Here is a 288,358-nt window from a genome sequence, read left to right on the forward strand (position 1 = left end):
GAGCTGTAACCAACTGTGCTGTCCCTGGTGGAAAGATTTGTGAAGGTGAATTGTGGAAGGGGGGAGCCGTCAGAGGGGCTGGAGTTGTTTTATAAAGGCTTCTGAGTAGGCTGAGGCTTTCGGTTGGAGTAATTGAACATCTGTTTATGGACTGTGTTTTTCTATAGTAGTAAACAGAAGAGTTGAGGCCATAGTTAGAATAAAATCTCTTACTGTATAGATTCGCTGAAGTGTCGTACGCGTATTTTGAGCAGCATGGCTGGCGCTACCTCAGTGAACCCTGCATGTTTCACCAGCTGTTAGAGCTCAGAAGAGAGGCACTGAAAGATTTAGAGCAATGCCACCTAGTGATAAAATATAATCTCCTGAAATAACTCAATTTTAATTTTACAGGCTTGAAGATGCTTATTCTTTTACTGTACTCTTTGGTAATTCCACTTGTTAGCATTGAACTTGGACGTCAAAAATGCCTTGAGGCATAGTTAGAGGTTTTGCTCAGCACCAGGCTGGATTTGTAGGTATGGCTCATAGCTCACTGAGAGCAGTGGGCAGAGCTGACCAGGAGGAGCCTTCTCGCCTCACTTCTTTTCTCCTGTCTTATACCAGTTAGTGGCTGAATGCTGATACCACTACTTAGCAGGAGGGAGGGAGTGCATCTGAATCTGACCATTTTTAGCCTTTGATGCCTGATAGTGAATCCTTTTTTCTCCCCCCCAACAGCTGCTTGAATAAGGTGACCATCTGTTCTTCATTAAAAAAAAAGAATCCTTTATTCAGTGCTTAATGTTGTGCAGCCTATAGCAATTGAATATAGGGTGTACTTTGTCCCACATTTCAGCAATAATCACACAGAGGAGTCTATACAAAGATACAATGGCGTGATTTGATAAGATCCATGATTGTTGCATCGCAAACAGAACACTGCAGGCTTTTCTTTCCCTTTTCCAGTGTTCATTTTTTCTGTTTTCCATATTTCTTTTCATTATTGTATTTCTTGGTAACACAAACAGTTATTCAATATCTATGATGCGTTGCTGTGACCCTTTAATAGCCAAAATTATTTGGACTGTTGTCTATTATGCACTTGCATAAGAAGATTGAATCAATACGTTTCCCACTGAGATTATTTTTGGTTTGTGATGTCCTTCATGATGTTGGTGATCCTGCTGCTTAATTTCCTTATGCAAGGTATCACCATGGTTCAAAGGGATGGCTCCTGAGAGTAACCTGAACAGAATATGGCTAAAAGGACCTGCCAAAACAAACCTGTGGGCAAAACAGCAATGCACATTTGGGGAGCCAGATGCTTTTTCTTTTCGATGTTTTTAAAATAGTGGTCCGTGGCTCCGCCAAGACCAGTGTGCTATCATATATATTAGGTGAGATACGTATATAAAGGTAAACCTGTGGTAAAGACCAGACTTTTTGTTTCCTTTCCCATGTAAATTCCTTTGTCTTGAATTTGAAACTGTTGATTTCAAATGAAGTGTCAGCCTCTCCTCTTTATTTGGCATTGTTGTATTCTCTTCTGTGAAGTGAAATTCAAATGGAAAATTTGCTGAATCCCAAGTCCTCCCTTTGGATGCTGATGCCGCTCTGTTCCCATTGAGAGGTAAGGGTTGCAAAGAGCTAACAAATTATTCAGAAGTCTCTTGAAGGCCTGCCTGCCCCCCCGCCCTTTGAAGCCAGCATGGTAGTTCTGATGGAAAATAGGTTCACTCCTTAAAATCTGATTGTGTAGCAAAGTAAAAACAAAACCAAAATCAGACCAAAACCAAAATCAGACCTAAACCAAACCCCAGAATAAACTAAACTTCAGTTTTGCCATACCAACATGTTTATTGAAGACTTGAGCTCTCATCTGTTCCTCATGACTTCTTTATTTTCTACAAGCAAAATTAAGATGTAGCCAAACATCAGGTTTTTGCAGTGGTTTCGAAGTGAGCTCTTGAGCAGAGCCTGCACATGTTTTTGTGATGTTCATTATAGTTATCTCACAGCAGAAGTAATAACAGGTAATGCATTTCTTCATGAAGAGAATGATGATATGAGAGCAGTTTAGGGGACAAGCGATGTGTTTTTCCTAGTGATTTATTTGCTCATGTTTTTTCCTTTTTTCTTACACTGTCAGAATTGACTTTTTCTTTTTTGATTATGAATATGCAGCGGCTTTTTGGTGAATTGTTTAGGAAGCCATGATACTGCTTAGTGTGACAATATGTGTATATACACTTCATAATGATTTGGAAAAGGATAGCACTACAGAAAAGAAGGTGTAGGAATAGATGGGTTTGTTTTCATGCCAAAAATCCAGACAAAATTATTTCTGCCAGGGGAGAATTTCAAAGAACAGATAGGCTTTGTCATCCATCTCCCACTGAATTTCAGTAGACTTTGTATGACCTGCCTTTTGGAAAATTTTCCATTTTTCTTTACAAAATGCTGTTTATAGTTGTTGTCTACAGCACAGCACTTCTGAACCTCACACTGGAATGAGGTTTCGTTGTGCGAACAGTCTTAGTAATCATTATACGAGGTGCACGTGAGATGGAGGGAAAAATTCGAGTTTTCATTTCTTCCTATGCCTTTCCCATTGCTAACTAATCTCCTCTGCACCAGCGGTGGCCGCTAGCAAACAGCTCTTTGTGGCATAATTGGTGACAGAGGGTTGGGCTGGCGTGTGGTGGTGGCTGCACTCAGTGCCACCATGTCGGGATGTGGCACACTGACCCTCCTGATGCCCAAGCTGGTATCTGCAGAAGACTGCAGCACTCTGAGCTTTGTGCCCCAGTTTTTATCCTGTGCTAGCATCCCAGCTCCAGCACCTCTGTACCAGGAGCACGAGAAGGTCACTGGTTGCAAGGGGAAAGGTTTTTAGGCAGGGCCTGGGAATGAGACAGCTGAATGTGACAAAATCTGAAGGCAGTTATGCAGATATCCTGAAGGAAATGAACCTTAACAGGGGTAAATAGCTATTAACTTAAAACTGTTATTTTGGCATGATGCTTTAAGCTATTTTGGGGGTTTTCTTTTCTATTTTTTATAGTGATGATTAAGACTTTTTTTTAATTCGTGATGACGTGAAGGAAAAACTGCTGGTCTGCAGCCTTTTCCAGGGAGGGGGGTGAACTGCAGGCCTGTGAAATTGGTACAAGAAAGAGCACAGACAAATTTACCTTGGTCATGTACCAAGCTGGTTAACTCTGGCAGTACTTGGCAGCTTAATTATGAGCAAAGTGATCGAAGCAGCCCAGCAGAGATGGTGGGAGATTTTTTTTCCTGTCTTTGCTTCTACTTTTCAATGGGCTGCAAGGCTTTAACATGAAATGGAAAATACAGAAATTTTGTAAGTAAATTCCATCAGAAGGATATTTATACAACGAAGTCTGGGAATGTTTATTTTCCTTATTGCAATAAACTGCATTTTTGGTGGACAGCTGTTGTTTCAGCCAAACATTCACAATTAGTGCTCCACCAAAGTTGAAGAGCTTGTTATTGGTTGTGCTGTGCGTGTATGTTGTCACCCATTTCTTTTTATCCAAGAGACGGACAATTACAAGGGCTCAGAAAGTTGAATGAACTGCAATTACTGCTCTCTCTTCCCCACCTTCCCTGAGCCTTTCTGTAATTCATTTGGGACATAGTTGGGAGCTTCCCAAGGCAAACAGTCAGATTTGTTAGTAATTCATGAAAGTTTTATCACCTATGTGGGTGGATTTCTTGGAGACCATGTTGCTGGATCTTTTGATGTCCCATTTTCAGTCTTTCTTCTGATGCATGATCTCTGTCCCTAACTCCACATATCCTTTGGCCCAGTCATTCCCATGGTTCATAGACATCTTTTTATCTTGACTTTCTTTTGCCCCTTTTCCTGAAGTCTGCTGCTGCTGTTGGGTTTTGGTTTTGGTTTGGTTTTTTTAACTAGTATTTCCAGGTCTTGCTTAGGAGCTTTCTTTTACCCATTGTTATCTTCTAAAATGTCACTGAGACCATCTGCTCCAAACTGACTCTGCTGAGCAATTCTAGTTCTCTAATATCATTTGCACAGACCGCTTTTCCAGACAGACTCAATCTTCAGCAAAGAACTCAGTAGCATAAAACCCAAACAAGCCTGGTAAATGTGACAAGCATATCCTTTTAATATAAATGAACCACATATTTTCATTACTTTTAGTACCTCTCTGCCATGGCTGCCTAAGCTGAACATTTGTCTACGTGGATATTAAGCAGTGGCTAAGAGTCAGATTCAGGAAATTACTTCAGCACATGGGTAATCATATTGCCATTTAGCAGATATGTACATTCTGTAGTCCCTGTGAAATCCATGAGGCTTTCAGCATGGGCCTAAACTTAAGCATATTCAAATGCTCAGTTAAACACTCTCTTCTTTCAAGGGCTTTATTTTTCTGGCTTGTGGACATGTATTTTACATGTAAGCTACTTCTCTCCGTTCATTTTGGATTGTAAACTTGTAAAGTAAGCATGGGAGATTGCTTTCACTGTTTATACCAACAGTTTTTACCTTCTGCCTGTCAGACACCATGTTGCTTATCAGCCCCTCTGTTCCTTACGCCTGGAGGTAACAAACGAAAGAAAACCAAAACTGCTTGAGGAGGAAATTACACCTTTCCTTCTCCCATCCTCTTTGCTCAGCCCAGCTGGCCTGCAGTCAATGGATGCTGAAAACCAATTCTTATACTCTTCTTCTTTACTATTTGCATTATCATGTCACTGAATTAGTACATATAGTTCTTGTTCACTCTGACACTTGGCAGTGTAACACTTCTATAGTTAAATGTGTGTTGAGAGGATTCTGCCTGCAACTTAAAGTCTAAGTAACTAGAAACTGTGGATTAGGCTTCCAGTCTTCAAGTGTCCTTTAAGCTTGAAAGGTCCATGCAGTCCCACACAGTGATAGCATGAAATATTTCATCTTAGTTCTTAATTCCTGTGCCTGGTAACTGCCAGCCTTCTTGGGTTCGCATATCTTAGATACAAAATGGTGCCTGCTGTAGCCCTCTCTCTTCACTAACAGCATTTAACATATATAGCAGATTGGGAGCCCATGTGCCTGTAAATAACGCTGCCACTGCTAATACATTTGTAACAGTAATAAAATATGCCAATAGTATAAAGCAATGAAAATGTTCAGGCGCGTATTTTTAAATAGGGCAAATGATCTTGAAATCATCTAAGATAACTATATCCCAAGCTCTTTAGAACCTCCGCACAGAAACGCTGGTTTTACTTGGCTTCCTCAGTTTGCTACTATAACTCATACATCCGTCTTTTCATCATTGTGCTCAAATGGTCCGGATGTGTTTCATGAAAAACCTCTTTAAGACAGTCATGGCTGATTTGGCAATCAGCCCAAAGTGGAGCAATAGTAGCTGTGCTCTCTCTGAACTAATTTACTGTAGTTTCTGCTTTGCTTTCCTCACACCCGTGCTACTCAGTATCAAAACAAACCAGTTTAAAGCTTGCTCTTACTGTCATAAGATGATCCACAGCAAGGCTGATAGAGACATACCTTTAGAGTGCTTGTTCTGGAATCTTTCTGCAGTGACTTTTATCCTGTAGCTGAAGTGGGCCAACTTACAGCAGTGAGTTGGTCTACTCAACTGCCATGGCAGTTCCTGATAGCATTTCACTCTATTCTTTTCATACTGTACATTCAATTACACAGGTTCTCTGGTGTTCTTGATATGCAGAGAATATAAGGCTCTAGTTCTTGCTTTTCTTCAAATAGATCTGTTCATGCCCTGTGCTAGTAACTTCTAAACAAGATGGTCAAACAATACTGTTTCACTTCCTTTCAACTGTGGGCTTTTTAACTATACATCTAATTCTTTCCTTTTGAAATCTCTTCTCATGCATTTTTAGTCCCATTTCTGTTGCTCCATATGTAGGTATTTTCTTTAAGCCTGCTCCAGAGTCCACTCAAAGCCTGGTTGTAGGCTTGCTTCACAGCTTCAGAAAGATATGTTTAAGGGAGACTCAGACTTGTGCAAAAGGATGCTCGTGTGTTTTGCGCTTTCGTAACATGTGAAATTTGATTATTGCAATATTCTGTTTCCAGCTCTTCAGAATGCTACTGCTCAGGCATCTGCTAGGATGAATGATTAAAGATGAAAGCAATGTAAAACTTGTACTTAGGACTCGGTTGACTTCTACAGAGAGGAAATGAGTTCTTACAGCTTCCTCTGACATGCTGGTCTCTTTTGACATGGTACCATCCTGTGCAGTCCCCAGGGAAAGCAACACTTCTTGTAAATGTTAGTACTTTGTTGACCTCATACTGAATGCCAACTACTTGTCGTAAAATAATTGTAGTAATTTAATGGTTGTTTAAAGATATAGTCAGCAATCCATTTGGGAACTGGATTTGTTAAACTAATTTTACATCATTTTTAAAACATTGTGGTAGTTTTAACTGGTAAAACTAGTAGTGTTGTCTATTTGCCTTCTGTTAGATGAGCCAAAATTTATGGGGAACCTTAGTCTCTTTTACTGGACCAACTGATGAAGTTGGAAAAAAAAAAAATGCAGGTTTTTTGATCCATCATGTCTACGACATTGCTTGTGTCTGGGAGACCCTTGATATTGCATGACATGTCGCTGAAAAAATTGGATACAAAAATCAAAATAGCCTTTACGAAACAGACCAAAAACTGATTGAATGCTAGGTTCTTCAGTATAATTACAAAGCGGGAATCATTGCTGAAGCTGATTTGTTTCTGGAGAGGTTCCAGAGGACTGGGGCCAAGAAATGATCTCTCTAAGATCTTGCTAAATCCAGTACATCAATGTAAAATCAATGTAAATTCATTACTGATAAAGTTAGTAGGTTAAAGAAGGAAGTCGTAAACTATAAAAGAGAGGAGTGCTGAGTGATCTGGATTGTTTGGAAAGCTGAATGCAAGTAAATGATGTGTATTTTAATAAAGTAGGGTAATAGATATCTAGGGACAAAGATCATTGGCCATGCTGGATACAGTAACCTGTCCGAGAGAGCGGCAGTCCTGAAGAGGGCTTGAGGGAGATTAGAGGTGTACAAGTCAGCATGGGTACTCTGCTGCGCATCAGGGAGACTTGGTGGTAAGGAGACTGAATGAAATCCTTGGCTGGTGAGACACTGGGTACCCAGTAAGAATAGAAATGTCATGTAACATCCATTTAGCACTGGCCTGACCTCTGCCGAAAAAATATTCGATGCAGCTATGGTTCACAATTCAAGGAGTAAAAAGATTTAACGGGAATGGTTGAAGGGATGGAAAATATGCCTTACATAAAGAGACTCAGGGAGTGCTACCTAGATGTCTTTATCATCACAACCTTAAAGCTACCATCTGGGGAGGAAAAGTTCAATAAAAGTTCAGTAGTTCTATGGACGAATTCATAAAAACACCACCTAGAAGTCAATGCAGGACCAATCAGTATTTTAAAGACAGGCAGAGTTACAACTTTTTACAAATGGCTGTAAGCAATCATTGGAATGTTACACAATAGCTGTAATAGATCAACCTTGATTTTTTTAACTCAAGATTGGTACATTAAGAAAAAAAAAAAGGACTACGGGCCAGAAGCAAGAATTAATACAGATATGCCCTACAGCTTAAATAAAGCACTAGGTTAGAAATCCCAGTGGTCTGGTCTGGTCTTAAAACTTCTATAGTCATCAACTCATAATGACTTTTTTTCTTTAAACGGCCTCTTTGAACTGAGTTTTCTCTTCTTGGTGTTATTCAGATCTGACTTTTTAACTCAGTCTTTCCTAACCTAATCTCTTTTTTTTATTTTTTTTTTTTTAAAACATCATCACATAGACAAAACCATCAAAGCTCTGTATTGTGATGTTTATAAGCTAGAGCCAGTTGGTGCTATCTCCTCAACATTGCAATATCCCTGCCAGATAGTTCTTCAGCAGCACCAACTTGCAGAGCGGTACTGTCAGCCGGCAGTTGGCGATGTCGGAAGATACACAGTGAATGACTTAGTCACACTCCTCACTCAGACCTGTGATATGGTCCTGGTTTCCGAATGTGTGCAGGATCTTGTCTTGCTGATTTGAGGGAGCCAGGAGGGCTGCTCCATTGCCTTTGTTATTGATGTTCTTCTTTCTATGGACTGGCAACAAAATGGAAAGAGGCGTGTCAACCAAGGGAAGACCTCTGGGGGAAGGTGGCTTATATATATTTTCATAGACAGGAATTTAAAGTACAGAAAATCCTTTCCCCCTGCTTCTTTATTTTCCTTTAGTTTCTGATCCTGAGGAACAGCTGTAGATGGAAACCAGTAGAGCCTCCATTGGCTGTCAAGCAGTTGCCAGCAGGTATTACTGACCCGAGAGTCTCACGGGCCGCAAGTCACCTGGAAACACGCCATGCAGCAGGATCTGCTTTAGTACTGGGAAAGATGTCGTAAGGAGAGGTGTTGCTGAATATTGATGAAAATAAACAACTTGGCTTAAAGAAATAATACATAAAGTTGTTTTAATAACTGTTTATGCTTACAACAGGCATCTAAAAGCTGAATTCTATTGACATAGTCTCTTAATGAGGCTGCAAAGATGTTTTCCTTCTCTACTGTGCCATTTCTAATGTTTTACCTTTCCCTTGTGTTTGATTTTTTTTTTTTCCCCAACATCAGTCATTCATTTACAGCACTTCTGTTGATTTAAATGGGCTTTAGATCAGGCTCCAAGTTACCAGTTCCCTTCTGTTTGAATATGGATTTTCTTTTATCTGGAAGAAGAAAATCAATAACTTGTCATGGCAAACCAATGCTCATTTGGATTCACAATCATGCAGTGACCTCTTTTGTCATTTTCTAAAGCATTTTAGGGTAATGGAAGAAGAGTCTCACTTGTGATTTTACTGTTTTCCTTTGTTTTCCCAGATTAAGTTCTGTACTCCATTTGACCATTTCTAGAATGGATTCTAGAAAAATCATCATTTTGTTTGTTTTAAGAGCTGTACTAACTTTCCATGCTTTCTGTGCCCCGAGTCTTTCCCAAGGGACCATTCAGGGATCCATCAAAGGATTAACCTTTGGCACGACAAATTAACAAACATATCTGTAGGAACAAGCTGAACTATACCTTGATGTAAACTTGCATATTCTGTACTGTTTGTTTCCACTTGGAGTTTTGCAGATGGCAGATTATTTTTTACAGACCCGAGTTCCCATCCTCTTAGGTGCTGCTACCTCTGAAATCCCACCAGCGTACTGAACGCTCCCCATCCTTGGCTGTCTCATCACAGGGAATGCCCAGGTGCTTTCCTGCCAGTGATTTCCCTGCAAACTCATGTTTGGGGATTGCTCAGTGAGCCCGGACCCCTGCGTGTCCTTGCACAGCTGAGCCGCTTGGCAGTGCAGACTAGTGCTCGGAGCAGAGTGGGGGACCCTGGGCCTGAAGCTGGCCCCTGGCTTTGTCCTAGGACTGCCTGACCACCTCCCTGGGCCTCGGCTTCTGCAAAAAGAGGGGTGGTGACACGTTGCTGATTGCCCCGTGAGTGGCTGGTGCGGGGTGCAAGCTAGAGAGGGGTGCGCAGGGGGCACTCTGAGACACTTTGTGTTTGCTGGGCTCACAGGAGAAGCTGGGTGCTGGCCCTGGCTGTGTGGGTTTTGCCAGTGTTTAGCCCTACTGACATTACAGCCACCTGCGTGTATCGGCTCCTGCTCTGGGGGGTCTGGCTCCACTCGTGCGCCTCCCCCCCCCCCCCCCCCCAGCACGAAGAGCTGGAGGGATTGGGGCAGGTCCAGGGCTAGGCTTGGGGGTATGAGGGGCTGCTGTGGGTGCTGAACGGGGGCTGGTGTGTGGTGTACGGGTGTAATTTAGGGGGGTGGGGGGGTGGTCGGTAGGGGAGGTTTGTGAAAGCGGTGTGAGGTGTGGGTGGGGTAGGTAGAGGGGGGTGCGAGGGGGGTAGGGAGGCGTTAGGGGTGTTGCGAGGGCCGAGGGGTGTGCGGGGGTGTGCGAGATGCGTGCTGGGGAGGCAGGGGCGATCCTCCTCGCCCATGATTGGCAGCGCGGCAATCTCCCCTCCCGGCTGGTGCTTTCCCTCCGGCCGCCGCTGAATTGGAGACGAGGAGGGGCTGGGAATGCAGAGCTGGCAGCGCGCACACACACGCTCTCTCTCTCACACACACACACCGGCATCCCGGAGCAGCCCCCCGCAGCCCGGCCGGTCCCCGCCGCCCGGCTCCCCTCCTGCCTCCGCCGCTTTAATTTTTTTTAAATTTTAATTTATTTTTTTTTCCCCCTCTCCTCCCATCTTTTGGGCGCTTCCCCGCCTCGCCCGCCCGGCGCCCTCCCCGCGGCGCGGCGGGCTGCCTCCGCGGGCGCGCAGCGCGGGGCCATGCCGGCGGGGCCGCCGCTGCTGCGGGGCGCCCTCCTTCTCCTCCTCCTGCTCTTCCTCGGCGCCCCGGCCCGGGGAGCTGTCTACACCAACCATTTCTTGGTGGAGCTGCACGGCGGGGGCCAGGCGGAGGCCGAGCGGGTGGCGGCGGAGCACGGCTTCGGCGGGGTGCGGAAGGTAAGCCCCCGCGCAGGCTCGGGGCGTTGGGGAGGTGCGGTGCCCTTCACGTTGGGCTGAGGGCATGCGGCGTTCTCCCGTGAGCATCCTGGCGGCGCGGGGGGGGGGGGGGGGGCGGCACGGTCCTGCCCGTGACTTACCTGGGGAGAAGGGACGGAGCGGGGCGCGTCCCGGCTGTCCCCGCGTTAATCCCCCCCCTTCCGAGGGGATTTTAGGAGTAGCGCTGCCAAGAGCCATTGCAAGTGCTCTTCAGCAGCGGCCCAGAAGGGTGATTTTCTTGGACTGGAAAGCAGAGGAGTTTCCCACATGGTAGCTCGGTGCCTTTTGACTTACTATGTAAACATCCTCCAATTGAGCTCCCATCCTGCGGGGTCGGGAGTCGGGGCTGGGCGCAGGAGCGGCTGGGGCCGCCCAGAGCTTCCTGTGTACGGCTGCAATTGAAACTGCTCGGAGCACTTAAAAAATAATTAAAGCTGCTTTTCCGTGGAGAAGCTTGCACACAATTTAAATAGAAGATTTCATAGGGGTTTTGACACTCAAGTTTGTGAGGCTGGTGGCTTCTTAATATCCCTGTTATTCTCATAGAGAAACAGGATGCCCGCAGGCTGAAGAAGCTGCTTAATACTAAGCATGATAAGCAATCTGTGTTTATCACTAATGAACGTAAGTTGGGAAACTTCAAGTGCCACTGGAGGTTGTTTCCTCTCCTGAGGTCCCAGGAAATCCGAGGTAGCCACAGTGGCAAGGGCTCTCTTGCCGGCTCCTGAGGAGCCTAGCTCCACTAGAAATCTCTCCCATTCAAACAATAATTAGACCTCTAAATATTTTCTGGTACAGTCAGACCTGTCGTGAAGACAGGGAGAGGCTAATAGAGTGCCCTGGTCAATACAATTCCTCGTAGACTTAATGCCCAGGCAGCACTCGGCTTGGAGGAGCGCAGAGGGAAAGCGAGCTGTGAGTGCTGCTGCTGCTTGTTTGGGTTTTTTTCTTTCCCCGGTAGTTATGCAATGAGAGCCTGATCCTACTTCCAAAGAAATGAATGAGAATGGCACCCTGAACTTGGGTAAGTGAAATGGATTAAGACCTTGATTAAAAAAAATAATAAAAATTAAAAAAGCGTATGAAGTGAGATTCCCTCCCTTGGGCTGCCTTGTCTCAACTCCAGTGGGAGCTCGTTAGAGAAATGAGGACAAGATCACTGTTTCTTTGACCACCGCCAACTCCTGCTGCTGATAAGATGCTTTTGTTTTGCGCTCGCAGCCTTGTCCTGATAGCGATAGAGCTGGGCTGCTGATGCCCTTGGGAAAGGATCCATTGTGGGGATTAGGTCTTGTTACATGAAACTTAGATATGGCTCTTTGGTCAACAGTTTTCTGCTTTTATTCCCTTCGTGTTTGCACTCCCTCCCTCCTATCCTGGGGATATCTGACTGATAAGGCCTTACGAGGAGGGAAGGGTACTTTTCTGCACAGCTGAATTTCTTGCTACTTTTGTTAGATGCTTTCAAATGATCCTGTGACCCACGTGGGGAAGAGACAGGGAGAGAGGGGATTTTGTAGGATGAAGAAAGGCAGCTTCTGGGCTGTTACAATCCTCTCCCCTCCACCGTGCCTCTCCCCAGGGTGCCTCGGGCACATTAGGAGCCATACAGATTCCTCATGGAAATCAATCTTGTAGCTCTTCTTGGCAGAGAGCTGGAGGGAAGTCCCTCGGGTGTGCGAGAGGAGAGTACCTGCTTTCCAGTACATGCCGCGGGGGGGCTGTTTCCCGTGGATGCGGGTGTCTCTAGGAATGAAGCCTAGCAGAGCTGTGGTGTGACGTGCGTGTGCTCGCAGGGTGAGGGGGCAGATGGTGGCAGTGGCTCCTGTACCGAGCACATGCTGTCCCAAGAGGTTTCTAGGTTACAGCATCCCAGTCCCTGAAAAGCTAGAAAGCCTCCCACCCCTCCTCCACAAATGCAAGAGGATATAGCACCCTACTATCGGCAAGGCAGTAATTTTAGGGAATAGGAAAAGTTCGTAGGGTTTGGCATTTAGCTGTCTGTGTTGGAGGATAATCCATGACAGGCTGATAGCAATCTCCGTTCTGCAGGGGAAATCTGTACGGGGCTTGGGTGGCGATAGTCAGCCGTTAATAAAAGCTTGTGCCATCTAGTCCAGTGTCTCTTCAGTATTGCTGAACTGAAGAGTCTCCTAATCTGTTTTGCTATCATCAGGCTTGTCTAGCATCTCTGCTTACAGTCTGCAGACTCAGCTTTCATGGCGATAACGACAGTGCAGAAAGTTGAACGTGGCCATGTGTGTGTATGGAAACGGAGCTGTTAGTGGTAAACTTGGGGGAAAGTACCATGTGTAGATATGCTGTCTAATGAAATATTCAAAAAATACCAGAAAAACCCCAAATTATACCACAAGGAGACGTGATCTTTGCGTAGTTCAACCATGCCATGCTGTCTGGATAATAGAATGAGTTGTTTACTTAAACCAAATTCAGTTACCTTTACCTATGTTGGAGAAGAGCCGTTGTCTGACAATAATCACCTTTATTTCAACGCAGGTACTTTCCCAGTAGGAGCACAAGGGCAGATTCAGCTTTTTTGTGTGTGTGGATTTAAGACATATACGAGAAGGATTTATTTTATGCATGCTATGTATCACAGACCTCTTTTAACATGACTTTTTGGGAGCTGATTTTTAAATTACATATTTTTAGTGCACATGGTCTTTTTCCTAATAACAAACAATCTCTGAGCAAGTGCATATTACATTTACTTAACAGCAGATTTCTGCAGAACTACAAGAGAAGGCATTGCCTTGAAGATTAATGTTATGAACTGTGCGATGTGCTTTCTAATTGATTCTTTGGCCATGCTTCCTACCATCATTCTGAAACCACTACAAGACTTCAGGTGGGCTAAAACGTATATTTTAAATTCAGTGCTTGATGAATTGATTAAGAAGGCCTTAGTACTTATGTAAACAGGTGCCTATGTTTAGATCTAGGATCCTAACATGAGGCAGAGTCTCAAAAACACTGCTCAATTTTTCTTTAACCTTCCCTGAATTAATCCTGAATACAGACCTCTTTGTAACTCTGATTGTGCTCTTTGATATTTTTTTTTTTTTTTAATGTTTGCAATTTTTCAATCCATTTGTACCTGCCAAAATGGATTCTATGTATTCCTGGTGAAACAGATACTGTGATAAAGCATATTCTTTTCTTAAAATGGTTAGCCTTACCATCTTCGAGCATTCAGGAGTCATGAGGATGCCCCCCTAATAGCTACACGTTAAATTCTGAGAACTGCAAAAGGAACAACTATTTTTTTTTTTCTCTTCGTTTTGTTTGCCCCCTGGCATGGTTGCCACCAGAATACATTTCTTAATGCAGGCTGAAAAAAGTCCTTTCTGACCTTGGCTTGCAATTCTTAATTCATTTCTAACAAGGGGAGTTGGAAGAAGCATTTGGAAAGTTCTCCGAATTGGAGATCCAAGTTGAGACATCTCTTTCTATTTCATCAACAACACTGAGACTGAGACAATCTACAAAATGCCGCTACAGCTAAATATTCCACTTCTGGTAGCATTGAGGTGAAGGGTTTTAAACAATTAGCATTCAGTGGCCTCAGATTTTAAAATAAGAACCAAACACGGATTTCAAAACATGAAGAATTTTATGTTCCCCAAAGCTGGTCTGGTTTTTTTCTTGATGTATCACCTGATTACCTCTCCCTCTAAATCTTGCAAAACCCAAGGTACCTCTCACAGCTGTGACTTTTCTGCTTCCCATTTTTGCTTAGGAGGCTGCTGGTTGAGGACTGAGCTTTCTGGAGTTGGCCAGGAATTTCTGGATGAAATGTTGGGAGCTTGGGGTTGTTTTACATTGCATAAGTATGGACTTATCAAAAGCAAAATCGAACAGATAAAGAAGCCAGATTTCTTGCTGCAGCAGCCCACTTCTGTATCTAGGCTGGGAGCCTGTGAGTTGGGAGTTGATGTGGTGTGGAAGGCAGACCAGGAAGCAGAATAATGGGTTCGCAGCTTTGGGAGCTCTTGCCGGGATCCCCTTCAGGGATTCGGAAAATTTCATCCTGGGGTCCACACACTAAAGCCCTGAAAATCCCTTCCTGTGTAGATCAGCCCCTAAATCTGGAGAAGTGTTTGCCTAGCTTGATATTTAAGGTGCCAGGGTATGTTTCTGCATGCCCAGAATGCACTGTGATGGACAGATGGGATTCTGTGCATGTAAAAAATGCTGGTTCCGGATGTGGGCCTGTATGTATGTGTGTTTATAGATATGTGTGTTTATATACATACATATGTTTCTTGTTCCTTTTCCCCTGATACCTATGCACGGAGCAAAGAAGAAGGGTGAATTCTTAGCCAGGCTCCTGGCTGTGACCCTGTGTGCGTATATATTAACTAGCCAATTTGTGCACATGTATGATGGTTCATGCTTTGCAGATAAACATGGCTGCGTTGCCTTCACATGTGCTGCTAACCCAAGCGCTCATGAAAGCGTTAGTTCTGGCTGGTTGAAGGCAGCACGGAGGGTGCAGACGTGCTCCAGTGTGGAAACAGATGCTGAAGCAATGGAGCATCCCATGCAAAGAGGAGGCAGAGAGCCCGGGTCTCCCCGCATGGGCCCACTGGAGTCCAAGGACTTGAAATCAAGCCTCAGACTGCAGTGTTGCCGTGTACTAATACGTGTTTAATAATTAATTAGTTTTGTAGTTTATGCTGGCCTAGAGGAAAGGATATTTGTTTGCAAAAGCAATCATTTATTATGGAAAAAGAAAAACCTCTTAGAAATGGAAGGTACAATGTAAATTTTTTTAAGAAACCAAGAGCTGTAATTTCCTAGATTTCATTGTTGCAATTTTGTATTACTAAGACAAGAAAAAGTAAATTCCATGCAAATGCTAATTGTGCAACTACTGAGATTTCAATAGGTCATCTCACCATAACAGCGAATGCTTCAGTTTCCAAGAGATAGTCTGAACCGATGTGTTTAAATTATGGGGAAGAAGCAATTAGCTAGCAGGAAAAGTTTGATCCTGCTGTGGGAAGGCACACTGCTGGGTGGTGATGGAGAGCTCCCTTTTCCAGAAAAGCCCTGGAAGAAAGTAATTGGGGAGACACAGAGAGAGCAGCCATCTGCGTTTGGAGGGACCCTTGTCAACTCCTTGCAGGTGGAGTCTAGGCGTATCACTGGGCACAGACTGGGAAGTCCCATTTGCTCCTATTTATACTTGAGAGAAATGTTAGTGGAATTAAATAAGAGTTTTGCTGTGCTAGGAGAGAGTTTGCCTCATGTGGAAATACTGTATTTCTTTCAAAATGATACTTTTTTGGGTTTTGTTTTTTTTTTTTTTATTTTGCATTCTGCCTTGGATGCAGAAACAGCCCCAGGAGCAAACACTATAACTGGCTAACTCAGAACAAAAAAAATCCCCTGTTACTTAAATGTACTTGCTTGTGCACGTGAAAGCTGTAAGGTATCAACAAGAAGAAGAATGTAAACCACAGACTCAAGTACATCCCTAACCCAGTTTCTGTAGAGCTCCTTCTCTATGAGAGACTCAAACCAACTGCTTGTTGGCAGTGAGTGTTCTGTTTGAGGTATAAAATAATTACCTTGTCAGATTTTCATAACATTTGTTATTTGAGTGTAAAACAAGAAGGTCAGACTCCCCTACTATAGATCCCTGCTGTAATTGCTCTATTACTGTTTTGAATACATGGTGTAGTTCTGTTTCTTGGCAAAACACGCACATTAAACCTTACCTTTACAGATAAGTTTTGTTCTGTTTGCTGAGCTACAGCTCCGTAAACACAAAGATACAAAAGTCTGGCTATTTATAAAGCTGCCTGCATTTATAATTTTGTTTATTCCATATTGCTTGAACTCATTGGCAAAATTGAACATGTGGTAGAGACCCAGGAAATGCTCTGCGAGTAATTCTTTTTTTCACTTGTTTTTTTGATGCTGCAGCCCAACTGGGGACGTGCAGTTATTTGTTTTCATTTAAATTATATTTAGTTTTGCCAGTGTCAAGGAGAAAAATAGAAAACATACGAAGAAGTGAACAGCATTGGCAGGATGCTGTGATCCCAGCACACCAGAACTGAACATGGTGTGTACTAGCCTATCTCCTGCAGTCTAGCCCCGAGTGCCTGGCTGATGAAAGGTTGTTGCAGTGTGGTATGAAGGCACCAGGGACAGCTTTCTGCTCCAAGAAGTAGCTCCAGGTCTGAGGGGCTTAAGCAGCTGAGGAGCATCAGTGCCCACAGTGTGGGTGCTTCGGGGTATAGCCTGCTCCTTCCCTCACCTTGCCAAAACTAGTGGAGCAGGAACAGCTCACCCAGGCTCCTTTCTGCCAGAGGCTGCCTGCACACCGCCAGACCAGACCGGAGCCAGCCTCCCTGGCCAACAGTTTTAGGATGGTGTGGCACCATGGAAACCAGAAGCAGCCCTGTGACTTGTTTTCGAGAGCCCCTGCTCTGGAGAGTACTTGTGAGGTGGGGGAACCACCGGCAGAGCAGCCACAAGTTCTTTGTTGACATTTTGCAGCAAGAAACAGCTTGTTGCCCTGTACTCTGTCTCCTAACCCTAGTGATGCTCCTTTTCCTACTCTTGTGAAATCCTTTCAAAGTATTGCATGTAGTGACTTCAGCTCCCCAGGTTATTTCTCTCCTTTGTATACCTCTGTGTAAAAGAATCATGATGGCGTGTGGAGATTTCTGTGCCATGCAAATGAGGTTCAGGATTTGCACCGGGAGAGACAGGATATAGGAAATATAGGACAGATATAGGAAACAGATCGCTGGCTTTGTTTCCTTCACTTCAAGTCTGCCAGTTCCTTAGCTATTTTGGACCTGTGCTATGGAATTTATAGTCAAAGGTGTTATTCTAATATCAGCACTAGATGAGCAAAGATCATTCGTATGGTATCACTGTCCTGCTGTCAGTCTGGGATCTCCTTCCTTCTGCCCAGATAGCTTTCTTGTAGATGACTTTCAGGCTATTTCTGGACTCTGCAACATATGGATATATTCATTGCCTGTATGTGTTTGAACGTCAGGATTCCATATGCTGTGGCTCTGTCTGGGTCCCTATTTGAAGCTCTCATTCATCTGAGTAGGTTTTCCATGTGTTGAGAGCAGTCTGAGAGCCATTTCTAAGAGCCAATATGGTTATCTGTTGCTATTACCTACACCAAAGTTGAATTTGTCCCTAGACCTGAGGTTGCAGAGCTGTGCAGCAAAAGGATAACTGTTTTTGTAACAGTACCCTGTCTTGAAGACTTGGTTTTTGGTATCAGGCCAGATGGACAGATCCTATTGCCGTGCTTACAACCAGACCCAGATGGTTTAGGTTACTGCGAATGAGGTAGAGCATTTTGTTTCTAGCTTGGGAGTTCAAATCCAGATTAAAACTCTAGACCAAAATAAATTGTCAATTCACTCCCAGCTCGAAGTTCTTCCATTTGAGAACCTGTGGCATCCTTGGCATTTGTTTATTAGCAGGCAAATGGTCCCAGAGACTGACTGTGCTGCTAGGCTTGGCTCCTTCAGAAGAAGCACTGAGGTGTGTTGTGGGGTGCTTGAATTTGTTATCTTTTAGAAGAACCAACCTTTGTGTGAAGGTGGAAGATAGCCTTCTATCCTTCTCACAAAATATGACAGGTGACAAAATGTAACACCCTACCAGCTCTTAGAAAACTTTTACTGCTGTAACTGTGCTGATGTAGTTAAAATGGGAAAACAAACCCAATTGCAGTGCTGTTACTATCAGTGTAGGAGTGCTAACATATTTAACTCATTCCATGTCAGAACAATATTAGCAGAAATTTAGTTTAAACTAGAGCTTTTACCAGTAAGACCATGTTGATTTAAAAAAAAAAAACAAACCAAAAGCAAACCAACAACAAAAAGGAAAAAAAAAGCAGACTTCCTGGAATAGTTGTACTGGTAATACTTTATAGTGTAGCTAAGGAGAAGTTTGCATGTGACCCTTTCCCTCATCCATCTATGGAATTATTCCAATTAAAATTAATCCATGCAACTCAAGTTTCAAATGCTTGTAATAAAGTACTTACAAAGTAGTTGCTGAAACATATATAGAATTTATTTGGTAGATAGTTTAAATTAGTAAGTCCTGAGAAATGTCCGTGCTCATGGAAAATTCTGTGAGCTGGAAATCAAGCCAAAATGCTAAAATGAGTGATAAATTCTGCCAGCTTGTATTAAAATATTATACCTGGGAAACCATCCTGTGCGGTTCCAGTCCATAGCATGGGTGGCTAGTTTCTGTGAGAGCTGTAGTAACAAACTCAGTGCTGTAGTTAATGGATCTAAAATTTACCTTTTTCCTGTAATACTATCCTAGTTGTCAGAAACCCTGTTCTTTTTTTCTTTTTCTTTCAACTTTTTCAAATAATTAAATGGGTCAGGTCTCTACAGGGTGCTGGCTGTATAGTGGCTATAAATATTGCAGTGAGCAGCCTAGAGCTTCCATCCATCACTGGCCTCTGGTGGGAGGAAGCCGAACTGCTCTACTATTTGTCAAAGACAGGATTTCTCTAAGTAACCTGAAGCAGTCTGGTGTGTTGCTCTTGTTGTAAATCAAGGCGAGCTCTACATTTAACTCTCGTAAGTTCATTGAAGAAGCTAACCCTATACTACTGAAATGGAGATTTAATTTCAGCTCAGCGGTCGTGGGCCATGCTTTGGGACAGAGAGTGCTGTCCCAGAGAGAGCTGAATTTGATGGTGTGTTGTGTGAAATTCTGCATGGCCACCCCACGCAGTTTATTGGCCAGCATGAAATCCAATTTGGTCATGGATTTATGACAGTAGCTCAAAAGTCTAACTCAGCTGAACGCCAGCTGTGTTCAGCAAGTAGCAGGAGCTTGGACCTAAAAAAGGAAATTATGAGCTAGCCCAGTCTTACCATTTATACACTGGGATTATAAACAAATAAATTAGGTAGTGATAGCTTTAGTTTACTCACTCAAGGAGTGAACTGGGACATAATGTTCTTTGTCATGTATTACCTACCTTCTCAAACAAAACTTCTGTGTAAATGTTACATTCTTAACTTCTTTGTCCACAGAAAGCAAATGGAAAGAGTGACCTCAGTGTTTACATCAAACCAGTCAGCAAGTGTGTCCCAGATACTCATGACTGAACTAGATTATTTGCTTACCTGATGAGTAAAACTTTAATAAGTCAGAGCAGCTTTCTCCTCGAGTATAGAACCAAACTATGAAAACCTGAAACCCAACAAATATATATTTAATTATTATTATTATTAAGTAGAGAAACTGGTACTGTTATTAGACGGATGTTGGTTACTAAACTAGAGCCAAACAGGTAAATCTCTTCCTTGTATGGGTAGTAAAAGAGGTGGGATATAGCTTCCCCTCTCCCGATGACAGAGGATCCTCCTTTCTGCATACTCATTCTTTATGAAACACAAGTGAAACAAAGGCGTGTGATTCTGAAGTCCACTCTATAGGTGAGCACTGTCTTTGTCACGTACTGTGCAACACCAAGTGCAGCAGAAGCTTCCGTTTAAGGCTTTTAGCTGCAGACAGGATACGGTGAATTAGCTATAACCATGACTGGTGGATTCCCATCGGTCCCACAGGGACCTTATGCTTCCTTGTGTCAATTAATTTTAGAACTGTAATTTAGCAATTTAGAAGTTACTCTGAACCAGTTGTAAAGTGGAACTGTCAATTCTGAATTTGGGTGAAGGAAGTATCAAAAATCAGAACTGGAACACGTTTGCAGGTTTGGAAAATCAGTTGTTAACATTGGTGGAATGATGGTTGTAGATCAGGACATCATCTGAAGTTTGGTCTTCACAGCATTTCCGTCTGTTAATTTTAAATTACCATTTAGACCCCAAAACTTCACAGGCAAATGTACTTTTCTTCTCTTAACTGTAAAACCATTCCATTTCTCCTACAATTTAGATATGGTTCAGAATAAAACCCAGACAGAACAGCAAGTGGATTTTTTTCCTCCTTCTTCTGATGGAGATTAAAACACTTAATTTCATTCTGTAAAATCCCTTTTTTCCGCTTCTAACTGAACATATTTTATTCACGTTAAATATATTGTACCTTGGTAGGGAAACCAGTATTCCAGGCTCTAAAGGCTGAAACATGCTGAGTGATTAATTAAAAACCTGCATTTGCCTTGCTTGACTGATGTAATAAAAGCAAGATAACATATCAGCACACATTGGATTGACCACAATTTCTGCCGGCAATAAACTTCTGTCATTTATTAATTGGTAGTAACAAACAGTAAAAAGACTTATTTCACAGCTGCCTGAAAGGTCAATGAGGTAGGTCCTGGGAGGAAGGGGAAGAGGTGGTGGTGCTATTTTCTTTCCTTTCTCATCATTATTGCTCACGTTGAGGCAAATTTGGGTCATCCTTTTTCTTCTGTCTAATATGGAGCTCTTGAACCCACTCAGAGCAGTTAGTCTCTGTTGTGAAGTGACGATCGTACCGTTGTGTACTGGAGCCGAGAGGAGCTCTCTCCAGTTCATGATGGCATAAGTAATGGCAGAATTTGCCTCTGACCTGGTCTTGTAATAGTGGGGATTAATGTCCGTGACTTTTCTCTTAGCAGGGTCAAGCAACTGTACAAAAATAAGGAAAACAGCAGTGTCCCAAAATTTCTCTTGGCTCCACTGAAAATATTTTTCTTAAAGCTTCCTTGCCCTGCTCTTATCAAGCCTACTATGTTAAGTTTAAAAAAAAAAAAAAAAAAGAAGCAACAGTGTGCCTCCCCCCCGTACTTTAATGTCACAGTTTTGTTTCTAATTGTTACCCATCAGCTTCTCTCCTGTTAAGCACTTATTTTTCTCCAGGAATTGACTGCTTCTCTGGGAACTGGAAGACTTGTTCAGTGTGGTCTAACAACAGAAACCTCCCTGTGAAGCACTTTCTGTCAATCGGCTATTGCTTAGCAGCCTAGCATTAAACAGACATGGAGAAAAAAGGAAAGAATAAAGGTTTTGAATAGAAAGAGAGCTGCAAATCTTCCTTAAGCATTGGTAGGGGCTAGCATCTTTGCATTAGTGCAATTCACCTTTTCTGTGCTTTCTTGAGTAGTTCTTGTCAGTAACCAACTAATTTTGGTCTGAGCTGCTTTCATAGCGCTACTTCATTAGAGCTTGAGTTCATGACGTTGCTTTTAGGCGCTGCATTAGCTGAGCACTTGCACACATCTTTATGTCCTACACACTTTGCTACATGGACGTAGATTTAAAATTAATGCTGAAGTGCTCTGCTGAAATGTCAGTGAGTAGCCACGTCTTGCCCCCTCTCCATCCTTGAGATAGAAGTACCAGTAATTTGTGGCTGGGGCACACTACATCTTAATGCTGTTTTAAAAATAGCAAACTTTATCTCATGGTTTTTATCTCAGTGTTTTTAGAGCTGATGTGACACCAGGTTCCTGTGTGACAATAGTAGTCAACCTGTTTGGTTACTTGCTTAAAAGGAGAGATGGGCTGTAGATCAGGAGTGAGGCAAAACGGCCTTTGTTAGCAGTGCTAATTACTGTCAGCGGTATTGATCCAGCTCAGTTAGAAATATACCATGGTCACTTAAATCTGCAGACTCTTAACTAAATCAAGCTATTTCTTATAATATGAGTTTTCCCTAAGGCAGATGTACTGATATGAAGAAGAGATTTCCATCATAGTAAATATTTTAATATGTTTAAATAATACAAATATTTGTTACTAAAGAGGTACCTAATTGCATACATATATATTATATATGTACATATACCCATTAATATATGTTTACAATGGCAGTTGGCATGTTATAGTTAGTTTTATAGCACAGTCTATAGTGCTGTACAAACATTAATTAAATGAATCATATCAATAAATAAAATAAGGAATCAAGTACTTAGTAGACTATGCTATTTTACATGCAAGGCAACTGAAACAAGAATATTACAGCTGTAATTGCCTGAGATTTTCCTAATATTAGGAGGCACTGGGGTTACCCAGCATCTCTGAAGAACAGACTCTCAGAGCATTTGCCAGGGCTAAGCTACAAGGAGTATTTAGGATACAGCTGAAACTCATGTCCTGTGAGTTTTAGTCCTGGCTCTGTCCTACAGCAGAGAGGGAGGGAGCAAATTAAATGGTCCTGGATAGAATGATCTTGGCGAGAAGCTTATTTGAAGTGTGAAAACTTTCACAGAGTGTTATCATCTTGGGAGATGCTTTGAAAACACAGAAGAACATTGAAAGAGTGGCAGGATACCCAGAGGAGCCCCATTGTTCCAAGCAGAAGACAGGCACTTAGAGCAAAAGTTTTGTTTGCCTTTGGTAATAAAATGTAGAACTGGCAAAAGCACTTTTGGCGTACCATCCTTTTTTTCCCCTGTATTCTTAAAGCATTGGCTGTCACAGGCTAAATGAACTACAGTTGATTAACTGAGTCAAGTACTGACCGGCTTTCTGGCTGTGATGTCATTTACACTGCACAGTTGAGAAGAAATTCCTTGAAGTCACTACTAACATGAGCAAGTTAGGAAGGTTAGGTCAAGGGGCAGGTGCCCCTAAAGAATGTCTGGAGTCTAATTTCTGTTTGGTTTTTTCTGTTTTTTTTTTTTGGGAGGGGGGTTGGTTTTGGTTTGGTTTTGGTTTTTGTGGTTTTCTTTTTTTTTTAACAAGATGAGTAAAATTCTCCCAAATTGTAGAAAAAATTCATTTTGTGCTGCTGATACCTGTTTTAAGAAAACGTAATTGATTCAACTTCTGATGGAATCGTATTTATTATTCTAAATGATGTGTATGTTTATCTGTTGTGTGTGTGGTTGTTATGGAGCCACGTAGCTGAATGATTGGAAGGGGTTGTCTCATTTTCCCAGTGGCCATTTGTTGCTGCTAAAAATGACAACACAACTGTTAGATGCTCACAGTGACTTTTCTGGGTGCTGAGCTCCAGGATTCCTCTTGGTGCCCAGGCCTTGGCTGAGGTGCTCTTCTTGCAGGATGCCCCACATCTATGTAAGAGGACATCATGATGATTGCTAAGCCTTCACTTCAGGCTGTCAGCCAAACAGTAACAATCACCTACTCCAGGTAATGACAATCTGGATTAATCCAGACAGTCCAATGCAAGTGCTAGTGTATAAGCAAGAACATTCTCTTCTCCAAATCTGGAAAGTATCCTGCTTTCAACAGTGCAACGTGGTAGAATTGATAATGGGTTTTATGGTTACTGGGGAGTAACGGATAAAACTCTATAAAATGCACAGATCCATTCACATAAACTAGAATAACTCTTTTAAAAGCCTCAAATGGCCTCTCCAATTCACTGATAAAACTATCAGCAAATCCACAGTCTTGTCGCTGATGACTTATGTGACTGTTACGTACTTGCAGGATGAAGCTCTTCAGTGACAAACTTAACAGCGATATAAATACACTAAAACGTTAAACCTGTATGATTCATTCAGTTGCAAATCAAATTCCAAATATTGCAAACTTGAAACCAAACCAATGGAGCAGTGTTTTGTAAGTGCTTGGAAGCACTATGTGTGATAATGTAAGAAAAAAACTGATGAGAAAATGAGAACTAGACATTTAACATCTGAATTGATCTACCTGAATGTGGACAGCTGTGCTCCTCTTCTAGTCTCTGGAGTGAAAGAGGTGCTTGTGGGGCTCAGCTCTGCTCGTTTTAACATGGCCACCTAAAATAGGTCAGATGAATCGTGCTCTGAAAGTGCCTCTATTTTTTTTTTTTTTGTTGCCATGAATTGTATGGGGAGCTGAGATGAATTCCACATGGACAGACTGGACATGTAAGTGTAATAGCGGTCCACAACTGGCTCCATTTCTTCCATTTACTTCCCTGTATTTACTAAACGCCTTATGTCCAGCTGTTGGGAAGACTGTTTAACCTTGTGGTTGCTGCATGCAAGAGGGACTAGACAAAAGGCTTTGCTTTATCCTTTTGGATAAAATAAAATCCAAAGGCATATATTCTGCAAAGTCTTCAGATATCACATTTGACTTTACACTGTTTCTAGAGGAAAAGACATTTCACTGTGGGGGTGAAGGAACCTTTCAGAAACCATTGGAAACTACTTCTGCTGGCTTGAGAAAGACTTAATAGAACTTTTTAAGCAAGGTTGCCATGTTCTTACAGGATAGCCAATATCCTAAATAACAATAACAGGTAGCCTTGTTACCATGAGTATTACAATATTTCCATTGATTTTGGGATCTCTCAATCAAGTAGTCACAATCCTTTCTTACTACCACCACCTGTTGCTGATTCCCTTAAGAGGTGGTTGGATATGTATGTGAAACAGCTGAAAACATACGTAAGTATCTAAGTCAGGCATTTCTGAATTATTTTGTAGGAGAAATGTTGTACTGTGTATTAATCAGTTGATTTCACAAGGATCATCTTCTGATGATGTTTTAATATGAGATTTCCATTTTGGGATGTTAAAGCTATGGCTAACACCTTCACCTGCTAGATTTGCCAAGATAAGCAGATGAGGCTTTGGTGGAGGCAGCTAAATAAGACCCAGGTGCAATGAGAAATGAGCCAGGAAGACTGTCATAACACTCAGACCTGGACCTGACAGTTCCAGATTTCAGGGCTGTTTGGAGCTTGTGCGGATCCTTCTGCTGAGCCTTCAGACTAATTATAGCACGCTAATGAGAAAGTGTGAAATCCTTGCCTGGGGCCATGGGGACACAGTGGACTGGATTTCATGTTGGGTAAGCTCTGGCACAGCTTTAGTCCTCTGTGCTATTTCACATTTCTCCACCAACGTTTGAATTAATCCTTTCTTGTTCATGCTTTGTTCTGTGTTATTTCGATGCCTGGGGCTACCTGTGTTTCTAGCTGGCTCTACTCTTACATGGCCCTCGTCGCTATAGTGAGTGAGCGCCTTTGACTTCAGACTTGGCTCCCATCTGTGTATTTAAAAGTAAAACAATTTCTAATGCTAATTGGGGTGAGGGAAAATGAGAGAAAGAGAGTTTAAAAATTCATATTGAATATTTATAAGCATCCTCAGTGCATTTGGTGAAACTGGGATGAAAAGGTTTCTAAAAGGTTTCTAATTTCTGCTGGGAGGCACTTTGTTGTACTTCAACTATAATGGCAACTGAAGGAGTGAGGCCTGTGGGACCCGTGAAGGCTCCAAATACATTTACTCGTGCCAGGTTTAGGTCATATTTTCCGTTGGTGTAATTACTGAGCAGTAATGGGATGAAAGAGCTCACCTGTGCAGATTTATGGCCCCTTTTAAAGTCAGGAGCTGTGCTTGGGCTCTGTGGGGGAGATGTTTTGTGTTATACTGTTTTTAAAAAAAAAAAAAAAAAAATCTTATTTTTTTTTTTTTATTTGGGGGATGGGCATTGTTTTTTTTCCTCAGAGCAGACAAAGGGTTTCTTTAGCACCAGTGTTTGTTTGAACCCTCGCATGCCTGGCCACATATTCATACTAAGGCAGGCAAGGAGCCCTGAGGAGGGTCTTTGTCAGCCTGGCTGGATGAGGGCTTCCTGTGAATCTTGTTCACCGACGGATCCATTTATGCTGATTTTGGTGACGACCAAAGAAGGCCGCCCTGGGGTAACTTGTTATAAATCACCCTTTGCTTGTATTTTTAAATGATTTTGCTCAAAAGAAAGTTGTTACGGACTGTTGTCTCCATTGGTAACTTGGGAGAGGAACCTTAACGATAGGTTCAAGTAAGCTGGTTTTAGAATATTACAGTATCAGGGAGAAATCATTGGAAATTATGCACAAAAGCTGGCAGTGTACTGTAGGGATGCTGCATTACGTGATACAGCATGAAAGGCGGCATGAGAAGACTGGGCAGAGATCAGTCCCATTAAAACAGGAGGGGGCAATCCAATCTGTTCTTAAGCTTTCTGTGGGCACCATAATTTGCTTGTGAGATCTATGTAGATAGAGCCCTGAAGCGAGTCAGTAAAGTTTAATGGTAAAGGTCAGCCTGGGAACCAAGGTTCGTCTTTATTTTTGTGTTGTATTTGTCACTTTTTAAAACGAGTGCCAGGCTGTGACTGCTGGACCTCTCACTGAGAGCCAGGTAAAGTACTGATGCCACTGGCAGCTTTATTCAACTTTGTAATGTATTTATTTATTTATTTTTAGCATTTATTGCTGCTTCCTAATACCTTTGCTACACATAGGCTCAGATGATGCTGATGCTTTTACAGTCGTTTTCAGTGTTAGCTCTGCCCAAGGTGGCCCCAGTGCTGCTATTTTAGAATGAGGAACAGTGTCTGAATTTAGTCTTTCTGTAGCTTCTTTTCTTTAAACCCCTGCACCACTTTGCAGCTGATATTTATGTCCTTTGCTCTCAGACAAGCAAAACTACATCTGGTGCTAATGTGTATATTGTCCAAGGCAAGACCAAAAAAGAGGGGCCGTTTGATTTTCTCTGTCAAGTAGACAAAATGGGATGGGAGCCATCAGCTCCGAGGGAGCCGTGTGTGCTGCCCCATCCTAGATCAGGTGTCTGTGAGGAACAGGCTACCTTATACCTGATTTTTCCTTCTTGGAGCAGATCAGTAGTAGAGGGCTCAGCAGTGGACTGTGTCTTTTTTTTTCCCCTCCTTCTCCCTTTTCGGTACCAGGGAATGACCGCCCAGAAGCAATGCCTGGCAGGGGAGAATTGTAGCTGCCTATTTACAGCCCTTCTTCCCAGGAGTGGCACCTAGGGCAGCACAGAGTAAATTTCTTGCTCTCTTTTCTTGCTGGGGAAGGATTGTAAGATGTAAGGAGGAGAGTGCAGAAAGGCTGGGAACCATGAATTTAACTTACTTATTTCTATTTCAATAATAATTACATCTGGACTTCTCTGGTGGAGCAGTAGTCTGAGAACAGCCAAGATACCTCAGGGTCAGACGTATTGGTGCAAAAACTGCACGATATGAAGTGTTTCCTGCTTCCTTTTATACTGAATGGTACATCCTAGCCATTTTGCTTTCTAGATAAGCCTCTTCCATTTAAAGAGTTTTTTCTTTCCTCCATTTAGTTGCACAATGAATTTTTAAAAGTTATTTTCTGGTCCACGTGCTTTTCAGGAAGGAGGTTAAACAGGATTTCATCTTTACTTTAGATAGTATTGTTAATAACCACAAGGAGGCTGCAAATCTGAAGAAAAGGAGGAGCCAGGTGGACATATAAGGTTTTGCTCTACTTGCTGTGTTGTATTTGTGATTCTGGTTTTGCTTGTATGTATTTTTCACCAGTAATTTTATACAAATATTGCAAGTAATGAAGTGCCTGTAGTTCCTGAGATTCTCCGAGTCCTACTTTGTATTGGACCATATTTATACATCAAGGCGATAGTGGACTCTTTTCTAGCTCTAAATAATCCTCCTCACTTGAATATTCAAGTGCTTTCCAGTAATTAGTTATCTTACATAATTGCTAATTTTTCTCTGAGGGCAGGAAGCTTTTCTTCTATCTTACAGAAAGAACGTGAGCCACCAGGCTGAGTGCATTATTCTTCCATGTTACATGCAGAGCCTGCTGCTGCTGAAATAGGAATTTTACTCAAATACGATTCCATTTACAACGAGAATATTACAGAGTAGCTACTGCTGGTGACACTTTGGAGTTTTTTATGTACAGGAGTCCTTCTGTTTTCATTTCACTTCATTACATGCACTGTTCATTTTGCTATTTGCTATTTTGCTCTAGCTCCAAATCAGAGTAGACCTCCTGGAGAAGCTAATAGTGGGAAAGTAAACCCTGCTGGGAGCTACCTGCGTCCTGCCGTTTGGTCGCTGCAGAGGAGTTACTGACGCAGTAGCAGGAGTTCATCAAAACCGGAGCACTTCAGTGGTTGCTTGTGGTATTCACAGATCTCAATGCAAAATCCTCATCAAAGCGTGCGACGTTTTAGGCCCTTTGCTGGCGTCTGACTTCTCCTGTGTGTGCATTCATTAATTTTAAGGATTAACTGAAGAGTTTAGATTCTTTCTGCAAATTACTTGGTTTCTGCTATTAATTATTCACAATCCGTGGTGTTTGATCATGTCTTATTTCAGGTATTGCGTCACTTAGCTGCCTTCCTGTCTGTTGCGCCCAGTTTCATTGAACGAGCGTGAAAACCATGCAAACTGTAAAATATCCGAGTTCCTCAAAGATTACTGGGCTATCTGTAGAAAGAGTGGAATAGTCTCAGTCAAACTTATTCATGTTTTTGTTCATAAATCTGGTCATTGTTGTACTAACTGTAATTGCTTTTGTTTATGGTCAGACTTGAATATACCGGCTTTAAAAGTTTGCTATATAATATATGGCTTCATTCTAAGTGGCACTAGAAACTAACCCTACACAGAAAATGAACAGTGAATACGTGTTATATATGTCCAGATATTGTCAAAATTGCTGAGAATCTTCCTTAATGGAAGAACATCAAGATCAACATTTGACTGGTATTGATTTGAATGGTTGATACTGAGATAAAAAGAAGGAAAATAGCCTGATTGCACTGAGAGAATTAGAGGGGTAATTGGACCACAGCTTGCAATGGATGGTGATGGTTAGCATGGCGAGATGGATTTCAAGCTGTTACTGATCTGGCTATTTAGATTCCCCCCCTCATATTTTTGAGTCATAGAGTAATATATCTGACATGGCGGAAGGGCCGTTTCCTGGACAGTCAGATCTATTGCCAAACTCTGGATTATGGAAATACCTTATTACCCAGTTGGTAAAGATGTCAGGTATAGGCTTTTTAAACATAAATCTGCTTTTTAAAAAACAACCTAAACCCAGACAGAATTTGAGCCTTAAGAGCTGCAGCTCTGAGGATGGATATGAAGCATAGGAGACTTCTGTGGCCACTGCCATGAGCTTTCATAGCCTCATTTCTCCTTCTGCCTCAGCTGTTGTGTTCTTCATGTGTGTATGGAGCTGATGCAAAATATTCTGAGTATTTGCCCAGAGGAGCTCTCCAGTCAGCCCTGCAAATCAGCTCCAAGGGACCATAATGATTTTGATGAAATCTCCTTAACCTTTTATACACACTTAAAAAGAGGTCTTTTTATCAGAACAGAATGCTTTGATTTTTTTTTAAAGTTACTTTGCATTTATGTATTATGTATCATACACCACATACAGTGGAATTTTAAAAGCGAAAATAAAATGCTTTGATTTAATTGATATTTAATGTTTCAATTAACATAAAAAAAGATTTGGGGGGGGGCGGGGGACCAACTCATTTTTGGAATGTGACCAAATTTTAAACTTTCAGAATTCACTGTGAATCTTCCATTCCCACACTGCTTCACATGTATGCCAAAATATATTTGCAGAACTGCACCAGATATAGTGATAGATTTAATGAAACAGGAGATAATTTCATAGATGGAAAATTACATTTGGGAACTGTATATACCTGTATACAGGAACAGAATCTGTTTTACGGCAGCAAGATTCAGCCCAGGTTTTCACAGTGAATATTCTGTCTAGACGTCAGTCTCAGTTTTTCAGTAAAGAACTTTGAACTCCTGCTAAGAGGTTTACGTTATCATGAAGTATAGATAATAAAAAGGAGAGGAACAGGGCTGTCATGGCTGTTCTGGAATATCTCTTTTAAGTAGTTATTTTACATGCAGGGTAGTCTAACCTTTGAAGTTGAAATGTTCACAGCATTAACATATAACTTCCCAACAAGAGTCCTTTTTCAACTTTTACAAAGAGAAGCTTAGTTTAAAAATACGCAGTTACTTGCTTAGATTTAAACGTTCAACCGTAATCTCCGTATTAAGTTGGAAAGGGGAAAAAGCTGTAGAATTTGAGATGCAAATGGAGCTTTCTAACTGACTGCTGGAAGTGGGATGCTGTTCTCCTAACACCATGTCTTCTAGCCTTCTCAAAGCTAAATGTCTACTAGCCTTCCAGTCACTCTCTGCCAATCCTGTGAAGACAGATGCATTTAATAACGGACATACATCTTCCTTCCCTGGCACCTGCCTTAGGTGGGGCTGGAAAGCCCTCAGGAGGTGTTTGCTTGTTGCCTAAATGTCTTAGACAGTAAAGCTGTACAAGACTGTTCCCACTCGGAGACTGTGAGCTGTCTGTTTTCCTAATATTCTTCGTATGTTCCATTTCCTGGTGTTCAGAAGAAATTCCAAATACCATATTTTTCTGAGAGTGGAAATCACTCTGCTTTCTGCCTTACTGCTTACAGCATCAGCTCGGGTGTGTTATAATGGCTCAGAAAAGCACTTGTGTAACGCCTTATTGCTGAAGGATGGTTTGTGGTAGTTTCAAATCATTTGCAGTTCATTTTGTTCTTTTATTCTGGCTTTTTCAGGAAATAGGAAATAATCCTGATGTGATTTGGGAAGCCCTTCAGAAATATGGGCGCTGTTGACCTTAAACATAAGGTGAAAATAGTACCAAGAGTATACAAGTGATGTTATGCGTTGTAAACCTGTAGCAAATAACTTTAATGCTGCTGGGCACACTTTTCAAAAGTAACTTAGAAGTGACATTCTGAAGAGTGATTTGGGCCCTTTGGCGTAACTCTTCACAAGTCTTGTTGTAGATTCCTGAGTTACTTCACAGGTAAAAGTTTTCCATGTCATCCTTATTAGAGGCCAATAGCTCCATGATGTTTTTTTTTTCTCTCTCTCTTCCTCAGCTCCCTTTTTTAGATACTGGATACTTCTTTTATCACAATGGCATTGCCAAGGCCAGGAGAAGACGCAGTCTTCAACACAAGCTTCATCTGGAAAAGGATTCCAGGGTAAGTGTTTTGTCATTATGTGCACCTATCACGTTTTCTTTGTGACACAGACTATTTTTTATGAGATCAGGGTGATGATCAAATCTGTGGTTATGGCTACATTTTTTTTCCCCATGCTTGTTTCAAGCTTGGTGACTGCTGTATGCATACACCTCCCAAGCAGCCTCAGCTTTTATTTTTATTTCACTACTACAAATACTCTTACATTCTCTGAGATGTATTCTCTCTCCGGTAAGACTCAGTGATGCCATAGTCTCCAGGACATCTCAGTGCACTCTGTCTCTGTACCGTGGGGAGGGGCCGTCTGGGGTACATCTCACAGTCGCCCCCCCCCACGTATCCTGCTAGTCCGTGGGTCATCCAGCCCAGAATACTTTGTGGTGTGAATGGTGGTATTTTCTCTGCAGTCACACTGGGACTTTTTCTCAGGGAATAGTGTACACACCAGATGCTAAGAGAGTGTATGCTGTCAAACTTCAGTATTTCTTTTAGAGGCTCTTGCTTGCGTTCTGCAAATGGTGCGCTCGGTTTTCAGAAGCATAAACCCCTCAGACAGCAGGGAAAGGCCCCTTTTGCAGAAGGCTACGAGCTGGCACTAGCAAATTCTTTTTTCTTTTCTTCAGAGTTTTAACACCAGTATAATACTGGGCTGGAGTGGGGCCAGGTAGCACAAAATGTGTATTTACTGCCCAAAGAAAGTAGATAAGCCTGAGGAATGGTATCATGACAGCAAATAGATTATTTTTTAATCCTTCAGTAGGATTTAAACTGTCTGCACTGTGAGCAAAAAAGAGGGGGGAACAATTTTATTCCAGACAGAGTTTTATTGCCAGATATTATATGGTATTGGAACACCTATGAAAATGAAAAAATGAGTAGGAAGAAAAGAAAAATAGGTTAAATAAGATCATAATTGTTGTTGTGACACCAGAGCAAGCAAGGTCTGATGAACTCCCAGCTTAATTTTCCGACTTCTGCAGAAATTTCAAGTGGTTCTGGGCCCAAGTCTAACTGGGGTGCACATGGCTGGTCGCTCCTGTGGCTGGGAGCCATGTGAGTGAACCATACAGGTTCCAGGTGCTGCCTGACCCATCTCTTCATCCTGAGATGCTGAGACCTGAGTGCTGGCAGGTTCCCTGGGGCTGCTGCTGGTCTTCCAGTGCTCTAAGGTACCTCTTCCTGGCCCCCTTCTCTAAAGCTGGTACCAGGTACAGGTGAGGGGCTATGAGGAAGAGACCCACCCGTTCAACCTGCATTGACTAGAAATTCTCAGGCTTCCCTTGTTTTGTTTACCAAGCAGGGATCAGAAAGTAAACTGTTGAGAAACCATCTACGATTAGTGGATACTAAGCAAATGTCCTGAGAGAGGTGTCTTTCATTTCCCTGAACCACCCAATCTTGTTAAAAGCTATTTCAGAAAAAGCATACAACTGAGTGAATATGTTGCAAACTAGTGACTGAGTACGGTCATTGTGCAGGTGACTCTGTACTGGAAATATTTCTGTAAGCCTGTGAAAATTTTACAAATATCTATGATATTTGTATGAATCCACCAGTTCTCATTGCAGCCTCATATTACATGGCTGAGCACTCCCGTGCTAGTTCCAGACTGGCTCTTCCATTGACTACCTCTAGACTAAGTGTCTGCAGTGCTATTAAGAACAGCTTAAATGAATCTACTTTCTCGTTCAGAGATGTTCTCTTTTGCAGTCGTCTGATATTTGCGGTCTCTAGACTCTTAGTTGGCTTCTGTCACGTGCAATGAAAGCTCATTTTTGCTGTTAATCTCCACTTCTTCCTGGTGCTGCATACCAGTGGCCCAGCTCTCCTTGGCTCCCTCCTTTGATCTCAGGGAATAAAGCCATGTTTTTGAATAACTAAGAATATCTCCCATGTGAGGAATAGGATAATCCTGGGTGTATCCTGACCTTGTGGGTTACACTGGCGGATGGAAGGGAGATGGAAGCAACATTTCATTTCCACATGTAATGTGACATTTTCTTGTCTAGCCCTTCTACTTACTCTGTCCTGTTGGATAGTCCTTGAGCTCTTATGATACCATATAGGTCAGTTGCTTTTTGTAGTACAGTTTGAGAGCAATTAAAATCATTACTTTTATTTCCCTTCTTTCTTTTAGATGCGGAGTTTGGAGAAGTCATTAAAATTCCTGTCATATTTGCGTATAAGTGGAAACATGAGTTGTTGACAGTACTTAATTTCAAACTCCAAAAATAATTTCTAAATTTAATGGCAGCTTTCTAGACCATTTACATTCAATTTTACTTAGCAACAAATGTCAGCACTGTCATGGTTAATATGTTGATGCATGAAACCAAGAATAAAATGTTCCTGTTGTCAGGCTAGCCAGGAAGCAAACTTCCACCACAGGGCCTTACAAATCTCTCAGGAACCATTATGGTAAATGCTGCAGTTGCTTAGCCCTACCCAAATGTTGTGAGAAAGTGAGCTGCAGTTATTCTGTATACTTTTCACTTTTAAGGAGATTACAATTCCTAGCTAATTTTAATTATTAGTTGAAAACGAGCACAGATGTTCACTCAATTAATTAATGTTCTTTAATCAAGCAAGTCCCTTGAGGAACCATGTCAGTTTTTCAAGAGTCCGGGGAGATAGATGGCAGAGCACTATGCAAACAGGTTACTGCATCATTTCATGCTCTGCATGTCTTTTAAAATGCTCGAAAAAGCTTTGTTGTGTAAAATTTACTGTATGTTTTTACCAAAATAATTTGGAGATAAGCTAAACATATACAGCGGTTGTGTGATAAACATCATCACTGCCAAGGGGGTGGGAATGGAGCATTATTAAGATGCCTTCCTAGAGATCCAGCAAGAATTGAATCTTTGTTCTGAAGAATAGCCTCAAATACGATGGATTTGACATTATTTAGTACATTAGTGTTGCCAAAGCCTGAAGCAGTACTGGCAGCAGGTGAAGACATATGTACTAGTGTCATATAGTGTGTTGTGCTATTGAACTGTTCAAGAAAAAAGTGCAGGTGCATGAAGCACCGTGGCTTTTGCTGTCACTACAATTCTCTCAGGGATCCTCACTGTCAGGATGGCAAATGCCACAGTGAATTGAACTGCTTCAAATGGAGACTGTTTAGTTATTTAAATTACATTCTCTGAGGTACAGAGAACCTTCCAGGAGAGGTCTGCTCAGAAACAACTCTTTTGTGTCAGTTGCAAATTTCCATGATTTCCAGGTGCACTTGTATTTTGTTATTTTACTGTATGTACCTTTGGTGCCAAATAGATTGGGGGGGGCAGGGAAGTCCCTTTAACACTGTTACATGTTAAAACCAGAATTTTTAATGAGATAAGACATAGCAGCAAGATATCCAGCATTCTCCATGCAAAACTGCATTTTCATTTGCCTTTATCTGTTAATTGCTTCAGCTGAAATTTCTCAGGCTGAAAGGTCAGCCATTAGGCTTGGTTTGCCTTGGGAAACTTCACTTAAGTAGCTGCTGTACTTTGTGCTGGAGCTGCAGGCAGGGAGGCAGACCTTGCCATGACCCATGGGCGCAGGCAGCTGGGAGGAGGAAACAGCAGGGTGACAGCAGTGGGCAAGGGCCCCAAGCGACATAAAGCCGATGAGGAGCCAGAGTAGGATGGGACCAGACATCAGCGTGAAGGTGAGGAGAGAATAAGTGGGACAGGCTGGAACAAGAGCCCAGAGTCAGGAAAAAGGTTGAGTGATTTGGGCATGGAGCCAGCCCATGAGCTGAGGAGGACGTGGAGAAGCACAGGGATAGATTGGAGAGACTGGAAACAGGGTGTCCACATTGACATCAGAGCATGCTGCCTCCCGAGTGCGGGTCACAACGCAACCTTGGAGCAAGGGGACCTTTTCCAAGGGAGATTTCCCTGCTAGCAAGGGGAAATACAGCTTCTGTAAGAGCAAACTTTGTTTTTAATTATGAGGAATAGTGGTAAGTTTCATCAATGTGACTGCTCTGGGAAAGTAAATTAGAAATATGGAGATACTTCCTACTGTCTTGTTTGTTAAGTTTCCTGTCTCTGAAGGTACAGTAGAGGCAGGATGGGAAGCGGAGACCTTTCCTGCTCCACCTTAGCTAAAAGAAAACCATGGGATTTGCTTCATTTTGGTTTTCAAAACTGACTTAGATTCTGGCCTCCTATGGAGAGACTCAGCTGTGTTATTAATAAACGTTTTGAAAAGTGGCCACATAAGTAAAAGGAAAGAAAAAATGCATGGTCGTTATGTTACCTTTCAGAGCAATGCTTTTGTATTTTTGCTGTTGTTGGGTATTTTCTGTTAGTAAATAGTCTTCCACTGAAGGAGCAAGAGTTGAAACACAGTTTGTTCTCTCGAAGATTATTTTGCTTTCTTTCAAGTTTTAGATAAATCCATTTTCCTCCCACACAGTCTCTCCTGTCAGACAGCTGCCAAGATTAATCCCACTCAAGAAAGAGGCTTTAATATACAGAGAAGAGCCGAGTCCCATTACTTGATATCTATATGCGAGTGCATCTGTGTTGGTGTTGGGGGAATAAATATATATGTGCGGAGGGAGGAAGATGAAATGAAAATCTTCCACTGAGAGCGAGTGAGTTTGGCACTTGGATGATGACTTCTTTGGAAATAAACATCCCAGTGATGGCAATTGTTATGTTGCAGAAAGGGATTAGAAAGGGAGACTTGACTGATACCCTTGCTGGTACAGGAGTCTGGGGAGGGCAGATGTGTAGCTTCTTCAAGGCGTAGTCTCTAGGTGCCCATGGTTAACAGTACTCCCAAACTGCTTGTGTCATGGGACAAGGGAAGAAAAGGGGGCTGTAAATGCAGAGGATCTAAGCTTTTAATTAAATAAATCAAAGTCTTCCATATCTTTCCTTGCCTCAGATCCCTCCCATGCCCCCTTAACACGACTGGCTTGTGGTTGGACCATTGCAACCTGTGAAGGCAGAAGTGCCCTGTGATGCCAGGCCAGGGGGTTGCCGAGTGCTGCCAGAGCTGGATATTTCATCCCTGGTCACCTTTAACAGGGGGAAAGAGGGCTGGCAGCTTGGGAAGAGCATCGCCGCTTAACAAGCAGCAGCCCTTAGCAATGGCAGTGCAATGTAAGTCAACTTTCAGTGCCCTTTCTGGTAGCATTAATGACAGACTTGAGATGGGTTAAAGGTGGAGCCTTTTGCCTCGCTCCCTTAGATGCCAGCACAGATCTCCCCCTTTGCAAAACCAAAAATCTTCCTGATAAGAACAGGAGAACCCATTTTTCCTCAGTTCTCCCCAGTTCTCCGGCGAGTGTAGAGTGCAGTGACCTGGGGTTGCAACGGGTAGGAACCGTTGTAGCTTTCCTTGCAGATTTGGTCAGATCTCTGTAATTGCTGTGGAGGTGTAACCTGTTTCTCCAGCCTTCTGGTACTGGAGACAGGCAATTCTGTCCCTGGAACGTAGCATAAGAGCAATTTACAGTTATTTTTATTAAAATGGCTATATTTGGCATCTTTACTCCTGTTCCATGCCCCACATCTTGATTTCTCAGCTTCCTGACCAGTGCTAGTGATTTTAATTCCCTGATAAGTTTCAGATCAAAGCTTGGAAGGTATCCCAAGATGCTTCCTCCTTCTGAGAAGAAAGCTGGCTCAGTCCCGAAAGCAAAGAAGCAGCAATACCAAAATCCGTCCCGTAGGAAAGGGCCAGCACTTGACCTGTGTACTGTTGTAATCCTGCTGTCGACTCCCTTTGCTGGTAGAGGGATTAATTTCCGTGCAGTTCACCACAGCAGCGACCCCAGATCTATACAAAATGTTCAACCTCTGTGGGGATAAATGTTATATAAAGTGAATGTAATGCCCAAGACTTGCTACCCAGTCTCAAATCTTAGGGAGAGGCTTCAGGTCCCCCAGCCAGTTCTCTGCCATGCAGGGAGGTATGGATCTGTGCGTTAGGATAGAGAGACAGGAGAAAATGGCAGGATAAAAAGCCCTTCACGTTTTCAACTCTTTTATGTAAATTCATGCTGCAGATGATAGTGGTGACACACTTCCCAGTGAAGCCTGTTTAGAATTTTGCCCTAATATATGCTATCAGGGGGCTGGCATGCTGGTAAGATTATGCTCAGGAAAAGTTTGGAGCTGCCATCAATTTTATGAGACTATAGGGCAGCATTACACGAGCATTGGTGTTATCCTTTTGGAAGGAAATGGAACATTAAGTAATAAAAGCTCTGCTTAAGTACCTGTAATAAATATTGAACAGCCAAGGAAAACTCATTAGAGGAAATGTCTTCTTTCCAATGCTGAAAAAAACCTATCCACCCTCAAACCTACACACCATTGGTTGAAGCTTCATTGACAGCTTGTTCACCAAACAAGAACTGAAGACATTTTTGTCGTCAGTCATCCTGACGAAATGAAGCATATTGTGCAGAAAACAGGCAGTCTCTTTCACAAATGGATCCCTGGTTTATCTATTTCTGGCTTAAGTTGTCTTATGCTTTATCCAGTGTATTTGAGGAAGGGGTTCCAAGAGTCTGTTCCAGTTCACAGAGGGAGGCCTGTTCTTGTATTAATAACTTTTTCAGATCAGTACCATCTTGAACTATATTTGTTTTGCTTTCCCATACGGCTCAGGGCCCTTTTCGAAGATTTTGTATTTCTAATTCATAATGGAGCCAGTTGGCAAGCATTATAAGAAAAAACACGATTTTCTTGAGGAAACTCTAGTCAGCTGTATGTATTAGATTATCTGATAACTGATCTGGTGTATGTCTTATTACTGAGAGATTTTAACACTTAAATGAAGCATTTTGCTTTTATGATATTTAGACGGTTTGCAGATGTTGGTGGATGGTTATTTAAATGTACAGGTTCATGAGTGGTTATCTGAGAAGATGAAAAGGAAGAAGCAGCAGAGATTACAGCACAGTGTTTAAAAAAAGTCAGATGCAGTTAAGAGTCAATTCATGGGAAGGTGGAAATCAACCTGCACTTCAGACGTGGAAAGATAAGGGTCATACAAAGATAAGTAGTTGTAGGAAATATGCTACATGTGTTGTGTGATCTTTGTCATTCCAAACAAGATATCAACAGGGCTGCAAAGAGGAGATTTAGGTGTCCGATAAGTGAAGAAAAAAGTTTTCCCACTACTTCCCCCCTCTTGCACTGCTGACAGAAGTAAGGGGGTACTGCTGAGCCTCCAGCGTGCAGAGGATAAACTAGTCTTTAGGCCATGACATTGTGTTTGTGATAATGTCAAAAGAAAGAAGTTGGGAATTCAGTGACGTAGCAAGTTTGGTTCACGGCTCTACTATACACATAGCGTGGCTGTTGTCACCGCAAACGATGATTGCTAAATTCCCTGTGATTGCTTTTTGAAAACTGAATCTGAGGGAGTCCTATTTCTTGTTGTCCCTGGCCTTGGTAGACTCTCTACCTGCCCAATAAGGGTTGATGGAGATGAACTGCTCGCAGAAAGCCCTGTCCAGCTACGTTTTGCATAGTTGACCAACAGTGACTCCAACTGTAAAGCACTTAGCTGCTCTTTAATTAAGAAATCACGATTATTGCATAGGAGTCAGTTTCTATAATAAGAATAAAAAGAACTCTCTCTGATATAAAATATGTTGAGGCCTAGAGTCACTCAGATACTTAAGGTGCCACTTAGGTTGACACAGTAGTCCGCTGCAGAGTATGTTAAGCATATGCTGAAGAATTTCCCAGTTTCTAAGTCTGAATTCCTGGTATTTAGTGTGGCATTGCTGGCTCGTATTTGGACTGTGCATGTATATTGTGTTTGTGATGTGCAATACAGTTCTGATGTAAAATATCACAACACTATTGAATATGGACTATTAAATATTTCAAACAATTTGCTACTGGAGCAAATGCAGTTATATCCAGCACGATGTAAAAGCTAAGCTGAATTGATCTATTATTTCTATTTGTAGCTAGAAAGACAGCTTCAGGGAGAAAAAAACCCAATCTATTGACATCAGCATTATGTTGGAAATCTTGTATAGCTGTATTACATGAAAAAGCATCATTAGCTGCACATAATAAAATAGCAGACTACCAAAATGATATAAAACTTAAACATACATTTGTCTTTTATGGAGATAGTGTATAACTAAAATTACAGGGTAAGCTAGAACTATTTCTATTAGAAAAAATATAAATGAATGTACTGCAAGATAACAGACTGATAAGTGAAGACAATACTGTGCAGATTCATGTAGAACTTTCCAAAAATAAAAGTACTGATACACTGCAGTCCTGGTGCCACCCGGGGGCTGTGGAGTCCGCATGGTCAGTGGTTTTAAGACAAGGTTAGACAGTGATCATAACTGACTCGGGTGGGGCTGATTCCTCCCTGGGGCCCTGGGATGGTTCAGATGACCTCCTGAAGTTGCTTCCAGCCATGTATTATATTGTTTTCATATCGCTGAACATGATACTCGGGGTAAGATGGGGTAAGGCAATAAAATGAGCTTTATCCCTCAAAAATACTTGTAACCACGTGGAAGTTCAGTAATTTTACAAAAACCTGTTGAACCAGCTGACCACATTCAGCCTCCACTCTGCTGCCTGTAAATTGCTGAACTGGCATTAGTTAAGTTTCTGCTTTATTGTTGATGTCTGTTCTCTTGACTGCAGCATCGCTCCCCAGTCTCCCTCTGCTTTTTCCTGTCTCCCTCTTGTTTCCTGCCTGATGAATAGAATCTCTGTTTTGTGGAGCAGGCCTTGCCTTTGTTATTTGTCTGTGCGATTTCCAGCCTTGAATCTTCAGTGGGGTCTGTTTAATATTATAATACAAGCAGTGGCAGTGGTGAGAATATATGGTTTAGGGTTTTTTGTCAGTAGGATGTTGAGAAGAATGGACAGTGTGAGCCAGTGACTTTGAATTAACATGGAACCTAGTGTGCTGCACAAGTTTGCTTTGGTTTGGGACAAGTTTGGTTTGGTTTTGAAGAAGAAATGCAGTGCTTTGATGTGCTGAGCTAACAGTCACTGAAGGTCGTGAATATCTCGGCACTCACTGGATCCAGGAATCCACAGATGTGGTGTTGGTGGTAATCATGCCTTTCTCCTTGGGAAGCTCGAGCCAGCTGCAGCCTGTGTTGTTGAGACAAAGGAAATCCTTCTGTGGGCTGTCGTCATACCAGTGTCTCGTGGCCCTGTGTGGTGACCCTTTCCCTTCCTCTTGCCAGGGCTCAGTTCAGGACAGGTGAGGTTGACTTGGAAGGGTCAGTCATGGCCTGGGAGCACTTGTGCTTGATGATGGCAAAATATGTGGGGATTCAAAAGTGCTCTCCCTTCCTAAGTCACCAATATCAGAGCTATGACAGAATCCAGACTGCCATGTGTGAGCCCATCTTCGGAATTAACTTCGCTTTCAGTTTAGAAAGCATGTGTATTCAGCTATAGTTTCTTGTTTTCAATACGAGTAAATTGTATGGTAGAAAAACTTCCTCAGGAGCAATGCAAGACATTTTGGAGTCTATTTTCTTTTGGCAAATCTCTAAGCCTAACAGAAAATTTGGAGACTGGCAAACTGCCTTTGAGTTAAACCCTTTTGAAAGATTGGAAGTATATTGGTTGACATATGCTTTGGGAAGAATATAGAATTAGTTAAAATATTGTACCTGATCGTATATGATGCCCATATATTTTAGACTGTGACATGGTAGGTTTAGAATGAAACAAAATAGATTTATAACAGTTTATTTCTATTCTTTCTTGACTTCAGAAAATCAGCTGTTAAAACAGTGACTGGGTTTCTTGTGTGTACAGTTAGATGACCAGAACCATTTACTGTATATGACATTAGCAATAAATAAAAGGCAGTGCAGCTAAGGGTGTACAGTTAAATCAATAACAACATAAGACTGCAACGTTTTTTAGTGTAGTTTTCTGGGGTATCTAAGCATGCTGTGCCAGGGCTTGCGTCACAGGGCTGTGGTGTTAAAAAAACCCCACCACCTTTCTAGTAAGAGACTCAAGCTAAAAGAATCGATATAATGGCATATGTTACTATATCACACAGTAAATCTATTATGTAGTGCATCCACTCATGCCATTTAACATCGTTTACTGTTGTTTAAAATTTGACAAGTGTTTTCTTAGTGAACAGCATTTCGGTCTATTGGTTTATTGCAATCTGTTCCAAAACCCTGTTGCTACGAGCATTCTGTGTTTCCAGATCTTCAAAGTGTGTATGCAATATCTTAAGTATAATATTAATTTTTCTGGCCACCAACTCAACAGCCCAGAAGCCAACAAGGAATTATAAATACATCTGTGAAATCATTGCTTGTATGCATGATGTGTTCCATGAATACAAAAAGGAGTTTACAAAGGTCAGAGTAAGTTGATTGCAGTATTTGGAGATACAATGGAAATGAATTAAAGGTTTAGATTTAAATTATTTCTGAATAGTTTTCTGCAGTAGTTATTTGATGCTGCATTGGAACATGGCTTTTCTGCGAAACGGGTGCCTCTAACAGCTGCGAATAGCCAATAGTAATAAAAATGCTAATATGTACGTCATGGGTTGGTGAAGTTGAATAATGCTTCTTGGCCTTGTAAACTTCCATATTGAGGGGGAGAACAGGACTGCGTAGAATAAAACATTGTGGAAAGATGAAGAAATACCTTAACATCTCCATGGTACTTATTTTCCTAATTAGTTGTGTAGTATCAGTTCCATAGTATCATAAATGGACTCTGGTCAGTATTACAATTTTGTTTATATGAAGTGATAGCTGAATGGCTACATTTCTGTGAAGATACAGCTTTATGTTTTATATTGGTAGCCATCTACTGTCTGAGTGCTGAAAAGAAATATGCTCTTATTATGTGTACAGATTTAATATTTCATAAATGTAAATAGTCCATCTCCATTCATTTTATCTTTATTGATTCCAAGCATTATTCTTTCATACAGAGGGATACACCGTAAGGGATCCATGAGCCTTGCAAAGTGAAGTCTTCATAGAAGAACCAGAATTGCCAGAACTAATTATTATTTTTATACTCCTGGTCTCACAGCAGTATCACTAAGCTGATTACTGCTGGGCTCTAGGTTATGTAACACTGCAGTGCTATGCTCAACATTAATAGCTGGTTCTCTTCCTCACCAGCTCCGCACACTCTCTCCTATTCCTTTTCTTTGGAGGAAGTCCAGACACATTGGTTGTATCCTCATCAAGAACCTGAAAAATAAAATAAGCCACTGGGGCAAGGAGATGCCCTGTGTTTTGTCTTGGAGTCTGAGGCTGAGCGATTGATTACATTTGTTCCCATTTGTTCCCATCTAACTTGGCTTTGTCATCTGGCAAATATGATAAACTCAGTACTGAGCCCATCTTCTGTGTTCGGCTACTGATTTCCCTGGGACTCAGCCAGCCTTCCCCTGCAGAGCTTCTGGATCACTGGATCACTTTTGTCCTACCTGTGGTTCCACCAAAGTCAGCGCTGTTATGCCTGGAGGCATTTTCTCCTGGCGAAACAAGGAGCTCAAGGAGCTGGCAGCTCCAGCTGGCAGCTGCTATCCCAGCCCCTCTGCTCTTTGGAAAAGCCACATTCTAGTCAGTGTCTGCACAATGTCTTAAAAATGTGAGATACCTTTTATAAACTTTATAGGTACCATTATAACTGCTGGTTTTTTTCCAACTGGGAACAAACTGAACTCTTCTTGTAATAGCTCGCCTCATGCATTTTATGGATCTGATGCCATGGGGCAACAAGCAATCTCTGGCAGAGTTTGGACAAAAATGCTGATTTTCTTAGGCCAGGAGATACTGACATAATTGAACAGTGCTTGCTTTATTTTCTTTTCTCAGCTGTGATGCTCTCCTGGGAGAATATTCATTGGAGTCCATTTTATTTGTTTTGGAACATGAGCTTTTCTTGGAATAATTCCCTTGATTGCTATAGGAAGAGGATTTCTGTTTGGACTATTTATTTTCTGAAAAGAGGAAGGGAAACCTCCATGTTAAACTTTTGTTTCCTTGTTTCTAGATCTAACCGTATTCATATCTCATAAATCTCAAGGGTCCTTCCCGAAGTTGTGCAGAGCATGTTATAAGAAAAGCTTATGAAAATTTTTCCATCGGACAATCAACTAATTAAAATGATTATTTTCCTAAAGGAAAAAAATTATTTTTAAGACTTCAACTCATTTTATTTCTGATAGTGCAATCACAAAGTAACAGAAACAGAATCTACATTTTCATATTTGAAATATCAAATCAGGGCAAAAATATTTTATTGCACCAAATGATGTTATTTAACAAAAAAGAGTTTAATTTTGTTTCAACGTTTCTGGTTGGAACCTTTGTAAGATTTTGTTTCATGATCATTTTTGACTGTTTTCTTCAGTTTCATTTTCTTTCCAAATGAACATCCTATTTCCAGACATCCATAGGTCTGACTCCAGTTTCCACAATGTGAAAAGTATGTTTCATGCAAGGAAAAATAGCTAGTGGGAGACAACCTCTGAAACAAGCATCTGATTATCAGCCAGGACTACAGCCTTCTCCTGCTCATAGAAATGGGTAACTCGCTGCTCCCTTCACTGCTCTTCTTAATTGAATCTAAATGGCTAAGAATAAACTTAAAGGCAGCAGTGTCACTGTGAGGGCTAGAGCTTCTCACAGCTGTGCAAACCTCTCGCACTCTGATGCCGGTTAACTCTAGCAAACCTCCACTGGGTCTTTGGTCCATCATTTTGAAAAATTGAAGCAAAGGGGCTTGGCACAAGCTAACTGTTTCTATCGCTAATTCACTGAATAATGACAATTTGCTGAACATCTGCATCAAAAGGTTTTTTTTAGTCCTGTTTGGATGTTAGTCTAGGAAGGCATTGTTGTCCAAAACTGCCTGAAGAGTTTATCACAAACAAATCCAGGGGAGCTCAACTCACCCTGCCTTTTCTAAAAACATCTAAGGAGGCTGAGATTTCCCTCAGTCAGAGCATACTTAGCGGCTTCTTAAACCCTCTTCTGAGGAGGCAATGGGAGCTGAGTGATGCAGTCCTCCAAAGGAGGAAGCATTTTTTACTCATAGGCTATAATTCACTGAAAAAAAAACCCCAAAACCCAGTAGTTAACTTGAGACATACAGAAGATGAGGTATGAATAATTTTTTTTTTTTACTTCTAGGAAGCTAGTTGGAGAAAAACCTGGAAAAGGGGATATAAATGATTGGGTTTGGTTAGCTATCTCTAACTTTCTAAAAAGAAAACTTTTTCTGCAGTGAGCAACTTGCCATAGCAAAAAAATGGTTTTTGTTTCATTTCAGAGTTGCCTTATGCAGTCTCAGTGGAATTTGGAGTTTAATTATTAAATGTTTTCACTTTCATGTGAGGTTTGAAAGACAGTTTGAGTGTATGAAAGAAGTGCAAATTCCAGATGGAGATTGGAAGGTATGAAAAAGGACATTGCTTTTAGGAGTGTGAGTCAAACTGACGTCTGCTGGTGTCCTGCCATTCACTGTGGAATACTGAACATTTTTGCATAGAGAAAGGACGTATTTCCATAAAGACAGCTGTTTACCTGAGAATGTTTTTTGTCAGAAGAATCTACCAATCGTGGTTTTCTTATTAGCACTGTACTTGAGAAGTGTGTGCAAGGTGAATTACCTACCTGACTTGCAAACAATAAATAATTCAGTATAAGCCAGAAAGTCAAATAAATCTTCCCAAATACTTTCTATCTGCCTACAAAATAGACGACAGTGAGAAAGGGACTGCTTTGGTGATTTAATACTTGCAGATCTCCCACTGAAATGATCTGTCTGTCTGTCTGAAATAATTTGTGGTCTTTTACAGTATGTAATGAAATAATCTTTAACTACAGGTTTCAAAGCATGTTTCAAATATGGATTATGCCCATTTCACAAATGCTGGAGATAAATAGAGGGGGGGGCTTTAAATTTTCCAAAAGGTCATACAGCAAAGCAGAGCAAAAGTAGGAGTAGATTCCAGATGCCCAATCTACTGTTCTGGAAGGGGGGAAAAAAAAATGTTGGATTACAGCCATTTGTGGTCTTTACAGCACCTGAGCAATAAGAAAACTGAGATGAGAACAGTAGGGGAAAAAATAAAACCCAAGAGATTAGCGCAGATCCTCTGAAGCCCAAAAGACTTAGAAAAAGGACAGTAACCTTAAACTGTAATTACTGTTGTCATTTAGTGTTTCCACATGCATGATCTGGAGGCTCAGGGGAAATTACTGTGCTAGAGGCTATCTAAGCATAAAATAACAACAGAATTGTATGGAGGCATTTGTCCCTGGGTATAATCCAGTACTAACGGTCCTGCCTCTGCTCCTGTCCTTGCTTCCCCATGGCTCATTCCAGCTTTTCCCAGGACGGCGCTTCCTCGTCCTGGGTAGCAGCAGCAGCAGCAGATGGAGGAAACTAGCGTTAATAGAGATTTGAGTGAGAGGTCTTTGTGCTCAGGAGACTGTAACCTAAGTAACATTATTTCATTTACTGTTTCATTCTTTGCTGTCCAATAAGCAACTAGTTTTTTGTCTAAACTATGCACAAGTTATTTGACTGAACATGCTGCAGTTTATATATTTAAAATATATAGGTGCAGTGATTCCCAGAAGGTAAAATCCAACACCCCTCTGCCTTTGCATTTTCAGATGGAAAGAAGCAGAAAGTCAGGGAATTGTATGTCTTTGTGCTACTTTAGACCTTCTTTAGGCTATGCTACTGACCCCAAATGTGTGTTGATCAGCTAGGGAAGGTATGGTTTGTTAGAGAGATATATCAGTTATTTCTTAGCAATTAGGGTTGTGTAGGTGTTGCACAGTTTTTATTATAGTATTTGCTCATGGAAATTGGAGCTCTCTTGGGTTTCTGCAGGTAGGAAGCTGACATTTAGCTCCTTTCAGTTCTCCTGCCCCAGCTGCCAGGAGCATCAGTAGAACAACGGGACAAGGCATCTTCTTAGCTCTGATCCCAGACTGCAGCACTGCCTCTAGGCCGAGGTTCTGTCTTCTTTGAGTGCATTGCCCTCCGATGGAGATGTGGAATGAAAGGAAAAATAGGTTTTGTCCCCTTTGTGAGGTGGTTCAAAAACTCTTTTAGTATGTTTTGTCTGATTGAAACAGCAGCTATCTACCCACCCTGACTAGAGGAACTAGTGATTTCGATGAAAGACATGATGAATGATTTCCTTGAGATTTATGTGGTTTTTTTGTCAAGTCCTGAGTTAAATTGAGAGGGGACATATGAAGGGGAATAGGAGAGAACTTTTCTCAGTTCTGCTTTTATTTTTTCTTGTGAAGGTTGACAACAGGAACGGGATTTTTTTCTCTTCAGCCATATTTTCCATAAGGACCTCAGATAAGTTTTTACTGGACAACACAATAGCTTTCCAGGACTCTGTTTTCATAACAGATCTCAAGGAAAAACAAACAAAATAACCATCTGCTTCCTTCATCCCTGACCAAACCATGACCTCAGTTACATGCTTGTGTAAGGTATGAGGAGCTTGTGGTTTCTTCCTCTCTAAATGTTGCCTGCTTTGTGAGTTACGACAAAGGAAAGAAAAATTCCCCTGGATAGTTTCCATCACCTGTAGGCATCTGTGGAGGAAGAGGGTACCTGGCTCAAATGGGAGGGAGGAGAAGCATGTGAAGGAACAACACATGCCTCAGGTGGGGATCACACTGGGATTTTTGCAGTATTTCTGTGCAATTGGTTACAGGTGCTTATGCTGACCCCTCCACAAGCTCCAAGATGGAAATGCTGGAGAGGAGCCACCTGTGAGCCACCACTTACGAGGTGCACCAGCAGTGCACGTACACTAGGAGGTCTCCAGGTCATGTCCATGTATCATTGCTGCTTGAAGAGCCTGAACGTACCAATTCACGAGGCTCTGCATGCTGCTCTGGCTTCATAGTGTGCACCTCCTCTGGGCATCCCTGCTTACTCATTCCCCCTCGATACCTCAGTGTCTTTTCCTCACCAGTGGGTTGCGTATTCTGATTTGGTTACTTCTTTGGAAACAGACATTCTCCCCTGAAGCAAAGAATAATAATTTGTCCTCAGAAGTTCAGCCCAGCAAGTATGAACTTGAGTTCAACCGGAGGGAGGCTTTTAACAGTTTTTCTCCTCACAGGATGGTGTTAAACACAAGAGATAGACGTTTCTCCAATTTGCAGCAGTGCAAATCTGAAGTAATTTCACTGAAATGAATGGAGTGAGTCTGTATTTGCCCTTGGGCAAGAGGAGGTGGAACTTGGGTCTTTGCAATTCTGGAGAATTGAATCTCAGCCAAGAAGCTAATACCAAATGTACACTGCTGTTCCACTGCGGTGGTTTCACCTGGTGTTTTTCTCGGTGGTGTTCCTGAGTTTAGGTATTCCTGCCTCCTCTGTCCTCACTGTTTGTTCCTCTGACACCATTCCCACTTTTTTTGTTGCAGGGATAGGTGGTGTTGGGATAGGGAATATGATTGCATTTTAAAAAATTGTTTCTAAGCTAGAGCATTTCCCTGATCTCATTTGCAATTCAGTCCAGCGTGGCATGTGGCGAGATGAAACAAGAGGGAATAACTTCAACTGGGTTGGCCCTTCCTAAAAGGGAAGTGAGGAACAATGAGGGGCCCTACGCAGTAGAGAGGATGGTAATTTTCAGTCCTTTTCAGGGACCTCAGGGTGTTTTTTTTCTATTTTTTGTTGAGGTTTCCCCATTTTGCAGAATACTGTTGTTACCCTCAGTCTCATAAAATTACATTTTGAGCCAAGACTTTGGTAGTTTCATCCCTTACATAACTCCACTGTATCTTTGGCAGCGCTTCGTTGTTCATCATTTTCCTTTCATGATGGTCATTCATAGGTACAGCTCACCTTGCTCTTAAAGGAAAGGCCCAGAACAAAGGACATCATCTCCGATGTCATTGCGTTGTCAACAGCTTGCCAAGTCGATGATTCTGTCATTTAGCACTGGATGTTTTACACTTCTTCAGACTGCAGTGGCTCAGGACACACGGGACTTTATATCTCAATCTAGGCATCTGTTCAAACTGCCATAAAGTCAATCCTCCTGCTGTAGTAGTTTATTTCCCCAGATCTCCCTTTTGTTACTCTGTGAAGTACTGGTAGTCTCAAGCCACTTCTTCAGTGCTTGCCGTAACACAGGTTAATGCTGGCTTTTTGGAAATATGAAGAGCCCCTAAGTGTGTGTGCAGCAAGCACTGTTAGTATTAACCAGAGATTCATCACTTTTCATGCCAAAGAAATGTAATTTCATGAGGGAAGCTTTTCCGTTAAATTTTTATTCTGTGGAAACCATAACATGAATTGGGTCTCGAAGTTTGGACACAAAGAGTGATTTCCATAGAATTTGCATGCATCATTTTTGATTGCCTGCTGTGTGAAGCCTGAGCAAATGAGTTTCTTCCATGATCTGCTAAACATTTGTCTCAATGGAAATAAACTAGAAAGAGCACGAAGTATATAAATGAGGATAGCAGTTTACAGGAGTGTATGGAAATCTTCAGTGATAAGCAAAAGCATATTTAGGGTTTAGTCTTTCTCAGTCCCTTGGGGTACAGCCTCCTTTCAATGAGTGTGAATAGAGAGGTCCCTATTAATATTAATGCAAGTTATGTACGTGCAGTAGGAGGAAAATATACCCCAAAGTCTAATTATTTTATGCTAATAACTGAACTTGAAAAGATACTCCCTCATTCCTGGCCAAAAAAGCAGCGATGGTTCAAAGAATTTGCAGCAGGATGATCATTTTATCACTTCATTTAAACCAGCCTGTGCTCTGACCCGGTGGGGACAAGGGAGAATTCTGGCACCAAAATCCCTGCTAGTGCACATGCAACTCCAATTAATAATGAGTTTTGTAGTCTTTGGGGGCCACTTTTCATTGCTCTAGGCAGTGGATAAATAGAGGGGCTTGTGACAAATCTGAACCAGTTGGATGTCCTGGTCCCTTGAAATCAAGGCCGAAACCCCTTTGTTTCTAAGATTTTTGAAAATAATTTTAATTGTGCAGATGTGCTTTGGAGAGAGGCTTGGCCAGCAGCCAGCAGGACAGGCTGCTGGAGAACATGGGCAGGGATGTAAAAAGCCTCTCTGCTAAGGGGGTTGTTGAGAAAACCCGTAAAGAATATTCAGACCACACTTCTGTGCCTTGTACTGCCCTGTCTCCGTGACAAGCTAAGGAGAGTTTCAGCTGGGATAAACTCTGAACAAGTATTAATACTTGTCTCAGTTTCACACATTTTTCCTCCCCTGTTAATTCTCTGTGTGCTCTGTTAGGCTGGGGCCGGCTCTGTGCCCCAGCATGGCGTCTCTTCCCCGCTTTGTTGACCCCACCACTGCTCTGTGTTAGGTCTCGTGCCTACAGTCTCACACTAGATGTGATCCCATTGCCAAATTGCTTGTGTCCTGGTGACTTTCTTGTCAAGAAAAGAGCTGTAGACTTTGCCTGGGGAAACACGGGTTCAATATGCTGCTCAAGCCAGGCGCTAGGCAGTTCGCGAGTTCAGGGGCAGAAGGGTGGTTTTCTGGGACTTGCTGGCAGCCGGATTCTGGGATGAGGTGGGAAAAGTGCCCTGATGTAGATATCTCTGCCTTGGCCGTGCTCTCTGCCACCGTGCCGGGCACCAGTGAGCTTTGCAACTGCACTCTCTGCAACCTCCAAGGCAGGAATTGGAGGAGAACGTTTGAAGATTAAAAGAAAGGATTCTGACGTACAGCATGTCTTGACAAGGATCAAGGTCAGTCCTTTGAAAGTATGAAATTAAAAACTGATTTGGGTAAAGGCCAGAACAATAGGACGTCGGCTGTTTCTTTCCTTTTTGCAAACCAATCTCTTATTTCCCGGCTTTTCCTACCTTTCCTCTTGATACAGAAATTGTTCTCTAGAAACAGTTCTGTTTTGATGCTTCCTTTGTGGCAGATGGCCTGTCCCTGGCAGCTATACGCTGCTAACCCAATGCTGGATAGCAGCGATACATAAACCTCTGCTGATTTTATTAACGTGCTTTGTGACGGGGATCCATAAACCTCTGAATCTAGGAGCTGAAGAAGGGCAATTGCAACCTTTACGGTGTACAGCCCGATCGATACAAATCATCAGTCGCTTCCTCCTGGGCTGGGAAAGGCATGCATGGGAGCAAGCTCCCTTGTCTTTTCTGTCCCAGTGTATTTATGGTAATAGAATAAAGAAGTAGCTGTGCTATAAACAACTACTCTGCTGTTGGGTGCATAAGCAGATACGTGAATGTGAGCAGCAGCATAATTGCAGTTTTCCCTCTGTCATAAGATTGGCTTCTGTTTTGTGTCTGGCTTCTAGTTATGAAATTTCCTGAGAGAAGACGTTGTACAGCCCATGTAATTCCCACCAGGCAGCACTTTAGGAAGATCAGTGGTTTGCAATTCTGTATCTCAGAGATAGCAACAGATCTCTGAAGATGTTAAAAATGGACAAGAAAGGCTCACTAATCTATCACTACTGCTCATGCGAACCTTGAAGTTTAAGTATTACAGGTTTGAAATATTAGAATAAGCTTAGACTTTTTGGCAGTTGCTGCTGTATCACCCCGGGCAGGCAGCTTTGTAAAAATAGGCTTTGTTTTTTATTGAAGCTAAATGGGCCTTCTGCAGATGTCATTACTACCTGGCTGGAGAGATGTTGACAGCAGTGGGCAGTAATCAGTGTTAGCAACCTGCCTGCATGGTGCAGTGGGGACCTGAGTCAGAACAGAGGCTGCAGGAGATGCTGCAAGAGGAGTAAGTGGCCATTTGTGATGGCCTCCTCTGTCTGCACAGAGGTGCTCCCTTCCACATTAACTGAAAGAGATGCCTCTTCAGGAGGTATTCTCCCCAAATTCAAACTGCATCATTTGCTCATAAATCAGAAGAAATAGGGAAAGGAAAAATTGTTTTGAACAATGACAGTCTAGCACAGGTCACAAAAGAGAAGGATGATGTTCTGTAGGGCACTCACAGGGTTGCAGCCAGGAAAAAGAAATCAAAAGGCACTTGTGCCCTTTCTGAACCCAGGTTTGGGAAAGCCTGCATTCTGCATGATGGAGCCAACCTTTTCTTCACTGTCACCCCATGAGTCCAGGTTTTAAGGACCCACAGCTAGTTTTAAGTAACTGTTTTAATTCAGACTTTCTTAAATGAATTTAAATCAAATTGATTTTCAGCTTAGTTCATGCACTGTGTGTAGGACAGCAGCACTGATGTTACTCTGCCTTCCTTCCCTCCTAGTGCCATGATACCGTTTTTATTCTGGGAAGTTGCTCTTTAGCTGAGATTCTGGCAAAACTTTTGTATGAAAATTTTTCACTGCTACTGGATCCAGTGGGGTCCGTCTGCTTGGAAGGGCCATAAAGGGCAGAGGAAGCTGAAGTAAACTTTTACTCTAAGCCCCACTGCATGAGAGAGGAACCTCAAACAGCTCCCACCGCTGTTACTGTGACTGAACACTGTCATTGGGCTTGGGGGGCAGCTATATAAAAATGCTTGGTTTTTTGACTTAGAAGCCGTTCAGAAAAGGAGTGCACACGGAGAGCAAAATAAATCACGTAAAGGATGGGGCAACATGCAGTTCTTCAATGAGTGTGACATTATGGCATATTTACTGTTAACGTGGGAAGGGGATAATCTGTGCCAGTAATTTCATGAGAGAAAATGTGAATTGTATTTTTCCAAGCAGATGTTTCAAGGCAAATGATGAGCTATTAGATGAAATTTGAGTGGGAAGGAGGCTGTGGAGAATGAAGTGGAGTTATAGCACAAGTGGAGTTAAGATGAGTTATAGCACAGGTCAGAAGCCAGCTTTTAAGTGCAGAATCACTTTGGAGACTAGGGGGTTTATTTTCAGTGCATGCTGCAGAGTTACTTTAAGGTCTCACCCTCTCCTAATTCAGTTTCCCTAAATGATGATGCATACCTACACAGGCATATCGCAAGGCTCTTCCAGTCTGTGTAGATGCAGTATGCTTAAACGTAATGTCTGCAAAGCAAATTGGCATATTCAGAAAGAAAATGCATGAAGTTAGAGGTAAAGCTGCTACAAATGATGCTTTATGACTGGAAATGTGTTTGGGCATTAGCACAAATATTCACACATTTACAAGAATTCTCTTCTGCGTCAGGGTGGGTCAAAGGTACGTTTGGACAAAGAGAATAATTTTAGTCTTCCCGTACAAACCAAACCGAACAGGTTTTTCTCCAAGTGATATTTTTTTCCCAGTCCACGCTTATCTGGAGACTTGCTTCATGAAATAAATTAACTTAAAATCAACAGAGTTAGAGGAATCTTTAGCCTAGGAGCACTCTTGTTCTCTTGGGACGTATCAGATATTCATCGCTTGTGTGAAAGCAGCAACCATACTAATGGAATCTTTAAAAAGGAGGTTATATAAAGGTGGACTCTAGTACCTCTCTCCTTGTAGGACCAGTGAGCTATTGTGGAGCAGGAGGAAAGTCTTTTGCTGGAAGACTGCCCAGGAATATAAGAAGCAGTCCAAAGTTATAAATGAACAAATGACGACAAAGAGGGAATTATTAAATTGGAAGATTCAGCATCATGTGAGCACCTCTCTTCTTTGTACTGCATGGATATATCCAAAAGCTAGTCTCAACGCTGAAAGGTTTGCAATCTTAAAGAGGAACTGGGCCTGATTCCCATTTAAACTAAAACCCTTTTATACCACAGAGAGGCTGCAAATACAACTTAGACCTACTAGACTAGATACTGAGGTATCACCTCAAAGGTTGATGGTGGCCTTTGTAATAAATGAAAATCACTCCATGAAAAGACTTTTACTGTTGAGGAAGAAGAAAAAGGTGGGGGTTTTTTTTTTTCAAGCGTGATGTTTTAAGAAAGGTATGTCTGCAGTACGTGGCAAGGGGATATAAAAGAAGGGAAAACTGACTTGTAGCAACTAATTTTGCAGCTGAGAAGGGAGGATCTGCAGTCGATAGTGCCCTACATGCATGGGGCCCAATTTTCTTTTCTGTCACCAGGCATGCTGCTGTTTACACCTGCACTGAGAGGTGGTTATTCTGATTGATTTGGAGAGGCTGATCATTTCTGTGGCCCAGTTTAACTGGTGAGACAGCGAAGTGCAAAATTTACCCACAAGCGGCTGATAAAGTGTCCCTGTGGTTTGCAGTCTCTCCAGATCCACTGGGGAGACTAATGCATGTGGTTATAGCCCTTCTCCGGGGAATTTCTTTCTTACAGAGATCTTTGATTTTGTAACTCAAGTGACTGTCCTGCTGTCTTGCAATAAGACATTGTTTGAAATATACTTCAACTTTTCTGTCATTATATACCATAAAGTGTAATGTCAGCTTCTCTGTGTAGAATAAGAAGCAGTTTTTCATTCCTTTGGAAACTTCTTAAGATTTCAGAAATGCTCCTGCTCTCTTCTTGGCTTGTCTAAGCAGTGAAAAAATTAGAAATGAGAACAGAGTTCCTAGAATAGCCAGCACCTGTGATGGTGTAGATCCTGATACAGCCCTCATGCCAAACTGAGGAGAGCGCAGAGATGTGAAGCAGTTTGCTTGTTCTTGAGGCAGTGCACTGCATATCAAGATATCCAGGGCTTTTTCTCTGTCTGTCTTTCCCCTTAATACATTCTATCCTAGAGCAGAAAAACTTTGTCAAAGAGGGCATGATCCTATGAAAATTTCTGTTTTACCAAATTGGCATTTTCCATTGCAGACCATCCATACTCAGCATTCATTTTACGTTGCAGCCTAAACAACTCACTTGCATTTCAAAGTAGAAGCTAGAGGAGCACTATTGATTGCTTAGCTGAGCAGGTTGAATATGATCTGCAGCCTCCTCTTACACATTGATTCCTTGTCTCTTTACTCACTGCTTCCTGAATGTCACTGAACTGTGAGAGGCCTGCTAAATGGACAAAAATATTGATTTCTTTTCCCCTTCTTTTATTTTTGAAAGCTCCTTATTTACCAAGCACTGAACTAATATCAGGAAAACAAAAGGTCACAAAATAAGGCAGAAGCAAGTCAGTTCTTGCATATTTTTTTTTTTTAAATATGGACTTGGTTGAAACATGAGTTCTTTAAATTGTGTTTCTATCAAGAAAGGTTAATTGCCTGAGTGGAACCTTTGAGTTCAGGCTGTTCACCTTCATATTTTACTCTTGTCTGATTGACACTGAACTTCTGGGGCAGTTTCCTGAATGGCCGTACCTCTGGTGTTATGATTTGCAGTGATTTTTGCAGAGAAGTTAGTGAGCAGCCCCAACTATGCCGGGATTTGCTGTGCAAGGCAATCAGTAACAGTCTTTCGTCAGAGTTTAATGGTGCAGTATGTTGTCCCTGTTTTGTTCTACTGGGAGTGTGACACTTTGCAATACCATGTCCAGAGAGAGGGGGAAAAAGTTCAAAGAGCACAAGCTGGAGTCAAGTAAAACTGAGAAGACATCCCAAGAGGGATGACTGGGGACAGCGTAAGTGTCCAGAGACTTTAGTATCTGCTGATGGTCTATATAAACTTAGAAGTGTTTGGGCAGGCAAATGGGGCTGGTTAGAGAAAGTGGAAAACTAGAACTGGTCCAGAACATCTAAGTGTAATAAGCGAAAAAAGCAGCAGGTCCTTGATATCCAATGACACTGTTTCAACTAGTAACAAAACAAAAAAAGTAACAGCAAGGTAGAGGGATGGCTAAGAACAATGAAAAATGGACATATTTTACAGTGGACATGACTTTTCCTAGAAATCAAAGCAATTCTAATGCTGTCTATGCTTGTCATTATGAAAATGGCCATTTAAAAATGTATAAAACAAGAGTGATACAAGTATTTTGATGGAAAGAGATGCTTTTTTACTGTCATGAAATCTTTCAAATTGAAAAACAATTTCTTCCTCTGTCCTTTCCTTAGAAATGGTGGGGAAGGTTGTGTTGATAAACTTTAAAGTTTCAAAGGACTCGTACTTTAACAGCTGCTACACCTTTGCTGTAGCGGCTCTAACTGCACCTAACAAGGAGTGGCAAGATAGCTTGGGGAAAGAGTCCCTGTACAGAAAATTCCGCAGGGATTAATGGATAGAGGTAGAAGAGGCGCTTGGAGACTCTGTTATGAATAATCTGCCAGAGACACCTACGGTTAACAACAGGGACTCGTTGCTATGTATGGAGAGATCATGAGAACCTTTGAAAGTTATTAGCTTGCTTGAGAGGAGCAGTTGTCATTTGATTAATAAATATTGGATGGTCAGTGACACTCACAAGCCCCCTGACATCCCTGCTCATTCTTTCTGGGCCTTGAAACAGGCTCAGAAAGTTTGAAATCAAGCAGATGGATCCAGCTCTCTCAAGACAAAAGGCATCAATTTTCTGCATTGCTGTGGCTGGATGGAGTCTAGCAGCCTCACCACCCCAGGTTATGGGTTCAATGGCAGAAATGAGCTGTCCCCGTTGCCACTTAAAAGTGATTCAGTTTTGTTCGGTTCATCTGACTTTAGCTACAGTTCAAGTAGGTCTGTACTTTCTTTTTGCTAGGGAGGAGAGTCAGCATTATTTCTTTTATTTTGTAGCAGAGTGTCACACAAAACTTGGTTACTTTGGGACTTTAACAAAAATGTAGAAGAATGTGAGATGGATGCTGCTTTTTGACATCTTCAGAGCTTACCAGCAAGCAGCTGTCAGACAATACAAGTGATGAGTGTGTACTCTGTGAATGGGATCAGTATTTCCCTAATAGATATATCTCTTTTATGTTACTCCCTTATGGAGCGGATGGTAAAATTAAATGTCTTTGTGTTTACTTAGAAACCAGAGGTGAAAAAGACACGCTTATTAACTCTATGTGGGGTTCAGGAGCAGAGGGGTTGTCATTTATGGATAAGATCCTGAAAAACTGCTGTAGGTACATGATATCCCATTCTCATTGCTTTTTAGAGAGAGTTAGGCGTGCAGATCACTCTGGCTCACTTGAACTTTTCTGCTGCCGTCTTTGTTGCCACCATGTTTCTTTAGATATCAGAAACTGATGACAGCAACAGTCAGGGCAGCTTTCCACTAGCTGAAAGTCGTTTATTTGACAATGCCTTTGTGCAGCTGGACACACTGTTCCAAACCACCTTCATGGGAGACTGTTTCCAACTTCTTACTTCCCTTCAGGAACAGACCTGTGTTGACCCTGAGGCTTTAGAGAAAAAAAGAACCACTACTTCCTTTGGTTGATCATCTCACTGCTATGTATGTTTGTTTGTTTGTTTTTAAGAAAGCCATGCCTACTAGATGTCATCAGTGGAACTGCCTTTTTCCTCTGGAATTTGTCCCGAATTCTCCCATTCTGAAGTTCTTGATTCTTGAGGTTGGGGTTGTGTGTACTGTTCCACTTTTGTGCACCCGCTGGTATAATTTAGTAAATCTGTCATTTATGCTCAATATAACAGAGTCATTTAACTGCAGGAGCTCACCAGTACAATTAACCCTGTTCCGTCAAAACGAGGAGCTGATTATCTTGGCATTCACAGGAGCATAGAGCACAGTTAGAGTGCTGTGGTTTCTGGCCCTCCCGGAGCAGTATTGCAGTCAATTGATTATTTTGTTAATTTGTTCTGCATCAGTATCCTGCTGGTTTATTATCATCCAAGTGACATTATGCACCATGCATAAGTACAAGTATATTAAAAATCAATACTTGAACCTTTTTTCCTTGTAAAGCTCTTATCATCCATGGGCTACCTTCTTTGATACATGACCTTCATTCTGATTACAACACAGCTAGTAACTTTTACATGATTTAGTCACATGCTAATAAAGTAGATACTCAGATTTTGCTCTCTACTTAATCCTGTATCCTAACGAAAAAGGAATAAATGAATTAAGAATGAAATAAACAAAAGGCTGTTATTGCTGATAAATAAGCCTAATTTTGAGACAGTAAAATTCATGCTATTTTAATAAGAAAATCTCGTTCCTTCACTAGGTTCTAGTAAATATCGTGCTTCACAGGCTCAAATCATTTAGAGATTCTATTATCAGAAGCCTGAGTCTTACGAACGCTGTTTTTCCTGCTTCAGATAGAGAAACAAGTATTTAAAAGATGGCGTAAGGTTGCATTGTGCATTGGATTGAGGGCTGGATTCCAGGTCTGAACTTGACACAAGTACATGGGGTTATGGCTGTTATAAGACCAGAATGTTTTCCAGTTATTTTCTACCATTGCATATGCAAAGATGTTCTCTCGTGTATGTGTTTTTGAATCTTATTAGCTGCGACGTGATACTTAATGCATTTATGGTACTGATGTCACAGGGAGGCCTGCTCTTCTTTAAGAAGAAAACCATAGGATCAGAAGCAGAATCAGATGCGGTCCCTCTCCTGATCTAGACTAGATATGAAAGCACAAGTTCCCAGCTCCGGAAAAACACCACTTTTCTAATGTCGATACCCAGTTGGCAAGAAGACTAGGATTCTCCCGAGTCAGCTATCTGCAGCCCTAAATGGGCAGTTCTCCACTCAAATCATTAGATTTGCATCATCCTTTTCCAAGTTTGTTCTATTGGGGTTTTTTTCCTGAAATATATGGGTGTTATCTGATCTTGGGATCATTGCTTTCTAGACACATTTTCATCAGGAGAAAGGCAAGTTCTTACCTTGTGCTGGCTAAGATCCTTATACAAGGCAACTGAATGAGGCAATTTGTAGCTTATGTAAGTGACAAGCTACCAAGGCCTTACCCAAACCTTTCAACTCATTTCATGACAGAAATGCCTAATCTTTTCTGGATGTGATTGTATGAGTTACCATCATTTGCGAACGTGAGGAAAACCCCCTTGTTTCTGTAGTGAAAAAGAGGCCTCAGAATTTCTGAGACTGTTACATCTGTGGATGGTAACATCCTGTACGCCTTTTCTGCATGTGAAATATTCAGAAAACAGCCTACAGAGTGGTTTTAGTTCAGAGAAGGTTTTACCTCCTTGAGGGGTATATTTCCTTGTCTCAGGAAATTATACTATAATGTAATATAATATAATACAAAAAATAAATTATGTTTTATTGTGAAGATGGAACAAATCAGACAAATGAGATGATCCTGAAGAGGGAAACCAGCCTGTGCTATTTCTGCAGATTGCTCCCCCACTTCCTCCAGGTTGTTTTAAAGAAAAGCCAGGGCTCCGCAGCATTGCTTTTTAATTAGTAGAAATCCTTTTGTACTAAATCCTAATTCAGAGCCTTAATGCAGCAGGTCCTGCAGAGCCAGCAAGCTTGCGTGGGAGCACAAGCGCATGAAATCTTCTTTGGCATCCCTTTAAGTGAGGGTTGGCTTCTGTTCATAATTGTTTTCTGTGGTGACAGCTCGGGGTTTGCAGTTGCAAGCAGAGAGGCAGGGGTGGTAACGGAGGAAAGCGTAATGACAGGTGATTGCTCTGTTGTCTCCATGGCATCACTGAGCCTTATCTTAGAGGTACCAAACAGTGCGCTTATACCTTTCTTTGCTCTGTACAGGTACCTGGTGCCACTAAGTATACCTAGTATGGGTCCTGCTTAATCACTGCCCTCTTTCCAGCTTATTTTGTATTAGTTTTTTTTCCTTATTTTCAATCTGCTCTGCTTTTAATGAACCTTCACAAGTAATGGAAACACATGTATAAATGAAAGCACCTACCAATTCAATATTTTATTATTTGGTACCTTTAGTTAAGGAGTTAGAATTCATACAAATAGATTTTCAGAAACATTTGATACTGCCTTTTCAGGGCACACTGCCCCATCCTGCTCACTATGAATTGGTATTAGGTTTTCAGGGTTATAATGAAGCAATATAGCTGTGAGGAAAATAGCTTTTAGCCCCCATCAGTTCGATTCCAGTTTCATCTCAGCCTTAGGCACTGCACTGAGCACTGTCTTCTGAGGCTCCTGCTTTAATTAACGGAGACAGAAGGACACCTCCAAGAATGACTCAACTGATCTAAGATCTGATTTAGCCTTTGGATGAATTTCTCCTCTGTTGATTTTGACTGACACTATATGAGTTACTGCGACACAGCGGTGTAACTCCCGTATATGTATTCTTAATCAGAAATGCCAAAGCCACACATGTAGAAGTGGTTCTCTGAGTTATTAGATTTATTTAATAACCATGCATTTTTTTCAAGAAAATGCCTAAGGAAATGTCAGGGGTCTTACTGCCTTCTTGCTGCACCTCAAGGTGTGCTCAGTTTATGGTTTTAAGCATTCCTCTTTGATCAATAAGGCTAGATTTTTTAATATTTTTTTTTTAATTAAATGCTGGGACTCTTCATGCTATCTTGGTTCCAAGTATGAGGCTAAAGAGTACAAAAAGAGTATACCAAACTGACAGCACTTCTGCAAGGTCTGGGAATATGTTAGCACATGTTATAACTCCAATTACAACCATTCAGTGGTCTCCTTTAGGAGTGCTCTTTTACATAGGTCAAATAAGATGGTTATGGCCTGACATTTATAGCTCCTGCCTCCGAAGATATTTGTGTGTCTAACTTTTCTTATTTTCTGCAGTGCTTACTTAAATGTTTTTGTGGATTTGCTGTTCCTAAAGAAAAGGATCTCTCAAAAACTATGGCTACTTGTGTTTCATAACCAGTATTTTCATATCTTACACTTTAGCCAGTGTGGTCTGTTTAGTGGATTTTTTGCCATTTAGTTTTCTTGCCAGTGTATTTATCACTTATTTATTGCAAGGATAATCCCTGAAAGTAGATTGCTTTACAAGACGTGTTTTTGAGAACCTCAGGAGTATGATGAAAGCACACAACACCAGATTTTTTTCTCCTAGCAAATCTCTTTGGCAGGAAAGGCTATCTAATACTCTGAAAATGCCCTGGAGAAAAATCTGAAAAAGTAAAAGCGTGGTTGAGACCTGCATCCTCATTTTATCAAATGCCTGCAGCTTGAAACAGAGATCATATTGGGAATTAGTTAAATAATTTTAGCTTCTCATAACAACAATGTTTTGATTTTGGTGGCAATGAAAAAGAAAAGTATGGCAAGAAGATCCATGGTAATAACGATGCCTGGATAGAGGCTCGCTCTTATGCAGATTGTTGGGTGTCTAAAACATGTTCAAGCTGTAGCTTTCCTCCAGATAGGACACATCTGGGTGTCTCTCCCCCACATGGCCATTGTAGTAGTCCTAGAGCTCTCTACCTCTTTGTAAATTTTGACTGAAATCAGTCACTGGTTTAGAAGTTGCAAATGAATGACACAGACACAAATAGTGCAATTTCATAATCCTTATCTCTCATGAAAACAAGGATAAAAAATCTTTGTATATGTGGTTAAGAATCTTGAGCTAAAGATGTAAAAATTAACCCTTCCAGGTCAGGAAAGCTGTGCAACAGGAAGGCTTCAGCAGAAGAAAGCGAGGATATAGAGACATCAATGACATTGACATCAACATGAATGATCCTTTATTTACGAAGCAATGGTACCTGGTAAGTTTTGAAAAAAAATCACAGTAATCGTAACTAAATAATTGGCCATTCTGTGCTGTTGCAATGTTTTGCAAGAGTTATTTCCAAGTATGTCACAAGAACTTGGGAACGGATCCAAGGCTCGGTCCTGTTGTTTTTAACTGTACCTCTTTTATGCTGGGAAGACCCAGCACATTTCAAGAGCTAAATTTCATTTCAGTCAACGGAAAGATCCTTAGAAGGCTTGAAAGAGAACTGTATTGGTATCCTGTGGGCATTCCTGGTGTGCTGATGTGACCCCTAAAACTGCATATGAATCATGTCTTTGAGCTGTTGCCAGGTAAAATATTGTTATAGAATTATAACAAAAAGTTCTAGTGTATTGGCTAGAAAAAGTTGAGGTTTTTCTTTTCTTATGGAAATTTGGATATTAATTGATTTTCTTCTGTCAAAAGCAGAACAGCTGAAAACTGATGAATTTTGGCTTAAGCTAATGTCAAAAGAAATTAATATTTTGCTAAATTGTTTCATTTTTAATGTGTCATATTTTATAGGGAGAAGTCTTTAGCCATAAAAGAAAAATTAAATTTTTACATGGAAGTAGCCAAAATGATATTTTTCTATTTAAAAAGTTGATAAAGTGATTTCGGTCAGTTTTAATGTTGCAACCTATTTATGATGAAATACTTAGTAAATGCAGTACTGCCTTGTTAACTTAAGAAGGGTCTTTTTGCTTAAGAGTAGTGTTTCTTATTCTCTTTCCTTTTAATCCATTTCTTATGTTTTATGAATCCATCCAATAGGGCTGGTTTTTTTTTTTTTCCTTCCCCTAAGACAAGAGTTTTCAGATGAATGAGGGCGCATTAGCATGGATGGGACTTCATCCTTGATGAGATGATAAACTAAAGTGTGGATTAATTCACTTCTTTCTGGTACTTCACTCAAAATGTTGCAGTGATAAAAATAACAAAATTTTTATGAAGCTATACATTTTTTTAGATTATGAAGTACACTAAAATGTGTTTTGAAATGAGATGTGTCTGACACAAAATTGAAAATTTTTGCATCTGGAACAGCAAAAGCCATGTTATTTTTCCACAGAACTTGAGAAATTTGCGAATGAGGTTGGTGAACATGAGTAATGCCTGAAGATACAGGGGATTGCCTGTACTGCAGAACTGCAGAACCACAGAATCACACACACACAAGGTTGGAAAGGACCCTTGAAGTTCATGTAGTGACCTTACCTGTTTAAAGAACGGCTAACTTGGTTATCAAAGAAGTTGTTTCTGGCACTAAACCCAGTGGTCATGAATTTCAGTAGATCCCTGCTTTCAAGAAAAAAGCATTTCCTGCTCATAAAAAAAGTCCTCTGTAAAATCCATTGGTCTAACTTTTTTCTGGATTGACCCACTGCCCTGATATGCTTAAGTAGAAAAGTCCTCTTTTAGGGTCCAAAAGATTCAGTGTTTAACCAAATCTTATAAACCACAAAGAAGTGAATTTACCCAGGGTTGTTTTTGGTTTTTTTTTTACCGCTGCATTATTGCAGTAGATATGGTTATGTACAGATGTGCACTCCAAAGCAAATGGGATATATTTTCCATACCGAAGATACATGCAAAGACATAAAGCAAAATTCAGTGGTTGTGGAAATCTGTCTGTCAAGTAAAAAAAGCTATTCTTCTTTTTCACTGATGTATTAGATTAACACTGGTCAAGCAGATGGGACTCCTGGACTTGACCTTAATGTAGCTGAAGCATGGGAGCTGGGATACACAGGGAAGGGAGTAACCATAGGAATTATGGATGATGGTAAGTGAAGACTGAGTGCTAATTTAATATTTTTAAGTAGCTTTTTCCACGTAATCAAAGTCAAAAAAAGATTAAAAAGTAATAATGGGTTGCTTGTAGTGGTGAGACTACCAGCCTCCATAAAGACTTAGAGATCTTCAGGGAAAATATGTTATAAAGACTTCACTAGGGATACTGAAGCATGGATATCCAAGCATTAAAAGTAGTTTGCAATTATCACTCAGGTATCTTCCAGGGCACACTTTGGCCATTAAGCCAAAGGAAAGACTCCTCTTGACTTCTGTAGGCACTGATTGGGGACGTAATTGCTGTGCAAAAAGTACTTAAGAAAATGTTTTCTGGGTTACATTATTCTCAAAGTCATACTTGACAGCTGAAATAATTAAACACTTTCATGCTGAATGTCAATAAAGACCTGCATATTAAATATATTACTAATTTGAGGCTAAGTTCAGGGAAGATGAAGATAAAAGGTACAGTTGAAGTCACAGCTGTTCTACTCATGGGTTCCTTGCTGATGTGCAGGAATTCTGTGCATTCTCTCAACACTTTTCTTTGGGCTAAATTTTGAATGTTTTCCTTTTATGGTGACTGAATAATATTAAAAATAAATACATAAAATGTCTGCATCCACATATGTTTTCTAGGGTCAACTGAGATCTGTCCTCACTTATTTCTGTTCCTCATCTGCTTACTCCTAAGGCAAGGGTTTTGTGGAAGTAAGAAAGTAGACTCAGACATCTGTATATTGATGAGAGATCAATCTCATGTGAGAGATGATCTCTCACGTGATGTCGTGAGAAATCACAATTTCACTGATCCCACAGAGGCAGGATTTAGCTTTCAGAATAGCTAGGCATGACTGTGATGGGGACGATGACAAACTATTTGGGCTTCAGGTCAAATAAAGCTGTTGGACCATCAGATACAGCTTTTAGAGAAGAGGGTAATTTGCCTTAGATTCACTTCCAGTAACTCTGGAAGAGAGCACCTGAATAACATGATTCTTCATTGAGACTTTTGTTGTCCATCTACCATTTGGATCAGTAAGGCTCTCCACAGATACAAGGGTCTCTTCATGCAAATCAAGTGCTAAAGACCCTGCATAATGGGAGGTAATTGTTTCATCAGAATAACCACGATAATACGACATTCTCCTTGCAGATAAAATTGAGCATGTAATAGTGTGGTGGTTGGAGGCACAGGGCAGAGTAATGATCAAAATGTAACATGAGATTGGTGGCCGTTTCTTCGTATGTTTTAACTGGGTATGTAATAGGTCAGTTTATCCCATCTGAGTGTACATCTGCTGCTTCTGTTACGCCATCCACTGGGATTTGTACGTTTGCCATATGTAGAAAGATACTATGCATTAGAATGAGTATATTCCGCACTGCTGCCCTATTACAATCTTTAGCACGCCACCAGGGTGCGGAGCCTATGCTCAGATATTTGCTAAAATGGTCTAATCCAACGTTAAAAGTTCTCTTTCATACACGTAATCCAAAATATTTGCCTTAGTGATCTCCCCAAGTCTAGTTTAGGTAATTTTCTGTCTACTTAGTTCACAATTTTCGGTGGTTAAAAATACTCCTTTTTATATCCTGTACTCATCCAGTGCTTACTGATCTTGTTAGTTTTGCTATGCTTTGAGATGATAGAACTTGTATAAAGATAAATTGTGATTTAAACTAATCTTAATAAGTAAATATGATCTAGTCTACAAAACAGGTCAGTAAATGTTGTCGCTGAGCTCATCTTCTCAATTGGCACCTGGCTTTTGACATAAATGATTGAAAACTAGCTGGGACTGCATCAGAAATGGTACACCAGTTTAAAAGTCCACATTTAAAAACTGGAATCTCAATTCAATTGGTTGCATTATTCACCATGATCATTTTCCTACGGTTGCAAAGGAATCTTGTTTTGTTCTGTGATAATTAGAAAATCTTTTTTGAAACTCTTAACCTTTGGTTTCTGTTCTGTCATTATCTTATTGCAGGAATTGATTATCTGCATCCTGATCTTGCATCAAATTATGTAAGTACATGCTGACCTTTTCTGTAAAATGTGGATTTTCTTACTGTTATAGTCCCTCTGCTACAAAATTTTAAATAATGAGTGGAACAACAGTATAGCTGAACTGCTGATCTTACAGATGATACATTTCACATTGAAAGAAGCAGACTAAAAATGGGACTGCCTGTGCAAGGAAGGGAAAGGTGACAAGGCTCTTTGTGGAGGAATGACAGTGCTGCCTCACATTAAATAAGCTGCAGGTTGCAATATTGGATTTAGGACAGAAACGAGTAACCTGGGAATTGGTTCTAAATCCTGCTATTAAGATGCAGAATGCGCTTGTCACTTGGAGGACCATGGAGCTGTGGGCTGTGGCAAGGCATGTATTAGCCTTTGAAACCTCCAGGAACAGCTTAATTCCTTTATAACAGGTGATTTGATCCAGTGCTTCAAAGCATGTGCAGGGCAGATTGTGCATTCTCAGCACATGGTGTGTCAACTGATTGTTCCTCAAACCTGCCTCAGGCTTCAGACCTTCAGACTAGAGGATTTTTATCTTTCTTAATTCTTCCAGGCTCTCCCCAACCCCCCGTTGACACTAGCACTCCTACCTCCAGACGTCTACAAGGGCTCCCAGCACCCATGGACTGTAGGTTGCCTTTGTGGTACGCTGCTCTCACACTGTGCTTGTGTCAGTCCGTTGAGCAACAGGCGTCTGGAAGCTGTGGCTCCTTGCCGGAGGGATTGTGATGTCTCTGTTTTAGGTCTTGCTATTCTCCTGTAGTCAGTGGCTTCCTGAGGGAAGCCCAGGCTGCTTCAGCTGAGCAATGTGGTTTAGTTTGCAATTGCAATTAAATGGAAAGAAGAACAAAGACAACTGGAAATTTTGGTAAAGCCATGAGCCATTTGGATAGAACAGCTCCAAAATGAGAAAGAGTAAGACAATTATTTTTATGTACTTGCAATTTGGAAAATAATAACATACAGGATGAAAATCTATTTGTTGTTGGAAGTAGCAAAGCACGTTTGGTAGAGAATAAGTGGATATAGAAGGTGTTTACTTTGGACAAGGAATTTGGGAAACAGCTGACCACAGAGGTGAAGCGCAGGATAGCCAGTTTCAGTCCTTATGAACTGGCTTAATAACTTGATAGCAGCTAATTAAACCCTGTGCCCTGACTGCAAAATTCTCTCCCAAGAGGAATAACTCAGTAGGATGTTCCCATAAATTGATACAAATAAAGAAGTTTGTAAAAGGCAGCCTTTTTCTTTGCGGGAATTGTGCTCCATGTGTATGTTCTAGCGTATGATCTGAGCAAAGCACGCACTCTTTACTCACTTTTCGGCAGCAGGTGTGGACAAAGTATGTGGGAATATTCTGGTTCTAAAAATCTTGTTTCAAATAAACAAGCAAAAAGTCTACACCATATCTGATACAATGTCAAATAGGAACAGTTCTGTTGTTAACAGTGAACCTAGGATCATGCCCAGAAACCAAAAATAGATTTCTCAGTAGTACAGTGTTTTCTCTTTTAATTCTAAAAATACTTTCTCTTTGATGGATAAATATTTGTCAGGCTTAGCAGAAATGTATTGTTTTTAGACTGGCAATAGTGAGTATTCTGGAAATTAATGGAAAATGACACAGAGAATGACAATGCACAGACATGATGCTAGAAATCAGAAAGTAGTGGAGCTAAAGAGAAGTCTGAGAGTTCAGAAAAGAAATATTGGGATGAAAATTGGAGAAGAAAAGCTGTCTCGGCATGGGGACAACAAACCTTTAATGGCAGTCATGAAGGACTTGAGGAGACTGATCTTGAGATGAGAATCAGAAAAGGTTTGTGTAGGAATGACTTTGTCCAAGCAAGGAGCGGTCCAGTAGTGGAGCAATGATCAGGCTGTGGAAAGACAAAAGAAGATTGTCTGGCCAATGCAAAATGCAGAATTAGGCATGGCTTGTGCAGGGCAGATCAATAGCCAGCCACAGGGGAGAAAAGACTGAGGAATGAGTGGTTGGTAAGATAATCATTAAAGGAGCATCAGGAACTCCATCTGAAAGATCACAGTCTTAAAGGAGATACCACCCCAAAGCATCTGATACAGAAATACTAAGATATAAGCTATCACATGAAATCTGTGGTTCTAGGCTGTCACAGCACTGGGAAGAAAAAGGCAAAACAAAGCTTGAGTTTGTATAGTTCGGCTTTATTGCCTAAGGTTCACTTTTAATTCTGTGCTGAATATAGCAGAGGACACAGCAAGGAAACGTGCTGATAAATTAGCACATTATATGCAAGGTAACCAGTAAAAGCGTAAACGTGGTAACCAGTAAGAAGTGCTAGCACCTCCTCACGCAGAGCTGGCTGCGGTTGCTGTCTGAGAGGTGGCTGGCTGAAGGGCAAGGTTGACTCCTGCTCCTGCTGCTAAAATCTGCCATCTCCTCCCTCGCCCAAGTACGGCACAGCGGTTGCAGGGCTTGGTTCACCTGCACTTTGCCTCTCCTCCTCTCACTGCAAGGCTGTGCAGGCCTCCTTGAGTCCTGGGAGATCCTGCTCTGGCAGCATCTACTGTGTCTCAGAGAGCACGGGGGCCTTTTTTCCCAGTAGGTAGTAATCTGGGCATGAACTAAAGACAAGGACTTAAATTCAGCTGAAGGGAAGATCAGTTTAGACGTAAAAATGCAATGAAACGAGTCTCTTAAGGAATGAGTTGTTAACTTGCTTCGGGGTGGCATAGCAATTGCAGTCACCTTTGTACAATTTCTATGCCACATGTTTGGTGTTTCACGACGTTTGCACTTTGGGGCAGCTTTCTCTTAAGTTATATTGTTTATTTTTAGGAAATTAAAAGCCCACTGTTTATGTTTCTCAAGTGTGTAAATGCCTGCATACCCTCGCAGTGTCTGTACTTCTTGCTTGGAAAATTGGGAGCAATTAGAAAGCCTCTCAAAGGTGGTGTTTTTGGCACTTGAGCATTTTCAAGTATAAAAACTTGGCATTGGTTACTCAGTTTAATTTGGCTTTTATGTTTTTGACTTGCTAGTTTTCTTGCTTGAATAGTTTAATGGGGGTTAGCACTTAGACAAAATGGAGGGTCAGGGAAAAGAAAGAGCTTTCTGAAGGAAAAAACAATTTGTCCTAAAAATTGCTGAACTATGATCTATCATATGGAGTGCACTTCTATCCATATTTTTCTTTGCAGTTTCTGAGCTTTACTGCTTGAATCATCCGTTTCTCTTTTTAATGCACTTTATATACATGGAAAGGAGTGTGCTTGCTCACAGTCTGGATGGACTGCTCTTCCAGCACCCCCTCCCAGCTTGCTGCAGTATAGCTACTTGCTTTTCTGGGATCAGGGGGTTATGGCAAAGCTGGAATTTTCCATTCTGCGCCGTGAATGCAGAGAGACTCATTGTGAAACGATCGATATTTTCTTCCAAGCCTTGGAAACCCTGCAGAGGTTCAGCCTTCGGGAAATTATTTTTTTCCCACAAAGAGAACCCTTCATTATGAACTGATAATTAAAAAGCTGAAGCCTAATGTACTCCATGGTTTTCTTTCAACTCAGACTGTACATACAAAGCCAGCAATTTTCAGGACTGACTTCTCCAAGATACAGCATCTGAGTGAGAAAGAAAAGTGAAGTAACAAGGGCTGCATATTAGGTATGTCTAATAAAAGAGAAGAACAGCAGCTGTGGGGGTTGTACATTACAAATTTCAGTACATTGTTTTAAAGAAAAACCTAAGAGAGCAAATGGACATTGGTGTGCCACGAACAGAAACAGAAGCTGATCTGTCTCTCGTATCGGTTTGTATTGCGGTACTTTTATACTTGGCCAATGTCTGCCGGTGAAGGTCAGCGTAGCTGCATTATCCCATTTACAGCAGCAGGAAGCTGATCATCTCACGTAAGTGGGTTTGTCCCTGATTAGCAGTAGTGAGTGTCTTTTCTTCTCTGTAACGTGTCTTTATGGTACAACCTTATGTTCCGTCTTCCAAGGTCCTTACCAGCTGTCATTCAAGCTGTAGGCAGGAAAGGATTTGCTGAGCAAAAAAGGCTCTATGCAAGGAATGAGGGAAGACTTTCTGGAGTTACCCCGGGGTTAACTGAAGTTTTCTGCCATCTACTATTTCTTATTCAAATGTGAACAGCAGGTGGTCTTACCTGTCTTCTCTTTCCACTTTGGCGACATCTCCAAACATAAAGCAGTCTCTCTCTCACAACTTTTGGTAACTTGTCACCAGCTAATATGATAACAGCTCCCTCCACCTTGCTGAGAGGCAAACAGAAGCATATTTTTGGAATAATTGTCTTATCACATAAGCAGTGAAATGTTCTACTTCTGTTATGAGCTGCAATTTCCATTGTTTGCTAGAGGAACAAAAACATCATTGAATAATCTTTACAGCCACGAAAGAAATAAGAAATAGTACAGGCAATAAATTATACACTGCAATATGTGCAGCGAAGCTTAGCAACAGCATAAAGGATCTTCTTTCTTTTAGAAAGTCTGTGTTTCCTTCATTAGCATGAATTTCTGAGTATGCCTTGGCCTCCCTGCATGCTACCGAAAGGACCGGCAAATTGTTCTGGAGGCCATGAGCCTGATCTCAATGATTTACCAGTATAAATCATCAGTATCTCCACTAAAATCACTGGGGCCTAATTGTGGGGTTTTGTAAGTTGACAAAGCTCCATTGACATCTATTGAACCATGCTACTTTGACCCTGATGATCTGCCCCACAGAAGTCCCAGCTGATGTAATTGCCCAAGTCAAATAGAGTTCATGTATAACTGGTGGCGAGAAAAACGTTACCTTCCAAGACCGAAACTTGTTGGAAACCCTCTGAAGACCTTGAAAAGCTCCCAGTGTCTCTGCACTGTCATTAATATCAGCCCAGGGGATCCACAGGGAATGTAAAGCCAAACCATAGCAAAGTCAGGTTCATGCTTGCCTGGCACCAGTGAATGATTTCAGTTAGCTTTATGAGATCGATTCCTACGGCATGATTTTCAAAAGAGCCCGAGACAGTTACACTGCCATTTCCTACTGCATTTCAAAGGGTTATTGAGCACATGCACTAGACACTTAATTTCAATAAACCTTTACTGCTAATACATCAGAGGTATTTTATGGGCAAACTCTGCATGCTGGCCATTGTTGCTAGTACCTATTTTTAATTGCAATGTTGAAATAACACATTATCAAAAAATGAAGAACAGAATAAACTGTTTCAGATGTTTCAACACGTCACTAATTGGATTTTAGGTTGGTTGGTTTCTTTTGGTTTTTTGGTGTTGTTTTGGAGTTGGTTTTTTTGCTAATAGGTTTTCTAAAATAAACACTAGCATAACAATTAAATATTATCAACTAAAACCTGGGATAAATTCACAATACATCCTTCTACTAACACTGAAAGTTCAGTAAGCACACTGTTTGATGGATGCTGTTAAAGCAGATTGTGGCAGAAATTTCATCAAGAAATTGTTGAGACAAAATGAAACCTCTCTTTTGCCAGGATAGAAGGATGGATTGAGTGTTTAAATGCCAGGCTGACTGATGCCTTTGCATCCGAAACTGATGGCCTTCTGTTGGGCTGTTTATGCTGCTCAGGTGGCTTCTGGCAGCTAGGGGACTGGTTTTAGCATTTAGAAGATGATCATTCAGGACATGCAAGACGATGAAGTTTCACCGGCATAAATTAGAAGTTACTGGGAAAAGAATGAAGTTCTCTGTTTCAGACTTGGCTATTTTTTTCTGTTATTCTGTGCAGGATCAGCTTCTGGGCTCATCTCTGTTCTGTGCAATCTGGTTTTTTTCTCTGAACATATGAAAGGCTGAAAAAGAGATGATGCCTTCTCTGATAAGATCAGCCAGGCAAATAAGGTTCTCTGGGTACTTGGAAGGGTGTCCTGGGTTTGTCATATACAGAAAACACAATGGGGTCCTGCGAACAGTCCTCCCCTGCTCCCAACAGTAACTGGTTTTGCAGGTACATGTCACAGGGGTGCTCGTGTACTGAAGTCTAAATAAGAGGACTGTACAGTTCCTCTTCTCTGCCTTATAGCTGCTTAATATGAGCACTGCTAATGGGAGAGAGAAGCCATGGTGCTATGTAAAGGAGATGTCAGTGTCTTGTTACTTCATGAAAGATAAAAAAGTTTTGTAATCATAGATGTTATCACAGCCTTCTAGCTTTCAACTCAATTAAAAAGATGGAACAGCAAAAAGAATTTGAAGACTGTTTCTCGTCTGGATTATTTTGTATGGCCAGAGGGCATAGAAGGAGGCTTTTTCTGCAAAGGAGGCTGCAACTTGTGAAGGAGGTGTGATTGCCTTAAGGAGAGATGATTTGTGTCACGTACAGAGCTGTGTTTGCAGCTGAAAACTGGATTTCTCACACTGATGCTAACTGCTTTGCTAAAGCCCGTTATGAGAGATCTGGGCCCTGAATGCTTGGCAAGTTCTGGGGCTTGGTGCTTAGCACCGTCTATACAGCTGGAGTTGCCATTGCTCCACTGATGTTGGCCTCTTCAGGGGGATGCACTGATTTATACTGGCTATAAAATATCCTCAAAGTGCAATTCCTTTGGAATCAGAAAGATACTAAGGTATTGTAGTTGTATTTGCCCGAGATTATTTTCAGAGCGATGAATGCTGCAAAAAGTTTCCAGCTTTATTCTGTATTAGAACCACCTGAAAGGGTTAATCTTCAACTTAAATGCATGCCTGGTGTGCAAGCAATGTGAGATGGTGCTAAAGACACTTGCTTTGCAAGCTAAAGACCATGCATTGTCCGCAGTGTTTATTTTTCTCTATAATCAATGTACTTAATTAATCAGCTGCACACTGAGAAAGTGCAAGGTGGCTAATCGCTTCAATCATTAAGCGGTGGTATTAATTTTCACTTAAGGCATCATCCGTGGAAAGTAAATTAAGATTATTGAAATGAGAAATGCACAGGGGTGGAAGAGAGCAGATAAGGACATTTCTGCATCAGTTCTGGCTGGCGCTTTTGAAACTGGCTTGTGCCTCTCTCCAGGGTTTCTCCAAGTAAGTTTTTTGGAAATACTTGCTGCTTTTATTTGGGCAAGAAAAGTAGAGGAGAGATGTTAGTCCTCACTGTTTGCCATGGAGGGACCAGACATCGCTTTGTTTTGGTTTTTTATTACCTCCCTTTCTGCAGACCAATTAGCTTTTGGAACTGGCCTGAAATCTTCCATTAGAACAATATTTTTGCTAGTAAAGATGAGTGTTTTATAAAATCAAAGTGTCCATGGGAAAATAAAAGTGAAATATTTTTATTTTGGATCAGTTCAACCTCATTTTAAATATTTGACTTCTAGAACACACTGAATTAAAACAGCGGCAACAAAATCCCACTCTGGTGCATGGTCCACTTGGGAGAACAGGGTCAGATACACGGTCCCCTGGAGGCAGTGCACACCATGTAATTTTAAAACTAAGTTCAACAAAATGGAATAAAGAGCTTCTGTTTCCCTAAAGTGAAAATACCACATTCTGGGTTGAAAAAGGCAAAAACATTTTTGAAGATTTTTCCATTTGGAAGCTTTTTTTTATTTTCTGTTTTTCAAAGAATAGTTATTTTAACTGCTCACACTGTTTAAGACACTAAGCAGTGTTGAAATCCCTGCGTATCCATCAGCATTGAAATGGAACTTAATTAAAATTCATACTGGAGTTACATTTTGGCTACCAAGGTATCACCAGGGAAGTCTGAATTAGATGGTGCGTGTGGGGAACGCTAGTCCCTCACAAAGCTCCATCAACATTTGAGAGGTGTTAGGGGGAGACTTTCAGGCCCAGTGGTGATTTTGACAAGCAGAGTCTCAAAGCCACTGTTAACTAGTGGGCATGCAACTGGTTTTAAAAGGAGAGTTTTGGCCAAGCCCTTTGGATAAGCCAAACTTGCAGAAGAGGAGAGCAGGGAGGCAGGAGGAGTCTGCTTTCTTCTGTGAAATCATAATAGCCTAAATACAGTAGATAAAGATGCAGATGATCTCCAATACTTTAAACACCTCTCCTTCACTGTGCCTGTAAATTAATTTAGTTTATTTGAAATTAATTCAATTTTTTCTGTCCTGGCACTTCATCTTGACATGGTTGTTTGCTTTGCATTGTTTGATTTTTATTGTGTGCATTTATGTTCTCCATATTCATATTTTACTTCTCAGTAGCTATGTAGGTGGTTAAGATATTTTTAAACGCCCGCCTTATTTCAGATTGCTTTAATTTAAATATAATGTTCTTCATTTCTGTTGCATTCCCAACAGAAGCAATAAGCATAATAAACATCTCTTACAGGGGAATAGAATAGTAGTGCACAATGTCTAATAAAATGTTGGCCTCATTGAAGTCACTGGTAGTTCTTCCATTAAGTTCAGAGCAATCAGAAATTTGGCAGATCATATAAATAACAGGTTTGTAATGTTTGTTCTACTGTGTATTCCTTTTTTTTAATCATCACAGTAGAGGCATAGGCTTCCTAGCTTCAGCTGCGCAAATAACGATACCAAGAGCTGTGGAAACATGACTGTGCAGGATCACGTTTTACTCCAGAATAGGAGCTTGTATTTGATGAAACTTCAGCCGCTTCCAGTGCTGTGTAGCTGTTGTTTGATGAAAGTTAAATGGGTATGGTAGTGCATACCTCAGTCACATGTTCCCTGTGCTGTCCTTACTCATAAGCTTTGATGTAGATTGGGGATCGTTGGAAATGTTCTGCAGGCAGGTTGTGGTCTGGATTTTATTAAAGGAGGTGAATCTCTCTTTGAATATGTACAAAGGGGAGCACAAAGTCTGTGCTATGTTCAAGGACTTCATAATTTCAATGCTAGCACATGTTTTTTAGAATAACTTCTTGTGAGAAACTACATCGCTTTAATTCAGTGGCACTGAACTCAGTTGCAGAATTAGTCAACAGTGATACCATGTCTGACTGATGTAATTGTGAATCTTTCTTTCAGTCAGCTAATGATGTCTAGGACATTTCTTAAATTTACACATCCAGTAAATTACGGTGAAAACATTAGCTATGATCAAATATACTAATCTTTAAGAGAAGAACCTGGAAAGATGATGTACTATTTAAAAGCATAAGCACTTGCAAAATGTAGTATGTGTGGATTTACATGAGAATGTCTGTTCTGAAGATCTCACCTTCTCTCCCTGAAATTTTGGATTTAGCTGTCCATTGGTTTTGCTGACTCCACATGGAATAAACAATGCAAACTTTCTAATTAATGCAAAAGCATATAAATTGGTCCATTAAAATCCCTGAGAACCCAGCATGTCTTGACAGATATTAGTCACATTCTTAATACTCCCCTGGGATGCTCTCAAACTATGCTAATGAGGTCAGCATGCACCTGGAATAAAACAGAATAGATCTTCAAGACCTTTTAACTCTAAGGCACGTAGATCAACCTGTGTTTGCTTTTTGTGACAAAAGAAATGTAGATAATAGTTTGCATTATGTTTTTTGAGTCTCTTCTCTGAAATTTTCACCTCCTTTTCATTGACCTACAACGTCACTTTTATGTGTCCATTCATCTTCTTCCATATTCATGCAATTTAGGTGAAACACCAGTTGAGCAGTTGTTAAGTTTCTTCTCTTGTCAGCTGAGAAACCTTTCAGAAGAAGGAAAATACCCAACCACTTTTCTGTCTCATCTGTTCTTACTTTCCGTTCTCTGTATCACCGGAATAGCTCTCCCTGTCCTCCCCTCTGCATAACCACCACAGACCAGGTCTGTTGTAGCTAACTCCCCAAACCATCTAAGCAACTTTGATTTCCCTCTTTGCAAAGCCACAGTTTGCCTGTTTTGTAACAATAGATTGGTGTAACCTGTTAAAGTGGTCATCCTTAATATCCTGCCAAGTTGGTTTTATGAGGGCCGTTATAACCGCGTGTCCAGTATTCCTGCACTTTTGTCGTGGTTTAACCCCAGCCGTGAGCTGTGAGCATTGCTGATAATTGATCAGTTTTTAATGAGACTGACTGCAATGCCTTTGCGGTCACAGAGAGCGATGTGGGTGCCAACGCCTGCTAGCCACACGCAGCGGCAGGGAAGTGTTTGCTCTCCCAGCGCACGTGGCCAGTCTTTGCCCAGACCATGTCATGCCAAATGACTGGATTCGAATGACTGCTGAGTTTGTAGTGCAAACTCTGAGCTATAGATTTTCTTACACTGATGGAAAAAATTGTCCCTTATCCACCATGTGCTACTTAAGAGACGTTTATGCTGAGTGTGATCTGAATCCTGCCTGCTGTGTTTGGTGGGAGAGCCCGTGGCAGATTTTGATAGGCTTTGGATCAGGCTCATTGACGGGAGCAAGAGGGCTTAGCTCCCCTTCTCTTCCAGCTCATCTCTCCAAGAGGCTCTAAGTACTGGCTGCCGTCAAAACACTGCAAACACAACCTTTACTGCAGCTCAGCACCCAACGCATATTTGATGTACTGACAAACTTGTCAGTTATTTCTTACAGGAATATAACTAAGAATAGTGGACCTGAACCTCATTTCTCTGCTGCCAGCTTTATACCTCTATTACTCTCTCAATTTCAGTAGGTCACACTAATACATAATCGAAGTATCTGAAGGGGGGAAAAATCCATGTATTGGAAAAGGAATGTGGGCCAGGTTTTTAATAAAATGGAACAATGAAGTTAGATGAAATGTGTGTTCACAGTATTTTTCAGTAAAAGTCATTGCACAATTTGTATTTGCTATTATGATAAAATAATCCAATGGCTCATATATCTCTAGCCACTCAGATGCCATTTTTTTCTCCCCCCCAATTAAAGAAATCAAGGAGTTCATTTCATAGTCTGAAGCTTTAAAGCTTTAAATTTGCTACTTGCCCTGAAAATCTTCATCAGTAACTAGTTGCTTAATTTATTTTTATTTTACTAATTTAATTGTCTTAGCAATATGCGTCCCTATGAACTTTCAGTACCCCCTCAGTATGTTGTAGGTATAGCTTAAAGATTCTTGTGCACCCCCTCTGAAAATTAAGGAATGTTTGGCTGAGCAGAAATAGGTTTCATTTTTTTGTAGGTTAACTTGCTTTTGCTTTCAGAGCTCTGGCTCTAAGCAATTAACAACTGGTGATGTGCTTCAGGTTTCCTCCACATCAACCTGAAAATTGTGGAGCAGGCTAAGAATGCCAAGAGGTGAATTGTGAAGCAGCCTCTTTATTATAAGCACAAGTTCATTTGGCTGCTTGCTTTTTAATAAAGTCTCATGCCTGCCTCAATTTCTTATGCTTTTTCCTATGTCAGGTGAAGATGCAAGGGAGAGGAAATGGAGGGTATTTCAATAAGCTAGTTCTATTTATAAAACTTTGTTAGGGGAAAAAAAAAATTCTCCACTTCTTAAAAATTCTGCCCAGCATAAATTTTCTCTGAGTCTTTGTGATTCTTTTTTTTTTTTTGTCCTGTTTGACTATATACCTCTGAGCCAAGCATTAGCAAACAGCCACAGAGAGTTAGATAGCATTTAGCTGGATGCATTTGGACTTTTATTCTGTTTACTGGGAAAACATTCAACAGTCTTGGTACCTAAGAATGGAATCGATGATTTCTTCTGTTCTTTGAAGCTTGAAAAAGTTTGTGCTTAGATCTACCTGTGTGGTATACATCACTGCTGTACAGCCCAGGTGCTTTATCCCCATGTGAAATAAAGAGTTTGTTTAGCCGCAGCCTTTCTTTTTGAAGATGCTCACATGCTGAAGAGCACCACCCGGCCAATGTAACTCATGGTGGTTTTCTGATTTTGTCTGCAGGGGAAGTAGGAAGGAAATTAGTGGGGAAAAAAGTAAAATAAGAAGTTGCATGACATTGTAGTGCCAAGTGATATGCAGAGAGGATCATCAGCTACTTGACAAAGGAAATCTGTTTAATATAGAAAAAGAACACAATGTAAGATAATCTCAGTGAAGCTATTTTTCTTCCTAACAGTAACTTTAAAAATAATGCTACCGTAATGAAGATAAATATAAATGTTTAACATGAGACTCCATGGGTTTTTTTGGCTGCATTTTTTGTTTGTTTGTTTTTAAACCTAAGCAGTGAAAAAGTTTCAGCTTTGCAAAATAAGAAGTTACATTAGAGGTGGGACAGCCAACCTGTCTTCCTATAAATTCTAATAACTGGACTATTAGAATTGTTACTGCTTGTTATCTCAACTATTTTTACTGTTCTAAATCAAGCAGTAGTCACCTGTTGTTTGTAGTCAGTTTATCCTCTTTTGGCTGTAATTCTACTAGCTTTTCTTTTGACCTAATCCCAGATGGCTGATGAGTGTTGAGGAAATTGAAGTAAGAGCTTTTTCAGTGATAACTACAAAATGAAATCACCATTGTGGTATGCTCTGTACTTGCTCGTTCTGTGGCCAAGCAGGGCCTCTAGTGAACCTGAAACTGGAATACCAGGAAGGCTTATGGGCACCTCAGGTATTATTCAGGACCCAGCACACTTCTCTACTCCATCTGTTTCAAATGATGCTCTGATGTATTATTCGGTTACTGTTTTGAAAAAGAGGATGGCAGAAAAGTGTGCTGCTGTCTTATTCATTATTCAAGTTCTGGCTGGTGTTGTCTGACTGAGTATTTTTACTTTTATAATGTACCTGTAAGAACTGGGTAACAGGCTTATGTTTCTGGAGGAAGATGAGAGTATTCACTAGCAGTGAATTTGCTCTTTAAAGTTAATATTTTCGAACACAGCCCATTACTTTGTAGATATATTCTCGGTGTTGACAAGGTCTTGAATGCAGCTCTGAATTTGCTGGATAGTAATATAGGACATGTAAATTAGAGGCAGAGCTATTTAAGAAGTTGCAGGTTTTTTTCATTCCAATTTAAAAAAAAAAACCACAAACCAAAACAAAATAGAACAGCATGCTTCCCATGGCAGAGAGGAGAGGGCTTACTGTATGACTACTGACTTAGCAACAGTGCCTCTGTTTTTCATTAATGACCTTTAAGCCTTATAGCACCTCTCCTAGGCAAAATATCATGTTGCCTCCTTTTTTGCCTCCTGGTGACCATATTCCATTTTCTTAAGCCTGTGTGTACAAAACTGAATTTCATTTTTCCACCACATGACGTTTAGTGTTATTTTAGTGCAGTTTCTCCGAGATGTTATATGTTGTAATTTGATCCCAGGGGTTTGCTCGGTCTTTGGATCAGTAAAGAAATCAAACAAGCAAAAGGTATCTTTCTGCCTCAGATCTCTAAGGATTTGCAGTTGCCTGAAGATGGTAAGACCAGATGCCGCCCATGTTAAAAATGTTTCTCTTGTTTTAAAAGATACAAATCTCTGGGCTAAATTCACCAGTGCTTTAACGTCATGAATAGAATCAGACTGTGACCAGCAGGACATGTGTCTTTAATTGTTTGTCTCCTGGACTAGCATGTAAGCATAGGCACATTTCTTGAGTTACGGAGAAAAAGAGAAGTATATGTGAATTACACTTCAGAGGCTTGCTGCATTATTCAAGGTACATAATTTTATTACAGATCTGAGCAACACATGGGACAACTGATTTATTGATATTGTCGTATTTTACATAATGAATGTTTTACACAGAAGATTTTACTGCATGTATTTTAAAAAGTACAGGGCAATTCTTTGGAAAATGCCAGTCTAAGCTTCTTTTTAACGAAAGCAGAGTTTTATACACAGGCAAAAGGAATCTATTCGTGTCGTGGTATACAAGCCATTACTTAATAAATGATTGAAAGAATCTCATCATCTGATCCAGTACTCTTCTGCTAGCATCTTATTTGGGGTAGAGGCTAGAAAGCAAAAGTAGAGATATGCCTTAAAATACAATACCATTCCTCTCTGTAATAGCATTTTTATTATATTATAGATATTATTTGTAAGTAATTGTGTATAGATGGTGACTGATAAACATCAGGTTCAAATCGCTTTGCAACAATGAACTGGTTTTGATTGAACATGAGGGATAGGATTCATCTCGTTCTAACACTGTATGCCTAATGACTAGTCTAAGGCTAGACCGCAATCTATGATCAGTGCCTAAGATTGGTGGCTTGAGTTGCTCCCTGGAGAAAAAGACCAGGCAACTACCTTAGATATTGAAAACTAAATATTAGATGCTTCAAGTCCAAGAGAAGTAACTGCCAGTAGACTAGTTTGGCATTAAAACTGGAAACTGAATCACCTGAATTGAAAAGCAAAATGTTTTCATTTCAGTGTGCTGTTGCAGATTCTCATTTGCACTGGTTTTGGTTGCCACCTCCCAGGTTCCTACCCTGATTAAATCTCCATGTTAGCAATAAATTCCCTCTTGCTGCCTGCTGGGGAGTCCAGCCTGTGGAGGAGAATGGCAGACCACAGATTTTAATATTCACTTCCCAAAACACAAGATGAAATATTTTAGCTATCCACTGAAGCAGTTCCCTTTTTGGTCCATTGTTGAAATGGATTTAATTTGTCACTGGTTTATGCTTTAAAAAACAAAAAATTAAAAAAGGTTGAGGCTTAGATATTTGGGGATTTGATCTTTGCATTAGGAACTTGGAGCAGTCCATTTGTACTTGTCGCTGCTGTTTCATTACCCGTTCCACTGCTTCCATAGTGTGGGCGGAATATGCCTTCATGAAGCTGAAACTCGCTCTCTTCTCTCAAAGAACCTAATGAAGATAAATTGTGCAGTCAGCAGTTGTTTTCTTTCCAAGAATTCTTCTTAATTTTGCACTTTGTGGATGGTTCCTGCTACATTAGATATCTTTTTCCTTTGAGTGCAGTGATCCAAAATCAAGTGAATAAGAGCTACAGGATGTAGAAGAGTGCTGCACAACTTTGTTTATAGCCTGCCTAAAGCAACCTTTCCATAAGCTGGCATTTGGTTACATGGGACATACAGCAGAGCTGCAGTCTGCTGTGGGTGGCTGAATCATTCATGGTGGAATCCCTTTGCCTATCACTACTCTGGACACGAGTGGTACATCTGCACAGCCAGAAGGGCTTTTCCATCCATAATTCTTTGCACAAGGGGATTCTAGAGGCAAGAGCGGTTGACAGCTACCACGAGGTGCTTGCATGTCTGATGATGTCCTGAAAAGTCAGCCTCACCAGACCTCCTTTGAGCTCAGGGTCTATGTAAGTAGGACTGCCTTTCTTCCAGATGGGAAAAAAAACCCACAGCTGACCCATGACTGAGTTTAAATTCTCATCTGTACAGTATTTTTAGTGTGAAAACAGAAGTTCTGACTCAATAAGAAGCTGGCAATATATTGAACTAATTACATTTAGAACCATACATGTTAGACCATACCTACCTGAAAGAAATGATCTGAAATCACTGGAACTAAGCTTAGTTATCTGCAGTCTGCATAGTTTCCAGGCCATGTCTAGTCCAAGGCAGTAGTGTAAGAAAGTTTCTTTAATTGGTGATTGAAATGCATTTCTCTCCAAAGGTTGCCAAGCTAGACCCTGTGACAGAGTAGGTTTTATCTGCTAATTAAATTAATCAGAGAGAGTCATCATTTCTGTTTTGACTTTACCATAGGATTTGGTTCTCCAGCTTGGCCTGCTAGGATTAGATACTGCACTCGTTAATAAAGAACAGGACTGGATCTTCTGTTGACAAGCTTTTTTCTTTTTACTGCCATGTATTGGATGAAACCTGGCCCCTTGCAGAAATCCTTGTCACAGCTCCCCTGGACACTGCAGAATCCAAACTTCCTCTGCTGCATTAAGATGTGTCTGTGCCACACAGGCTTTGCCAGGCACACTGGATGAGGCCCAAAGTCTTCTGGCTCAGGATCCTGCCTCCAACAGCAGCCAGTAGTGGATGCTTGGGGAGCAGTATGGTCACTAAGTCAGAGACTGTGGTATCTACCTGATTGTGGCCTCCCAGCTTCTAGCATTCACTGTTTTATGGACTGTTGGAGAAGGAGGAAGCACAGCATCTAATACCCCTTCCAGATCTGTCTTCGGTTAATTTGTTTAACCACTTTTTGATTTCATTCAGGCTTTTAACCTCTGTATTGCTGGGGGGCAATGAATTTTGTAATTCATACGTGTTCTATGGAAAAGTACTTCTTCTTGTTTTCTGCTGCTTCTAAATCTCTCCTCTGGTAATTTCTATGGATTCCCACTAGTTCTTGTATTATGAGAAGTAGTAAATAGTAACTCCCTGTCCACCTTCTCTGTGCTAGTCATGATTTATAGACCCCTGTCAAATTCCCCTTCTTTCCCTGGCTGAAAAGTCATGTTCTGTTTACTCTTAGCTCATACAAATCTATACCATTCAAAGTGCTGTATAAGCAGTTGTGGTAATTAAAAGAGGTAAATTAAACATACAGCTGGGCACAGAGACTTAGAAGCACTGAGAATTTGTGGCTATAGCTGACATTATTGGAAAGCGTCTTCAGGCTGAAAATCAAGGCCTTAGTTTAGAGATAGGGAGAGATCAATAAGGATACTCACAAAGGGATTCAGCTATGTCTGAGCTGGAGAACAGCATCAAGCCGTGTGATAGGCATTCTGCAAATCTCTGCTCCATGCAAATGCTGCAAAATACTTATTGTCCGTGCTGAATATAAGCAACCAGGCTTTCTGAAATGATCACCCCAAAAAATCACTGTACAGTAACTTGAAAGTTACTTAGTTTTACCCTCCAAGGATCAAGGACAATGTTGTCCTCGTTTCATTCTGGCCCAAGTTTTTGGGAATTAGGGGTTTTGAATCCAAAACCCAAAGACTTTGGTGCTGCCAGTGGACTGTCTATTCCTGTACCCCAGGAACTGAGAATCTGCTGAAGGGGAATGTTTTTAGGAGCAAAGCTATTCATACACGAGTCTCAAATTATCTTCAATAGCATGCTCAGCCAAATCTTAAAAAGAATACAAGTACACATTAATTAAGAATTAACATAATTCTGTTCCTTGAGTATGGTGTTTATTAAAATATAAACTCTGTGAACATACACTTGAGAGGAAGCTTCTAAATATTTTTAAAAGCTTAATTTTCAGTCACCCTTTATTTATTTTTTCATTAAGAGAGAAGAAAGAAGATGGCACTTGACTTTCTGAAACTTTCCATTTGCTTCTCAGATATAGCATCAAAAAGTTGCTGAGTGTCCTTAGCTCTGCTGATAGGGCAAAATCAGGAATGATTTAGATTTATATGAAAAGCAGAGACATGGGATGACATTTTCAAAAGCGCCTGAAAGCCACATTTGTGAAGCTGTTCAGACAACTAAAGGACCAAGAAAATATGCAAAGGGATTTTCAGGCATATATGCTGACCATTAATGCAGTTTTCACATTTGAATTTTGAGAAATTTACATTCTTAGGCATTGAAATGCTTTTAGAAATCTGACTGTTTGTTGTAGTACTACAAATGAGTTTTTCAAAAATAATTTTATGATGGAAGACCCAAGTGTCTGGTCACTTCCACCACTGTTTGGAAAATAGGATTTAACCTTTGTCCTGCCACACCAAGTAGCGTAACACCTAAATACTCTTGTAAGTGTTGGTGAACAGTCCCTCAGTAGTAACCTGAGCTCTCACACTGCCTCACAATTAGCCACACTGTTTGGAAATACTAATGGTCCGCAGGAGGCTTTGCACTCCAGAAAGCATGTTTCCCCAGGCTTGCTGGTGTGGGAAATGGCACAGCACAACAGGGACCAGTTTGCGTCCAGATGCATCTTGCAGAATGAAGAGGACAAAGTTCGTTAATGATTCTCAGCTCCTCCTTCAATTTGTGTTCCACTTTGCCCTGCATATCTGTTTTTCTGCTGACTTACTGAACTACTTTGTGTTTTGCAGAATGCCAAAGCCAGCTACGACTTCAGCAGTAATGATCCCTACCCCTACCCCCGCTATACAGATGACTGGTTTAACAGGTAAATGGATTTTGATCAGCCTGCTCTTCACTTCGGTTTGCTTAAGAAATGATAAGTATTTGCTGGTGTTTGTGGAATGCCTGCAGAAGCTGCAGTCTCTCTACTGCTTGAAAATTAGAGGTTACTTACGACTTCATTTCTTTAGCTAACCTCTAGCACTCAACAACCATTTTATAGTTTATAAATGAAGTTGCTGCTTCAGAAGAGTATATATTTAGATTGTTTGAATGGGTGATAGCCACATACCTTTTTCTGTCAGCTATCCTAGGACATTACGGTTACCCAAATCTGTATAGACGGGTTTCCCATCTACTGTGTCTGAGGCAGTATCACTGCTAGCTAATTTTAAAGGGAGTAAGCTGGAGACAGGAAAAGGCTTTGGGGGGGAAAAAGGTCTTTTCATCCGATTGTAGACTTAAGAAGGCAGAAAAGCAGCATAGTGTAGAATGACCAGTTTAAAAACAATTAAATCTTATGTTAAGTTCTGAATCATCTGTCTTTTCACCTTGATTTAAGGACAGTGTACATGGATAGCATTTCAGGGCTGATTCTGAGATGTTTGTAGCTGCTGGAGGAATCCACGTACACTGACTGGGAACCTGTTCTGTTGTGTTTATAAACTTGGAATCAACAGTGCAGCTGTGCTTTTTGTGTTATTTCTCCTGAACACATCATGATTGCCCAAGACCCACTCCTCCTTCAATATGTTCTGAATTTAGCCGGTTTCCAGCAGGAGAAGGTCTGGTCCTCAAGGTGTGGTATAAATAAGAATGGCCTAAAAGAAAAGGCTTCAGATTTTAGAAAACATGACTTTTTTTGTTTCCCTGAACTCATTTTTTCTTAAAATGGAACAGAAACACATTTCAACAGTTTTTTAAAAAACATGAGTGCCCTGAGTTCCGCATCTGTCCCATGAAAAAGCCCTTTCTGTCAGGCTCCTAGCAAGATGTTAATGTAGTCAAGGGTGCGGAGTCCAAGGCACACCTGTAAGGTGTGTTTATTACCTTGTGATCTCAGCATCCAGCATCTCTGGCTCTGCAGCATACTCCCCAGGGTCTCAGACAGGTTCTGGCTTGGATTTCCAAAAATTGTTTCAGGATATTTTCAATGAAATTTCCAAATGTCTTCTAGATGTAAATATAATTGATGTTGCCAGCCTTTACGTATCAGCACCACTGAGGATTTGAAAACTTTTAAAGGTTTCAGGGCTCAGTCTTAGTGCTTATCAAAAAATATTTCAGGCCTATTTGATGTGATTTTCATCTCTAACTTAGTATGGCTGTATGCATGGCCTCTAAGTTTTGTATGGGTTTTTTTGCTTTTATTTCTAAAGAAATCAATTTTAGTTCTGTCAGAGTGACACAACAAAGAAGTGGAGCAGCTGTGCTTCCACCTCAGACACAGGCTTCCTGGAATGGATCAAACAGATTTAGGAGCTGTGATGTCCTCCTTTGTAGTGCTGCCATTTTTCAGCCAAAGCAAGATGCCAATGAGATTTCTCCTTCATTTCAGCAAAGGACATCTGACAGTTTTAAACTAGTATGAATCCAATTAGTGAATGGAAAGTTGGAGGAAGACTAGGGCTCTAATTTGTGAAGGTCTGCTGCCTTTCTCTATTTATGCAAAGGAGCTTTGTAGGAGAAAGATATCACTTAGCTCTGGAGCAGCACGGAGGAAAATTAAATTTAGCTTTAGTGGGTAATGGTAGCTTCTGTCATTTTCAGTGTGGAACTTCATAAAACTAAGTGTGTTCTGCCAAGCCCCATTAACACTGATTGTGCTGCTATCAAGTATTTTGTAGTGGGGCACAGTGTGCAGTCCTCACGTGTTCTGCAAGGTGGCCCTGGAGGCAGAATTACCTCCTGAAGTCTCTTAAAATGGGCCTCAAGCATCCTGGATGTGGCAAAGGTTATGGTCTCTGGCCCCAGGTGCCTCTGGCTAACTTCAGGCACCCAAGTGAAGAATGTGGGCATGAGCAGCATGGTCGCCTGTGACCCGATCTGTAATTATTGAGAACGTGATTCAGGTTTTCAGAGAACTGCAACACTTTCTTCTATTTCCTTTCTTGAGGGAATGGGGAGCTCAGGTCAGCAAGTCAGGAGGAGAAAAGCAATGCAGAAATTGCTTTGCAGATTTCCTTCATTATTCTTTCCAGAAAAAAATTGATACCTAGAAAGTATAGCATTCTTTGTCATGAACCTTGAGGTTTCTTTGGCGAGACAGGGAATTTTCTGCCTTGCAAGGTAAATCACGGGAGCAACACATTCAGTAAAGCATCCTTTTCCTGCCTGCAGAATTCAAGAAGGCTTTAAGATGCAAGATTTCCTGTTTTCTCCAGGCTAAGATGCAAACCAACACACCATATCCACCTGTTCAGGAGTAGTGACTGTGTATTTCTTTGCTATATTGTTAATCAAGCTGATGTGCTCATATATAAGCTATTGTCATAACTTTTGACTCCTGAATTATTATTACTGGTAGGTTACAACTGTGTGCCTAGGACAGTCTGTCTGTCCATATGTGTAGCTGCACAGGTGCGTCTGGACAGAGAGTAGTTACACAGAAAAGCCATTCAGAGAAACCTGCAGTAAAGGCTCCATTTTGCTCAGTTTGCAGTCAGTGATGTATCTCCCGTTGAATTTTATGCATGCAGGAGGATCAGACTCAAAATAGGATAGCGTAATATCCCTTTTTCCATAAAGAATACATTTCTATGTGAGCAATTCAAGTGATTGTGGAACAAGAAGCAAAGGACTGTTTTTTAAAGAGATGAACCAAGGGGCTTTTGTGAGCTGCCAGCTGCATGTGCAAAGTGTCATTAGACTTTAAGAAAAAAAAGGGAGAGGTTTTTGCATGGAGTATTTCATTAATTGCAGCTGCTCTGCTTGTAAGCACAGATTCCCCTTCTACTTTCTGCTTTTTAAGGCTGCTGGAAGCACTTTGGCCTTTCCATCTAACAGCCACTGGCCTACGAAACCAAGCAGGGTGGGTTTTGGAAGGGGAGAGTGTGGTGCCTCAGGCAGGGAACTGCAGTCGGGCAGTTTGGCTGCTGTTACAGCAAGAGGCACATAGATGACTGGGCAGCCAAGGGATTTATTCCTGTGCTTACCATACTGACTGTGTTCAGATCCACAGCTTGGGGACCAAGCCAGGATAGGGGACACGGGGTGCAACATGGGGCAGGGCTGTGTTTGAGCCTGAGGAGCAGTGAAGGAACCTGAACCAAGCCCTGTTCCCAAAAGCAGAGGCAGCCCCACAGCACTCAGAGTGGTTTTTAGGAACCACTTCGGAACTGTCTGTTATTTTTAACACCCACTCCTCCTGAACCACATTCAGTACCTTGGCATGTACCCATAGGAGTCAGCGATAGCTTGGCCTTTCTGTACAGCCCTCTGATTTCTTGTTGTGAGCATGCAGAAGGCACGACTCAGGGCTCCCCATCTCAGAGCGCTGAGATTACGAATTTCTGCCATGATATAAATAACCAATAATTATTTCCACTCCTGTCAGCTTTGTATTCTGTATATTCTCTCACTCAAATAAGTTAGCTGGGCAAAAATTATTCACTATCTTGGAAACCCATATTCTTCAGAGATAAAAACGTCCTTTACTTACTATGGATCCAAACAAAATACCAGTGAGTCAAGGAAAGAACTCCCCTTGGCTTCCAGACAGTGCTCATTAACAGGGTGAAAACACCTGCTCCCCTCCTCCTCATTTTTCAATCAATACAATGGAAACAACATAATAATTGAGAATTCAACATAATAATTGAGAATTTGTATAAACAGGTTTAGCAGCTCTTTCTACCTGCAGCGTAACGACACAAGTGTCAAGGAGGAGCCTCAGCACTACGGCTGGTTCTTGGTGTATTTGGATGCAGGTAGAGTGGCATGTTCCCCAAAGCAGGGGAATGCTTTCCCTTGTGCAAACGCTCAAATGCTCAGAAGCTGACAATGTCATGTGAGTAAAAAGGGGATGGCATTTGCCCCACAAAAGTGTCCCTCTGAGCTTTGCATATTTAACTGCTGCCCAGTGCAAGCAACTAAAGTGGTCAAGATAGGCAGATCATCCCAGCTACTGAGACTGCAGCTCTGCATAGCCCTCCCCTGCGGACAGCTGAAGTTAGGAAGGGTGGTCCTGTCCTTTGCTGTCTGCAGAAGCATTTCAAAGCAGATGAAAAGGAACCTCAATGAAAATCTGTGCCACCTCTGACTCTTTTAAAAAATATATCGATAGAAGGGCGTGCACAATAGCATTGGCAGTGGGTTTTAGAAATAGAAATAGTTTTCAAAGACAAAGCAGAGTGAAATTTTCATAACTAGCACAGATATGTTATTTAAACCAGCTGAAGGCAAAACTGTTTTTCCATTGAATCACCCTCTCCCACTTTAGTTTTTGATGAATGTTCATGTAAAATGTTTGCATTTATATAATGTTTATGGGAAACTTGCTCTACCTGCTAATGTATGACTTGCTCTACATGCTAATATATGGTTTACCTTTGAAGTAACTTGTTCATAGGTGAAAATATTCGTAATTGTTTTCCATCCCCTTGATTTAAACATTGAAATAATAGTGAAGAGGTGAACATTGGAGAGAAAAGCTGTGATTTGTGCCCATGACATGGGTCACTTCATAGAAACCACAATGGGTTTATCAATGATACATGAACAGCAAATAGGGCTAAATTGGAAAAGTATGCTATTTGCCATTAATAATTCAACTAAATGCATTTCCACTAACTCACATGTGATTTTTTTTCTCCAGTCAGCAGCACAGTATCTAAATCCTGAGCTGCTGGAACGAGTCTGCTTGCAGTCTCCATCGTGTGGGCCAGTGTGCTGGAGAGGCAAGGTGGGGAGAGGACCTTCTGATAAAATCTTTTCACCAGGAAGGTCCTAATACAGTTTTTCCCCTCTGTGAGAGAAAGAGCTCACCTGGCAGTGTCACTGATTTTTTGCACCCCAGCGTCAGTCAAGACAATTCTTTAACAAAGCCATTTATTCTGCTCTGTGGCTTGTAGCTAGCCCACAGGTGACTAGATAATGAATGCCTAGCAACAGTATATTTTTTTTCACAGTTCCTTGAACAAGAGCATGAAGGAAAACCTGCTTGATTGTTGAAAGAAATTTTTCCTACAGCTGAATAAGAAATCTGTATCACTCTCCTCTCTGCCCCCTTTGTAAAAGGAACTTGCATGAGATCTTCACCCTTTCATGATCAAGACACTGTGTACATTCAAGGCCAGTCATTTTCTTTTGTGGAGCTGCCTTTAAAAATATATTCTTCCAAGTACAGCAGGAAAATGAATGTGTTCCTTCTCACCCCTTTATTAATGTTACACTCACCTTTGCCAGAGGTCCTTAAAGGGGGAGAGAGAGATGAAAGATGATTAAAACAAAACAATTCTGCTGCCTCCTGGGATGGTTCATCTGGTGCTCCATATAGCCTTTATAATACAGCACTGCTAATTGCATGCTATAGGAGCAATGCCAGTTTTAACGCAAAGAGTGGATTGATGGGAGCAGTAGGATGGATTCATATTGATTCAACATCTTAAACTTAAAAAAACCTGACAGCAGCACAGGTTTCACTAGTTTCTCTGCTGCTGTGCTATTTTTTTAAAACTAGATTATATTGTCTATATTTATCTTTTCTGTGGTTTAATTTCTATGATGAATTAGGAGAAAGGAAAATGCAGTCTGCCTTCCTGCAGGACTGCCTTAGAGCCACTGCCAGTTAAAGGGTCTCTGTTAAGAGCTGTAAAGCACTTCAGAGACGCCAAGTGTTCTTGAAATGCCACGTGTCAGCCTGAACCTGGACCTCTGTGTCAGAGCAGAGACATTTCCCACTTGAGCAGAAAGCAGCAGCTCCGTGAGCTGACAGCTGGAGCACCTAGCAGCCCTCCTGGGACTTAGGCACTGGAGGAGAGGGATGCACATGCCCTTAGGTCCGGCCAGCTTTGGGCCTGGCCAGCCAGGCCACAGCTCTGCTGCTGAGGAGTGCAGTGACCCTTGTGGCTCCCTTCTGCCACTCCAGCTTGATACTGCACCCACCTGTTTCCATGGCATTTCTTTTGTGGGCAGGGATACGCTCCTGATACATGTTTGAACAGCAAAAAGGCAATCTGACTTTGTTCTGTGGGGTTCAAAATAATGGGTGTTGCACTGTCAAGTCACAAAAATAAAGGAATTAATATTGATCTTATTTTTACACTGGTCTGTCAAGGGCCTGTTTCTACTGACTAATAGTTGGTAACAAGGCAGAACCTGTTAGACAGAGTTAAAAAGAAAAGGTCTGAATAACTTTACAACTAAATGGAGCGTAAGTATGCATGTTAACCTCCGAGCAAGCATAGCTCATACTGCAGAGGGGAAGTTGATTATCTCCTGCTTCAGGAAGGAATGAGCTCATCCAAGTACAGCACTCAACTGTCTGCCATGGAACGGTTTTCCTCTGAAGCGCTGGGAGCTGACTATGAGGCAAAAACAAGACCGTGGTGATCCAGCTCAATTCAGCACATGCATTAGCTGGGGTTCACGTGGTGTCTCTGTTTTCCCTGTTGCAGCCATGGGACAAGGTGTGCGGGAGAGGTGTCTGCTGCTGCCAACAACAACATCTGCGGCGTGGGAGTTGCATACAACTCCAAGGTGGCAGGTACGGTAGCAATTCAAGGTGTAAATGGTCCTTACACCACTGTGCCTCAGGCAGAACTTCTCCTGCAGAAACAGGGAGCATTGCCCAGGACAGGACTGCAGGTTGGCACTGGGCCATGAGTTTATTACTTTTCACAGTAGCTTGGGAGAGGAATTTCTCCATGGCTTTGCCTTTTCAATTGAGGGCCTTATACAGCCTCTTTAATAACATTGCAAAGGAACAGCTCTGCTCCTTCTTATGCCAATTCCTGTTTGTATACTGATTTTCAGAGCTTCTTCCCTGCGTAGCTGCAGAATCACTTGTCACAAATCTCATTTTGCAGGAGGTAAAATACAAATTCCTGCTGCACTTAGAAACTATTTGAAAAGGCAAATCCCATGCTGCTCTTATTCTTTAGGCTGTCATAGGGCAGGGCTTGCAGTGCTGTAAATCTCTGTGGTCATTGGTTTCCTCTATTTAACAAGCGATGCAGAGTGGTAGGAGTAGATGCAGAGAATGAAATGGGTGGTGCCTAGCACCCAGCATTCACACCTCAGGTGTGTTGGGTATTTTTACTTCTAACTAGCTCTTGTCTGCACTGATAGGCTGAATACAGTGCTTGGAGTGAGTTAGGCTCTTGGACAGCATGTGTCGGTTTAGTTTAATCTGAAGAAATCCAGTTTTCCCACTCTAAGACTGTTCCATGATGAGAACCGAGGCACAGCAAGCAGAGATAGATGCTTATGAATTTCACTTTCATTCCCTGATCCACACGGAAACACCAGTGTGGGTGCACCCATTGCTTCCTGGGAATGGTTCACAGTGCGTGTGCATGGGCAGCTCTGCTCTGCTTGGCCAGTCCCTGTTCCACCGCGGTGTCAGAAGAATCTGAGGAAGGCTACATTTCGCCTGTCACCTACATGATCGAAAGCCAAATCTCTACTGTAGAAGGGCACCAAGCAATGTTTGCTAAGCTGTTACCCCAAGAAATATCACTGAGAGTTAGTAACTGGCAAGGCAGGTCTAGTGCTTTCTTCAGTGATGGTAACATCCCCTTCGGGGATGGGACATTTCACAAAATTCACGTTCTGGCAATAGCTACTTTTAGAGGAATGTGAATTGAGGCATGGGATTTTGGCTGGACCTCATCTATATTATTAGTATAAGTCTACAAGCTGGTTGCTTAAAAATGAAGAGGTGAAGGCCTTTTCTGATGACCAACAGCCTACAAATAATCTTCCATACTTGTCCACTTCGTAGCAAAATCCCCACAGATTTTTGGAAGTGCCAGCCTTTCCTGCCTGAGGCCAGCGTGCACCTGTAGCACCACCGTGTGGTCAGTGGGAATGTGGAAGTTGATTAGAACTGGGAGTGTGCTGCTGACGTGATTCAGGGTCCATGTTTCCAGGTGGAACTGGAAGTTGGTAGCCAAGGATCGGGGGCATCGTGTGTTTTGCTTCCTGTACCTCTTTTTTGCCCTAAAGTCAAACCAGATGGCTTGGCTCCTCCTGTTGTTCCCCCACCTCCCCGGGGTCAATAATTAATTCTGTGGTTTCAGTGCAGATCTGCATTTTACAAGCATGTGAAGGGATTTCTCGCTCATTGAGTTTGACTTCATAATTTCTAGCTTGAATTAGCAGATCAGGAATATCCAGCTTTGGTCTGATTTCTGTTTGAAGTTTACACCACTTTTTCCAGCCTCACATTTGGCACGTGGATTTTGTATTGAATATAGTAAAAGCACTGGCTTCTAAATCAAGATCCTCGCTGCCATTCACACTGTTTGGCTCTGTGGTATTGATTTCTGTCCCATCTGCGTCCTAAAACTGTTGGGAAAAACTGAACTTCAACTCAAGGCTACAAATGAGAGTTGGAATGTATACCTGGTTACTCAGGTCTCATCCAAAGGCCACCAGGAGGTTGGCTATCAGTGAAACTGTCCTATGTGTGGGGCATGATGGATGTGAGGGCTTGCGCTGCTGTCTTTGTCACGCTCTCTGACTTGCTTAGGGATAGCACTTCGAGGTTTTATGAAGTCGGCATGTCCTAGGATTGTATCGTTTAAACTCTAACTTGATTTCTACTGCAGTATGGGTTAAAGGAAGCAGGTTTTAGTTTGCTTTTTTCTCCAAATACTAGCCATATTTTGCTATTGCGTCTGCATGTTGACACAATGATATTTTTCCAGGAAATTGTTGCGTAGTGTGTTTTTCCCTCTCTGGTTAAATGCTGGAGAAGAACCAAAATAAACAGAAAAATTACTTGAAAAACTAATGAAGTGTCAACACATCGCTGAGTATAAATTAGAGATGGGAGGGGCCTTAATCCTTTTCCCTAGTTGTTAATAAATACTATTTTAAATACTATTATTATTGTTATTTAAATGTGATGAAATGCTGAGGTTGCTGAATACTACTGTTTTAAAAGTATTTTCAAATAGTAGATGGAAAATACTATGTAATTGGAAAGCTAATGATAAAGTGCTTTCTCTTTCTGGGCCATGCTGCATTGCTGTGGCTGGGTGTTTAAGTGCTGCCATCCTGCTGGGTAAGCATACCCTGGTGAAATGTGAATGGCGAGTGCGGAATTACTGAGTGGGTGAAACTGCTAGTGAATGAAAATACCTGTAACTGGGGGACTTCGCTGGGTGCTGAGATTTCACCTTCTGCTGGGTAATGCATATTTCATGTTTATGTTGATTAAATCTACAGGTATTCGAATGCTTGACCAGCCATTTATGACAGACATTATTGAGGCTTCCTCTATCAGTCATATGCCTCAAGTCATAGATATATATAGTGCCAGCTGGGGACCAACTGATAATGGAAAGACTGTGGATGGACCTAGAGAGCTAACACTGCAAGCGATGGCAGACGGTGTGAACAAGGTAACAGTCTTATTAAATAATCTGGGTACTGGGGCAGAATGGTATGCGCCATGACTTGGGAATACATGGTCCTCCCATAGATGTTGCAGAACACGATGCAATTGTGTAAACTATCCCAACCTTCAGCGTATTCCAAGGTCCATTGATGTTCTCTCTGCAATATTATGGCATTGCTTTTATTGTATAGTCTTGTGATACTGTGCTCTCTTGCATGGAATTGTGTTTATCTCTAGTCAGCTTACATATGCTTTTCGTATGCCATTGCAGTCAAAATGGAAGAGCCTGATCCTGTAAATATTCCTCAGGTTGAAACATGCCAGCTGTACTACTGACATCACATTGTCTGTTTTGGTGTGCTACCAAGTTCATTATCGTTTTGGATTTGTAGTGTCTTTCAGGTCACTTATATATGGTCATTATTATAGCTGTGATTGAACAACAACTGTTCAGATGTCCATGGAGTAATATTCCGCAGTAGCAGGAGCCTCATTGTTTATTCCCACTTTCCACTTCCTTCTAGGAACAGTCTGTGGTCTTCGTTAAAGACACTCAATATCACCCTGGAATCTGTTAAACCTGTACTCTATTAGAAGGTTGGGTAAAATGTGGGCCACAACTCAAAAAGAAAACAAATCAGTCCAAAACAAACAAACAAACCTTGCATGGCTCTGTCTCCATCTCTTTGGTGTCGTGCAGCCAGGACAACCACAGCTGCTCCTGGTGCTGTAGGGAATGAGCCTCCTCCCCTTGGTTGATCAGAGATGGGTTTCCATAATGAAAAGATCTGAAATTCCTCAGAACATGTAGGGTGGTTTTGTGTGGGAGCTCCGCAATTACTCATTTTTCCATCCAAATTATTTCTTCCTCTTACTCGTGCCAGTTTCTCCCACTCTTCATCACCACCTCGCTGTGAGCAGCACATTCAGTTTACCATGTTTTGTGACATGATAATTAAATGTACTGCTGTGCTAGGTAGTGAAGCATCTAAAGCTTTCTCAAATCCCGAGCCTCAAATGTTTTGCCCATAACAGATGAATTAAGAGTCATCTTCATGCTCTCGCCCATAAAATTGGCAATGTACTGCAATAATGCAGGAAGACTTGTCACAAACTTCTCCTGAGTCTGCTCAGTTTTGTAGTATAAACTTTACAAACCTCTGATGAGCTCAAAGTCCCTCTGAAGTCATCTTACACAAGCTGTGTTTCTTCTCATTACTTTCTTGCATTTATCTAGTGTTTCCGTGAAGATCCCATTAAATACTCCTGTCTTGGGGAGAATCTTTCTTAGGTATGTGACACAGTTGATATATTTTTAGCAACACCTTGATGTCTTGTAGTTAGTGGATACTTGATCTTCCTTCCACTAATGTTGGTTGGACCAGACGTAAATTCTGAATATAGAAAAATTCCCATATAATTTTTGTGTTATTCTCCTCCCATGCAGAACTCATCTAAAAGTAACAGAAAAGGCACTAATAACCCTGGCAGGGAATGCAAACTAAACTAAATAGAGGTATTTCACCCCTCAAGAGAAGCAGATTTTAAATTGTAGTCATGTTTTTTTGCAGTTTGGTATTTAAAAGATCTTTCAATTAACTTGCTATCGTATCGCCATATGCTTTAGTTTGTGGACTTACGCTGGAATTAACCTTCTCTTTGAATGTTAAGTATAGGAGAAGGGATTTTTCTCTTCTGTTTCATTGTCTGTTCATAGTCCCATACTTGGGAGTGTTGGGCATATTACTTTTTTAATGTCTTCCCCTCAGAAGTGTTTGTAATTCTTTTTAAGAAATAATTTGCAATATTAAGATCAGAACGGGCTCTGAGATCTCTGGGGTTGAATGCTTGCGAAGGAGAGAGAATGCTGATGGTGAGCTACGCTCTGGGAAGGATTGCTCTCATATCTTATCAGAAAGCATAAAATTAACAGGAGAGCCTGCATTAGGAAACCAGTTCTGTCAAACAGCCATTGCAGAATTAGAGAGCAGAAGGAATGATATTAGATTCTACCTAAGAAAGATATTGTTGTCCAGGGACAACTACACTTAATTTTATAGTGGCAGTATCCCAGCTACCTCCTGGCAATACGTGCACGAAAGAAGAGACAACTCCACCCCAAACAACTCCCTTTGCGTTGTGATCATAGCTTTATCTACCTTTATTTTGCTCATTCCATTTCCTGTCATAGAATGTTTTTTTGGGTATAGTTTGTTCTGATCTCTTTTTGTGGACAGCCAGATTTTCTAAAGATATTTCAAGGTGTCAGTGGATGCTGGGTACTCTCCATGGTGCTTTGAAAAACCCACTACAGACTTTCCTGCATGTAAAGGGAAGACTAACAAGCCTTTGGTATAATAACCTTTTACCTAGTTTAGGTCTATAATATATGCATCAAATTCTCTATTGACTGTGCAAATGTAAATCTAATTTATTATCATTTTTCAGAATAAAACTTCCTCTTATTAAAGAGAAAAGTATCTTTTATAAACCAAGAGACAAATAAATGTAGGAATTCTTTTTCTCAGTCTAGAGCTGAATTCTCACCAGAGTGATGGTTCATGAATTAGTGATGAAGCTGAAATATTGGTAGGGAGGAAGCAACATGCTGAGAATAAAAATGTGTTATTAAAATAAAAGCAATACTTTCAAATGTGCTAGAAGGAAATATAAGATCTCTTGCACAGAGAAAGATTAATATCCGTCTTTCTAATGCAATAAACTAAAAATAAATAGGTGGGAGTGATACAAAATTCGTACGGGGAATATGCAGTTAACTGAGTTGACAAACACAGGTAACATTTACCTTGTTGCCACGGCACTTGGGAACCTGGCTCAAGGAGAAACTCACTGACAAGAGTTCCATCCTTTCCCCAAACTCCGTTCCACTGTCATGTCCTTTTGAAGTCCTCCTTCCAGAGCTGCTGGGATGCCGGGGGAAACTAGTCACCCGATAATGATAAGATGATGAAAACTACAGAAACTGTGAGACTTCTTCTTTGTATGTCTGTTTTTATGGCTTGAAACCATGCAGCCATAACCAGGCGGGCTAAGGCTGATATATCTTCTTACCTTTCCTCTTCCATTTCCCATTCTTGGCATTTGTTAAGCTAATTCTTGCCTTCTGTCTTAAGCATACCTTCGCTTTGGTGTGCTGTTCGCTTGTAAGGTAAACAGCATGAATAAAGGCAGCACTAAAATAGCACAGTTAGGGACAGCAGAGTCTGTCCATCACACTGGCAACTCCTTTATGGGCTCTTTTACTAACTGCATTTCTAAGGCTGAACACAAAGGGGATGGCATGGGTGTGAACTTGGTGTCAGCATAATACATATAATCAGAAGGTATTGGGAAAGGGACTCAAGCTGCTTTTTGTTATTAAGACACAATCCCACTCATTTTTTAGCGCAATCTATGCTTTGCTGTGTTATCTCATGACTTTCGTTCAGGGGCAGTAGTCAGCAGCGTGACTGGGTCACTGAATAGTGGTAGTTGCACTGCAAAGATAAATGAGCTCACAGCTGAATTAGCAGGCGCTTGAGAATAGGAATTGAAAGAGTTTCATACACACAAACATCCACAAGAGTCTGGCAATTACCAGCACTGGTTTGACACAGACGAACAATCTTAGCTAATGCAAATTCCAGCTGCTAGAAAAAACATATTTGGGACGTAATTGAAAAGGACTTAATACAACTTCTAGTTTTTAAAGACTAGGTTGAAACTTGTGAGTATCCAGTACCTGCCTAATGAGGGGGTCTTGCACTCGCCCTTTGCTGTGAGGCATCTGATGCTGGCTGCCAGCTGTAAGAGGAGACTGTGCTAGACTGCGCCCGAGTCAGATATCCATTAGGGTAGTCCGCAACAGGCTAAGGGACAAATGCTGTTCTGTCTGGTGAAAGAGAGATCCAAGCAATGCGCTCTGTCATGCTCTCTCTCTCTTTAAACACACTTGCCAGGAGCAAAAAATGTATATCCTTAATGAGATTTTATTATCAGGCTTCTAGACTCCATCTGAGCCACATCTGTGATCAGCAGCAGGTTATGGGGTCTAGGGAGAATACGTATATATTTCTTTAGAGTCTCAGTAAATCACCAACCTAACATTGTTCTGGGCTGTCCTGAGATATCTTAGTCCTGCACCAAGACTAGGCTGCTCATACACTCGGTTTCATTGCTCCTAATCACTCTGTGTCACATATTTGCAGATATATTTCTTTAATGAGCTATGGAGGGATTTTACTGCAGGTGCAGAAATACAAACTAAAATTCAGAGCAGAACAAGAAACCAGGATGATAGACTTAGGAACAAGCAGCCTGGCAGTGTTGAGCACAGCTAGCTAGCTCATCTGATTGAGCGGTACTTTCATTTCAGAGAAGGGGGAGTGAGCCAGTAGTAGCATTTTATATATAGTATGGCTGGACAAAGCAATGCTGTGTGATTTACATATCCCTTGTCTGACCTGTGCTGACACACTTTGGGGGGCTAGACAGCTTGGAGGGGGAGGTCGGGACGGTAGATGGAATTCCTGTGACAGCGCAACTCTCTTATATACAGACTTTTTGTTCTCTTGTGCCTTGCATCCAGAATTGTATCAGCAGTCATCTTAAAGAGGAAAAGGTAACTAGCTCAAGAACTAATTCCACACATGTTTTATGGTACATCCTGTCTTTAATGCAATATCCTGTAGAAGTTTCTTATTTGCCATTTTATGAGTCCAGTTCTTTCCAGCTCCAGCTATTGGAATTTAAGGCAGTAAAAAGAAGTAATCAAGGTAAGCTGGTCTCTATCTATTGCGTTTTTATGATGTAGGCTTTTATATTAGTAGGTTGTGAGGAGTTGCTCATGGACTGAATTAATTTCTTGAGACTTCGCCGGCTCGGCCAGAGTATATAAGACATGATCCATTTGTGCTTGTGCTGGTGAAAACGTTATTGCTTCCATAACATGGTTCTACCTGAGAAAATGCTGCACAAGTACAATTGCCAGGGGAGCAGTATTAAGAATTTATAGTCTCATCATGGCTCTGTAATTGGGCTCACCAATGAAAGAAGAAAGGACGGTGTTAAAAATGAAAGGAAATATTTCTCATTTGCCTCTCTCCAAGGCCACAGACATTGTGTTACTGTTCTTTGAAATATGCTGAAGATAGCATGTTAATAAAGTATATGCAGTTAGATACCTCTAACATTGTTTTATTTGCTCAACAGCCAAGTGAGGATAGGGAAATTAGTTCATGATCTGGCAACCATCTGATTACTCCATTTCTGAGGAAGCCTTACAAGCTTCTTTATAACTTAGGAGCCCTTCACTATCGTATTGCTATTGTGTCTGGAATATGCATTATAATTCCATGCTTTGTATTACTTACGTAAGCTAAAATCAAACGTTATTAAACCCCAACATGAGTATGTTATAGCTGCTTGGAATTCTGAAGCCTCCTGACGGGATATTTTCAGGCTTTTGTAAAACAGCATGATCATCTTTTCTGACCTGGTGATGGGATACACGACCTTTCACTTGAGTACATGACCCAGGTCTGGAGATCAGTCTGTGACTGTCTGCTTTCCTGCCACAGATGGGGGAATAAGCATGTGCCTCTGAGGACAGGATGGAGGCAAAACCCAAGTGCTGCTGATTTCTGTTGTGATACTGGCCTCCTCAAGGATGTCTTGGTCAACTGAGGACCTTGGCTGTCGTAGGTTCGTGCTTTGCATGGGCCTGTGACAGGGTTAAATATTGCCCTTCACAAAGACTCAAATGACTGTCTCATAAAGAGCAGAAAGCTGCTGTATCAATAGGTTGGGCCAACATGGCAATATTTATAAGCTCCACATGTAAATATTTTCTTTATTAACATGTAAATTACTATTTTCTAAGGAGACAAGACAATAACGTAGCCTCAAAATGTACATTTTGCTGTCTCACTCTGACCCCAGGAGTGTTTTTGCCTAATCTCTGTGCCACAACTCAGCAGCCATGTGCTTTTGCTTCCCATCAAGGCTGGTGCTACAAACTGAGAACCTTTGCACAGTGTTGCAGGAACCACAGGTGAAGCTGTGAGGCCGGGGTTCATCACACCGGTTGGGAGCTCTGGGCAGAGAAACCAGTATCGTCACTGGTGAAAAGTAAATTGGGTGTTTAGAATCTTTTTCTCAGTGATAATATAGCTCAGAAATACGGGATTGATTTTTGCAAATATTATCGATACCAGAATTATGCCTGCAGAATTGCTGGACTAGAGTAATGCATTATCACTTGTGGTACACAGCCCAGGATCCAACAAAAAAGGAATGGATGATTAAAAGGTTTTGTCTCAGCATTTTCAAAGTTCCCTCCCATTTCCCTGCTGGACTGAACCCTAATTGAAACCTAATGCTGCCTCTCTTCACCAAAAGTGTGATTTTTCCATTCGTTTCTCTTGGCTCACAGAAGTCCATCCAGTTTCAACAGTAATTTAGACATAGAAAATGGCTCAAGCATTATTTTTAGCCAAAGGAGGTATTAACAATTATGCAATTAATTGGGGGTTAGTGGATGGGAGTTCAGTACTCCTCTGTGACCCAGACTAGAATAAGTTACATAAAGCCTTTTGTAAGGGTTTAACAATTGTAGGGCTTAGTTCTTTGAAAATCTCGTATGCAGCAGTCTCTTGTACTTGGGTGATCATTACTTGACCCAAATAGTTTCAGAAATCTGCTAGGAGGAACCAGACAGCCAGTTATGGAAGGCAACAAAATATGAAAGGGACGAAAACAGGAGAAGCACGACTGAAACATGGTTCCAAATGATGGTTGTCCTCTGCGTAGCAGCCAGGTGTTTAGCTGAGTTCTTGCTCCTGCCAAAACAGCCTTTCCTCCTTCTCCATTGAATGCCTGAGGGTAGACAGGCCAACAGCAAAGGGACACCACCTTCAGCAGCAGTGAATTTGAGTAGGATAACCCAGCTGCTGTTTCTTCTGCGCTGAACTCCATGACTTGTGGGTGTGCTGGGCAGGCCAGGGCTTTTCCAGGGGTACGGTACAGCAGCTCCAGGCTTTCAGAAGGGGCTGGATGCAGGAGAAGTGCTAAGGCATTCAGCTCAAACAGGACAGCTGTCCCCCTGGACGTGTGCAGTGGCAAACTTTGGAAATCCAAATATGTTTCCTGCTTAAAACTTTGGTGTCTATGTGGTTAAATTGAGATTACTTGGCTGGTTGTCAGGCATGTGTTTCTGCCTAGATTTTGCTTTAGATTTTAGCACTCCCCAAGAAATCAGTATAGAAAAAGAGCAAAGGGATCCAGGAAGTTACAGGCTACCAGATTGCTCTGGGCGAATCAGCCTGGCAGATGCAGAGGTAGCTGAAGGAGCCAGGAGAGCGAGGGCTCAATGGGCTGTCCAGCTGGCACCATGTCAAGGATGCAGGAACACACGGGCAGGCTCCAGAAAACCCTGGCAGTGCAAAAGATGAGCAGCAGTTCAGCGATGCCAAGGACTCGCTGCCTCCAGCTGTCTTATGCCGCATAGCCGGACTGCTCATGCACAGGAGTGGTGGGGAGAGCCAGGTCACTGCATAGGCTCCTGGATGTCTTGAGAGCCCAGCCCAACGCTCCCTGCCAAGCCATGACAGCAGGCAAATGGTCCCACAGCTCTTCCACAGTCTGTCCTTGCCTTGGCGTGCCCCAGCCTGGGGGCACGATGGCGATTTCGCGTTGCGTGCCTGGGCTGCAAACTACGCTTTCTGAGATAATTAGCAATCGTTACTGAAAGGTGCAGTTTTTAATTACAAAACACGTGAGGATTTTCAAATAATTCAGTCCTGAAGAGGAAGAAATGCTCTTTTCAGAGGAAAATACAGTCTAATAGGGGATGGAAACTAACTGAGTCCTATTCATAAGTCAGTAGGACCCATGGCAAAGACTTGAAAAAGCTGCAGAATTTTTCACTTTTTCTGGAAAACCAGCCTATCTCTTACCATAGCAGGCACATAAATTGCTATTAAGTTATACAGAAGATGCTGAAACACTTCTGTTTTCTTAAGGGGAAGAAGTACAAAATACCTATCATATGTCACACAAAAAGAAAGGTGTTATAAAAGAATATGTGCTTTGAATTTGTTAGAGAAAGCAATTTCCAGTTCTATAATTTTTCATGTTTTTTTCAAATATGCTCCACCTGCATTTTCTTCCTTGGAAATGGGACAGTCCATAAACATCAGCAAACCATTTGGCTGTCCTTATCCTGAAATACCTTTTCACTGTGCCTAAAAAAAATACCTCTTCACAGTCAGGTGCTGCTTTTTTTTCTTCTTATGCTGAGCCCACCTGCATGCTGGTGTCCTCATGCTGTCATTCCCTGGTACTTAGCTTTTCAGGGCAGGATTCGTTCTTTGTTTTTGGCTTGTACTGGATGGAAACTTAGTCCTGATCTATGACTGAAGGATTAGGCCAAAGCCAAAGGGCATCAGAAACGTCCTGTAAAGACTGTTATGTTCCTTCCATCCATCTTTAGCAACCCCGATGGCCAGGTGGGAGTGGGTGAACTAGAGGAGCCATTGCAGAGGCTGTGTCATGTTAGAGGCCCAGCTGTTACTCGTACAGGCACTTGCCAGCCTTGATGGGAAGGGTCAGGGAAGCTGGAGGAGATTTATTTGTCAAATACCACCCATTTTTATCTGGAAAGTGTGATCCAGCAATCAAAACTTTGAGAAACACTGGCTTAGGCACTAGCCCAGCAAGCATGATGAATGAACACAATAACAAGGAAAAAAAAAAAAGAGTTCAAGATGTGCCTGAAGTTACATAAAGTGTATTAGGCTGCAGTCCCCTGCCAACTCACTTTTGCAAGGTAGTTCAGTAAAGAAGTTTTTCTGGGATAATGCTCTTTAGAAGATGAGAAAAGGGGTAAGAAAATTTCTCAGGGATATTTTTTGCTGGTAGCACAACATCCCACGAAGGACACTGGAAATAGAAAACCTGCTGTTTCTGCGAAGAGAGCTTCTCAGTAGCTGTCTGTGACTTTCTAAGCATATAGCCTTGCCCAAGTTTTAATTCTGGTTTAGCCTGAATTGAAAGGCGGGCCTCTCTTGGGCTAGTACTAAATGCACCAAGATCCATTTTCAGCTCTGAGTGAGATACAGTTTCAGATGGCTCAGAAGTGTGGGTGCCACGCTGTGCATCGCTTTGGGGCGAAATGAGAAGGTTTCAACAGGATTCTGGAGGAAAAATACCCTTTAAAATGTATCTTATTATCTTGCTGGTCTTCTCTTTTCTTCCTGATTCTTCCTTCAGGCTCCCTCTGGTGTTTGTAGTGTGTATTACTACCACCTTCTCCAGTCCTGTTTTTGGCTTAAATTTACAGCAGCCTGAGTGACACCACTGAAATTTTTTAGGTTCATAAAAGGTTGAGATGCAAATAGGAGCTTTCAGTTCACTTTAAATACGACACTTAGTTGACCCAACTGGGATTTTTCTGGTTTAGACTACTACCATCCAGAGAATTGAAAATTCACTTCCCCTGAAGTCATATATTTCTGCCTGGTAAATGAAATGATGCCTGAGGACAGCCACCAAACAGTTCGCCTGTGCAAACTATCCAACTACCACAGGGCTGGCTGTGGGAAATGTAAGCAGCAAGTCCTAAGCATCGTTGCAAATAATGCGCTTGGGCTGGTATCAGTTTATTCCAGTAGGGTTTGCTCCTCTTTCCAGTCCTGGCTCAGAAGGAAAGGCAATTGAAATTAGAGTATGAAGAGGTGAATTACGGGTTTTAACACTAAGCCACACTTGTGGGTGTGACTCTCATGGAAGTGATATCCTGAGGCCATTCTCACGTTAGAGTAATTACATGCAGAAACTCATCCCCAGCAGCACTCAGCAGGCTAACTCCACCCACGAACTCGAGCCCAAATTTCATTTCCTCTGTGGATTCCCCTGCTCCCCACCAACAATCTGTTGCACCTGTTTTCTGCCATTCTGCCACAAATCCCGCCTGTGGGTTGAAATGCTTCACAGCAATATCCAGTTTTGGCAGTGTGGAACCATTTGCCAAGCAGGGCTACGTCTGCTTCCCCATGCTGAACGCTGCAGAGGCTAACTTCCAGGCATCAGCTACTTTTGTGAATTTATCACATGAAAATGAAGTGCTTGTTCTCCCTTCAAAAATGGCTGGAAGGAAAAGGTTGTTTAAGAACGGGTCCGTACGTGCCAAACATCCTATTCCTGGCACCAGCAGCCTGCCTTTTTGGGACAGACAGAGAGATGCTCGAGCTGCCACTGAGGCTGTCCAAAGGAGGCAGATGGTGGCAAGGTGGTGTGATGGTGTATGTGGGCATGATGGCAAGCTTGGGATGTAGCCTCTGAAGTGAGTCCAAAGCCCAGGGTTGGGCCCTGTAGGGGAAAAAGTCAAGGGGAAAAAAGGCATAACTGTTCTTGTTATGCTGATTTTTATTTTTTTTTTAAATAATTTGCTGGAATTATTTTGTTCTTGGAGTATATATTTTTGCAACAGTATCCTCCTCCCTTAAAACTCAAATGATCGATCTCAGATCTTTGTGGGAGTTCTTAGACTGATTTCAATAAGCTTTTTCATAGTCATCATCTTTATTATGAAAATCTACGTCCTGAGATGTTACGTACCCCAGTGGCAGCAAACCTGCTGTGCAGTTCAGTGGATTATAATGCAACTCACTAACGTGCTTGAAATAATGAGGTTGCTCTGTTCAGTGGGGTATGATGAAAAATAGAAACTACTGCTGGGAGCTCAGATTTGATTTAAATTCCTGGCAGAAAAGGTTCCCTATTAAAATACCATTGCAGGTTGCTATGTTTGTATATTCTTTAACTTCCATTTCATGCTCGACAATGAAGAGGCCAGAAGAGATTTTTTTCTTACCTTCTGCCCAATGCATATAAACAGTATGTTAAATTGAGGCCTTGCACTCTTCTGGTGCTATTGGAAGTAAACATTGGATTACATTAGACTAAACATAGAAAGAAATGGTGGCTGTGCTGGAATCAGTGGGAGATCTGAGCTTTGGGTTCAGTAGCACTGATCTTTCCTGAGTGTCAGGGTTCTCAGGTCTAACCCTCTTCCAGGCAGCCCCTACCTCTTTCTTGGTATGGGATGAGAAGAAGGAGCTGAGTTGATCCCTTCCCACTCCTTGCCTATCTGGAAGCTGAGGAGAGGATACAGATTTCTTTCCTTTAACTAATGGGAAGCCTTTATAGCTGCCCTTCAGCTTCAGTCTCTCCCATCTATCTCTCGCCTTCTCAGTGTAATTGGTAGACCATCTTTCTGTAGATGATTTATATGGTCTCATAACTTTATTTTCTGCTTAGTGGTAGAAGCTGGTTTGTCAGAAAAACAGTTCTGAGTCAGTGATACCTTCGGAGCAAAATCTATTGATAGAAAAAGGTGCGAGTTTTACAGTTTTTTAGCCATTGCCTGAACCTAATTGGATCTTACAAACCCAGCGTGTGAGATGACCTATATCCCTTTTAAAAGAACGCTTTCCTCATAGCACTTAGACCTTGACATAAACGCTAATGAATCCATAAAATATCTTAGCATCTGGCACAGGAGCCTTCAGGGCATCAAGCAAAACAGGAGATAAATGGAAGTGCTCTGTGTACATAAGGTTGCAGAACTGGCTGTGGCTGCCAGTTAACCAGATTCAATAACCTGCAGAAGTCCATGTTATTTCAGCTTAAGGTTGACGTATATTTTGTTTGGACCAGTCTTCTCCTTTATAGATGCCTAGCTTTACAATTAGATGTGCAGTTTAAAGTAGCTGCTATATACTATTTGCAATTTACCCCAAGAGGGTCGATTTTCCCCTTTCACAGGGCCGGGGCGGCAAAGGAAGCATCTATGTCTGGGCCTCTGGAGATGGGGGCAGCTATGATGACTGTAACTGTGATGGTTATGCATCGAGCATGTGGACAATCTCCATCAATTCTGCTATAAATGATGGACGGACAGCTCTGTATGATGAAAGCTGCTCTTCAACCTTAGCCTCCACCTTTAGTAATGGGAGGAAGAGAAATCCGGAGGCTGGCGTGGTGAGTCCAGATATTATTGTGCTGTTGCTGCTGTCTTTGTGCACTCCCACGACCTGTTACAACTCTGTCTGCTTTGGAGCAGCAGATGGTTCTTTGTTGAGATGGATATTTTCTCATCTCTAGTACATGATGGTGCCAAAACTGTCAGCTGAGGAGATGTGGGATTAATATTGAGAACAGCAATGATCTTCCATCTGTTAGAGCTTCACATAGTTGGTGCTTTCCTTTATCAGAAACCAGATTTAGAAGTTCAGTTGCACTCTTTCCAGAGGACAGTGTGACAAAAGGCCTCTGTAAAAATCTAAATGAAAAGTGTCAACATATGAGATCACACTTACTTGTACTCGCAGAGCAGTCACGAACCAGACTTCTGCTGTACTACAAGCTGCACAGAGCAGAAAGACATTCAGTCACCCACAGAGGAAATGTAGCGGTTCAGATCACCCTCCGTCTCCTATGGAGCAGTGCGGAGCATCGTACTCAAGTCCCCTATAGGGCCATACCTACAACTGGAAAATACACATTTTCTGTTCAAGTGTAATTGGGATTCTCCTCCACCCTACTGATCACTGCTCTTCAGCACCTTCAGACTAGCCAGGACACAGTGTAATTCACAGAGTGGAAAATTCAGGTGTAGTAACTCAAGGTTAGTTTTTGCCAAAAGCTGTTACGCATTTTCCGTGGCCCTGTCTCAAAGCCCAAAGACACATTGTATAATCCTAAATGCCTACGTGCAGTAGCAGATGGAAGAATACTGGTTTCTGTCTTGATATGAGCTCTGTGCTGATATCAGTCAAGATGATCTGTGGCACCTTTGTAATTATCACCATAAAATGTATTTCTAAGGTTTCGTTCTGGTCTCTTCTAGTGACTAATCTGCATAGAAGATAGCAGCCTGGTACTGCTGGTGGTTCTGGAGTTGCACAAATGTTAGAAAGCTCAATACCGTTAACAATTCTAGTTTCAAATTCTTCTGATAAACACAAGGGAATTTAAGGCCTTTGGTTACACTGTGTTGATAGGAAATAAACGCCATCTGTATGAGTTCATGAGTTCTAAGTGGTAATGAACATTGTTTTACTACATCATGATTTATTCTTGCATTCACACCTTCTGTAACTGTCTCACTGTGTTTTTAAATTGATACACTATTCTAAAGAAGAAAACAGATCCTAGGAACAAACACACAATTACTCTAAAGGGCAAGGCCACAGACTCCAGTTTCTGTATTTTTCTGAGTCTGTAGCTGCAAGGAAAATGGACTAGCTGGTTTCATTAATTACATCTAATATCATTGCAGGCTACAACGGATTTGTATGGCAACTGCACCCTGCGTCACTCGGGAACGTCTGCAGCTGCCCCTGAAGCAGCCGGAGTGTTTGCCTTGGCCCTGGAGGCTAAGTATGCTGTTGAGAAATTCCTTGTGAGCTCTAGAGAGGAGAGGGCCTGCGGTTTGTTTATTGTTGTTCATCATATAAGTTGGCTGTCTGTGGCAAGGGGTTAGAACGAGGGGCAAACAAGCTGCCTGCTACAGTAATGACACGCATGGTAACTTACAGATGGAGCGACAGTCTTGCCAAAGCCATATAGCAGATACATTTTGGCTGACTTGCTCTCTCTGTGTCCTCTCGATCCACTGCTTCCAGGGGTTTGTCTTCTCCAGCACTGTTTGGAGGGAGAGATTATCTCATTTCTCCACATATCCAGTGTGGAATGCCCAGCCTACAAAAACGTAAGAACAAACCTGTAGTATCAGACAGGAGTTCATCTTGTGCCACATACTGTCTGCAATGACAGATGCCTAGGGGAGAGTACAACAAACGGGGATTAAGAGCGATCTTTCAACAACAGCTTTGGCAATCAGTGGTTTGGAGAGAGAGCAGTCAGCCTATCCTGTTTAATAGCCACAGGCAGATTTCTCTTCCTTGAATTTGTCTCTTTTTCAGCTTGTCTGTGTTTGGCACCTGTGTCATCCAGTGGTAATCTGTTCCGCAGTAATAATAGTTTTTGGCGATGGTGGTGGGGAATGTTTCCTTTGTTTTTTCTTAACCCATTGCTGGTAATTTGCTTCTATGCTACATAATTGCTCTGTTAACATGAAAGAATAAATATCCATTGTCTATTTACCATCTCCATGCTATTCATGACATTGGACACCTCTTGTATATCTTGCTTCATTATTTTCTTCTCTAATGATTAGGAAAAGTTTTCCTTACAATAACCTATAGCATCTTTTTACTTTGTGTTAAATTATTTTATGAAGTGAGACAACACTTGCTTAAGTATACAGCTTCAGTTGCTGTAACCACAGCATGAAGTGAGCACTATTTACATAGTTTTCTTCAACAGTATGCAGAAGAAAGAAGATTTGGCCGAGGAGACAAAGTTTCTATCATTAGCAGAGCAATGATTGTTGTGCTCAGAGCACGACTTGGGCCAAGTCTCATTTTTCAGGTTTTATACAGGTAAAACTCACATGCCAAGTGTTTAACTTCGGATGATCAATCCTTCTACTATCAAATTCCTTCAGTGGGACAGCCACAATGTAATAATTATGGCCATAAAAATATAAAGGTTTAATGAATTTTCTGACCACTGCATGTTTAACCTGGACTACAACCTTAGTATCTCAGTAATACTTACCATTCTTCTTCATTTGGGCTATCCATGAAGACTGGAATTACTCTTGCCAAACTATCCCGAGTAGAAATAAGAATTTCTACTAATACCCCTGGTTTGCAATTGGATTTCTAGCCTTTGCTGAGAGAAGGGTGGGGGGGAAGATAGAAAGAACTGTCGGTGTCTCCTATCTCCTTCCAGGCTGGCTCTATTAAACCTCCATTTTAGTGTGCAGAACTACCCTGGATGAGTTACACTAGCCTTCACAGGAATGGCTGACCATTTCCCATGCAGACGACTGCTGCCTACAATAGGTCTCTCAGCTCATATACAATATATGTCTGACATGTCTCTAAAAGCAGACCGATCTGTGAAATGGAAAGTATGGTTTTAAGATATGTAGCAGCTCTTAAAAGGTTTCAATAAGAATGATGCAAGTGATATCTGGTTTTCAGCTATCTTGTGTCACCTTGGAAAAATGACAGTAATTGGCTATTCTGGTGTACATTCAGCATGCACACATGCTTATTACTTGGGGCACAGAAAGCTGAAAAGCCGTTCCTTTTAGGTTGATGGTTTGAATCAGACATATTGTAATGTTGAAAGAGTTCATCATAAAACAACTGGAATAGCTTTAGTTATGTAGAATTAGTATGTCAGTTCTAAAGCTTCCAGAATAATAACTTATAAGTGCACTTCCTGTCATCATAATCGCTGCAAATCTAGGAAGACAAGAGCTGATGATGAAAAATGATCATTGAATCTAGACAAATGTTACTTTACTGCATCCATCCATGCTAGTGTATCATGGGTGACAAACCTCTACCATACCTTATAATACAAACCTACAGCCACCCACAGCCCATATATCCATGTTCCCAGATTACCAAAATTACTAAGACCTTGATTGTTATAGCTCATCAGCTTCATCAGATCAGGGCTTCTCTGGGTGAACCTTGGAAAGTCCATGGGAAAAGCAGGAGGAGCAGGCAAGGAAAAGAGGGTGAGATTTAAGAGGAAGGCTAGGTGAAATTCTGTCATCATCCTTTTCTTTTTGTATTCTTTTCAGGATGTGGTATAATATCCTACTCATTTTTTATTAGCTTAAAAATTGTGTGGTGGATCTATAATGTGTAGTTGAAAGCAGTTGGTTTTAAGAACAGGGAAACAATCAGAAATGATTTTGCAATTTTGGGGAATATATTTTGGGGAAGTACTATACAATTAAAACCTATTCTTGTTCCCACTGAAATCAACAGAAGCTTTGTTATTGATATGTGTGATTCATAGAAGCAAATTTTACCAAAAGGCTTACTCAAACACACTGTCTTTCTTCACTATCTGCTAGGAAACACTGTACTGTTTGTTTTCCGTGTTGCTCTTCCACAGCTTGGATCTGACATGGAGAGACATGCAGCATCTGACAGTGCTCACCTCAAAGAGGAACCAGCTTCACGATGAGGTTCATCAGTGGCGTAGAAATGGCGTTGGGCTGGAATTCAACCATTTGTTTGGCTACGGTGTCCTAGATGCAGGAGCAATGGTTAAGATGGCAAAAGACTGGAAGACTGTTCCCGAGAGATTCCATTGTGTTGGAGGGTCAATACAGGAACCTGAGTAAGTGAATGGTCTAGTATATGTGTTTGGCTTCTTCCAGGCATTTAGGAGACCACAAGCATAAAAATACATTGACAAAGACATAGATAGTCAAAGAAACATAATGAATTTTTTTTTCTAAGAACGCCTAACATTATCAGTAGCATTCCAGATATTTCAATAAGTTGATAAAATAAACTACATGATCTTTCAATTCCTGGTTTGCTGGAGGAGTGCATTCTGCAGCTCATCTGTATCATCATTGCTAGTGTTAATGGCAACATCCATTTCTCCTGGGTACTTACAGGTATGTTTGTGCCAGAGTTTCTGTGAATAAAGAGCCTGTGCACAAGTGAAAATCTGGGAGGCTGGCACTGTAAATTACATAAACTGCTGCTACATGAAATATCTGTCAGTCAGGTCATATCTCCTTGTGACATAACCCAGCAGACAATTTTATCTCCCGAAGACTGAAACAATCATCTACAGGTACCAGTGATTCAGTTTGAACACTATAGCATTTAATTGTGTTTGGTTTATGTTCTTCAAATCTCTAATTGCAGGCTAGGTAGTCAAATTATTTTCTGATTTACCTTCATGTGCTAAAGTGAATGAGTCAACAAGTGAATGAATTAATACTAATTGACTGCAACAGCTATAGTTCAATTTAATTATTTGAAATACTAACCTAATAATGGCCAATTTATGTCTATACCATTTGAAATTTGACTTTTCAGTGCCATTTTTGACGGCATCATTATTCTGCTGGTAAAAGAAAGCAAACCAGTATGCCACCCCGGCACATAGCTCAGCCAGGCAAAGAATAAGTTTGTTCCCAACCGTCCAGATGGGTTTGTATTTGCAGGATCCAAGCTTCTGCAGCTGAGATCTGAGTTCTAATTTATCTGGCCTATGCATGCTCACAGGTAGGAAACAAATGAGAGAGTACTGAAGCTAACTTTGAGCTATCTCGAGTTTATTTATGATTTAAGTGCAGACAAATAATCTCATTTATCTTAGTGCAGCCCCATTTATTGAAATGGGGCTAATCCCTAGAGGAAGAGAGAAAATTAATTTCTGTAGGCTTGGCTCCATGCATTAGACAATGTGGTAGAGGTATTCTGGCAACAGACGGAGCCAGAGTCGGGCAAGTGCTATGCAGTAGTATTGTTTCCTTCTGCCTTTGTTTTTCTCTCCCATTTCTGCTGTTGAACAGATAAAAAAGCAGAGGTGATGGTGCATTTCCTCCAGCCCGGGGATCTGGAACTGCAGTAAAGCTTCCCTATAGCTGTCATTGCTCAACAAGCTCCAGAGTTGAGAAATACACTGCCTTGTATTGGTGTCTTTTGAGAGCAGCACCCAGAACAGGCTTTGTGCTTACAGCACACAGATTTGTAAAGTTCAACCAAGTCAGTCACCACCTAAGCCGCTTAACTTTACTGCAGTGTAATCTCAGTGTGTGGTCTGTATGGGTGCCCCCCTATAATTACCTGACACATCTATATGTTAATAGGACTGCTGTAATATTTATGTCCCCCAATGAAAATGTCACTGACAGGAGATAATAAGCATCATGACTTGCAACATCTACATTTTTTTAATAACACTGTAAATAAAACTAGTGAAGTCCCAGCATCTCCAGAGATTCCTTGGAAATGAAAACTACGCTGCACTTCTGCCATGGATAATTGCATTAGTTTTCTAGTTTGACCTTACTGGAGCAACATTTCATATATATATATAATATATATGTTTATATAAGTATAGATATTTGTATATATCAAATACATATTCAGTATATATTTAGGTAGGTGAGTAGTTGATACAGAAGTGTGTACCATAGGAGCATTGTCAATTAGCAGAAACAGGCCAGGAAAGAATTGACAGCCTAGAATATACAGTGTGCTGAAAGCAATCAGTATTTGAAGTGCAGCATTTCTCTGCTGCATGTAGAAAGACCTGTTAGCAGTAGGAACTTTCCCTGAAAAGGGATTTTTGTTGGGTCAGCAAAAAGAAAAAAATGGACAAGTCTGAATCTGGCTGGTTCAGGGAGATACATAGATGATTTAGGGCATCATAGTCCATTAGCTGAGGAACAGGAGCATGGGAGCGTGCTTCTAGAGAGCGGTTAGCTCCCCCTGCTCATCTCTAACTGACTACTACACTTCATGCAAAAGTGAATATATTTTTTTTATATATATATATATATATAGCAAATGGGCAGCGGTACACTGTGAGGGTGTGGAAAACCCATCTCCTCTTCTGCTCCTTTTGTGTCAGGCTTTTTCCACCACCCCTGGTTCTTTTTGTTTCTTTGAGGAAATTCACCTGGACTATAGTAATTAGTCTAGTGAAGCAGGGAGTATTGGATTCTAATTAATAGGAAAGGGGGAAACAGAGCAAGCCTTTTCTTATGTGTTTTAGAGAGCTGCGATAACTTTTGCACTGAAGGTGGAGAGAAAAGCTGTCTGCAGCTGTCAGGCTGTCTGCAAAGCAGATGGAGTGGTCACACTGCTCTTATTTCTTTGGGTTTTGGTGTTGATAGATAGAAAAGACTCACACTGTGGTGTCCTTCCTCACTCACTGGAAGAAATAGAAAACACTTACCACAACTGTCAGAATGAAGCAGTGTTTGACAAAGCTTTGTCTGCTGTGTGAGACTGCTATGAGACAACGTGAATTCAGATTGCTTTGAGTACGATGCTTCCCATGCAGAGAAATTACAAGCGTGTGGCAACTGTGAGATTATGCTCCTTCACCTCTGGCTGGCATGTAGTGCATTTTCCTTGTGCTTTGGCACACAAAATAAATCTTGAGGGTATTATATGTTCAAATATTTTAGCTATACAATATTTATGTTATACCAGCTTCTGCTCCAGGGCACCCATAAGATCCAGAACAGAGGTTTTTCAGTTTAAGGTAAGTGTTTAAATGCCTTGAGGACCTGGCCCTGAAGGTCTTTTTACTCTGCAAGTACTCCCAAGAAGGCAGTACTCCGTGAGAGAGGGCAGAGACTGGCCTGAGCCAATTAGTGATGTTCTAAGCTGTAATACCTGGAGCTCATCTCAGGAAGAGGAGAATTCCTGGAAGCTAGGCTTGAATGAAACACTTTCACTGGTCTCTGAAGAACGCACTATTTCATTAGCAAAGGGAAAAGGCTGATACTCATGGTAATGAAGGTATTCATTACCGCAGTGTGGTCAATGCCCTTTAAAAGGGACTCTTTCTTATTTCACTGCAAAACCTAGGTCATGGAGAAGCCACTGGAAGAGGTAAGGACAAGCTGACGGGAGTCTTTTGTGACTTACTCCCTTTTTTAATAATTGCAGTAATTCTTGTCTTTCAAGTATTTCTTTTAGACAGAGCAAAGTGTCACACTGCTCACAGCACGCTGATGGCGGACACAGAGAATTTTGTTTACGCTTCCCGTGTAGTTTGCCAGCCAGTTTCTGAGGCAACTGGTAATTGCCAGTTGCATCCTGACCCCGAGGGGTTTAGCAGGCACTCGCTGGCAGGGCGCTGCTCCTGGGCCAGTGCCTTCGGGCCTGCGCCGAGATCCCAAGTGGGTCTGCCCAGCGCGCAGTGGCTGCCGGCCTCCTCTGCAAGAGCTGGGAAGGCATCAATGTACCTTGCTGTTCCCCAGCGCACTCCCACCTCTTCTTGGTGGCCTTGGAAGCTCACTTTGGAAATGACGCTGCCTCACGAGTTTCCTCAGCTGCGTGGGGAGGAACCACACTCGTGGGTGCTCAGCATGGGGGCAGCCAAGAGCACCAACTGGCGTAATGTTGCCTCCTTTTGTGTGTAATTCATCCAGTTGACAAATGTTGGTAAGCCTATTAACAGCTGTGAGTGATTGTGCAGACCAGACGTGAAGTGGTTTTCTCCTCTTGCATGCTAACTTTCAGGCTCCATCCTCAGGTGTCTGACTCTCTTCAGCAAAGGAGCCCTGTGCGCTGATAACAGGGATCTGGTTTCCATTTCGTGACAGGGTCCTTGCGAAATAAATGTAGCAGGACTGAGCCCGTGTTCTATCCATGGGTCTAGCTTCCTGGTAATACTTTTTTTATATTCCACCCTCAAGGGAGAAATGTCCTTCAGTTAATTGTGAGTTTGCATTCATAAGGACTGAATTATAATAACCAAGAAACTTGTGACTTCAAGGTGCAGCACTTTGACAAGTGCGACCTCTTTCCTCTGTGTGTGTGTGTGTGCGCGCTCCTCTACCGGAGCAGTTCAAGGATAGCAATTTTCATGGAAAAATATTTTTCAAATGAGCTGAAACTGGGATCGCATGTTTGTGCTGGTTTCAAAATCAGAACAAGGATGTAGGCTTGAATGTGACTGCATTGAAATTCTGTGCAACTGGCTCCTCTGACCCCAGACAGACGTTTGCTGCTGTCTTTTAAGGTGACTGTCTGACATGACTGACTGCTCATGGTTCTTCTACTGAATATACACATTATTATGCAGTTACCCAAGATAGTAGTGATAAGTAAAAGCAGCTATTAAATATACGTTAATATTTCTTAAATAGCAGTATGTACTTCTTAATTGTATTCCTTCTCTCTTTGTGTAGGTGTACATTTCATAATGTATTTTCAAATTAAGGTTTTGATATAATTTTCTAAAAAGAGAATGTTCTCTTTCTGGCTAAGTTTGCAACTATTATGTCCTTACTTTTCCATGTATTAATAAAGAAACTAGTACAGATTTTTCTGTGAGGCACCAAAACCCGGTAGTTTTAGCATGAGCCATGTCACACTGTGTATATCCTTTTAATTTGCTTAATTATCTTTTGACCTGCAGAAAGATACCACCAAGTGGCAAGCTGGTCCTCACACTTACAACTGATGCTTGTGAGGGGAAGGAAAACTTTGTCCGATACCTTGAACACGTCCAAGCAGTTATAACTGTGAATTCCACTCGGCGAGGAGACCTCAACATCAACATGACCTCGCCAATGGGAACGAAGTCCATTTTACTGAGCCGGCGCCCCAGGGATGACGACTCCAAGGTGGGTTTTGACAAATGGCCTTTCATGACCACACACACTTGGGGAGAAGACCCCCGGGGCACCTGGGCTCTAGAGATTGGGTTTGTCGGCAGTCTGCCCCAGCGGGGCGTGCTGAAGGAGTGGACACTGATGCTGCACGGGACTCAGAGCGCACCATATATAGACCAAATAGTCAAAGATTATCAGTCCAAACTGGCCATGTCCAAGAAGGAAGAGCTAGAAGAAGAATTAGATGAAGCAGTGGAGAGAAGCCTGAAGAGTATACTGAGCAAGAACTAGTGCTATTCTGCATGACGGTGTCTTTCCTTCCCCAGATCCCTCTACTCACCTTTCTACTATCCAAACCTCTGTGTTAGACATATTACAATGATCGTCTCTGTAGCCAAATTATCACACTTTCTTTATTTTAAAGTCTTCTATCTTGTCAATAATTATTTTAATTACCACTCAAGCAATCCTTTTTTTACTCTAAACCACAAATATACTGTCCCCCACCGAATACTATGTACAGTTTGTGACTGTAAATGATTTTTCTTTTGTGTCATACGAATAGGTAATAACCTGCACAGAAGTTGATGGCTTTTCCCTTCATATATTTGTGGTAAATGTTGTTTGTATTAAAAAAAAAAAAGAGTGAATTTTAACATTGACAGTTGGTGATAATGGGCACATTTTAAAAAATTATTGTGAGAGAGGGAATCACAAAGAGGTTGGCTGGAGAGGTCTCTGAACGTCTAACAGCTCCTTCTGCGTCATTGACTTCAGTGGGACTTTCCCCATGGGGTTCAACCAAAGTAGCACTAGACCCTACAAAAACAAATAATCCAGAGATGAAGAAAATTTACCAATCCAATTTGCAGAAATCCAATTCTTTTGAGAGTTTTCTTTAATATATACACTTATACAACATACACGCTAACACTTCAGCCACAGAATGGGTCAACAGGCATGCAATAAGGAAGGCAAAGCGATGCCAAAGCCGGGTGACATGGGGAAGTGCTTTGCAAACAGGGTCAGGGCATTCGAGAAGCACAAGTTTCAGTTTTGTTTTGTTCTTAATTTTGACAATTTAAATCAATTTACCATCTTACAGCAGAACGAGCACATAGGGAACGAGCTGTAGGATTTCTGGCAACCTGTGTGCAAAAGTGCATCTGCTCGTCTCTATGCCGAGATGTACTACAGCAGCGTAAGATGAGGCTGTGTCAGCGTTTCCAACCGCAGACCCCTGTTTTCTGGGGTTTACAACCTGGCTGTCAGTAAATTGCTGTGGGAGAAATTTGAAGTATGCAGTTTCGGTCCCAAAGCAATTCTTAATTCAAATTTCATTTTTAAAAATAGAAATTTGTTATTTTTATGTTATACAAATATATTTAAGGAGAAAAATATGCCGAAGTTATTAATGTGTAATGCAAAGTTGGCCTTCTTGGGAAATAAAATGTAGTGCGTTTGGGAAGATTTGTTGGTAATCATTGCTCTTTGCTGTTTTTAAAGATTCAGTCCCACCTTCACTTTTCATACATGAGTAAAGTCAGTCTCCCTCGCCCTCGGAGTCTGCTCTGGCTATTGCCGCAAGACGTAACATCCTCCTCGGTGGGAATTACTCATGGTAGCAACCACTACATGTTCTCAGGTATGAAATCCCAAATTTAACCTCTGAATAATAAAGGGTCTTGATTCTGCAAATATTTAGGCACTCACTTACAGTAAAGGCCATCAGTGGACCTACTCAAATGCTAATTTCAAGCAGGTGCTTCGGATCTTTGCAGGATCCAAGATCTACTTTTAGCAGTGACTACTTTCAGAATTTTATTATGTATTTTTAATATGCAGAGTATTAATCTAAAACGCTTTAATAAGAGTTGTCCTGGTTGACCAGGTGCATAGTAGTAGAAACACATTCAGTAATATTTATCTAACAAATTAAAAACGTAACCCAAAGGTGACATGGTGGGCATGTTTCACTTAAGAATGTATAATCTATGCTGTTATTTCTAGTGAATATCCATCTTTTATCTTTCCATAAGAGGCCTGTTCTTTCCTTTACAAATCTAAATGCAAAATAAACAGCTCAACCTACTCGGAGTCTACCTGAATTACACTCTAAAGCCAAGACAAGCAGCTTCGCACTACTCACAGGTTCCTCGTTGCGTACAGCAGTCCCTTTGGACAATCGAGTCACACTGGGATAAAACAGGCGTCAGCCAGAGGAGAATTAGGCCCCGTGTGATTTTTATTTTTGAAGTGCTCTTGGTTATTTATTCAAATACATTATAGTGCCAACTGTGTTTAATTTGATGATTTAAAACTTAACCCGAGGACAAGATGGGTCCATTTCAAAGCATGAACTGGAGCTCATGAGCCATGAGCCAAAACTCACTGAAGTTCAATGGGTCGGGGACAGGTTTGCTTGTGTCTTTGGAAGTGAATGGATCGCGCTGACGGCAGCAGGTTTCCGTGGAAGGCACCCAGTTCTCAGAAAGAGCAGCGTAACGTATCAGAGGGAAGAATTTACCATATATATATATATTTATGCATACACCTGTATGTCTAAATGCATACGACACACCTGTGGTATCTCTCTCTGTATATATACATTACATACGATATGTATATTCAGAGTATGTTACATGTATTTGCTTATAAATATATACAGAATTACATATGGTATGTAATGTATAATACATATACGCACATCATAACTTTGTGTGTGTATGTGTTCAAAGAAAGAGGTAACTGGAAGCTTCGGAAGGAGTTCTAAAATGTGGAAAAAGTTTTGGAATAAGTCCATGTGGAAATCTTAAATGAACATGTACATGACTTTCCATTGCATTCATGTAATTTTGCAGTTCTCTGTTCAATCATTAAATATCTTATAAAGCAGCAAAATAACTAGATGGTTGTTCATATTTTCATAATGCTGACATAATTTATTAAGTGAAAGATCACGATAATGAGTGATATACAGAAATAGTGAGTTTTGATATCAGTATATATAAAACTAAGTGTATATACAATATAGAGATCTACTTCAAATTCTTCAGGATTTTTGCATCAGGGGATTGCTGAAAAATATGTCCAGTTAGACTAAGTTTTTATGGTATTGCTGATGGAAAATAAAGTTAATTTGTTAGTATTTATAATAAAGGGGAAAATGAAGCTCATGATTTGAAACAGGTGAACACTGTTTAACTGAAGCCCTGTGATGATGTTTTATAATACGAGTAAAATAAAGAGCTGTTTTAAACTGGCAGGTTCTATCATCATTGCCTATCCGAAGGTACACGGGAGGTAATTTGCTGCTCTAAGTGGGATGACTTCCTCCTCCTCTGCTTTTTACCCTGATAAAGAAATTTCTATCCCGTGTATGCTGGATACTGAGAAAATAAAACGCAAACCTCCGAAAGAGTTGATAGCAACAGATGAAGAGTAACAGGCTTTATGTTAATTCTGTGATGCGGTGGGACATAGAAGATGAAGGACCGCGGGCTAGGAAGAGCCTTGGGCGTTACTTACGTGGTTCATGCTCACTGGCTCCAAGGGCAGCTCTGCAGAGGCATGCAGCAATGCGGGTGCCGACCTGCTGCCCTCAGTGGGGAAGGGGACGCTCAGGAAGAGAGAGAGTGACATTTTTGCACTGCATTTCATAAGCAGTTCTGGCCCAAAGCAAATGCTACAGCAGATTTTTTTTCTCTGCTGTTCGGAGCGCTTTGATGCGCAAAAACCCCTGTTTGCCTCTTCCTCCCTACTTCCCACCCACACTTTTGGGTACTTTTTTAGCTCACATGTTCCCATGGCACAGGGTACGTTTCATTTTATAATTTCTTACCGTGTCTGCAGCAGTAAAAGATGGCAGGGAAGCTCCTGATCTAGTTCTGATTGCCACAGAGGCGAGAATGTGCCTGTAGTGACCTAGGTCTCATCCCAGGCTCTGTTGAATAGCTGCTCGCAAGTATTTCACCATTACACTTCAGCATTAGCATTTAAACATTTCATTGAGAATCTGCATTTGAGACTCTGCATTTAAAGCAGAGGTTAGCCCACAGATCATGTGATTTAGTATACTTTTCAGTATTGTCATTATGAATAATAGAATACTAATGTTTTTCTATATAATTTTCATACAAATTTACAGAAAGATGCCCATCATCTGCAGCCTTACTGGGCAACTGCCATGTTTGTGGAAGGCAGGTCAGAGATCGCAGCAGAATTTAGGCCTTAGTTCTTCATGGTCCTTGACTTCTGCTGCTGTTGGTGTCCGTGGTGCAGCTCAGCACCAGCTTGGTTCAAGTCTTGCACCTCAGATTGCTGCCTAATGCAATGCAGTATGTGACTTCTTCAGTAAGATAATATATATGTGCCACCAAACCCGCTTTAGGAGTGATTTTTTTTATACTGCACAGCTGCTGAACAAGGTTTACGAGCATCAGAAAACCATTCCTGTGTCAGCAGCGAAGAGTGGTGACACCACAGCACAAAATAGATGAAGGTGGCGGGGCATATTCACACATTAGACACCTAACCCAGGCTCTCCTGAAGTGTTGCCTCCTTGCCACTGACTAAGGCTTTTTGTATTCTGAACATGAAGAAGTTCTCTGTATTGCAGTGAAATCAGATGGGTGGGGGGGAATACCCAGTTCTGTCTAGGTACTGCCTGAACCTGTTTACACCCTGTTTTGTGACAGAATTATGAAACAGACTTCCTATTGCTGCAGTTGGTTTTTTTCCTTTTTCCCCCTTGCAGTACTCAAAACCTGCTTTCACCAGCAGTTATTCTGAGCAGTTGCTCCCAGCTCACCAGAGTGCAGCCTGCATATGCATTGATAAATTCCTTCTCTGCGGTTATTTACACTGTTAATAAATTAAACTGAAAAGCAGCACACACCCTAGTAAGCCATGTCTGGCGTAAACTCCCACAAGCATTTCAATAAAACAGCATCGACAAAAAATCCTGAATAAAAATGTGACTATGTGGGTCACCTGTCCCTGTTTCAAAGAAGAAGGTGCCACTTCACCAGACATAATGGTCACAGTAGATTAGATGCTACACCTGCATTGGAACTCGCTAATGAAAAAACCTACACAATATCAAAGGAAAGTCTTGGGCAATGTGAAAAGGTAGTCCTGAAGCTCAGGGTCATCAGCTCAAATGGCGTTTAGTCCCCCTGCTTCGCAGCTGACGGGAGTAATCAGCCAGAAGGAAAAGGCGTAACAATGCCAAAAGCTGAAACAAAAACTTTGAGAACTGCGATGGCGTTGGCAAAGGAACATGTAGAGCCCAACCTAGTAAAGCACTTCAGTATGTACCTCGCTTTAGTGGGATTATTTGTATGCCTGAAGTCAAGCTGAGGCCTAAATGATGCATCAGCACTTTAAATAGTGCTCGATATTTGCACAAGCACAAGTGAAGGATTTCTTTTCCTTTTTTTTTTTTCTTCCCCGAGTCAAAGGTTTCTGGAAGCTGCACCAGGCTTTCGCAGAAGTGTTGCTTTTTGCTTCCCCAGGCATGGGGACGTGGGAAGGCACCGCTTGTTCCAGCAACCCCCTGGAGCTCCATGGGACTGCAGGTGACCGGGCTGCGACAGGATCCCACGGCAGTATTAAACTCCGTAAAACGCTACAGTCCGAGGAAATACTTAACAAGAAAATACCAGAACACACAGTCTTTTGAGTTGGCTGCAGTCTGCTCAAAAGCTTGCTGGCATTCGTAAATACCTTAGTTGTGTTGGTGAAGGACAAATAATGCCTTTAGTATCTTTTATAAGGGTTATCCCCCACTTTTTGGTGGAATTTCAAGTTTTATTCTGAGAAGATATGCAGGAAGAGCTTATTTCAAATACAGAGCGTTTGTCTTTAGATCCAAAAAGAAAGGTCTGCCAAGCTCATCTCTATTTAAAGACTGTAAATGAGAGAGATTCGGAATAGGTTATTTAACAGGTATCCAGCCCTTCCCCTGGAAAAACTCCTGCACACCCAGTCAGTTGACGTTTACTAGGAGGGACCATCAGTCAACGGTAAAGGCAACACAAACCCACAGCAGCTATCTTCCGTAGAAGGCAAAACTTTTATTAAATGAACCAGATGTCACAAGTTAACATTTGCAGCTGTCTGAGAGATGGGGAATCGTACGGCAGCTATAGGAGCGGTAGAGGAATATGCAAATTTGTCCCGGATACTGTGGAAAGCCAGGCAGCTGTGTAATAATAATTACTTTCAACTTGTCCTAATCATGAAAATCAGTTGCATAGGATGTGCCTATTACTTGTTGCCCTGGAGCGCTTTGGCCATTGCACCAAAGGTGAGCCTACATCAGACAGAACTGCCATCAAGGTATCAATCTGTTCCATACCAAACAGCAAAAATCTCACTACTGTATCATTCGGTCAGGAAAAAAAAACAGTCATTTAATAACTATGCCAGACAAGTTGACTATCAAGGGGGGGTGGGGGGTGGGGGTGTCACTTAAGAGCCTTTGTCACCTGGTTTCTTCTTGCTTGTCTTCTCTATCATCGTCTCCACAATCATCGCTGTCTCTTCGTACGTCTGAATTCTGTCGTCTGAAAACTTCTCGATGGACTCCACCACCTCCACCTTCTCGTAGCTCATGGAGCCGGGCAAGCCTGCTTCCCTGAACAAAAGGCCCTGCTTATCTTCTCGGTCATATTCCGTCTCTCGAAGGACTCCTGGCTCGGTTGGGCTTATCAGACCAGGGGAAGGAACTGTCTCAGGCTCAGAGATGTCCGGATACTTTGTGATTTGCTCGATTTTTCCTCGCGTTATTTTGCCCCATTCAAGTATGTCTTCTTTCTCTTCCTCTGGGAGTTCAAACTCTTCCCTCCTTTCACAGATAGCCCCTTTCTCTTTTTCTGAGGGTTCAGCAGGTTCTGGCAGCTCCGGTATGGGCTCCACATCACCACCGTTCATCACCTTCCCATTGTTGGTGGAAACTGTGATCCCTCCCCTAGCTGGGATGGAGAGGGCCAAGATGCAAGGTTCTTCATAGCTTTCCTCCCCCATTACCAGCACGTAACGCCCTTTGGGATGGGCATCAGGTTTAGGCTCTGGTCTCTTGTAGACTCTTATTTTCTCCCTCACAATGTTACACAATTTATCGAAGGCTTTACTTATCTGGGCTCCATCAGGTACGTCCTCTGGGCCCATTTCTTCTTCATCAAGTTCTAATCCTTCCTGTTCGGGTTCACTTGTGACTGAGCCTTCGTGCCTGAACTCCAGCTGATCTTGGTCAAAACCTTCCAGAGTTCTTTCATACATTCTTTCAGGCGAGAGACCGTCAGTTATGTCTTTAGACCTCAGCTCCTTTTTCCTGGCAATTTTCTTTGTCAGAGCTTTTTGTCTGGGCTTTACACTGGCAATGTCTTGCATGGCCTGGGTGATATCTAGGGAAAAATCAAAACAAAGCAAACAACAAACAGTGCTGAAGACAGTCACTGCAAATGCTAGAGCTGCCTCTCACCCTCACTGCTGCAGGTGGAGAGCTGAATGGAGCAGCAAATATGAGCACAGCTTCTGCAAGCGCATTAAACAGCCTTGTCTTTTGCGTGGGCCCCCTCGGCCAAGTAGCCATTTTGCATTTGAGGTCGCCACTGCCATACACGGTGCGAGGACGGGACAACCGTGCGCGTAAGAGAGGCAGCTGCACAAAACATTCACCTATCAGGCCTGCGTTAATGCTCAGCAGGAGCGTTCAGCGCCTGCTGCTGCAGTCAGGCTCAGCACCTTCCTTCCAGGCGTCATGGCAGGGTTTGGCCCTGTTAACTATAGACACGAAACCTCCTCTCCTGAGGCAGAGACTGAAGCCAGGTGCCCAAAGTTAGAGGCATGGCCTGGCAGTAGGACTAAGTGGAAACAGCTTGTCTGGCTTTTACAACTCCTGCTAGGGTTTAGGGAGGGAAAAAAAACCCCAAAAGCCCTATTTAAAACCTTCCCACTGAACACAGGGTTGCTGGGTGAGCGGTCCAGGCCTGATGGGTAAGGTGAGTGCCATCACCACCTCTTCCAGTGCTTGTGAAGATGGGCTCAGCAGGGGGACGCCTCGCCTTTGTGTCCCGGGGGGGCTAAGACTGAGCCAGGCACCTCCCCTCACGGCAATTTTGGGTATGGGCAGATGCAGGGAGGTGCGTGAGGAGCGAGCAGCGAGCGGCTGGCGGGCACAGAGCTAAGCAGCCACCCAGCCAGCGGTGCGGTGCTGAGGAGCAACATTTTGGCACTACTCAAACACTGACGTTGAGCTCTAGGCCCGCGCAGAGGGAGCCCCTGCCCACAGCCTGTGTTTCTGATCTCCTGGGCAGTCAGTAGCCACAGACCCCGTGAGAGCTCAGCAGCAGCAGCAGGAGCACGGGCAGGCTGCTGATTTCCATGGCATGAACAGCTAGAGCAGAGGAGGCAGAGGTTGGTACTAGGCATTACGGGAACACGGGGACAGACAGATATTAATATGCTTTCCCCAGGGCAGCTGTTTTGTCCCATGTCACAGGTACAGTAATGCACATAAAATGCCCTGCTTGCCTTGCAGGTAGGAAGCAGAGGTGTGGCTCGAGACAGGCTGAATCCTCAGCGGGTATTAAACAGCACTTTGCAGGACAGTAGTTATTTACAGCTGCTGAGGATTTGGCCTCGCGCATTATGGACCCATTTCATATAAAACTGCTATGTTTTATATATTTTCACAGTTAGAAAAATTACAGCTGCACTCCAAAAAAACCCTCATTTGATGGTTTATCTCTGTTCTCAGGGCAGTTTGTTGTTAGTAAAACCCCAGTGAGCCTTGGATTTAAGCTACAGGAAGTCATCTCGTATGTTAGTACCTACAGCACCTTTCCACAAACCAGCTCCCCTCTTTGTTACGAGCAGCCTCGCTAGTTTAGTCCTGGCCATTTCCTTGTCACCAGGTTTACAAGCATCCTAATTCTAACAAGCAATCATACAACACGGAGGAAACACCATTCAGAGGAAACCAGGCCATGGGACGTAAACAGGCCCAAAAAAGTGTCCTCTGCCTGCCTGCGGCACTCAATGTGCCCCGATGCATTTTGCACATAACAAAAGTGGGGACCGACGACTCACAACAAGTCAGCACAAAACCCCCAGCTCTTTCCATAGTTTCAGGTGCCTTTTGACTTTGCTCTATTGACTGGCCTAAGTAGTAAATTGCAGAAATTAGCAAAGAAACTCTTCTGCTTGTGGTTTTGGCCTTTGACAGCTTGTCCCAAAGCCAGCTGAGGTAAGCTGAAATCGTTGCGTTTACTTAGCAAGCCTGGAGTCAGGCTGTCACAGCTGGTATTCATATGGAAGACAAATGGAAAAACAGCTTAAAATACAATAACGCTGCTCTTGACAGACACAGGAAGACATGTCACAGGTTTACCTCTTCCCCTCGAAGCTTGAGGCTGGACAGGTCTATAGATCTGCGTGAAGAGGGTGACTGGCGTTCCTGCTATAGCAGAGTTTAACCTGCCGGAGAAGACGCGCGTTGGTCAGTTGTCTCTCCCTCATTTCCATCAAGAGCAAGTGAAATTGTGCAAAATGAAGCATGGAGGTTAAAGAAATGTATTTCTCTGTGGCGAGGAGTCAAAGAGAATGACGGGAGCCTGTTTCTTATCTGGGGACAATCAACACAGCCACACCACCTTCACAGGAGTTAGGCTGGTTTCCACCAGCAGCAGACATGGGATGCTCCATTAGGTAAAGTACACCAGTAATTAAAACCCATCGGAACAGGCCTGTAATTTAGCATAGCACTTTGAGAGGATGGGAAGATTTTGGATGGGCAAACAGTCAATCCACGCCTACCAGAGGTCAGCAAGAGCTGTACATGCTGGCCAGTAAAATATGAAATTTGGTAGCTGTTACAATGTTACCTGCATATGCCTGACTTCAGAAGGGCAAGAAGAAAACTGAGCAGCCTTCCTTGGAAAACATTTAAGGAGTCAGTGGTATTAAGGGTTAAAAATTAAAACTGAGATGCTGGCCTATATGCAAACCAGTTACTATATCTGTGGCCTTTCCAGCCTGCTCTGCCAGAATTTGAGAGAATATTTTGGCATGTAGGGAGGATATACACCCTGTGTAGATACGCATGAGATGCACATTCTGATTTTTGGCACTGAGAATTACCCTGATCAGATACTCCTGACCAGAATGCAGTGTCCAAAATGAGACGCTGAAAATTGATGAAATATCTGTTCCCCACATGTGGACTGATTGACTATTAGTGAGTGTCCTTCCCCTGCATCTTCTGGACAACCCAGAGCAGCAGTTTGGGCGCTCAGGGGTCTGGCCCTGCTGCATCTGCCTGTGCAGGCAGCACCGGCCACCGCTGTGAAAGTCCAGCTCCTTTTCTCATGTGAGGCTGATGGTTGACATTAGAGGGAGCCAGTGCTCCTCTGTAGGTTTAAACATAACCCAAATCCCTGCAAATTTCTTATATTCTACCCTTTTTTCCCCTTGCCCGAAGAATGGGTTTGCTGTGAAGCGTGCTTTGCTTTACAGGACATTTGCCCTGCCTGAGCCCTGCGAGACCAACCTGCCTGTAACGCCCCAGCAAGCTTCAGGAACACCCAGGCAGTGGAGAGGGCGTTCAAATTGCTTTCGCATGCTCCTGACCTCTGTGCACTGATGCCAGGACAGTATATGGAAAGGAGACTGTATGGAAAGGAGAAGCTCAAAATGGCTCTGACCCTTTCCTTGGCAGAGGCTTGACCAGATTTTGCATCTATTTAGATTCCTGTCCCTAGATATCTACCCGTGAAAGGCGTGAAATGGCCGTAGCTTTGGGTGGATCAAATGCCCTTAAACATACATTTTTCAAAGGAGATAAAAGAGATCACTGCGCCCTTTGGGAGAGCCTAGAAATCCAACCTTACCGGCTGTCCTCGTTCTCGATGATACGTTTGTACCGTTCCAGCTCGTTCTCCAGGGACTGCTGGTAGATCACCAGCTGGCGGCAGTCGGTCGTGTACTTCTCCAAGGTCCTCTCAGCCTCCTCTATCCCCTTCCTAAGGTTTTCAATCTGCTCATTGTAAAGCTGAATTTCATCGTCGTAACTCTCCTGGGTGGTTTTAATTGCTTGCTCCAGCATGGTTGTCTGGTAAACAAAATTGGTGGGTGAAAGAAGCAGCTCTGAAGCATTCAGCATCCCCATATTTCAAGGGTAATTAAAGGCAAGACATGTTTTATTACAATGTGTGAGGCTGCTCTGCTGAAACACAGCGGCAGTTTCACTGCATTTGTTTAGTTATTCAAAACCAGTAACTCCCTCCCCCCCGCCCCCTTATCTATCCCAAGGCTTCTGTTCCACAACAAGCATGACACAATCGGCATGAACCAGGGGAACCGCTCTATGATGTCTCCTTCCCCACGCACGCGAGGCTGGCTGATGTCTCGCGGCATGACGCGCAGCTCACCATGGATGGCCTCGGCAGAGCAGGCAGTGTCTTACGAGGAGAGCAAAAGTGCTTAACTGAGAAGATGTGCCTGGGCAAAAGCTGTTCTTCCTTCTCAGTGGTCTGCAGACCCAGCACTGAAGGTTCAGGAAGGGTCTTTTTTTAATAAAAAGCTTCCCTTTTGAATTCAATTCCTCAGCTTTTTTACTTTAGCGATAAAAATAACTGCTGTGCAGTAAGGCTTCAACTCCAGTCATTGGAGAGCACATCAACCAGGAGGTGGCGATAAGTGCCTTGCAAAAACAAGGGGCAGGAGTTACAGGTGGGATATTTGACACTGTAATTCTGCTCTCACTTTCTTGTGATATTTTCGGCTATTTATTACAGTTCCTTTATCACTTGGGGTTTTTTCTCCCTTTTCAAACAGCTTTTAAAGAGATGAACTCACAAAAAGCTAATGGGGCAATAACTGACTAATGGATTCTTTAATAATTGATTTATTTCTATATGTTACAGGTAAGATTTTCAAAAACCTTTTAAGAGCCTAAATTTAGAAGCTAAGTCCCTTGGCATTAGTTTGGTTATACTGCAGTGTATGAGTGGACCAACAGGTTCCACAGACCCCTTTAGTGTTTAGTGCTCACGAGGTGGGGTCGATAACCTCTCGGCAACATGGTTATCAGGTCCAGAAACAGGAAAGCAAAGGAGCTCAAGGATGCCTCAGTCATCAGATCCAGCCTTCACCATCACAAGCAACCATGTCATCAACCTCCACTCATAAAGTTATTTCACTCTTTAATCTCAAAGCACGAGAACGAATGAACTAATAAACTCTTTCTAAATAGGACATGAAGATTTGATTTTGAAAGCAGCACGATTAACTCCCCAAAGAGTGCCTCTCTCCATCTGCCAGCAGAAGGCTGATTTTCTCCCCTTTTTTCTGTATTGATTCATGATCTCACTTATCACTATATTGATTCTTGCCCTTCCCAGAACGCATGTGTCCTTTCCACCAGAGCATCAGACATGAGAAAGAGACCAAGGAAAAGACCTGGGGGTAGCACTGTCCCCGAATGCCCTAGTGAAAGAAGTTACGCTCAGAAAGTTAAGAGCTGCTGCTATGGCTGTCCAGAGGAGTCTAAAATCCCACCACAAAAGGTGTTTTATGCCAGTATATCATTCCCCTCACCCGGATGGACAATTCGAGGCACAAAAGAAGCTGTATTTGGGGGGCATAAGGTGGTCATTCTCCACCCCTATCCGCTAAGAAACATTCAACTGCGTGGAGGTAGACCTGCCACTGCAATTATCCAGGTCTGGTTTCTATTCACCGTAGCCTTTAACTGCTCCTCCATCTCCTGCCGCCCTCATCCCTGCACTGCACTCTCGCTTGGAGACACCGGCTGGAGAAGGAAGGTTGATTTACGGCAGGTTTGGCTGGGAGATGGGCAGGAGCAATGAGTTCAAGTCTTGGCCAGTCGTTTCTGCAAATCAGGAATTGGCAAAAAGCAGATGGTTTCGGTGCTGGTAGCATCTAGCATAGGAGAGGCGTTGACTTAGTGCTTAGTAGCGACAGGGATGAACGCAGGATGCCAAATGTAGCTTGACACCTATTTCAGTTTTGATTACCAAGTCTGTCTAGTCCTCACAGCAAGCTCAGCATTGGATATGGCACTGATGGAAAGGACTGGACAGAGCCCTGAAGGTCCCCCATCATTTTTCATGGGGCCAATTTCCAGCCTGAGCTCAGTAAGTAAGAAAGAAAGCAAGACCAGCCCTGTGTGACTTTTCCATCCAGAACCTCCTGCTGACTCTGTCCTGCAGGAATCCAGTTGCAATGTGGAAACCTTCTCCCACCAGCTACTCTGATGAGCAAAGACGGCTTCATTGTGGCTACAATACCTACAGCCCTCCCTGGCCATCTAAACCTGACAATTTGGACCACTGAGAGAATGGGAATGAAATAGCTGAAGAAGAAGATGGAAAATTAAAAGGAAAACACACCTCCAAGTCAACTGAGTTCACAAGGCCCTGTTAAAGGCCACTCAGGTTTTACCACGTGACCATAAAAAGAGCAGAGTTCATGAGCATCATGGTTGTGTTTATGGCTAGTGATGGCAGTACCTCTGTCTGCAGTTTGTATTTCTGCGTCTGTAACTGGCAGAGGATGCTCTTGTATTCCTCCAGCTGGCTCTGCAGAACAGGGATCCTCCTCTCCGCTATCAGTTTTTCCTGGTTGGAAGAAAACAACATGTGTACAGGAAAGTATGTTTCACTCTTTTAAAAAGAGCCAAAAGAAATTCCACTACTGGAAATAAACTGTAAAGACAAACAGAAAATGACAAAAGACAAATAAAAAGATGGCTATTGAACCTCAAGTAAACCCCTGTGGCATGGCTTTAAGAATAAAAGATATCAGATGGCAAGACTGTAGAAGTATAGCTTATGTTGAAATTAGACCCTGTAGATACAGCTGTTTGTATCTTCTTCCAACTAATAAACATTCTTGGCATAGCCACTCATATTGGTGGGAATCACCAAGTTTTCATCTAGTCTGTAGCAATTTATTTGATTTACAAATTTTCACCACATCTTGCCCCTTCACGACAAAATTTACTTTATGTGTAAATACTCATATATCCTGCCAGCTCCTCCTCAGATAGGAAGCACAACTACTTCAACTACCTCTGAACTAGCCATTTTTTGGGGCTAATACATATGCCGGAGTGCACCTGACTAACACAATCTCTCTTCTCCTGATCAATTCAGTTTTCCAAAGCTACAGTTAGTTTTACTGATAGTTGTTGCCGTTTTCATCTGACCTCGGAGCGGGAGATAGAGGATCTGGGACGCTTTAGGAGTAAACATTGACTCTTTCTTCCTTAGAGCAGCATGTGTTTACCAACAGCAATACTTACCTCACATATGCCAGTGGTTATAGGGGACACGCGAGGGGTTGTCTGGATGATCTGCTGCAAAACATTGACGTAGGTCTGGATTTCCATAAGGTTCTGTGGTGAAGTAAAAAACATTTTCATCAGAAAATGCCATAGTAAGGTGCTCCCTTCAATGTGTTCCACTTCTGGGGCTTATTCCTAGATATTTACTTCTTTCAGCGTATAAAAGTCCAGTTCATGTTCAGACTTGGTTTTGGAATGTGGTTTTAGACCTGATTTTGAGTGCACGTGTGCTAACAGTTTCATCATGCTGAGAGTACGCTACAGGCATTTGGCTAAGTCACAATATAGTTCATAGTCTTAATTAAAGATTCCGTGATTTCCTATTTCACAGGAGATTTTCAAAATGAGAACCACAAATACCTTTGCATGTGGTCCCAAAAAGTGAGCCTCTTCTTTCAAAAGCAGCAAAGATGGGACAGTGGCCTGATCCTAAGCTTCACAGCTCTCTCAGGAAGGAGAAGGGGGCTGCTTGTGTTAAAGTCAGCTGCAGCGTAATCATACGCCACAGGCTTATGTCTGCTGATTAACTGGAATGCTCTGGCCCCAAAAATTGGGTATCCCCCTCTGATGAAAGCAATAGCTTCTTAGCATGAAATACAAGACAGCTTGACCAGCACGTTGGGTTGAATAATGATAACAGGTCAACAAATTCAAGACATTGCTACAGCTGTAAATATTGGACCCCGAGGGAGTCAATTTGGATGCTTGCAGCCATCCAGCCGTTGGGCTTGACCTCCACACTGCAGCTGTTGTGCCCACTGAAAATAGATAGTGCTATATTTACCCACCAAAACACAAATTGCATTTGCTTTCATTTGCCACTGGAACAGATTATGGAGAAGGGCAAGGCTTCACACATGTCTCTAGAAGGAAGAGCTAAAGACAACGGCAAATTCAGCCAGTTACCTTCTTGTATCTGTCCTTTGTGGCATTAATGTCATCCTGCAGGAACTGGGACTCGATCTGCAGCTCCAGGTTGCACAGCAGTGCTTCATCAGCTTCCTGCAATGCAGAGACACGTGGCACCGTCAGTACGTATGGCTGGAGTACCAAAAACACAGCAGCCACTTAGCCGTAAGTGGCTGTTGAGTCGTACATGTGTAGCAGCCTGCGTGGAGAATTAAAGCCTACTGGGAGAAACAAAAGTACTATGGAACCAACAAACAACAGGCACCTTATTCATCATGTTCTCCCATTGTACACGCTGCTTTTCTGCACAAATACAATTTATGACAGTTTGGCACTGGCACTGTCAAAATATGTTTACCATATGCTTTATGAATGCTGGGAGCCAAGTAATAGACACGATGAAATACCAGTCTTTGATGCTAAAAGCTTGCAATGGTGCATGAATCTTAAACAGATGACATCAGCAAACTAAGGCATTGATTTCTCTAGTGTTTATGACAGGACCTGAGGTATCCTGAGGCCTTTTTAATATCCCCAGTAAAGAAGACCTTATTAAAAAAAAACAGGATGGTCCAAAGTATTTTCACTCCTTTTGGTGTGTTCTCAAATATCACAAATGTTTGTCAATTTGGAGCCATTTCTGGAAATAAAAATGACAGATGAGCAAGCCCAGAAAAAAAACACCTTGCTGCAGAAGTTTCTAATACATTGGGATTTGTGAGGACGAAAGTTCGTAATGTCCAATTAATTCAGAGGACAAGGCGTATGACTAGCAATCATGATCTCAAAGTACATAGGTATGAGTGGCACTGGTATTTAAATCCAGTGAAATCTCCATTTCTATTCAAAGGGCTAATTTAGGTTTTTCCTGTGTTATGTTATTTAATACAAACCCTTGAATACAGAATAATTTCCATGGAACTTGGCAATATGTTTTACAAATATATAAGTGTGAAGGGAACAGCTTTATTTTTCTACTTAATGCATGCCTTCTTGGCTGGGTTTATCATTAACTAATACTGTAAAATATCGCTTTTGAGAAAGTATCTTGAAAGTTGTCAACTGACTCTTCCTTGCAACTCTACAAAACTTGGAAGTTCCTCCTCCAGTTTGCAATTTGCCTCAAGAAAGTCTTGATTTCTGCATTTAACTCAAAGTGTAAAAAAAAAAAAAAAAAATATGATTTAAAGGTGTCCCTTTAAAATTACCTGTGTGTCATTACCAGCTGTAAAAATGTCTCAGTGAGCGGATCACGGGTTGCAAATAAACTACTGAAATCTATGGGTGCAGCAGATGACTGGTAGAAGGGGATTTTTCTTTTTGCACGTGCACAGCGTCCGCTATTCCAAAAATGTGTAGATGTTAGCTGTCTCATTATGCTGCTGAGCCTCCCAGCCAGAGACCTCTCCAGCGGTCTCTCTGCTTTGTGAGACAGCAGCTGATTCAGACACATTCAGACCAGCACATTCGGAGCCCGTCATCAGGAATGCCAATGCCCGCTGCTTTTCTGCACTCCTCTGCCTTCCTATTGAGAGGAAGATCAGCAGGACAATGGCCATGTTGGGAGCTTTTGGGGGGGAGCCAAAAAAAGCCCCCAGGCCACTAGATAATACCAACAGGCAAATATTTCTGCATGTAATAAGCAAAAGCAGCGTTTGGCTTTCCAGACGTTCCTTCAAAGGGGAAAAATACTTTTCCTTTTATTCCCTGCTTTCAGACAGACCAGCTTCATTGATGATGCTGTATATCAGAACAGTGCAGTGCCTACACATTTTCTTCTGAACTTTGCAGTATTTGCTATTCGCTCAACTTCTGAAAAACTATTCTGCTTTAGGTGCTGATTCCAGAACGTTGATCCATGTGCTGAAGCAGCATTTTCATTTATCATGGAAGAGAAATCCCTTAGATCTCTCCAGAAACAGTATCTGCTGATTTTCCAAACTGATTCTTCTTCTGTCGGAAAAGGCACGAGTTTACACCTGCACATGCAGGTTTCAAGCCACGTCTTGGGCACTGTGTTCCCTCCAACATTTGGTGCTCCAATGCAAGGAGCTGCTGCAATGGGGGCAGCAAGAGGCAGCCTGGGATAAAAACACCCCCTGTGGCTCAAGATCTTGTCAGCTGGGCCTGGGGTTGTCAAATCAATTCACTTTTCTTTAGCCACAGATAGGCTGAGAGCAACGGTGAAGACGGACCCACCAGCTCCAGCTACCCCTTACAAAATATTTGCCTCCACAAATATTTTTTAAGAGCTTGCAGTGTGTCCAAGAGCCCTGCTAGCACACTGGAAAATAGCACTGATGCATGGTATCTAGAGCTCACTAGAGATAGAAATGCTAAAATGCACTTTTAAAAATATAAACCATGCATATCATTGATATGACAGTGCTCAAGCAGAACAGCTCCTGCCATTTGTAGTGGGGAAATAAAAAAAAAATCTCTATTTAATCCATCCGTAATTGTTTCCCAATACAGAAGATGAAGGATAAGCTGTGAAAAATAGAACTGGGGAAAGATATAAGACAACTTTCTTCACTCAGATGAAAGCTAGTAGCAAGAGAGGATGAATCAGGCTTTCTCAGTTTCACAGACTTGGTTTGGAAACTTCCTAAACATGTTAGTAAACTTTTATCTTTTCTCTGAGCCTATTATTATTATTATTATTTCTCTTGCCATGGTATTAGTTCAGGAAAGTGCAGCTCAATATAAACATTCCTCATGTTTCACTGTGAAACGAACAAATTGGGGGGGTTTGTGGCTTCTCTTTTATTTGGAAACCTAATGGGAAGCTGAGGGTCTGTCCTGGGAAGGCTGACCATATCCGGCAAGGGAATGAGGAGCTTTGAGACACACCAGACTTTAAGACTTAGACACAATCAGCATTTTCTCATGCCATGATATCAGTACTAAGTATACTTTAATACAGTAGATGTATTAAAATAAAGGAGGGGAGGAAGGTATTTAGCAATAAACATGTTTTCTCCAGTCATATTTCGGACTCTTAGATATGTGTATTAGCTGCACAGTATGACTAATAAATGGGCTTTTCCTACCTCTCTGTGTAGACTCTAATTCGCTCAGAGAGAAATTGTCTTCCGAGTTAAAAAAAAAAAGAGCGCTAAAAGAGTTAAAAAGAGTCATTACAGGCACCTAAACATGTGCCAGATCTTCAGCAAGGGTGAATTTCACAGTGAAGTTCACAGTGGATGCATGTATGTGAACTCCAGGTCCCAAAATGAACGCAGGAGCCATTTGCTGATGCTCTAAAAGGACTGTTATGCAGTAGATCCTCCTAGTCCTTGGTCTTACTAAAAAACTAATGAAGTCCTGAGCGCAGCTGAGGCTGTGGGCTGCGCATGGCATGTGCTACATGACCAAAATCAGCAGGACTGTACAGAGCAGGGCGCTACACAGTGCGTACACACACGCCGAGGCTCAGCCATTTGCACAAGGCTTAGGGAGGGGGATGAAGGAGAAGGAGAACTTTTCATTAGGGTATAATGACAAGAAATGTCTTGCTCTGACATTTTATCTTCCTACTGCTTCTTCAAAGCAGCTTGCTGTAGTAAATGAAACAAAAGGAAAAAAAAGATAAAGACCTTTTCCATTTTTCCAGGCTTACCTTATTAAGGCGTTCAAGGGTTTCTTTTAGCCTCTGCTGATATTCACGTTCATTTCTATACCTGCAAATAGAACAAAGGAGATGAAGTTCAATAGTTCATCCTTCTGCAAACTGCACTGTCATCTGCACTATCATGCATGATATATGCTTCATGCTAAAGCACAGCATGAATCTTGAAAGGGCCCAAAAGATTTATTTATGCATTAGCATAGATTTTTTTTTTTTGGTCCCAGATGCTGAGAGTAATTCCAGAATTGACTAACTTCTTGTCCTCAACTTATGTAGCAGAAGACAATGGAATGCCACACATTTGCTATTACTTTTTCACAGAAAGCCCAAGAACAGATTATTTACAATAAAAGTATATTCGATTGACATTGGACTACAGTGACAGCCCTTCATCAGTGGTTACTATGTAAGTATTTGCTACATTGGCACATTAGCATTTAATTCCATTGTACTTGGTTTTCTGTTCTACCTGATGTTGTTCAATAAGCATTTTCACGACAGACACATTAAACACAAAAGTTGCAATTTCACATATTGACTGTGTATGAATAAAGTTGTATTAGGATGCTTTGATGGAACAGGCTTTGTGTCCTCTTTAATAGCAATTCATATTTTAGCATGGTCAAAATCACATGTGAGTCTTAGTAAGGACTGCATTTAGCCAACTATTCTTACACATTTATAAAATGTCCACAAGTGCATAATGTGCATGTTCCTGTACTGAGTGAACAATGGATGTATATTGTGTTTATCTTCGATTTGAGGAAACAGGACATATTCTTTAAGAATTAGGGCTCTGTATTTGTATGTTAGATAGAATTATCTTCTAGAAAATCCTTTTAGCTGCAGAGTACAAAACTTCCTAATTGTTGGTTATTGTTGTTTATTCCTTTCCCTAAATAAACTATATATAAAATGTTTAATAGGAGATACGGTTTAATGAGACCCCATTTAAAAAAAAAAACAAACCAGCCAGAAGCATCTTATAGCACAAGGCAATGAGCCATCAGCACTGAACAAGTGGCTCATCAAACTTCATCTGCTGCCAGTACCAAAGTACATAAATACAGTCTATTCCTGTAAAATAATAGAGATACAGAGATATAAAAAGCTCTCATTTTCTTACTTTCTACAAGAAACCCTCATGGTGGGTGACAAGTCAACTCTGGTGGTGAATGTCCTTCATTTGCAGTACAAGCAATGGACATCAACACAAGCATGAACCTTGGCTGAAATTCAGAATTGAACATAAGCCCTCGTCTGTCTTCTGAGATCATCTATTCAGCCCAGATATGCTGGTGGCATCTAAGGGACTTGCTCCAGTCAACAGGGAACTTGTCAGTTCCTAGACTGAACAGATCAAGGATCAAGTTATAATGGTCGTGTTAACCTCGCTTCTTTTTATCTCCTGAAGGATGGACAGCCAATGTTATTCTCATCTCTTTCAACGTGTTTTGGAAAGCTGAAGGGATGGGGTAACTCGTGAACTGACCAGGACCACCAAGGAAGAACTAAGCAGAACAAAGAAATGGACTCAACTTGGTGCTCTGGTTTCCCAACTTTCCCTTCTCTTGAAATCCCATAATATTAGCAGGGTTGGTCACCGGTCTGTTTTCAATTCTTACCACGAACAGCAAAGAAACAAGTGAAAATGATGAGGTTTTATTTCATTATCACTCCTACAAATGGCTGGGCCTCCTCAGCTGAAGTGCTATTTTCTGACAAAACTGAAACAACGTCTTTTTGCCAAATTGTAGTAACACAGGGTTCACTTCCAAGGATACAACCAAGAATATTCAGCTTCAAAAGCGAGACTGCCTTTATTTCTGTTGTTTATTAAGTAGCTCACCTCCAACCAATTTTCTGTCTTATAAAATTTTTATGTACAGTTGACAATAAACACTTCGTTAACTTAGATACTTTCTGACAACTGAACAAGAATGAAGCAGATTGTGGCAGGTTGTGAAAACCAAATATACAGCTGCAATAAAAGGCTGGATTTACACTCCCAGTAATATACAACCATCCAACAGAGTCAGGGTCTAAACCTCAGCCCTAATGTCATTCAGACCTGCTCAAATCTGCCTAGTTGCTACGTCCTCAGTCAAAAAATCTTTCAATGACTGAAATATTCAGCTACATTTTCCTTCACTCTCAAATAACCCAAATATGTGTCGCACAGCCATAAATCTACCTGGCAGCCTTCAGAGAGTTAGTATTGTGTGATCATCCTTTGAAGGAAGATGGCTTTTAAGTGATGTTCAATCTACTCCAGCAGCTCAGTGCAAAAGGGCTAAGGACCTCTTAGAAATGCTTCAGAGACCTCATGATGCCTCTGTGTCTACTGAAATGTACCTATGTAAGCGCAATGCCTGACAAATTGCAGCCCTGTTACGCTTCAAACTTGATTTCAATGTTCAAGTAATTTAGCTGGACATGTTGAAAAGAGGCAAGGCTTTTCTTAGATAGTTGCTGGTCAGCCTTTCCTTGACCTTAAGAGCCTTCGTTTTTTAAAAAAAGCCCTTCTCACCTAGTCAAGTAGCTTTAGGGCTGCAACAAATCTTTTTGGACTGTTTAGGAAAAAAGGGATATTAATTGTTTTTTGCATAGGGGAAAAGGAGCGGACGGGGCTGCCAGGCTCAAAGAAAGAATATCAGAGCTTTAAAGGTTCCCATCACCTCACCCCTCTTAGGTTAGCGGCTCTCTTGAGGCACTGACAGATTTACAAATATTTGTTAAGCCCCTTGAGCCCCCCTACAGCTCGGGGCACTGGCCTGGTGAGAGCACCGGGCATGCAGGAGGGAAGCCCAGCACAAGGCTTGCTTCTCCACCTGGAAAGCACAGCTCCAGCCGCACTGTAAATCTCTTTTCCCATCTCCAGCTGACAGACAGGCTCTGCTCTTAAAAGATGGGGCCAGGGCAAGGCCCTTTTTTTTTGGACCCTGCCTCTGCTGCAGTGCAAGGGCTGGCTCCCCTCCAAAGAGAAAACAGTCACAATACATCCTCGCGATGCTCAATGGCCAGATACTCAATTTGGTGTCAAGCCTGCACCTTTAATAGAAAGAGAAATGCTGCTTCTCTCTTGAACCCTACTGAACTCTTCCAGCAATATATGAAGCCTCTGGCTTGCCGCAAGCCGAGGTTAAACTTTTCCACTACTTTTCTCCTTTCCATTTTCCCTGACGCACTTCGCTAGCCTTTTCTCAATAGAGACAGCAGTAATTTGGGTGCCAAAGACAGCACAAACTGCAAAATGCTGGTCCTACAAGGATGACGGACAGGCCAGTAATGCTTGTGTTTTATACCCTGAAAGCTAGGATGAGCCCTGTGAGGGCTGCGCTCTGTTGATTTATGAACGGATTGCTACCTGCATTATCAAGAAGCTGCTATGGAGCGGCTGACAGCCACAGGGCAAGATTTCGGTAGTCTGAGGAGGGGGTGGAGGGCAGGCAAGACCTCCTCACCTGCAGCTGCAGCAGATAAAGCTCTCCCTATCACCAGAGAAGCAGCAGCAGCAGCACAGAGACAACCCCTGCAGACAGGGCTTGCAGACAGCTTTGCCGATAGAGTCCCTACTGCTCCTCATATCCCAGCTATCGTGTTTTCCTACTTGTTTTTGTTTTCTCTCACAGGTGTTGGGTCTCCACTGTGCCCCAAAGGGTGTCAGCTCGTCAGAGCATCACCACGCGGCGCAGCTTGGAGAACACAGTGCCAATTTTCATGTCCAGCAACTTCCAGGGAATCATACTGCATGCAAAACCCACAAGATTAGCAGTGAATGAATTTTAAATGAAACAATCGATTAGCAAGACTTTTAATTTCTGAAGTTAATTAATCCTGTTCAGTCAAGGGCGCTAAAATCTGGGTTTCAGCATCTCTCCTCATATCATGGAGAGAGAAATACAGTCCTTTCCCACAGCCAGATGCAACATTGCTATAATAATGATGCTCAATAAAATTAGCATAATTAGTCTTTTTATGAGATGCATCCAAACAATTCCTAGCGATGCTTTTTTTGCAACTTCAAGAGAAAGAATTCTCCACTGGTACAGAGTCTGAATTATTCATGTTACTGTGAAAAGCTATGAATGTGACTACAGAGGATCTAAAAATAAATTTTAACCTAAGATCTACTTTTCAATGGTTCATGCACATTTAATTGTACAGACCCAGTAGTCCCAGGCCCTACTGTGTTTAAACATAGCTTTAAAAGGTCTACTTACATAAATGTAGCTTTAAAAGGTTTACTTATAGATATAAATCTATTTCCCAAATTGTGAATGTGAGTAAAAGAATGGGTTATAAGAACTAAAATTCTTTGCATTACTGAAGGACACAGACATTTGTCAATTAATTGGTACACAGTGCTCCAGTCAAAGAGATTTTGTTAATCCTAGTGTGCCAAAAGTAGATGCTTTATGTCTAAAAATGAAGCAAGAAACCCACACTGCCTGCTGCCAACTGAGTGCAGACCCAGGTAGGAGAGCAGGTCTTCAGCACAGGAATGCTTCTGGTTTCAGTAGCATGGCAAGGCCCTAACACGGCACAGAAGATTAATCCTCCCATATTTTGTTTAGAGTGCTTTATTTATAAGTTTAAGTAGCTGAAATCATAGCCATCAGGATGGGTTTGAGCTAGAAACAGGGTGAGAAGGCAGAGTACACAGTGTCAGAGCACTGGCCTTGTTTTAACGCCAGCAACTCCAAACCCAACCAATTTTTTTCAGACTCTGAAGAAACTTTCATGTCTGTCTTCAGGTCAAATTCAGCAGCTCCCAAGAGAAAAAAATAAAACCAAAATTCACTTCTTGATGTAAAGAAGGCAATTTCTTTACACTGCGCTTCCACTGTAATGGCCCTATGTATCTTTAATTTTTAAATTGCAGCATTGTTAGCTTGGATATAGTCAAAGTTTCCTTTTTACTTTTGTTTATGGCTGCTGAGTGAACATCCTGGGACTGTATGACAAGACACCATCCATTTTTTCTAAGAAAGAAGTCACTAACTGCCCCCGTAACAGGTCCTAAATCTCACTTTCAAAAAGCACAGCCCCTTCTCTAGGTGTTTCCCCCCGCAGGATTTTCAGTGATGTCCTGTATTCTTCCCCACCTATTTACAGCTTGTGTAAAACAACTGCAATAAAAAGTAAATTATCTTTGTGTCAGATCGCAAATCCTGCTGCTGGGGAACTATACAGGCAGTTAATCCACAATCTGCTCAGGTGGATACAAGAATCCATTAAAAGGTAGCCAGGACAAACTAATTTTTTTCTGGCCAGTTTTTCTAATTTTTTTCTTGTCAGTTTTTCTTGCAAGTTGTTGAAATCAAAGAGGGAATTGTGTGTTTCACTGCACTGAGTCTCCACCTGCCTGAAATACTCCAGACAGAGATAACACATTTTTGCCCAGCTATATCATAGCACTGCATTTTTCTATACAGTTTGCACATATTTTTAACTAATATGCAGCTAGACATTTAAGTACCAAGTTTAGTCAAAATCTCATGGACACCGTGTAATAAAAACATATGAATAAGTATCAGAGTCAACAGCTAAATTATAGCATTGGCTCATAGCTGAATTTCCTGCTCATAAATATCAAAATACAAAACTGCCTAATCAGGTGTTTATTACTCGCTGGCATTGAGTCAGGGCATCGTGGACATCTGACCATTTCCAGCATTAAGCCTCAGTGCACCTGGATGGGCTATTCTCTGCTGTCAGATGAGAAAGAGAGATCAGGGCTTTGCATTTCTATAGCTGTGCCATAGCTCACAGCCCCCATGGGCTGTTCGCGTGGCAGCCCGCTGAATGGGTTGGAGATGGTTGTTTTGTTTTGGTTTTTTTTTAAGCTGGCTCATTTTCTTGATTCAAATCTCAGGGTGGCCCCAGGAATAGCTGTGGCAGCATGGCAGATCAGGCGGTGTGCGCCGAGCAGCGTGCAGGGCTGCGGAGGGCAGGATGAGGGTGCATTAGGACTGTACGGCTGCTGGTAGCGATACATCATCGCACCATGGCCTAAAGACACAGATGGCCTCGATGTCAATTATCATGCATCTGTTTTCTGGTTCTTTCCAGTTGAAAAATGATTGGAGACAAAAAAGAAAAATATTATCAGTCTTACACTTTCTAGTCCAGAGGAGGGGAAAATCACTGGAGGATCAGACTGAAAAATCATGTGGTTTGGGCAAGGTCAGAGAAAAAGTCTATGATGGAGACAACAGACGAAATCTTGTGGGGCTTGTATTTCTGCAGCAGCAAGACAGTGCTCCACACGGCTGACCTTCTGCCTTATTAAAAATGTTTCTGGTGAGCGTGGTGAGCATTGCCTGGGAGTGGCTGCACTTCTACCAAGACTGCATTTGTTGAAAATATTTCATTTTTCTCCTTCCCATCACTGTCAGTGAGAGATGTTTCTAAGCCAAAGCATGTTATATGGAGTTCACCCCTCACCCTTTGGTGGGGAAGAGGATGAAAAGCTCCTCTTCAGCCTCCATGCTGCTGCCAGATTTTCCTGGGTCAACTAGCCAGATAGACATTTAGGGGGGAAAAACCCTGACCAGTAAGTAACAGGAAGCCAAGACCCTTCTCTCCTGTGAGCCATCTTTTTATGAGCAACATTCACCAAGTCTTGTGGTGTAATTAATTAAGCAACATGGCCAAAACTGTCTGTTGCTGAAGAGAAAGGACTAGACATGTCTGGAGGCACTCGTATGCCTCAGCCCCCAAGGCTCCTGCTCTTTGATTTATGGTGCCACTGAGGTTAAAGAGGTGAAGTTAGCTATTCTTACAGCTATTGCTTTGGTAGCACAAGATGGAAATAGTGGGATGCAAGGAAGAAGAGGAGGGTAATCAGGCAAATTTCACATACCAGGAAAAAACTTATTTACTTCCTTTTCATCTCACATCTGTAGTGGCTGGTACAGATTGGCCCAGGTGCCTCAGAATGCCTGTAAATAAGAGTTTCTCAGAGATGTCCCACACATTTCAGGATGCGTCTGAGGTTGTGTAACTCTGTGCTGCTCAGACACAAGACTTGCTTCGAGCTGTTTGGTTTTTAATTGGGTTATTTGCTTTTTGCAGCTCAGAGCACAATCCTCCTAAAGCTAATGAGCAACAGGAACCAACGTGTGCCACAGCGAGGACCTGCTGCCATGGAACGGAGAGGATAATTGCCTGTCTAGTAGCAGTGAGACCATGAAATGCAGAACTAGAGCTCCCTAAGTCCTAGCACCTTGCTTTTCACCATGGGCTTACATGCCATACCCGGCTACAAGTCTAATACACATGGAGAGGCATCACCCGTGCACGAGAAGGAGCTGGTGACACCAAACGCATCCTTACTACAAAGATTAACTATGGAAACACCACCACCTATCTTCCTCCGTTCGCAAGCCTTACTTGTTGCGGTACTCGTCAAGCATGCGCTGGGCGTCTTTCTCCTCCCGCTCCAGCTTGGCTCGGTCGGACGCCAGCTCCCTCATTCGCTGGCGATTGAACTCAATCTGCCCGGCGAAGGCTTCGTCCAAGCCCACCAGCTCGTCCATGCGCTGGAAGGTCTCTAGCTGCTTGCGCAGGATGGCGTTGCGCTGCTCCAGCACGCGTGCCCGGTTGATGTAGCTGGCGAAGCGCTCGTTGAGCTCCTGCAGGTTCTCCAGGCCCCGGGCTTGGGCCAAACTGTCGAATTCGGGGGAGCCTCGCAGCTCATCGTAGGCGTCCGACCGCTCATACTTCTCCTTGCGCACCTCGCGGAGGAAGCTGCTCCTGTACATGGCTCCGGGGGGGCTGTGCGGTGCCGGGGTCCCCTCTTGCGTGCCTGCCTGTCTCTCCAGTTTTGATCTGAATTACGTCTGGGGGGTTTGGGGAGGAAGAACTGAACATAATCACCCCCCCAGATGATTAGGACTTGTCTCCAGGGTGGTTTGTGGCACTAAAGGCATCATCTGCAGCAGTGAACTAAATAAATCCCAATGGCCCCGCCTTGGGGCTGCCCGTCCAGGCGTCAGCAGTTCGGAGGAGCAGCGGGTATGGGGGGGGGCGAGGGGCTTTTCTTTTTGAGCGTTGCAATTGTGTACGGCCAAAATAAAAGAGAGCAACATCCAGCTTTCGCCCGGTGGATTAAAGCATTATCCACGGACAACAAAACGAGCGCTTTGCAGTTTCGGAGGCTGAGCTCAAAGCCTTTCATGGCTGTGCTGGGGGGAGAGCTTTGTCCCATGGTGGTGTCCCCAGGGCTGTACGTAGAGGCCTTCTGCTGAGCCAGGTTTTGGTGTGAGTGGATGGCAGCATTTGATTTTTGTTATCTGACAGTTTTGCGATCGTTTAGGATGATAGGATAGCGTATAAAAGTCATTGTGACTCCTGCTCCAAGTACAACATTTGGCCATTTGGTTCTCACTTCATGCTTTTTCATGTCAGCCTTTTCTGCAGTTTATTTCTACCTGGCATAAGAAGCATCAAAGCAGCAGTGGTACTAAAAGCCCCATGCTTAACAGGGCTCTGTTGGGAGGCCAGTTGCCTTGGGGATAGCTAAGTGACATGTCCTCTCATGACTTGGTGGACTTACCATATTATCCCATGGGGAGCCACCATACCCCCTCCCTCCCTTCCTTCCACTCCCACTGTAATGGAGTCTCACGTGCTGCCATTCTCTGAGAGGCTTTAATTTCTCTGGAAGTGATGGATGTATTTCCTCTAGCACTTTTCTCCCAGTCTTTCCCTTTGCAAAATCCTGTTTCTTGGGCTCTTCCAGAAGCACATCTACTCGCCTGGCCAAAAAGCCCAACACCAAGGCAGTCCAATGTTGAGATCTCTGTTAATTCATTTATGTAAAAGCCACTCTTTCATTTTTTAATGGACACGTCTTATATGAATATTTAAATCGCATGTATTGGAACCTTAAGAGAGAGTGGCCTCACTGATGCAAAGTGCAGAGGCAAAAAAAGAAGCTGGGTGCTCAGGCGACTCTAAAGTTTGGGTTCTGTGTTATCAAATCTGAATCAAAAGGAAAAAAAGTTCACTAGAAGTTTTCTGCATCTTTCCTATTCTGCTTCAGATTATTTGGAAGTGCAATGGGGAAAGATCAAATGATCTTTCAGAAAATCAAAGTAGGCTTTGCCCACGCATTGTGCAGCTCCACATGCAGCCTCTGAACTACATAAATAGCAAAACAGGGGTAGATTTTTTTAAAAATGTTTGGGATCTTTATAAAGCAGTGGACATGAAACCACTGCTTTCCATGCTGCACAAACACGTCGGCATTTGCAGCTCTTCGGCTGGACAAGCCTGCCCAGCCGAACAATGTAGCTGAGCTTTTTACAAAGTTAGTCTTCCAGAAGAGATCAAAAAGCAGATTCTGCTGGATTGTGGGCGGTTTTTTAGGCTTTAGATAGCCTTTCAGTACAATAATAGCCTGTGTGAGTACTATCCCATCCCTCCCTCTGGGGCTGGAAGCAGCCTTGACTCCATGCTGACCAGGCACCTTGACTTCGTAGGTAATAAAACGAAAATTTCTGTAAAGGCCTCTTAGCGACCCACTGTGTCCCTAAACAGAGCGGTCGTCTGCAGGGGAACCCTTGCAGTGCCAATTTTTATTATTAAAATTTATCCCATGTTTTCTGCGAGGAAAATCCGGGTTTGCTATAGCATGTATTTCTATATGCTATAGCATGTTTTACTATTACATGCATTTCACTAAGGTGGGATTCCTGATTCAGTAAGATCTCACCTTGGGTGGTTTTCCCTGCTGACTTGCTATAGATGCTGCTTTACTGGGGCCAAAGCAAGCTTACATGGCTCTAGCTCTGTGTTAGTGACTTTTTGTGACGGAGGCTCTGACTTTTAGTTAGGTGGCTTAAGGAGACACCCTGGCCTCCAGACAGCTCATGAACACTCAAATGCAGCAAACCAGAATGAGACAGCCTGAAAGGAAAAACAGTTTGGCCTAGACTGCAACTGTTATGCTTCTTTTCAAACAGAGAACATCAAAAACACCACAGAAAAATCAATCTGCTCCTGTTATGCACTGAATTATTTGGCTTATCTAACAGATCACCAAGGTAAATTTCTTACAAAGGGATCCTGCACAGTGTTTCCTATTTAGAGATGACTCAAAGACTAGAAAAGTTATGTATACACACATTAATGCATTAATGAAGTGTCTGACAAACCGCTTAGAAGCTTTTTAGATTTAAATCTGTGAGCATATACACAAAAACACTTCTATACAAAATATGCAATCTTTTTAACCTAATGCCTGCAGTATAAACAAGAAGGAGCATAAAGAAACAATTTGTATCTTTCCCTCTTTGTCCCCAGAATACGTGTAACTTGTTCTTCCTAGAACAAAATCTGAAGGCTGGCTGTTTGCAGTTTAAATAGACTACATGATACATCACCATCACCCCAATTTGGGTGTTTACCTACCGCTGCACAGCTCAGTAAATCCCTGGTACAAAAGCGTGGTTTGTTTCTTCTTTAATTGCTTGTATTGCTATAAACTCCTTCGCAGACTAACTTGGCTATATCCCTTATGCACAATATGAGTATATTTTGGCACTGCCATCAACCTGCTTGTACTCCTCACTGCTTGGCTAACCAACACAAGCTCCTCATGCTAAATCAAAACAAATTAAAAAAAAAACCAAAACAACAACAATCCAAATGAAACCTTATTTTTCTGCTAAGAACAGGCCCAAGCCCTAGCTGTGGTCTGCCAGGTTGGCAGCTGAGCTTGTGCCGGCCATGGCTGCAGGGCAGCCCTGGGGCTCCCGTACCCTCCTTACCCAGGGGACTTTCAGCTCTGCCCCTTTCCTCATGGGGAAAACCCTTTCAACATCGGTGAGCCGAGACAGGATAACAGTCGAAACAGATCCCCACAGGCAGCCTGCTCAGGGTTTTCAAATTAATCGTCCAAGCTCAGTATTTTTTCAGTAATAATATGACAGCTTGTTAGTATGTCTATTCAGCTGCTATGAAATGATCACAGACAACGGTGGGGCTCTACCAGTACAGTCCCGCTGAGGCACTCAGTTCACTATTACTGTCTTTTCAAGTTATTTCGCTTTATTCAGAGCCTGATACTATAGCCCCGAGTTTCCTGTTCCTGTAGTCCAGAACAAAACTTCAGAGCAGGGCGTGCTAACAAAACGCATCACGAGCATTTCATGGCACGGTCTCATTAGACAGAAATTGAGGTTATTCTTCATTTTGAGAAGTGACGCTCAAAAGCCACGTCCAAGTACGTCATGTCACACGGCTGAAAAGAGCTGCTGTGAAGGCATTCAAAGCAGAACTTCGTTGTGAATATGACCGATGAGGAAGATTAAATGAATTTGTGCCAATTAGCTTTAAGGAAGACTCAAAGGGACATATATTCAAATATGAAAGAGTTCAGCACACTGAAAAAAGGTTTGGGTTTTTTTCCTTTTCCATGTCCATAGTGAATAGGACAAGAAATAATGAGTTTAAACTGTGCAATGTAAGATATGAATGAGTTGTGAGGAAAGTAGTCTAACTGTTCCTCTAATGAAGCACAGGAAATAAAAGATCGCAAAATCTCAGTCACTGAAGCACTTTAAAGATCAGGCTAAGCAAACATTGCTCAGGACTGAAGGGTATTTTGTTCATCCTACCTCAGGAAGGAGAAGAGTTTACTGATGACTGTCAGGACACTACGGGGGGGTCCTTACTGGCCTCTTAGTGTCCGCCAGGGCCCTGGCAATGATTTTTGAGGTCTCTCCCAATCCTGTGAGATCCATTATCCTCCCACTTCTTAAGCGCCCTTGCATGCAGTCTTTGTGTTTGCTTTAGAAATTATTCTCTGGTGGGCGATTTCCGTGCAGTGCATTACAGCTGGATGCTGGCTTTCCCCCCAGAGATACTACTACCCCTCCAGGCAACACCAGGGGCCTGGGTGAGGGCCCAAAGTTGAATTTTAGCTATAATGTTATGCAGCTCTTCACAAAATACGTGATTAGGTACCACCAGAGGGCTGTAGTCCTACAGCAGGGGTAGGCTGTGGGTTGGAGATTCAGTACCACATGCACCAGTTCCTGACGTAAGTAACACCAGTGATTCAAAACCAGCTCGAATAAATGCCCCAAAGTAACAGCAGCCCTGGGACAGATCCTTTGCTAAGCTCCCACCGAGAAATCAGGTCAGCAGAAGATCTGCTGCACGCACCTGGTGTTAGGTTGTGCTCTTCAGAGAGCTAGGCATGATATGAGGAATCGGATTAAAGAAAACAACATCGTTAATTTTCTGTAGCAATCATAAACAAAATAAAAATGGCAGTAAATTTTTGGTCTGTTTTGTACTGGCAAGTCTGTAGTAGTAACTAAGTTTCCCAATTGCAGTGTTAGGCAGACAAGCTTTACCAAGTTAACCTGAGATATTTTTTTTTCCCCTTTGTTTTGGCTATCAACCAGAAGAAACACCACTCTGAGAGACGTCCCTTCAGTCAAAGGATCAGACATGAAAATGGGGTAAATTCTCAGGATTTTCTTTTTCATTTTCTACTTTCTTTTTAATCTAACCACTTGGGGTTTTCTGTTTCCCTTTCTGAATAGTGCACAAAGCAGCAAAGGACAATATATCAAGAAGAAATGAGATCTCTGGAAGATGACAGTTGTTTTAGACCTCAGACTCCTGGGAAAAAAGTGGAACTGAAGACAGCGAGAAAAAAGTTTGAGCTAATTGCAGATAACGCTCCTTTCAGCATTCAACATCCCCTGACTTGGGGCACAGGATGGCGCCTATCCATATACCTCATTATTTAATAATATTGCTTATTTGGAAGAACAGAACATTTTGGAGATACTCCAATATGTCTGCATGTTGTCATCCTGAAACTGCTGAAAATTGAAACACCTATTTTGCCTTTGTAGAAATAACATTTGTTTGTTAAGATGTTGATTCAGAAAACTTTAAGTAAAGTACTGTGGCTATTTTCTTGGTACTTCAGAACAAACAAACAAACTCCTCATTTGAACAACTCTTGTTTTTCAGAATGTCTCTTAGGAATGAAATATTTCAGCCCTAATTTTCCCATGCAAGCTTAAGGTTTTTCCCATTTCCTTTTCTGGGGAAAAACATTGTAATTGATACATAATTTTGATGGGGCCAATAAAATACTTTACTGTATAGAAGAAAGAAAATAAGGACAGTTTTCTCCCTGAAGACTTGATAATATGAGGAAAGAAAAGACATAGCACGCTTCATAAACCACAGGGCCTTTCCTTCCACCCAGGAAAAACAGAGTAGGAAGCTTTGTTTTCTGATAGGGTGTTTGTTTGATTTCCTACGGGGGAAAAAAAAAAAAGAAAGTGAAAAGGCAGTTGAAGCGAATCTGGACTCCAGTTGAGCCCTGTAGGCGATAATCTGAATTCCTGTAACAGACAGAACAAGGAAAACAGGAGCCGGAGGAGATGTACAATCTCTGCTGGAAAAAATACCCTGAATGAATGAAGCAGCAGAACTGGGGAAGTGAGACGAGGAGAGAAGAGCCTGAAAAGGGGTCAAAAGGATAAACTTATATTTTGGGCTGGTATATGACAGCTGCCTGCATATGCCAATCTGGCTGTTTGGGGAGCGCTATTAATGGGGACGCAGAGTTAGAGCTGGTCGCATCTCAGCGGTGACGGTGTTAGGAGGTCCGGTTTGGCAAACGGGGCCAGGAGCCTCCAGCAGACTGGGAGAGGGGAGGAGGACAGCTTGAATCCCTGCTCCTCTCCTGCCCCTGCCCCAGGGGTGGCTCAGTGTGAGGGTCTTGTTAAAGACAGATGGTTGCCTTCAGCTGCCTTCACAGAGGAAGAGGAGTGGGACCACAAGCCACACATATTCCAGCACATGCAAATCTGAAAAGCTGTCTCTGGTCCTTACAGCTACCAAAGTCACCTGCCACCCAGGTTAAATTGGCATTCAGAGCTGATGAGCCCTTCCTGCCCCTACGGACTGAAAAAAGGAGCGAGATGGAGGCCGGACACTGGTCCCTTCCTTCCCCAGCATCACCAGAGTGCACACAGCATCCCTTCCCAGCCCCTGATGCCAGCAGCTGTTCTTCCTTTTTCCTGCCCAGACACCCACGGTCTGAACCCAAACAACTGGCAAATGACGATGTTTTTCCTAACAGCATCCATGCAGGAGGGTGTTTGCTCACTTTAGGGAGCTACTGTCAGACGCGTCTTCTCAGCGATGTCTCATCGTGATGCTGGAGCTGAATACATGGCCCCAAAATGAAATGAAGCATTACACACGCTCAACACAGAGAAGACTGTGAATTTTAAACACATGCCATTGATTTTTCTTCCCCCCAGCTTGAATATTTAGCAGAGAACTGCTAAAATCCTGCCTTAAGTTTCTGGAAGTTAATAAAACTAGATAAGATGCTTGAATTCTCTCCGGTAGCAAATATATAATGAAAGATACTGAGCAGGGCTGACTTCTACTGGATCACATCTTCAGTGCACGGTCATGAGAGTGAACCAGACAGCTTCTAATTCAAAAAGCAATTTTTAAAACCTGCACTATCTTTCTGGACAATGTCAGCCTCTCAGAGCTGTCAAAGGCAGTCTAGCAACAGACTGACACTTGAGAGGGAGAAGTAAACAACCCAGAGGTTTGTGTCTTGAGGACAGGAAACTGGGAACTCACCAATTGCAACAAAACTGATCAAACCGAGAAAAGTTAAAAAAAAAAAAACCACACTAGGCACAAGTGTTTTCTTCTACTCTTTCCCTGATTTCTTTTCACCAAAAATGAAAGGGGAAATGTTAGAGCATGCAATATATGTAGAAGGATAAATTAAGGCATTTTGAGTAAATGAGAGCTGAAAAGAAAATTATTTCCCTTACTGTTTGTACTGCTTTTCAGTCCTGCTTGCCATGAATCCCATTAAACAGAAAACATTATAAAGCACTTTGTTAGTTCTTCCTCACTAAAAGTTCAGAAAACAAAAAGATGATGTCTGTGACTGGAGTAAAAGACCTAAATAATATTTTTTAGAAATCAAACCTCTGCTGTTGTTGAAGCAACAATACATCTGTTCACTGCCATCAACGCTTGTTGCAATGGTACAGCAATCAGCTTGTTATTGTTGCAATGGCGTTAGAGGACATGCAGGCTACAAATATAGAAAGAAATTAGTCAGGTTGATGCATATTGGGGAAAACATCAGCTATCACCATAAATCCAAGGTTTTCCATGTTGTAAAGCCATTTACAAAGTCTCTTGTTAATGTCTTTGATTGCCTCCATCAGGGAGAAGTTGGCCATGGGTGCAGCATTAATCACTGACATTCACAGGTACTTAAGTAAGAATGAGAGTCCTGTTTATTCCCAGCCTGTTTCTGACTGGTTCCTGCTGGGAGCAGCTTGCCAAGAAGGGCTCGGGTGGCTATTTCAAATTTGGGGGGGAATAATGACAATCCTTGCTTGACTGGTCTCTGGGTATTTAAAGAGCGAGCTCCTGGAGACACAGGGCGTTTCTTAGGCTCTCTGGCCACTCCTTCCTCCCAATGGGTTATAATGTCTTTCTGGTGCTGAATCACTGGGGTATAGCTTTTTAGGAATCCCCAAGCATGCACACAGAGGCACGAAAAGAAAAAGACCACCCTGCGGGTTCACAGGTCCTCACAAAGAAGGCACAGCACAAATAGACCTGACTGTGAGATTTCACCTTTGTACCTCCCACCCTCAGCTGCTCTGTGCTGCTCTGCAAAGCTATCATCGCTCTTCTGCAACGCAGAGCAGAGGTCACTCCTTGAAAGTATCGTTGCACTGGCTTCTGAGCTGTGCAGGTATTTGGAGGCAGGATGGGAAAGCGCAGCTTATCCAGGAGGTACTTCATTACCCTGCCTGGTGACTGCTGCTTGCTCATCTCACAAATAAACGGCCACTTCGGTATATACTTTTTTTTCCGTCTTAGTACAGCGTGTTATGAATCATCTATTTAAACACCTCACTGTCTCTCTTACTAAAATGCACTTTAAAGCCACTGTACTTTGCAAACAAAGTGCTTGCTGGAAAACTTAGGCTTATCACTTGTAATGTGAAGTGCATACCTTCATCTGTCTCTAGCTTCAGAACAGTGCTAGAAAATGCCTCTTCAAGGGAACGATCCTAATTAGCCTTTTAAGTGATCTGCTTTTCATCGACTCTGTCTTATACCAGTGCTGCTGTGGCCTGAGTCATCAGAGATTTCCTTGCTGGTTCCTTTGGCTGTCATCAAGCCTCCAGTCTTGATTGCATCTAAATACCAACAGCAATAAGCAGGATAGCAGTCTGAGGTGGCTGTCGGTATGATCAAGCTTCCGAAATGAACTCAGTCAGAATCAGGAAAAATCCTCTCCGCAGTGAGAAACACCGCAGTTTTCTTTCCTTTTTGAGATCCCCCTGACAGATGAAAAGACAAAGACTATTTCTTTTAGAAAATAATAAAAAACAAAAAGGGCAGCCTTCCCTACAAGATCAGAGATGTGAACAAACGTAGACTATTAGAATACAAGTATTTCTCTAATTGGGCTTATCAAGGTGCCTCTTACACTGTGAAAACACACTCAAATCACTGCTCCACTGTTGAGAAAAATAATTACTTGTTTCCCTGATTAGATTGCTCTGTGAATACTTGCTAATCATAATTCTTCCAGAACATAAAAAATGCCCAATACGTTAAAACAGAAACTACTTGTGTCATAACAAACCAACCAGCTTGAGGCTACAAACACAGAGCATCATCTGCTGCGTGTCTTTATAATGTTAATAAGGTGTACAGAAAGACTCACACAGGCCATTATCGCCCAAAAAGGCTGCTACCAACTTTTCAGCACAAAATAGATCAAGTCATTATGCAAATAAATCCTAGGGTCAATTTATGGCTGTTTGCTGCTAGTGAGGGACCAGTTGCCTCTTGAATTAATGTGAGAGGCACTAGCACTGATTTTGAACCAGAAGACAACTGTGATTCTCAGTCCTCTGGGGGAGGCAGTGAAAAAAAGCCAAAATGTCAGGGTCCTGTAGATTAACTATAAGACACAGACTGTAATGGAAGAACAGGGAAACAATGCCAAGATCTCTGGCAAGGGGAGACCCTGTTTCGGAAGAGCCATACTGTCCTGTCTGCCCTCACTGCTAACGACCCTTGAAGCGAAGCAGACATGCTGAACTTCAAGGCGCCATCACATGAAGTAATGCTCCTAATGCCATGGCCTTTGCTTTCCAAAGCATGAAAAATGTCACTCGGTGTTCATTGCAGGATTGCTCAATAGCCTCCTGTACTGACTCTGCCTGAACGCCAAGTATTTTTCATGGAGCAAAGTTTTGGTCTCAGGTTAGTGCTTTGAACAGTCTGACTTCTTGAAGCCCATGAAATAATTGCACCCTGAACCATGCTAGAATCAATCAGAGTCTAGTACGTGACAAAAGGAAACCAGTTATAATTTACTCTGAATTCATTGCATCAGCATTTAGAGAATATTTCCTAAACACTGAAGACAAATTCTCCAACTCTGGTCATGCAGAATTGCTCTGGGGTCACTGCCAGATCCCCCAAACATGGTATTATTTCGTGACCCCCTAATACAAATATAGAAAGTGGTCGTTACTATGCAATCATTTGTGCGATTTAAAGGTGGTGTATTGGGGACAGAGAGATCCCCAGTGCCAGCTGGAAGAAAGGACACCAAGTACCCCATGACAAGATGCCTTTCAGGATTAATTCCCATTTTCTCCACGATGCCACAAATTCCCTCTGACACTTGGCAGGTTGAGTCAAGGAATTAGGAAGGATCTGCCAGGAAAATATGAATTCTCATTGCTGTGGAGAGAAAATGGAGTTGAGGGAGATAATGGGGAAAAGCAGCTTTTAAATCTTCTGGTGGCTCTCAGGCACGTGGTACAGCTCTTCCCCATCATACTCCTTGGCCGTGGCCACCACTGGTTACAGCTCCCTGGGGAAGGATCTGGCCAGGCAGCGCCAGCATCTGCAGATGCCTGTGCTGCTCCTCTCGCTGACTCCTGGTCCCAGCTGTCACTGTTGTACCCCTGTTGTCCTTGGGAGCAGGGGAGGGGAACACTTCATGTCACTTGTTATCTGCATTTCCCTTAGCTTCCAGCTCCTGCTTCACATCTGAACAGACTGTGCCCAAGTTACACGTTCCCAGTTGTCTTGAGGTATCTGGACCAATTTATCCTTTTGTCATCACTTATTTTTAGCATATCCCCTCCACCTCATCCATGTGCTCTTTGCTCTACGACCACACAATTTCTGTTTTGACCCTATCTTTTGCTCTCTGAAACCCAACCTCCTTCTAGCTCAGGGCTGGACTTGCTGGTTTAGCTTGCAACCTTCCACATGTATTTTTGCTGCAATTACTTTGATCAGCTTTGCTATTGCCACACCTACTGCAATGCCGTAACTTCACAACTTGCCAAGCCTGACCCACAAACTATAACCCCATTTTCTGAATTCTGCTCCTTTTCTACGCTCAGTATTACTATCGGTTTTGCATGTAAAAGCCATTTTATGTAAAAAAAATTACTTCTTGCTGTAAAATAGTTTATATAGAAGTATGGCTACCATCTTCAGAAAGGACACAATTTATTGGCATTGGTAGCATTTTACTGTAAACCTCACAAATCACCAGGAATCAGGTGCTGATGTACAATTTTCCTTCCAGTGTCTCATGTAATTTATTTAATGGCTTCACTGAAAGTTCCAAAACTAACAGGGACCAGACTGAACTGAACTGCTCCATTTCATGATCTTACCCCTTCTATCACTGCAAAGCTTTTTTTCCCCACTCTATCTGGAAACTAGAAGAATGTGAAAACTTAAGACCAATTTTCCATAAGGTGCATATAAAATCACAGAACAGATATTAGTGGGAGTTTCATTGGCATTTTCTGTGACCCATCTCCCACGTTCCTGGCACTATTAAGAGGTTTTGCAAAACCACAAAACTGGAATAAAAATCTTCCCTTAGCTTTGTTGTGTCCGGATGAGCTTGTAACACCGATAAAAGATTAGTGGCTGAAATGTTCTTCCATCACGTTTCACTTACGTAAAAGTTCTCAGTGTGGACTTCAGATTTCCCAGTAATAAAATGAAGGGCCGAACCAAAGGCTATAAGAGAACAAAGTCCCAGTATACACCATAGCCAGTTACTCCCTCGCAGGACACTGTTTTTCAGTATAGTATATTTGTTTAGGAAAAGAAGCGTATGTCCCAATAAACTCAGAGACCACTTATTTCCTAGTCACTTCCTGATATTGAAGCATCCTCTACAGTATCAAAGTATTGAGGCATTAAGTAATGAACTCTGATTTTCATATATAATTGACAGTTCATACTTTTTTCCCTTAAATGGCTTCTCTTTAGTTCAGTACCCAGCGCTTCAAGCAAAATTATGCCAGGGTGGAGGCTGTGTGTTCACCAAAAGGAGTGAATTTTGAAAGAAGTGATTTTCATGTTGCTTTCTGCAGTCATTTAGTGTTGGTCTTCGCTGTGGACATTTCCTGTTTTAATAAAGTGTTATTTATCTCCTCCCTGTGAAAGGTTTGTGCAGGGCTGGAGCATCACAATTATTCTAAATGGCATCTTGAGGCATGTTTATAACAAACTCCCCTGTATCTGTCTTTTCATTTTAAATGGCTTACAAACGTTAAAACCCTGACATAACAAAATAGCAGAAGAAATTACTCTAAATTATTCCTGCAATTGTGCACAAAAAGCTAGTTGCCCACAGCTATGCTTAACTCTCAATTTATGTCCAGCTTGCTGCAAGGTAACGTCAGATAACGTAAATGAATCTAGCCCCAGGATGGCAAATGTGTGCCTGAACGCACACAGGGATTTCACATGAGCTGTCCCAGTTTGCTCTCTCGGGTTCGGCAGAATGCAATAATATTTTACCCTGTAAGGGTAAAATAAGGAAACGGATCAGGGACCGTGTTTTGGCAGTAAGAGCACAGCCGCTGGTACCCCCAAGTTCCTGGAAGAAATCATCCGTGTGAACATCACACAAAGCTGCGTTCCCGCTCGATGCTTTGGGTCATCGCAGCGTGGGCGACAGCCGCCCGGCTTACCCTGCTTGGGCCAGCTCTTCAGCACGAAAAATAGGCAGCTTACAGGCCTGCTTTTTGTTTAAACAGGGTGTAAATACACTCCGCAGATCACTTTACTAGCCACAGGGCTGTTTTCTGTCAGAATTGCCTAAGGCCAAAGCCAAAGCACAGCGTTAACATGGAGCAGTTTCACCAACACCAGCAGCAATTCCAGCACAGGGTCCTTAAGATCAAAAATTGAGAAAAGGAAAAAAAAAACCAGAAAGAAAAAGAAAAAAAATGCAGAACCTACCACTGCCTTTACCAGGAGCGAGGTTTCCTGTTCTCCACCAGAGAGCAAGGTAATCCCAAGGCACGCCAAGGTTTAGCTGGTGATTTTCTGTAAAGACAAAGGAAAATATTATCTTTGTGCATGTAAAATAATATTTACACATCAATATGAGGAATCTTTCATATCTTGCAGCTGTCTTCCTACACTCTGTTGAAGAGCTGGTGCCCTTTCTGTCAGCCTGCAGCCTAAAATGGCCTGAGTGCCATGAGATGTCATTTTTAATATGTTTTTCCTATTCAAAGTATCCAAAGTACCTTGTATACATCTGGTGGCTGCATCGAAAGCCAGGCCCAGTGATATTTTACAGCAGAAGACCAAGCTGCGTTTTGCACTCACTGGGGTCCAAAGCACAGCGACACAGTAGTGTTGGAGGGCTGTGTAAGGTGGGAAGAGCTAAATCTGGGGCAGTCACATCCCACTGTCACTTGGGAGTGACCTGTCCCTCCAACCATCCCCTGTCCTTGTGAGAAGCAAAACTGTTCAGCATTCAATCCACGACAGCAATTGCTGGGTTTCACTATTCCCTTTGCCTTGCCCCTTCCAGTAGGCACAAAACAGCGCTGCGTTTCAGGTAATTGGAAGCTTTTTCTGTTCCCCCACTGCAGAAGCCATAGCCTGACGCACTTGAAATGAGCAGCAGATCCTATTCCCTTTCTCTTGATTTATTAGCTGCTTCTGAAGCAGAGCTCAATCAAATCAAAGGGTGGGCCAGAGTCACTCTGGCTGTAAATACGTAGTAATTCCTACACATATATGATGTTATTGATGGCACAAGCATCTACAATGCATCTTTGATTACACACACCCTTTTATGGCTAATGTTGTTCACAGTGACATATTCATATTTAAGTGTATATAAGTCAGGGACATTTCCTTAAAAATTTTTGCATAGTCCCACAGTTCCACCTGGAGTACCCCATAATGCTCCTATTAATCTTCTTTCCCTCTTATCAGTTACAAAGTCCAGGTTGAACCTCTTTGAGGCTATGCCTGTAGTTTTAGTGGCCCATCAACTAGTGACTGAAGAGTTTTAGTCTTGGATACTGTGTCCTTTATCGCTAGTTTGCCCAGTTTAGGTTGTTGTGCTTGCTTATCGCTTTCCCTGTTGCTTATTATTCCCTTTGAACTTAGAATGTCCTGCATCAGATAGCCTAAATGAAGGAGGTGCACTCACATCTTTCCATATACCATTGCAAAAGGGAGGGAAAAAGCATCTTAGAGTGGCTAGGAGGAAAAGCAGCCCTTCAAAGGTCAGAGGGATTTGCAGAGCTAAACATGCATCCCAAAAAGATCTCTGCTTTTTAGTCCTTATCAGTTGCAGGACACCAAGCACTCGAGTTCGCCTGGTCCTAGCTGGTAAATAGCCCTGGAAGCTACTGGATTTCATTTGCTTTTCATCAATTTTTAGGCTGCCACTGTGTTGCCCTCAAGGCTTTAGGCACAAGTTACTTGAGCTTATTTTTCTGTTTCCCCCCCCACCCCATTGAGAAAATACTTCTTGTTGCTTTCTGTTAAAAGAAAGCTATACCTGTCTTTGAGCCTTCCCTCTTTTGGCAGCATCTCTCTGATATCACAAGTATCTCTCTATTGACACCTCTATTTGGCATCAGAGAACTCTCTCTGTTTTTCAGGTAATACCATTTTGGTGCTTTCCTGCCTTAGGTGAAATGAAGGTAAGGAGGTTTTTTTGGAGCTCTGTTTTCCAAGCCTGCTCACACCCTCACAATCCAGGAAAGGAAGAAAAAACCAAAAGCTGCTATGGAGGGTAGATCTGGAGCTTGCCTTTGAGGGCACATGTAAAGCCCTCCTCAGGTAGCTCTTCTACAAAATAAACTGTTTCACAGCCTTTTCATGAAACATTCATTTGTTTCTTCCTCACCAATTACTATGACTAATATAATGATGCCTTTCCTTCCTAAGCACAAACAAACCCCAAATCACAACAAATTAAATTGGCTGAAAACAAGTAATAACACTGCCAACAATAAACAGCCTTTAGCCCCATAAATTAGGAATTGCAAGCCACTTAATCATTCCTTTTCTCCTGTAGATATCAATGGGGACCTCATATGATGATTTCTTTCAGAAGTCAGAAGTTTTTCCCCTTCTTTTTTCAGCTAAAGAAAAGGACACTGATTGCATCGCACATACTAACTTTGTGCAGTAGAGTTACACCAATATCAGTGGTTCAGCAGACATGACTGAAGTCACCTACATTTATTTTTAGGGGCAAAAATCAATGGTTTTGCTTATACATTCTATTCTTTTAGAAGAAAGCTCTTCACTACGTGGTCTAAGGTTTGGCAAAGCCATAGCTTGGTCCTCTTAGACTAGTATAATTTGGATCCCCACTGCTGTCAATGAACAGACATCAGAGGGTTTCATTTTTCCTCCCATGTCTGTTTGCTGAAAAGGTTGAACACATTGCAATTAGAAAAGCCACTGCAAGCAAACTCTCATGAAGCAGAAAAGTGTTACCATGACTCCAAACTTCATTAACAAGGCCAACATACGCAGGTTTGTCAGAAAGGTCATTTGTTCCCAATATTTTCATGCCCATCTTGATTCAGTCCAAGTACACATTCCATTAGCAACTGAGCCTTTATTTGTTTCCTTAACTTCCAATTGGTATCATCTAAAAATGCAGATGACTGCAGCTTTGATTTTTCTCCTGTGATGATGTAACCTGTTATTGCTGCTTTTTTAAAAAAATTATTTTTAATATAACTATTTACTTAGAAATGTCATTTCATCAAACACGCTCCCTGGTTAATTAGGTTTGCTGAGCGTTTCTTAGCTTCACTATTGGGCCCTCCATTTCCCCTTAACAATGACTCCACTGGATTGTTCTGCAGTGATGAATCTCCTCAAAGTTCTCATTCTGGATGTGCATTTTGTATATACTTTTCTAGGCTTATTTAGGACAAAATTCAGAATACTCTTGAGAAGTTACAGGAATGGACCGAAAAAAGAGGAGCAAATAAAGATCCTACATTTAGTTTGTAATAATCATCTACCCAAGTGTGAGATGAGGCGCAATTAGGTGGCTGACAGTTCTGCAGAAAAGGATTGATAATAATAACACGGAGTCAGCAATATCCTCCAGTTTGTAAGAAAGATAAACATCAGATGGGGACATGATGCATGAGTGTTAGATGTTCAGAGCAGTGAGGGGGAACCAATAACAATTTCCGTATGTGAAAAGGATTTCTGTATAGAAAAGGAATAACATGATCTCTGTGCCCTCTCTAGGGAAGATACCCATAACATGGGCAGGACATTCAAGCATTCACATGAAATGCAAGAAGCTTACTGTCTGGATTTACATGCATCTCATGTAATGGATGTCTGCATTTTGATGAATGAACACCTGGATGGATGTGTCATTACACTAGGACATACCCCACACAACTCATGTTTGGTCTTTAGTTCCTTTGTTTCCTAAATAGTAGAGGGAATTAGCAGAATATTCTGCTTTATTTTGATGCAGAAAGTGGGACTTGAAATGCAGTAATCAGTTCCACTGCATCCTTTCAGTCATGTAAAGATTGAGAGAGGAATTGAGGAACTCTGAAAAAAAAAACAACCCAAGTATCTGGATAAAAACAGAAACAAATAGAGTCAAGCTTCTAGAACGGTTAAACGCCAGAAGTAGGCAGGAGCTAGTTAATAACTAAACCTCCAAAAAGAAAAATGAGAAAGAGTAGTTTAAATTGCTCAGTATATGTAAAAAAAAAAAAAAAATTCATCATCTTCCTCCTGACAATGAATATAGCAGATAAGAATGATGAACTGCTGGGGGAAAAACATACAAGAATTCCTCTAGGAAATTACTTCATCTTCAAGACACTTTCAAACAGATGCAGCAATGACAGAAAAGCAAGTAGGAAGAGTACTGAAAAGCTCTAAGTAATTTAACATCAACAGCTAGCGAAGAAAATACTGACTGGATCTAAAGAGGATGTTCCTATCTAGAACAGACCGGATCTGGTGGCCTGATCTGGGTTTTGCCATCTGCCCCCCTCCCCTCCTTCCTCCCAGGCCTTCAGCTTAGGTCAGTTTTCCCCTAAGGCCTCTCAACGTAATTATTCCTCTTCCCAGAATATCCTCCAGCCTGTCAGTATTTTCCTGGTAATTAAATAGCCAGAAACTGTTGTACCGTTGCAGAGCGACTGTTGTGCACAGAGACTCATGACAATTTGTGATCCACGCACGAAGCCACTGCTGAAACAGTTCTCTGTTCCCTCCTGCTCTTTTGTCTGCTGCACGGCGTTTTTGTGTATTTGATTTACATGCTTTTATATTTATGAAAGAGAAATAGATTTGCTTCTCTCAGTGTCCCCAGCTCCCTCTTGCCCAATAATTATATCTGTAAATGTGCACCTACTGTTTTCTGGAAGTTCCCAGCTCATACTCCTTTCCTCTGTTTCCACCTGTCTCCTCCACAGGGTGAGATTTTCCACTCCTTTCCAGGCTGAAGCATCTTATCTTCTGCCAGTCTTCATCTCCTTTTGAATTAACTTTTCTATTTGTACTGGTAGGTGCACTGTAGGATCCCTGAGCAGTTTCACCACACTCCATTCCATACTTTCTCACCCCGTTTGCTAGGTAAAGTGTTAAAAAGGACAAGAGCTATTACCATTTTTCATAGCATCTCTCTAGAGATGTTTTAGCTCAGCTCAGGTCTGACATTTGTCATCCTTTGCTGAGTCTTTCAGCCATTCACTAATACGTCTGAGAAAGCTCTTGTGTCAGCCAATGTGAATATTTCATGAGTTAACTGCATAAAATAATTCACTCAAATTCAGTTATAAGTAGCTCAGGTACAAACGCTTCTTATCAAAGGTGTTTGACATTTCATATAAAAGGACCTTGCTTTTACCTGACTTACAACTTTGCCAAAAGTTTAAACTCTTTGAGGTTACTGCTTGTTACTTCGTCTTTCCTTCTAACTGAATTTAGTTACATTTCTTCTTTTTGTTTGTAAGTTTACTTCTTACACCTGCAAGATCTGTTGACACTGATCATTAAAGTTGTGGTTCATTAAGAAGCCCAAATAACTGAGATGCAATTCACTTAGAATTGCATGTATTCCATAATGCCATTTCATAATTAATTGCTTTCACTACCATTAATTATCTTGCTACAAAACCAATGAGATCCTACAGTGCCTAGGCTAGAACGACATACTTGTTAACTGAATTCCAGTTTTAAGATCTGAAGCATTGGTAACTGCATCATACTGAAAAACATAATTGGCCTCTGGTATCTTAATGTGTCTCTGAAGGGTGGCAAGCAACAAATTTATTTCATTGTCCAAACTGAGGGAACAATACCAAGGAGATATTAGGGAATACTTGATATCAGTAAGAATTTAGAAATAAACGTACAGTTTCACATATTGTCGCTGAGGTGCAGAAAACCAAGACTTTTGTTTCAAAACTTTGTGAGTTGATATTAAGAATTCCATTCCTCATCATGTACTAGAGAGACACAACCACCAGATACACCAGAAGAATAACTATTTCAATCTCTGCCTTGCATAACAAATTGCCCTGGGTTGCAGCCGAGTGCTCTGCATCTCCAATTTGATTAACAGTGTCACAAGCCAGGTACCCAAGAGCCATTCATAATTGCATTACAATTCGTTACAGCTTTAATCCTATACACAGAGGAAAAGCTAAGTTGGACAGATACCTTCTCAGACAGTCTCAGTAATAACCTGTTCTTTTTCATCAATAGATCTTGAAGTGCTCAAAGACTCCATGAGCTTTCAACTCAGCTATCTCAACACAAAGCAGAGGCTTTCCAACAAGAGAAGGCCTGTAAACTTCCAAGGCTTTTCATTTTGTGTAAGGCAAAAAAAGAGATTTTAAAAGTTCAATAAAAATATCGGCTTCAAACAACTTAGAAATTTTTTGCTCAAATTTTTAGCTCAGAGCTCCACACTGCAAATTTCACTCCAAATTCTTATAAACTTCAGCCAAACTTTAAGTGAATCCAACTAGAGTATTATAGTGGGAAATAATTAGCAACTTTAACAACAGGGATCTTATCAGTCAAAATGTAGTAAGTATATTCTGTAATAAATTATCAATCTCCATTTTTCCTTTCAGCGCCTTCCCTTTTCCATTAAGATATTCACCATATTTGAGTTTTCTGTCTGGAATACATAAAAGACAAATAAATGACCAAAAGCTGACAAACCAGTCACTGGCTCCTCTTTCTCTTCTGCCAAAGTGTTTCTGGTATCTTTGACACCAACCTTTCTCAAAAAAAGTCTCTCTCAAAAAGAGTCTATCAAAAACCGACAACAGTTCACTCTTTCTTCTTAATACTTTCTCTGGACATTTATACTATGGCATCTCTGCCTGCCAACCTTATGGTTTATCTGTACCTCTCCACTGCAGGAGCCAGAGTCAGAGCACTGAAGCTGCAAGCTTTTGTGAGGAGCAGGTAACAAAGAGAAGTAGGTAAAAGCCCCTCGCAGCAGCCTTCTTGAATGACATATGGTAGAGCAGCATGGGAAGCCCTCATATCAAAACCCATTTCTATGCAGGTATCTGTATGCCTTAGCACACCATCCCTACCTCCAGCTCTTGCAGCAATACTGTGTTTTCAGGATGAGCCTGCAAGTTCTGCCAGCCGGGTAGTGTTTAGCAAACTGCTGCCAACACTTAGATTTCTAAATGCAGAGCTAGACCGAAAAAATAGTTCCAAGGCATTGAACTTGAACACTGAACTCCTAATAATTATGACAGAAGCCAGCTGGAGCTGTCAGGCGCTCAACACTTCTGAAAATCGAGCCAGGAGCCTAACAGCAGATGTCCATCCACTGCTGAACATCCAGGCTGCTGCTCTCTTAAGTATTTCCACACCACCAACCTCTGCCTGTGCTCAGCTAAAACACCACACTCATAGCATGCGGTTACTAAGCCCATTCCATGTCCAAAATTATTTACACATTGAATTCAGAGTGCCTTTGAGATTTTTTTTCCCCTTTGTTTCATCAATTATTTGATGGGGACAAGAGTGGTGGGAAGCATTTGCTTTCACTCATCCCCATCTCCCTTCGTAAAGTCTCTCTCTCTCTCTCTGTGTCTAATGCCTGCTTCATGTTTATTATGGTAATATTAACAGTCACAAGCCTTCCATTTTGGACAAACATCCAGGTGTAGGTTTGCTTATTTGTAGTTACGTGTTTCTCAAGGACAGGGGTGGGAACTACAGGCCAGTGCGGCTGCAACAGGAACTACAAACACTAATGGTTTCCAAAGCTCAGCATTTTAAATTGCCTTGTGTACAGCCTATTTCTTCTACTGTCAAGAAATGAGTAGGAAGCCTTGCAGCAATTTGCTCTTTAGAGAGAGCGTGGAGTGAATTATTAACACTCAAAAGTCACCCATTGCATGAACATGCACACACATAGTAAGAAGCAGTATTTGGGCAAATGTGTGGTGATTGACTGCACACCAAAGCAAAGCTCGAGTGCAGCTGCTCAAAGGCATGCCTACGTAAGACAGTCTCTAGGTCCAACGGGTTGGGCTCCTGTTCATCATGCCTTCCTGGAGAAGACGTGCAGGTCTGAAATAAAACATTTCCATGGTTGGATATGGGGCTGCTTTAAGTCTTGTGTCTGCCAGTGAAGTTCATTAATATGTGTCATTGCTCCGACTCTCACCTAGCTAATGCTGTGCATTGCTCGCTGATGCACAAAAGCCAACGCTGTGTGGCAGACAAAGTTTTACATACACCCTAATGCACCTCATGCTTGCTATTCCTCTCCAAGGTACGCAACAAAGCTTTCCCCCACCGCTGGCACTGGCAAACAAAAATACTCCTTAATGAGGCATTTCTGGGTTTGTGCTGGACCAGCGCAGCCTTATTCATGTTTCATGATGACTTCACTGATGCTGTCTGACTGGCTTTGTGTTCTTTGGTTTAATGCTTCTAGACACGAGCCCTATCATTGGTACAGCAAAGCAAAGGAGCTAGCAGAGGCAATTCTCCAGTTGCATAGCTGGCTCGCACCAGCAAAGGGCCTGGCTCTTCACTTAGCAGATGTCTCTTTGTATTAGCCGATTGTCAGAGATCATGGGGTTTTTCTTCCCTCTGACAGCACTGCTGCTATTACAATTTGTGTGGCCTCTGCAGAGAGGTCTGTCCTTGTTTGCATTCATGTCTGCATGAACCATTTGTAAGCACAGAGTCACGTTTAGTTCTGCTTTTAGCTGAACCCAATTTTCACATCATTCGTTAATGTTGCTACAGCACCATCCTGAACCATTCAGACATCTCTCAAATGCTGCCTACTACATGAAGCGTGGCTGCAAGGTCATTTGTTTCTTCAAGTAAAGATAAGGAAAAAAAAATTAATCCCTTTGACTAAGCCTTCCATATAGGGTTTTTTTTGAGGGGCTGGGTTTTGGGGGGATTTTTTTGTTTATTTGTTTTTAAATTCTGCACTAGGGTCCATAATTGAGTGCCTCAGAGGGAAGGCCACCTTCCTCCCCCACCTTTCCTTGCTCAGGTGCCACCTACCAGGTGCTACCTTTATTTTGTGGGTTTGTCTGCTGCTCCTGCTAGGACAGCAGCCACACACAGCCCGTGCTCCACTGTCTTAGGGAAAAAGCACACCTCTATCAGCAAATTTTCAGTTTCTCTAAAAAAATTTGGGGGATGTTTTTCACATTAGCCTCTGTACCTCTTTTTTACTGACATGAGCAGACTACTTCATTTGAGTCTTCATATTGACATGAAAATGCAGCTCAGAAAACACTGAAGCTGTCTTAAACCGCAGCGCTAAGTAAACTAGAAAGTCATTGTTGCACCAATAGCTTCATCTTTAATCAGCTCTGGGAGGGGGTGAGAGAAGGGAGAGCAGTGAGAGTACATGGTAATTAGATTCTCCCCCTCATCAGAATTGCATTACCGATAAATCAGCTAAGAAGACTGACTTCTTTTTAATTTCCTTGAATTTAGCCATTGCCTGAGAACCTTGTAACAACAGAGCTGCAGTATGATTAACCCATAGTTAATAACTACAGTATTTCAACCCCACTCTGCATGTGCTCAGCCCAGTATGGTCAACCATAGTCCTCTCACGCTCAGAAATCAGACTCTTGCCAGACACGGAGGAGAAGAGGAACAGAGTTACAGGTCTGAACAAGGTACGTTAGTCCATAATTATGGAGACTGATCAAGAAAAAGTGCAGGAGGCTTTGTTTTAAGGAATAATTGGCACACAAGAGTCCAATGAACAAACTTAACTTTTCCCCAGCATGTTGCCTTGCTCCTTGTTCTGTCTTTGTTCCTCATGCTCCGTCTTTTCAGGGTTGTTAAAAAGCCATGAGTTTTAGTTTTGTAAATGCCTCATATCAATTCCTTTCTCCAAGCACTGCAGATCAGCACTTTCAGATCCCCAGACTCTGAACCTTTTAGCTCTAGCAGACCATACATATATTGTATTTATTTATTTTGGAAGAAGAGAGTATGTTTTGTTCAGATATAATTATACACTGCACATTCACCCATAAAAGTGATTTGCGAATGACCTAAGCTCCACCTTAAGTGTGAGTTGGGAACAGGATCTCTGTGTTGCAGATGGATACACTGAGACAGCATAGAGAGAAATCTGCTCTGCCACCTATACAAAAAACAGAACACATCAACACTCCCCCCCCCTCCCATACACACAAAAGGACCTCTGGAAACTACACAGGCTGTCCAATTTCCCTTAAAGTCAGTGCAGATTCCTTCAATGAAACTAGACTAATCAAGGCTTCTCAGTGAAGCACTACTAAAATCTTGTGCTGTTGAACCTAAGCTGTTTGTTGCACAACACGCTGGATCACAAGGCAGTTATCGGGATAATAACAGATCACGTACATTACCATGGGATTCCAGATGTTACCAAAAGATCACAGCTCACAATTCACAAGCAGCTAATTTATGCAATTCTCTTTGATGCACCTTATTAAACACTTACAAGGCAGTCAGATGAGTTAGCAGAAAAAATAAGTCCTGCTCTTCCCCCTCTGCTAAGCTCAAGCCCAACGCTTTGCAAAGCTTTACTGCTATCACAGGTGAGTTACTACCAGGCAGAAAGATCACCTTTGTGCTGAAATGCAGTAACCTTTAACAGAAGAAAAAGAAGTTCTGCCCCCAGAACAAAGAGAGAAGTAAATTCCACCATTGGCTTGGCTGTGGTCCATCCAGCAGACAGGGCTGGAGCAGAACCTGCACAGCTCAGCTCAGCAGAGGTTCTAGGCGCCTGGGGCTGAGCTTAAATAAGCCTGCAAGTGTGGCTGAGCCCGAGCTGAGGCTGCTCAGGGTAATGAAGCTGTCCATGAGCTCGGGGCCCTCACTAGCTCCTGCAGCTGCTGCTCCAGGAAGCCTGTGAGGCAGCTGATAGAGGCACGGGCTCTGTGGTGAAGAGCTGTGAGCTGTGCCTGGTGTTAGGGAGAAGCAGTCTGTGCTCTGGTGGTGAAAGGCTAGTGAGGGTTTTTTTGGCAGTTTGCCTTAAAGCTGAACCTAGGAGACAAGTCTGTGACTTTTATTTGTATTTGGCCAGGCTAACTCAGAAAAATACCTCGCCAGAGCTCCAGCTGGCATCAGTGACTGCGCAGACCCAGGCAATCTCTGGATTCATACAAGGCCTCTGCTTAAAAGTGGCAGCTACTTGCTGACACACAGAATTGTCTAGATATTGGGAAGCAAAACTGCTTTATTTTGTAAGAAAACAGGATTCCTATTTAGCTTACAAAAGACTGCAACTCTTACAGGATATTTCCCACTGAGCTTCCCAACTGTGAAATGCTGAGCCTTTGGTGGTACCTCAGCCTGACTTGTTTGCTTATCTCAGTGACTGCAGCATCTTGCTTGTGAAGGAGGGAAGTTATGTTGGCAGAGACGCTATTCCATGACAGGCTGGGTGCATCATGCCAGTATGCTGCTTTTTGCAGTGGGTGTTTTATATAAACCTGGCTTTAAATATCCCTTGCATTGAGGGGGGAGAAGTAGAGGGAAGGGAAAACTCATCTGGGCTTAATGCCATGTTTTATATAAATAGGTGAAGGAGAAACAACTGACAAACAGCCAATATTCTTGAGCTGAATAAGGAGAACGGCAGCAGCACAAAAGTAGCATTTTGTGTCTGGCAGATCCCTTGATTAAAGCAGCCTTGTCTTTTATCTACCTGACTCAAACAGCTTGCTCTGAATGCTACCGTATTTGACCCCCCTCGGTGTACCCTGTTCCTGGCACCCTGAAGATCACACATGGTGTTTGTGACTTTTCCTGGAGCACTGTGTGCTTAAGCACTTGCAAAGTGACACATGCTGTGCACACCGTGATAGACAGCGAACCTTAGACAGGGACTGACCCTAGCCTGCAGGCAGAATAACTCAAGCTGCCTTTTTGCGTGGCAATTTTTCATAACTGCTTTAAGAGAACAAACGTAAAAGGAATAGACAGGCATCGGGGCTATCTTCTGCCTGGGTTAGCAGCTCCTGCTCCACCACTGAACTGGCTGGAGCTGGCAGGGGGGAGCAGTGCCCAGCAGTATTCATCTCTGGCATGCATGCCATCATGTTACACAAAGCACTTTAAAACCATGATGGATTAAAAAGATATGTATCTTCTGCCTTATAAAGGTTACATTAACAAAAACTGTAAATCAAAGCCATTTTCTGCTATGTGTTTGTACAATGCTTGGCACGTTCAGGTTGTAGAGGTCCCTAAGCACTGTGCTAAGTGAACAAGGAACACTGACCTCAGAGAAACAGTGTCTCCTGTTAGGGCTGAAGGGGAGAAAATTATTCATATTCTCCAGGCACTCTCAGGTGGGTGGCTTTGCACCGTGACCAGTGTTTCCCTCACTAGTGAGTCAGGGATGAAACCACAACCAATAAATTTTTGTAAGGGAAGTGGCAGGGGACCTTGTAGAAGCAAACACGGTAACTTAAAATGAGACTATGTCACATTACAGGATTTTTCCATTGAAATGACTATCATTTGTAGTTTTGTAAGTGCTGTGATAAGGCTGGCAATGGAGAGATGTGGGCAGGAGGTTTTGGAGCCAAGGGGACCCCCACAAACATCCTCCCTCTAATTGTGGCTGCTGAAAGAGAATGCAGCAGGCACTGATCCCGCAGCTAAGCCAAACCAGCTCCTACAGTCCTCATTCCTCAAATCCCAGCTGTTTCCTTCCATCCTCTCCTCTGGGCTTGGCTCCAGTATGGTTTTGCTCTATTTGCCCCCAGCAGGAAACCCAGCCCAGGGTCCCTTTCCCTTCCTACCTGCAGTCAGAAGCAGTCGGACAAAGCTAACCAGTGCTGCCCTGGGTACCTCTGTGGTGGTCCTCAGCTCAGCCCCAGGCCCTCTCAGGATGGGATGCTCTGTCTCCAACATGATCCATCTTCACAGTAGGCCTCACTGATCAGCATATCAGACTTCATGGTGTCTATACAGCCTACTTTTGGTTTGAGGTGAGGCTGCTGCCACCTGCTTGGAAGAAATGCAAAAGCATCTTTATATTATTTCAGCTACCCCTTCCCTTCCTTACCTCCTCACCCCCTGCCTCATATCTTCCCCCCCTATTTGGAGTACCCAGCCTTAAGCTCTGCGTAGCATCAACAGCAAAAATTGTAAGATAGAGACTCTGTATTAAAACATCGTTCTTGACTTCTCTGTGGACCCTCACCCACTCCCATCAGTTCTGAACTGAGTGATTAAGGATTGCATCATTAGTCTTTACTGCTTAATGAATACTGAAATACTGCCTGGAAATGAAAAGGCATGTTTTTTCTGTGACACAAACAAAATAGAAATATTTTCCACTGCAAATAGTCCTCAAAGTGTTCAGTGTCACCCTGGGAGAACCTCAGTTATGTCCCAATCTTTGAACTAAACTGAAAAGTGGGAATCTTGTGGCTGAGAAAAGCTGGGCCATTATTTTAAAGATAAGAATGTTTAATGTACAGTAACAAATCACATGACGAATGTCCAAATGAACAGGTTTTTTCAATGCTATATTCTCAGAAGCACAGAAATTAATGGTCACTTTGACTCGGGAATCAGCCAGGCAATTACACTGGCACATTCTTACAGAGTATATTTTATTAGGAAAAAAACCCAAAACTTAAAAATGCCCAGAAACACAGTGGTTTCTGGTCACTGCTTTGAACTCAATTCACCTTCACTTCATCAGTGCTACACCAAAAGGAGCGCGGAGTTTATGTTTGTGTTTAACTCTGAGTACATTCAAACCAGCTTACCTTTTCAGAAATGAGGGGTGGAAAAAGAAGAGCAAGAAGACATGGATAAAAGGTTTTCAATTTCCATGGGAAAAAAAAAAAGTAATGAAATCTAGTATGAAGGGGGTGTTATGCCCTCTATGCACTAGATTTCATCACACTTAGGAGACAGATAGAGAGGGGATATTTCACCTCCACCTCCTCTTATGGACACAGGTATTTCATGCCTTTGCAGTGCTCAAAGATGCAAACACCTTTTGTAACCGAATCACAGACATGTGGGTGGGAGGAACATTTTGGTGGCCAAATGGTTTCTTGGGCAACACCTTCTGCTGACAAAGAGCAGAACTGCCCGCAGGGAAAACAGCAGGCAGGAGCGGGAAGCAGCCGTGGTGACCTGTCCTGCACCCAACCAGCCATTTGTTGCAGCCACAGCTTTAAACACAAGAACCAGTTCTGTGGAGCTTCGTTCCTGCACCGTTTCCTCCCAGCGGTGAAGGCAGAAAATGAGTGGCACCCGTGGAAGCTGGTGATAAGTGATTTTGCTGATTAATAGTGAGGAACAACATCTGTTAAATGTTGTTGCTTTACAATTACAAAAGAGTAAGTAACAGTGCTTCTATGGAGATAACTGAAGGTGAATTCATCCTTGATATTATATCCAAACCCCTTTCTGCCATGAGATATAAGACAGGCATATAGCCATGTGCGTAAGAGTCTGATTCTCCCTTCAAGGATGTAAACCCATCCTGAAAATAATGGGATTTCCCAAGCATAAAAGTAAGGCAGTAGTGAGGTGAGGCTTGAAGACAAGACACCTAGTTGGTTTGGGGTTTTTTTGATCCTTCTTTCTACCAAGCAGGGAGTGAAGTAGATGTAGGGTAACACCAACTAAGAGAAAATGGTCTTGCAGAAAAAGTGAGCTGGCGAGGGCTGCAGCAGCTGAGGTCTGCCTCGGGGGCTGTAACCCCTGCCATGGGGGCTGGACCCTGTGCTCAGGAGTGGGACCACAGCCTGGAGCTCTTCTCATTAAACCACACCCAGGGTGATACTATATTCAAACTCTAAGAAATGTACCACTTCTTGAACACTGTGCTATCTTGATTTGTAGTATTGTTAGCAAACACTTTGAATACAGGTTAAAATCACTCAGATGAAAAATGGTCTTGTCTGGTTCAAATACAGGCATCTGATAATCAAAGGAGTTTTTAGGGCCAGGGAAATTACTTTTATGGAAAGGATTGTTTAAGAAAAAGCTGGTAACTGGGACACCTGAGATCAGGATCTTGCTTTCGGCTTGCTGTGTGACTGCAGATACACCAGTTACGGTGATAGTCTGACAACATCGCATTTCCATTACTGAAACTTGCCATGGATTCAGCACAGCAGCATTTTGCCCAGCAGCATTCACGTTTTACCTATTCATAAGCAGGAGTCAATGACTGGAAGTTTTGCAAAATATTTTTGAGAGATTAGGAATAAGGTTTCATTCTTCTTTTACCAGAATTGAAGGGAAAGCAACTCTGTAATTTTAACAGGTAGGATCAATAAGTTTGATTCTATTGATCAACTTATTACTTGTAATGCCACATAAGACAAAATTAAACCTGGGTAATTTCAGCAACATTTTAAACGATCCCAAAAGAAATGCTGGTTTAGAAAGCAGAGTTCTAGCACTCAAAATCCATGTTTTATCTGTTTTACCAAAGGCTAAAACAATCTTCCTTATATGTTTCATAAGAATATTTCTTTTGCTTTTAGCCCAGGACTAGGGATACTGGTTTTCCTAATAAACTCATGTTAGAGCTCCAAGGTGAATTCCTCTTAACTGCATTCCGAAGGATGTATTTTATGAAAATGAAAAAACTATTTACCTATCAATACTGTAGCACATTTATCAATGCAAACCAACAGCTCACTTGCCCACTTCCAACATTTCGAGAGGCAGGTTGCCCTGCCTGGGCTGTGCTGAGACATTATCTGTAATAAAGAGCTTTCAACTGCTGAGCAGACAAAATGCCTCTCCGCCAGCCAGCTGTTAATTACCATGGTCTGAGTCTAATTCACTCCTCCCCTTCCCTCCCATGCAGGGTAGCTGTTTGTTATTTTGCTGGTTGCAGCAGCATTAATTGAACTGGCTTCCCATTAAAGCTGCTGTCTTTCAGTAAGTGCCACCACACCACAGCTACTGGGTCCAACCAGGTGTTTCCAGAAGATGAGCCACCCTTGCGCTACCCTGCCTTGGGCATTTTTAATTCCAACTGATCCATAATATGCAGTATAACATGCTTTAGGGGTTGTTTGCTCCGAGCCGCCTCCTGGGAAAAGTACCAGCTACGTGGCACTGCCAGGCTGGGCTGTGTGTTTGGAGGTGGGATGCTGCTGTGTGAGCCTCTTTCACAGGGGTATGTTGTGATCCAGAAGGTGGTCACTGCAGACTACGTGTTAATAATCCATCAGAGGTGCAGGATCGGTGTCTGGGTATGCCTTCTCAATTAACAGACACACTCTGACCACTGCTACCCTGTGCTGGGCATGATAAGAGCATCACTGTTCCTTGCAGTAAAAATAAATTCAGAGTATGACAGATAATATATTTTGTTAGTCAGGAGCTCAGAGGCCCGTTCAGAAGTATAGCAATACTGACAGAATAAAGCAGCAGCACTCCCACTACGAACACCTCATCCTTCTCATTAGGAAGCTGATCCACAAACCTCAGTCTGTGTTATGACTACCCTTGCTTTTGGAGGAAGCGTATTTTAGGGAGCATTTTAGGGCAGAAACATATTGTGATGAGCCTGTGTCGGATCTTGCTGGTAGACTAAAATCCTTCCAATGGATGGGAAGAAAGCAGAGATTGTGGGCTGGCCTCCCATCTTGCATAGCCATGCACTCTGAACATACCACTCCACGTTCACTTTGATTTGCCTTGACTGTTAATTTTTCTGCCTTCAAAGTTTCTCTTTCTCTACACTCTCAGTGAAAGCAACGTTAACCTTTTTCAATCAACTACATATGTTTCTGAAAACTAGAATTTTTGAGGAAAATGAGTCAAAGTTCAGACTTTTAAAAGAAGTGCGATGAGATAACTGAATGTTATCAAAATAAAATAAGGTTCCAACAACAACCTAGACTTTCTGGAGTTTCTTAAATAGTTTAATCTGTTCATCTTTTGCAATGAGCAGACACACATTTCCTGAATACCAAAGTTAAGCAGCAGAAAGCTGTACTGAATGTATCAGTGTGCAACAGACTGCAGTTGAAATCTTCAGTGCGGACCCTGGCTGGAGCAGGGGAAATCAGTGGAAATTTTGGCATTGATTTTAATAGAATTGGGCTGTCGACTTTAACGTTTCCACCTTGTGGCCTCTGAGATGCTTTTTGTAGGGAGCGGAGCAACTTTAAAAATTGTGGGAATAAGCTGAGCTCCCGTAGGTACCTGCTTGCCCATTAGCTTCTGAGTTCATGTACCTTCCCAGGCAGCAAGAGCAGCGTGCATTTCTGAAAATGTAAGCCGCTGCAGCCCAGCTGCTCCCCACTAAGGTACTTCTGCAATTCAGGGCAATGGTCCCATCCCACTCTGTCTGAAAGGATGACCTTTCCAAGTAGACTCTAGTTTCATGAAAACAAAAACTTCAATTGCAGGACTGAAACTCCCTGGTGAGGCTGAGACACAAGGGAGAGCATCCTGCTGCCTGGGGTTGGGGTTTGCTTCCCTGCAGCATTGCAGACAGGGAGCAGTTACCTATCGCTATGCAAAAAGTCAGAGAAAACCAGCAAAAAGAGGCCAAAGGATGCAGTGAAGCCAGTCAGGAGGGAAAATCCACTAACAGATGAGTAACTGGCTTGCTCAACATGAAATTTATTCTTATACTCTTTTTGTTTTACAGTAGGAAATTGATAGCTCACTGCTTGCATGCAGGGCAGCTCCTGGCAGAATTGCTAAGAAATGGGATAAGAACTATGAGCAGAATAAGCAGTTTCTGTGTACACCTCCTCCATCACATATGGGATGAAAGTATTCCCCACAAGCATTTATTTGCAGTAGAAATAGGAGAGAGAGAGAGAGAGAGAGATGGGGCTTCCAATTAATTTTCTCCATTTCCTTCCCCACATCCTCATTGTGTTTGTTTCCTTTCCCAATCCTCGTGTCTTTGCTGGCACGAGAAAGTCAGCAGATGCTGCCCAAGCTGTGGAGATTCCCCGGATCCTTTCTGTGCATCACATACATAAACATCTCACACATCTAAATCTTCTCATCTTCCACACTGCGGAGAACTGCCCTAAGCTAAACCTGTTGCACAGAAGCTGTAAAACCAATCTTTTTTAAGAGTGGCAAAGAGGAGTCAGGATACATTTGCAGAGAAATAAAAGCCCATCATTATCAAATATGCTCGTATCACTCCTACCTACAAAGATTTTCGGGATGTAAATCTACTGAGATAGTCCTGAAACCTGAAGATCTCTCCATCCTGCCACGACAGATGTGAAAAGTATGTACAGCCATTTCCTAGCAGGCTCCGACAAAATGCAGAATCCAGTATCTGTGGATCTCTTCTACAGAAAAGCACTAATTTAAACGTCTCAATAAACTAATGAAAGACTTCGGCAATACAGAAGGAAATGTGCAACTGGTAACAAGGAAAAGTATTTAAAAGAATTGCAGGAGTAATATCTTTCAAAAATCATTTAGGAGTAGGAATTCCAGTAACTTTTAATGAGACTTCAGGGTAAAGGTTCAAAAGTGCATTTGTGTTAGATTCCAAAATGATTTAAGCAGCTGAGAATAGACAAGGTTTATGATGTTACAGAACTATAAGGGAATTTATGCACCTAAGAGTATAACCAGACAACAGTATTTTTAAAAAACTTTCCTAACCATTAATATTCTACCTACATCTTTGAAAGAACAGCTTTTTCTGGAGCAATCCTGCTAATTTTACTTGCTTTAAAAAGCAAAACCAAAATGACAGCATGTTTTGGGCCAGCTTTTGGGGGTTCATCATTCAGCTTTACCAACCAAGCCATTTCATAAAGGATCCGGATTCTCAAGCCTCAGAGCAGCATGATTGCTCCTACAAAAAAAAAAATAAAGTACATTTGCAGATGCTCAAAACTGAGCACTACTGTAAATTCTGCTACATTACTAAAAAGCTTGCACAAGAGCTGAGCAGTTCTCAATGTCAAACCCCAACTGCCAGCACCAAACATTTTTCAAAATGTAATCCAATGTAAGATAACAAATGAAACGGAAGTCCTTGAATATACTACCCAGGGCTTCTGCAGAGAGAATTTGAGGCCTGAATAAAACATATATTGAACCCGAAAGCCAGACTCCTACTGATTGCAAAAGGCTCAAAAACAATCTTAGTAAAATTTCCATGTTGTAAAATTTTGGGGGGCAGCGAGAGGAGAAATGTGTTGACTTAGGAATGGCAAAATAATGAAGTGTAAGAAAATATCTCATGGGGCAAATCCTGCACAGGTCAATGACAGCACATTACCCTACGTGCTTAGATCCTCAGTTACTGACGCTATTCACTACCAAATTATCCTCGTCCTCTGAGGGTAGTAGCACAGATTTTTTTTTTTATGCTCACAGTCTAAAGCCATGACAATTAACCTTTTTGGTGTCTGGTGCCAAACATAATCTTTTGCAAGTTTTGTACTTTTTGGTGGTTAAGGGCAACCTTAATCCCCTTCAGTGCCTGACCAGACACATTGGCGTTGAGAACTAGAGAGGAACTGTCACAATCAAGAACCTGGTGGGTGATGGGCACCCTCCCAAAGCTGCTGGGTGTCCCAGAGCTGTGCCTGCAATCATTCTGCTCCCTCATCGTGAGTTTAATATGGGAGGACCTGAAGACGAATGGACTGGAGGCCAGGAGATGGCCAGGGTTGACATCAGCAGTTCCCAGTGCCCTGAGACCTCTGTGGCTGTTTCTGTGACACTCATTACACAGAAACACCTCCCCAGGCATCAAAGAAAGCTGCAAAGAAAGATGATTTTTTTACCTGGTGCGGGAAGTGTGCTAGAGAGAGTCCCCAGGTACTGGAACTAGAGTTTCCAACATGCTTTGCAAGCCCCATTGCCTGTCTGCTGTATTTATTCCTTCCTGTGCTTACCTCCCTAATACAAGCAGGTATTTTCTCTCAGTGACAGCCACTAAGTGACTGCCCGTGTGAGGGAAAATACCACTTCATTTGGGAGACGTAGAATCTGCCTGAGAACAGAAGAACAGTAAAGTGTTGGAAAGATTTATAAGATGACACAGAGATTAAATGCCAGGGCAATTATCTCCTGAAAAATGAATTCAGGTATCATTTCCATACACTGTCAAATTACGACAGATAAACAGACCACCTAAAGAGAAAGACCTTTTAATTTTAAAAAAAGGTTTGCCTCCAGGGAGGACCAGCCAGCTGGTATTTTGTATTTCTAGCACATTTGTCACTAATGTTTTTCTTTGAAGCCTTCACTTCTCTCTTGTTGACAAAATTACTGTCACCGTTCAGTACACCTAACATACCTCACACAGATCCATCCTGCACAGACAAAAGTGACTGTCACACTTGAAACAGCTGCCCTTGCAAAAGGGGTCCCACAGGAAATTTTTATACGATTGGAAAGTAACACTTCAAACAGTCTGGATACAGCTTAGTCGCCCATAATGAGGTAAACTGGTAGTTTTTCAAAATGCTTACATGAACCAGCCTTTCATATTTTAATAAGCAGGTGCAAAAAGAAAGAATTAAAACTTCCCATTTTATTGGGATACATTAAATGTGTGTTGCAGAGGATGCATGAAGCAGTCATAAGGCTTGAAATTACAGCTTTGGGAAATTAATTTCCAAGGCAGCCTGGCTTTGGGTGTCTGAAGTCTGCTATATGCCTTTTTTTCCCCCTCATTATCCCAGTACTTCCTAGAGATCTGTATCCATTGGCCTTTTCTATACTCTGTAAATCTCTTGTGAGGAGGACTGTCATCTTATTCAGTGCCGCAGGTCCTATTCCGTAGACACAGATATTAAGCATTTTGCTAATGAAAGTGCTAAATAATAATAAAGACTGATGGTTTTTTGATATAAAGTATGCCTGGGGATCTGAAAGACAGAGGATAATACAATACTCTTGCTTTCTCTTTCCCTGTGAATTGGCCAAATCTTAGTGAACACTGGATCAATTTTCAGCCACTTCAAAATGAACAGGATCAGAATCTGCGGTCTGTTGTTTCTAGAAGGTGGTAGCTGTTAGCAGGAGTATTTTCAACGTCTACTCTTGGCTAAATATGATAACTTATGCTGGAATGGCTTCTGTAAAGATGCACAGCATGAACAGATTGCATTTGTTGTTTTAAAAAGACAGTGCAAAAATCAGATGTCAGTTGATACACCAGCTAATGAGAAATAATAGGAGTAATTTTCTGTTCTGTTTTGCTTTTATAGGGGGTACAGAGAAGTACAGAGAGGAAATTAGGAGAAGCCATCAGGACAGGCTCCGTTAGTGCCTTTTAAGACAAAATGCTTATTCATTTCAACAAAGAATTCATCATGTTCAGAAGGATTTGTATGCTAAATCAACAGGTCTAATATGATAACTAGATTTCGAAAGTTGACAGATGCCTAGAGGTACATAAAAGAAACTTGTGTATTTCACCGCAACATGCCTGAGCTTTTAAAGTTGACCCCTAAGGCTGTGGGGGAAGATAAAGCAAGATAACCCTTGTAATAAAGTGCAAAAATCACTGTCTTCACTCCCTTCATCATACATCATCTCCCATAAGCTATTTAGGAGCCTTCTCAACACCTTATTGCAGTAATGGACTTCAAATACTTGCTACTTTTGAGCCCAGAAGATTAACTTGTTTTGGTTCAGTGTGTCAAAGCAACCTGCTCAAAGAAAGGGCTAAGAAAATGCATCATTATTTAAAATAAAAGTTCACCTTCTCCTTTGCAACTTCCAATTTAGCCATCAGCAATTTTCCATCTCATAGGTCTCATTTTTATATCCTTAGCTTTAACCACAAGGCAAGGGACCATTCAGTAAATGTGTTAATAACATAAGAGTCATTTTCAGTCTCGCATCTCCTAGGTGGCAGAATTCTTGGAAATTAGCAGAATGTCAGTGGCTAATAATTGCCGAGAAACACGTGGGTCCATTTGAGGTACAACCACAGCCCACTATTGATAAGGCTTATCAGCTTTCCTCAGGTACAACAGCCTGCTGAAACCAGCTTGGAGCGTAGGATTTAACATAAAGGATTACTTGTTTTGTTTTCTCTCCCTTAAGAAACTTCTTACACCTACCTAAGGGTCACTGTGCACAGGAGAGAAAGCAAGAATGGGATAATATTAAGTTTCCTGGAGTGTCTGCTCCTAAAACGAAGCAGGAAAGGTGAGAAAAGGAGAAGTATCTCACCAGGTCCTGTATTCCTGTGGGAAGTCTGGATTTTTTCTAGCATCTTCTGAGGCTCTTGGCAATTGGCTGCACTGCACAGCTGCAGCATCCAGACACGAAGTAGGTGACTGCCTTCACAAATATGGAACTGATGTACTGCTCCCTGCTCAGCAAACCTTCATGAAATGACCCGAGTAGCCCTCCACCAAAGCAGAAGCTAGATTTAGTCATGGGTTTCTGTTTCTGGCTGTTCCTATTAGAAGCTTTGCACTCACAGTCTGTCCTCAACACTTTTCAGGTACATCTTGTTTCTCACATTGCTTTATAATATCAAAATTCTTTTAATTGCGACTGGACAAGTGCTTGAAAGGCAGAGATACACTGGGAAATCTTAAGCAGCCAAACAATTGCATAAAAACCCCAAACTGAAGTAGCCATAGGCTGGAAGAGAATTGGGGACAGTCTCACTTACGTGAGCCTTGTACTTACTCTTTTCTATGTACCTGCTTAATGGCCACTGCTGGTGACAATGCTGACCTTGAACCACAGGTTTGCACCAGCACAGCTGCTCTGAGGTTGTTTCAGAGGGAACCACATTTCACAACAAGCCTTACTCTGAAGCAGGGTGCCTCAGGTCCTGTAAAAGCAAGTCACGATGTTTTATTTAACCCCCTCAAATATATGCTCATCATAGCTGAGAACGATCTTAAAACTTGTTGAGGACTAATCAGATGTGAAGCAGTGATCACAAGGAAACAGCTGTTGTAACTTTGACCATTCAGTGAGTTGCCTTTTATTTTTATTCATGTTTCAGCCCTGGCACACGTGACAGCTTATGGCTGCCATGTTCCAGAGTATTAAATGCACTGCAATATATTGGAGGAAAATAAAGCTGTGCTGAAAAAAAGGCAACCTTATTATAGGCTTTATCTCTTTGGACATAAATCTGAAGGTTTCAAAATCTCTTTACCCCTTACCCCCTTCTCCTGCTCTCATCACCATCTTCCCATCAGCGTACTCCCTTCCAGTGTGTTTCTCCCCGAGTCTTTGGCTCAGCTCAGTTTCCCCAGTCTCCCTCCCTGAACTGAAGCTCCTTTTTATTCCTCTACTTTGGAGTATCAGCCATATCTTTCTCAGCAACCCTACGCTTTCATTTCCCTTTCTGTGAACAGACTCAGATCAACCTGCTGGTGCCAGATGCACGGTCTGAGCAATGTTTCAGCTATAAATTCATAGCTACATTGGCTGAGCTGCGATCAAAAGATGTGGCAAGAGGTATCAAAGGCAGACCAGAAGGCACAGGAGTTTGCCTTGCTAGTGGTGCAGTTAAGCTCTCTTATCTATGCCAAGGGCTCTTTTTTGATAATTGCTTGGCAGTATTGTCTGATCTGCTGGAAGATGTTACTTCTAAGGCAGAACATTTTCAGTCACTGCAGCCATCCAAGGAGGTAGAGGGAGGAAAGCCAACTGAAATTCAATTTTTCATAATGAGGAAGGAAATGAATTTGCAGTTTCTTGTTTCCAAGTGAATTCCCTACCATGAATTGTGAGGCTGCAGGCTCAATGCCATTAGGACCCGGCAGACAAACTGGAGCCCTCCCACAGGTCCTTTTGGAGAACAAACCCTGAGGTGAGGGCAGCTGGGTCACCCAGTGGGACAGATCAGATTTATAAAGCCTGTATTTATCCCATGCAGTGTAAAACAAACAGACTCATCCCAAAGCTGAAGCTTTAACGTGGGCACTAGCTTCCTGCGGGAGTCATTCTCTGAATTTTGCAGGCCGAATTGAGCCGCTTATTTAGCCATTGCTTTGTGTCCTGTGCTTTAATGAACATGCTTCATATTTTGTTCTGCTCCTGTCCTCAGCTGCTGTCAACAGGCAAAGCATTATTGATGTTCTCGAGAGAGCCAGGCTGCAAGTGCTTTGACCATGGGAGCAAATCAGGTTAAAAAAGGGCTCACTGGGCAATGGTCTGTTACTCTGTCTACCACAAAGACCAAGAACTAGCAGAAAATGGTGAGAACAGGTATTTTGTGATACCTCCCCCATCCTCCAGTAAATTCTTGGCTGAGTCACACCTCGGTTGTATCATGTCACCAATTAAAAGGTGTTGAAAATGTTAAAACAAGTATTAGCAATTCTTGAGGGCCTGGAGGTTTTTCCAGGCAATTTGAATCAATATATTCAGACTTCTCTGGAAAGGGAAGTGTGGCCTCTCTCCTACCTTGGAGGATAGCACTAACCATTCAGTCATTTAATTTTGGAGCAATGGATCTTCCATGTTTTGTGGCTGGGTTTTTGGTTCTGGTTTATTTGTTTTCATACAGTATGGCTGAAAGGAGTACAGGATGCCCTTGCCAGAGCTGTAGTGTAACCTTTATGGTTTTCCTGAGAAAGTAATGATGATTTTGAGCTTTTTTTTATAGTCATCTTCAGTACATATATACATGTACACACACATACATAGGTATTTTTAAACTTAGGCTTCTGGAGAAATATACTCAGATGCATGTCTGCTCTCCTAGCTCTCAACATTGTTAGATGCAGAAAATTTTCCCTGAAAATCGGGTTACACATCAGCATGCTGCTGAGCTTAAAATTACCAAGCCCTACTTCTCAGGGTTGCTTTTGCAACCTGCTTCAGAACAAGTTTCTTTGCCCCAGAAAAAGCATTTTGAGTATTTCAAGGTAACATACAAACGTTGGCAATATCCACTTTTGAAACAAATTGCAACCCTAATCTTGCAGGCAAAGATGAGCTGACAGATGAGCCCTGCCAACAACCCAGCTTTGACAGCAGGGAGATCACCTTCCTGGGAGGTTACAAGACACATGCTTAGTTAGAAGAACCTCATGTTCTCTCTAGAGAATGAGAAGGATGACTGCACAATTGGGAGAAATCACCTCAAAAAGTGCATGGCTTGGCTTAGGCAAGAGAACTCCAGAAATGGGACCTGGCATGGTCTACATGGAAGGGACGTGGGGACTACATGGCTCAGTTAAAGGTTGTACCAGCGAGGCAGGGAGACTACAGCCTCCATATGGGCAACTTCCTTTTATCACTTTACCCTCATAATCTGCCTCTGAACTCTGTTTCATGAAGAGCCAAACATTTCTCCAATATATATCCTTCTGCAAGGCTGCCCCTTCAGATGGACACAGGCACAGGCTTCTTGTGTAACCTGTGTAATTAACACAAGCCTTTGAAAGCTGTTTCTTTTCTCTTCCCCACAGTAAAGATGCAGGAGTACACCACACCGATGACCTGGACAGATAACATCTCAGGGTAACATACCTGTTAAAGCTCTAATCAGACCTAGCCTTGCCGCTTGTGCTGAGATTGCAAAAGGAAACGGCAGTTTCCTCGTGCTTGGGATACCCATTCAATGAGGGAAGGTGAGAGCACCCTTAAGTCCATTGCTCTCTGCATGAAAAGAATCAAGGATTCATTGGTCCGAAAAGCTCTTCCATCAGTGTCATCCACTTTCCTGTAAAATACCTGAATGCCCACTAATCCTTGGAGAAAATGAGATTTTATCACTTATTGCTGAAAATCAGTACTATCACCTTGCAGGTACATTGCTCCTCGCAAAGCTGAGGCAACAGAAATGGTTAGAGCTGACTCCTTCTCCCTTGCTTTCACAGCAGCCGGTGATTGTTTACAGGTAATTTCCCACCTCTTGGCTGAGGAACTGGAACTTCCAAATTTTAAGAACAGAGCATGCCCTAAGGCTATCATTTGCACCTTGCAAGAGAAGTCCTTAAATTTATGAGGAGGTGTAACATCTCTGTTTGGATGGTAAACTGAGGCACAGTCTTAAGACCCAGGAGATAGTATCTGTCTGTGCTGTTTTAGTATAGACATAGGTACATGCTCACACTGAGTTCGGATTGTAAGAGAAGTAGGGACTTGGCATATTGAGGCTGCACAGCACTCAAAGCGGGGAATAAACTGTTTTCTACCAGGCCAGCATTTGAATAATGATCAGCTCTGAATAGCAAAGTGTGTTATGTGTGCCTGGCATTTTTAAACGGTAGACATTTGCATTTTGGCAAGATGAGACATGGCTGTTGATGCCTGAAAAAGAGCAAGACCCTAGGTGAATTTGAACTGTTTGTTCCAAAGCTGCACCTGAGCCAGACCCCAAGAGATGCTGAACACCCGCAGCTCTTACTGACCTTCCCTTTGCTAACATAACTGCGCTGCTGACGGTGCAGTGCTTCCGTGTTACTCACAGCTTCACTAAAAGCCTGTATGATATCTGGTTAGTTGCAGCCTACCTGAAATCTGATCATGGTACACATCGGAGTAAGAGTGTTCACTGTGTATTGCTGAGTCTGCCTCCTTCGGTCATTAGTCACCCAGGTATCATTTTTCCAAAATGAAACAGGAATGCCTTCGAGTTACACGTATGAGCCACTTCAGTGCACTCACAAGCTCAGCAGTGTTCCAGTGCATCATCTATTGAATGCGCCCCATTTCTTTCAGCTAATTCATACTCTACTCTAAATTTAAACCTAATGAATACAGATAATTATACAGATCAAGAACGTGCAGGGCCTTCAGGTGGTGTAAAGCAGCTCCAAAAGACTGAAGGGATTTTCAAACGCACCTACCCATGAACTGCTGTTGTTTGGAATAGATATCCTGTCTCACATACGACTACTTTGATGAGACTCCCTTAATAAGGTGCAACCTACGTCAGCATCTGCTGTCACAACGTGCAGCAAGATTTTAACACTCCAAGGATCTGGTAGCTGGTGTCCTCGTCTGTGACTCCTCAGGCAGTCTGCAAACGAGCGTATGAACCATGACAAGCAATTAGGCACCAGCATGACTCTGTTAACGATCAGCAGTGAGACATGCCTGTCTTGCTGTGTCACTGACTGCTACGGTTTCAGGGTATTTGCTCTGCAGGCAGGGGAAGAGAGGTTTTATGTGTGTTAATAGAAGCCTTATAATAGAATTATAAGAAACAACCAAATGAAAGAAAGATTATATTGTCCTGCCTTGCAAATATTTAATTCCATTCTGGAAAATGGACCAGCTTCAACATGAGAGTATGTGATGGCCAACCCTCCACAGCAGCCTGGGGCCCTAGTGTGTTATGGCAGTTTTCTGAATTTGCCTGTCCTCCCCTATCAGGGCAGCTGGCACTTACCAGCAGGTGAATTTGCCTTCTGTTTCCTCCAAAAGGAAGAGACTTCACAGTATTTTCTGCATGGTTCCCTCCTTATTTACTTACTTTGTATGGCTCTCCCCTGCCATCTCATCAAAGGGACTGAAATCCTTGCCTTAAAGGTACCTGTTGGCTATATAAGAGTTCTGTACTACTGCAGCACTCACTCCTCATTTTTCTCTTGGAAGATTAAACTTTTCACCTTTTCACCCTTTATTTTCCTTCATCCTCTCTGTTTCACTACTCCAACTTCCCTTCCTTTTCCAAATGTTACTCAGTCTTCTCCCTTACCCATCTGCCTTCCCAAATAATCGACCTTTGATTTGCAGAGAACAACTCTGTAAGTTGTATCTGGCAGTTCCATGGGAAGAGTTGCTTTTGGAAACCTCTCACATTCACATTTCACTGGTTTCCCCAGGCTTTTTGTTTTGACGACTAGCATAAATTCAAACAGTCAGGGTGCAAGTGGAGTCAACCAGTACAGGGATCTTACCAGAGGCACTGCAAAAGATTTTGATAGGTATCAACTGTTTTAAATAAGTTTTTCCCTTAGAAATTTTAGACCTCTAGCAAAAACAGAACATATTTTTAATGTTCTTGATTTTGATCTAGTGAATTCCAGCACTTCCAAACAGGTTTATAATGGAAAGCTCTATTTCATCTGGTCCTGGAAACAGTTATCAACATGGCTTGTGTCCATAAACCACCAGATGAAAGACTCCTGAGGGCCTCTCATTCTGCAAGTGAAAAATTAAAGCATAAGAAGGTGCAGTAATATCTCTGAGAATCTGAATCCTGATCCTATGATTTAACCATCACATCACACTTTTCTGCTCCTGAAGTGCTTATGCTTAGTCTGTGTGCGTGGATAGCCCTCATGGATGTGGCTGGAGCCAATACACAATGAACACTTAACCAATCAATCAATCACTTAACAATCAATGAACACTTAACCACCAAGAGAAGAAAGGTCCTTTAAACTTGGAAGTTATTTTTCATCTCATGAAGATGACCAACACTGTGGACCTCCAAGCACAGTACAGAGACAGGAGAAAGAATAAAAACATTACACCCAGAATAACCCCTAGGCAGTATAAAACCTGCCATGAATGAAAATAAGCGCCACTTATAATTAAAATTCCCATGCTATGCAGTTTTGGGGTGTATATTTTAATTGTTGCTTTGCTTCATGTCATAACCTTTTGATAAATACTTTATGCAGTTTTTAAAAAGGCAAATGCTTATCTCACCATTATCTGAACGGTGTCAGAACACGATAGCTGATACTTCTTAAGTCATTTTGGCCCTGCTACTTGGTCTGTACAAATCCTGCTGAAGTCAATCCTGCTGATACAAAGTGAGCAGCTCACATAAATCTGCCAGGGACCTCTGCCATTGAGCTGCAAGAGTTTGAGCACATGAGCAAAATCACTCTCCTAAGTAATGGGGCTTGAGCCATTGCAAACAAATAATTATACTCAGGCTTCTTGCATTTCTCTTCTCAGCACATACTGCCAATTGGTTGTCCTGTGGGGAAGGATTTAGCATGCATTCTGTAATAACACTGAAAGTGAACATTAACAATTAATGCAATTCATTATCACACTATTTTAAAATGAGTGCAAATTGTTTTTTGAAGGGTATCCAAGCCAATCTGATTTAGGGTAACTGCTAACAGCAACTTGCCTCTTTGTGGTGCTTAGCATTTACTGAAATAAAAATGCACTATTCTAAAATTTATGAGAATTGATTTTAATGTTTTAATGAGCTTTTCAGAAAGTGCACGTCTTGGGTAAGCTGCTTAGGCTGGGATTCTGACACTCTAACTGGCATTCAGGAGACATATTTTATTCCAAGATAGTTATTAAGGTCCATCAAGGCCCTTCGAAGTACCTAAACAAAAGTGTGTAATTCAGTATGAGTAAACATATACAAATTTGGTATTATGCAGTGTTTCTCAGTTATCAGAAGCCTTGCTGTTCCTATATTGAATCAAAAACACCCACCAGTTCTGACCACCTATTTACAACCTCACAATCAATTAGTGCATCATTACTGGTTAATGTAAGAGTTACAGGAAAGCAATGATAAGGAAAAATAAATGCAAGCAGGAAATACACAATTATTGAAAGTCCCAAACTTGCTAATGGCTATTTCTAATTAAAATAAATGGATGAGAAATGTCTGGCTCTAATCCTCTTGTCAGATCGCCACAGGGTAACAAAACGATAGATCACATGGGCAAGTGTTTTTTCATGTAAGAAACAAGCCAATTAACTTATTTGGATTCTGCTGAAGGAAAGGGATCAAAGCAAGTTTGAGAGACAAACTCAAGAGATGTGAACCTAAACCCTGGTGACCGTTTATACCCTTGCAGACACAGCAGGGCTTCCTAGAACTATGCAAAGAGCCAGATCAGAAAATGATCACGCTATCATTGTGCTGAGAAGGTGAACGCTTTCTCTCCATCAAGTAGAGTCATTAATATAATGGATTATACTGTATGCACCTAGACATTTTTGTAGATGTGAATTTGAAAACACACAAATGCACTTTTTTTTCCTGCTAGCCATGGAGTGATCCACAAGGTTCAGAAGTCTGCCATGTGCAGTCAGAAACTTTTTAAAACAGGATGTGTTGGTCAGCAAGGACCGAGCTCTATCCAGAACAGTATGTAGCAAAAGATAGTTCAGTAATACGTATCAACTAAATATGACAAGGTGAGCACAAATATTTTTCCACACTATATCAAATTTGAAACTTAATAAGTAAACTTGTTATCTCACGGCAACAGACTTTAGTTAAATGCCTTGTAGTTCACTGTCTTTGCTAATGAAAGGCAAAGCAATAACAGGAAAAAAAAATTGAAGCACTTATAAAATCTAGTAAAAGACAGTAATTTCAAGTCTGGTCAGTGGTTCACATTAATTCTTACTCAATAGGAAAGCTTTGGCCATTTCTATTTTTTCTTCTCTGGTTTCCACATATTTCTTTTGGGGGAAAAAAAAAATTACCCTCATACACATTTTAGATTTATGCCTTTCATTCCAACTTTACTATTTTCTCATCTGGTCCCAGCTGCCTTATTACTTCTTCACATTGATTTTGCCATCCAGCAGCAGGTGAATAAAACAGTTTACATTGGTGATTACCATTTGAAAAGTAACATTTGTGTTGGAAGAGAAAAATATCTTCTTCAGCTTTTGCTAAAATCCGCAATACTGACTTTCAAAGCAACTGCAAACACCAAGACCAGACAAATAGGAATTTCACAGTAAAGGCATATAGCGCATATACCCTCACAAGGTCCTTAGCTTCCAGTAGGATATCGTTGACCGTGGAACTGCAATGGTTTCAAACCATCAGCTCGTGTAATGTCTCCCCTACCTGGCAACCCAACACACCAATACAGGATCACAAGTCATGCTTGGAGGCCAGGACTGGAAGAAAAAGTCCCTAGCTGGCTACATCTGACTCCAGCACTTGCTCCAACATGGGTACCGCATGCCCTGACTCTCTGCCCTTCCCAAATGTGTTCTTTTTAGAACCTCTTGAAAATCACATCGGTGATGCTACAGGCACATCCGGACAGGTTAGCATGGGATTTACAGGCAGGATAAGCCTTTCTATACAATGAGATCTTTGTGCAGTTAAGAAGCTACTGAGCTGCAGTAAGTGATAGTATGAGAGCTTGTAATCCACTTTGGGGCTAAGAAATGATAAATGATGCTATTCTGTTCCGGACTGCATTGAAGTGGGCTACGAATGCTTATTTACATTGTGTAAGCTGCAGGATGGCGATGGATTAGGGAGGTGCGGTAACTGCACAGCTTGTACATCTGTCCCTCCAGCTATAATGTAAGAAGCCACTCTCCCCTCTGAACTTATCGCAGCACGGGAACTTTCAAGACCCAGCTACAATTACAACAGGTGACTCACAGTATTAGAAATTCTGTTGAAAACACTCTCATACCCTTTTAATTGCACCCTTTGTGAAATAAGTCACCTTTTACTCAAAGATGTTTCTCCACATGCACTGTAAGTCCATCCCCTTGCTCACAGCTTTCTGTAGTGCATTCCCAGCACGAGGAGAATCTATTTTTTTCTTGCTTGAGCTATAACCTTTTGCAGGCATTAACTGGCCCACAAGCACAGGGTAAAAGCAAATGAGCATTTATAACCTGCAAATGGGATTCAAATGCAGGACCTTTCTCAGTCACTATTAATCACTGATGCTTCTCTCACTCACTCCCAGTTAGCTAAATCTCGGATTTGTCTAGTATGATAAAAATCAAAATGAGTATCTCCTGCTCCTAAATTGTAACATGTTCCCAGCAGCTGTATGACAGAGAACCCAGCTGATATCCCATGTGAATCTGAAAAACATTAGAGTCATCTTTCAAGTGTTAGCACTTAAAGGCTAATTAGAGTCCCTGAGCAGAAAAACACTTTATACAGGCTTTAAATCAGTGGGACTACAAGTAAAAAAATAATAAAGTGATAGCAGCAGGCTACAGTTTTTGCTTTTAGAGGAGGGAGATATTTACAGAGTCAACACTCAAACTCCTGTTTTCTGCAGAATAATATCAGGGCCATGTAGACTCCTTAGCAGCACCATGACAGATGATGGTTGCTCTTGACTCTTGCTGGAAACCAGAGGGACCAAAGCTCTTCCCAAGGAGCGCTCAGCTCTATAGAGGGTCGCATTTCTACATGTGAAATATTTCCATGTTCCCCACAGGCTCCTTGCACATTTGTTGTGTTATTTACCCATCTCTGTTTAAATAATAAATCTTTTGGGACAGGAGCTGCTTCTCACAGCATGTTAGCACAGAATTTGGCTTTTAATCTCAGTTGAGGCTTTTAGCTGCTACTGTAAGACAAATGATAACAGATAACTACAATATAGATGCTTTGTGGTCTCAGGAATGATCACCTGTCTACAGGATTAGTGTTTCAGATGCCTCAGCTAAAGTTTATTTGTTTCTTGTTTATTTATGAATTGAAAAGACCTGTGCCCAAAGAGAAGCAATCAAGAATGATTAGTTTTCCTGTGGAGGAATAGAAGTCTAAAATCCATTTTAACTCAAGCTTTTGTTGTTGGCTACAGTTCGTAGAACCTTAAACAGAGGCACATTTTTTTGTTTGTTCAAGTAACAGATAATTAAACACAGTACCAGGCGAACCTGGGGAATTGGCAAAATTTATAGAGAATGCCTCCAAAATACTTCTGCTGAAAGTCAGGCAGAAAACACCTTTCACTTGTTCTCTCGGACCCACTGACTCAATCAATACACTGAGCATTTTAAAAGGTAGCTGATGCCAGCATTTGTGGGTACAGATAGCCAGTGTACTTGATGCCACAAAGAGCAAAGGTGATAAATTTGGTGTAGAATCACAAAAAGCATCCTTCATTTCTCTTTAATGATTCTTACCCAATAAGCCTCTTGCAAAATACACTTTAAAAACTCTTTCCGTGAATTCAGGGCTCACAAACAGTACAGGATTATCAGCCCTGAGGCATAAGATACACAAAACACATACTGGAAAAGCAGAAACTTGAGAAAACCTCATGCTACCTATTTCCCAGCAGCTCGCCCTCTCCCATCACCTTCAGAAAACATCAACCTCAAGGCTCACTCAGCCTTTCATTTCTCAAACTGTAAGCAAAGGAGAAGCCCCAGAGTTTGGGTAACCAACAAGCAGAATCAGAAGCAGCAGTACTGGGACCAGAGGGGAGGTCCTGTCCCTTCATTAGCATCCCTCCAAAAGAGAGGTACCCTCAGGGATAGCCCTTGGTCCATAAAGTGCTCCCTGGGGAGGCAGTCCTCAGTCCTACTCAGCCATACGGCAAAATCTGCCTGGCTGCGTTTGGCAGTAGTCCCCTGATGATTTTATTCAAAGCAGTGCCCACTGTACATTTACTGGAACTTTATTAGCCATTTCAAGCAAAGGGAAGCATTTAGCTTATTCTAATGTTTGAATAAAGTTGGAGATCTGCTGCTACATGGAGACAGGAGCTTTCCTGTGTGAATGATTTTGAAATATTGCTGTTTGGTTTTAGCTTAAATCAGAACATGGGAGACCAGCTTTGATATTCATCTCAAGGCAAAATGCTGACATCATGAACGTTGAGTTATCATCACGGTGTTTTGATGTGTTTCATCATACTTACTCTTTTTATTATATTCTGTAAAATTTAAAGAAAAAATAAAAACACTTAGATACTCAATTTTGAAAAAATAGAAGTTGTTCTCCTCTTGAAATAAAATTCTGACAAAGACTTTGAGGGGTAAGATTATAGCATGATTTCCTGCAGCAATGAAGCTCATACAACTGCACTGCCTATGTGTGACCACCTGGCTGCCAGTCCCAGTACTTCTTCCTTTCTCCCAGTAACTTAGAAACTCACTTTCCAGTATCAGCCAAATTTGGGTAGAGGTTTTGCACACCTATTAAGCTTGCAAATAGGCAGCTGGGTAGGAAATCCATTTCTTTTAAAGAATGTGTTATGTTTTCATGTTTTGTTTATGGCACTAGTTTATTTAGGGTGAGAACATGCTGCTACGAGCTATTTTAGTATGAGAAAAAATAACTTTGTCACTGGACAATGGATACAAACAATGCATTAGGGGCTCAAGTTTCTTTCCACAGGCTGTTTTCCTTCTCTGCCAGGCTTGTGAGCACAAACCTGTTTTTTCTGTCACAGGACGCAGTACACACAAAGCTCATCATAACAAACCAGAGAGCAGAGGGATCCTGGCTTTGGAGGAGTTGAGGAGGATAACAACAGTAGTGGAGAAGAAATTATGTATGAAAAGGGCTGTGTTTGGGTGATGCATCTTGATTTCAGTAAGACAAGTTGGTGAGAAGACTGTGAATACATACAGGGTGACCAGTGCAGGTAGAAATCTGGTACTACTGCTCTGCTGTAGTACTCATGGCTCTCAAAACAGGATCTCAACAGACTTGGCATGGTTTTGCACTACATCCCTCTACAGATTGGCAGCCAGGAGTGAATTTTGGCAATAATAATCCATCACAAAACAAGCTCCCATCCCCGCAGATGATAAACCCATTTGAAAGTGCAATTGAAACCGACTGATGTCAGATTTCATGAGGTGGCCTAAGGCAGAGTGCTACACACAAATAACAATTGCTCCACAGCACACAGCAGTTGGCTTTTGATATTTTTTCATTAAAAAAAAAGAAGTTCTGGCATGAGTTAAGCAAGTGACACTGCAGGAAGGAGAAGCAGCAATGGCTATCTGCAGTAAAGAGTGGCTGTACTCCCTCTTCCTGCCCATGCTGGAGAACACAGGGACAGCCCTCATTTACCTCCTGTATTGTTTATTCCATTTACTCTTAAAATACACATTCTTTTTAAAAAATTAATAACTGCAAAAGAGGAAGTGATCAGTGAAATCATGCATTTTGTCTAGAAAGAAGTGTTACTTCTCTCATTTTGAGGCATAACCAAACTCTTGTCTCCAGAAGTTAGTAAAAGACTTCCTTAGAGGGCAAATTTTTTGCCTAAATGTATAGTTTTATTCTGCCCACTTCCAAGCTCAGGGCTAATAACTGAAAGTAGGTAAAACACGTCAAACCAAAGTTCGCACAGGTCAATATTCTCTAATTGTGAATATGGAGGTAGGCTGTTCTGTATTCTCTTTATTATTGTTGTTTGTCATCCCCTGATATCAGTTGTTTTTCTCCTTGTTTTTTCACTTTTCTCTTTTTGCACTTTCCTGCCCCAGACTTCATTATTCCATTAGGTTCATGCCTGGCCATATGAGGAGGATCCAGTGGGGACCAGAGGAAGAGCACAAGAACGGAGCAAAGAGAGTCAGACTTTTCCACAGAGGATGGAGTCCCAGCCTCACCTTCCCCCTATGTTTGCAGTATCTGGGTTTACTCTCTCTCTCGAGCTGCAAAGCAGAGGTTTTGCTGCTGTGCATCAAGCTAAGTGTAAATACAGACTGCAAACCATGACCTGAATCTATAACGGATGACTTCTGAAACTGTTCAGAGATACTCCATGAATATTTTAGTTAGAAATAGGTAATAACTCAGCCTATGAATGCAATATACATAGTTGCCTGTTACACGGACAATGAACAGGTGTAGTATGGCAAATCAAAACAGCATTTGTCTCTGTTTTTCCAAAGAATGCCTAAACATTCTTTGTAACTTTTGAATACGGAAAAATAAAGTGTCTTCACTCTGGTAAAGCAGTTTTGACTCTGCTCCCACTCATTTCTGTGGGGTTGGGGGATGTTCGGGACTTCTGAAAATCAGGTCTTGCATGGGTTCTTACATTTGAAATTTTTTCTTGGTGTTCATAAACAGAAAAGCTTTATCTTAATCAACACAAACCACACTTCTCTTGTTTTTGTCTGGATATCATCAAAAGCAGTTTGATTGATCAACATAAAGCAAAATCAGACAAGAATTTGCAAACTATGTACAGTGTTTCTAAAAACAGGTGCAACATTTATTTCCTATATAGTGTGACTGGTAGAGGTTTCTGCTAGTCTTTTGTGACTTCAGTTATTGAAAAATACAGGTAACAAAACTTCACTGAGTTTTCAGTACTTCACTAGAAAGTAGTGTCTGAGGAACAAAGCAGAATGTGCATCCTATATTTGCATCCAAGAAATACTGCATAAGCTACTTCGGACATGCCAGCGAAAAGACTATACTACAACTAAGGAGCTTATGACCAAAAGAAGTTATTAAATACAACCTCTTAAACTAGGAATATAAGGAATAAGTCATGTCCCTAATACAGAAGAATCTCTAAAAAAATTAACTGGGATGAAGGTTTGACTTTGATACATACCCTGTCTTCATGGATTTGGGCTGATCTCTATGTTGCCAATGTCTTACAGAAAATATTTTTATATGGCACTTTAGACTGGAAGATTGTTCCTAAGGCTATATACTCCACATGTAATTTCTGTTGGCCTTCATCTGTCTTCTCAAAATTTGCATGGTCTCCCTTACCCAGTTACACAAATACACATCTACAGTAACTTCATTGAAGATAACAGGATGATCCCAGTTAGGATCTAGGTTATGGCAGCATGTTCCCGTCACTTGACCCAGAGCAGTCAGGAAAGATGGATAAGACACAAATCTGACCTTTATAATTGAAATCCTGCTCAGAGATTCCTTCTAGGAAGCATTCTCCCATTTCTCCTGTTTGACCTTGACATTGACTTCCCAAGTTGAAAAAGCCAAGACAAAGAAATGAGGTGGTGATTACAGGGGATGGCTTTCGTCTATCCTAAAAATATCACGGCCGAACAATGCTACTGGGTAATTGTCAGCTTTGTACATGTTAATAGAGGTAAACAGATCGGATTTTTTTCTCTATGGAAATCCCAACTAGAGGGAAGCCAGTTTAGTACCATGACAAGAACAGACAATGTAAAGACGAGGCATTTACTCATATAAGTAAGTCAAAAATCTTCATCTTGAAGTCCATATTCCAAGTGTTCAACTTGAACGTTACCTCCACTTTTATATTCAGGAAAGCTGAAAGGACACCAAGGATATAGGCAACCAAATGCTCCAGCAGAGAACTCAGTATTAAATAGAATCAAAGTAATACACAGCAAGTACTAAAGCTCAGCAAAAAAATTCAGGAAATGCCAATATACTTCATATTCCTGTGCATTAAGACGTAGCCTTTTAAAACATGATCTTACACTATTTTATTAAAGATCCCTCACCCCATCGTTACTGGATACTTCACTCTTCTCACTAAACACCTACAGACTCCAGAGCCTAAATTGCTTAGCATCATTGCAGATCCTAAATTGAATAGAACACTAAAAATTTCTCTGTGGGCACTCCATGCATTACTATAGCATTGCTCTGCATCTGATTTTTCAGATTAGGTGGCATTTTTACAGTATTTTATACATTCAGTGTACTAGCCTCAACCACAAACAAGATTACTCAGAATTACTGCAGATTTTTTACCCTAGGTGTCTTGTATTAGACACCCATTATGCACACTCAAGATTTGTACTTGATCCAATGTAATGGATCAAAGTGGTCCTGCATCTCCCTCCCCTCTGCTTATAATAAGTCTACTGATATTGCAGCTGCAAGGTGAGTCAAATCAACAAGTTCATCTCGCAAGAGGCTGTGCTTTTTCTCCTTCAGCATTGCCAGGTGAGTTGTCCACTGGCCCAGTGGTCTGATTCCACCCGTTCTGCACCTACCCAAACACAAGAGCTGATACAGGTGAATCGGTTGGAGGACAAAGCTGGGGGTATGGGCAGGGGGAAGTAACCACCTTCAGAGGTGGAAGGTGCAACATGAAACCCTTAGGTCTGTCTGTGAGAACATGGTGTGAGTGGCTATCTATGGAGATAACTGGCATCTCCAGCACTGCACCGAGCTGCTTTGAGCAAGGAGGGAAGCAGCCCCAGGAAAACCTCCTTTCCTGCAACACTGTCAGTCTGCACGGATGTGCAAACAGACATGAGTCTGCCAAGAGAAGAGCTGTTAGCGTCCTTCACCGGGAACACAGAAAAGGTCCGAGCAGCGTTGTGACTCTGAGTCCCCATTTTGCTCTAGAGTATGTGAAAGACCATGTGGCAACAGTGGTCCTCGGCAAAAAGCAGCAATCCAGAAGTAATGGAGCATCAGGTATGCTTAAGCTCAAATGATATCCATTTGTCATCTGACTTCCAGGAGCCAGACGCCTGTCTCCCTGATGGCATCTTTGAAAATCTCCCCAAAGCAATTTCTCAGAAGTCTGCAGTTACTCAGCGCCAGTGCCCCCCTTCACAACGTTAAGATGGTGAAGTGCATTATTTATGGATTCAAATGGCACATTCTTCTTCCAAAATAATCATTTTATAATTGGGATAATGCCCTTGATTGTGTGCTATGGCCTAAGTAACACTTGGGGAGTAAATAACTCTTGGCTTTCAGCCATTTGATCAATAGTTGGAGCTGACTGAAGACTTACCATCAAGGCATTCAAGAATAATTCAACTTCTCAAAGAAATGAAAAATTTCACAGTAATACTCGTCTTCCTTAAAATATAGCTTTTTTTAGGTCAAAAGAATTCAAAATTGTCTTTTTCCCCTTTTTTAAACTTTTGCAACAATGTACAAAGTAGTTACGAAAATCCTTTCCACCTTTTGTCCTCATTAACCTCTTCCCATCGTTAATCACCCTGTGTAAGTAGATGACTGTCAAATTGCAATAGGGAGTTAGTACCTGTGTGTAGGCAATAGCTCTAGTGTTCATGCTGCTGCAACCTTGGGAAGGTTTCAGAAGTTAAAAAAGGTAAGGTCTCCAGATTCCAGAGAATATGCTTTATTATGTGAAACAGAGGAAACAGAATCAATTTAGTATCTAAAAGAAAGAGTTATGACTATGATAAACTTATTGGATGTGTCCACAGTGCCATCGTGGAAGTAAACATACTCAAGTTATCGTGGCACCACTGTAGCTGCATAGCCACAGTAACATGTCACTTGGCATGTTAATTAACTCTGAGTTAACACAGCTTTTAGAGCAAATTTTGCAGACAGTGCTGAGCCCTGGTTTTGTTAAGCTAAAAGGGCTGAGAATTCCTTCTTCTTGTGAACTTTGAAGCCATTTGCTACGCTGGAAAGCATTTTTTCCTCTTGACTTTCATGTCTAATTTGGAGAGATTCTTCTTTTGATAAATGTATGAAAAGTGTCCTTCTGCCCTGCACTGAAAAATAAAATTTCAAATCCAGTCCTAAAAAAGGCCTCACAGAAGCAGACCGAAGGGCAGGAACTGCACCATTGAAATATCACGTTTGTGAAACAGATCAACAGCTACATATCTCTAACACCCAGTACGAAAGACCTGCACAAGGGTGAAGAAAATGCTCAGACACCTGTGACAACATATGAATATGCCTCTTCAGGCTTACCGGCTCTGGCACCATTTGAATGTAGTAAATCACTGCCTCTCAGTACAGAGTTTGTTACTGCTTAATAGCAAACTCTTCCTCTTGGTAAACCCTGCACAGTTTCTCATTAGTGGAATTGTAAAGATCTTCTCCCTTAAGTATCCAGCATTTGTATTGGCAGGGCTGAGCCTCCAAACAAAAGCAGATGCATCTCCTACGAAGTTTTCAATACCTCAAGGCACTTAACAGCTTCTGTTTTATTACTACTGAGCAGAGCTTGGTTTGCATCTGTTGCCATTTGTCTGTGTGGGCAGGTGCTTTATTTCCCCATTTGTAAAACGTGATTATAGCACTTCTTTACATCATAACGATGTTACTTGGTTAGATGGTTTCAACAGAGCGAGCAGCCTACAATTCAACAACACTGTAGGAGAGTTTCCCTAGATAAAACTGATTTAAGTATGGAAACATTCAATGACCAAAAGAACCCCCAAAACGCTGTTCCATACATAACACTCTGGTGGGGCCAGAGTTTAACATCTGAAGATGTTAAATAATGAAGACTGAGAAGGGAGCAACTAGCAAAAGTGAAACAGAGAATTATACAACAAAGAATCAAAATACGTGAATGGATAGTAATTTCCTGAACTTAGAAACCTACACATACAAAAGGAAATAATACCTTGTGAACTAAAGCACAGTCGGAGATAAAGTAATTTAGTGAAGTAACAGTAGTAGCAGACATCTGTCCGGGTTAGGAACCTGGCTATAGTATTACATATCAAGTGACAGCTATTTTTCACCTCAATTTTCTGATCAAATTCGGAAGCTAAGGAAAAGAAATCACAGTAAATACAACAATCTGTAGCAAAGTGTTTCTGTAGGTTTCCAATCTAGTACGGAGGCAGAGAGAGGGAGAAAAACTATTAATCAATGAAGTGTTGCCTTTTGCCTTATTGATCTGCCAAGAAAAAGAAGCTACCTCCAATATCAAAAATAGTTATTTGTACACGTTGATAGTAATGATACTGAAAAATACCATAAGTCTTCCTGGCTGATTAATGTGATCTTTTAAAATACCATGGATAAATGTTAATTACGTGCAAATGACAACAGTAAAGTTGTTATAGCAGGACTGGGAGCTTGGCGATTAGCACTGTTACTCCTGGTTCCCTTGACCTCATGTAGTAAACCTGAAAACACTCATAAGTACATAATACAATGATTGAGACACACTGAATCCTTCTTGAGCTGGGTAAAGATGGTGAAAACAATGTACTTCCTTGCACTGCATGAGGCTGAGTGAAGACAGTAGAAACCCAACCCATCAAGCAGAGGGCTGTGCTGCAAGACATTACAAGAAAAATGGACAGCAGCTCATTTTCTTGCCTTTCCTTCGCACAGACAGCTTCTCTTATCCTCCAAGCTTCCTCTGCGGCAATATGATGAGCTCACCTACTCCCTAAATTTTCAGCTTACATACCCCTGCTTTAACAAAAAATAAAATAATCAAATTGAATTATTGTGTTTGCGTCTTCTTGATTGTGTCATTGAGATTTCCAACAGGAGGAACTGCAAAGTTTCAGCTAAGCATAACCGTGAGAATCCTTGAAGATGAGAGATGTTTGCCCTTTCCTTCCATCCTGAAGGTAACTACAGAGCAATGGATAGCTCAGACTGATGTAGCAGAACAAGAATCTGGCATTCAAACCTTTCTGAAATGCATTTGTTTAGTATTTCACTGCACGAGGGGTCAGGCATTCTATGGTGTTTCTTTTGGAGGAATTTTGTATTTGTTCTGGTTTCCAGAAGGCCAGAAGACACCAAGGATACCTCTCAAAATACTGCAGAGCAATACTAAATAGGCTGTTTCTGAAAAAATAAATCTAATCTTATCTTACAGGCTCATAAGGTTTTAGGCTTTTAAATTAATTTTTAGATTGCTAAATAAATGTTTAGGTTCTTAAATGAGTTACCACCCTTTCCCAACTGCTTTTCTAGATTTTAGCATTTGTTGGTTTTCGTCTTTTTTTTTTTTTTAAAAATGAAGTCTTCCCTCTAGCTAATCTTCCCTTAGCTGAGACAGTTTGGGCCAGCTGCTTTTCTGCAGTTAGTGGAGAATTAAATGACCAGTGTAGAGTACCAAGAAAGCGCATGCAGCTGAGGTAAGCTGCAATGAAAGCCATGCACACGCTCACTGCAAAAGCATCATCTGACACCAGCCGAGAGCCCCTGCCAAACTGAGCACCGTGCCAGGGTAACACACACCTCTCGGCTGCTTCCTGCCATCTAAGATACGGTGGACAGCCCGAGTGGAGCACACAGCCAGCGAGCAGTGATGCAAACATGCAAGTGCCGATGTAAGACACTGGAGACTTCTTCCATAGTGGGGCATGTCCTGGCCTTGTATGAAAGAGCATAGCTGTGAATAATAAAAGTGGCTCTGTGTGGTTTTATACCGACTAGGATCTCACTCCCAGGAGCATCTATCAATCTATTTACATGGGATTACACCAGCTAAGATGTAACCCCAGCTGCTGAGAGCTGGGCAGACTGAAGTAATTTGGAAAATCCAAGCTTTGTGGCCAATACCTCCAGGGGCTGACAAGCAATGGAGTTACACACTCTCACACATGCCCTGAGCTGTGGAGTCTTATCCTTGTGTGTGCTCTTCAGCCTCAGCAAATGTCATCTGAGTCATGCCCTCTAGGAATGAAAAGCTGAACACTACTTGCAACCACTCTATCTGCTGCCTCGAGAACCAAAAGGATGGCCATCTGGCTCCCTTCCCTGCCTCTGACTGCAGCCAAAATCAGATGCCTTGGGAGGAGGAGGTCACGGCAAGCAAATATGAATTACCATCTCACAAGCGCTCCCCCAGCCTCCACCAGCAGGACCGCTGGTTGAGGGCACACATACTGTTGGATCCCATGGCTCAGATAGTTTATGTGACTGTGTGCAAGCCCTTGAATTAAAAACAGGGTTTTATACAACAATCATCCTATGGACTGCATTATGCATTAAAGCTGGAACAAGCAGAAGCAAACATCCTAGCATAGGTATGCAACAAAGAGAAGATGGCCAGACTCTGGAAGACACTGATCAGCCGGTCACAGCAGCAGGCTTGGGACCCGGAACAGATGAAGAGATGCCCTCGTTCACAGATAAACCTAACAAATTTTCAAGTGTTGCCTCAAATATTATTAGCTCTGCTCAGGTATGGGAACATTTCCTGCTAAGAGGCACAGATAACTTGCACAGGCCTGGGGCTCAGTTGGCTATAGCTCCTGCATCCCATGCTGTTACCGTATTGCGCTGCCACGGCTCTGCGGACTCTCTCACTGAACTCGCTCAAAAACTACTAATATCCTCCTGCCTTGTGACTTGACAGGCCCAAACTTCAAAAGCCTCATCTCTTACATGATGCCAGGACAAAGTATGCCATTCACTACTGTCCTAAAAAAAAAAAAAAAAAAAAAAAAAAAAAAAAATCGAACAACGCTTCATTGGGTTTTGTGGATCTGCTCCATCTGCTGTAGACAACGACCACAAATTATCTAAGTGCTCTAGGGGAAAAATAACCAACAACCTTTGTTCCGTTTTCTGTGCCTTTCTCCTATCTGTTTTCCAAGGAAAGACAGATACATGGCCTTCTGTGACTGAGATTTGCTCTAAGCTACAACAATGTATAGTCTAGGTGCCAACTTCAATCATGTTTCAAGGCAGTTGGACTTCTTAAGCTCCCCACACTGCTGCTGTCTAGGAATCTGAACACTTCTGAGGATAGCTGTGAAATTCCAGCTGATTTACACAGACCCAGGATATCACCTTAGAATTCTTCATGAGTACACAAATAAATAGGACTTACCGTAGCAAATACAGTAAATACCTAGTTAGTAAATGGACATTAGCATTGTTTGCAGCAGAATTTGGATGAAGCCTCTGATTTGTCTACAAGTAGTCAGAGTTGGGATGCTGGACACATCCCCACATGGTGAAAAAGCAATGTAAGAAAGGGGTATGCACAAAGAAAACGTGTGGAATCAGACTGCCTACTATTTCCAAGGTCTTGCGATACTTCACTGCCACAAAGTCTGTTGTTTACTCTTTGCCTGTTGCTATGCATAAGCCCCAAGTATTTATGAGAACAACTTATTGCTAATAATGAGAAGCCAAATAGGAAATCAATACAGACTCATTTATGTGAAAAAATATGCCTATCCCCACTTCCGATAAACAGCCAGGCAGGTAAAGCTGAAGGATCTCCATGTCAAATGAATATCTGAGACACTGAAAAATAAATTTCACCAAATTACAGCAGGTTCACCTAAAAGGATGCTAAATGTAGTTTCATTTTTTATTCCTACCTGGCATGAAAGAAGTTTATACACAATGAAATCACCAGATGAAACTACAACATGTATGTGACTTAAGCTTATTAACTCGCATTTCTATCAGTTTGCCCAACTTGGATAAAACACATTAATCACTGCAGAGTTCCTCTTTATTTGGAACAAAAGGGCTCAATTTCTAGTAATTTTTATTTCTTGATTTCTCATCTTTGTCTTCTTAAAAAGAGCTTAATTGCTCTTAACCTTACCGCACTGATTTCATGGCAAATATCTATCAGGCAATCACTTTCCCTCAGCACTGCCCAGCCTGCAAGATTAATAAAGGCAGACCACATGGAAGTCCTCCACTCATTTCATGGCACTGTAAAAAATCTCCTGCCACAAGGCACCCTCCCATTATTTCCTTCCCCCCCCCCCGCTGTTACTTTTTCTTCATTTCTGAGCATCATCCATCATCATCTTAATGTAACTCTCAGCTCAGCTCACACATGTTGGTTTTTTCCTGTGACTTTTTCCTATGACTTTATATGGTGGGGTCATTCTCCCCATTTTATAGGTGGAGACACTGCAGCAGGATGTGGTACTTAATGTGAAGATGAGGAAAGGTGTAGGCAGCTGTGGGCCTCTTCCAGAGTATAGGAGGAAGAGGATGACAAACACTGAGATACAACAGAAAATTGGGGGGGGGGGGGGGGGGGGGGGGGGGGGGGGGGGGGGGGGGGGGGGGGCGGGAATCTAAATTTGGTTTGGGCATTTGACGAAACTAATGCTTTGGGTACTTTCAAGGCACAAAAAGCATAAATTATATAATCATTATTAATAGCTTTCCTAACATCATTGCATGTTATTCATGTTCCTGCTGCGTTTTTCTCCACTAGATGGTAACCACAGAAACCAGAAATCAAACAAAAAACGAGCTCTCAGCAAGAGATGTATGGCGATATGGCGCATAATGATACTCTATGCATTTGTTATCTGTGACTGCCAGGAAGACAGAGAGAAACAGAGAGAGAAAAACCAGGTTGCTTTAAGATGTGTATTAACTCTCAGGATGTCAAAGCACAAAACCAGAAATACAGGGTCTGCGACAAACTTCTGAAAGGAAAAAAAGCAAAGAATTACCTGATTAAATAGCTTCAGAAGATGAAGCTGCATTTTCTTCTCCATAAATACAGCTCCATGATTTAGACTCTCTTAAATGCTGAATATAAGCTGTCAGCAGAGAGATGACTGTAGGGAATACTTAGCTCTACGTGGTTAGTGGTCTGTAAGCTGCCTGCACAGGTCAATATTCACTACTTGTGGCAGAGCATCTAGCACACACACTCAAACGGGAATGAGATTCATCTTGTTACACAAACAAAACTAGCCCTCCTGGTCCCATGGAGGGCTGGAATATACGGAACAGCCATATAATTAGCCTGTTCTTGAATAAAACTCCACTTGCACAAATACAAACTTTTATGTCCACCCATACATAGAGCCTTTAGAGGTAAAACCACCCAGATGTTCACTACTTTCCAGAGACAAGAAGTGTGATCAGTATTAGGGTTGCATATTAACCTCTCGTTTAGGCAAATGTCGATCCTTTCATGCTTTTCTAACTTGGAATAGGACAGTCACCAACACGAGCTGTATTTAAACAGCCTCAAAAAAATGTTTGTAACCTGGTTTAGTTTCCACACAGATAGATTTACTTTTCTATAACAGTGAATTTTAATTAAATAGACAGATAATACAGAGAAGCACTTCCAACTCGTGGTTTCATAGCTCTTGCACTCTCCCTTGTTCAGTGAGGCCTGAATTTCCTTGTATGTGTGGCAGGGGAGGCGATTTCTGTCTGCACTCGTTTGAAGTAAAAAACCAAATCTGTTGAAGTCTAGACTACCATTAAAAAGCCAGCCCTGGTCAAGAGCCATCATACAGTTGTTACATTTATTGTAGGTTGTTTTTTTTTAAAATACAGGTAGATTTTCAGCATGCAAGTGTCTCCATTTAACTAAACTTCATCCATTTTCAATTCTTGTAATTTTGCATCTCAGTCTTTGCCCCACAGCACTCCTCTCCACCTCATTTCAGGGATGAGCTTACCTGACTTCTTCATCCCCTCTCTCCAGACACAGTAATTACCAGCCCTGAGGAGTCAAGAGGGCAACTCCTCACAGAAACCATAAGAACGACTGATTTTAAAAAATTGTATAACAAACTATTCTGGAAATAATAATTACGTTTTCCCCAGAGCCATAAGCTTTGGGAGCTTAAAGTTTCTTCTGTCCTGTTTAAATAAAAAACTAGTCTCTGTCACAGGTTTCTAAGAGACAGTGCTCTGACAAGCATACTAAAGATTTCTGCTGAAGTCATCTGGGTTGGCAATGCAGCTCATTGCTTCGTTTTCTCATTTCATACCCAGCCAAGATGCCCAAAGTATAAAACACTCAAGTTAATTTTCTGAAGCACGTGGCATTGGCAGAACTTCAACAGAAGCGGTTTAGACAGACACTGAATGTTTTTGAAAAATCCCATTTTTCTGATGCAAGATGAAGTTTCACATTAATGTGGATTGCTGCAGCTTAATAGGAATAAGTCCTACATCTAGAAGAGAGATAGCAGCAGTAATAACTGTATCATGGCTCTTACTCCATGTTGGCTTTGTAATAGCAGTAGTTTTTATCTTTTCAGTAAATGCAAAGAGTAATTCATGTTTGTCCAACACATTAGAAATTTCAAATGACATCTAGGTAAAGATAAGTGCTTTTCTCCCTTCAGTTAATTTAATGTTGCTACCTGCCTCTTCACACCACACTCACCGAGGGCTACACTGGCCCTTCCAACACAGGGCACATGCTGATACATGGATAGACACCACAGCCCATGAAAAATCCCACCAGTACCTCAGGGCTGAAGAGCCTTTTAAATGAGATGGCAATGAACAGATCCCATGTTTCACCATTCAGGCTGTGCCCCAGCTTTTCCTACCCATAGAAAACTGCATCTGATACGTGCATGGGATAAGTCCCCTTGGAAAACAAAGCAGAAAGTTTTGCAGAGGCCCCTTGGAAATCAAGGGGACCATGCACAGGCACAAGTTGTGGTACTTCTGCTCGTCAGAATCTTTTTAATAGATAGTTTTTTATTGGAAGATGTTGATTTATTTTCAACAAAATTCATCACAGTGAAAGTTGGTTTTGAGGAATTTCTCATTTGAGCTTTAAGCTATGAAGCTGTAGAAACAGTTTCTCTTCATATTTCTGATAAACGCTGCTTCCTTTCTGCTTTGAAATCACTTTTTGTTTAAAAGGAAAGTAAATGCTAGAAATGAGAGAGCAGAATTAAAGCAAAATGTTTCAAACCTAGTCAGATTTTTTTTAAATTTTCATTTTACGAAAATGCTCAGCACGGACTTTTCACCTCAATTAAAACATTATAAAAACAAGAAAAATGTTTCTCCCTACTCTATTAAAAATGTGCAAAAGTACTTTTTTGAATATGAATTGAAGAATATCTAGTCTCCAAAGAAACAGATATCTGTCTTTTGATTTGTGTAAAAAAGTGATTAAAGCATTTAATGAAAAACATCCATTTGAAATGGAAAAGAAAGAACTTATTTAAAAGACTGGCTAAACCCCCCAGATATCAGCTATGAAGTGACAGTTTTGAAACCAAGTATTATGTTAGCTAGGAATAATTCCCACTTTTCAAAAAGCTGGTTTTATAAAGATTAGCTCAGCTACATTCACAGAGATGGCATGCCGCAGGCAGCTGCTCTAATAAGTCTGTGAATGATTTATTACCTTTCAGCGATCCTCAGAGAAACATGATTTGCAAGTGTTACACAGACTTTTCCCACTACTCTGGATGCAAAGGCTACTTCTATTCCTCTCTTCCCTGCTCCCCAGCTCGGGATGGGATGAGAAGTCGTTGCCTCCCTCACACAAGCACTTTCTGTATACAGCAGCTGAAGTACAGAGAAATTCCCCTCTGCAAAGCAAGGCCCAGGCTCAGGACTTGGATTTATTCCAGTGTTACCTGTTGCAAAATTTGGCTAAGACGCCCTTGATCCTGGACAGCTTTGGTTCCTGACACCAGCCCGTTTGAGTTCCTGGGGCCGCAAGTCATGAATTAATACTGCACACCCAGCAGAAGACGAGATCTCACTACTTGTGCACTTTATTCAATGACTCTAATGTGACTCAAGCCTTGCCATGCCCGGCGAGACCCCTATCACTCGCACGCTTATTTAGCATGGCTGCGCGAACCAAAGCAGCTCACCTAAAAAAACCCAAAAACCTAAAACATAAACAAAATTAAAAAGTGAAAAGAAAAAGCAAAACAAACCTGTTTGAAATAACCTGACTGGTTAATTCCTCTATGCAGCATTGCACCATTGCAGACCTGAGGATGTTCCCAGGTTGGTGTATCCATACAGGCTGTGACTTAGCTATCCATATATCACACAGGCATGCAAAAATAACCACACTGCAACATTAGCACCCCCTCTAGCCTCAAAACGCTGGTGTCTGCTGAAGACCAGCTAAGAGCTAGAGGCAGGACTTCGGGCACAAAAAGTTTTCAGCCAGTTCTGACAGAGATTCTTCGCACGCTGACTCCTTTAGTGCTTAATGATGGATTTATCTTATGCTTTTACCCAGCAGGGAATGTACGGTTGCAGTAAAGTGGGCGAGGTAAAATACTCCCTGATTTTTGTGGCTGGTTTAATGCTGGGCTAACTTATCTTCTTGATTTTTCATGAAAAACATAGGCATGTTTCATATTAGGCAGAGTCTGCTGTTCAGAGTGTCTCAGTCCAGCTCTGCCAGGATATTCAGGGCACCCTACAGTGGGAACCTGTTTGGATATACCCTTGATGATTAAGGAGCTCAGATCTCCTGGTCAAAAACAGCAGCACATCCTGAATCCTACTGATTGTCAGTGTGTTCTGGGGCTTTTAAATGGCTTTGCTATTTTTTAAAATCAATGGCATTAAGTGCCTGAGGAACCTGCATGCTTTGGAAAAAACCAAAATAAATATGAAGGATTTACGCTAGAGCCATACACAGATGCCCAGGCATTGGCAAAGGCATTTCACAGATGAATGGAAGTGAAGCCAAACAATTCTGAAGGACTGTCTCGTAGTCCCCGTTTTTTTAACGCCCTGAGGGATGGACAGGTAAGTGCACTTTGCTACTTCTTGTTTCTAAACAAAAAGACCTGTGACCATGCACCCATGTTAGCAGAAGGGATATGTGAACTCTGAGGAGTGCAGATAGATGTGCATTTGCTCTACTCACACTTCTAAAACAGGTAGGCACGAGCAGCCCTGGCTGGCGAGCTGTGTGACTGCAGTATCGCTGTGCCACTCAGAGGTAAAACACATTTGCTTGGGCACAGCGCCATACCAACCCAATTATTTAGCTTCTGGACTGAAATGGTTCATATCAATGCAAGATCAGAGCCTGGACTGAGAAAACATTTGACTGCCCGCATGTTCCCACTGAGGCACAGCCTGCTCATTACCTGCTCCGTGCCAGACATGATCGGGAAGGAAGAATTGCTTAGTGCAATGGATACATTGCTTTTGCAAACTTGGGTTTTTTGCCAGCTTTCAGCCCTTAAAACACTGTTGTGCCGGTTTTGGCTGGGCTAGAGTTCATTTTCTTCATAATAGCTAGTACAGGGCTATGTTTTGGATTTGTGCTGGAAACAGTGTTGGTAATACAAGGATGTTTTAGTTACTGCTGAGCAGTGCTTACACAGAGTCAAGGCCTTTTCTGCTTCTCCTATCACCCCACCAGCGAGTAGGCTGGGGGTGCACAAGAAGCTGGGAGGGGACACAGCCAGGACAGCTGACCCAGCTGAAGGGTTATTCCACACCATATGATGTCATGCTTAGCATATAAAGCTGGGGGAAGAGGAAGGAAGGGAGGGGGACGCTCGGAGTTATGGCGGTTGTCTTCTCAAGTAACTGCTACCTGTGATGGAGCCCTGCTTTCCTGGAGATGGCTGAACACCTGCCTGCCGATGGGAAGTGGTGAATGAATTCCTTGTTTTGCTTTGCTTGCGTGGGTGGCTTTTTGCTTTACCTATTAAACTGTCTTTATCTCAACCCACAAGTTCTCACTTTTACTCTTCTGATTCTCCCCCCTATCCCACTGGGTAGGGGGAGTAAGCAAGCAGCTGTGTGGTGCTTAGTTCTCGGCTGGGGTTAAACCATGACAACTGTCTAAATCCACATCACCACAAACCAGGGCAGAGAAGCAGAGAGAGAAGCATTCCTGGGCTATATAGCTTTGATGTAGCTCCAGGAATTTGGAGTCTCCATCTGCAGTTCACGGAAAGTATAGGGCTAGCAGTGGTCCATAAGAAATGCTAACTGTAGGGATGCATCCGAAAACACGCCTCCTTCCGCAGAGCTTTGGCGCCTAACTCGAGCACTCTGATCTCCATAGGATGGAGAACCCCCAAACCCTGCCCTGAGGGAGTCACGGCACTGGAGTTAGGAATTTTGGCACAGACCTGACACTTTCCTTTCTGGCAAAGGGCTTTCAGTTCTGCTGATGGAAAAAGATATATTTCACCTAGGCAGAGGTTGAAATTTAAAAGGTATTTTAGCAGCCAGCAGTCACAAGTGCAAGACATTTTCTGACCTTTCCATTCCCAAGTACCCATTTATTATAATGTCACACAATCTGTTCTGTCTGACTAATATCATGGTGCTCCTGCCTTCTGGGACATTAGGGCCTGCTCCATCCACACAGTTTAATGTGTAATCAGAGAATTAAAGGACATAAATGGCTTCTTTAGAGTCCATTTACCATTTCATGTATCCACTAAGAGTCACGAACTGTTCATTGATGGAAACCAAGAGTACCATCTCCCCAGTGCTACCATTACAAAGAAGTACTCAACACACTGATACCAACAACAGATAAATATGTCTCTCTAAAACAATTTTAGAAACCAAGGTCAGTTTGTGCTGAGCAGAGGATACTACATCTATTCAGCAGACAAATACTTATGTTATTCTTTCCCTGATCCTCTGCAACTAGATATCAAGCAGGACTGGTGTGTCTGCTGCTGGGGTAGGTAAGTGAAAAATATCAACTCTAAATACTCCCAATATTTTGGAAGGTACCATAAAGGAAAACCATGAAAGGATTTTACACATCTAGTAAGTAAATAGTCCTCATGTGCTTACAAGTCAGGAAAATATTTTTAAAATGAAAAGATTAAGTGTATTAAAAAATTGAAGTTAGTGATTTCCTAAAAGAGGATGAAACCCAAGACCACAGAATGCACTATATTATTTCCACAGTCACATAAGACTGCTCCTCCCAGCAATGCTCAAGGCTTTTTGCACTCAAGGCTTTTTGTTGCATGAGAAGATCAGTGGAAAGAGTATGGCAATGGCATTTCTTTGGTGAGAGAGATTGAGGACACTATGCAGGAGAGAGAGAGACACATGGCCCTTATTTCAAGAGCTCTGTGCCAACACACACTCAGGCCTACGTGATTTGCCAGACCGGACTGAAGTTAAATTGGACCTGATTAACACTTGCTGGCCCTGCTAGGTACCTTTCACAGAGATACAGAGATGTTCAGCAGTCTTTGCTGCTAAAGCAAAGCAGTTTTGTTTGTTCTAGGCCATCTTAACAAGGTTGACAGAAGGAGGATTGCAGAGTCCAGGGACACCACCCTGAGGAACTGAGGAAGGCAGCAGAGAGCCCTTAAGCCTATTCAGGCTAAAATGCCTTCAACATTCATTATCAATACTATAATTTCATTAGATATTATTTTTGTATGTTATCGTTAGTCATAGTACTGTAGTTATAATATAATTACTATTAATGTTTCTCTTTCTTACTCAGCATAAGAAACTCCAGCAAACAATCCACACATTCCAGCCTCAAAAAAAATCCCTTTTATCCCTCCTTTTAATCATTGTAATCCGGGTCCTAGATAACTTCTATCTACAAACATTTTTACACCGAAATCCCCTTTGATCAAGTCTGTTAGATCTTAAGTTTCCCCCTTTGCAGTTTTGCAAAGTTCTAATACTACAAGAGGGTTGGCAGAGAAAGACCAAAGGAAGCAAATGTTGGGGTGGGTGCCCAGACACACAGCTTCACCTCTACCCAGGCCTTTTCAACTGCTTTAAGACCCAGCGCATTCAGGCAGAAAACCCTCTCACTCACACAACTGCAAGCACAAAAACCTGTGGCAAGGCTGGGTAAGACCGGTAAAGCTCATTATTTTGTACTAATCTACAGTAAGATCAAGTGCATTTTCTTGCATAGGAGAGAAAACATCAAGATCCCGAATTGGCACAGAAAAATGGGTGAAAGTTTCTGATTTGTTAGAAAGCAAAGTTAAGGAAGGTGCACCTTGCCAGAAAACTGGAGTTATTGATTTTGCCTCCAGTCGCAGTGACAGTGGTTAAAAGCTTTCCTGGTCTGTCGGAAAAGAGGTTGTAATTTTAAAAAAATTCATTCTAATGTTCCGTCTTAAAGCACTGTGTGCTACAGCCAAATGACAGAAGAGCCTTTGGGTATTAAATAGACCAAGTGGTTTTAAAGGTGGCATTTTTTGACAGCCTGCATGTCACAATTTCTGCCTTTTGTATTTGAGTGGCACCTAGGAGTAGATTGAAGATGAAAATATTTTAGTTTTAAAATAACCTAATTAGCCTTTACAGTTCCCTAGGAAAAGCATCATCCTCCTTAGAAATGAAAGAGATAAATACCATACATGTATTTCTGAGGGAAAAAGTTTACCTTGTGCTCGGTAAACACTAAATACAACATTGAAGCTTCCAGCAGACCTATTTCATACATGTCAATTCACAATCACTTAAAACTACACAGAGAAAAGAGTTGAGAAGATTTGCCAGGGAGGTATCTCGACATTTGCTGCTCAACTGCTCTGCAGCAGAAAGACAGCAGCTGAGAATGGACCTTTTCACAAAGCAAGCAACCTGCCTTCTTTAGGGTCAACCAACTCAAAGGGTACCTGCAAAAGGTTCTTCATCTTTACTGACAAGGACTACTATGGGATGACATAAAATTTTGGCTGAAATGCCCAGCCTAGGACAGCCTGCTTAGGATTGGGCATCTAATCGACAGACGTATAAGTTTAAGGGAGACCACTTTCACCAACAACACACGAGGTGCAGGCAAGAAAAGGAGAGCAGACCAGGCCTGACCAGCAGCACCCAAGGGACCAGCAGGATGGAAGTCCTGCTGGCAGGGCCTCCAGGACATAGCTAGGATACGAGCAGGACACCTGAAGGCACCTCATGTGGGCTGCAGGGAGGCACTCAGCACACATCGGTCCCAGCAAGCCAATGTTTGGGGGAAAACTATCAGAACGAAGTAAACTCAGTCTTTCTGGCTACATCATAAAACCACTCCCAGAAGTACTAAAGCTTTAATTGAATTGCTGTTTTCAGTCATTCGAATTTAAAGACTAATCTCTTTTCTGGGAATATTGGGGTTTTTTAACAACCTTAGTATATCAGAGCAGCATACTTTATATAATTAAACCAATCTCGCAGCAATTTCCAGACTGACTGCACAGTCCCTGGGCAGTCCACGCCTTACTCGATATCTCCTCTTTGGTTAGCCTGCACTTGGTGATGGCAGGAGGAACTCTCTTCTCTCAGAGAAGAGAGAAAAAGGTGAAATGCATCCTTTCCTGACTACCTGGCCCCTCTTGGCAAATCTCATTCTCTCATTTGAGATGCATGAGTACGGTTTACTAAAAAACAGGCTGTCCTGGTTTCAGCTGGGATGAGTTAATTTTCTTCTTAGTAGCTGGTACAGTGCTGTGTTTTGCATTTAGTGTGAGAATGATGTTGATAACACACTGATGTTTTAATTGCTGCTAAGTAGCGCTTATCCTAAGTTAAGGGTTTTTCAGTTTCCCATGCTCTGCCAGCAAGCAGGTGCACAAGAAGCTGGGAGGGAGCAGAGCCGGGGCAGCTGACCCGAACTAGCCAAAGGGATATTCCATACCATAGAACATCATGCCCAGTATATAAACGGGGGGGGGGGGGGCGGGGAGTTGGCCAGGAGGGGCAGATCACTGCTCAGGCATTGGTCAGCAGGTGGTGAGCAACTGCATTGTGCATCACTGGGTTGTTTTTTTTTTACCCCCCCCTTTTTTGTTATATTCCTTTTCATTACAATTATTATTACTATATTTCATTATTATTGTTAGTATTATATTTTACTTTAGTTATTAAACCGTTCTTATTTGAACCCACAAGTTTTACCTTCTTTCCCAATTCTCCTCCCTATCCCACTGGGAGCAGGGGGCAGTGAGGGAGTGGCTGGGTGGTGCTTAGCTGCTGGCTGGCATTAAACCACGACACAGGCACAAACGGCAATTGCATGCAAGTGAGATAGCCCACTGCTTCTATGACTTGCACAGCACAGTTGGAATAAATCAAAACAACTGCCTTGAAATTAATTGGAAGTATATCTGTGTACACACTAACAAGGGATCCGGTCCCCCTGACTTAAACAGACTTCAGTTTATTTCCCTTACTTCTCAAATTCAGAGAGACGATTTAAATCAAATACTACACTTTAAATCATGTCCCTTCTTGAAACTAAAGATGACAAATCCCTAGCTGTTATTTACCTCCCAATTCCTTTGCAGATACTGCAGCCCTCATTATTCAAGCATAATCGCAAGAGGAAAAACAAATGTTCTTCATGTAATTATATTTCAAATGCTTTACTTTCATTACAGTGAACTGTAATGCTTACATTTCATTACATCTCTGGTATCTTCCTCCCACTCTTACACACCCTCTTATTTCGTTGCTCTTCAATGGCTGCTGCCTATGTCACAAGCCTTTCCAGCTAGGGAGCCACTAATACTGCAAATATCATTATACTGCCATTACTCTAACACCCAGTAAGGTGCCCGAGTAGCTGAAGTTATTTCTTCCAAACTATAACCTCTTTAACTTACTGACCATGAACTTGAAGTGACACTTGCTATTGTGCTGCTTGCTCATTTCTCCCAAGAAGGCCATCACAATCTTTTTTAAACTTTTTTCCCCCTATGAAGTGTTGTCAGAGGCTTTTTTTCTTCTCTTCTGACTATTCCACTGCTCCTTTTTTTCCTCTCCTAGTCATTCATTGGTACATTTAACCATCAAGATTACCATCAAGATCATTAGATGAAGGGAAGGTCAGATCAGTGGTGAATGGACAGTGAGAGCACAGCAATCTGATGTCAGTCACTGCCCTATCACAAGGTACCACAGAAAGTCACTACAACTCACCTGTAAGTCTTCCATAAAATGAGGGAATAGTGTTCTATCCTCCAGCCTCAGAAGTATTCTGAGACTCCCCCACAAGGCACTGAAGCAGTACCTTAAAAGAGTTTCAGTTCTATGATTTTTTTTTTTAAAAAACAATTTATCAGAAGAAAACTCCCAAACATTACCATGGAGAGAAAATCAGGGTAATCAGGATTATAAGGATCCTAATAATCAGGATCAAAGTATCTATACTTCCTTTTTTTTTTTTTCCCAGAGAGTATTTATGTTCTTGTCCTGAGCTTTTGTGGGTATCTTCCAACATGGTACTGACAGAGGACAACATGGCGTTCACCACAAGCACAGTGTGACTAGGGCAGCCTCCCAGAACTGAGTGACATTTGGTTTATGCAGAAACTTGTAAAAGGAAATTGTTCAAACAGTACTGAGGATATATAAATAAACAGAACAAAGAATGGGAACAAAGGCGACTATTAAGATTTTGAGGTGCTGATACTGCAACACTAAAGTGGCTTGTGATTTCAAAGCACCTGAAGCCAGAGTAACATATCAAACTAGGCATTGGTTTGAAGAAGATTAGAACAGTATTCATGTAGGAGCAAGTCTCCTGCCTGCTTTAGTGCACTATGGATTCTGGGGGAATTGCACTGGCTTCACTCTGAAAATCTAGTTGTCAGTTTGTTTAAGTAAACATGCACTCAGTCCAAACAATAATGTTTTCTTCCCAAAGTGGCTAAGCATCATCACAAAGTAGATTAATTACAGAGTCAGCCGTTTTCCTGATCGTCGATAAAACTCCAAAGTTGAGAGGACAGTCAGCAGTTAAAGCACTGCGGTATGTTTGTGTGTGTGAAATCAGGGAGTATAGAAACGATGTCTCCGAAATCAGGAGGATTGTTTTGATTTTTGTTGAAGGATCATCATGCTGAGAAGGATTTGCATAGCTCCCCACGAGCAGCTCTGATGTGCTGGTTTTCCCGGCTGGAGTCAGCTCATTACATCCATAACTGAGAGAATGTCACTGATTTCCTTTCTTCAAAACAAAGGATTAACAAATGTGAAAGAAGTGAGCTGAAATACCCTCTGAAAGATGACAAAAAGCAAGGCAAAGTCTACAGAAATCATTGTTCTGTACGTACTTTTCTTTAAAACTGTGTATACTCGTAAAACATTGTGGCCAGCTGTTGTTCTTACACATAAAGTGGTTATCACTGTTATGATCAAAATGATAACGAGCTACCCAATGGCAACACAAAGCTCAAAATACTGTCTTCTAAAGCATACAAAAGAAAGAATTGAATAAATATTTCTCTATTGCTTTAAAAATGACATTTTATACGAATAGATAAAAATAATTGTAAACTGGTCTGTATCTTGTCCATGCAAAATGCTGGATCAATTTTGAGAATGCAGAGGTTTAGAGATTTTAATTCATCAAAAATATTAACAGAGGTATTTTGATGCAACCATCAGAAGTGGAACCATGTTTAATATCAGCATGAAAGAGTCTTCAGAAAATAAAGAGATTAAATGCATAAAATTACTAGGAAAAAAGTGAAGAACAGTTATTGCCTGAACTTGGCAGCCTGGTACTACTTCACTATCTGTATCTGCTATATTGAGTGTTGAATGTTTAAGTCATTAAGTTCAAGACAAAAAGATGAATTCAACTCCTTTACAAGTATCTCAGTCAAACGTGCTTTACTCTGTCAGAACAGGTACATGGGAAATTACAAAAACAACGCTGCTGGGATTTAGGTTTCTGGGGTTCTTTTTGTCTGGGGAGGTGATCAGTGGTTAACATTCCGCATTCTTTTGAAATTAAATTTATCTCTGTATACGTGAAAAAACACTTTGCAATTTGAGTGCGAGAACCCAGGTTTAACCTAGCAGTAGGCAATCTGCCACAGCACAAAGTAGGAGAGTGGTAACTGGGGAAAAGCATTGACAGGATAATAAGAAAATAACTACACTACTTGAAAGCTATTTTCACTGAAAGTAAAGGCTGACTCTAACCATACACAGAAGCACTTTCTACAGACACTGACAGGTTCATCTAACTACTGATAGCCATCCGATACCAACATTTCTTTGCCTTGTTTTTATCCAGCTTCTAATCCTTAGTCTGCTTGTGGGGGTGACAACTTTATCCAAATAGAAATAAACCTCATCTGGTTTCTTTCTCATCCTATATTTTGCAAGCCACTCTGAAGGGTTCTTTCACTTATCCAGTTAAATCCCTCAACTTTGCTGTGACCACTCTTACTCTCAATAGCATCCTGAGAGCCAAACACTGGTCCTAACCACAACCAACAGAGCACTAGATTGGGAAGAAATTCTACAACACGAGACCACTCAAAGCCATTCAAGTGGTAATTCGTAACAGCATTGCAAACCCTTTCCTATCTTCTCCTCCGCAAGATAAAGCGTATTCAGTTATGAACACAGACTCTGGATGCCTAGAGAGCCAATAGACAGAACGTGATCGCTACAAGGAGCTTCCAAAATTTGACCCTACTGTTTTTCCAGCCCTCTCTGCTAGAAAATTATTCTCCCCTGAGAACTGCCCAGGCCCAGCGAATGGCACAGCACTCTAGGATCAGGGCTTCTATGGTGGAGGCTGTGAGAATCCATTCTAGGAAGTAAAAAAAAAAACCAAAAAAACCCCTTCTTAATGACTACACAAATTTGAAGAGAAGAATACAATTATCATGAATTTACAGTGACTTAATTCCCACTAAAATCACAACAAAATTGATTCTCCTTTACACTCAAGTCTTTTTATAGTAATCCATCGAAATGAGGTAGTAATATTTAAAGGCCCCTTATACTACTGTAGCAGCAGAGAGTCCCTAGGGCATGAGAATCAGATGTCATATGCACACAAGCAAATAAGAGCAAAATCCCCTCAAGTGCCTACATCTATTTTTATCATTTATGTATACAAAGAGATAACAGCTGCAGGGCTGAATAAAAATAAAACTGGTCAGCCTATAGCTGTCTATCCTGCTTGGGTTTTTCAATCAGGAAGGCAGATGAGGTGCCTGAATGTTGTACGAACTATAGTATAATCTTGATCTATGTGCAAGAATTGAGAGCAGAATTGGAGAAAACTTGAGTTTTGGCAAAGCTGTTAGAAAGTGTAGGTGTTCAGCAATGAAAAACACAATATTTATAGACTTAAGGGTCATGGGCCTATCTTTAGACTAAAGTATGCTATGGCCCTACAAGCTGTGCTTTTTGAGAACTAAATGTCATAATTGAAGTAGGGTTTCTATAGAATCTCTTTGAAGGAGAATAATGAATATATTTTCTTAAAGAATTAATCATAAAAATAATTTGTCTTCTCACTTGAGTAATGGATTAAGTGGAACAGTTCCATCCCAAGCTGTAGCCAGCTTTCAGAAGTTTCCCCACATCCACTGAGCATTTTAGCAAGGCCATACTACTGAAGAGAGCAAGCGTACAGTCCACACTTGGCAAAAGACTGTTGGTAGGTTCAGAGATATCTAATGGCCGTGCCTTATTCCAAAGGGAAAATGCTGGGGCATATAATCCAGCCATTACACCACCAAAACCACGCTAAGCCTGCAGGGATCAGGGCTGTTCCTCTGGCAGAAAGAGTAATTATGAAACACCACGTACTTTATAAGTGAGTTTACTCCCAAGTGATGCAAGCAGAGCAGAGCACCCAATTAGAATGGAAAGCCCTTCAAACCAGTGACAACTTCTGTCTCACACTAATTTATGCCAGTTCAGCTCTGTTGCTTTGCAGTACAAAGCTTAACCAAGAGGACTCAAGGCATATTAGTTTTATTACATGTTCCACCCTATCCACTGCTATGAAGAAACTGACTCAGCTTTATCTGCACAGTCCCTCATCTGCTTCAGTACTACCTAACTCATTAAAAGACCAATACTTTTCTAATTTTCTCTATCTTCCTTTTTTCTGGTGCCTGTTCTGTAATTTTTTTTTCCCCTTTTCTCTTACATAAATCAGAATTATACCCTCCTTTGATTTATGTTGTAGGCGGTGGTTTTTTGGTTTTGTTTGGGGTTGGGGGGGTGTGGTGGTGTTGTGGTTTGTGGTTTGTTTTTTTTTTAAAAAGGAAGGCATAAGACTAAGAAGAAACATAAAGAACATGCTTCTATGAAACCATACATTCTAATCAGAGTAATGAAAGGAAAGCCATAGTAAATAAACAATATGGTGATTTCTTATTAAAGTCACATGATACCGCCCACCAGGAAACTGCACAGATAACTAATAGATTCAGTGTCATTACAGAGCTGTCATCCAAGTATCCTAATATTAAATCTAGCTGATGTTAAGGAGGGTGACTAAAACAAGGGGAAAAAACAAGCCTTCCCCCCTGCAAAGCAAGTGGAGAAGCACTGGCAATCTGCATTTTGACTGTCTTTTGAGTGGTAATTTTTTTTTTTCTATTATTATTCCTTTTAAAGTAAAGCCACAGCTCTTTTGTTCAGCAACTCTGATTTGTTTTAGAGACATGTAAAAGCTCCATCTGAGGCCAGGGCCCCTCTCTGGTATGTCGTCAAAAGCAAGGGCAATGAAGATTTCTTTATACTGTAGATGTCAATACAGAGTTGAGGTATGGGAGCTGGTGCAGATGTCAGAAATAAACTAGCCATTGTAACACGCAGCTTGTGAGAAACCGAATAAAAGGGTCCACATGAGCTCATCCCAATAGCAACATATAATTTATCCTATAGCACCCTATGCTGACAGTCTTAATATATTTGAGCATAAGCCCCATGTACGTCCCAACCAAAGGGATGAGAGCAGAAACAAGAGTGAAATGATCTGCTTATTTCCCCAGAGGCATGCCAGGATCTAGGAAGTAAGATGACAGAATGCTCTGTCACCCAGTGTGGTACCTCTCAGCTGCAGTTGAAGCAGAATTAGCACTTGCTCCAGGACTGAGGACATCTCACACAGGTTTGAAGGCCATATTCATCAGCATACTTTTTTCCCCTCAGAAAATGCTGTTTGGCTGGGTTACAAGACATATTAGAAAGAGAGATACTAATCCTAAACTTGGATAGTTTTGTTACCACACTTCAGCACAGTTCTTACATTAAGATGTAGCAAAGTCTGCCCCCAGGTTCCCTGTTTTCTGTTTGCAAAATGAGGAGCTAAGCTGCAGGGACATGAATCAAGGCCCACAAGTGTATATTTTCAGCGAGCAGGGTGCTATGGCTCAATCCGACAAAAGCAAACATGCAATCTGAAAAAACCTTCCTACATTACACAAGCACCATTATTTCGTGGAACATCTGACACAGACGACACAGGCACATACTACGTTACAACACTTGAGCACTACAATATGAATTTTCTTGCTTCCCTTGTATCCTATCTACGTATTTAAGAAGTTATGTCATGGTAGAATTGCAGGATGGAGTGAAGTGGCAGCTAGAAAGGCCTGAATAAATGATGGGGCTGCTTTAGATATAATGGGATTTCACATAAATATAAGAATCATAGGATAATTCAGGTTGGAAGGGACATCAGACCAATTGCCTATTCAAAGCATGCTGCTTTTAACCTAATTTGCAAGGGTTATCTTAGATACATTGTTGAAGAGCCACAGGAAGACCAACAGAAGCTGTTCGGTACCTTTTCTCACCTCGGAGAAACACTGAAAATATGAACAACATCCATAACCACCCACTTTGACACAATCCACGTGCTGCTGCTGTTACTAGAAACACTTACAGAAGGAATGATTTTGTTCACACAGATGTTCATTAAAAAAGAAGTGTAATTAGTATTTCTATAGATGCACTCTACTCACAATTACATCCTCAAACCTTTTACTAAAACTATCATTCTTTCACTCAAAAGTAGAAGTAACTTCAATCAAGCTATCTGATAATTCACAATATAACATATCAAGTCTCAGAAGAAAAAAGGTACAGACTGTGTCAGAAGCACAAATTTAGAAGCCCTTGCATAAAATCTATTCACCCTGCAGCCAGAACACAGAAGAGGCATTCATTTACCCTTTTGATGTAGAAATAAAGCCTGAGAACATGTAGTCTTTCATATCCACTTTTATACATCTGTATGTATTACTTGCAATGATTCACATTGGCTGAAATGAGGTTCGATCAAAAGTTTGGATGGTGCATCTTTGATACGCATCTTACAGATATCCTCCTTTCAATATTCTCAGCCTTAAAAAGGCATGGCTGATGTCAAACAGATTGAGGTCTACTACTACTTTAGCAACTGTGATTACAAAGTAATAGGGAAAAAACCCACCTGTTTAAGCACACTTCAGTATCATGTACATAGAACACTCATACTTTCAGAAGCCTCCAGTAAATGAGAAGTAGCAAGTGTTTCCGACTAAAGAACTGGAAATTATAATTCTTTTGTTGAGATTTGAGCAATTTTTTATAGAACAGTGTGAACACATCACTGAATCCCATCATTACTCATTAGACAACATGCTTGCATTCTTCACTGGAAATAAAGATACTTAAGAATACAATACATCAATAGCTTGTAATTAATGGGGAAAAAAATCCCACCAGTCTTACCTTCTTTCAAAGAACACGCCAACAGGTATTTCTACCTGCACAGTATGTTGTTTCAGCGCTCCCCACAACTGCTTCTTGAGTGACTGCTTGACATTTGATGTTTGCTATGGACCTGCCTCCAGCTGTGTTGCTCCTCCCAGTGTTTCTGCTATAACTTCACATGGAACTTCAGCAGGAACTCCCCAATGCTGATTTTAAAATAATAGGTTGTCTTTTCCAGCAGTTTTTCTGTATAGACAGAACAGAAATATCAAACTGGTGAGTTGTACTGCTGTCACTTAGACAGCGGAGGTGTTACTGAGAAATACAATGCCAATAATTAATGTGTACAGTGGAAAAATGCATGTCAAATTGACTTGTAAAGGTCTGCTGTAGCATTACTACTAATTGGCATCTCACTGTATGTAATTATATGATCATGCAGCATACTTGAGTGATAATGCAAAAATAGATAATTTATGGGAGAAAAAAACACTACACCGGGTAATTGGGACTGTGCAATACATGTGGCCTGCACTGAAGTTTGCCAGGTCTCATTCATAAGTAGCCTATCACCTTTTTTAAAAAGTTTCTGAAATGTGTAATGGTTATTTAAAATTGGCTCCTGCACTTCACAAGCAGGACTGTAGAAGCAGCAACACTCTTTTACTGGAGCAACTGGTACGGCCAGAAGAGACAAAGCTTGTCTCTTCTCACCTCCACCAACTGGTGGAATAAAAGGTGTTGCCTTACCCCCTACAATACTTATTTCACCTACATCTTTGCTGCTGCTAATCCAGAGCCTGTAGAAGTATGTTTGCACTGACCTCAAGGAGAGCAGCAAATCTGCCTCCAGGGACAACATGCACGTTACAGCTGTACTCTCCATGTGCTCAAAGCTATGAGAAAGCATATGGCCAGTATCACATGGGCCCATGGCAGTCCATCACGCTTGGGCATGCAGTGAGGCTGGATTTCTCTCTGAAAAGCATGTCAGCTCAGGTAGCAGTTAACCCTCGCTGAAGAGACAAAACGAATGTGTTCCCATGCTCAGCGCTACGCAGTTTGAAAAAATGCCATCTAGTTTTTAAAGCCTATGAAAGAACATACCACAAAAAACCCAGAATACCTAAGCTGCCACTTCAGGCTCTGTATTTATGAAACATAGACAGCCTTGTCAAGATGGGACACCCAACCTTCTACTGGACACCGTTACTGCCCCATCCTGAAGCTGCAACCCAGAAACTACCAGCCTTCCTGCCTCTGCAGCTGAACAACTCCTGCCCTGAGGGGCTTTTTCCACATTGTAGCAGCTATTCAATGAAAAAAAAAACGAATAAAAAACACAAGCTCACACAGCCTGCCTCTGTCAGAAAAAAAAACCCAAGGTTTGCCCTTCTTCAGCACAACCTTCTAAATGATCAAGGCTGATCTCTCACAAAGCAGCTGTAATGGCGGCTGAAGAGTTCAAGAACAAGTCTTGCCCATGTCTTTTCTGTGCAGAATTCATCCAGTTTGCTTTTTGCCACATATGGATGGCACTAGAAAGTCTATACCAAAAGAGCAGGACTCCCTGGCTCCACTTTACAGTAACAGGTCTGTCGAGTTATAACTCAGACTTCTCCTGTGCAAAGAACTCCAGGCTGTCAAAAACCCTGCAGTGTTGTTAATAAAAACGTCTACTGAGAAACGGAACTACTTTTAACCTGTATTTTATTTCCTGAGTTCCAAATTTCTCTCTGCCTTCCCACCCTCCCCCTGCATCTATCATCCAGCTTGAGTCTAAAAAAGTAATGGCTGAGCAGAGGGCAGAAGCTATCTTCGTCCAAATGTAGTAGGCAACCGCAGTTACAAGTTGCAGAGGAGACAAAAACTTCAATAAACTAAGCTTAAATCTTCTCAGAATCGTTCTGGGGTAACTCTTTGTCATGATGATAAAAAGGCATTAATTGCGCAGTCAAAGAAACTGCATTATATCATTTGTAATAAAAGGACAAGATTGTAGCTGTCATGCATTCCAAGATTTCAATGAAGCACACGCATCATTCTAATCTTAATCATTCCAAATTGTAAGAGTTTCAGTCCGGGGTGTTTCAGCGTGTTGCATGCAAGCACCCTGTAAATCCAGATGAAAGCTTGGGATACACTCCTTCCAATCTATCCTCATCAGTGACAATACAAAGTAGTGACTGAAGAGAAAAACTGTGGAAATCAAATAAAAAAAGATATTGCATGTAGCAACATTTGGTACCTGTAGCACCAAAAATACATGTTTTTTTAAATCATAATTTTGTTAATGATTAGAAAGCCACCAACAGTTATGTTATGCCACTGAATTTTCCTAGCACAGGAAAGGAACTCCCAGGAAGAGGAGTCTCCTCAGGGCTAAGAACTCTTTCTTTAAATACTCTCATGCTACCTAAGGAAAAAAAATTGTTTTTAAGACCAAATGTGCAGCATAGCAGCCCATGCTGTTTGGAAAATCCTCATGTCTGAGCTTCTGACAGGAAGAGCTGAAATGTCTCATCTGTCAGACAGTCAGGGTCAACGGATGGCATTACGTGCTTTGCTAGAGAAGCTCACCAGCGTACAGGATTTGACTGGCAACAACCTGCGGGGCATAGTGACATTCCAGTAACTTGGAGCATTTCAGCAGGTGTATTTCTAGGATTTATTCAGGCAAAGCTACTCATATGACCCCTGCAACACCCATGGAAGAATCCAAGTATGAAAGCTCAAGATTTCACTTGTTTAAATTAAAATGTGTGAGGGAGAAGAATAAAGGTTATATTTGAAAGGTTTATTTTTTTTCCTTCCCCTAAAAAAAGAAAACCCACAGGAAACTCAGTAATTCCTCTGACTCCCTCATTATACAGCTAGCTCTTCCTCCAGATGCTTGCATGCAAATACATACAAATCTCAAAACACAAATCCCAATTAGTCTGGCACAAACGTAACTTCAAGGCGCTCTGCTTCTGAATATCTGATTATGTGAAAATTTAAGCTGCTCTTCTGCCCTCAGAGATAAACAGATTCTCTTTTCCAAATGACAGAAGGCACAGGTTATAGTTATTAACATCCATGCCCTTCGTGACAATCACAAGTAATCAATAGCAATCAGATCATTACAAAAGAGCAGGCTGGGCAGATATGAAGTGCTGAAATTCAGCCTCCCTGAGAAAAAAAGTCACATTACCATATGCATAAGAAATGTTAATTTTTGATTGTCTAATAGTTGGGGACATTTTAAATACTCTTTTCTCAGTTTTATATCCTCTGTGCTCTTAGCCCCTCTCCCTGGATCCAGTTCTCAGCCTACGTATGCGGTACCAGTCCTCATGGCTCAAGCTCAGCACTAATGTGAACATACTAGACATCCCACCTCGTTTCCCCATTACCTTTTCAGCAAGGAAGAATGTCATAAACCTGTCCTTGCCAATGCTGCAATGACTGCCAAGAGCTGAGCACATGTGGAGGGCATATCGCCATTCAGGATCTATTCACTATCTGGGCTACTACTTCTGCGCGTGTTTGGAGGGGGCTCGTCAGCCCTGATGAAACGTGTGCCAAAGCATGATCTGTTCAGGTCTGGCAGACAGTAAAAGCACTGTATATCATCTCTTGGTTGATGTACACTCTAGATTAGCTTAAGTAAAGCACTTGGAAAGTTATCTTACAGCTGCAGGAGTAGATAAGTAAAAGCAGAGGAGCAGTTAGGTGACGACCATGAAGAAATGTGTCTCAGTCACTGCTTTGTTATGAACATGAACTAGTGGGATGATCCATTCATTTTGGATGTTTTCTGTATGAAAACAAATTATCTACCACCAATGTACAACATCTACATGGATTAAAGAGGAGCAAACATTGGATACTAGCTTGTCTCTTCTGCACAATTCTTTGGAGACAAGAAGGGTGGCAAATAAACTCTCAGAATATCTACTAAATAATGCATCTCCATATAATTAAGTATATTCTATTCAGAAGCTTTCAGCTTTTTAGACTATTCAGACAGTTTTCAGAATAATTATCTGAGAAGTTCAATTTGGACGTTGCAGCCAGCATGAATTTTATTTTGGCTTTTTTAAAGTTATGATTGAATAGAGGAACCTCTATTATGTGGTCAGGGCAAAATGATTTCTGGAAGTTATGAGTACTAAACTATCATGGTTTTCACTGTTATACATACTTTCCTCACTGATTAAACCTCACATTTCTACAGCCACAGGATCATTTATTTTACTAGGAAACTAACACCAGCAATTCATTTTTCACAAGTTTTGCAAAGCATATGCTTGGCAGCAGTTGGAAATCGCATCAGGTTAAACACGTCAAAACAGAGGCCAATGCCTGGGAGCTTTGACAGGAAGGGAAAGAGGTGAGAAACCATCTACGTAATGCCGCTGAGGCAGGTGATCTGCTGCTCCAACAGCACTAACAAATCCCAGATGACAATGCCGATGTGGCTGCTGCCCTCTCAAACAGCAGGTTTTCTCCTAGTAACATCTCGTAATCCCATCAGCAGTAACCGAACTAGTGAGTATACAGTCACACAAGTCAAGTGTGGAAAGGGTGATTTTAAGAAAGTTATTTACAGATTGGATTTCCATCTCTTACAGCCACTGTTCTCACTGCACAGCAACATCCCATAAACCCAGTTGAATTCACAGAGCCTAGCAGAAAACAGGGAATACTGGTGAATCACGTGTTCTGCGACATTAACTCTCTTAAACCACAAGAACTGTTTTTCATAAATTTATTACCCCTTCAGTTTCAAAGCCAGGTAATAATTTGTAGGGCTTCCCATGCATAAGGCACAAGCAATCCAGTTCAGTCAGCTTCAAAGATCATCATGATTATAAAGCAGCAGAACAAGTGACTGGTGAAAATATATGCTTGCAACCAGACAAATACATAGTAGGTAAGAGAACAAAGCAAGTTCTTCCTATTTGCGTTAATTTTTGTCACACAACTAGTGTTTTGGAGCATGAGATGTTTGCATGCTCTGGTCAGCCAAGAGGAAAGGGCTTAGGAGAGGCTCACGGACCCCCATATAGGAGGCTGTGCAGATGCATCACCTCACATGTGCCCATGTCTTTCCTCGGCCAGGACACTGAACTCCTTGGGTCCCTACCGCAGGGCATGTCAGCCAGGCTCAGGCACAGCCCGCAGGAGACACCGCGACTGCAGCTGTGCCCTGCCCTAGGACACGGGAGCTGTTCTGCAGACTGCACAGGGGCCAGAAATGCTAACATAGTGTGCTATGCCTACATCCAGCTGTGAAAAGGTCCCATCTGCACATCCATCCTTTAAAATTTTCCACATCAAAAGAAAAGCAGCTTTTAAAGTACTATCAAAGATGTTCATATAAATAACCCTTCTATATATAGACTGCCTGCAGTTTTATTTCACCTGTAGCTTGTAGCTGAAGCATTACCATAGTCACACAACTGCTTTTCTGAAGTTCTGGTGTACGACAGAGCTACTGGCAACAGAAGCACTACTGAAAAGTGATGTTCTGTAACTCACCTGCATTACCAATAAATCCCAAATCTTCTTAAATAACTGCAGAATAAGGAAGACTTGTGCCCTTTGCCTCTGAAGATCTAGCTAAACTCCAATATTTTCTTTTATATCGCAGATAAATCTGTTTTCCAAAGAAGCCAAGAAGGCTCAAAACTCAGGACTGCCCTCTTGCTGACGTGCAACAACTGCAATACCCAATGCTGTCACTTGATGTCTCTGTGCTGAATAAAATCCCTGTCAGGCATGGTCCCCTGCCACACGGCTGCAAAGTGAGCAGTGTGGAAGCTAATTTGGCTTTCTGCACTGCATCTCTTCAGCACCCATCTCTCTATGGGACAGACTTCTATGCAGTATGATACAGATGGTGCCAACTGCGAGACAGATAGAGAAGAGAAAAAAAAGTTGAAGATGACCTTACAACTAATAAGCAGTAAGATCAGGAAGAAATAGATATACCAATATGTTGGCCATAAAGTATATGTCAGTTACTTAACAGGGAAAGGGAGCAAACGTAATAGAAAACTGAAATGTTAAACATTAAACTATTCAACTATGAATACCGGCCAGTCATCCTTAGGAAGCTGTGTTGGACAAAGGATAAGGAAAGGATAAGTATGAAGACATCTGCTTACTTCAGAGCTAGCTAGTTAAGCAGTAGGTCAGGTATGTTTTCAGTACACTTCTATAGTGTTTGAGAGGACTTTGGTATACCAGAAACCTTTCTGCCAGATGTACTCTGGCTTAGAGAACTTCTGAGTTAGAAGCAAGTATTACTGGGGCTCTTCTGCGGGTACACAGGAAATTGAGGGATGCACTTGTCCTCAATGATCTTTCATCAACAGACTCACAAATACAAGCCTCTGACATGCTGATCCTTACAAGCATTTAGGAAATTTGAGGGCACCTTAGGGATCCCCAGAAAACCACGATCCTCCAGTAACTTCCCAGCTATTCCTGCTCCCTGCATCTCTCAGAAGACAGCAGGCACAGATTTTCAACCCTACTACATCTGTCTGGCGGTGGAAAGCCAAGTTAAAAACCTAATCAGCAACTTCAAATTCCTCTTGCCAAGTAAACTGCTGTTCAGAAGGAATGGAAATTGCAATGTGAACTTGTCTGAAGTGCAGCCAGTAACTCAAATGAAATATATCCATTATGGGCTTCATCTTTGATTTTATTTTCAGGTAACATGGAACAGTACGCAAATCTAAACGTGCTACTTTGTCCTTTCAATGTTAATAAGGCTATGAAATCTGTATCATAACTTCAGAGTGTAGGAACAGAACAATAAAATCATCTATCACTAGTTATTTATTTTAATATAGATGGCATTCCTAATTGTTTTCTACCATTTAAAAGCAATTTGCCATTCACTGAACTTCAACAAATGAGATCTTTGAAAATACAGCTATTAAGAGAGATTAATAACAGCTTCTCACCTCTTATTCCAGGAGCCCAAGATATTTTCCCGTTATTGCTATTCCTCTCAACATACTCTTCATGCAGAATTAAAGATAAGGGCATGAGAACGTGGAAGCCATAAACAGTTTTCAATTGTGAAGATATGGCAAGATAGGCAATAACATTTTGCTTCAAAGCATAGCCTATTTAGTCCAGTGAAATTATTTTGGCTTTTAAAACTGTAAATCCACTTAAAACTAGAGGTCACTGAGCATTCAAGCTGCCATGCAACAGTAGTACAGTCAGGTGCCTTCTCATGTTTGCAAAACTCAATGTTAACAGATACGCTGTCACAGTCCTACTGTCTTGTTTCAGTGCTCCCTTTCATTAATATTTGTTTATTAGTAAGGAATATAACCCCTCTAACTTTACACTGCTTATACTATCTACAGTATTTCAGGGAATCAAGATGCTAGAATTTCTGAAAAGTGAGATTTCTTCAGAGAAAGGTCAGAACAGTGCCAACAAAACTTAATTGCTCTGAATATATAACTGCCTTCTGAATCTATACAACTTTCCTTTATTTAAGGAAATAAACAGTGAGCAGTTATCAAACATCTGTATCAGATGTTCCAATGTGAGACAAATGCTGAGACTTAGATAGAGCCAACTATCTATTTTGGAGGTCACTTGACATTTACTCGGAGAAAACCTGACAATTTTTCTATGAAGAGTACAGCAGCTAATGCAACACAATACATATTAAAAGAAGAATGTTCAAAGTCGATTAAATCTCTTTGGTAACGTAACTACTTGTTATAAATCAAGACAAGGTTGTCACTCCTTTTGGATCAAGGTTAATCTACTCATCACCATTAAATTCACACATGCATTATCAAGGATCTATCTTACAGCTTCTCACTCCAATAATCTGAAGCATTACCAGCTGAACAGGGAGCAGCATGACATTTCATACCATAGATATGGAAAGCAAGAAAGGATTTGTACCTTTATCTCTGGCTTTCACGCTACATTTTTAGCTCTACAGGAATAAGATCAGTAGGAATTGGTTAGCAATACATAGCAAGGCAAAGCTATTAAAAACATGAAAAAACATGGAAAGACTGGCACACTACTGTTCTTTTCCCAGCAAATGACAGAGAGTATTTCTACACAGCAACAGAAGTGTTAACGTATCTCCTCAAAAAGTGTAGGTAAAAGGTGACCAAGCTAAGCCTCAGCATTCCCAAATGCTGGAAATTAGTGAATGCTGAAGCGCAGCCTGTACCTCCTTGCTAACAAGCTGAAATTTTATTTAATTTAGTAGACTTTGCTGTACTAAGTGACAGATATCCAACTAAAAGATACCAAGTTTTCCTGTGAAAAATCCTGAACCACAGAGGAAAATCAGAATCCTATTCTACTGTTCGTATTTCCAGGAATCACATAAAAAAACCTAGCAGTAGTAAAAGCCATGTGTTTCGGTAAGAGTAGACAGACTACTATGTAGCTTTGCAAACAGAGCAAATCAATAGTGGTTTTACACCACCTGAAGATTTGCCCTCTTCCTCTACGATCATGTATTGGAATATACCCTGTTTGCCTAGCATGCTGCAAACCTGCCATGCAGTTTGTGAAAGCACTGTAAATCTGTGCTAGCTCAGAAGTCTAAGGAAAGGCAATGATAAACAGAAAATAAATGCTAACTTGTGTTTCCTCCACAATCAAAGAGAGTTGCTTTAAGGCATATTAAATCTAGGCTAAGTGCATTTAGTGACCCACTAGCATTTGCTGCTGAAAACAGCTGGATTTGAAATGTTAAGCCTCAGCTTTGATTAACTATCCAGTAATCTATGAGGGTAGCTCCAAGACACAGAACAGATTTACCTTTAAAAGGAAAAAGAAAGCAAAATGTTTCCTCTCATTAACATTTGAAAAAAGTTAATTGGAGAGGCAACAAATACACAGATCAGACTAACAGAGAGATGAGGCACTGACATCATTCTTTCTTGCAGCAGGAGTAAACAATGTGAATTTTAGACTAATTGTCCTACTTTAATGTTACCAGAGGTATTTTTGTTGCCCAAGACTAAACTCACAGCAGTGGCACCTTTAGCATACGCAGTGCATTACTGAATGGAAAGCCAAAGCTGGAGACTGAGTAGTTTATCTTACATTTAACAAAATTCACAAGATCCTCCCACATCCATCCTGCATGAAATGGCTGTACTGATTACATGAATACTCCCTAGGAGCACTCACGTGGATGCAGAACGAACAGACAAGGAACGGATTCACAGCACCAGGCACTCAGAAATTGAAATGCACCATTTGAAAACAATCCAGTAAATCAGGTTTAAAATAGACTATAAAAGAGACTTCAGTGAATTAGAAGTTCAATGAGTTCATCCATTGACATACGCTTTCCAAAGTGACATTTTCCAAGATTAAAGCAGCACCAACCTCAGTATATTACAAAAGGTGTGATTACCTGGCAGTAAGTCACACATTTTTGCTAAGGAAGGTGACTGAGGCTTTTTATGAAGACCTGCGTAGGCACCGCGCACTTTAAATGTGATGAAGGTTAAGCTTCTTAAATTCACACAGAAAAACAACAGCACATTTAAATATCCCCCATGGTGCCTCATCTCACACAGCCAAAGGACCAGGAGTTTCCTCACAGGGATCTGGTGAATGCGGGGACCCTCAGAAGAGCTGAGGGAGGGAGAGTGTTGCACCCAGGACAGCACACAGGAGCATGCATGGCCTGGGCACAGCAGGGAGCTCCAGGAAGGCTTCAGCTCCCAAGGAGGCTCTGCCTCTACTTCTCTCCCTTCTGGCAGAAGACACTCAAAGGACATGATTTGGAACTACAGTTTTAGCCAGACTCGAACACATTTCAGCCCATCTGAAAGAACTGAAACTATATGGAAACATGTAACCCACATACCTGGTTTCCTTTTTGTGGTAGTTTTTCTGAACCCCATAAAGGACATCCCCCTGCTAAGAAGTCCCGTTGTTTTCAAACTAGAGAAGACTGACATTGGTTTCAAAAGACTCCCTCAGGCACTTTTTCCACATGCACAATTTCTCAATGCAAAATTTCACTGGCATGCCTTCACCACTCTGCCAGTTGTGTGCTCATGGCATGGTCTTAACCTGCTCATACTTCTCTGAAGGACAAATGCAACAAAAACTATCCATTATTTAATGCAACAATGCAGGTGGGACCAAGACCATCAGATCTGTACAGGTAATGCGGTAACATCTGCTCTGCTCTTGTACAGACTGGATCTCAAAAAATTGGTGGTCCTTCCACCCACAGCCCTGCTGAGTGACTAATTAGACTAAGTGGACTGCTGGGCTATGGGATTAAAGGCCAAACTGGAAACAGATTCATGGAGCTTTCCCTTCCAATGGCATTGCTCTTGTAAATGAAGGGAGCATCTACTCAAACTGGGCTCCCAGGCCAGGAAGGGAGCACTGTCTAAATGCAAATACAGGCAAAGACAAGTATTTTTCTTGCCACCTGGAATAAGAGGCAGCCGGCTGGAACTACTCAGCATCAAGTCAGTCAACGTGAGGAGAAGCCTTTCTGACAAAGCGTTAAGAATGGCCATATTCTCTGCCAAGATTTAACTTTAAATGGATCCAAGCATAGCCTGAAGTAAACTGCAGCATAGCTGTACAACACTGATGAAGCTGAGGCAGGAATGATAGTAGCAAGCTTTTCACCCAGGAGGAAAGGACATAGCTGCATAGCCACATGCTGGTAAGAACAATACAGTCCTGATCATGACATGGTCATCACAGGCCAACCAGATGTCTAAATAGCATGGAAAACACTTCATAAAGGGAAACATGCTATCAAAAGAGCCCAAATTATATTTGCTGTTTATCCCCATTTTCTTTAACCTGCATGAAGCCTTGAGTTGGCATTTATGCACACCCTAACCTCTTTTAGGAACTAAGAGAATTTTAACCTTCCTTTCTGAAACAGGCAAAGGGAGATAAGGTCTTCAGCATACGGAATACTCCCCTTATTCCCGTAGCACTACACCAACTCTTTCAATCAGCTAAGCGTACCTACGACATTCCTAATCACTACTGCATGTTCAGGATCACAATGTGTTAATCCCAGCATTTGCAGTACTGAAAGTAATACAGGTTGGAGATAAGTAATTCAAAAGACTAAAATACTGGTGAGGTTTTAAATACCATCATCTATCAACACTACCTTAATTTTACAGGGTGCATACATAGGCATTGTAAAAATCCCTTTGTCCTTGGGAAGGACTGCAACTTGCTTTAACATTATGGCATCATGGATTTTCTTAATCTTTCCTCAGAGCATTGGAATGATTCTATGAATTTCCTGACTTATCTTGCAAATTAATTCAGACCTGCAAATATGGCTCTAGAGGCTGATTCTCCCTATGCCTGCACTCTGTTTAATTATGCTCAAGGAAAAGCAGCAGCAGCTGACGACAGAATGCTGCCGCTCTGCCAGGGTAGTGCTCACCATCATTGGGAACAGGAGTAAATGCACTGCAGATGCCAGGACACCGGGGATCCGACTGTTTTAACACACCCTTACAAACCCACTGGAGAGGGCGCTGCAAGTAGAATGGCAGGTCCATATACTCTAATGCTGTTGGTCTCTAGATACTTCTAAGTCTTGGAATAACTCATGGAGAAAAGGCAAATGCTGTTAGGTACCTCAAACGGTTCAACTGATATTTTGGAGCTTGGGAAAAAAACCCACATGACTAAAAGCTACAATCAGCAGCCTGGCATTGTGCCATCCAGCCATAAGCACGATTGATATTACATTTGGTTCCATCAGACACTATCCCTATAATAGAGCTATCAGCACCTTAGGAGCAAAATGTCTTCTCCGATGCAATTTTCAAGGTCACCTTTGTAGCACACCAGAAGTTTTAATTGAAGAAAACTTCTGTTACAGGTCATCTACCTCAGTGGCATTCCGAGTCTTCAGCCTGATCTGTAGCCTGTCCCTACTGCCATATTACACACACGTTTCAATTGTCCACATTTATCTCCTATGCAGCTCATCTGCTGACAAGTCACCCTTTGATATTAGTGATGCTTAAACAATTTTCTCTCTACCTCCTCCCAACAAAAGCAGATGACTGATTTTCTTCCACGCGTTCAGTTTTTTTGGTTGCTTGGCTCTAATGAAGCTTGCCTTTTACAAACACTTATAATTTTGCTTGTTTTGCAGTCCTGAAGGCACAAACTGACAGTAGTTCCCATTCTGCTTTTTTCTTTTTCTTTTTTTTTTTTTTAAATGACTGAATGGCTGTCTGAAAGTGTTTTTAGCTTAAGTTCTTCCCAAGGTAAAAATGGGGTTCTGTGAGCATAAGATGTAACGTTAAGGTGCACAGCTTGCTTATTTTCTCCCCCTCAAACATAAATCATTCCTTGTAAATACTCTTTGCCCAATGAAAAAGACAGCCCTACACCAAATTAAGGTCTGAAATGTGAAAGCACAGCAAGACGTTTTGGAAAGGCAGTTTCTGATGGTGAGCAAAATAATATTAAGTGTAAAATTCAGAACAGAATCTGTCCCCAGTCACCAGCTCCTATTTGCTCAGTTTTCTCCTGAGGCTGATTTTAGTTCTCCTGTTCTGTCAGCCAAATTCCTACAGCTCTTTTGCAGAGAATCAAGCAATTTCATTCCTATAATATTTTTAAAAACCTAGGTGAATACTATTTTCCTGAAGAGTAACTGGCAGGGGGTGGAGGGGGTAGGTGGGAGAAGATTGTCTTCTATTATGTATGGACAACACAGTTAAACAATATCTGCTAGATCAGTACATCCTTCTGCTGCATCTTCATCCCTGCCTTTTCATTCACATATTTGTTGTCTTCTTCAATAGCTTTGTTCAAGAAATATGTTGTCAAATCCTTGGCATTTACATCAGAGCATTTCAGCAACTCGCCATACTACCAGAGGTTGAGCAATGTTACATCCAAGTATCTTATCATTGCTTCATAATGCATTTACACTGAGTCCAGAGGCCAGTCATCATGTCCATGAAGAAATCTCTTTAAAGGGCTATTTCAATAGAAAAACATAATCTGAAGCTTTGAAGGACCATGAAGAACTTAAAGAAAACAGCTTCTGCAAATTTCCTTCCACAGTCTTTCAAAAGAAAAAGCAGTTGCTTCTGTTTATTGTGGGAACTGAATTCAATCTCAAGGACAGAATAATGTGCGTTGTTATCCCAGGCAAAGTAATTTTAGAAGAACAAGTGCTGAGACATTTCTGGCTGCTGTGGTGCCAAACTATTAGGAAAAAAATGTTAAATCAATTTAAATGCTAGCTCCCAGTACGATCCAACATTTGCTGAACTAACAGTTTATAGACAGATTCATACGTTGGTCAATGTTGGTCTGATTCAGCATATCACCCAAGAATCAATACCTCCCTTTGTGATATTCCAGGAATCCAAAAAACGTATTTGAATGCTACCCACTTCTATGCATTGCCAAATCTGACCCCGTTTCACAGAAGTCATTGCTTTTTAGGCCAACTGTTCTTTCCTGTGGGTAATGTAAGCCAATCGCTCATCAGTTGTGTCCACACCAGACTAAGAGTTGTTCAGACCTCCCTTATTTTTCTCCACCAGCCACAGACTTGTAATACAATTATGTAAGGATGCACATTATTGTTGCTACTGCCACCTCCCAAATGCAAACTGGTCAGGCTCAGTTACACTCTAAGCCCTGAACTTGCAAACAATAAAGAACAAGCGCTCCTTCCTCAAAGAGAAATGTAAATGTATTACCTACAATAGACTTAATAGGAATACAGCAGCAACATACTAGAAATATAACCCAACCATGCTAGACCTTACCTCCTCTTATTTACAGGAATTATACATATATACACAGACACACACACGGCATGTATGAGTATGTATTGTTGGAGAATCTGAGGATTCAACTGCATAGTAATGCAAGTACAATTTAGAGCAGGTCAGAGAGAAGTTTTCTTAATGGTGACCCCAGTTAGAGAACATTCAGAAAGCATCTCCCCCTCTGCTCCCCTATTCTCTGCCAAGTGATTGCAGAGAACCAACATATATACTGTTTCAGAAAGAAGGAAAGAGGTGAGCAAAACCAATCATTTCAGTGTTAAAAAAGCCAGGTATCCTTAAGTAGCTTGCTAACTGCCACAATTCTAAGGAATCAAACAGTAAATAACATGACAATATGGAGAGATGGCTCTTGGTGGAGCCCACAGGAGCAGCACGCTCAGTATTATCTTAGCTCAGAAGTGGGGACTTGGAAACAATCACAGACTGTTAGCTTTTAGTGGACAGGAATGTTCTTTTAGTAAAGACAACTTCTTAGACAGACCTCTCAATCTTAAATATTAACAACTGTACCACCACAGTAAGTATATATATGTATACACACACGTACACATACAGATATATCTCCATATCTGGAAATACCTACTCAAGTATAAAGTAATGTCAACATATGACTTAAAAGATTCAGGACCTTTATTTTACAGTTTTCACAGTAACGTTTAATAAACAAACAAAAAAATTACTTAGTAAATATTCCACCCAAGAAATGTAAGAACAACAGCTCCAAGTGTCCACACTGGACACTTGGAAATATTTGTTCTATACTCCAATCAGTGATTTCCCATAAAGAAATGTGAACATCACTCCTAACATCTGTAGCAAGAGGCTACTCCTGCTCATTTCAGAAAACCGCAAAGGGCTGCTTGTATTGCAGGGGACATTACTGGGGCATATTCCTTTAACTACAAATTTACTGTGGCAGCTTCCACAGTTGCAAACACCTGTGCATCCTTAGACACCTGGAGAACTACTTCCAACAGACCTGTAAAACAAGAGTGAGCACAAACCAGCTGACTCCTGCAGCACGGGTAGGAGGGAATTATGCAGTTAGATGAATTCTAAAGATTTTTCAGGTGTTCAGACCTGTTAACTGTGAAGCTATAATCAGTAATTCCTCATGATCTAAATGATAATATGACTGCCTTACGTGGTGCTTGTCATCTTCAGGTATCAAAACATTTTTCAGAAAACACTGGTATTATCCTTTCATTTCACAGTGAGAAAGGAAGGAAGTGTGCAAGTTAACCACAGCTACCCACTAAGTCAATAGCCAAGTCAAAAAAACCAAAACTTCTTCCTAAAATTCCAGTCCCAAACTTCACATATAAGAACACAGAGATTATTGGAAATACAATTTTGATGGAGCCTACATCATTTTCTGTGACCTTTAAATTCTAATACTAACAGCATGGACATCTCTGTTCCCTGCCCTTGGCCAGCTATTTGATTCATACATCAAGACATGCAGCGGCATATTTTTGTAAACTTTCTCTCTTTGTTGTGCAGACTTTGGAATTGATTTGGGAGGAATTTTTGCCTCACAGCAAAATTACATGCCAGATTACAATAACATCAAGTAAGTGTGCTTTACTGAGCTTCCTTTAAGATTTAGTAATGGTTTTTTCTCATATTTATCTCAAAAATAACTATTCTTTTCCAAGCATCACAATTCTTCCATGAGAGTGTCGTTACCTGCCTATTCTAATACCGTTCCTAAACCCAGCACACATATGTGACTTCACATTTGCTTATACATTGTATACATCAGACCACAGAGGATAAGAAACTGCTTTGAAACTAAGAAGTACCTGAATCCTTCTTGAGCCTGCAGATCACAGAATCAAAATAAAATCCACATTTCCAAACCACGCTCCCAAAGCAAATATTTCAGTGAGGGTGATTTTCCAGACAAAAACTCAAGGTCCATCCAGAGCAGGAAGAGAGAGATCCTGAAGCAAGGCTGCAATATAAATCTAAGGTCCATCCGGGAGAGAGGCCCAGAGACAAAATGGCAGACAAGCACAGCTACAGTGTGCCTGGGGCAGGGGCGGGCCCAGGGCTGACCTGAAATTGGGCCCCTGGGCAGGGGTGTGGGTGGAGGCTCCAGGTGAGGTTTATCAGGGTTATTAAGAGCAATTAGTGCCTACAGAGCCCTGATACTGAGTTTATGGAACCAACGTTTGCAAGAATTGGGATTTTTCATTGTGTCTTTTTTAGAAGCTCAATTTAAAGATGTGATTTTTTTTTTTCTTCCAGAGAGAGCAGATTTATGCTTAGAGCAGTAGGAGGACCCTACAAAGTGTGTTTGTTTGCCCACCCTGAAGCTTAAAGTGATCAACATCACCATCTGCTCTGAGAAATCTTGGCCTAGTAGTTTACCCTAACAAAGAGAAGAATGAGAAATACAAGGTTCATCCCATCATTCATCATTTCTACCCACCAAATGAATGAGAAAGATAAGATAACCTTTAAAAGTTACGCATACCTGAATACTGAATTTGGTACTGTGGGAGATTCATACTTGATGTATGCTGGAGGGTGGAGGAGTGGAATTTTTCAGCCATTTGTATACAGTCCCATAGGCTCTATTAACCCTGATTCCATCCGATTCACGGAAATGATCTGTCAGGAACTAAGAGGTATCATCACATTAAAAGTAAAATTTGACCTTCAGGAGATAAACAGAAATGTTTGATCCAGTATTGACAACTTGCAGAAACTTACAGGGAATTCATGGGTTTGGAGGTTTTTTCCCCTTTACGTGTTAGGTCACATCATAATCTCATGAAGAACATCTGAGTCATTCTTGAAATCCATTGTGTGCTATTTGCTGGACAAGAGTAGAAACAATTTTTCTTTAAATTTTAAATCGCGTCAATTTTTTAAACACAGATCTTGTTACTTCCTTTGGTAGTGGAGTGAAGCAGGCATTGACAGACAGTGAGGGCTTCAATGTCATTTCAAATATATCATTTCATAATATAAAGTTAACTACAGCAGACTTATCATGGTGCCACAGCATCCAGAGAGCACTTACAACAGAAGAGTCCTGTTCCACCTCCCTCTGCCCCCACCCAGCTCAGCAGTAACTTGTTTGTCTGCCTGTGTGACTTTTGGAGAGGTTTATCATCTCTGAGCAATCCCAGGCAATCCAATTAATGTGATTAATTTTTAATCTTTTCCGGATTAGATCTTTTTCAATAGTTCACCTTTATGAAGCAGAGAAGCATTGTTTTTAATGACTGGCAATTTGTGTTGGCTGCCATTTTAATTGCAGAATTTGTTTAAGACTCTTGCCTGTCAGCATCAAGGCTCAAGCCTTAGATCACCCCACCAGCATCAGGAGACTTTCTTTAAAAAACCAGCAGAAGGGCTGCCTCAGGCAAGAGGACCTGTGTACCAGAGCTCAGCAGGAGTCTGATATTTCTCTTCATATTAGTAATGCTTCAGGAAAAAAAACAGTGCTAGAGCAATGCAGAGCAATGCAAGTAGAGGAAGGAAATCTAAAGCACTCCTGCAACAACCCTTAAAACGATCAAAATTATTTTAGGGCGGTTTTGTTCTGAATAGCCCCAATGTATAAGAAGTGGCACTGGCTTTAGGACCTGTTATTGGTATAGCTGAGGGTTCTCAATATTTTCTTGTGTATCTCCTGCTGACTTGTCAGCCATATCTACAGACTTTCCTATGGCTGGTACAAACGCAGCTGAGGAGGAGCTTCCATTCATAGGAGCAGACTGGCACACCGCCATCTGACTGATGTTAGACTTCCTGACTTAATCTCTTTAGTCAGGTCTACACTAGATGGGGCTGGAGGATGCCAAGTCTCACTGTAAAAAAAGGCATACCCTGAAGACAACAGGTAGTTGAAGTATTCTGGGGAGCACTGGTCCTTTGACTTTCAAAGTGTACTTTGAAATTGCTCTTCCTTAGCAGGGGACAGAAGTAGGCTCCTGGCCTCCCAAAGGTCCCCTTCATGCCATGTTTCACACCATCATGTCTGCGCTTTTCTCACTAAGTGCGCTGAAATAAATTTATACATGGTCTAGGTTTCTGTGGGCTTTAGCAAATGACCTCTTAAGTCAATCGGCCAAACAGAATAAAAACACAAGCCAAAAATGTTCCTCTGCCCAGGAAACCAATGCAGAAAGCCCAGGGAAATCCATTTGCTCTGGCAGAAAGAGCACTGCTTAATGTCCCTGTGTAGTTGGGAGGAGGCAACTTTTCATCATCTTTCTTTCATTGTATTTATCTTTGGCTAAAGGCTGTGTCAGGTTCAACAGGGAGCTACAGACCTGGAATACGCAGCTAGCTCTAAAAGCAGCAAAAGGCAGAATATAGTAAGGTAGAAACCTCCAGTGGTAAGGTAATGTTTCAGATACTGGACAGAAAAGAATCTGACAATGATTTGAGCGAGGGTTAGTAAGTCTGAAAGGGAAATGAGCCTTAAAAACCCTTCTGAATGGTACTCAAATATCCAATGTCATCCTTTTCTCTTCAAAATGAACTCCCTGCAGCAAAATTACATAAATTAGGGTACTGGAAAACTGTGAATTTTTTATATAGTTAAAAGTGTCTTTACAGGTGTGCTTCCTGGTGGCTAATAACAAAAAATTGGTTAATAATTTCATTTGAAAAGGCCAGCTGAGCTTATATTAAATATTTCTTCTGGGAAAACTTTGGGCTTAAAATTTCAAGCTCATTTAAATAAAAGTTTGCTGAGAAGAATACTGTGGGAAAGAGCAGGCTGCCCATCAGCAGGCCATCCTGCTACAGCCCCCAGCCCAGGAGCTAACGTACCAGTCTGGAAGGGCTTATCTCCCCTGCCTCCCTCTACAGTCACATGGACAGAAACTCCTCCAAAGGGTATCTCACAGCAGCTAAATTGTGCTCTGATTCACAAACAGCATTAGATCCACTATGCTGGCCTTTGTGCGTTATATGCCACGGGATGATATTTTTCACAGTGTGCTCCTACCAATTTACTTTGGTATCAGTAGTCAAGAGGCTCAAACGACTTCTGAACACCTAAATTTCTTCCTAAAAAAATTCTAGAGATTGCATTCTAGCTGATTAATCCATGAAGCCGAGAGATGCCAGTTTTGGCTGAATAGCCCATTCTTCCCGAGTTAGTTTTGTGGCGATGTGACTGTGTCATAGCCCCTGTACAGTGGGTCTTTTAAGATGTTTACAATTAATGGGGTTTGATTTCAAAAGGGCAATACCATTCCCTGCAAATTTTGTTCTCTACCAAATATAAGCAATAGCGGGACTTAGCTTACATTTTATTCCTCAAGGACTTGTAATTCTGGAACTGAGGGCTGCCCCTTCCCACACAGCTGTAGCCATGCAACATTCTCCTATTGCCTCTAATTTGTCCACATCATTTCTAAGTATTCCGTGAAAAGCAGACCACCACTGTTTCGAACCAGGAGGTGCTAATTTGTTGTGATCCCAGTAAGCAAGACACTCAGGCTTTGTGAATTATCACCTAAAATGCCATTCATTAGAGCTAACACTACAAAGAGGATAGTATAGATAATCTTACCTCCCTTCAGACGGTGGGATCCCTGAGCTGTGTGGTATTGAATGGATCTCTAACCATGGTGCAGTACACCATGGTGATGCCATCCGTAGAAAGGTTACCCCACTATGGTCTTTTGAGCTTGAACAGGATTTTCTGAAAAGAAAACACTTCTGTTCATCATTCCTACTATCAAACAAAAAGGAAGTTTACATGAGAACTTGTCCCTGCACTTTTAGTTAAAGACAAGGACACCCAGGTGGTATAATTGCCAGTACTGAGAGGAAGCTGCCCACAGGCTCCTTTGTTACAATCGGCCAACTAAGATTATTTTGCAGGAGGGGATATGCACAGCACAACACAGGCATGAAAGCCAAGTTATACATGGGGCACAGGGCAGCACAGCACAGTCGATGCTCACACAGGTTAACTGGTTTGTGGATCACTAACTGTTCCATGGGCAACAGTCTTCCTGTCAGGATCATTGCGACCACCAGCAGAGAGAAGGGCAGGTTTGCCTCCCTGCCAGCACCAAATAGCAAAGAGGTTCCTTTCTAAGCGTGGGGGTTTTGTCACCCCTGTCCCACAGTCTTTAAATCCATTTATACATTGCACCAGGAAGGGAGGTGCTGAGCCCTTGGCTCTGACATTCGTGGCCCTGAGCTGACTCTCTCAGACAAACCAGAATCCGTCTCCTTTTAACCCTAACCCCGATCATCTGTATCCCCACAGAGCCATGGACAGGCAGCAGTACGCATGCTCCATCACACTCCCAGCTATGCACACAGCAGTCAGCCCTGGGGTGGCCAGGGGGGCAGAGCCATCATCCCAAAACATGGATGTGCACCTTCAGGGATGAATTTGCCTCACCTCCACCTAGTTTGGGGAGCACGGACATACCTTTCATCTCCTGTCAGAGCAGCCACTTCTACAGTGCTACTCTCAGACTTCAAAAATATCACGAGAAGAAGGCTGATTTGGCCCTGCAGTTTCAACACCACATTGGAAGAACCACAAAACCTTTTTTAAAGTCAGAAATAAGGTGTGATAGCAGCTTTTCATGACTCATCCTGACACCAAGACTGTGGTTTCACACTCTGAGTAGCTTCAAATGAAACTACCATTAGGCATTATTCTGTTGGGTTAGAATTCATTTCAAGTGTGTGCAGAAATAACCAGCATAGGTTACCTGCAATAAGGCTTTCACAGTATATTAATCCCTTTCTCACAGTGATACTGAACTCTGAGAGCCCTTTAAATCTCAAATAACTTGTGAGGAAAAAAAGAACTATTAACTTTTAATGAAGTACCGAAAAATGACTCAGGCGGCAGAATGGGGCATGAGCTTTAAATACTTCATGTCTTGCTACGGGGCAGAAGCTGGGGACCTGGAGTAGATAGGACCCTCTCTGCATGTGCTTAAGCAAGCCAGACCTCCACAACTCACACTGCTTGACATATAAGTGCTTCGTAGTGACATGCTCTGGTCTGTACGTATCTGTTTATGCTGAGATGGTAGAAACAAGGAAAAGGAGGGTGACTTTTAGGTAGAAGTGGGATTATGGGAACTGCAGCGGGAAATTCTTGGAATCATTCTGTCTGCCATAGAAATACAGGGTGAAATGCCAAATTGCCAGTGACAAATGGCAATGGCAAAACCACCACAATATTCAAATGGGGAGACACGAAGGAGCAGGATTCTGTCTGTGGCAAATGAACAGAAAGTAATGTTCACTGAGCAAAAGGAGCAGAAAAAAGAAGATGCTGAAGAGGTGATAATACAAATCAAAGGGCTTTGTCAACAGAGAATAGTAATGGCAAATGAAAGCGCTGACAATTTAGCTTAAATTTGAGACTGTAGCTGTAATGGATGAAGGTTAAATTTTTTAAGAAATGCAGCATCCAACTTCTCCTACTCAGACCTCCAAAGAAGTCGGCAGGTTTTCGGAAGGATATATCTCCTACTGAGACACTTCAATTAAAAAGCTGCTTCATTTCCAAAAGCATTCTGCAGCTCATAGCACCCACTGAAAGAGAAGATGCACTAAGTGTATCTTTGAGTAAGATCCAAAATAAACAAGACTGCCTCTGAAAATCCAAAGGAGCAACAAGCCTGACCAAGATACAGGACATATTAAGCTCCTTTTAGATGTTTCTAAATTCAAAGGCTTTTGAATATGGGGTATGAGTAATCCAGTTCTTGAGGAAGAGGCCAGATGCAGACTTCAGATCTGGATCAGAGATATTAAAATGAGGAATTTAAAGCAGGACCATTAAAGTGCTATCTGGTGCAGCTAAGAAACATCTAATAGTCTCATACAGAAGACATGAGCTCTACATTACAAAATTTCTTCACCAACAGGCCAGGAAAGCATTTGCCATAAATTATTTGGGTCTATGCAATGCAGCCCAGGAACAGTAGTATTGATTAGATGATAATCCTGAGATCTCTTTCCAAAATGTTGTTCTATATGAGCTATATATTATTTCATCTTAATTCTCATAGAACAATGTTCAGAAATAAAGAAAAACTGTCTGCCTTCTGCAATTGTAAACCTTGCCTAGTAAGTATTCTTTTGTACAACGGGCACAAAGGCAGAAGCAGAGGAAAATTTCCAATTTCAGGTAAAATCTCCAGTTTTTGAGTTTGAAAAGGCATTCCTAGAAATTCCAAGTAATTGCAGTAACATTCGTTAGAGGCCAATATCAAACCAGAACATTTCAACTGACTAAACTGATCTTTATCTCCAATTGGCAAAAAGTTTCCGAGCACTGATCTTTGCTCTTCCATATATCTGGCACAGAACAGACAGAACTTACAGTGATGTGGCTTTTCAGGAATCTCTGGAAATGGGTTTGATAGTCTTAGTCTAAAATTAAGCAGCCCCTAAGAGCTGACTGGGACTACTGTGACAGGGAAGAGTCTTAGCAGAGAAGGAAGCTGGTAAGTGAGCAGGGCAAAGGAGGCTGTCTCAGCGATCTTCTGCCTTACTGTCACAGCAAGGAGATACATTGCTGCACGCTGCCACGGCCCACAGCTGGCACATTAGTATCCACCGATCTATGAGTGTGCCCTGGCAGGATTTGGGGAGAAAAGCACTTAACATTTGCCTTTCAGAGGCCTTCTGCTCAAGAGAAGGGTTTGTGGTAAAAGGCATTTGCTCTAAGGCAGGCCAGGTTAAAAAAACCCACAAAGCCTAACACACACATCCAAAAGAAAAGGAAAATAAAATTAATATTTAATAATGAAACAAAACGTTGAATGTTTAAAGATTAAGGGGTTTTTTTGGTGGTCATTCATGTCATACTACTGTGGCACCAAAACTTGTGCACGGTCTCTGGGCTGGTCCTTGCTTCCCGCACGGCACCAAATACTGTCATTTTTGCTTTAGGTAAGATGGGCTTCTCCAGTAAGGGGTGATAGGTGCCAGCTAGGAATATAAACTTCTTATAGCTATTTCTACGTATTTCATAGACTATTGTTGAGGACAGGGGGTGTGCTTCTCACAGAAGATTGCCATGCTAAGCTGAGCTGAGCAAAATAAACACAATTTTCTTACACAATCACAAAATGATGAACACAGATGAAGAAAACAGGAAATATACACTGGAAGAGAATTAAAAAGTGAAAAAAAGAGACAAGTAAAAAGAAAGGAGCTTCTACTTGGAAGAAAGTTGCTGATTGCCCGTAGGTCACCTTGCACATTAAGTGAGCTCTGTGCAGCTCTGCTAAACCTTGTGCCATTTGGCTATGAGATCTGCCTGAATGCCACTGTCCACAGAAACCTGTGTAGCTCTGAAAGGAAAAGACCTTTTGGATGAAAGCGCCACGTCTGCTGTTCCAACAGTGCTGACAACCATCTTTGCAGAGTGTCACTATGGTTGATGCCAGCCTGCTCTGCTGCTCCTTCAGATGCTTTGCCCCTTTTCCCAAGCCAAGAAGTGATACACTCAGTAAGGAAGCAGAAAAAGGGGGTAAGAGGAAAGTAACATGATGACATAATCCATTCATAAAGTCAAACACTTCTCTGCCCTCTCCTTCTCAGGACTTTTCCACGGCCCAAGTCACCATTGGAACAGCTGAGTATGGTGGGATTACTCCTGTGTGGACATTTTTGCCAAACTCCACCCAAAAGTCACTTTCCTCTAGTACCACAAGCCATGTTTTAATGTATTAGAAAAATATACCTAACTCTTTATGTAAGCAAGTCTAGTGTCCTCTTGAACACTAATGTCAGTTACACACTTTTAGATTTAGTAAAGCCCCGAAGCTGAATGTTTGGTTGGAATACTGAACAGAAATACACATGGTTGTAACCCACGTGTGCTGCTACCTTTTGTTTGTTTTTCCAGAAAATCACAGGATGTCTGATGCTTTTGTCACATTTCACCAACTGATTTGTATTAGCAACCTTTGTAAAACTCCAGCTACACTTTATGCAAAGCTCATGTAAGTCCCCTAGGATTAATTACCTCGCTCAGAGTCCAATTTATTTAGCAATTAGGAAAAATTAGACAGTAGCTGGTGAGTTTGCTGTTTTGAAATGGAAGGCCGGAGTCCTTAGGTCTGTTCCCAGGCTAAATGCTAGTTTTAGAAATTCATTATTTGAAAGTCTCTAAACAAGTACTTTACATTGCAATCTTTTTTGCATCATTTAGCCTCCAAATAATTTCCCTGTTCAAACTGTGAGCATACTAATGAAAAAAACCAAACAAACAGGAATGTAAATTGTTTACATGATAGTTTTCAGTATCAACTTTTCTTTCTCAGCCTGAATTCGTCAAACTGGTAACACTGGTCTCAGGAAATGCATTGTGACGCTGTGTTAAATGTTGTGACACCATCGGGGAACCACGAATAAATGCTATCAAGGAGAAACCTTGTCCTATGCAGAAATCCAACACCAGAATCATGTGCTCTACAAAATAATGGGGACTTTGAAATAAAATGTAATAGAGTGTAATCATGTGATAAATGGACATCACATACAGGCTTGTGGAGAAGGATCTCTCAGTCTCTGCAAGCCTCCCACTGCCTCATTCCCAGGAAGAGGAGACCTATAGACTGCAAAGCCCCTGGGCTGGGCAATGCTGGGACAACGAAAATCCCAGCTGTGCACAAAAAGATGGCTGCCCGGGCCATACCGCAGCCTGGCCGCCCCAGGGGGCAGCTCTTTCAGCACATTTACACCAGCAGTCACAAGAGACTACAGTTTTTGAAGGCAGCCTTGGGACTTCTTACACAGCATCTGCAGCTGGGAAATCCTCCTGCATATACCCCATGGCTTTAGAGTCCTTCCACTACTGCCCCAGCCCTTGCTGTAGTGGGGCAGGTTACCAGGACAGTTATTGAGGCTCTGGACCCACCTTTTAACTTTCACTCTGCCCATTTGGCTGTAAGGGCAGCTCTCAGGACCACTGGTTTCATTGTCTATTCAACGACTTCTATTCAACAACTACAAAGCACTGCCTTGCACAGCACATGCAAATCACATCATTTCACAATATTACTAGTATTTTCTGAGAAACAGCTTGACACATACAGCACAATTACTTGGAGCACAGTAGATGAACAACTGCTGTACAGAAGCTACGTACCGAGCATGAAGTGCAGATCTGGAGGGGTTGTAGTTATCGGGGCTCCAATGTCAACTTGCCTTGAGTCAATGGGGGTAGACAGTTCTGCAGCAGCTGAGGTTTTGGCCTAAAGGAATATAAATATTTGGACATCATGTTGCTTGATTAACTCACTAGATAACTTAATGTGAGACAGCTGAACAAAGTCTTAAAGAGATCATCCACATTTCTAATGTAAAGCTTGCAAGAGCTCCCTTTAGTGTACTAGCTTTTCTTAAGTGACATTTAAGGTTTATGTGGCCCATTTTACGGATCTTTGAGATGTGGTTCTGATGTACACCATAAGTTCACTTTGCCTCTCCCCATACTTACTATATTTACATTTTTTGTGACAGAATTCAACAAGTGACCTGTATCTGATTTCCTCATTGTTCATTTGGTTGCACCCTTTCAGGATATTTAAAAATCCCTTCATGGCTTTTCACCTATTACACTGACCATTAAAAATAAAGCCAAGCAAAGTATTTGCTCTGAAATTCTTAACGCTGTCTGCTGGCTCCAGACAGTGGGGACTCTCTGGCCTTCCACAAGTTTTCTGGAAGAAATGTCACATTAGTGGCCCTTTTACCCCAGACATATTTCACATTAACAGATTTCTTTCCTTATCTCCTTCTTCCAGAGATAAGTGCCCACTAGCTCACGAAAGCGAAGTCTTGTGAGTGTGCATTGTAGGGCGCATATTTTAAGTTTTCTGCAAACCTTCTACACTCTTCATGACCTTCTACAGCCTCCTATGGTCTCATCTACTGGGGACTACGTAATGTGTCCCAACTATGCATCTTGGAAAATGTCAGCTAATGTGAATAAGACTGGAGGTGCAGAAGAGGACAGGGGATCTGCTGTGCATTTCCTTTCCTTCTGGAGAACTGGGAAGCAAGAGAACTGCTCCCTGGGGTGCGAGCGCTTCAAAGCAACGAGGAGGCAGCATTAGCAAAGGACACTAAGTCCTTAAGGATTCACTGCCACTTTTCTGCTCTGATTAATTCCATGAGAGGGCAAGGAAAGCTGTCAGGAGTCCTCTGATTTACAGCTATTCAACGTTTGACCCTCCTTCTGCAGGAGCTGCCACAGCTGCAGTCCTAAAGACAATAGCCGGGGAGAGATCCACAGAGAAAGGCCCCTGGGAAAGTAGTTCAGCCTCCTTCCTCCTCCTTCTCTCCACTGGGAGGTTTATATTTTTCTTCTGTGTCACATCAGGTGTAGGTAGCTGCTGCCCAGCACAGACAAAACTCAAAGAGCAAGTGCCAGCCGGGGTTTTACACCTTCCATGCTCAGACTTGGTAACAAAGCCGCTCTGCCAATTCAATGCATTCAGGGGGTTTAAAGCGGGGAAAAAAAAAAGGGCTGTGCTCTATTGTCTCCGTATTGCACTGCCTCTTTAAAATCAGAAATGCATGGACAGCTTCAAGGTGCCTCCCACTGAGAAAAGGCTTTAGATGCATGCACAGAGACAGCAGAGCCATCCTCCCCTGAGCAGCAAGGCAAATCTGCTTGGGAGAGAAATGATCATTCAGCAAAGTCCTCTGGCTGCTTTCAGTGATCCTTTCTCTGCTCCAGTGACAGCAGCACATTTGCAGGGGAGAAACCTGGAGGCTATCCCCAGGGTGCCTGAGACCTCCAAGAAGATGAGAGCAACTGCAGGTACAGTTAGCTGATAGTGTTATGTCAGTTTGTGGATGGTTGTGTTGTCTGTATTTATTTTAAAGCGCTCTCTTGGTATTTTGCAGGGAAACCTGTCTGAAACAGATACTGCACCTTGCTTTGACCAACATACAGATTTTGCATCCAAGTATTTATTTAGTACTTCTCTTAAATGAATGTTCACATGTCCAGGCAGCTGTGGGGATGCCTTGTAAAGCAGTCAATTGTTTGAACTGTTATTTAGTTTCAGGCTTTGGCTTTCTGTTATTCTGTTGTTCTGCAACTCTCAGTTTGAAAAGCAACGTGGAGACAGAAGTTGTACAAGAGAGCTTCCCTCAGAAATTTAAATGTTGGTACATCAGGGGCTGAGGGTGGTTCCAGGGAAAGAAGGGGGCAACAGCTCCACTATGTAGATTGTCCTTTGTAGCCATGATGGACATTGTTCAATAGCATTTGACACCCTGAAGACCTACTGTCTCAAAACAGAAAAAGCGGTAATGCCCCTGATTCTCTTCTGGGATGGGGTGGGACTGTCCTGACAGCTGGGAGTCTGGTGTGAGGATTCCCAGATGTGGCATGGGAAGATGCAAGAAGACAGCCCTCTAAGCATTTTGATACAGAGTAGAGGCAAAATTAGGGAGTAGATTAGCTTTTTTTCCTCAGTGTGGAAAATAAATCAATTTTTAACATTTCGTACAACCAGCAGTACAAAGAGTCTTCCAGCAGTCCTCCCCGTCTTCAAAAATTCAAGGCACTTTGTCTTGCTTAAGGAAGATTTTCCCTTTCCCCTCAAGAGCCTGTTTGTGGAAGCACTCTCCCTGTGAACCGCAGATTTGCCTTCACAGCAAAGCCCTACAAGCTGGTTCATGGGACAAAATCTTGTCTATGCAAATTGGCAGAGCTCCACTGGTTTGAGAGAAGCAATAATGGATTATGCTGGCTGAAAATTTGGTCCCCCTACTCAATTAATGGCTGCCAAAAACGAAAGTGCTGGCTTCGCTATTTTCTTGGGTCTTGGCAACTCTTACTTAATTAAGAAATGTATTTAGAAGCCAGAACATCAGTTCTTTCATTCTCACCTACCACATTGCTCTGAGACATCTAGCATAAAGCAAAAACTTTGTCCAAAAGGCACATCAGATACTTTTCAGCAAATTGAGATGTCATTTCATTTTAGTTTTTTTACCTTGCACAGGGATGACAGCACTGTGGGCTTGAAGGCTGGCGGAGGTTTAAACTGGATTTTACACTCCTATATTGTCATTTCACTGTGTACTGAAAACAAAATTTCATCGTTGGTAAATAAAACTTCTGGGTGTAACAACCAGTGTATTATGCAACTCAAGGGATTTTATGATAACAGAAGCATCCTTTCACAGGGTATTTCTTCCCACTGTGCACAGCCAGCAATAGAGCTGTGGGGCAATAAGGTGGCTATTGCTTTCCCTCAATCACAGTATTTTTGCTGTAATTTCCTCTCAGGAAATGTTTTCCTCTTTTTGTTCCCACAGAAGGAGACAAATGAGGCTGTTGCTGTATAATCTCATGGGGACAAAGACAAGGTGACTCACTGCTTAGAAGGAAACTTTGGATGAGGTCTCTTGCCTGCCACAGTCGTGCCCTGCCACCCTGGGTAATTCTAACACGAAACCGAGGGCCAGCCAAGCCACATGTGTCAAAAGAAGACAGACATGGCCATGGAGCAAGTTAAACATAACCCAAATGCTACCGTCAACCTCAACTTTGCTGCAATCTACAATCTCCATGACGGGGATTTGACCTCCTTGCGAAACTTCTCCTCCTTTCAATTTCAGCTACAGTGATTACGACCTGCCACTGGACAGTGAAGATGACATGACCAAAACCCGCACCTTCTTTGCAGCCAAGATTGTGATCGGGGTGGCTCTGGTTGGCATCATGCTGGTCTGTGGCATTGGCAACTTCATCTTCATTGCTGCTCTCGCCCGCTACAAGAAGCTGCGAAACCTCACCAACCTGCTGATTGCCAACCTGGCCATCTCAGACTTCATTGTGGCCATTGTATGCTGCCCCTTTGAGATGGACTACTACGTGGTGCGGCAGCTGTCCTGGGAGCACGGCCATGTCCTCTGTGCCTCAGTCAACTACCTACGGACTGTCTCCCTCTATGTTTCTACCAATGCTCTCCTGGCTATAGCTGTTGACAGGTAAGTGGGGTGCTATCACTGCACAAGGAGATGGCCAGAGCTTCTGGGGTTGGCTGTCCAGATTTCTAGGTTTTTAACATGCTCAGCTGTTCTGTAGGATCTGATGTCAAGGTAGGTACTACACAGACCTGGGTATCTTGTTTCATAAAAATCTAATCACTTGAGGTCATGACATTACCCCAGAGAAAACTCAGTGGAAATTTCCTGACTGAACTTTTCAGGTGAAAAGAATGTTGATTTATTAAAATGATTTCTTTTTTCATAAAAATACGCCTGATTCAAGTGTAGGAGAGGATTTATGAAATAAAGGAAAGAGGAGAAAGAGAGAGACAAATCAGAAACACCCAGAGTGTTCATCAGCACTATATAATCCTGATCCAAACCATACATATCTAAGGAACCTTCACTACTGGCCTACACAGCTTTTCTGAGTCTAATCTTTTCTATAAACGGTGAAGTAAATACCCTTCAGCGAGAGAAATAGTTGACTGGTGACACAGAATTTGGCAGGTGAGTCTCCAACAGGGTTATTGCCTTACAGGATATTTCTTTCTCCCTCTAAGGTATTTTTCCCAGTTTTTGTTTTGGTGTGAAAGAGAGTAAAAGACAAGACTTCTGTCTAGCCTGCAAAATAGGGTTCTTATTCTCTGTTGTGCCATACTGAGAAAACCCAACAATCATTAAATTAACCATTTGATAGTACTGAGGTCTTAGCTGGATGCTCCAACCCAGAAGTGGATGCTCAGGGAGTGTGGCCAGCACTCTCCTCTCCATTAAAATACTCTCCTCTCATACTCTCCTCTCTCTTTACATGCCTCTCTGAGGATGGCACAGTGGCAAGCCAGGAAAGACCCAGAGGTCATTTATGGCACCTGTATTTATGGCACTGTCCAGAAAATGATAAAATGCTACACCAACCCAGTTTAGCAGAGATTTTCCTACAGCCTTCATAATGGGGTAAGCAGAACATAATGATATCCACCTGCTACACTACATGCTTTATGCTGCAGTCCTGAGATATTTCTATGCCTGCCTCTCACTCCAGCAATTTTAACAATATAATTTAATTGTATTCTTTCTTATGATTCCCATTCTCTTAGCCTCGTGCACCGCGGACTCTGATGGACTCAGGCGCTGAGGATCAGCTTCATGCTGACATAAATCTGACACAACTGACACACACAAAGCCAGAGACCCGCAGAGTAAACACTTTACAGAAAGGCCATCACAACAAGTCATCTTTTGTGTACAAACACAATACACATCTCTGCATACCCTCTGCATATACACATTGTATGATTCTCACCCCCCCTCCCCTTTTTTTCCAATTTTTCTCGTGTGCCATTTTATGCTCTAGTCTAATGTTGCATAGTTTTTGGTACCTGATCCAACAGACAGCTCAGGAGCAGTTAACCCTGCTGATGGTTGTATAGATAGAGCTTGTGCGCAGCTGCTTCAGCTGTTACTGACGTCAACAGAAGGCTGTGGAAAGACTCTGGGGAAGTTCAGAGATGTTTGGCCTGGTGTGGAGGAAAGGACAATCAGCTTCTATGAAACAAATCCTTAACAAGTGTCTAACAAAATAACCTTTGAACAGCAGCTGAGGAATCAAGGTTAAGCTTCTAAACACTATCATGTATGCATTTTCTATTACTTATCTTTTTCAACTTCTAAAAAATTTTCTTGGAAAGCTCTGCTAGTGCATCCCAGGTTGATGAAGTAACATGGGTCATTGAGCCCTTACGCCTGCTAAGAAATCAGAAGATTTCTAGCATATCTCTCCATGCATCTTTAAAAACAATCCTGGAAATGATTAATCACTGAAGTTTGTTGTAAGAACACACTGTTCTGGTTTCCCTGTCTTTTTTTTGTGAACTTTTGACTTGGTAAGCAGAGAGAAACCTCGTTCATTTAACAATCAACCATTCCATGTTGGTTATATCATGTGGGTCATTGACTTCAGTCTCTAAAAAGAACAGGCTCCTAACAAAAGTCTTCCCATGTTTAGATCATTTAAAAGGGCTCACCTGTGTAGAGAGGGTAAGCCTGTCCCACAGGATTTCCCTCGGGTAGGGCTTTCATCTTACTTGATGTCTATTCACATGAAACGTAGGAATTTCACATATTTAAGGCCACATCTACACTAGAAAATAATGCAGTGTGAAAGAGGAGGATCTGAAGAGCAAGAGTTCGTGCTAAGGGTCCAATGTCCATGCTGTAAATATTTTGGGAGGTTTAGCTTTAGCTGGGTCCCCTGGACTGAACGCCCATGGGCACCTGGTGTGATTTATGTACACTCTTGGAGTATGTCTTCCAGGGCAGTTTCATCTGAACTCAGTTCATGTGCTGCAGGACCACTCCGCAGTAATGGCCCAAGCGTGGTAAGCAATGACAATCAGGAAATCCACCACAAAAGCTCCCTCCTGACGCTCTTGTAGAGATTTACCACATCAAGCCAAATGTTCTGCTGAGCGGATGTGCATACTTATGAATGCATACACATACATTATCCTACAACCTTGTTTCTACAGGACCCGATCTAAAAATATTCATTTATCAGCTCTACAATGAGGCTGACTAATTCTGCTGTCCCTTGACATCTAGCCTGCACTATTAAGAGCGATGAACAATTCATCTGCTTCCAAGATCTGGCTGATGAAAAGTGCCACTGACTTTCCATTTTATTTTAGAATGAATATATCCTGTGGATGCTATGTATAGAATATATACAGATAGAAAAGCCTCTGAATGAATGAGAAATTCCACTTTTTGAAACAATCCTTTGTGTTAAATACAATTGTACTGGGAGCTCTGGAGTGTCTCTGATAAAAATCTCCTTTTAGCAGAAATATCCTAATCTTTCTGGGACAGTGTACTCTAATGTAAGCTCTTCTTACATCTATAGCTTCTTAAAAAATCAACCCCCCCCGAACTCCAACCAAACAAAAAACCCCAGAGTGAATGCCATTTGGTCCTAGCCCCTTTTTAACTGAATCGAGGGCAATTAATGGATCTTGCAAGTAATGTACTTCCATTTCCCCACAATTCTTTGTGAAACGCTGCAGTACACCTTGCAGCTTTACAGTCATAAGGAGTGCAAATACCTAACTCAGGTTTTATGGTTTGGCACATTACTTAACACAGTGTATTTAAGATTAATTAGCAAGTCACCTCCAGCAGACGAAACAAAAATTTGCATGGGCAGAAAAGGGATACACAGTCCTTTGTTGGTGGCTTGAAAACATGCTCACCTGTAACCATTCATTAGCATCAGCTTCAGCTCTTGGCACCCCATGGAATAACCAAGAAAATAATAAAAACACTGTTATGTATATTTGACCTCTTGGTAAAAAAAGCATATTTAAATAGTTCTCTGCCTAGGGAAAACATTTTCATGTTTCTACATGTTTGTCTTTTTACCTGGCCCTGACTAGGTGTATATTACTGCATGTTTCAAACTTTCACTTGAACATGTGCTGTCCACCAAAGAATTTCCAGATGCTGTATCATGGCATGTCCTGGATACGACATCACCTGCACATTGTGCTAGGTCCTGCAAACATATTTGTCAGTAATAGGAATATGCCCTCTCTTTCTCCTCTTCCAGTCTTTCCCTAACTCCCAGACACGTGATCTGTGTTAAAAAGTTTGTGATATAAAATTACAACTTTTTCAGTTTGACCTAGTTAACAGGTGGGAGTTTAAGACTGAGGTCTTAAAACCATCCTCAGACACCCTAACGTATGCTCAGATTTTCAGATTGCCAAGTACCCACTGTCCTAACAAACCCTTCAGCCACTCACTCCAGAGTTTCTGCCTAGATTTAGGAACTTAGCTCTAGGCTGCTACTTTGGAAAACTTTCTTAACTCTCCTCATAGACAAATTTGTCAGAGTCTCTCTTTAAGAACGAGAGCAATTTCCTTCTGCCTAATTCTGTTCACTTGTATTTTGAGGTGTGTTCTTATGAATAGTGTTTTCAGACTTCATTTTGAATGTGTTTGTCTGTTCCAGGTATCTGGCCATTGTTCACCCACTGAAACCACGCATGAATTATCAAACAGCAACCTTCTTAATTGCCGTGGTCTGGATCATCTCCATACTTGTAGCTATCCCATCTGCATACTTTGCTACTGAAACAGTGTTATTTATAGTGAAAAACCAGGAGAAAATTTTCTGTGGTCAAATTTGGCCAGTTGACCAGCAGATGTACTACAAATCATACTTCCTCTTCATCTTTGGCATTGAATTTGTTGCACCTGTGATTACGATGACCTTGTGTTATGCCAGGATCTCTCGGGAGCTTTGGTTTAAAACCGTACCAGGATTTCAGACGGAACAGATCAGAAAGAGGCTTCGATGCAGAAGAAAAACTGTTATGGTCCTGATGTGCATCCTGACTGCCTATGTTCTCTGCTGGGCACCTTTCTATGGCTTCACAATTGTCCGTGACTTTTTCCCCACCATCTTTGTGAAAGAGAAGCATTATCTTACTGCTTTTTACATAGTTGAATGCATTGCTATGAGTAACAGCATGATAAACACCATGTGTTTTGTAACTGTAAAAAATAACACCATGAAGTATTTCAAGAAGATCATGTTGCTCAGATGGAGATCAGCATATAATGGAAGCAAATCTAGCACAGATTTAGACCTGAGAACAAGTGCAATGCCAGTCACAGAGGAGGTAGACTGCATAAAACTGAAATAAATTTTCTGGAGTTCCAATCTCACATATTTTGGAGAGGGGGTAAAGAGGAAATAATGCCTCCTCAGAAGCTTCTCCCTTGTCTGTGGGAATACCCACCATTGGTGACAGCCCTTGAAAAGCAGCCTACTATGCATTTCCACCAGAACTCTTTTCACTGGACTGCTGTATAATCCCATAACTCAGCCTGATGCTGTCTTTCAGTTCACCCATCTGTGAATTTGGGATGTAGACATTCATTTTAGAGTTCTTTAAAATTTAAGATGAACAAAAAAGTCTATGAATGCATTAAAGCATATTACGATGATGAAAGAGTTGATTGCTGATCCTAGCAATGATGCCTCTTTGTTTCTTCTTAAGAGAAATGTTTTAACCCCTTTGAGCCCTTCGTACCTTTAAGCTATTTGGCGTCCTCTTCCTTCTGCTCACAACAGGAAGGATGGCAAAAAATCCCATTTTGCTTCATGTCACTCTTTATCCTCCAGTTTACCCCTCATGATGAAGCTCCTTGAAGTCTACACACCCCCAGCTTTCTATTGTCCAATGTGCAGCATGCTCTTACGAAATGCACATTCTCTACAAAGCTAAATACTGCTTCACAGTCTAGTGAAAACCTCAAGTCTCTTCCTGTGGCACCTTGTTTAAGAATATTTTATCAACATTCCACTCTGTAGTTTTATGTAGAGTGTTGCTCTGTTTATTATGGATTTGGAAATGGCACAGCTACATATTGAAGGGAACCGTTTCCTTCTCTCACCTCCAGGCACCCTCTGGCCAGCTTCTGCTGTCTTGAGTCGCTGAGCTCTTCACAGAATCAATCACAAAATCGTAGAGGTGGGGAACAACATCTCCAGATCGTCTAGTCCATCCCTCTGCTCAAGCAGGGTCAGCTAGAACAGGTTGCCCAGGATTGTGTCCAGTTGGACTTTGACTCCAGGGATGGAGACACCGCAGCCTCCCTGGACCACCTGTGCCAGTGTTAACAGCCCTTGCAGTAAAAAAGTGTTTTCTTATGTTCAGATGGAATTTCATGTGTTTCAACTTGTTTTTCAGTGGGACCCATATAAAAGTATAGCATGTTAGTGGGAAAAAATCCACCCTGCTGAACCAAGCCTAGACATCTTACCAAGTCTGTGTACACCTTCAAAATAAAGTACAAGTAGGGCCAAAACAGCATAGAGATCTTGAGACAATCTGTCTTTCTGCAAGCAATGGAGACAGACTCTAGGCTTCAGCAAGCCAGTCACTGGTTAAGTAGCTCATTGTCTGGTCAAACGTGAGGCAACAACTCAAGATGAATTCTGCATTGCCTCCCCCAGTGCTGTTTTTACCATTCTGATTTTGTGCAACTCCAGGATGGGTGTTTCTTAACTGATAATCGTGATAAAGCAGGTGACAGTAGCAGTAATACCTACTCATTTAAACTACACATAAGATATCATGGACTTTTGTGTATTGAAATCAAGTCTTTTCTACTGTGATGACAAATGCTTCCTGTTTTAAAGTATGTGGTACTGCCTACTTTTGGAGTAAATGGCTTTTGTAAATAATTTGTCTATTCATGAATTTAAAGTGAGCAGCAGATCCTGCTAATAAAACAGTAAATATGGAGTCAATATCAGCATTGTGAATGATTTTTTATATTTTTCCCTTAGCCATAATTTTCCTACCCAAGTGACTAATGTGAATTATCCCATTTCTGCTAAAGAAAAACTACCAGGCTGACCAATTAAATTTAATGGCAAAAGGATATTCAAATCCATTACAGTGCTCAAATCCTCTCGTCATTAGCTGCTCTTAAAAAATACACGTTGGAGAGTATCTCATAATTTGCTCTGTTAGGCAAAACAATTACTGAAATCATTCTTCAAAATGACATTTTTGAATAGGGATAAGTACTAAATCCATTTGTTTCCCAGCCTGCCAAATAAATTTAAAGGACCAGGGAGTTGCAATATTTCATCATCAAGAGGCTTAATCTTGTAATTTCTCCTGAAATCTCATGGCTTCCTCTGAAACCATGCACCCATATTTATCTCCTGAAACCTGTACTAGTTATTGGGGATTAGCTAGCAATACTACCTGTTATTAGAGTGTCCTGATACTCCTTCCACCTATTTTTCCCAGACTTCTCTTGATGCAACAAAGCCAAACAACCAAGAATTTTCCACACCTGGAAATCCACCTCAGGCTGAGTTATTAAAAAAAAAAAAAGCTCAACCCCCACCAAGCAATATAGTACCAAGCAAAAATTGCGGGAAAGAATTGCTATAAAGTTCTGGAAATCACTTTGAGAGCTCCAAGAGAGCTCTTCTGGTCCAGCCTGCCCAGTGTTCTCAGCCATCACTGCATCCCTGTCCTTGCGAAGCATAGTAAAGCAGCAGCTGCCACCGCCCCTATTGCGGATTTAGGTTTTGGGGTCTGCAACATTGCTGTACTTTGACATTTTGAGGTCTTCCCAGCAGCAAAGCAGTGTTTCAGCCTGAACGACTGGATAGGGCAGGAGAAAAAGCTGTGCTTTGCCCTCAACTGCATTTGTTGTGAGCAGCATCCCCAGAAAGAGGGGGATTCCCACTGAGGAAGGGCTGTGGTCCCCTGTTCCCTGATCAGAGCAGCCAAGCAGTTACATCGCCCCTAGCCTGTGTCTGCACCAACTCCAAACACCCCAAAACTGGTCACGGGCTTCACCTTCAGGGAACCATGTTTGCTCCTAAACTGAGCTCCAGCAACCAGGGGCCGAGGGCAGCAAGCCCAAGGGCCTTGCATGGGGACAAAAAGCTCCATTGGGCTTTTTGTCCCCACAGAACTCATTTCATCTAGGGAGTGACAGGGTACAGCCCCCTCCATCGGCCAGGGCCTGCCTGCCATCCATGACTACACTTAAATGGAGAATTTAAAAGACTCTTAAAAACTCCCTTTAAGTGCAGAAGTGTGCAGCAGGGACAGGCCCTGACCCGAGTGGCTCCCTCAGGCAGGGGGGAGCAGGCAGGCCACGGTCCAACCAGAGCAGCCAAGGGAGGGGGCCAGACCCCACATGCCCCATAGCTTAAGTGAGTTGTGCAGGGAAAAAAGAACAGAAAGGTTTTTTTGTATCCACACAACTCAGGCTAGGGAGTATGGGTGCCAATGGGTGCTCCGGAGATGGGTGCTCCCTCGGCTCCCTGTCAGGTGGGAGCTACTCTGCTGCCTCCTGCCTGGCCCTCCCTGCAGAAACACTTACCTACATTGAATGGCAACATTTAGTGAGGGAATCGAATATCGACTGCACCTACCTGGAGCTCTGCTTGCAAGAGCCATGCTTAAACAGAGAAAGAAAAGCACAAGCTGGGAGGAAGGCAGCATCTGTCGCGGAGGAGAAGCAGCCCCTTCCAGCACAAGCTCTTACCCACTGGAAGGCAGTAAAAACTGCAGCGAGACCTCTGCGGCCACCAGCTGCCCACTATTAGCTCCAGTGGCACAGCAGCAATAAGGACTTCACCGTGCAGGAGCTGTGGGATGTGTAAAGGATGAGGAGAGGGTGGGGGTGAGGCATCCTCCTGAAAGCTGTTAGCAGGGTTTAGATAACCATGCAGTGAATAAACCAGATGCCACCATGTGTCTGTTGTGGCTTGCTCCAATTTTTATTACCAAAAGCAAAAAGGTAGTGCTATCAGGCCAGCTTCCTACTCGGCTCCTGTGGCACAGCTCCCAAAACCATAGGCTCGCTTCTTTCTGCAGCAGCTCCAGGGAGAACTGACAGTAAAATCGAGTCTCTGCTCCTTCACACTGGCTCTCTGAAAAACAAAAATCCAGGTGTAACTGGAAACTAAAACGGTGACCCTGAACAGCTAAGAGAGGATTAAGAGAAGAAAAACCAGTTATTCTTAGCAACAGGCACTGAGAAAACAAAGTATGTATTTCAATAAAGCAATAGCAGGAAACTCCTACCATTGTCCCTCTACCAAAGGAGGATGACCTGCAAGACCCCAGGCCAGGGTGGGTCACAATAGCCAGGACATGAAATTTCCCTGAGGACTGACTGACTCATGCAGGAGCTCAGACTTAACTGTGCTCCTTCTTCTCTGAGCCTGGCAGCCTTTCCTGTGGCAATAGCACCCTCCAGCTGCTGCCGCTGCTGCATCTGCAGCAGAGCATCACATGCCTACTGCACGCTCTGAAAACTGCACCAGCTCACACCAGCCACCTTGGTGACAGAGCCATGCAGATATTCCCAGGATTCCCATGCCTCCAACAAGCAGCAACAGATGCTTCAGCTTTCGTCACCCAGGCACCTAGGCAATTACCCAACACATCTGGTGTCTGTATTCTCCCTCACTCCCTGTGTCGGCAGGGCTGTGACCCTCGCTGGGTATTTGGGCTACCCCCTTCCAAACGCTCAGTATCATCTGTGCTGAAAAAAACCACACCATTGAGCAGAAGAAAGCAGAATTGCGACAAGACAGACACTAATCCCTCAGACTCGCCAGAGATCCTATTCTCTCTTACGCTCTGTTAGGATCCTGTTCTACAGGCTCGACCCTAACTCATTGCCAGGAAAAGCCCCAAAACCACCGATGAGACAGGGATCACTGCAGCTTCCAAAGTGACCTTCCTAATACCATCCAGAACAAGAGAACGAGGGACAAAACCTGATATAAAACCACCAAAAGAATAATGAATAATAAGAACCAACACCAAGCACAAAGTTGCTCAAAGCACAAAGTTGCCTCCCTCAAAACTAGGACTGGGTAAAACTGACAGAAGAGAAGACACAAAGATGGTAACATTCCCTGGAAAAAGACATCCTTGAGCTCAAAGGACCATCGAGGAACATAAAAACCCCATGTAAACTCATCCACCTGCTCATCTTCTGGTTCCAGAAGAAAAAATGTGGAAGGTAACACACGACAAGCACACATCACAGGAAGCACGTTGAGGCACAGCAATAAAATCTGGGAGTGTAGCACTCCGAAAAAGACAAACAGAGAAGTGCTCCCAACAAAAACGGGTACTGAAAGACACCTGCAGGGCTGCATGGTGACGCACTCCAAAAAATCCCAGCTGATGAAGAAACCAAAAGAGTTGGACAGTGAACAACCCCTAAAGGAAGCCGGTGAAGGACTCCTCCAGGAGGGCATGATGAATGGCTCCAAGAAGAGCCGGGCGGCATGGAGAAAAGACTCCAAAAAGAGCTGGGCGGCACGGAAACAGACTCCTTCAGGGTGGCGCAGAGAAGCACTGCCAAGAACAGCTGGAAGGCACGATGAAGGACTCTTCTGGAGGAGCATGGAAAAGGACTCCTCTGGAGGGGGGACCGTGAAGAACTCCAGCAAGAGCCTGGTGGCGTGGAGAAGAATGCACCAGTGTACCGCGGTGAAGGACTCAGAGAAGAGCCTCGCAGCGTGGTGAAGGACTCCCTAGTGGGCGGGGTGAAGGACTCCAAAAAGACCTGGGAACCGCGGTGAAAGGGCTGCTCCGCGGCTGCGCGGTGAAAGGGCTCCAAGAAGAACCAGGCAGCATGGTGAAGGGCTCCTCTGGGGCACAGTGATGGTGAAGGGCTGCTTTGGGGCGGTGCGATGAGGGGCTGTAAGAAGAACCGCGTGGCGTGATGAGCAGCTCCTCCGGGGTGGCGCGGTGCGATGCTGAAGGGCTCCTCTGGGGAAGGGATGATGATGGGCTCCTCCGATGCGGCGTGGTGAAGGGCTCCTCTGGGACGGCGCGGTGAAGGGCTCCTCTCGGGCGGTGCGATGAGGGGCTGCTTCGGGGAGGCGTGGTGAAAGGGCTCCTCAGGCGCCGCAGGTGAAGGGCTCCTCCGCAGCGGCGGGGATGATGATGGGCTCCTCCGGCGCAGCGCAATGATGATGGGCTCCCCCGGGGCGTCACGCTAAAGGGCTCCCCTGGGGTGGCGCGACGAAAGGGCTCCTCCACGCAAGGCGATGAAGGGCTGCTCCGGGCTGGCGCGGTGAAGGGCTCCGCTGTGGCAAGGATAATGATGGGCTCCTCCGGCACAGCACGATGATGATGGGCTCCTCCGGAGTGGCGCGATGAGGGGCTCCAATGGGTTGGCACGACAAAGGGCTCCTCCAGGGCGGCGATGATGATGGGCTGCTCCGTGGCAACAACGACGATGGACTCCTCCGGAGTGGCGATGATGAGGGGCTGCTCCGTGGCAACAACGACGATGGACACCTCCGGAGTGGCGATGATGATGGGCTGCTCCGTGGCAACAACGACGATGGACTCCTCCGGGGCGGCGATGATGATGGGCTGCTCCGTGGCAACAACGACGATGGACTCCTCCGGAGTGGCGATGATGAGGGGCTGCTCCGTGGCAACAACGACGATGGACTCCTCCGGGGCGGCGATGATGATGGGCTGCTCCGTGGCAACAACGAAGATGGGCTCCTCCGGGGCGGCGCGGCGCAGGCCTCTTCCGGCGCGCCGCAATGAAGGGCTGCTCCGGCGACACGCAGTGAAACAGCTCCTCAGGCGCAGCATGGTGAAGGGCTCCTCCGCAACAGGGATGATGATGGCCTCCTCCGGGGCGAGGCTGACGATGAGCTCCTTCGGGGCGGCGCGATGAGCGGCTCCTCTGGATAGGGAATGACGATGGGCTCCTCTGGAGCGCTGCGATGAGGGGCTCCCTCGCTACCCTACAAAACAAACCACACTACAGTACAAGACATAGAATGCAACAGATACAATACATACAATACGATACCTACGATAAATGTCATACCATACACTACATACAGTACACAATACAAAATACAGTACAATACAAAACATACAATGCAAAACAAAATACATACAATACGTACAATACGTACGATACAAAATATGAAATCAAATGCAAAATGCAATACAAAACATTATGCAATACAAACGACACAATACGACAAATACCATACCATATATACAATACATGCTACAACACAAATAACAAGACACAGTACAAAACAAACTAAAATACAACACAATACATACTACACAATAAAACACCATACCCCACAATCAAAGACGACACACACGATGCATAAAATACATACAATACAATACATACAGTTCAATAACTACAGATCAATACATACAGCAAAATACAAAACGTAATACAATACACAACACAACAGACAAAACAAACTACAGTACAATACCGTACACGCTCTACAATACTTAGCCTATGTATGTATGCCCCCCACCGCAGCGGCCCGACGAATACCGCCAAGAGGAGCCAGGCAACGCGACAAAGGGCTCCAAGAGGAGATGGAGGGCACGCTGAAAGACTCCCCCGGGGCGGCACGCTAAAGGGCTCCAAGAAGAGCCGGGCGTTGTGACGAAGGGCTCCTCCGGGGTGGGGCGATCAAGGGCTCCTCCGGCGCAGCGCGATCAAGGGCTGCCCCGTGGCAAGGACGATGATGGACTCACTCGGGGCGGCGCGATGAAGAGCTCCTCCGGGGAGGCGCGGTGAAAGGGCTCCTCCGGCGCAGCGCGGTGAAAGGCCTCCTCCGCGGTGGGGATGATCAGGGCCTCCTCCGGCGCGGCGCGGTGAAAGGCCTCCTCCGCGTGGGGATGATCAGGGGCTCCTCCGGCGCGGCGCGGCGCGGCGCAATGGTCAGGGGCTCCTCTGGAGGGGGAATGATCAGGGGCTCCTCTCGAGCGGCGCGATGAGGGGCTCCGCCAGCGAGCCCCTCAGTACCATACAAAACAAACTACAGTACAGTACAATACAGAGAACGCAATACATAGAATAAAATACAACACAATGAACACCATAACATACCATACAGGACAACGCAACACGTGCAACGCAACACACACCCTATAATACAACCCATACAACATAATACAATACAAAATAAAACACGTACGATACAATGCCTACAATACAATAAATACCGTACCGTACAATACAACACAACAATTACAATACATACGAGGAAACCCAACACAAAATACAACACATACAATACAATACGTACCGTACAACGCACACCAAACCATACAACACAAACCATACAATGCAAGCCATGTAAGACATTACTATACAAACTACATTACAATACATACAACACTACACATACTATACAATACAAAAGACATTACAATACCAAATATATTACAACTCGTACAATACAACACAATGCATACCATCCAATAGACCACACTATACAGTACATGAAATACAATACATGAAACACAATACAAAAAACAATACATACAATGCGATACAAAATACAAAACAACAATACAAATGCAACACACGACACAGAAAGCAAAAAACAATACAAAAATACAGGATTATTCAAGCAATACAATACATACAATAAATAACATACCATACAATACGATACATACAAGACAATGTTATACCACGCAATACACACAGCACACAATACAAAAGAAACTACAGTACAATACATACAGTACAAAATACAATGCAAAAAACAACACATAAAATACAATACCTTCAGTACAAAATACAACACCAAGTAAAAAATACAATACAATACAAACAATACAATACGATCCATCCAATACGTTACATACAATACAATGCAATACCACACCTACAATAATAATACACACCGTACAATAAACAGCGTACGATCCACTACATACAGTACAGTACACAACAAAACATAACAAAAAACACACTATAATACTACACATGCCGTACAACACAATACAATAAATACCATACCGTACTCTACGTGCATTAAAACAGTACTCCACGTACAATACAATAGATACAACACGACGCAGCACCTACGATACACTGCAATACACACGACGCATACGATACAATACGATACACGCGATACAATACGAAACATGCAATGCCGTACATACAATACCATACATTACGTAACATACGTTACGAAATGCAATACACGCCAAACATACAATGCATAAAAATACGATAACTATCATACCGTACAATCAAACGCAACACCTACAACACATACAAGGAAACCCAAGACAAAATACAATCCATACAACAATACAAAATGCGCTAAAATACAAACAAGAAAACACAATACATACAATATAATACAAAATACCTTACAATACCAAGTACATTACAAACCATACAACACAACACATACAAGAAATAGCATGCCATTCAATACAGAAAAGACGATACAGAAAACAAAATACAAATAAAATACAAAAATACATACAATACAAAATGTAATACAACACATACCACACAAAATACAGTACCGTACCAACAAGACAAGACATACAATACAATACAATACTATACAATCAATACGATACGATACATGCGATAAATGTCACACCATACAATACAAACCATACAAAACAAAATACAGTACAGTACAAAACATACAACGCAAAACAAAATACGTGCAATACGTACAATACAAAAATGCAAAATAAAATACAAAAAGCAATACAAAATACAAAACATTATGCAACGCAAAGGATACAATACGATAAATACCATGCCGTATAATACATACAAATACACACTACAATACAAAGAACAAGACACAACACAAAACAAGCTAAAATACAATACAACACATACAATACCTACAACACAATACCTACAAGACAATGCAAGACAAAACGCAATACAATACATAAAGTACAATGCAATAAAAAATACAACAAAATACATACCACACAATATATAACAAACCATACAATACAAACCATACAATACTGTACAAACTACAGTACAATACAAAGAACAATACAAAACACATTATCAGACAAAATACATCAGAATACATACAATCGAATACAACACAATATATACAACACAAAAAACTGCCGTACATAAAATACGATACTTGAAATACAAGACAGACAATACATACAATGCATTACAAACAATGCAACAGAAAATAGAAGGCATTCCACACCAAACTACAATACTATACACACAATGCATAAAATACAACGCAAAATACAACACAGAATACAAGAGACAATACAACAAATACCAAACCATACAATACAAAACAACACATACAACACAAAATGCAATCCAGTACAAAATACAGACAATACAATACAGTACCTACCGCAGAATACACCCCATACCAGACAACATAATACACAGAACACACAACACAGTAAAATACACAATCCAATACAAAATACAGAATGCAACATACAAAATGCAAGATACAACACAAAATGCAATACACAATAAAACAGAAACTACAATACAACAGAATACATTACATAATACGATAAAAAAAACACACGATACAATACATACAATAAATAGCATACGTTGCCATACAACACATACAGTACAATAAATACCATACCGTACAACACAACACATACGATGCATTCGATACATACAATACAAACTACAATACGTTACAAAACACAAAGAATACAAAGCCCAAACAATACAACAGAATACACACAATACCATAAATACCATACCACACAATAAAAGACAACACATACAATACAATACATACAGTTCAATAACTACAGATACAAGACAAAACAAACTACAGTACAATACCGTACACGCTCTACAATACTTAGCCTATGTATGTATGCCCCCCACCGCAGCGGCCCGACGAATACCGCCAAGAGGAGCCAGGCAACGCGACAAAGGGCTCCAAGAGGAGATGGAGGGCACGCTGAAAGGCTCCCCCGGGCTGGCGCCCTGAAGGGCTCCAAGAAGAGCCGGGCGTTGTGATGAAGGGCTCCTCCGGGGCGGGGCGATGAAGGGCTCCTCCGGTGCAGCGCGATCAAGGGCTGCTCCGTGGCAAAGATGATGATGAACTCCTCTGGGGAGGCGCGGTAAAAGGGCTCCTCCGGCGCGGTGCAGTGAAGGCTCCTCCGGGGCTCAGCGATGAGGGGCTGCAAGGAGAACCGCGTGGCGTGATGAGCAGCTCCTCCGGGGTGGCGCGGTGCGATGCTGAAGGGCTCCTCTGGGGAAGGGATGATGATGGGCTCCTCCGATGCGGCGTGGTGAAGGGCTCCTCCGGGGTGGCGTGGTGAAGGGCTCCTCTCGGGCGGCGCGACGAGGGGCTACGAGAAAAGCCACGCAGCATGATGAAGAGCTCCTCTGCAGCGGCACGGTGAAAGGCCTCCTCCTGGGTGGTGTGGTGAAAGGGATGCAAGAAGAGCTGGGCAGCACTGACAAGAGCTCCTCCGGCACAGCCATGTCCATGGGCTCCTCCGGTGTGGCGCAATGATGATGGACTCCTCCGGGGCAGGGATGATGAGGGGCTCCTCCGGCGCGGCACGACGACAGGCTCCTCTGAGGGGCTGCTCTGGGGCGGCACAAGGAAGGGCTGCAAGAAGAACCGTGCGATGCGATGAAGGGCTCCTCTGGGGTGGGCGGTGCAAAAGGGCTCCTCCGGGGCAGCGTGGTGAAGGGCTGCGCGGTGAAAGGGCTCCAAGAAGAACCAGGCAGCATGGTGAAGGGCTCCTCTGGGGCACAGTGATGGTGAAGGGCTGCTTTGGGCGGTGCGATGAGGGGCTGTAAGAAGAACCGCGTGGCGTGATGAGCAGCTCCTCCGGGGTGGCGCGGTGCGATGCTGAAGGCTCCTCTGGGGAAGGGATGATGATGGGCTCCTCCGATGCGGCGTGGTGAAGGGCTCCTCTGGGACGGCGCGGTGAAGGGCTCCTCTCGGGCGGCGCGATGAGGGGCTGCTTCGGGGAGGCGTGGTGAAAGGGCTCCTCAGGCACCGCAGGTGAAGGGCTCCTCCGCAGCGGCGGGGATGATGATGGGCTCCTCCGGCGCAGCGCAATGATGATGGGCTCCCCCGGGGCGTCACGCTAAAGGGCTCCCCTGGGGTGGCGCGACGAAAGGGCTCCTCCACGCAAGGCGATGAAGGGCTGCTCCGGGCTGGCGCGGTGAAGGGCTCCGCTGTGGCAAGGATAATGATGGGCTCCTCCGGCACAGCACGATGATGATGGGCTCCTCCGGAGTGGCGCGATGAGGGGCTCCAATGGGTCGGCACGACAAAGGGCTCCTCCAGGGCGGCGATGATGATGGGCTGCTCCGTGGCAACAACGACGATGGACTCCTCCGGAGTGGCGATGATGAGGGGCTGCTCCGTGGCAACAACGACGATGGACTCCTCCGGGGCGGCGATGATGATGGGCTGCTCCGTGGCAACAACGATGATGGGCTCCTCCGGGGCGGCGCGGCGCAGGCCTCTTCCGGCGCGCCGCAATGAAGGGCTGCTCCGGCGACACGCAGTGAAACAGCTCCTCAGGCGCAGCATGGTGAAGGGCTCCTCCGCAACAGGGATGATGATGGCCTCCTCCGGGGCGAGGCTGACGATGAGCTCCTTCGGGGCGGCGCGATGAGCGGCTCCTCTGGATAGGGAATGACGATGGGCTCCTCTGGAGCGCTGCGATGAGGGGCTCCCTCGCTACCCTACAAAACAAACCACACTACAGTACAAGACATAGAATGCAACAGATACAATACATACAATACGATACCTACGATAAATGTCATACCATACACTACATACAGTACACAATACAAAATACAGTACAATACAAAACATACAATGCAAAACAAAATACATACAATACGTACAATACGTACGATACAAAATATGAAATCAAATGCAAAATGCAATACAAAACATTATGCAATACAAACGACACAATACGACAAATACCATACCATATATACAATACATGCTACAACACAAATAACAAGACACAGTACAAAACAAACTAAAATACAACACAATACATACTACACAATAAAACACCATACCCCACAATCAAAGACGACACACACGATGCATAAAATACATACAATACAATACATACAGTTCAATAACTACAGATCAATACATACAGCAAAATACAAAACGTAATACAATACACAACACAACAGACAAAACAAACTACAGTACAATACCGTACACGCTCTACAATACTTAGCCTATGTATGTATGCCCCCCACCGCAGCGGCCCGACGAATACCGCCAAGAGGAGCCAGGCAACGCGACAAAGGGCTCCAAGAGGAGATGGAGGGCACGCTGAAAGACTCCCCCGGGGCGGCACGCTAAAGGGCTCCAAGAAGAGCCGGGCGTTGTGACGAAGGGCTCCTCCGGGGTGGGCGATCAAGGGCTCCTCCGGCGCAGCAGCGATCAAGGGCTGCCCCGTGGCAAGGACGATGATGGACTCACTCGGGCGGCGCGATGAAGAGCTCCTCCGGGGAGGCGCGGTGAAAGGGCTCCTCCGGCGCAGCGCGGTGAAAGGCCTCCTCCGCGGTGGGGATGATCAGGGCCTCCTCCGGCGCGGCGCGGTGAAAGGCCTCCTCCGCGTGGGGATGATCAGGGGCTCCTCCGGCGCGGCGCGGCGCGGCGCAATGGTCAGGGGCTCCTCTGGAGGGGGAATGATCAGGGCTCCTCTCGAGCGGCGCGATGAGGGGCTCCGCCAGCGAGCCCCTCAGTACCATACAAAACAAACTACAGTACAGTACAATACAGAGAACGCAATACATAGAATAAAATACAACACAATGAACACCATAACATACCATACAGGACAACGCAACACGTGCAACGCAACACACACCCTATAATACAACCCATACAACATAATACAATACAAAATAAAACACGTACGATACAATGCCTACAATACAATAAATACCGTACCGTACAATACAACACAACAATTACAATACATACGAGGAAACCCAACACAAAATACAACACATACAATACAATACGTACCGTACAACGCACACCAAACCATACAACACAAACCATACAATGCAAGCCATGTAAGACATTACTATACAAACTACATTACAATACATACAACACTACACATACTATACAATACAAAAGACATTACAATACCAAATATATTACAACTCGTACAATACAACACAATGCATACCATCCAATAGACCACACTATACAGTACATGAAATACAAACTGAAACACAATACAAAAAACAATACATACAATGCGATACAAAATACAAAACAACAATACAAATGCAACACACGACACAGAAAGCAAAAAACAATACAAAATACAGGATATTCAAGCAATACAATACATACAATAAATAACATACCATACAATACGATACATACAAGACAATGTTTATACCACGCAATACACACAGCACACAATACAAAAGAAACTACAGTACAATACATACAGTACAAAATACAATGCAAAAAACAACACATAAAATACAATACCTTCAGTACAAAATACAACACCAAGTAAAAAATACAATACAATACAAACAATACAATACGATCCATCCAATACGTTACATACAATACAATGCAATACCACACCTACAATAATAATACACACCGTACAATAAACAGCGTACGATCCACTACATACAGTACAGTACACAACAAAACATAACAAAAAACACACTATAATACTACACATGCCGTACAACACAATACAATAAATACCATACCGTACTCTACGTGCATTAAAACAGTACTCCACGTACAATACAATAGATACAACACGACGCAGCACCTACGATACACTGCAATACACACGACGCATACGATACAATACGATACACGCGATACAATACGAAACATGCAATGCCGTACATACAATACCATACATTACGTAACATACGTTACGAAATGCAATACACGCCAAACATACAATGCATAAAAAATACGATAACTATCATACCGTACAATCAAACGCAACACCTACAACACATACAAGGAAACCCAAGACAAAATACAATCCATACAACAATACAAAATGCGCTAAAATACAAACAAGAAAACACAATACATACAATATAATACAAAATACCTTACAATACCAAGTACATTACAAACCATACAACACAACACATACAAGAAATAGCATGCCATTCAATACAGAAAAGACGATACAGAAAAACAAAATACAAATAAAATACAAAATACATACAATACAAAATGTAATACAACACATACCACACAAAATACAGTACCGTACCAACAAGACAAGACATACAATACAATACAATACTATACAATCAATACGATACGATACATGCGATAAATGTCACACCATACAATACAAACCATACAAAACAAAATACAGTACAGTACAAAACATACAACGCAAAACAAAATACGTGCAATACGTACAATACAAAATGCAAAATAAAATACAAAAAGCAATACAAAATACAAAACATTATGCAACGCAAAGGATACAATACGATAAATACCATGCCGTATAATACATACAAATACACACTACAATACAAAGAACAAGACACAACACAAAACAAGCTAAAATACAATACAACACATACAATACCTACAACACAATACCTACAAGACAATGCAAGACAAAACGCAATACAATACATAAAGTACAATGCAATAAAAAATACAACAAAATACATACCACACAATATATAACAAACCATACAATACAAACCATACAATACTGTACAAACTACAGTACAATACAAAGAACAATACAAAACACATTATCAGACAAAATACATCAGAATACATACAATCGAATACAACACAATATATACAACACAAAAAATGCCGTACATAAAATACGATACTTGAAATACAAGACAGACAATACATACAATGCATTACAAACAATGCAACAGAAAATAGAAGGCATTCCACACCAAACTACAATACTATACACACAATGCATAAAATACAACGCAAAATACAACACAGAATACAAGAGACAATACAACAAATACCAAACCATACAATACAAAACAACACATACAACACAAAATGCAATCCAGTACAAAATACAGACAATACAATACAGTACCTACCGCAGAATACACCCCATACCAGACAACATAATACACAGAACACACAACACAGTAAAATACACAATCCAATACAAAATACAGAATGCAACATACAAAATGCAAGATACAACACAAAATGCAATACACAATAAAACAGAAACTACAATACAACAGAATACATTACATAATACGATAAAAAAAACACACGATACAATACATACAATAAATAGCATACGTTGCCATACAACACATACAGTACAATAAATACCATACCGTACAACACAACACATACGATGCATTCGATACATACAATACAAACTACAATACGTTACAAAACACAAAGAATACAAAGCCCAAACAATACAACAGAATACACACAATACCATAAATACCATACCACACAATAAAAGACAACACATACAATACAATACATACAGTTCAATAACTACAGATACAAGACAAAACAAACTACAGTACAATACCGTACACGCTCTACAATACTTAGCCTATGTATGTATGCCCCCCACCGCAGCGGCCCGACGAATACCGCCAAGAGGAGCCAGGCAACGCGACAAAGGGCTCCAAGAGGAGATGGAGGGCACGCTGAAAGGCTCCCCCGGGCTGGCGCCCTGAAGGGCTCCAAGAAGAGCCGGGCGTTGTGATGAAGGGCTCCTCCGGGGCGGGGCGATGAAGGGCTCCTCCGGTGCAGCGCGATCAAGGGCTGCTCCGTGGCAAAGATGATGATGAACTCCTCTGGGGAGGCGCGGTAAAAGGGCTCCTCCGGCGCGGTGCAGTGAAGGCTCCTCCGGGGCTCAGCGATGAGGGGCTGCAAGGAGAACCGCGTGGCGTGATGAGCAGCTCCTCCGGGGTGGCGCGGTGCGATGCTGAAGGGCTCCTCTGGGAAGGGATGATGATGGGCTCCTCCGATGCGGCGTGGTGAAGGGCTCCTCCGGCGGTGGCGTGGTGAAGGGCTCCTCTCGGGCGGCGCGACGAGGGGCTACGAGAAAAGCCACGCAGCATGATGAAGAGCTCCTCTGCAGCGGCACGGTGAAAGGCCTCCTCCTGGGTGGTGTGGTGAAAGGGATGCAAGAAGAGCTGGGCAGCACTGACAAGAGCTCCTCCGGCACAGCCATGTCCATGGGCTCCTCCGGTGTGGCGCAATGATGATGGACTCCTCCGGGGCAGGGATGATGAGGGGCTCCTCCGGCGCGGCACGACGACAGGCTCCTCTGAGGGGCTGCTCTGGGGCGGCACAAGGAAGGGCTGCAAGAAGAACCGTGCGATGCGATGAAGGGCTCCTCTGGGGTGGGGCGGTGCAAAAGGGCTCCTCCGGGGCAGCGTGGTGAAGGGCTGCGCGGTGAAAGGGCTGCTCCGCGGCTGCGCGGTGAAAGGGCTCCAAGAAGAACCAGGCAGCATGGTGAAGGGCTCCTCTGGGGCACAGTGATGGTGAAGGGCTGCTTTGGGGCGGTGCGATGAGGGGCTGTAAGAAGAACCGCGTGGCGTGATGAGCAGCTCCTCCGGGGTGGCGCGGTGCGATGCTGAAGGGCTCCTCTGGGGAAGGGATGATGATGGGCTCCTCCGATGCGGCGTGGTGAAGGGCTCCTCTGGGACGGCGCGGTGAAGGGCTCCTCTCGGGCGGCGCGATGAGGGGCTGCTTCGGGGAGGCGTGGTGAAAGGGCTCCTCAGGCACCGCAGGTGAAGGGCTCCTCCGCAGCGGCGGGGATGATGATGGGCTCCTCCGGCGCAGCGCAATGATGATGGGCTCCCCCGGGGCGTCACGCTAAAGGGCTCCCCTGGGGTGGCGCGACGAAAGGGCTCCTCCACGCAAGGCGATGAAGGGCTGCTCCGGGCTGGCGCGGTGAAGGGCTCCGCTGTGGCAAGGATAATGATGGGCTCCTCCGGCACAGCACGATGATGATGGGCTCCTCCGGAGTGGCGCGATGAGGGGCTCCAATGGGTCGGCACGACAAAGGGCTCCTCCAGGGCGGCGATGATGATGGGCTGCTCCGTGGCAACAACGACGATGGACTCCTCCGGAGTGGCGATGATGAGGGGCTGCTCCGTGGCAACAACGACGATGGACTCCTCCGGGGCGGCGATGATGATGGGCTGCTCCGTGGCAACAACGATGATGGGCTCCTCCGGGGCGGCGCGGCGCAGGCCTCTTCCGGCGCGCCGCAATGAAGGGCTGCTCCGGCGACACGCAGTGAAACAGCTCCTCAGGCGCAGCATGGTGAAGGGCTCCTCCGCAACAGGGATGATGATGGCCTCCTCCGGGGCGAGGCTGACGATGAGCTCCTTCGGGGCGGCGCGATGAGCGGCTCCTCTGGATAGGGAATGACGATGGGCTCCTCTGGAGCGCTGCGATGAGGGGCTCCCTCGCTACCCTACAAAACAAACCACACTACAGTACAAGACATAGAATGCAACAGATACAATACATACAATACGATACCTACGATAAATGTCATACCATACACTACATACAGTACACAATACAAAATACAGTACAATACAAAACATACAATGCAAAACAAAATACATACAATACGTACAATACGTACGATACAAAATATGAAATCAAATGCAAAATGCAATACAAAACATTATGCAATACAAACGACACAATACGACAAATACCATACCATATATACAATACATGCTACAACACAAATAACAAGACACAGTACAAAACAAACTAAAATACAACACAATACATACTACACAATAAAACACCATACCCCACAATCAAAGACGACACACACGATGCATAAAATACATACAATACAATACATACAGTTCAATAACTACAGATCAATACATACAGCAAAATACAAAACGTAATACAATACACAACACAACAGACAAAACAAACTACAGTACAATACCGTACACGCTCTACAATACTTAGCCTATGTATGTATGCCCCCCCACCGCAGCGGCCCGACGAATACCGCCAAGAGGAGCCAGGCAACGCGACAAAGGGCTCCAAGAGGAGATGGAGGGCACGCTGAAAGACTCCCCCGGGGCGGCACGCTAAAGGGCTCCAAGAAGAGCCGGGCGTTGTGACGAAGGGCTCCTCCGGGGTGGGGCGATCAAGGGCTCCTCCGGCGCAGCGCGATCAAGGGCTGCCCCGTGGCAAGGACGATGATGGACTCACTCGGGGCGGCGCGATGAAGAGCTCCTCCGGGGAGGCGCGGTGAAAGGGCTCCTCCGGCGCAGCGCGGTGAAAGGCCTCCTCCGCGGTGGGGATGATCAGGGCCTCCTCCGGCGCGGCGCGGTGAAAGGCCTCCTCCGCGGTGGGGATGATCAGGGGCTCCTCCGGCGCGGCGCGGCGCGGCGCAATGGTCAGGGGCTCCTCTGGAGGGGGAATGATCAGGGGCTCCTCTCGAGCGGCGCGATGAGGGGCTCCGCCAGCGAGCCCCTCAGTACCATACAAAACAAACTACAGTACAGTACAATACAGAGAACGCAATACATAGAATAAAATACAACACAATGAACACCATAACATACCATACAGGACAACGCAACACGTGCAACGCAACACACACCCTATAATACAACCCATACAACATAATACAATACAAAATAAAACACGTACGATACAATGCCTACAATACAATAAATACCGTACCGTACAATACAACACAACAATTACAATACATACGAGGAAACCCAACACAAAATACAACACATACAATACAATACGTACCGTACAACGCACACCAAACCATACAACACAAACCATACAATGCAAGCCATGTAAGACATTACTATACAAACTACATTACAATACATACAACACTACACATACTATACAATACAAAAGACATTACAATACCAAATATATTACAACTCGTACAATACAACACAATGCATACCATCCAATAGACCACACTATACAGTACATGAAATACAATACATGAAAACAATACAAAAAACAATACATACAATGCGATACAAAATACAAAACAACAATACAAATGCAACACACGACACAGAAAGCAAAAAACAATACAAAATACAGGATTATTCAAGCAATACAATACATACAATAAATAACATACCATACAATACGATACATACAAGACAATGTTATACCACGCAATACACACAGCACACAATACAAAAGAAACTACAGTACAATACATACAGTACAAAATACAATGCAAAAAACAACACATAAAATACAATACCTTCAGTACAAAATACAACACCAAGTAAAAAATACAATACAATACAAACAATACAATACGATCCATCCAATACGTTACATACAATACAATGCAATACCACACCTACAATAATAATACACACCGTACAATAAACAGCGTACGATCCACTACATACAGTACAGTACACAACAAAACATAACAAAAAACACACTATAATACTACACATGCCGTACAACACAATACAATAAATACCATACCGTACTCTACGTGCATTAAAACAGTACTCCACGTACAATACAATAGATACAACACGACGCAGCACCTACGATACACTGCAATACACACGACGCATACGATACAATACGATACACGCGATACAATACGAAACATGCAATGCCGTACATACAATACCATACATTACGTAACATACGTTACGAAATGCAATACACGCCAAACATACAATGCATAAAAATACGATAACTATCATACCGTACAATCAAACGCAACACCTACAACACATACAAGGAAACCCAAGACAAAATACAATCCATACAACAATACAAAATGCGCTAAAATACAAACAAGAAAACACAATACATACAATATAATACAAAATACCTTACAATACCAAGTACATTACAAACCATACAACACAACACATACAAGAAATAGCATGCCATTCAATACAGAAAAGACGATACAGAAAACAAAATACAAATAAAATACAAAAATACATACAATACAAAATGTAATACAACACATACCACACAAAATACAGTACCGTACCAACAAGACAAGACATACAATACAATACAATACTATACAATCAATACGATACGATACATGCGATAAATGTCACACCATACAATACAAACCATACAAAACAAAATACAGTACAGTACAAAACATACAACGCAAAACAAAATACGTGCAATACGTACAATACAAAATGCAAAATAAAATACAAAAAGCAATACAAAATACAAAACATTATGCAACGCAAAGGATACAATACGATAAATACCATGCCGTATAATACATACAAATACACACTACAATACAAAGAACAAGACACAACACAAAACAAGCTAAAATACAATACAACACATACAATACCTACAACACAATACCTACAAGACAATGCAAGACAAAACGCAATACAATACATAAAGTACAATGCAATAAAAAATACAACAAAATACATACCACACAATATATAACAAACCATACAATACAAACCATACAATACTGTACAAACTACAGTACAATACAAAGAACAATACAAAACACATTATCAGACAAAATACATCAGAATACATACAATCGAATACAACACAATATATACAACACAAAAAATGCCGTACATAAAATACGATACTTGAAATACAAGACAGACAATACATACAATGCATTACAAACAATGCAACAGAAAATAGAAGGCATTCCACACCAAACTACAATACTATACACACAATGCATAAAATACAACGCAAAATACAACACAGAATACAAGAGACAATACAACAAATACCAAACCATACAATACAAAACAACACATACAACACAAAATGCAATCCAGTACAAAATACAGACAATACAATACAGTACCTACCGCAGAATACACCCCATACCAGACAACATAATACACAGAACACACAACACAGTAAAATACACAATCCAATACAAAATACAGAATGCAACATACAAAATGCAAGATACAACACAAAATGCAATACACAATAAAACAGAAACTACAATACAACAGAATACATTACATAATACGATAAAAAAAACACACGATACAATACATACAATAAATAGCATACGTTGCCATACAACACATACAGTACAATAAATACCATACCGTACAACACAACACATACGATGCATTCGATACATACAATACAAACTACAATACGTTACAAAACACAAAGAATACAAAGCCCAAACAATACAACAGAATACACACAATACCATAAATACCATACCACACAATAAAAGACAACACATACAATACAATACATACAGTTCAATAACTACAGATACAAGACAAAACAAACTACAGTACAATACCGTACACGCTCTACAATACTTAGCCTATGTATGTATGCCCCCCACCGCAGCGGCCCGACGAATACCGCCAAGAGGAGCCAGGCAACGCGACAAAGGGCTCCAAGAGGAGATGGAGGGCACGCTGAAAGGCTCCCCCGGGCTGGCGCCCTGAAGGGCTCCAAGAAGAGCCGGGCGTTGTGATGAAGGGCTCCTCCGGGGCGGGGCGATGAAGGGCTCCTCCGGTGCAGCGCGATCAAGGGCTGCTCCGTGGCAAAGATGATGATGAACTCCTCTGGGGAGGCGCGGTAAAAGGGCTCCTCCGGCGCGGTGCAGTGAAGGCTCCTCCGGGGCTCAGCGATGAGGGGCTGCAAGGAGAACCGCGTGGCGTGATGAGCAGCTCCTCCGGGGTGGCGCGGTGCGATGCTGAAGGGCTCCTCTGGGGAAGGGATGATGATGGGCTCCTCCGATGCGGCGTGGTGAAGGGCTCCTCCGGGGGTGGCGTGGTGAAGGGCTCCTCTCGGGCGGCGCGACGAGGGGCTACGAGAAAAGCCACGCAGCATGATGAAGAGCTCCTCTGCAGCGGCACGGTGAAAGGCCTCCTCCTGGGTGGTGTGGTGAAAGGATGCAAGAAGAGCTGGGCAGCACTGACAAGAGCTCCTCCGGCACAGCCATGTCCATGGGCTCCTCCGGTGTGGCGCAATGATGATGGACTCCTCCGGGGCAGGGATGATGAGGGGCTCCTCCGGCGCGGCACGACGACAGGCTCCTCTGAGGGGCTGCTCTGGGGCGGCACAAGGAAGGGCTGCAAGAAGAACCGTGCGATGCGATGAAGGGCTCCTCTGGGGTGGGGCGGTGCAAAAGGGCTCCTCCGGGGCAGCGTGGTGAAGGGCTGCGCGGTGAAAGGGCTGCTCCGCGGCTGCGCGGTGAAAGGGCTCCAAGAAGAACCAGGCAGCATGGTGAAGGGCTCCTCTGGGCACAGTGATGGTGAAGGGCTGCTTTGGGGCGGTGCGATGAGGGGCTGTAAGAAGAACCGCGTGGCGTGATGAGCAGCTCCTCCGGGGTGGCGCGGTGCGATGCTGAAGGGCTCCTCTGGGGAAGGGATGATGATGGGCTCCTCCGATGCGGCGTGGTGAAGGGCTCCTCTGGGACGGCGCGGTGAAGGGCTCCTCTCGGGCGGCGCGATGAGGGGCTGCTTCGGGGAGGCGTGGTGAAAGGGCTCCTCAGGCACCGCAGGTGAAGGGCTCCTCCGCAGCGGCGGGGATGATGATGGGCTCCTCCGGCGCAGCGCAATGATGATGGGCTCCCCCGGGGCGTCACGCTAAAGGGCTCCCCTGGGGTGGCGCGACGAAAGGGCTCCTCCACGCAAGGCGATGAAGGGCTGCTCCGGGCTGGCGCGGTGAAGGGCTCCGCTGTGGCAAGGATAATGATGGGCTCCTCCGGCACAGCACGATGATGATGGGCTCCTCCGGAGTGGCGCGATGAGGGGCTCCAATGGGTCGGCACGACAAAGGGCTCCTCCAGGGCGGCGATGATGATGGGCTGCTCCGTGGCAACAACGACGATGGACTCCTCCGGAGGGCGATGATGAGGGCTGCTCCGTGGCAACAACGACGATGGACTCCTCCGGGGCGGCGATGATGATGGGCTGCTCCGTGGCAACAACGATGATGGGCTCCTCCGGGGCGGCGCGGCGCAGGCCTCTTCCGGCGCGCCGCAATGAAGGGCTGCTCCGGCGACACGCAGTGAAACAGCTCCTCAGGCGCAGCATGGTGAAGGGCTCCTCCGCAACAGGGATGATGATGGCCTCCTCCGGGGCGAGGCTGACGATGAGCTCCTTCGGGGCGGCGCGATGAGCGGCTCCTCTGGATAGGGAATGACGATGGGCTCCTCTGGAGCGCTGCGATGAGGGGCTCCCTCGCTACCCTACAAAACAAACCACACTACAGTACAAGACATAGAATGCAACAGATACAATACATACAATACGATACCTACGATAAATGTCATACCATACACTACATACAGTACACAATACAAAATACAGTACAATACAAAACATACAATGCAAAACAAAATACATACAATACGTACAATACGTACGATACAAAATATGAAATCAAATGCAAAATGCAATACAAAACATTATGCAATACAAACGACACAATACGACAAATACCATACCATATATACAATACATGCTACAACACAAATAACAAGACACAGTACAAAACAAACTAAAATACAACACAATACATACTACACAATAAAACACCATACCCCACAATCAAAGACGACACACACGATGCATAAAATACATACAATACAATACATACAGTTCAATAACTACAGATCAATACATACAGCAAAATACAAAACGTAATACAATACACAACACAACAGACAAAACAAACTACAGTACAATACCGTACACGCTCTACAATACTTAGCCTATGTATGTATGCCCCCCACCGCAGCGGCCCGACGAATACCGCCAAGAGGAGCCAGGCAACGCGACAAAGGGCTCCAAGAGGAGATGGAGGGCACGCTGAAAGACTCCCCCGGGGCGGCACGCTAAAGGGCTCCAAGAAGAGCCGGGCGTTGTGACGAAGGGCTCCTCCGGGGTGGGGCGATCAAGGGCTCCTCCGGCGCAGCGCGATCAAGGGCTGCCCCGTGGCAAGGACGATGATGGACTCACTCGGGGCGGCGCGATGAAGAGCTCCTCCGGGGAGGCGCGGTGAAAGGGCTCCTCCGGCGCAGCGCGGTGAAAGGCCTCCTCCGCGGTGGGGATGATCAGGGCCTCCTCCGGCGCGGCGCGGTGAAAGGCCTCCTCCGCGGGTGGGGATGATCAGGGGCTCCTCCGGCGCGGCGCGGCGCAATGGTCAGGGGCTCCTCTGGAGGGGGAATGATCAGGGGCTCCTCTCGAGCGGCGCGATGAGGGGCTCCGCCAGCGAGCCCCTCAGTACCATACAAAACAAACTACAGTACAGTACAATACAGAGAACGCAATACATAGAATAAAATACAACACAATGAACACCATAACATACCATACAGGACAACGCAACACGTGCAACGCAACACACACCCTATAATACAACCCATACAACATAATACAATACAAAATAAAACACGTACGATACAATGCCTACAATACAATAAATACCGTACCGTACAATACAACACAACAATTACAATACATACGAGGAAACCCAACACAAAATACAACACATACAATACAATACGTACCGTACAACGCACACCAAACCATACAACACAAACCATACAATGCAAGCCATGTAAGACATTACTATACAAACTACATTACAATACATACAACACTACACATACTATACAATACAAAAGACATTACAATACCAAATATATTACAACTCGTACAATACAACACAATGCATACCATCCAATAGACCACACTATACAGTACATGAAATACAATACATGAAAACAATACAAAAAACAATACATACAATGCGATACAAAATACAAAACAACAATACAAATGCAACACACGACACAGAAAGCAAAAAACAATACAAAATACAGGATTATTCAAGCAATACAATACATACAATAAATAACATACCATACAATACGATACATACAAGACAATGTTATACCACGCAATACACACAGCACACAATACAAAAGAAACTACAGTACAATACATACAGTACAAAATACAATGCAAAAAACAACACATAAAATACAATACCTTCAGTACAAAATACAACACCAAGTAAAAAATACAATACAATACAAACAATACAATACGATCCATCCAATACGTTACATACAATACAATGCAATACCACACCTACAATAATAATACACACCGTACAATAAACAGCGTACGATCCACTACATACAGTACAGTACACAACAAAACATAACAAAAAACACACTATAATACTACACATGCCGTACAACACAATACAATAAATACCATACCGTACTCTACGTGCATTAAAACAGTACTCCACGTACAATACAATAGATACAACACGACGCAGCACCTACGATACACTGCAATACACACGACGCATACGATACAATACGATACACGCGATACAATACGAAACATGCAATGCCGTACATACAATACCATACATTACGTAACATACGTTACGAAATGCAATACACGCCAAACATACAATGCATAAAAATACGATAACTATCATACCGTACAATCAAACGCAACACCTACAACACATACAAGGAAACCCAAGACAAAATACAATCCATACAACAATACAAAAATGCGCTAAAATACAAACAAGAAAACACAATACATACAATATAATACAAAATACCTTACAATACCAAGTACATTACAAACCATACAACACAACACATACAAGAAATAGCATGCCATTCAATACAGAAAAGACGATACAGAAAACAAAATACAAATAAAATACAAAAATACATACAATACAAAATGTAATACAACACATACCACACAAAATACAGTACCGTACCAACAAGACAAGACATACAATACAATACAATACTATACAATCAATACGATACGATACATGCGATAAATGTCACACCATACAATACAAACCATACAAAACAAAATACAGTACAGTACAAAACATACAACGCAAAACAAAATACGTGCAATACGTACAATACAAAATGCAAAATAAAATACAAAAAGCAATACAAAATACAAAACATTATGCAACGCAAAGGATACAATACGATAAATACCATGCCGTATAATACATACAAATACACACTACAATACAAAGAACAAGACACAACACAAAACAAGCTAAAATACAATACAACACATACAATACCTACAACACAATACCTACAAGACAATGCAAGACAAAACGCAATACAATACATAAAGTACAATGCAATAAAAAATACAACAAAATACATACCACACAATATATAACAAACCATACAATACAAACCATACAATACTGTACAAACTACAGTACAATACAAAGAACAATACAAAACACATTATCAGACAAAATACATCAGAATACATACAATCGAATACAACACAATATATACAACACAAAAAATGCCGTACATAAAATACGATACTTGAAATACAAGACAGACAATACATACAATGCATTACAAACAATGCAAACAGAAAATAGAAGGCATTCCACACCAAACTACAATACTATACACACAATGCATAAAATACAACGCAAAATACAACACAGAATACAAGAGACAATACAACAAATACCAAACCATACAATACAAAACAACACATACAACACAAAATGCAATCCAGTACAAAATACAGACAATACAATACAGTACCTACCGCAGAATACACCCCATACCAGACAACATAATACACAGAACACACAACACAGTAAAATACACAATCCAATACAAAATACAGAATGCAACATACAAAATGCAAGATACAACACAAAATGCAATACACAATAAAACAGAAACTACAATACAACAGAATACATTACATAATACGATAAAAAAACACACGATACAATACATACAATAAATAGCATACGTTGCCATACAACACATACAGTACAATAAATACCATACCGTACAACACAACACATACGATGCATTCGATACATACAATACAAACTACAATACGTTACAAAACACAAAGAATACAAAGCCCAAACAATACAACAGAATACACACAATACCATAAATACCATACCACACAATAAAAGACAACACATACAATACAATACATACAGTTCAATAACTACAGATACAAGACAAAACAAACTACAGTACAATACCGTACACGCTCTACAATACTTAGCCTATGTATGTATGCCCCCCACCGCAGCGGCCCGACGAATACCGCCAAGAGGAGCCAGGCAACGCGACAAAGGGCTCCAAGAGGAGATGGAGGGCACGCTGAAAGGCTCCCCCGGGCTGGCGCCCTGAAGGGCTCCAAGAAGAGCCGGGCGTTGTGATGAAGGGCTCCTCCGGGGCGGGGCGATGAAGGGCTCCTCCGGTGCAGCGCGATCAAGGGCTGCTCCGTGGCAAAGATGATGATGAACTCCTCTGGGGAGGCGCGGTAAAAAGGGCTCCTCCGGCGCGGTGCAGTGAAGGCTCCTCCGGGGCTCAGCGATGAGGGGCTGCAAGGAGAACCGCGTGGCGTGATGAGCAGCTCCTCCGGGGTGGCGCGGTGCGATGCTGAAGGGCTCCTCTGGGGAAGGGATGATGATGGGCTCCTCCGATGCGGCGTGGTGAAGGGCTCCTCCGGGGTGGCGTGGTGAAGGGCTCCTCTCGGGCGGCGCGACGAGGGGCTACGAGAAAAGCCACGCAGCATGATGAAGAGCTCCTCTGCAGCGGCACGGTGAAAGGCCTCCTCCTGGGTGGTGTGGTGAAAGGGATGCAAGAAGAGCTGGCAGCACTGACAAGAGCTCCTCCGGCACAGCCATGTCCATGGGCTCCTCCGGTGTGGCGCAATGATGATGGACTCCTCCGGGGCAGGGATGATGAGGGGCTCCTCCGGCGCGGCACGACGACAGGCTCCTCTGAGGGGCTGCTCTGGGGCGGCACAAGGAAGGGCTGCAAGAAGAACCGTGCGATGCGATGAAGGGCTCCTCTGGGGTGGGGCGGTGCAAAAGGCTCCTCCGGGGCAGCGTGGTGAAGGGCTGCGCGGTGAAAGGCTGCTCCGCGGCTGCGCGGTGAAAGGGCTCCAAGAAGAACCAGGCAGCATGGTGAAGGGCTCCTCTGGGGCACAGTGATGGTGAAGGGCTGCTTTGGGGCGGTGCGATGAGGGGCTGTAAGAAGAACCGCGTGGCGTGATGAGCAGCTCCTCCGGGGTGGCGCGGTGCGATGCTGAAGGGCTCCTCTGGGGAAGGGATGATGATGGGCTCCTCCGATGCGGCGTGGTGAAGGGCTCCTCTGGGACGGCGCGGTGAAGGGCTCCTCTCGGGCGGCGCGATGAGGGGCTGCTTCGGGGAGGCGTGGTGAAAGGGCTCCTCAGGCACCGCAGGTGAAGGGCTCCTCCGCAGCGGCGGGGATGATGATGGGCTCCTCCGGCGCAGCGCAATGATGATGGGCTCCCCCGGGGCGTCACGCTAAAGGGCTCCCCTGGGGTGGCGCGACGAAAGGGCTCCTCCACGCAAGGCGATGAAGGGCTGCTCCGGGCTGGCGCGGTGAAGGGCTCCGCTGTGGCAAGGATAATGATGGGCTCCTCCGGCACAGCACGATGATGATGGGCTCCTCCGGAGTGGCGCGATGAGGGGCTCCAATGGGTCGGCACGACAAAGGGCTCCTCCAGGGCGGCGATGATGATGGGCTGCTCCGTGGCAACAACGACGATGGACTCCTCCGGAGTGGCGATGATGAGGGGCTGCTCCGTGGCAACAACGACGATGGACTCCTCCGGGCGGCGATGATGATGGGCTGCTCCGTGGCAACAACGATGATGGGCTCCTCCGGGGCGGCGCGGCGCAGGCCTCTTCCGGCGCGCCGCAATGAAGGGCTGCTCCGGCGACACGCAGTGAAACAGCTCCTCAGGCGCAGCATGGTGAAGGGCTCCTCCGCAACAGGGATGATGATGGCCTCCTCCGGGGCGAGGCTGACGATGAGCTCCTTCGGGGCGGCGCGATGAGCGGCTCCTCTGGATAGGGAATGACGATGGGCTCCTCTGGAGCGCTGCGATGAGGGGCTCCCTCGCTACCCTACAAAACAAACCACACTACAGTACAAGACATAGAATGCAACAGATACAATACATACAATACGATACCTACGATAAATGTCATACCATACACTACATACAGTACACAATACAAAATACAGTACAATACAAAACATACAATGCAAAACAAAATACATACAATACGTACAATACGTACGATACAAAATATGAAATCAAATGCAAAATGCAATACAAAACATTATGCAATACAAACGACACAATACGACAAATACCATACCATATATACAATACATGCTACAACACAAATAACAAGACACAGTACAAAACAAACTAAAATACAACACAATACATACTACACAATAAAACACCATACCCCACAATCAAAGACGACACACACGATGCATAAAATACATACAATACAATACATACAGTTCAATAACTACAGATCAATACATACAGCAAAATACAAAACGTAATACAATACACAACACAACAGACAAAACAAACTACAGTACAATACCGTACACGCTCTACCAATACTTAGCCTATGTATGTATGCCCCCCACCGCAGCGGCCCGACGAATACCGCCAAGAGGAGCCAGGCAACGCGACAAAGGGCTCCAAGAGGAGATGGAGGGCACGCTGAAAGACTCCCCCGGGGCGGCACGCTAAAGGGCTCCAAGAAGAGCCGGGCGTTGTGACGAAGGGCTCCTCCGGGGTGGGGGCGATCAAGGGCTCCTCCGGCGCAGCGCGATCAAGGGCTGCCCCGTGGCAAGGGACGATGATGGACTCACTCGGGGCGGCGCGATGAAGAGCTCCTCCGGGGAGGCGCGGTGAAAGGGCTCCTCCCGGCGCAGCGCGGTGAAAGGCCTCCTCCGCGGTGGGGATGATCAGGGCCTCCTCCGGCGCGGCGCGGTGAAAGGCCTCCTCCGCGGTGGGATGATCAGGGGGCTCCTCCGGCGCGGCGCGGCGCGGCGCAATGGTCAGGGGCTCCTCTGGAGGGGAATGATCAGGGGCTCCTCTCGAGCGGCGCGATGAGGGGCTCCGCCAGCGAGCCCCTCAGTACCATACAAAACAAACTACAGTACAGTACAATACAGAGAACGCAATACATAGAATAAAATACAACACAATGAACACCATAACATACCATACAGGACAACGCAACACGTGCAACGCAACACACACCCTATAATACAACCCATACAACATAATACAATACAAAATAAAAACACGTACGATACAATGCCTACAATACAATAAATACCGTACCGTACAATACAACACAACAATTACAATACATACGAGGAAACCCAACACAAAAATACAACACATACAATACAATACGTACCGTACAACGCACACCAAACCATACAACACAAACCATACAATGCAAGCCATGTAAGACATTACTATACAAACTACATTACAATACATACAACACTACACATACTATACAATACAAAAGACATTACAATACCAAATATATTACAACTCGTACAAATACAACACAATGCATACCATCCAATAGACCACACTATACAGTACATGAAATACAATACATGAAAACAATACAAAAAACAATACATACAATGCGATACAAAATACAAAACACAATACAAATGCAACACACGACACAGAAAGCAAAAAAACAATACAAAAACAGGATTATTCAAGCAATACAATACATACAATAAATAACATACCATACAATACGATACATACAAGACAATGTTATACCACGCAATACACCACAGCACACAATACAAAAGAAACTACAGTACAATACATACAGTACAAAATACAATGCCAAAAAACAACACATAAAATACAATACCTTCAGTACAAAATACAACACCAAGTAAAAAAATACAATACAATACAAACAATACAATACGATCCATCCAATACGTTACATACAATACAATGCAATACCACACCTACAATAATAATACACACCGTACAATAAACAGCGTACGATCCACTACATACAGTACAGTACACAACAAAACATAACAAAAAACACACTATAATACTACACATGCCGTACAACACAATACAATAAATACCATACCGTACTCTACGTGCATTAAAACAGTACTCCACGTACAATACAATAGATACAACACGACGCAGCACCTACGATACACTGCAATACACACGACGCATACGATACAATACGATACACGCGATACAATACGAAACATGCAATGCCGTACATACAATACCATACATTACGTAACATACGTTACGAAATGCAATACACGCCAAACATACAATGCATAAAAATACGATAACTATCATACCGTACAATCAAACGCAACACCTACAACACATACAAGGAAACCCAAGACAAAATACAATCCATACAACAATACAAAATGCGCTAAAATACAAACAAGAAACACAATACATACAATATAATACAAAATACCTTACAATACCAAGTACATTACAAACCATACAACACAACACATACAAGAATAGCATGCCATTCAATACAGAAAAGACGATACAGAAAACAAAATACAAATAAAATACAAAAATACATACAATACAAAATGTAATACAACACATACCACACAAAATACAGTACCGTACCAACAAGACAAGACATACAATACAATACAATACTATACAATCAATACGATACGATACATGCGATAAATGTCACACCATTACAATACAAACCATACAAAACAAAATACAGTACAGTACAAAACATACAACGCAAAACAAAATACGTGCAATACGTACAATACAAAATGCAAAATAAAATACAAAAAGCAATACAAAATACAAAACATTATGCAACGCAAAGGATACAATACGATAAATACCATGCCGTATAATACATACAAATACACACTACAATACAAAGAACAAGACACAACACAAAACAAGCTAAAATACAATACAACACATACAATACCTACAACACAATACCTACAAGACAATGCAAGACAAAACGCAATACAATACATAAAGTACAATGCAATAAAAAATACAACAAAATACATACCACACAATATATAACAAACCATACAATACAAACATACAATACTGTACAAACTACAGTACAATACAAAGAACAATACAAAACACATTATCAGACAAAATACATCAGAAACATACAATCGAATACAACACAATATATACAACACAAAAAATGCCGTACATAAAATACGATACTTGAAATACAAGACAGACAATACATACAATGCATTACAAACAATGCAACAGAAAAATAGAAGGCATTCCACACCAAACTACAATACTATACACACAATGCATAAAATACAACGCAAAATACAACACAGAATACAAGAGACAATACAACAAATACCAAACCATACAATACAAAACAACACATACAACACAAAATGCAATCCAGTACAAAATACAGACAATACAATACAGTACCTACCGCAGAATACACCCCATACCAGACAACATAATACACAGAACACACAACACAGTAAAATACACAATCCAATACAAAAATACAGAATGCAACATACAAAATGCAAGATACAACACAAAATGCAATACACAATAAAACAGAAACTACAAATACAACAGAATACATTACATAATACGATAAAAAAACACACGATACAATACATACAAAAATAGCATACGTTGCCATACAACACATACAGTACAAAAATACCATACCGTACAACACAAACACATACGATGCATTCGATACATACAATACAAACTACAAACGTTACAAAAACACAAAGAATACAAAGCCCAAACAATACAACAGAATACACACAATACCATAAATACCATACCACACAATAAAAGACAACACATACAATACAATACATACAGTTCAATAACTACAGATACAAGACAAAACAAACTACAGTACAATACCGTACACGCTCTACAATACTTAGCCTATGTATGTATGCCCCCACCGCAGCGGCCCGACGAATACCGCCAAGAGGAGCCAGGCAACGCGACAAAGGGCTCCAAGAGGAGATGGAGGGCACGCTGAAAGGCTCCCCCGGGCTGGCGCCTGAAGGGCTCCAAGAAGAGCCGGCGTTGTGATGAAGGGCTCCTCCGGTGCAGCGCGATCAAGGGCTGCTCCGTGGCAAAGATGATGATGAACTCCTCTGGGGAGGCGCGGTAAAAGGGCTCCTCCGGCGCGGTGCAGTGAAGGCTCCTCCGGGGCTCAGCGATGAGGGGCTGCAAGGAGAAAGCGTGGCGTGATGAGCAGCTCTCCGGGGTGGCGCGGTGCGATGCTGAAGGGCTCCTCTGGGGAAGGGATGATGATGGGCTCCTCCGATGCGGCGTGGTGAAGGGCTCCTCCGGGGTGGCGTGGTGAAGGGCTCCTCTCGGGCGGCGCGACGAGGGGCTACGAGAAAGCCACGCAGCATGATGAAGAGCTCCTCTGCAGCGGCACGGTGAAAGGCCTCCTCCTGGGTGGTGTGGTGAAAGGGATGCAAGAAGAGCTGGGCAGCACTGACAAGAGCTCCTCCGGCACAGCCATGTCCATGGGCTCCTCCGGTGTGGCGCAATGATGATGGACTCCTCCGGGGCAGGGATGATGAGGGGCTCCTCCGGCGCGGCACGACGACAGGCTCCTCTGAGGGGCTGCTCTGGGGCGGCACAAGGAAGGGCTGCAAGAAGAACCGTGCGATGCGATGAAGGGCTCCTCTGGGGTGGGGCGGTGCAAAAGGGCTCCTCCGGGGCAGCGTGGTGAAGGGCTGCGCGGTGAAAGGGCTGCTCGCGGCTGCGCGGTGAAAGGGCTCCAAGAAGAACCAGGCAGCATGGTGAAGGGCTCCTCTGGGGCACAGTGATGGTGAAGGGCTGCTTTGGGGCGGTGCGATGAGGGGCTGTAAGAAGAACCGCGTGGCGTGATGAGCAGCTCCTCCGGGGTGGCGCGGTGCGATGCTGAAGGGCTCCTCTGGGGAAGGGATGATGATGGGCTCCTCCGATGCGGCGTGGTGAAGGGCTCCTCTGGGACGGCGCGGTGAAGGGCTCCTCTCGGGCGGCGCGATGAGGGGCTGCTTCGGGGAGGCGTGGTGAAAGGGCTCCTCAGGCACCGCAGGTGAAGGGCTCCTCCGCAGCGGCGGGGATGATGATGGGCTCCTCCGGCGCAGCGCAATGATGATGGGCTCCCCCGGGGCGTCACGCTAAAGGGCTCCCCTGGGGTGGCGCGACGAAAGGGCTCCTCCACGCAAGGCGATGAAGGGCTGCTCCGGGCTGGCGCGGTGAAGGGCTCCGCTGTGGCAAGGATAATGATGGGCTCCTCCGGCACAGCACGATGATGATGGGCTCCTCCGGAGTGGCGCGATGAGGGGCTCCAATGGGTCGGCACGACAAAGGGCTCCTCCAGGGCGGCGATGATGATGGGCTGCTCCGTGGCAACAACGACGATGGACTCCTCCGGAGTGGCGATGATGAGGGGCTGCTCCGTGGCAAACGACGATGGACTCCTCCGGGCGGCGATGATGATGGGCTGCTCCGTGGCAACAACGATGATGGGCTCCTCCGGGGCGGCGCGGCGCAGGCCTCTTCCGGCGCGCCGCAATGAAGGGCTGCTCCGGCGACACGCAGTGAAACAGCTCCTCAGGCGCAGCATGGTGAAGGGCTCCTCCGCAACAGGGATGATGATGGCCTCCTCCGGGGCGAGGCTGACGATGAGCTCCTTCGGGGCGGCGCGATGAGCGGCTCCTCTGGATAGGGAATGACGATGGGCTCCTCTGGAGCGCTGCGATGAGGGGCTCCCTCGCTACCCTACAAAACAAACCACACTACAGTACAAGACATAGAATGCAACAGATACAATACATACAATACGATACCTACGATAAATGTCATACCATACACTACATACAGTACACAATACAAAATACAGTACAATACAAAACATACAATGCAAAACAAAATACATACAATACGTACAATACGTACGATACAAAATATGAAATCAAATGCAAAATGCAATACAAAACATTATGCAATACAAACGACACAATACGACAAATACCATACCATATATACAATACATGCTACAACACAAATAACAAGACACAGTACAAAACAAACTAAAATACAACACAATACATACTACACAATAAAACACCATACCCCACAATCAAAGACGACACACGATGCATAAAATACATACAATACAATACATACAGTTCAATAACTACAGATCAATACATACAGCAAAATACAAAACGTAATACAATACACAACACAACAGACAAAACAAACTACAGTACAATACCGTACACGCTCTACAATACTTAGCCTATGTATGTATGCCCCCCACCGCAGCGGCCCGACGAATACCGCCAAGAGGAGCCAGGCAACGCGACAAAGGGCTCCAAGAGGAGATGGAGGGCACGCTGAAAGACTCCCCCGGGGCGGCACGCTAAAGGGCTCCAAGAAGAGCCGGGCGTTGTGACGAAGGGCTCCTCCGGGGTGGGGCGATCAAGGGCTCCTCCGGCGCAGCGCGATCAAGGGCTGCCCGTGGCAAGGACGATGATGGACTCACTCGGGGCGGCGCGATGAAGAGCTCCTCCGGGGAGGCGCGGTGAAAGGGCTCCTCCGGCGCAGCGCGGTGAAAGGCCTCCTCCGCGGTGGGGATGATCAGGGTCCTCCGGCGCGGCGCGGGGATGATCAGGCCTCCTCCGCGCGTGAGGCTGCGGTGATGATCAGGGGCTCCTCCGGCGCGGCGCGGCGCAATGGTCAGGGGCTCCTCTGGAGGGGAATGAAGGGGCTCCTCTCGAGCGGCGCGATGAGGGGCTCCGCCAGCGAGCCCCTCAGTACCATACAAAACAAACTACAGTACAGTACAATACAGAGAACGCAATACATAGAATAAAATACAACACAATGAACAACATACCATACAGGACAACGCAACACGTGCAACGCAACACACACCCTATAATACAACCCATACAACATAATACAATACAAAATAAAACGTACGATACAATGCCTACAATACAATAAATACCGTACCGTACAATACAACACAACAATTACAATACATACGAGGAAACCCAACACAAAATACAACACATACAATACAATACGTACCGTACAACGCACACCAAACCATACAACACAAACCATACAATGCAAGCCATGTAAGACATTACTATACAAACTACATTACAATACATACAACACTACACATACTATACAATACAAAAGACATTACAATACCAAATATATTACAACTCGTACAATACAACACAATGCATACCATCCAATAGACCACACTATACAGTACATGAAATACAATACATGAAAACAATACAAAAACAATACATACAATGCGATACAAAATACAAAACAACAATACAAATGCAACACACGACACAGAAAGCAAAAAACAATACAAAATACAGGATTATTCAAGCAATACATACATACAATAAATAACATACCATACAATACGATACATACAAGACAATGTTATACCACGCAATACACACAGCACACAATACAAAAGAAACTACAGTACAATACATACAGTACAAAATACAATGCAAAAACAACACATAAAATACAATACCTTCAGTACAAAATACAACACCAAGTAAAAAATACAATACAATACAAACAATACAATACGATCCATCCAATACGTTACATACAATACAATGCAATACCACACCTACAATAATAATACACACCGTACAATAAACAGCGTACGATCCACTACATACAGTACAGTACACAACAAAACATAAAAAAAAACACACTATAATACTACACATGCCGTACAACACAATACAATAAATACCATACCGTACTCTACGTGCATTAAAACAGTACTCCACGTACAATACAATAGATACAACACGACGCAGCACCTACGATACACTGCAATACACACGACGCATACGATACAATACGATACAATACAATACGAAACATGCAATGCCGTACATACAATACCATACATTACGTAACATACGTTACGAAATGCAATACACGCCAAACATACAATGCATAAAAATACGATAACTATCATACCGTACAATCAAACGCAACACCTACAACACATACAAGGAAACCCAAGACAAAATACAATCCATACAACAATACAAAATGCGCTAAAATACAAACAAGAAAACACAATACATACAATATAATACAAAATACCTTACAATACCAAGTACATTACAAACCATACAACACAACACATACAAGAAATAGCATGCCATTCAATACAGAAAAGACGATACAGAAAACAAAATACAAATAAAATACAAAAATACATACAATACAAAATGTAATACAACACATACCACACAAAATACAGTACCGTACCAACAAGACAAGACATACAATACAATACAATACTATACAATCAATACGATACGATACATGCGATAAATGTCACACCATACAATACAAACCATACAAAACAAAATACAGTACAGTACAAAACATACAACGCAAAACAAAATACGTGCAATACGTACAATACAAAATGCAAAATAAAATACAAAAAGCAATACAAAATACAAAACATTATGCAACGCAAAGGATACAATACGATAAATACCATGCCGTATAATACATACAAATACACACTACAATACAAAGAACAAGACACAACACAAAAAAGCTAAAATACAATACAACACATACAATACCTACAACACAATACCTACAAGACAATGCAAGACAAAACGCAATACAATACATAAAGTACAATGCAATAAAAAATACAACAAAATACATACCACACAATATATAACAAACCATACAATACAAACCATACAATACTGTACAAACTACAGTACAATACAAAGAACAATACAAAACACATTATCAGACAAAATACATCAGAATACATACAATCGAATACAACACAATATATACAACACAAAAAATGCCGTACATAAAATACGATACTTGAAATACAAGACAGACAATACATACAATGCATTACAAACAATGCAACAGAAAATAGAAGGCATTCCACACCAAACTACAATACTATACACACAATGCATAAAATACAACGCAAAATACAACACAGAATACAAGAGACAATACAACAAATACCAAACCATATACAATACAAACAACACACAAAAATGCAATCCAGTACAAAATACAGACAATACAATACAGTACCTACCGCAGAATACACCCCATACCAGACAACATAATACACAGAACACACAACACAGTAAAATACACAATCCAATACAAAATACAGAATGCAACATACAAAATGCAAGATACAACACAAAATGCAATACACAATAAAACAGAAACTACAATACAACAGAATACATTACATAATACGATAAAAAACACACGATACAATACATACAATAAATAGCATACGTTGCCATACAACACATACAGTACAATAAATACCATACCGTACAACACAACACATACGATGCATTCGATACATACAATACAAACTACAATACGTTACAAAACACAAAGAATACAAAGCCCAAACAATACAACAGAATACACACAATACCATAAATACCATACCACACAATAAAAGACAACACATACAATACAATACATACAGTTCAATAACTACAGATACAAGACAAAACAAACTACAGTACAATACCGTACACGCTCTACAATACTTAGCCTATGTATGTATGCCCCCCACCGCAGCGGCCCGACGAATACCGCCAAGAGGAGCCAGGCAACGCGACAAAGGGCTCCAAGAGGAGATGGAGGGCACGCTGAAAGGCTCCCCCGGGCTGGCGCCCTGAAGGGCTCCAAGAAGAGCCGGGCGTTGTGATGAAGGGCTCCTCCGGGGCGGGGCGATGAAGGGCTCCTCCGGTGCAGCGCGATCAAGGGCTGCTCCGTGGCAAAGATGATGAACTCCTCTGGGGAGGCGCGGTAAAAGGGCTCCTCCGGCGCGGTGCAGTGAAGGCTCCTCCGGGGCTCAGCGATGAGGGGCTGCAAGGAGAACCGCGTGGCGTGATGAGCAGCTCCTCCGGGGTGGCGCGGTGCGATGCTGAAGGGCTCCTCTGGGGGGGATGATGGGCTCCTCCGATGCGGCGTGGTGAAGGGCTCCTCCGGGGTGGCGTGGTGAAGGGCTCCTCTCGGGCGGCGCGACGAGGGGCTACGAGAAAAGCCACGCAGCATGATGAAGAGCTCCTCTGCAGCGGCACGGTGAAAGGCCTCCTCCTGGGTGGTGTGGTGAAAGGGATGCAAGAAGAGCTGGGCAGCACTGACAAGAGCTCCTCCGGCACAGCCATGTCCATGGGCTCCTCCGGTGTGGCGCAATGATGATGGACTCCTCCGGGGCAGGGATGATGAGGGGCTCCTCCGGCGCGGCACGACGACAGGCTCCTCTGAGGGGCTGCTCTGGGGCGGCACAAGGAAGGGCTGCAAGAAGAACCGTGCGATGCGATGAAGGGCTCCTCTGGGGTGGGGCGGTGCAAAAGGGCTCCTCCGGGGCAGCGTGGTGAAGGGCTGCGCGGTGAAAGGGCTGCTCCGCGGCTGCGCGGTGAAAGGGCTCCAAGAAGAACCAGGCAGCATGGTGAAGGGCTCCTCTGGGGCACAGTGATGGTGAAGGGCTGCTTTGGGGCGGTGCGATGAGGGGCTGTAAGAAGAACCGCGTGGCGTGATGAGCAGCTCCTCCGGGGTGGCGCGGTGCGATGCTGAAGGGCTCCTCTGGGGAAGGGATGATGATGGGCTCCTCCGATGCGGCGTGGTGAAGGGCTCCTCTGGGACGGCGCGGTGAAGGGCTCCTCTCGGGCGGCGCGATGAGGGGCTGCTTCGGGGAGGCGTGGTGAAAGGGCTCCTCAGGCACCGCAGGTGAAGGGCTCCTCCGCAGCGGCGGGGATGATGATGGGCTCCTCCGGCGCAGCGCAATGATGATGGGCTCCCCCGGGGCGTCACGCTAAAGGGCTCCCCTGGGGTGGCGCGACGAAAGGGCTCCTCCACGCAAGGCGATGAAGGGCTGCTCCGGGCTGGCGCGGTGAAGGGCTCCGCTGTGGCAAGGATAATGATGGGCTCCTCCGGCACAGCACGATGATGATGGGCTCCTCCGGAGTGGCGCGATGAGGGGCTCCAATGGGTCGGCACGACAAAGGGCTCCTCCAGGGCGGCGATGATGATGGGCTGCTCCGTGGCAACAACGACGATGGACTCCTCCGGAGTGGCGATGATGAGGGGCTGCTCCGTGGCAACAACGACGATGGACTCCTCCGGGGCGGCGATGATGATGGGCTGCTCCGTGGCAACAACGATGATGGGCTCCTCCGGGGCGGCGCGGCGCAGGCCTCTTCCGGCGCGCCGCAATGAAGGGCTGCTCCGGCGACACGCAGTGAAACAGCTCCTCAGGCGCAGCATGGTGAAGGGCTCCTCCGCAACAGGGATGATGATGGCCTCCTCCGGGGCGAGGCTGACGATGAGCTCCTTCGGGGCGGCGCGATGAGCGGCTCCTCTGGATAGGGAATGACGATGGGCTCCTCTGGAGCGCTGCGATGAGGGGCTCCCTCGCTACCCTACAAAACAAACCACACTACAGTACAAGACATAGAATGCAACAGATACAATACATACAATACGATACCTACGATAAATGTCATACCATACACTACATACAGTACACAATACAAAATACAGTACAATACAAAACATACAAT

General features: G+C 42.5%; 3 protein-coding genes and 1 long non-coding RNA gene across 9 annotated transcripts; 2 read left to right on the top strand and 2 right to left on the bottom strand.

Annotated features, from left to right (window-relative positions):
* Positions 1 to 10,358: 10,358 nt before the first annotated feature.
* On the top strand, positions 10,359 to 116,566 carry PCSK2 (proprotein convertase subtilisin/kexin type 2). 2 transcript variants are annotated; one of them, XM_050893409.1, is made up of 12 exons: positions 10,359 to 10,535; positions 31,240 to 31,344; positions 60,681 to 60,794; positions 62,480 to 62,588; positions 64,591 to 64,628; positions 82,450 to 82,526; positions 89,098 to 89,186; positions 91,877 to 92,052; positions 103,875 to 104,090; positions 105,391 to 105,491; positions 108,099 to 108,326; positions 113,112 to 116,566. In XM_050893409.1, exons 1-12 carry the CDS (start codon positions 10,359 to 10,361, stop codon positions 113,596 to 113,598), a joined length of 1,917 nt encoding a protein of 638 aa, XP_050749366.1. In that variant the 3' UTR covers positions 113,599 to 116,566. The 2 variants fall into 2 exon arrangements, with proteins under 2 accessions (XP_050749366.1, XP_050749367.1); XM_050893410.1 differs by lacking the exons at positions 10,359 to 10,535; positions 31,240 to 31,344 and adding an exon at positions 60,994 to 61,113 and having other exon boundaries at positions 60,749 to 60,794.
* A 3,199-nt stretch (positions 116,567 to 119,765) lies between these two features.
* BFSP1 (beaded filament structural protein 1) lies at positions 119,766 to 139,990 on the bottom strand. The gene is made up of 8 exons (XM_050894871.1): positions 139,620 to 139,990; positions 132,213 to 132,273; positions 128,588 to 128,683; positions 127,640 to 127,732; positions 126,846 to 126,953; positions 124,203 to 124,423; positions 122,705 to 122,790; positions 119,766 to 120,716 (listed from the first exon to the last, which is right to left on the bottom strand). The coding sequence occupies exons 1-8, from the start codon at positions 139,988 to 139,990 to the stop codon at positions 119,782 to 119,784; spliced, it is 1,971 nt and encodes a 656-aa protein (XP_050750828.1). The 3' UTR covers positions 119,766 to 119,781.
* A 1,157-nt stretch (positions 139,991 to 141,147) lies between these two features.
* Positions 141,148 to 229,372, bottom strand: LOC127015127 (uncharacterized). 5 transcript variants are annotated; one of them, XR_007766280.1, is made up of 6 exons: positions 229,190 to 229,372; positions 213,571 to 213,798; positions 164,909 to 165,116; positions 156,997 to 157,213; positions 152,571 to 152,657; positions 151,287 to 151,729 (listed from the first exon to the last, which is right to left on the bottom strand). It is a non-coding gene; the product is annotated as an uncharacterized LOC127015127 (long non-coding RNA). The 5 variants fall into 5 exon arrangements; XR_007766281.1 differs by lacking the exons at positions 151,287 to 151,729; positions 156,997 to 157,213 and adding an exon at positions 141,148 to 141,212; XR_007766279.1 differs by lacking the exon at positions 156,997 to 157,213 and having other exon boundaries at positions 164,909 to 165,113.
* Positions 229,373 to 241,871: 12,499 nt separating this feature from the next.
* On the top strand, positions 241,872 to 247,078 carry PROKR1 (prokineticin receptor 1). Its single transcript, XM_050895081.1, is given in 3 exon segments — positions 241,872 to 241,981; positions 241,983 to 242,369; positions 246,382 to 247,078. Coding segments are annotated over 3 exon segments (1,191 nt in total). The 5' UTR covers positions 241,872 to 241,874.
* Positions 247,079 to 288,358: the final 41,280 nt, after the last annotated feature.

Source organism: Gymnogyps californianus, chromosome 3, assembly GCF_018139145.2.
Source record: "Gymnogyps californianus isolate 813 chromosome 3, ASM1813914v2, whole genome shotgun sequence".
In the NCBI taxonomy this organism is placed as follows: domain Eukaryota; kingdom Metazoa; phylum Chordata; class Aves; order Accipitriformes; family Cathartidae; genus Gymnogyps; species Gymnogyps californianus.

Bases quoted from the DNA above. Each gene is read 5' to 3' on its own strand.
- PCSK2 (XM_050893409.1), top strand. From the start codon at position 10,359: ATGCCGGCGGGGCCGCCGCTGCTGCGGGGCGCCCTCCTTCTCCTCCTC. The intron at 10,536-31,239 runs GTAAGCCCCCGC...TCTCTTCCTCAG, and splicing joins GCTTCGGCGGGGTGCGGAAG to CTCCCTTTTTTAGATACTGG. The intron at 108,327-113,111 runs GTAAGTGAATGG...TTTGACCTGCAG, and splicing joins GGGTCAATACAGGAACCTGA to AAAGATACCACCAAGTGGCA.
- BFSP1 (XM_050894871.1), bottom strand. From the start codon at position 139,990: ATGTACAGGAGCAGCTTCCTCCGCGAGGTGCGCAAGGAGAAGTATGAG. The intron at 132,274-139,619 runs GTAAGGCTTGCG...TTCTATTTGCAG, and splicing joins CTTGACGAGTACCGCAACAA to GTATAGAAATGAACGTGAAT. The intron at 126,954-127,639 runs GTAAGTATTGCT...TCTTCCAACCAG, and splicing joins TAACCACTGGCATATGTGAG to GAAAAACTGATAGCGGAGAG.